Source organism: Ahaetulla prasina, chromosome 1 (assembly GCF_028640845.1).
Source record: "Ahaetulla prasina isolate Xishuangbanna chromosome 1, ASM2864084v1, whole genome shotgun sequence".
Classification (NCBI taxonomy): Eukaryota; Metazoa; Chordata; class Lepidosauria; order Squamata; family Colubridae; genus Ahaetulla; species Ahaetulla prasina.
In genome coordinates, this window is record NC_080539.1 from 152,531,786 (window position 1) to 152,775,794 (window position 244,009).

Here is a 244,009-nt window from a genome sequence, read left to right on the forward strand (position 1 = left end):
TCATATATATGTTTATATACTATATAACCATTTTGTGTGATGTTATATATATTGCTGTGACAAAAATAAATAAATAAATAAAAAAAAAATAAATAAATCATGGTTTGGTGTAATGATGTCCTCTCACGTATGATAAGATTAGATGATACAATTTTCTTAATAAAACCAAAGTATTTACACTTTCTTATTCATTTTCATTCTTTTTCTAACCAAGCTTTTCTTCTATATATTTCATGAATTGTACTTGAACAATTCAAAATAAAAATTGATAATTGGTTTAGATTCTTAGTAGCTAAAATATTTAATAACTATTTGGAATTAGTTCAGATTTGTTAGTTTCTATCTGAGGACTCATCCTAGTTTCAAAAGTTAACATGAAGTATGACAAATTATGAGTTTAAGGATGTAATCCAACATTAATTTAACTACCGTATTTTTCAGAGTATAAGACGCATCTTATTTTCCTTTGGGAGGAAAATAAGAAAAAAACTGATTGGCAGGTGGGTCAGCCTCCCGGAATAAGCTCTGTGCCTTGCTTTTTTTTTGCTTTTTTTCCCCTGCCTCTGAACCTTCTGAAACTCTGCCTCTGAAAGCCTCCAAAACAGCTTCAGAAAAAAGCCCCCAAACAGAACTTCAGAGGCTTTGTTTCAGATGCTTTTCTCAGCCTCTGAAACCTCCCTTTGAGAAGTTGGACGGGGCTACATTCAGAATATAAGACGCACCCAGATCTTCACCCTCTTTTTTGGGGGGGAAAAGGTGCATCTTATACTCTGAAAAATAGGGTAGATATACTGAAATAAATGAGACGGCTCCTGAGAATTGCAATATTAAAAATTCCTTCTGCAACTTCCACAGAACTTTCTTAACTTCTGTGCAGGCCTCTACAATTCACATGGTATTATGAAAGAGCCATCACTAGGAAATGTAACAGCCTTTTCAGAAGAATATTTTATATATTATATCATTATGATTTAATACTTTTGAGGGGGAGGGGGAGAAAAAGAAACGTTAAATATCCATTGTGATCTCTGTCAGACCTGATATCTTTTCTCTTGTGCATTTGGTAGCTCTCTTTCTCTCTTCAGCCACTGTCTTCTATAATTTTCCCCCATTCTCATGAAGATATCCTTCCCCTCTCTATTTTTGTAAGTATTCTGCCTGTAAATATCAATAAAGACTTTCAATAAAAATATACCCAGTTCTTTTAAAAAGTATATTGAAAGTATAGCAGCAATTGTTGTATTTAGCATTTAAAAATATCTCCTACATTGCAGAATTAAATACCTAATACAAACTATATATTGAAATGAAAAGCCCCCAGACATAGTAAAGCTTTGTTGGAATTTTGAGGTTTTACATGAAAACAAGTTTAACGCCAAGGGTTTTGATTCAACAGCGTACTCGTTTCAGGACTTCAAGAATTCTGGTATGTACATAGAACTAGACAGCATTCTATTTTTAAAAAGGAAAAGCTGTAGGCAGAATCCATCTAATTTCTTTCCTTCAGCAAACTGGATGGGTTTTACTGTGTTTTCAGCTATTTCCCATATACTTTGAAACAGAAAATAGCTGAATTTTATCCTCTGGGAAAACCCATATTGCATGTACAGATCTCACATCAACATTCAAGCAACACGGTAAGATTCTTTAAGCAGTTAGGAAAATGGTAAGAATAAATGATTTAGCTTTTCACTAAAAAAAGTATTTACACAGCAGAGATGAGGAAGAGATCAATGGATGATTTTAGATCAGAGATACAAAAGATGGTGAATTCATGCTCTTTACAGAGCACTTAGTTCCCACCGAAGTTAATGGAGACAAAGGGATATGATAGGACTGTAAGTGCTGAATCCACAATAAGATTAATTCTTCCATAATCCCCCTTTTTAAAAACTCAACTGTTTAATCCTACCAAACAACTGAAAAAATGTTCATTAAAATTAAAGAAAACATCCAACACAAAAGAAGCATGCCTGTGATTTTATTATTATCTCCATTGTAGTGGAATGTATACAATTCACAAATCCTATTTAAAATCATGCATTTTCATTTGCATATAAAGTACTGATACTTTATCCACAATGCTAAAAACAGAATGGACATAATTATATGCTACATTGCTACATAAAGGCAAACATTACATTTTTGCTAAGTACTAAGGCCATGAAAGCCACCAATTCTGTTTGCTCTCCACAATCAAATAAAACACATTAATCAAAGGCCACTATTGTTTAAAATTAGAAATACGTTCAAAAGATTACATCAAAGCACTCCCTTGAAAATAATACTACAGAACACCGCAACCACAGTTACTCTTCACAATTATTTTAGAACTATTGTTATACTACAGTCTATGGTTAACAAAAAATTCAGACAATTCTTAAATCTTGAGTACCATTATCATTTCAAACATGCAGTATTCTTTCCTCAAATTTAGAATTACAAATATAGCATTCCCAAAGACAAAATCATTTAAACCAGCAAAAAATGATTTAATATTTCAATTTCAGCGATTTAAACATCAATACTTTTTAAAGTGTCACGGGACTGAAAAGTATAAAATCATAGGTATCAAATTTGTAGACCTCTACCCCGTTCCTTTATTTGATAATTTAAAATGTTAAATCAAATTGGTACATTGATTCTTACATAGATGTACGATATTCATTTTTATCTCAGCATTACTTTTCAACATGCAGACCAAAACATATATACTTGCCCTAGAAAAATTGAACACCATTTTTACCTGATCAATGGCTACTCATTTATTCTGGCCATTATTCAACTAATTTTCAATATATTATGTATTTTTTCTATTCTAAACCATGAGATTTTGACTGGATTACAACCCTATTTTTTTTAGAAGAGCAAACATGAGCAGAGGACAGAGAACCAAGCTGCAACTGGAATGATAAAGAAATGTGTAAATCTGATGAGGAACTAAGAAAAGGAGGCTGTATAAAAAAAATAAATAAATCAATCAGGTAGATGGGGGCAATGTGGTAACTTGGATTACTTTCAAAGAATACTCTCTCTCTCTTCTCCAAAGCCTGCAGCATCAGAACCAGTAACCGTCAGAAGCTCAGAAGAATCTTTTGAAAGCCTTGAATAACTTGAACGCTGACTACGCTTATGGGTCACACTTTTAATATTATCATTCTGAACTGACACCGAGTTAGAACTCGATCCAGGACACAGAATGATTTGAGGAGGTTCTACTATGATACCGTCAGTCTCCTCAAAATTCTGATTGGGTCTATTGGTTGGTGCACTGTTATTATTCAGGGTGACTGTGCTAGGCGTTCTATTTAAATTGTAGACTTTTTGACATGCTGGCCAATTCTCTTCCGGACTGCTTGCTATTAAACTGCTGTCTGAAGGACTTTTCTTATCTTCTGAACAAATTGACATACGTGCAATTGTTGGATCTTGAAGGCCACTCAAGCTATGGGGAATTCCCCTTTTTCCACTGCGGCCATCATCTTCCAGCTCAATGAGATTTGCTTTTTCAAGCTGTGAATCATCTCCATCATTATGGAGAGAATGATTTGGAGAGCTTTCGTTGGATCTTACTCCAGAATCAGAGGAATCCTTTTTGTCTAGAAGAGCATCTGTCAAATACTCCTTTGCTTTAATCAAGGTTCTGATGGGCTCAGAGCCATGTTCTGGAGATTTGGACTGTTTCTCTACTTTTCCTTCTGTTTTCCGGTCTTTACCTTCCTTGAGGAGAGGTGTATTATCAGATTCTTCTGTTCCAGACTCATCTTCATCACTTGGAAGTTTCTGATAACGTAGAGCTACTCCTTTCAACTTCAGATCTGCAGCTTGGAAAATGCTAGTTCTTTCTGAAGATTTCTTCCCAGAAAGAAGCTTGGATCCAGACTGATCTGATTTTTCATCTTCTTCAGTAATGGGATCTAATGGAGATGCATCATTAGTAGATACTGAACTACTGTAATCTACAACATCATTCCGCTTCATCAAGAAGGATTTCCTTCCATCATCTTGTTTCTGTTCAGCATCCTTTGCCTTATCTTGTTCCATACTGGAATGAAGAGAACCTGTGGATGTACTCTGGCCCATGTAAAATGCTGCTGAACTATGTGGTGAAGACCTACCACTAACTGTACTAGAACTTGCACCTCCTTCTAACTGTGACATTTGAGCAATATATTCTCTATATGCATCTCTATATTCTGCTTGTACCTTATCAGTAAGCTTTGAAATTTCAATACTAGAATCTTGAGAATTGAGACTTGAAAGACTTGGAGTCCGGCGGGCTTGTGACTGTTTAAAGACAAAGAAAACATATTAAAATATTGTCTGCATTTATATCCATAATACAGCTAAATAGGCACAAATGAATAAAATTGAACCTGAAGTAGCAGTTATGAATAAAAACTGCCTGATATTTCAGAAAGGGGCACTACGTCAATGGTACAATATATAGCTAGCATGTGTTGAGATTGGTCCTGTGAGGGTAGAGTTCTGTGAGAATTCAATACAGCAAATTCATTTATCATATAAATGGTTTCATGAACAACTGGAAGTTTTACATGTCTCAGTTTAAGTTCCTAACTTTAACAATATTTAGAATAAAAGGGAAAAATGTAACAATTTTCTGTTAAAACCAACAGCCTTAAGAAAAGGTAAATTTGTCCAGAAAAGTCTATATATAACTCTTGTGTAACTGAAATGGAACATATAACTGCGTAATTAGAATGGTCCTTACAGAAACTGAACTAGAAACAAATGTAGCAACTTTGACTTTTTATAGTTATTTCTGATGTGCTATATACTCTTTTTAAAACTCTTTTAAGGAGTTTTACTCTTGTATGTGAATAATAGTTATGATTAAAACAGAAGGCACTGACTAAATTGTATCTAATCTGAAGTGGAATTACCTGCCAGCTTAGATTGCTATGACGTGGAGGGGCTTCCTCTAGGCCAATATTGTTCAGCTCTTCAAAGCTAAAATTGAGAGCATAAGGAGCTTGACCTGGAAGACCAGTAAGTTCCGTATGGGGTAATTCATTGTTTAGAGTTGGACGCCGAGTGAGATCATTATGAGGAATTGGGTTGGCATGCTCATTCACTGTTCGAGAATCTTCATGGACAACTTGACTTTCTGCATTTCTCATATCAAGTACCTAATAACATAAAAAAGATATTAGACTGCAAATTGAACGTAACAGTACAACTAAAACATGGTCTTATTTTAGCAAAGGAGTATGAAGCACACTCTCTGTGATAACTTCAAGCTTTACATGATTCACTCAGTCTAAAGCAGCATTTTACAACCTTGGAAACCTCAGCTCCAGCAGTGGCTACACTGACTGGGGAATAATTTGGCAATTAAAGTCTATATATCTAGTTGGCAGTTGTGAAACACTTTTTAAAGCACATTCAGATGCACTTATAGATGAGGCTCTTTGAATCTCATCTTGTATTTGTATCCATATTTCATGCTAAAATATGTATTATTTATGCAAGGCCTAACCTTGAATATTTAAATATACCCAAATGGTTTAAATGCATATTTTAATTAATCACATAGATGCCAATAACAATTCTTTAATAAATATCAAGTACCCTTTTCTTATTCCCTTCCTCTTATAGAAACCTAATCTTATATTCCTGTTGATGGCACCGAAGCAAACAACTGTGCAAGGATGCAAGGACTCCAGCCTGATGGAAAGCAATGTTTCCAGGCACAGTTCCTGCTACTTTAAATATGAAACTACAAATTGTGTAGAAATTATTAACAAAAATTGAGTAAGGTAAAGTAAACCATTCTTAGAATGAAATATTATGCAAATATAACATGAATTTCACTGAAACTAAGTATGTAATATACTTCAAAGTAAATACATTCAGAAAGGCAAATATAAATTCCACCACCCAGCAGTCCTAATTATTAATACTAATATTTTATGTAATAAGTCTTACTGCACTCCTGAAGAGATGCCAGTCTCCAAAATTCATGTTCATCTCACGTTTTAGTTCATCAATGTTACACTGTGCTAAAACACGACCGTTTATATTAGCCTAAACAAATTATAGAAACACAACGTAAGTATTACTTATAAATGGTAGTAGAAAAGTAAACCTTAATCATTTCAAAAGTAATTCATGTACAAGTGCATCTACAATGCATACAAGGATAGTGTGTATTATATTTCAAAAGAAAATACAATTTAGGATACCTTATATATATATTTATAATAATTTTAGGAAGTTTCTGTATTATATGTTTATATTATGAGTAATGCCCAGTCTTCATATGAGTCTCTCCAAAACTAACCTATAAATTAACAGCATAGATACTACAGGTTACCCCACACATCCCAAAATGTGTCAGATTAAATAAAGGCCAGACTGAATTAAAGTCTTTTCTAGGAGGAACTTGACAGTAGTTTTCAGATACAGTCTTTCAAAATTGCAAATTTCAACTGATTTGGGAACTGGGAGAAGGACTAGAAGAGGAAGTATTTATTCCTCTTGTAGTATCCATTTTGTTGGGAGATTGAAACAATTGTGTGATATAAAAATGAGCCTGCAGGCTAAATATTGCAAGCTGTCCTAAGTATTATGCTATCAGTGCTTTTATTAAGGTTTTATCCACAATCGTGGATATTTGATCCAGGATGAATCAGAGCTAACTGTTGGGATGACTTGGGATAGATAAGCCATGGTAAAAATTTTACAAGTTGAAAAAAATAATAGTTTGTTAACAGAGGTTTTGATTTTTGATTTTTGTTTGTTTGTTTGCTATTCTACCTGTTAACTATTTGTCCATTAATATAATAGATGACAGGTTAATTTTTACGGTAAGTAGAATTAGAAATTTGGAAAAAAAATTGAGGCCTATTTTGCAAGAGGTGGGAAACTTAATATGTTGTAATATATTTATCAGTGTTCAGCTGGGGGAGGGGAATATGTGAATATGTGTTTGTGTAGATTGAGCCTGGTGAGATTCAATCTGCCAAATGGCTGGCAGCCAGTGATCAGCAGAAGTAGCCTGCAGTATTGCACTCTAACCACTGCACCACAGCGGCTCATATTATTACACTAGCCCTCATCTTTAAAACAAAAAAAATCTCAGGCCCACTTAATACAAACATAATACTTTATTTTAAATATGATTACCTTTCTATAGTCTTATCTATCCTTAATTCACTAATGGTATTTTGGCAGTAAAACAAACTTAGTTTAACATATTCTATGCATGTCCAATCTACTGAAAGATTATTCATTTTTTTTCTCCAACAGCAGATTTTTACAGACTAAGGGGAAGATGCACCCTTTATGAATGCAGAAACATACCTTCTTTATAGTTGCAGAATACTGAGCCAGCATAGTCTGATCTAGTCCTTCTATATGTTTCAGCTTCTCACACACGGCATCTACACTCATTGTGCTCAAAGGAACATGGGATGCTCCTGTTCCAGGGACTGTCCCCTATGCAAAGGAGAAGTGCAATAGGCAATATATTTAAATGCTTATTGTGATTCCTTTGCAAACACAAACAACAGCTAACATGTTTTGAGTCACTGTTAACAGTATCAGTAATTGGGAATACTGAAATACCATCAGAGAACTCGCTGATTGAAGTACACACCATTAAATAGTGTCACAGGCAAGAACTTTCTCTGAAGGTTCTTATAAGATGGAAAATGAATTTTTAACGAAATTACTCCTAGCACAAAAATAAGGAAAATCTTGATGGACCTCTCCAAATGTATTCTACTCTTTCAGTACCTAGTTTATTCATAGCAGAATCTAGTGGATGGAGCATACTGATCAAAAGAAAAATAATCATGGCTAGGTTTAAAATATGTAAATTTGTCTCAAAGGCACCTGTCAGTTTTAGAGTATAACAAAAGATGTAGCAGTCCTGGAATCAGATATTGGCTTAATCTGCATACATTTAAGTCAGTTAAAAAGGAGGAGTATCACTTTTGTGTAGACATTTGCAATATTGCAATATTAGCAATAATGCCATGTAAGAGCTTGTCATATTTTTATTGTGCATGTAACATATTTTTCATGATGTATTTACAATCTTAGCACTAAAGCCTAGCAGGCTGCATTCACTTTCTATATTCCAAATAAAGTTTTTTGTTGTTGTTTTTTTAAAGAAGGGTAGAAAGTACCTCACTCAATTTCAATAATATAATAAAAAGCTGTAACAGGAAAAATTGTATTCTGTTGCCTCATATTTTCTCTGAATGCATTCCTGGGACTATTACATGCAATTGATTTTCAAAATCAGTTGGCAGATTTGAGTAAACAACAACCACAAAGTAATTGAAACGAATGTTATGGTACCAAAAACAAGTACCAGAAAAAAGTGTGAAGTGGTGGACAATTCTGCCTGAGAAGTCAGAAATAAAGCAAAAGGTGGGGGGGAGGCACTAGTAGAAATGCTTGCTCACTCATATAATTAAATTCAAGGTGTCAGAAGCTGAAAGGTATCTTTCTAGAGACAATAAAAAAAATGACTGGCTAATATGGCCGACTTTTACATACTCTTAGGTTCAAGAATACTATTCTAAAATAAATTTCTACAAGATGTTGCATTCATCCCTTCAAATTCTAAAAACAGATGAGGAGCAATGAGTATCAATTATTTACAATTGTCTAGAGAAGTATTTAAAAGATTAAACTGATAATTTCATGCATGTTAACATCAATGCAACATTAGCAAAAGGGTTTTTTTTTTAAATTGTCAAACACCATACATTTTTCACAATCTATTTGTATTGATAATCTAATCAAATGTAGAAAAAAAGTTGAACATGCTACTACGCTTTGGAATTAAAACCAAGAAGGTTTTAAATGAGCAAGCAGCTTTACATTTATAAAGTTCAATGGAATAAAAGAAACGCTTCTACATATGTATTAAATAGGGACAGACCAAAGGATTTCTACAGGTATTGATCAATATGTAGGAACAGAAATCAAACAGGCCTGTATAATCAATCTCAGAAAGGAGTTTTTGTTTTTTGTACAAAAGTCAGTTTTGTATAAGTATTTGTATAAGGCTTTGCATAAAGCTAGCTGTACTAGAACAACCACATTAAATAAAGTCTATATTATATCTTAGCTGAGGAATGTATCCAATTTGAACTGTTTCAAATTCAAATTAATCTGCTTCTCATCTAAAAGTGTTGTTTTGAGTTGAAAGCAGGCTGTTTCCATCATTTTGGATGTCAGTAACAGGCAAGCAGCTGTTTCAAACCCATGGTAACTTCAAAATTGTCAAAACATTCAATTTTGAACTTGAAACACTTAAATTTCAAACATTTTGCACACATCTACTGTGTTTTTCAAGCACACTGAATCGAGAATTCTGCTTCTGAGAGTTTAACTGCATTCCAACCACACTAATATTTACATCATATAAGAAAAGAAAAGAAACCTCACAATCTAAAAGATAATATGCTAATAATTATTGACAAAAATAGTTTCTTCATGCAATGTAAGATAACTTTAGAAAATTTACATTTAACAAGTTCTTTGTGTGAGTGTATTCACACTATGATAGCGATTCACTAGAATCCAGAAAACTTATTTTTTAAGAAAAGCAGTAAAAAGCAGTGGAAGTGGATCTTAGAGGTAACAGAGTGTTACAATCATACAAACATTCTTTTCTCAATTACAGTGTTTTTCAAATGTGCCGAGAGAGCAGAATTCTGCTGTGTTTTTGTCATGCAAAACCTAAGAAGCAGAACATCAAAAGCAAGCATCCCCCCAAAAAACAACTGCATTAGTGTAGACAGCCAGCCTGGCATTCCATCGTAACAGAAAAACATGTGACCATTGTTTAGGAAGTGCTGTACCTGTCTTTGTCTTTTTAACCCAGTTTTACATAGCTTTAAAACAAAAACAAAAGAGGGTACAACTTAACATAATGAGTAAGGCAGTATCTATAAAAAATAAGCTAAAACGCTTATTTAAATTTCCTCTTTGAAGTGGTAAAAAGCACCTGCTAAAAATGAATGTATTCTAATTAAAATGCCCTGATCCAAGAACTATATATATAACTAGATTCTCGTAGACTATATCCAAGATATTTTTGGGTCCCATGCTCTATGAAAATTGTTGGGTTTTCAAAAAGAGTTTGTGTTGTCTCACTTGATGTTCTGCAGTTCAAAGTAAGGTAAAATCCAACTACAGGATAATAAGCCCTTTTATACAGATAAGAATTCAACTACAAATTAATATCTTGATATCCTAGGTTAATAGCCTATTATTTTTCTATAGTATAGTGCAGTGGTGACAGGGGTGAAATGTAAAATTTGTTACTACCAGTTCTGTGGGCGTGACTTGGGGGTGGGGATGGGGGTAATGTGACTGGGTGGACGTGGCCAACTTTTTTTTTTTTTTACTTTTAAAAGCATTTTTTCTACAACCTCTTCAGCTGAAGAGGTTGTAAAAAAATGCTTTTAAAGTGTTCTGACGATCCCAGCTGAGTTGCCTGATTGCCAGAACCCTTTGAAAGCATTTTTTCTACAACCTCTTCGGCTGAAGAGGTTGTAAAAAAATGCTTTTAAAGTGTTCTGACGACCCCAGCTGAGTTGCCTGATTGCCAGAACCCTTTGAAAGCATTTTTTCTACAACCTCTTGGGCTGAAGAGGTTGTAAAAAAATGCTTTCAAAAGCCTCTGATGATCAGGCAACTCAGCTGGGATTGCCAGAGGAGCTTTTTAAAAGCATTTTTTACAGCGTCTTCGGCTGAAGAGGCTGTAAAAAAATGCTTTTAAAAGGTTCAGACAATCCCAGCTGAGCCACATGATCATCAGAGGTTTTTTTTTTAACTTTTAAAAGCACTTTTTTCGGCTGAAGAAAAAATGCTTTTAAAAGTAAAAAAAACAAAAAAGACCTCTGATGATTGCGCAGCTCAGCTGGGCATGGAGGGGGGGGGAGGCAGGGATTTTTGCTACCGGTTCTCCGAACCACCACTGCCATCGCTACCAGATCGGGCGATCCGGTCCAAACCAGGAGCATTTCATCCAAGTGGTGGATTCTGACCAGTGTTACCACCGGTTCACTTCAAACACATTGAAATGCTTAACAGCTTTGGCATGGCAATCCGCTCTGCTGCGCCTTTCAGCTGGGCTAAAAATGAAGGAATAAATGTAGGTATAACGCAGGGGCAGGCAGGAGGGCCCAGCTGACGGTCGGAGCGAACCGGTTCACTCTCACATCAACATTTCCGCTACCGACTCTCCCGAACTGGGGAGAACCGGTAGCAACCCACCACTGGTATAGTGGCTTGCTGGAGTAAAAGATCTGATGTAACTGGAGATTATACATAAGGTTACCAAAATATTTCAAAAATTTAATGTATAGGAGATCCGTTTACTGAGAAGAATAGAAGGAACAATTTAAATCAAAACAATGAGCAGGTTTTAATAATTTAATCAAACATGCAAACATAGCTTTAAAATTTTAGGATTAGTCACTGGTTTGGGAACAGTCTTTTTAAAGTAATTATCACCCTTTTTAAATGCCCGTTAATGGAATGTGAGAATGACTTGGAAGACAGGACAAAGAGAGGCGGCCAAAGGAATAGTCAGGTAATAGGCAACTTATCCTGCAGGAATGTGGGAAGAGAGGGACCCAGAAAGAGGAATAAATCTATTTTCAGACGTACAAGATTGATCTCAACCTCCGAAGATTGACCAGGTAGGAAATACAGCCAGATGAGCTTACTTTACTGTAAGATTACATTAACAAAATCTTGCAGGTCTGAAGTACATCCCCCCCCCCACTTCCCTTTACAGCCTAAGAAACTAGACAGGGTTCCTTCTGACCTATTTGCCCCCCCATATTCCTGCTGCAGGTTAAACTGCCTTTTATCTTTCTATCCTCTTGACTGCAGCCTCTTTGTTCTGTCTCCCAGGTTCATTTCCACATACTATAACTTACAACAATTCCCTTAGTGACTGTTTGAAGTTACAATGGCACTGAAAAAAAATGACCTATGACCATTTTTCACACAAGTATGACCGCTGTGGTATCTCCATGGTCATGTGATTTATATTTGGATGCTTGACAACTGACTCATATTTAAGATGGTTGCAGTATCCTGACAAGCAAAGTCGCAAAAGGATAAGAGCACAAACGTTTTTTTGTGCATAAGAGCACAAACGTGCCTACCGTTCCTGTCCTATTGTTTTTCTTTTTTTCTTCATATATATATATATATATATATATATATATATAGGTCTTTGGTTGTTCGGGTTTTCTCCCGTGTAAAATTGGAAGTGTCTTGGCGACGTTTCGACGAAGTCTCATTCGTCATCTTCAGGCTTCAGCCGTGCTTCTGGGAGCAATGTGTGATCGCAGCTGTTTCTTCCTTTAACTGCTAGTGGGGTTTGAACAACGGCTCTGATTGGGCTGATTGTTTCAAACATCCGTGAAACCTCAGAAAACATATATATATATATATATATATATATATATATATATATATATATATATATATATATATATATATATAAATACTTATACCTCCTAATATTTACTCAAATATATGTTTATACTATATAATCTTTTTGTATGATACTTATATATGTGACAAAATAAATAAATAAATAAAAATAAAGTCAATGGGGAATCCAGATTCACTTAACCACTGCAGTAATTCACTTAACAAATGTGTCAAGAAAAGTTGTAAAATGGGTTAAAACTCATTTAACAAATTTCTCACTTAGCAACAGAAATTTTGGGCTCAGTGGTATACGTAAGTTGAGGTTCCCTCTTTTCATTACCACATTGGCATCCAGTGTGGTACTTTCTCTTGCATTACTTTCACTTTCCTTCCCTTCTCTTCCTAATGCTAACAAAAGAGATGTAATGCATATTTCCTCCCCTTGGCGTGAGAATGACTGAAATATGAAAATGAGAACAAGTAATTTTATAAATGGGATTATTTTCTTTTACAGGCAATGCGTTTAATGGACAGGTCACTGAATGTAATAACAGAACCTGTCTAAAATGTACTTTGCAAGCTGTTAATTTAATTTGTAGTTATAGATTCAATTTCATTTTTGCCCTGATCCTGCCCTTTCTTAGAATATGGCTTCTGGCTGATACATACATACACACATATGTACATGTACATATGCTTAGGCAAACATCTGGGAGATGAGAGGGAATTTCCAGGATTGGTTTCTGCTGACACTCATGTTGACAAGGTAGGAAGATGGAAAATGAACACGATTTTTATCGTGTATCTCTATCCTTCTCTTTTTCCTTTTATGAGGGAGGTCATGTTAAATTTAGTAACTTTCATGTAAATAGATATGGTTCCAAAAATGTTAAAACATTTCATGTTATATATACATTTAAAATGGCTGAATTCATATTGCAAACATGCAATGCAATTCATGTAGCATATTTCACAGCAGCTATGCCTTTCCCATTACTTTTTATTATAGAAATAGACTGTTTTGAGGAGTTTGTGCACAAACTCCATCTTAGTTGAAGGCAAAGGGAGGTATTACAGTTCCTAGTGATTCAGCTTATTATTCCAAACAATCATTTCTGCAAGACTTATTAATAACAAAATGTTTTGTATGTTACATGCACAATGAAAATAAGCCAAAAAGATAATACCATGTCTATTTTTATTGTTTCTACTTGAGAAATTTAATTTCGAATACAGAATAAATGCTTTTTTTTACACAGTGCTAACCTTTTTAGGCACTCCCGCCTTCATTTTTGTTTTTCCTCCACCTATTTTGATATTAAAATTAGATATCAACATCCTTTTTCTAAAGAGAAAATATAGGAGAAACATATCTAATAAACCTGATTTATTCCAGTTTCCTGTTATCAACATTGATAAGCTATATGATTTTGCAATAACAAAGGAAACTAGCAGTAAAGGAGAATATTTATAGCTCAGGGTTGAAATGAGGAGTCTTTGATGTTCCCGGACCTTGATTGTTTTCTTGAAGACATTTTATCCAAACTAAGTAACATCATCAATGCTAGAGTAGCACTGAAGGTGTTATCTAGTTCGGGTAATGAACATCTGCAAGAAAACAACCAAGTTCAGAGAGCACCAAGGATCCCTCACAGGAACCTAGGATTTGCTGCCATTAGAAATTGCAATCACATATTTCAGGTTATTTAAAATCTATTTCCTATACACATTCAAAACCCATTAATAATGCCTTACAAATTTAAATAAAATTCCATGCTTCCTTCAAAAAGCAGACAAATAAATGTACTGATGTTTTGTCAAATTATCATTTGGAAAAAATGCTTAGATCAAATGTGTTGATCACTTGGCTTAAAATATTAAAAAATACAATTCATAGTACATTTCTTTCAGCACTATGAGTTCATCTAAAAAGTGGGCCTCTTCTCAATAGAAATGACAGCCTTTCATTATACTTACAGTAATAAAGCTGTATGTCACTACAGTATACATAGAAGTGTGTGTGGTGTTCATCTGTTTAATGCTTGACTATGTAGTAGCTGACTTTCCGTACAGATACAAATCTATTAAAATGTCATATAGTAGATTTCCCCATCCTAAAGCATGGTAATCCTAATTTTTTTGTTACTTGTTCATAGGAGTCCCAGAAATGCAGCAGTCTTATGAACAATATCAAAAATAGTCCAAGAGGTTAAATCTGCTGTCAAATGAACAGTAGGGAAACCAGGAGATGGTAAAGACTGGATATGTCTTTGAAAACGTATTGGAAAACAATCCAACAGAGACTTATAATCTGCATTGCAGTGAGCATAGTAGAGGGGGATTATAGCAGGATATAATCATTTTCTCTTGATGTGTTTGCAAAGTAGTAAAAGACTAACTTTCTTTTTATAACAGGAATATTTAACGTAGAACTATAAAATCAAAATCATGTTTTAAAAAAAACACAGGCTAAAATCAGTAAAAGGATGGCCAACATTTTTTGCAGGTAATGTCAGGGATGTAGTTACAAACAGCTACAAAGAAGATATTTCAAATTAATGTTTTTTTTAGAAAAGATGGGAAATAAGTCTCGTGTTTAATATAACCTATGGAAACATTTGTAAACCAGAGTCTAACAATAATGTAAATATGTGAAGCCAACCTTCTGTGCAAGCTCAGCAGGAGTATATTCTATTATCACTACTACCTAAAATCAGCTTTATGGTTTGTCAACTGCAGCAACTTTATGGGTGTAACTGAAAAAGCGCAGCATTTATTTGACCAAATCATTTGGAGAAAGCATCAGCTAATCACTTCTACAGAACTGAATAGCTAATACAATTTTACTTTACAGTATGATGGTGTTATGGTAAGTGTAAACTACCCAGTGTTAAAAGCTCCACAGTATACAAATTGTTTTGGCAACATAAATCTAAATATATAAAATGCGTTTCATGAACCGAAAAAAACTAATGAAGACATAACACATTTTATATTACTAAAAATAACTGTTTTTGACAGACTACTGAAAGGTAGCATGGAAAATATAAATAATATATTCTATAAGCAGGATATTAGCCAACTCATTCACAAACTATGCTTATTAGTCTTCATCTATACTATTTGTCCATCAAGCCACTGATGCAGAGTTAGTGAACGGCAGTTATAATTAAAGCAAATTCATTATTGTTGAGGAAGCAACGAGATGCTACAGTTCCACACACCACATGACTACTCTTTTACCATTGAGGGCTCTGTGGGTATCGATAGCCACTCATCAACATCCTCCTTGATAATATCCTAACAACAACAACAAATCATTATGACTTGGACAAAATGTTGGCACACACACAAACACATACACAAAATTAAAAATAAACAATGGATGAAGATGTATCAAAGAATGTATCATTCCGTATATAGAATATTTTTAAGCCAGGGTTAAAAATAGAACAGCTATATTGATCATTTTATTTGTTTGTATTTTCTTCTCTCTCTTTCCTATATTCATGTCAATTCTCCATTTAACTTTTTAGTTTAACAATAAACCACAACTTTCTATTATATCTGAATTGGGGAAACCCATATTTTGTGCAAACTACTATTTATCTATAAATAAGTGAAGAAGAGGGGACACATGATCAAAATATCATGTCCTTGTTAGGAAGAACATGTCTTCCCAAAGAAACATGTCTGTCACCTGTGGCCCTCAAGCCTTGAGGTGATTATCTCTGATTTTGATTAATTTTAAAACGAAGTATAAAAGTCTCCGTATAATTTCACTCTAAAATCATCATTTTTCCTAATATTTCTTATTTCTTTCTGAACATCAGTTGCTTCAATATGAATTCCTATGAAAATAAGGAAAAATCTCTTCTGATTCTTACTTGACTCCTCATTACTTCCTTGAATTGCAGCTTGTCAATATTATGGGGGTAACCTGGCACTGTCTTCTTCTGGGATGTTTTTAATCTCTAATGTAGTGTACATTTCTGGGATGTCCTTGGGATCTTCCATCCAAGTAGTACTATTCAGGCCTAATCTTGCTTAATAATTTCACAGACTAGCCAGGAATAGGCTGATGAGTTAAGTTGCTGTTAAAAGATTTTAAATGTACCAAAGTATGGCACAATTATGAAAATGTGTGTAAGGCTCAATTTTTAACCTGACATAAAATCAGAACCAAACTAGAAGTAAACTTCATTATCTGATTTTAAATATAACATGCAATTGTTTACTCAACTGTTTCTCTTTACAGTTACTAATTTACTCACACTAACTTAAAGGTAAGCCTTTCTTTTTTTATGTTAGAAATACATCAATTTTAATATATCAAGTGAAACCTACCATACAAATGTTTTAAAAGTGGAACAAGATACATTGTACTGTCTTAACTAAGTTTTATTTTAAGTGTTCCAATAATACTTCTAAAGAAAATATAGTTTAGGTATACATGTGCCACAATTAAACATATCTATTCTTGTATTACTTACTAATCTTTTCATGTAAATTAATATGTTCATTTACTTTACAAGATACTTACTAGACCATTGCTTTGTTCCCTGGACAAATTCGGTTTTAGTGATGGACGGGAGGTGAGATGAGAACTGCCAGGGTAATACCTTGGCATGTAAACATATGGGGCAAAGAATGGCTATGGAAAGAAACATGTAACAAAAAGGGACCATTACAAAAATCAAAAGAACTTAATTCAACAAATGCTAATTTAAAAATGTAAAACATAAAGGTTTAGTTCCTTGGGTAATTAGATAGTCATATCTTGAAATGATCAAAATGTGAAATAACTAAATAGTTACCTACCCCATTTGAAATCAACAGGAAAGTTTCATATAGGTTCAATGACAGAAAAACATTAACATGAAACATTTTTATAATGAATGATATAACATGTACATAGCTTCAATGGAAAACTTTTAATACAGTTTAGAACTGCTAAAAAGTAATATAACAATGTAAATCACTTCTGTTCCTTTCCAATGGTAGTATTATCTCTATAAGCAAATCTGACTGAAACCATGGTTAAGTATTTTGGAATCATTTCAGGTCTCTTAAAAGTGAAAATTCATGCAGTAACTTGTGTTTAATTTTTATACCAATTTTAGAACTGTATCTCATTTCCTATTAGATAAAAATCCAACAAACATTGTATATCCCTTTAAAAATTAACCTGTTTTGAAAATTATTTGAATTTGGATAAAGTATCTGAATTTAAAAGTGTGATACTATTGATATTATCTCTAAGTAGGTCTTACTTGGTCCTACAAGGCTGCAGCTTTAATTTTAGAGTGCATTAGAAGTTGAATTAGATTCCTTTAGAATACAAGCTGATAAAAAAATGAATTTGCATATATTCACTGCATCTCTGTTGAAATGCAAATAAGCATTTTATCCATGCATACAACTTTTCAGAGAATAAACAATCAATCCAGGAAGTCCTTCAATTAATCAAAATGAAATTAAAAATCGGAATTATTGCCAGTTACTGAAAAAGTACTATATCATCTCATAATTTGAAACTTAATATATGGTATGCCCAAAAGATTATTACTGTCAGATAAAACAAAAAGCTATAGAGACTTCTTAATCTGACTGTTTACACCTTGAAAAGAGTGAATGCGCAGTTATATGTTTATTAATGTTTAGTTCATTTTAATCGAACAGCTGTATTGTTCAAAATAATAACTTTGTTCAATCCATTTTTCAAAAATGTTTTAATGTATTACACAAACAACATGCTGAGCTTTTGAGAAAGCTCATGACCCTTAAACAAATACCAAGAGTCTATAATTATATACATGGGCAGTTTAAATGATTTTAATCTATGCTTGACTTTAAGATAAAGAGGACTTCTTTTCTCCATGGCTAATTAAATCTGCAAATCCTAAAACTTTTGTTCATTTAACCACCTATTGATAATATAAAAATATTAATTTCTACACACGCTTGCACTATGACACTATTTACCAAATACAATCAGTAGATGGCTATCGTTACTACCTTTCTTCTGCTAAGATATAGGTCTTCTAACCAGATATGGCACCCAAACTAAACAAAAATAGTGCAGATTTTAAACTGCTATTGTTTCTTACTCTGTTATAAAATGGATGCTGAGGTCCTGTCATTCCACTGTAGTAGCTGCTATGGGGCTGTGGTGATACAACTCCTCCATTGAAAGGTCCATTAAAAGAATGGGTTGAAGAGCAGGCTGACGATGGCTGACTAAATACTGATGATGCTCTGGGTGCTGCATCTTGTATAGGCATTGCAGGATATGGAATTGCTGCAATATTAATTTGGTCTCTTGCAGCCCGGACATCTGAAATATTCAATGTACCAGTGTAATTGTCACAGCAGTTACAACTAATCAACTGATAAACACAAAATGAAAGAATGGATTAATCTGAAATCAAATTTCTTGCATTCTATTTTTAAAATAGAAAACTAAAACTAAATGATAGAATTCCTGAAAAGTTACAGTTAATAGTTTGTAGGTACAAATAGATACATGATCTCTTTTGTTTTATTGCTTAATACCATGCAGATTCTTAAGTGGAATTTTTTACTTGAGAAAACCCACAGTAAATTTCATTACAAAAATTTTTTCTACATTATCAGTATGTAAGATTTTATATAGAAATTACTAGGTCTACATGAACTACATGCAAGTATGAGTTCTCAATTGCTTCACAAAGTAGCTGATGCATCTCTCCAAAGTGAATAGTAAGTAATAGGAGCCAAGAGGACAACCAAAATGTAGGCTACCTATATCATTAATTATTGGAAGCATAACTGCAAATAATGATTTCATAAAGATTTACTCTGATATATTTCAGTAAGTTTTGGGAAACTCAGAAAAAGGGGTGTTTTTGGGTAATAGTAAAATCATTCATTATGTAATTAATTGGTGATATATTACCTGCAATAATTTCTCGCAGTTTGGGATCAAGATTCACTGTACATGGTAAAAATGTTTTTACATCTCGTGCTATAAGGACTGGAGTTCGTGATGACAAAAATACTTCAAAATTTCGAATATCACCATCAATTTCTAGTAAAGGTTCAACGTCTTTAGTTGTTGGAATATTCTTTGAAATTCTAAAGAAAGCAAAGAAAGTTTCAGATTAGCAAGCCTTATCTAATACAATTTACACATATATGGCATGTTCTAAATCTGGCTAAAAAAAATCATTTCAGAATTCTTGTTTTTGTGTCCTGATATTTAAAAAATTGTATTTGGAATTATAAACAATTATACACATGAAACCAAGTTATCTATAAATTGAACTTATAAACAGGGTAAAAAAAATCTACATCTATGCAATCATGCCTAAAATTAGTACAAATATAATTAAGTCAGAGAACAAAGAGTTAAATATGTCAACCATCTGATTTTTGTCAAACAAGACTCCAAAAAGAAAAGGAGCTAAAGACTTTAAATGAAAAACCACAGCTGAGAAGTCACATGAAGCAAATTAGCTGAATTTTAATGCCAGCTCTGCTTAAAACTGAATGTGAATAGTGTTCTGGGTATGTCAAACAATGCTTCTGTTCAGAAGCCAATAGCCTACGGATAGTTTATACATCAAAATCTCTATTCTAACCTTTTGAGCTTAATACATTAAGCTATTCTGCTAAAAAATATTAACGTAAATTATAAACTTTTGTAAAAAAATAAAGACCACTTCTGAAAAAAGTACCATAATCAACCAAGAGAATACTTATAAAGGGGTTTAGAGCTGACCTTGGGAAGATATGTGTAAGCTGTTAAGGGAGAAAGGAAAGAACCATTAAGGAGGACTTGGAGAGATTACACAGACCAGGCTTGAAGAAAACATGAGAAAGAAACTCAAAGTAACTCTACCTTGGTTTTGTTTAATATACTTGGCACAATGAAATCTGAATAAGCTTTCAAAAGTCTATTAATATAGTCTACAACCACAAAGCAGCATTCCTAGGATTCCTGTAGCATCTATTTCTTGACTTGGCCTACTCCAAAGGGCTCACAATACAACGAAAGTGGTATAACTCAGTCTTAATCACATAAAACCAATCCTCCCAACTGATGAAAACTACCAAGCAAGCACTGACATCTTTAACACCATAATAACACCATAGGTCAGCAATGACCTATGATTACAAAATGTAATACCTAAGAACATTGAAGGTGATGTTTCAGGTAACGAAGTGTATCATAGAAAGGTGAGTACAGAATTCCAAAATTCATCCCAAAACTTTAATGATGTCATCAAAGTGGCACGAAAATGAAAATATGAATGGGCAAAGTATGTTGTATGCAGGTATAGCATGGAGGAACCTGAAAAATGACATACCTGTGGCCCTGCAATTTTAGAGTCTTGCAAGATCCTATGAGATGGAGAGAGGGGAAAAAACCCAGAAAAACCATGGACCCAGCTGAAAGGCTATCAATGGCTATATGCAGTAGTGGGTTTCAAATCCTGTCACTACTGGTTCGCTCGTGGGTGCGCACATGCAACACTTCTGCACATGCGCAGACGTCCGGGTGGGTGGCTGGAGCCTCCCACTAGCAACCCACCACTGGCTATATGTAATTCAAATACTTGATATTGTTGCTTCAGGCAGTGAATCTTCATGAATGAATACAACTGAACTACTTAAAGTATCTACCAACCTCAAACTTCTGAGAATAAAAAAATAAGAATAGAAGAAAATTACGAACTTCATACAAGATGAACTAGTATACAGTATCTGAAAACTGTCTAAATCATCCAAGATAATGCCTTATCTATAAACCCAATTATTGATCAGTTATGGATATATTCCATCACATCAAATGCACACTACAACTTGCAAAAAACCTACCAAGATGTCTTGAAATCTCTTGATACATCTGATAGGTGAAAGAAACTCACTGTAGGCAAACATGGAATTACAGGTAAATTTAATTGAGGATACTCCTCTGCTGCAGAGTGGTTGAAGAAACTCTATAGTCAATTATCAAATATTAGAAAATAAGAGAAGGGGCCTAAAACCATGAATAAATTAATAATGCTAGTTACTGCAAGGTAAGAAACTAGGTATCAGTAGACCAAAAGGAAATATTAAGGATATACTGAAATAAAATAAGTAAAATGCATCTTGTGCTATACTGTTCAGAAAAAAGTATTGTTGATGTTGAAGTCAATTTTAGAAATTTAGTAAATACAATATGGCACAAAAATTAAGTAAATTAGATAGTTATCAGTACATCTGCAAGATAAGAATTAATGTGAGACATGTCATACCACTAAAAATACTAGAATATAAAAAGAAGAAAGAGTAAAATAGCCCTTCTATATTGTATTGTGTTGTGTTGTGTTGTGTTGTGTTGGTTTGCATTACATATACATACACACATGCATATTATTTCTGGTGGCTAAATTAAGCAATTTGTGAAAACTGGATATGTTGGATCTACCTGAGGAAGAGACTGTGATGAACAAAAAAAGAAGCTGACTAATTAAAAAGTATACACCCCAATATCAGTCTTTCAATTTTCAGACACAGAGTAGAATTTCAACAGAATAAATGGGACAGCAAACCAGAGTTTTAAATAAAAGCAGCAAGAGGCCTTCTATTTTTATACCAAGAGAAAATAGTAAAATGTGACTGACGGTCACAAGAAACAAAATTGATACTTAAACCCCTCAGAAATGCTGCAGCAAAAACTGAAATAAGCAGCTCAAGCTAAAAAACCTTTACCTATCACTGAGTTGATGTAGTTCATCATGGAGAAAAGAACCCCATTTGTGAGAGACTGATCACCAATGTGAGAGACTGATTACAATTAGGAGGAGTCAGGAAGTATTTGGCTGCAGTTACTGCAGTTAAAGGTGGTATAAACAGTTACTGAAACTGAGGGATGATTATTTTTCCACACTGGCACACTGCATGATTGGATTACTTTTTTATGAGATTAAATGAAGCAAGCATCTAACTCAGAGTTGCTTTATATATCACAAAAACTCAAAGCCCTGAAACATTCGGTGGGAAAGATGCAAAATTCAGAAAATGCAAACGATGAATAGTTTTTCACTGAACTGTACATATAGTTGGAACTATACTGTTTCATTAAAAACTGTAAAGTAACTTGAAGGCAAGGAGCAAAAAAAAAATAAGATTAAGAAAAAAATTCCCCTCGGGTTTTATATCAGGTTATAAAATACGGCACATATAAATAAACATTAAATCTTGCCACTCCTTAAATAATTGTCCCTGAGAATGAAGAATTTTTCTTAATAGAAAATTAGTAAATAATCAGAAATTCCAACCAGTTTAGGTTGTGTCCACATTGTTTAAATCATATCAAAATTATTTTAATAAAATTCATGCACTTTCCCATCAATAGTTAAACAGAAAACCAATTAAGTTATCTAAAGAATAGAAAACCACTACTACCATCTACTGGAAAGCAACTATCTTGTACACATGTTCTCTTTTTTAAAAGGTATGCTAATTTTTAAAAAAAAAACCAGTTTATATAGAATGCATAATTATTACATTTATAAATACAACACTACAAAAATAGAGAAAAATAATTAAATTTTCATTTCAGCTTTTTCTGTTATGTACACATTAACAACAACAGCAAAAAAATATGGGACAAAAGCTTTTAACTGAACACATAATTGCAGCGAAATTACAATAATTGTCCCAATTAAAAGTAACCCTAAATGAACAGTTTGTCATCTTAATGTTCCAATAGTTTATATAAGGATCTACTTAATTGGATGAAATTGCTTTCTAATGTTAGTATCCAGTGTCATTTGTTAAAAGTTGAACAATTTAGAAAATTATTTAACAAAAGCAACTTCACTAAACACCAAGAACCAATGTTCTTTTTTACAGATGAATAAGGCACATATATGTATCCTCAAATTACTGTAAGGATAAATGAGGCTTTTATGGAAAAATGAACTTTAAATCTGGTGGTAAAAATTCTTCTGGTTTGGTATAGATTCATATTTAATGAAAATTATATATTAAAACTATCCCTCATTAGCACAATCCCTTTTCAAATTATAATAAACCAACAGGATCGATCTGAATTAGAAATTACAATTTAAAACCTTATTCAATAGTTAACAGAGCATAAGGAACATATATAAAAACAGCAAGTACCTTTTTTGTGTAACACGCACACACGCACACGAACACACCTATACATATGTATCCTGTCTTTCAGGATCAAGCTTTCAGAAGGTCAGTTAAAAATAAAGGAGCAAACCACAAATCAAAACATATTAATATAATCGTTTTGTAATGGAAATGTTTCTGTGAAGTCATTGCATTTTCTTGATAAATTACATGGCAAACATCATAAGGTTGCACCAAACTTCTTAATGAATATATTGTTATTGTAAAAGCAGCGCTTTCAAGAAATCAACAACTTCTCAGAAATCTAATTGTTCAATCTGGATTACTTCTAGAAGGTGTTTGTTTCAACATCAAGAATAGTGATGTCCCCTAAGGTTTAATTATGTGATATTACTAAGAAGCCAAGGACGAATTTGTGCTTCATATTTAACACAAGTACCACTATATCACTGGAGCTGGGCAGAACCTTTTCAGAGCTTCAAGCTTCTTATGAAAAAAATAAATCACATAGAAATATTCATTTCATAAGGGTCAAAAGGTGGGCTCATAAACAGCTCCTTCCTCAATTTTGGCTTAGCCCTAAATTCATTAAGTTGGACTTCTACTATTTCACTTATACTGATAAAGAGAAACATTGTTACAAATAGAAATAATGCAAATACCAAAGCTTTAGTTAGCCAGTAACCTGATACTTTCCCGAAGCTCTACATCCCAAAATATGTTTGTACTTTTTTGTTTTCCAAATATGGTGCTATTGTTACAACATTAGTATAGAACTGTGGAGCTACAATCAAAATCTTACTCAGCCATGAAGCTTACTGGGTGACACTAAGCCAAACTTTTATCTCTCAGCCTAACCACTAACATGTGAATATATTCTACCACAGTTTCTTGGATAAAAGGCAGAACATAAATAAATAAAATAAAAATCTGTGAAATGAAAACATGAAAACACCAACTGCTTCCAATGCTCAGAATCTCAAAACCTTAAATGTCATGCAGATAAATGTAGATGACATTTAAATGTTTGGTAAATGAAATAGTGTCTCATATATTCCTAGCTGTTCATGAAATATGATGGGTAACAAAAGCCATAGTAATCCAGCAACATAAAATTAACGCATTAGCCATCTGTTAACTAAATCACATGCCTCAAAAGTTATCTCAAAACTGACAAATCTTCTAATGTAACCATTGGAAATCAGTAAGCACTCAGCTGGATGGAGTGCCACAGACAGCCTGCTGTTTGAATCTAACACAGAAAAAGAAAACAGTCCAGAATGTTCCCCAAATTGTAAATGAACTTGGTTCACCTTTGGCTTAAGATTTGCAATTTATGGTTTCCTTCAGTTGTGACACTGCATCTGCATAAGACGTGTCTGTCAGCATCAGTATTTTTAATTATTCATAAATTCTAAAGGTAACCCTCTACAACAAGGGTGTCAAATTTGATCCCATTGCGGGCACTATCAGAATTTTGTTTGCCCTTGGGGGACCGGGATGGGCATGACCTGGTTGTTGCGACTGACAGGGTAGGTGTGGCTAGGGTGGGCCAGGGCAAGGACGGCATGGGCCTGTTCCTCGCCATCTCCAGGACAGCTTCGCGGGACAGGTCTAGGCCTATCGCAAACTGGATCTGGCCCGTGGCTTGCATGTTTTACGCATCTACAACATCCTTTTGAGAAAATTTATTTGGGGAAGTATCATACCTAGAATCTCTCTTTCTAACATTCATTTGTCTATGACAAATAAGAATTTTGATCTTCCAGATTTTCAGAAATATTGCTAGCTTATATTTTAGAATCAACATTTTATTGATTGTTATAGGGGAAGGAAGGGAAATTGCCATTATTGTACTTAGTCATTTAAATGATGAGTTTTAAGTACAAAGTTTGCTTGTACTAAATTAGTGTTCCCCACTTTGCTAGAGGTAACACATATTTGGGCTGTGTTAGGTAATAGATTTAATTTTCATTCAGAATCATATTAATAAATCAGTTTTTATTTAATGATTAATTTTTTTTGAGCCTTTGCAAGTAGAATTTTCTTTACCATCAATTCAGCAATGGACATATACCCATGTTTTGATGGCTCAATATGGACCTGATACTTTAACAGGTTCTAAAATATCTGATATATTACAAATACAATTCACACCATTTTTTTCTTCTGTCAAAAAGAGAAATGGTAAAGGAACAGCTTAAAATATCTGTAACAAATATACAATAAGCTTATAATCAAGAATTGAAAACTCGTCTTTTCAAGCCAATGGGGTCAAATTTTGAATACTAAGTTTATGATCTGTAATTTAAAACTGAAATTAATCTATCAAAATATTGTTTTTCATATCTATTTGACACCTTCTAGATGCTTTGTAACGAATGGACTGATCATTATTTGTGTTGGTGTTGCAAAAAATGTAAAGGCACCCTAACATTTATATTATGGTATGTTCTTCTTTTTACCTCGTTTGGAAAAATTGTATACAATATGTTCACAGAATTGCGGAGTAAACTGTTTTTAAAGGTACACATAATGAACTGAATTATACATTAACTGTTGGAGAGGGGAAATATTACAATTCCTTATATAAAGGATTGTATTTCAGAGAAGTGATATTAGAGAAAATGATATCTTTTCTGTTAATCAGAAAATGTCACATTATTGTTCTCTTTTGGGGGGGGGAGAATGCACAAGCTTGGGGAATATTGGATGTTTACTTTGCTATTTTAAAGACTTATAGATCAGGTGAACTTGGGATAGATATGCAGTTCCAGACTCTGTTTTTTATGAATTATGCATTTTTCCTTCCTCTTCAGTGACCGTTCATTTTTATTTTATGTATTTTTGTTTGAAATTGATTAATAAACTATTTGAATATTAAAAAACAACAAAATTAATTTTTTAAAGTTTGAGATCTGAGATTAACCATACATTTTCTATCAAATTTGTAACAGTATTACATCAAAGTCTTCTTAATAAAAATAACCAATTATAGCAGTGCCATCTACTGGAAGAAGGAAATTAGTTACAGTATTTAAAAGTTACATGGAATACTCATTATTCCTAGTTATTTTAAAATAAGTTTCTTTCAACTCAGTGGAATCTTCTGAACAGATATGATTAGGACTGTACTATATCTGTATTACAAAAAACCCTACTCAAGAATGACGATTTCCCAACAATGAAAGCAATGCAGTGGATTCATACCGCAAGAGAGCAAATACTATTGTTGCATTTTGGAAACCCTGTTTTAATAGCTCTGTAACTGCCACATCTACAACATTATTATTTTCTTAACCTGTCAACACTTTCTGTTTTACCTCTGCAAGAGAAAAGAAATAAGCTCCATCCAAAGACATCTTCTTTGACAGAAAAAGAACCGTTAGCCACCAAAATAATTAAGAAATGCCAGTTAAAAAACTCATGTTAATGACCCATAACTCGTTTGAGCCAACTAAAAATTAATTTTGAGTACATAAATCAAGAAGAAATTACCTGATCAATTTTTATAAAGTTAGAATAGATACAACAACCTATGTCTATGTGTATAAACTTTAACAGACATTTTTCAAGTTTTACCAGTTTAGAGTCATACTAAATTATGTTAAACATTTAATTTGCAAATAGGACAGCTTCTTTCATTAATACTATGGCTTAACAATTTCTTATTTTCCATAAGCATCACAGTATTCATTTCCCAATCTCTGTGTCCTTCAAAAAGCTAGAAAATTCTTTCTTTTCTACTACACCAGAATCTAATCAATCAATGAAATTGACTAATGACAACAAAGCAAAAAGCAATTGAAAGATTTAATAAGAGCTGCCAATCTGGGCAACATTTCATGGGGTCCAGGTATTGGTGGCCATCAGCATGATTGTATATATTAATCTCCATAGCAATATGCTTTTTAATACCACTTCCTAGGTAATAGAGCTTGAAAGGTTCTCTTTTACCAGTGTGAGGTTCTGATAAAATGGACTAAATAAACCTTAGTTTTAACCAGCATCGCTACTTTTTATATTCTTAACACATAACACTAATCAGTCAACCCTAAAGCAAATTAACCCTGACTGTTCTTTGGAAGGACAGGTGCTGAAGCTGAAGCTCAAATTCTATGGTCACTACATGAGAAGAGAGAACTCATTGGACAAGACTCTGATGTTGGGGAAGATTGAGGGCAAAAGGAGAAGAGGAGGGCAGAGGATGAGATTGTTAAATAGTGTCATCAGCACAATGAACATGAATCTGGGCAAACTCTGGGAGACAGTGGAAGACAGGGGGGCTTAGCATACTATGGTCCATGGGGTCAGGAAGAATCATGTATGACTTAGCGACTGAATAACAACACGTAACACATTTTAAAAGAAATTAAAATAATTCTGGATCTGAATTGTTAGACATTTGTTAAGCAAATTCTAAGACTTAGAAAGCTACTAGGCTAAGGCAGACATTTTGACATGAAACAACTATGTAATACTTTTTCCAGGATGCATGATTTCTGGCCCACTGTCAAAGAGGAACACCCCCTTTCCAAGAGCATTTAAAAAAACAAAATGTTGCTGTTTCATTTTGACAAAATATACATTTGGATTAAATCTTAGCTTCACTTCATTTTTATTTTACTTTAATCCCTCACTTATTATATTATAAGTAACTTAAGGTAGGAAACATTGTTAATACTCCTCCCTCCTTCTGTTTTCCCCACAACAACAAGGTTAGCTGGGCTGAGAGAGAGTGACTGGCCAAAAGTCACCCAGTCAGCTTCAGAGCCTAAAGAGGGGCTAGAACTCCTGGTTTCTAGGCCAGCACCTTAACCATTACACCAAAGTGGATAATTTGGATTAGCCAGTAGAGACACTTGTCGTCATTAAATATTGGCTTCTTAACTATTCCTAACAGATTTTACAGTTAAAACAACACTTACCTCTCATAGATTGTTTTTAAAGTTAGTTGATCTGGAACACCTTCTGTTTCTTCCAAATATAATATAAGCCAGGATGTTCTATATGGCCATTGCTCTGTCAAGTTGATCCAGCTTGCCAGCCTATCCCAGTTGAAAGTGATCTGATTAGCTCTCAATAAACGTCCTATAGAGTTGAAAAAGTTATATGCTCAGCAATACGGTTCACATTCCTACAAAATAAGGTCAGCTTAGTACAAAATTTCCTAAGAATCACATCTCAGTTTCCAAGTCATTTTATGCTCTTCTGAATTAACTGTGTATTCTAACATACCAAAATCATAGTATTTTAGCACAAATATATGATTGACTGTGTGAGTATCAATAAGGATTTTTATTTTACATTATTCATAATCATTAACAATCTAATTACTGAAATTTCATAACAGAGATTTGTCGTCCCAACTACATCCTTGAACTATAAATCTAATGGATTTGTTTAACAATCCAAACATTTTAAAAATGTGGGAATCAATACTTCACATATTGTTTCTAAAGTTTAATGCAATCTCCAAATGTTGCATTTTGTACCTGATACTTTTTCATTCAGATCCATGCTTCCACTAATGGAATAGTTTCATCAGAAAAGGGAGAAGCTATTCCTTCTGAGTACATACATACCCCCTACTGCAGCCTGATATCCTTCTGAAAGGACAGATGTACAAGAAGTCCAGAAGAAAGTGACAACTATCTCCCTCTCTCTTTAAATGGAATGAGCTTTTATTTATTCCTTAAATAAACTTTCATTCACAGAAAGGAGTATTTATTATCTAGATTATTTTCACAATAATTTAAGAGACAGTTTGTTCAACAAATAATTAATCCATAACAATTCTGTGTTGTTTTCAGCGGGCTTCAATTGATAAGAATTGAATTGATTCCTTATTCTTAACTAAAGAACAATTACACCAACTTACTCTTTGCAGAAGTGTACTCTTTAAACGAAAGTATATTCTGCCACCACAATGCTACCATACTTTGGAAAGTTTATAGGACAGAAGTATTGTTCTCATATTTCTAATTTTAAATTGTCACGTGAATAGCTCCAAATTCATGTAATTTTTAATAGTTCTTAATTTCACTACAGAGTGCAAAAAAATTAAAAACAAATTACCATACTTTTCAGAGTATAGGACGCACTTTCCCCCCTCCAACAGGGTGGAAATGTTGGTGTGTCTTGTACACTGAATACAGTCATTTTTGGCCCCCCAAAATCCCGCCCTGCACATCCCATTTTTGCCAAGAACAGGCCTGTTTTTTGCAAAAATGGGATGCGCAGAGGGTTTAGGAGGCCTGCAAAGTACTCCTGGGCGCTAGTGAGGGCAAAAACGTGGTCTGTAGGTGGCTTTGGAGGCCAAAAACATGGGCTCATCTTTTGCAAAAACAGTGATGGTTCTGCCCTTCCCAACCCTCAAAAGCACTCTACAGGCCCCATTTTTGCAAAAAAAGGGCCGTTTTTGCAAAAAATAGGCCCGTTTTTAGCCTCCCAAACCCCCATGCGTCACGTTTTTGCCCTCCCTGGCCCCCATGACCACTCTGCAGGTCTCCCAAACCCTCTGTGCATCTCATTTTTGTGAAAAAATGGGACACACTGAGCATTTGGGAGGCCTGCATAATGTTCCTGGAGGCCGGGGAGAGCAAAAACTTTTTTTTCTTGTTTACCTCTTCGAAATCTTGGTGCATTATATTCTCTGGTGCATCTTATAGTCCAAAAAGTACAGTATATTCTTATTCCCCAGTACTACACTGGCAAACTGCTTTCAGCATGAAGACCAAGATTATAAATATTTGGCACTGATAAGTAAACATACCTGTCACAGAAACAATATTAAGCAATCGCCTCATTGTCTGTGGGCTAATATCACTGAACCAGTCTTCTGTAACCAATAGCTTGGTCAAATCAAAAGACATCTGACGTGTAATGGTACGCTGCATTTGCCTTCTTCTGTAGGTATCCTAATAAAAAGAAAGTGGTGTACTTATACTATTTTCATATAAAGTATGCCAGTAATATGGATTTTTTTTTCAAATCTCAGAATCCCTTTAAACTTTTTCATTACTTCTCAAATGTTATTAAACTTATTATTGGAGCTCTATATAATTAAACTCTGCTTTATCCCAAATGTTTTAATAGGAATTTGCCTTATCAGAAGTTTACCTACGATGCAACACAGAAATGTATTAAATAATATCGCATCAAGTCAGATTAAGATCCCAAGGATCACTTTCAAGTAATAATTGCATCAATACAGAAGCCTTTCTTCTTTCTTTTTCTACCCAGTAGGAAGTAAAAATTGTCAATAAAGTTGTAAGAGATACCATTTCCTCATTTATATGCCAAATCTGTAGAAACACTCAGCTTGAAAGGTTTTCATCACATCTAAATTAGATCCAACAAATCCCACTTAAATCTATTGGACAACTGTTTGATAGAACATTTTCAATGATTTTTCTTCCATGACTGCCAATTTCTTACCCTTCTATTGAGAGCTGTTTTACTTCCAAGCTTAGTCACATCTCCCAGGCTATTCTGTGAAATTCTTCGATCAATGTCTTCATGAAATCCTAAAAATATTTTCTGATTAAAATACAATTCTAATACATTATAGGTTATTAGCACCTTTTTTAATTCTTCCTTTTTATTCATAAAATGCTCAAAGCAATATAAAAATACAGAATAATTAAAAACTACCTGTGAAAATAAATCTACTGTATTTGCATATTCTCTCGCTCTCCCCCTCCCTCCCCCATCTCTCTCTCTCTCTCCAGCTAATACTAATAATCTTATTTCCTATTTATAATCTTGCCACCATACCTGAACTATCTGTATATGGAACATCTCCATTCGTGGTTGCAGCTACCATCATCTTTTTAGCACTACTGAGTCCACGACTATTAAGAAATACAGGTAAATGAACTATATTCCTCATGTAATCATGTCCGTTTATATTTGAGTCTCTTAGTACACTGTTCAGATTCTGATTAATTGCCTTGATAATGATATGAGGATCACTAGCAAAAATGGCAATAAATGGACCTTTAGAAAAAAGGACTCGGACCTGTGAAAAGGAAAGAAAATTAATTAAACTGAGGAAGGGAGGGAGGATCACAACTAGTTCAGGGCACAATTATTATGTAGTACTTCAGGATGGAAGATGTCCCATTGCTGTTTCCTTCTGATTACATATATTACAAGTAGTATATATAACTCATGCATTTTGCCTAGAACTGTAAACTTTTAAATATTTCTTAAGACATAAAACGTCTGGCAGGCAATATATGTGAAATACAGTTTTCATTACACCCAAGAGACTGCCTGGACAATGAAGCTTTCCTTGAACTAAATGTAGTCTCCATAATGTTCCTGGGATGGCTTAAGAAATTGCTCAAAGCACTGTGGCATGGAGTGAGAAACAAGAGTGCCTCCACTAATCGATGATTACTACATCAATTGATTATCATTTTAAAATTAGCATGCATTTGCGTTTATAATCACTTTTATAAATTTCTACTTAGGAATAAGTCCACTGAATCTATTGAGAGGTTTCCAACAAAAACATGCACAGAATTGAGCTACAAATCTCAGGGAAAGCAGTGAAACAAGTAGCTATAATTTGCTTCACTGATTTAAGAAGAATTTAATTAGCTAAATGAATTAAAGCAAATTATTAGAACATTTCCAATGTCTTGCCTTATAGCCATATTTGAAAGGCAAATCAAACACTTACTGTATCAAGCATCTGTAAAACTTTATCCTGTTCACAGGCATCCAATCCATCAATAATTACTACAAGCCTGGTTTGATTCTGAGTAAAGCTATCTATAGTTTTTGCCATTTTTGCCATCAGCTCCACTTCACATTTAAGAACCTACAAAAATAAAAATGCAGTAATCTTAATGTCAATCCTAAAGGTTCCCCTCACACATATGTGCTAGTCATTCCCAGCTCTAGGGGGCGGTGCTCATCTCCGTTTCAAAGTCGAAGAGCCAGCACTGTCTGAAGACGTCAATCATACAAACATGTTAAAAGAGGCAAACTTCTAATTTAAATGCATTTTCCCCAGTATTTAAAGTAGCAAAATCTTTTGAGTCATTTTACTCATAATGTTTAATTTTCTATTTTAGCAGTCCCCAACATTTTTGGCACCAGGGACCAATTTCATGGAAAACAGTTTTTCCATGGACCAGGGGTGGGGGTGGGGGATGGTTTCAGTTTCGCTCACTCACCTGCTGCTCACCACCAGCTGTGCAGCCTGGTTCCTAACAGGCCAGTAACATGGACCAGTACTGAACTGTGGCCCATGTTTGGGGATCCCTGATCTTATTGATAAAATGCTTTATTTTTATGAGTCTTCATGATCACTTACAAGTTAAATTAAACTCAGAAAGTACAAAACTGATTCAGGAACATTCCAGAGAGCTTTAGAACATTCTAGTCCCCTTCCATTCCAGGAAAGCTTGTGACAGTTTCCAGAACTGAATCCTGCAAATCAGAAGTGGTTCAAAGCATAATGAGAGTAGTCTGCCTCTGAAATGGGCCTGTTTCAGTGGTGGGTTTCTACTGGTTTGGCCCAGTTCGGGCAAACAGGTAGTGGCGGAGATGGGAGGCTCTGCCCACCCACCCAGACGTCATCACGGACGCTCTGATGTGCCGCATGAAGCGATTTCGATTCTGAATTCCGAACCGATTCCGAACTGTTAGTGAAGGTAAGTGGAACCCGCTACTGGCCTGTTTCCTTTAGAAAAAGATATGCAGAATGCTTTAAACCACTTTTAGTTTGGGGAATGTACTTCTGGACAACTACCTTACTGTCCTCATAACAGCATGATCTAGAGGGAAATCAAATATTCTGCCTTCTCTGGAACATTTCATACCTAAATTGTGTGTTCTGCAACTCTTTAAACAAAACTCACGTAATTCAAAACTGCTATATAATATAGTACGTACTTTCATAAACCCCTCACTCTTCAGTTTGTGTAGTTTTGAAGCAGCGCTGTGAAGCCGTTTTCTCTGTGAATTTAAGATGGAGTCCATCACTTGCCACCACGTGCGACAGTTCAAGATAAAGCTCAAACCCACAACGCATAAAAATGAAATCAGAATAGCATTCACTGTCATGTTTTCAGGATTTACTTTGAAATAGGCTATAAGAGTGATCCCAGACACAATGCAGCTCAGAATAAAGAGGAAGATAACGAAAGATGGGAGACAACAAGTTTTTTTCCATTTCTTTTTACCTAGGAGACAAAGCAGCAATTTATAAATATGTAATTTATAACTTCAAATACATACATTTTACATCATTTATATTCTGCCTTCTTGATTACTAGGCACCTAAGTCAACTAACTACAAAAAAATTAAAAATTCACAAAACTATTATTATTGTTATTCAAATTAAAAACCATGGCTAAATAGAAAGGTTTAAACCTTTTTATACCTACCGCCCACTTTTGTATCTGTTAGTAGTAAAATTTTCTAACCGCCCACCAGTTCCACAGTAATGTGCCGTGTATCGTCGTCTGCACATGCCTCTCATGCATCGTAGAGTGGGTTGGGGGCGGCAGCTACCAGCTCTGCTTGTCTGTTACAGCTGGGTGTGTGGGGGGAGGTGCACAAGCTATTCTGGGACGAGGCTCTTTTGTTTGCAGTCGCACTATAGCCCCATTTAGTTTCACTTACGTAACGTGAACTAAACTTATGCGCAGGCGATACAAATAGTATATTTTCAGAAATTTAAATTGTCACGGGGAATTTTATGAAAACCTAATGAAAAAGTTTTTAAATAATGCTATGAAACTTTTTTAAAATGTCAATTTAATTTAAAAAAAAGGAAAATGCTTCAGTATCAGACAAAACCCCTACCGCCCACCATGAAGGCTGGAACGCCCACTAGTGGGCAGTAGGGACCAGGTTGACCACCACAGGTTTAAACCCTTTCCTGAAAACAGAAAGAACAGGGTTTGAATTTTATTCCTGTATTCTGTAAATTGGATATGATAGAAGAGAAGGCCTAATTCTGGTTGCCTAATAAATGAAGCTCATTAAAGTTAGGATAATTTTAAGTGAAACTCTCCTGTTGCCCTTGTAAAAGCCCAAGAAAAGCAGATTCATCTAGAGTCCTTATCTGTGTAGAGAGTATCTACACAACAACATTCTGTATTCCTTTTACTTAAAGGATGTAAAATCCCATCCCTTTAAGTTATGGAAATTTTGCAACTAAGTTTCCCATATGGTTCTAAGTCATTTAGGATTTTGAGTAGAGTAACCATCACTTATATGTCCTAGCTTTGCATTTTAACATGAAACAACACTATGTATCAAGATTATTTATTTCTTAGATTTATATTCTGCATTTGCTTACAAGAGCTCAAGAAAATTCACAAAAGTGTTTAGCAGCAGTCCTGTGAATCCGGTGGCACTGAATGGACCAAAAACACCAAGTAAGTTTCCATAACCAAGGTTGGCCTTGAGCCTGGGGCTTCCCATTCCTAATCCAATACCTTCATCACTTCACATTGACTGAATCATAAAAGAAAAATGTATTTTAGGGTGGAAGGGGAGGGATGTGCTTTCAACCACTTCATACCTTGAGTTTCTTCAGTTTTGAATACTCGAAAAAGACGTGTTGCTAAAAACCCAAATTCTCTCTCACAGGCATCTGAAAGGGTGGCAATCATTTCAGCCATTGAGGTTTCTCCACCTACACTAGACAATCTATTGTAATCTGTAAAGAGAAACCTTAAACAACAAATAATTGTAGATTGTTACTGATTGGTACAAATTGAATTATTCCTTTTATTAGGACATTTTTAAATTGCTGAGCTTCCATTACTAATCCCATGGTTTTCATTTTAATGTATTATTATTAAAGAAATGATAAATTAATTCATTCAATAATTCCCATTATTTATACAAGTATTGAGAGTATTCTTCATAACGATGCAAGATATTTAAAACAAACTATAGAAATATTTTTGATTACATATTTAATCCAAATGCCATCTTTGTAAGAGGTTGAGCAAGTAGAGAAAATTCAGTAGCACAAAAAATTCAGAGCACAAAAAAAACCCCATCCAATCAGAGCACAGCCAAGCTCCCACCCAATCAGTTCAAACCCCCACTAGCAGTTAAAAAGGAAGAAACAGCTGCAATCACACATTGCTCCCAGAAGCACAAAGCTGAAGCCTGAAGATGACGAATGAGACTTCGTCGAAACGTCGCCAAAACACTTCCAATTTTACACGGGAGAAAACCTGAATAACCAAAGACCTACATACAAACACCCGCGAAAACCTCAGAAAACAATTCAGTAGTTGTTGGTAGTTTTTAAATAACTTGGTAAAAGTCTTCCTAAGAATACATTTCTGCATTGGTTACCAGTAGACTATAATGATAATTTTATTACAAGCCAGATTGACACTGTGATACTAAAGAGTTTTCTACATAATTTATAGTGGGCTAATAACCTTAATGCATTTGCATTTCTCCTTCCTGGGAAGCACAGTGTGCAAGGCACCTATTAAGTTCTAAGACTGTTTAACAAATAAAATGTGGATTAGACATTTCATCATGTTCCATTATTTTATTATATTTCATTATTTTTTTTACTTTTAGTGATAATAAAATTCAGAAACTAAAAACTAAAACTCTACCAATAATAAAACTGCCTACTAGTTCTAACTGTAATTTAGTAACAAATGACACTGAACATCAAATGATTACCTGAATAAAAATATAATTATCTACTGGGGAAAGATCACAGATTTTTCTAGAGCACAGAAACAGTGCCTTTTCCCATGTTCACATAAATTATGTTGGGTACAAAGAAGAGCTCCTCTCAAAAATACAGGTAGTCCTAGACTTATTACTTATTTGAGCCCACGATTACATTTGTAAATTGTGATGGTTGTTAAGCGGGTGATGACATGATCACACCCAATTTTACCTTTTTTTTGTGGCAATCATTAAGCAAATACAGGGGCAAGTAAAGCAAAGGTGGTCATTAAGCAAATCCATTGTTAGCTATGGGGCATTTTCTACCAGAAATCATAAGTAAATGCTGATTTCCAGCAAAAATATTGAAAACCATGGTCACATGACTGTGGGACACTGCAAATGGCAGTAAATCCAGATCGGCTGCTGAGTCCCCAAAATGCGGCCATGTAACCACGGAGGGGTTAGCCATTAGAAGTTTGAATCCAGTTCATGAATACCTTTTTCAGGAAGTGACTGGTTGTAAGTCAAGGACTACCTGTATGGGAGAATTAAGTCTTTTAAATAGAGTTTGGAAACAGTACACAGTGAGTTCACAGCGAGTCACAGATTCCATGTAGTGAGAAGAAATCAATACTGCACTTTGGTTCTAGCATTCAGGCCACCTGCAATTTTTATCATAAAATTTACAAACAATCTTACAGAGCATAATATAAACACAATATAGATAAGTTATCCATCACTGTGCCCACAACTAAAATATCCATAAAGCAGCACAATGGCAAGCTAGTGTATATAATCTTGGCCTCTGCTGAATTCTAAGTTTAGAGATAATTTCAGGTATATCTCAAAACTGCAAAACTGAGTTCTTGTTGAATCCCTATTCTTTGACATGTCTCCTGACTTTTCAAAAGATTCCATCTCATTTAGGTTAAATTATAGTTTGTTTGCCCATCCTACCCATTATTAGTATCAGATACTCTTATTTTTGGAAAGCATTAAAATGTGCCTATTCTAGAAAGTCTTAGACACAAACCCATAATGAAAGGTGAGACTTCCTGCTATGAATTTTTCTTGTGTGTGACATGTGGTATTCTGCAGATATTGAGGATTTTATTTATTATGGATTGCTGATTTTTTTTTCTCTTTTTACTATAGAGAATAAAATAAGTCACTAATCTCTTCAGACTCAAAAGGGATACAAACCTTAATATAGAAATGAAATAAATTTAGAATTCAATCCACTTTCTTAGATTTAAAGAGAAAGAGTGAGAAAGATCCTATCAGTGGCACTGAGCTCCAGGCAAGTTGCTTCAGTATAAGTATACATTAAATATATGGGAATAAAATAGAATCTTGAGAGACACAAATAGAGGAATGACATAATATCAAACTATTGAAATGACCAGTATTATTATAAAACAATGCCTCCCAAGAAATCAATCCAATGTTGATGGACTATTAAATGTTACTTATTAAAAGTTACTTCAGAATGAATAGACCTAACATGAAAAATGACAAGTTTTATACATAATGCAGCCATTTATGAATTTTCAAGCAAAGCATCAGAGTCCATAGCTAATACAATATAATCCTTTTTAAAAGAGTATCAGGTAACATTTTTTTTAAAGATTGCAGCTCAGTATTTCTAGCAAATTTGGGCAATAATGGTCTTACAACATTAAATCTTTTAAAAGCCATTATCTGTAACAAAATAGTATTATAAATGGTTCTAACCTGACGGGTAAGGCTTTAGTAGTTTGTTCTGGCAGCTCAGGTGGGTTCACAAACATGAGTTTAAGAAGTAATTCCATGTAGCCAATATGTCTTGCCAATCTTGTACTAAGCACCCATGCCCAATTCCAATTTTCTCCTTCTCTTCGGCTCCCAAAATATATTACAGCTAAAACAAGATGGTTTAAATATTTTAAATGTTAATATCATTTATAAAAAGTATTACAGGATGTTATATAATACACTTTAGTCTACATCACTGCTATACAAGAAAGTAATGTATTTTCATTCAGTCCCACAGCATTTTTAGGGGATAAAACAGAAGGAATTTGGTTTATTAAATGTTTTCTTATGATACATACAAATCAACAAACGTAGTGGTTTTAACATATTATAGTTAATTAATAAGACACTTGCAATCTACAGTAGCTTACATGAAACTTGCATGTCCACATGCCTTCCCCTCCTCCCTTCCTATTTTATCCCTATTTAAATACGAGATCAGTCTAGTCACTGTAAGCATCTCATGAAGTGAATTGTAATTCACCAAAGTTTATGCTTGTTAGTTGGAAAAGGTACTATCAAATTCTTTTATTTATTTATTTATTTGCTACCACAAACTAACATGGCTCTCCTCCTAAGTCTACCCAATATATCCTTTTGCATTTACAAGTGGTCCTTGATTTACAACCAGTCATTTAATGGCCATTCAAAGGTACAATGGCTTGGAAAGTGCCATAAAGCACTTCTGACCATTATAAAGTTCTACCTTGCCCTGGCCCCTACAGATCACAGACTTTGTCCTTGGCAACCTGTTCACTTATAACCAGCTGCCACACTATCCTGTGATCTCAGGTAATGCTATTTGCAAACATTTCCCCTCCAGCTTCCCCAGAGTGTCAATGAGGAAGCCAGAGGTGGATGGTTGCAAGTTGCTGCCACTACCTGCCATGAAGCTGAGATTCCATTTGGCAGACAGCTCTTTGAGAGAGAAAATCTGCTTAACTACCGTGAATCTGCTTAACTACCGCAACTAGGAGAGCCAGGTTTGCAGGCATTAAGTGAGCAACTTGCTTAAATGACTGCTTTGCTCAACAACAGAGATTTAAGTGGAGGACTACCTGTTTGTAATTTCAGATTTTAAAAATACTCATTTTTTTTAACCTCAGGAGAAGTTTGGCAAACACAATAAGGATATGTACACTTTGGTCTATGTGTACCATCATCTACAATGTCATTAACTGCACTGAAAAACAGCACTGAATAATCAACAACTGTCAACACTATAATCATTGCGCATAGTACAAGTAATCCTCGACTTACCATCACAACTGAGCCCAACATTTCTGTTGTTAAGTGAGACATTTATTAAGTGAGTCTGCCCCCTTTTACAATTTTTCTTGCTACAGTTGCTAAATTAGTAACATGGTTGTTAAGTGAATCTAACTTCCCCATTGTAGGTTGCAAAATATGATCACATTACCTTGGGACACTGCAATGGTCGTAAGTATGAAACAGTTGCCAAGCAGCTGAATTCTGATCACATCAGCATGGGGATGCTATAAAGGTCTTAAGTGTGAAAAATGGTCATAAATCACTTTTTTCAGTGCTGCTTAACTTTGAATGCTAACTAAATGAACTATTGTAAGTCGAGGATTATCTGTACAGACTTCTCTTGCTTTATGCTCAGATTATGTTCCCTGAAAACCTCATCTACTGTAAAGTGAATTCACATAGAGTGAAACATTGAACCAGTGGGAAAAACTGCTGTATGCTGTCAAATTTTGTAACTCAAATGCATTAATAAATGCACTCGTAAATGTTTCAAATATTATTCTTTAGTACTACCGGTGTTACTGAACTATATTTTATTCCTTGTTTCATGCTTTAGGTACAGTGAAAGCATTTTCTCCACTTTACCTACTATTGTATATGGTTATCATGACAGATAAAGAGACAAAAGAATCACAGTGGTCCTGATTCCAATGTAGGAAATATTTAAAGCCTAATTATTGTAAATACACTAAGTTACCATATCTTAATATATCATTCATTCTTGAAATCTAACATATATGAGTAGAGGTTCCCACTGTTTTTTTCTATCATGTGATGTATTTTACAGACTGTTTCAATGGGGGGAGATATACAGATATAATTTCTATACTCTTTTCTAGAAAGCATTTCCACAAGATTACAGATCTTCCAATTCGCGACAATGTTATAGTTTTCAAAAATGTGATTTGACTTTTGCTTCATTTATGCATTAATTAAAGTATCAGCTTAATTTTAAACATGCAAGAAGTTAAACATTAATTTCACTTAAAAGAAAACTTACTGAAAAATACATATAGCAGTGCCAATAAACTCAACGCCACTGCTATTCCAAGTTTTTCATCTACGGTAAATGCAAGCAATAAACCAAGGCCGCCACACAATGAAAGTGAAAGGAACACAATAAGCCAGGAAAATTGAAACAAAGGTTCAATCTGCTGTCCTGCAAATGTTTTCATTTCATCTAAAAAGAGAGAAATAATTTTTAGTCAACATAAAATTTCCAAGATAGATACTATTTTCCTGAAAAGTAAAGGTGATTCATTTAATATTGTTGAAGTCTTTTGGAAATTGAAGTGAATTTTCCATAGAAGTATAGGGTTGGAAGGGACTTTGGTCTAGACCAACCTTTCACCCCGTATAGGGTTCCTCATACCATCCCAGACAAATGGCTGTCCAATCATGTCTTAAAAACCTCCAATGATTGAATATCCAGACTTCAGGAGGCAAGCTGTACTGTTTAATACTTTCACTCAGCTAAAGAGATTTATGGATGAAAAAAATTAAAGTAAAAGAGATATAAATAAATGATTGGTTTTCACAGTGGAACTTCAGAAATGTTTGTATTTGAACTCATGCTTTCATATTTGTTCATCGGTTATCTAGAAATTACCAGACAACAAGGTGACAAAATTTACTAATGACAATAATTTAAACAACAGGAAAGTATCTAAAATAATCCCTCTAGACCTGCGAACAGACCATTTTATACAAAATATCAAAGCAAAGGCACAGTGGAGCAAAGAATCCCAACCACACATGTACCATTTCACTTGAATTGGAAAATCTATGACTGTGATAGCAAACCTATGGCACGCGTGCCACCGTGGTACAGAGAAACCTCTCTGCGGGCACGTGAGCCATCACCCCAGCTCAGCTCCACCGTGCGTGCATGAGTGCCTTCCGCCAACCAGCTGGTTTTCGGGTCTCTGCCGCACATGCATGGGGGATGGGGTCGGGGTGAAATGCTCCCGGTTCGGACCGGCTCGCCCGATCCGGTAGCGATGGCAGGGGGTGGTTCGGAGAACCGGTAGCAAAAATCCCTGGCCCCACCCCCTGCCTCTGCTGAGCCACACCATCATCAGAGGGTGTTTGTTTGTTTTTTACTTTTAAAAGCAGTTTTTCTTCAGCGAAAACATGCCTTTAAAAGTAAAAAAAAAAAAAAAAAAGCCTTTGATGATCCCATGGCTCAGCCTTTTGATATTGCTCAATGCTCAGTCTTTAAACTCTTTTTTTTTAACAACCTCTTCGGCTTTTACATTGTGTGTGAGTCAGTTGTGTTGTGTTGTCTTGTGTTGTGTGTATGTAAAGTGTGAAAGTTGTTTTTTGAGCTTTTTGTGGCTGTGGGAGGTTCCTGCTTGTTGCAGGGGCCATTTTGGGTGAAGTGCAGCTGCTTTTACACTGGTTGTGAGTTAGTTGTGTTGTGTTGTGTTGTGCGTGAGTGAAGTGTGAAAGTTGGTTTTTGAGCTTTTTGTGGCTGTGTGAGGTTCCTGCTTGTTGCAGGGGCCATTTTGGGTGAAGTGCAGCTGCTTTTACATTGTGTATGTGTCAGTTGTGTTGTGTTGTGTATGTGTAAAGTGTGAAAGTTGGTTTTTGGTACCTCTTATTGTTTTGTATATTTTGTTTATTATTTTTATTATTTATTGCTATTGGCCCCCACCAATTAAGCCACGCCCACAGAACCGGTAGGGAAAATTTTTAGATTTCACCTCTGATGGGGCAGATGCAGGAGACGCGGGCACATGCACGGGGCAGGGCACATGCATGGGGGGACAGGAGGAACGTGAGGGTTGTGCATGCATGTGTTGGGGTGGGGTGCACGCTGGGCTCACGCATGCATGCACAAGGGGCGGCCCCATGGGGGTGCACGCACATTGAATTTTGGGATCGTGCGCACGCTTTTGGCATGCAACGCCAAAATGTTAGCCATCACTGATCTATGAGTTGATAAAGTATCATGTACCTCTGATGAACAAAGTAATAAAAATGTGCAATAAACGGCTGTTTTAAAAATCAGATTAAAAGAGAAGGAAAAATACAATTGCCAGTTACATTCTACTATAAAAGTGTACAATATAACCACACATAATTCTATTTAACATATCTACTAAAAATACAAAAAAAGGAAAAATCATTATCATTTCTCTGAGGAAAATTTAAAGCATGTGAATAAGTGCACACATAAAAAGCAAGAGTTTTTTTATATTTTCTCTTAATACAAAAGATAAGATTTATCCAATGATTATGAACAATGAGAAGAAAAAGAGGCTTTTTTTCCCATAGCAGTTCTGAATCTATGTTAGATAATAATGATTGCTCTACAATTTTCATATCCTTATTTACTCAAATGAACAGGACAAAATCTAAAAAGATACAATTGTAATTTCCTTGTTACATATTAATGTTTCGATTACCATTGAAATTGTTTATTCTTTGAAATAATTATTTGGAAGTTGTTTTTTGTTTTTTAATTCACTGTTTGCCACCCACACCTGCAACATCTGAAATGAATGGCTGTATACATTTTTTGAAATAAATACATTTTTAAATAAATAAAAACCAACTTACCTCAAACAGTGAGAGGGCTAGCAAAGCAATGTAATATTAATAGTAATAATAATAACCAACTTGTTGTCTAGCATTCAGTAAGTATTCAAATCACATATTTACCTTCAAGTTTCTTGAGCAAGAAAGATTTGCCACTTCCCCACTGGGCATACAAGCCAACACAAATCGGTGGCTGCATTGTTGGTTCACTAAGAATGTCAGCTAATGCACTACTGTAGAGATCATAACCCAGCATATCCCCATCTGATTCAGTAGGAGACAAGTGCCCTGCAATACAAATAAATTTGTAAAATCATCTGCTTTTTTGCCCTGTTCTTTAATCACTAATACCAGATCATAGCCAGCCAGTTTAAGTGACTGTTAGTTGCATATTTATTTTCCATTCCCATACCAAGAAAAAGAAAACAGATCAATCTAAAAGGTAATTCTTCTTGACTTTCATCCCCAGTTACTCTACACTGGAAATGGCAAACTGATTGTGTGAAAACCTCTATCAATCCCCCAGCTAGCATCGCTAATAGCAAAAAAATGTGAGAGATATAGATATATATCCCAGAATATTTAGAGGTCATCAGGCAATCCACCTCTGTCTATTCAATCTACTGCTAATGAATCCTCTCTTGGTAGCCAGATTTCTACATGATGCTAAAAAGCAGAAAATATTGGAACTAATCTAGTTTCCAAGAGAAAGACCTTCCAAAGCTGGAGTATCAAAATACAGAAAACTTTCTTGTAATTTAAAGCATACAGAAAAATTCATAATGTTATATACCCACCTGAAATTGCCTTGTGTGAGATGGGTATAATTGTGATATAATTGTGATATCTAAATAACAAATGATATTACAAATGATCTAAGAGCGCTCAAACACAGAGATTTTTAGAAACCAAACTAAAAAAGCTAGCATGTCTAAACAAAGCTAAATTAATATTTCTTTGATTTCAAATTGGTTTAGCTTGATAGGAACAATTTTAGCATCCTTCATCCAAGAAGCTTGGAAGAGTTTGTAGACTTTTGGATTTACAAAGTACTGTCTTGATCTACAAACTATGGATTGAAATCAGAAATCAGATTAAAACCTGTTTAAAATTGTCCCACACATATGGGAAGAAAGATATAGAAGAGACTAGACCAGTGATGGCGAACCTTTTCAGCACAGAGTATCCAAACCGGAACCTGTGTGCATCACAAACCCAGAGCACCACAAACCCGAAGACCAGCTGGCCGGTGCGCATGCGCACGCCAGCCAGTTGGTCTTCGGGTTTCATCACGTGCATGTGCGCCGGCCAGTCAGACTTCGCGTGCGCCAGAACACTGGAAACCAGAAGAGCAGCTGGCCATCGCATGCATGCCTGCTTTTTTACTGTTTTTCGGGCCATTTTTAGGCTGTTTTTTAAGCCATTTAGGGCCTAAAAATGGCCGGAAAATGGCCCGAAAACAGCCCAGAAAATGACCCAAAGAATGGCCTGAAAATCACCCAAAAGCAGCCTGAAAACAGCCTGAAAAACAACCTGTTTTTTGGCCTGTTTTAAGGCGCTCCAGTGCCCGCAAAGACCAGCTGGCTGATGCACATGTGCATGCCAGAAACCAGAAGAGCAGCTAGCGACAGCGCTCGTGCCCACAGAGGGCTCTACGTGCCACATCTGGCAAGCATGCCATAGGTTTGCCATCACGGAGCTAGACTATTCGAACGTATTTCTAAAGCAGCATTTATTATTACATTAAAAAACAGCTACGGCTGGGCTGACATTTTTGCATATTTAATCATTAAATGTTTTATGGCACTCCAGAAACATATTTTCCAAAGTATCAAAAATATTTATATTTTAAAAAAATCCTAAATACTTACTAGCACCAAAGATTTGAGTTAAAATACTTTTCTGATGGCTGCAATCAATGTTGTAAGGGGTTTCCCCAGCTTTATTAGGCCTATAAAGTAGTCTGCCATCTTTAGGATTTCGTAACAGCAATTCTGCAAGCCTACGGCTCCTGCCACGAATAGCAATATGAAGTGGAGTGTCTCCTTTCTGTAAGAGTTGTTGTAAGTTAATAGATGCAGAAGCATATGAGAACTATACAGAAATATAAAGGACAAAATGTAATTTGGAACACAGTGGACATGATGTACACCTGGCAAGTGTATCTTACAGCAACTGCATCTTCTCTATAGCTATTATGCGCCACATTTTGTTTAAAGTATTCTTGACAAGTGTCCATTCATGTGCCCATCATAATTTTCTCTTGAATCTGGATTTTTTTCAATAGTTTTACTTGCATAGCTCATATAGTCAAAAACTCAAGTTATGTTTCCCCCATTCCTTTATTTCTTACAACAGTTATTTAACTTATATTCTTTAAATCATTAGTTTTCTCACTTTGTTATATTCTTACCAAATGAGAAAAGTTTAGAAAGTCACTTTTTAAACAGATCGCTTTTTTCACTTTATCAAAAGTATTGTTAGCCTTCCGCCACTACTTTACTTTTAACTGTGCTTTTCACATTCCTCGACAATTAGACTTTACCTTATCTACAGCAGAAACTTTTGCTCCTTTGTCCAGCAGAAGCTCAACTATTTCAATATTTCTCATTTTGGTTGCCTTTATAAGAGGTGTTTCACCGTCCTAAAAGTAAAAAGAAAAAGATATAGCAGACACTTGAAGAACAGTTAATGCCACTGTCATTGAGTCCATCTACTTACCTGCTGATCATTCTCTTTTTTCTACCTTTCCCAGAGTTATGAACTTCTCCAGAGAGTTAGTCTTCACATAATATATACAAACTATGATAATTTGAACCTGGTCATTTGCACCTTGAATGACATTCCTAGATCTGTTCTATGATCCATTTGCTTTCTGTAATTTTTTCCAATACCAAAGTTTAAAAATATCAAAACTCTTTAAACCCTAATCCTTAAAATCCCAACTTTTGCTTCCATAAAGCATTACAAGAAAAATCATTGTACAATTCTGTTCTCAATAATAAAACTATTTCCTATTGTCATTATATATAAGCTCTACCTACACTGTTTTCTTTAAAAATTAACTTCACTATATTTTCATATCTTTCCATGTATCTCCAATATAGTTTTCAATTTCTAACTTCTATATTTGTTTTCTTAATCTCTGTATATCTCTATTGTCATGCTCTATAAAACTATCCATCTTTTTCTACAGAGTTTGATTTATCTTTTTTATTTTCTGTTTTCTATTTTTGTCCTGCCAAAGTCTTTTCTTTTTCTTCATTTTTTTCCTTATTTGTTCTTTGCTGCATTTCTTGATTCTTCTCTTTCAAACCTTTGCTCCATCTGAGCAAAATGGCTCCAAGAACCTCTTGCCAGTCTGAGGGAAGGAAATAAACATCTCTGTCCCGCTTCCTCAGGTCTCTTTTTCTTTTGCCTCTTCTCCTCAGGTCTAACAAACTTTTAGTTCACTCCTTTATTTGGGGCTCTATTTATTCAGCCTTCATGAGGCCTGTGGTTGCAGAGCTCCCAGGTAACCATCTTCTCTTCCCTCCTTCTTCTCTCCTACCTAACACTTTTGTTTGATTGGCTGTTGGGTCATCCTCACAATGGGGAGAGCCAAGAAGGGAGAAGGAAGATGCTTTTAATCTGGTCAGACAGTCTTTGCTCTCAATAAATTATTTGATTTTATTCCACAGTTTCCATCAGAGATTGTGATTTCTGGATTTCAAAATAATTTCTTATGTTCTCCATAAAAATGCTGAGTATATGCTCAAGATCATACTGTGGAAACTATTTGGCTTTCTTTTACTTTAACTTGACTTGGAACTTGCATGTGAGGTTTGACATTTATTCCACAGTCAAGTTCTGGTCATATCTTTGCTATAACAAACTGAGTGCCATATTCAAATCTAACTGATATTATTTGATCACTGTCTGTATTAAATCCAAATACTATCATTGCTATATCTGTCCCATTTATTTAAGTATAGGCTGACACTGGGCAGCCTACAATTAAGAATAAAACAATTACAGAAGATAAAGAAGAAATTGTATCAGCTCCCAAAACAACATATAACCCATATGTTGTTAGTAGACTTGACAAACAGCTCTCAAAGTGGGAGCCACACTGTACAGACTTGATTTTGGTAGTTAAGTCTAAATGCATGCATTCATAAGGAAAAATGCATTTTATTTTACAGTCTAGAACCATTCCAAAAAGTAATAAGCAGCAATTGGGAGATATATAATAAAGTTATTGGTAAATATAAATGTAATAAATACATATCACACTTCTAAGAAAACCAGGTTACTGCTGTGTAAACAGATTATTTTTAAAAAATCAAGATTATTAAATAAAATTTATTAGTAAAGTTCAAAACTATAGCTTTTAAAAATAAAAACAGTAATATACACTAAAACCACCTATTATAAAGCTTACTCAGGATTAGAAACTATTAATTATATACTTACCTTTGTACATATTTCAGTGTCTGGATTACACTGCAAAATATCTCTTACCATGGTAGCATTTCCCTTTTCAACAGCCCAATATAAAGCTGTTTTATTATCCTATAAATGAATAACACACGATCAACTTTTAAAAAGCCAGTTGGATTAATTTCATAAGCCAGATATATCTTATATGTGCATTATTTAAATATGAATAACTCAGTGGGTTTTTATTCAGGATGGAAATGTATATGTAACTATTCTGCCTAAAATGATAATATTGTTATTGCTACACATATACTTATTGTTATATTTAAGAAATAAGTTTATAAGAGTACCTCCTACTCAGAGTTTTGAACCTAAACTTGATTAAAATCAATTGCATACTATTATTTTCTGCATCCAGCTAAAACACATTGATCACATACCTGATGTAAGTACAGGTTTGTCCTCGACTTATGTCCATAATTTAGGCCAAAATTGTTGTTGCTAAGCAACATTAAGTTAATTTTGCCCCATTTTATGACCTTTCTTGCCATAGTTGTCAACTGAATCACTGCAGTTGTTAGTAACACTGTTGTTAAGTGAATCTGGTTTTCCCATTGATTTTGCTGTCAGAAGGTCACAAAAGGTGATCACATGACTCCAGGATACTGCAACTGTCTTAAATATGAGTCAGCTGCCAAGCATCTGAATTTTGATCAGGTCACCATGGTGGCTGCTGCAATGGTTGTAAGTGTGAAAAATGCTCATGTCTCTTTTTTTAGTGCCGTTGTAACTTTGAACAATCACTAAATGAACTATTGTTAAGTTGAGGACTACCTGTAGCTCATAACAGCTAAGTGTCAAAACAATTACAGGTAGTCCTCAAGTTATGATCACAATTGTGACCATGATTTCTGTTGCTAAGCAAGATAGTTAAGTCAGTTGGGACCAATTTTATGACCTTTTTTTACCACAGTTGTTAAGTGAATCATTGCAACTGTTAAGTGAACCATGTGATCATTAAGCAAATCTGGCTTACCCAGTTGACTTTTCTTGTCAGAAACCAGCTGGGAACAAAGCAAAAGGTAATCATATTACCCTGGGACACTACAACCATCATAAATACAGGCCAGTTGCCAAGCACATTTTGATCATGTGATAGTGGGGGGTGCTGTGACAGTCTTAGTGTGAAGATCAGTATCAAGTCATTTTTTTTCATTGCCACTGTAGCTTCAGTCACTAAACGAGTGGTTGTAAGTTGAGTACTACCTGTACACTTTAGATAAAAATGAAAGTACTTATTCCTCATTCTAATGTAGAAACAATGTGCAGTAAAGTTTAAGAAATATACTTACCAGAGTCAAACCTTGACATTTGGTATGAATATTTTTTCCAGAATATAAATATTATCTGATATTATGTCTCCTATCTACAAGGGATGCTTCTACGTTCTACAAATGCCACATTCAGAAGCATATTATTAAACAGAGAATTACTTACCTGACCCCTAATGTCTATATCAGCATATTTATGAAGCAATGCTCTCACAATTTCAACATGACCACCTCTGACAGCCCCAATCAGCACGGTATCTCCACTCTGAAATTAGAACACAACAGAGTCACTATCTACTTCAGATATTCCCAAATTAGCTTTCAAAGTGTCATGGCACACACAAATAAGGCAACACTTTTATGCCACGCAAACGCATACTCACTCGATCAGGAATATTCACATAGGTTCCTGCATCTAAGAGATCTTGCACAATTTCTATGTGACCCTCCTTTGAAGCAATCATCAAAGCTGTATTTCCATCTTTATCTGTTAAGTTCACATTTGGATTTCTTTTCAGAATTTCTTTCACTGAATCTGTAAAGCCACCTTTTACTGCTACAATAAGTGCAGTCATAGAATTCTGTGAGAATAAAATACACTTACTAATATGAATCAGTATATTTTCTTCTAATGTATTCATTTCTTCAATACCAAATGTAAACATATATTTTTCTATTGCTTTTTAAGACAATAATAACAAGAAGCCTGTGTTTGACATAAACATCAAACCTCCACTACTCAGCTCTTGGTATTTACTTCTCTGATGTGTTGCATGATGTCTAGATTCACTTGGATAACCGAGGGAACTTATACACTGAATACAATTAATAAATATGCTGCTTTTGATTAGAAATATATTTTAACTAATATTTTTTAAAAAATAAAAGTTATACTCACAGCTCCTTCCTGATCTACATCTGCTCCCATCTGCAACAAATACTTTACACAGTCCAGATGTCCTTTTCTTGCTGCCCAGATCAATGGTGTAGTACCATACTGGTAGAAAAAAAATACATATTTTATACCTCTGATAAATTATAGTTTGATTGCTGAATGCTGCTTCAAATACAGATGGCAAATAATTTATTTATATTTATTTATTTAATATATATACATATACATATACATATACATATACATATACATATACGTATACATATATAAAACACAACTGGTGAGTGGGCAGAGATGAGACATTGTTATTAAGAGCAGGATTTTAGGAGGAAGATTAAAATCTTTACATGATGCAAAAATGCAGCATACTCTCTCAATACCACCAACATTTTTATAGGAAGCTAAAAGAACTACAAATATGTCTCTCTTCCAGCATAGAGATAATATATACCTATATTATATATAATTTACATATATAGGTAATAGATAGAAGATAAATAAGATAGATGAATAATAGAGTTCCAGTCTTAAGCAAATGCTTTCAATTTTACCTTGTCAGAGCAGTTGACTTTAGCTCCATGTTGCAGCAACAGTTGCACTATACGAGAATGGCCTCGACCTGCTGCCCAAATTATTGGATACACACTATATTGCTAAAAGAAAAACAATTGAAAACAGTAAGAATAAAATGTTATTGGCTCACCTCGGTTTTCAGGCTCACTTCAGTTAGTTAGTTAGTTAGTTAGTTAGTTAGTTAGTTAGTTAGTTAGTTATTTGTTAAATTTTTATACCGCCCTTCTCCCGAAGGACTCAGGGCGGTTCACAGCCAAATAAAAACAGTAAAAAGTGCACAATAAAAAACAGTAATTAAAAAACTTATTACATATAAAGCCAAATTAAAATCCATTTAAAATCATAAAACCCAATAAAATTGAAATCCAAATATTAAAAACTATTAAAAATTCTACGCCAGTCCTGCGCGAATAAATAGATATGTCTTCAACTCGCGGTGAAAGGTCCGGAGGTCAGGCAGTTGACGGAGTCCTGGGGGAAGTTCATTCCAGAGGGTGGGAACCCCCACAGAGAAGGCCCTTCCCCTGGGCGTCGCCAGCTGACACTGCTTGGCGGACGGCACCCTGAGGAGTCCCTCTCTGTGAGAGCGCACGGGTCGGTGGGAGGCAATCGGTAGCAGTAGGCGGTCCCGTAAGTAACCCGGCCCTAAGCCATGGAGCACTTTAAAGGTAGTAACCAACACCTTGAAGTGCACCCGAAAGACCACAGGTAGCCAGTGCAGCCTGCGCAGGAGTGGTGTTACATGGGAGCCACGAGCGGCTCCCTCTATCACCCGCGCAGCTGCATTCTGAACCAACTGGAGCCTCCAGGTGCTCTTCAAGGGGAGCCCCATGTACAGAGCATTGCAGTAATCCAGGCGAGAGGTAACAAGGGCATGAGTGACTGTGCATAGGGCATCCCGGTCAAGGAAGGGGCGCAACTGGCGAATTAGGCGAACCTGATAAAAAGCTCTCCTGGAGACGGTCGTCAAGTGATCTTCAAAAGACAACCGCCCATCCAGGAGAACGCCTAAGTTGCGCACCCTCTCCGTCGGGGCCAATGACTCGCCCCCAACAGTCAGCCATGGTTGCAGCTGACTGTACCGGGGTGCCGGCATCCACAGCCACTCCGTCTTGGAGGGGTTGAGCTTGAGCCTGTTTCTCCCCATCCAGACCCGTACGGCTTCCAGACACCGGGACAGTACTTCGATAGCTTCATTGGGGTGGCCTGGGGTGGAAAAGTACAGCTGTGTATCCTCAGCGTACAGTTGGTAACTCACCCCAAAACCACTGATGATCTCACCCAGCAGCTTCATATAGATGTTGAACAGGAGAGGCGAGAGAATCGACCCCTGCGGCACCCCACACGTGAGGCACCTCGCGGTCGATCTCTGCCCCCCTGCCAACACCGTCTGCGACCGGTCAGAGAGATAAGAGGAGAACCACCGATAAATGTGCCTCCCACTCCCAAACTCCCCAGCCGGTGCAGCAGGATACCATGGCCGATGGTATCAAAAGCCGCTGAGAGGTCTAATAGGACCAGGGCAGAGGAATAACCCCTGTCCCGGGCCCTCCAGAGGTCATCAACCAACGCGACCAAAGCCGTCTCCATACTGTATCCGTTCCGAAAGCCGGACTGGAACGGGTCTAGATAGACAGTTTCATCCAGGTATTGGGGTAATTGACATGCCACCACACTCTCTACAACCTTCACCACAAAGCGAAGGTTGGAGACCAGACGATAATTTCCTAAAACAGCTGGGTCCAGGGAAGGCTTCTTGAGGAGGGGTCTCACCACCGCCTCTTTCAAGGCAGCAGGAAAAACCCCTTCCAACAAAGAAGCATTAATAATCCCTCGGAGCCAGCCTCGTGTCACCTCCTGCATGGCCAGCACCAGCCAGGAGGGGCACGGGTCCAGTAAACATGTGGTGGCATTCAACCTCCCCAACAACCTGTCCATGTCCTCAGGAGTCACAGGGTCAAACCCATCCCAAACAGTCTCAATAAGACGGGTCTCCGACATCTCACCTGGATCTACCCAATTTTGATTCAACCCGTCCCGAAGCTGAGCGATTTTATCATATAGATAAACACTACAATCCTTGGCATGCCCTTGTAAGGGGTCATCCCACACCTCCTGTTGAAGGAGAGAGTGAGTCACCCAAAACAGGGCGGCCGGGCGGTTATCTGCCGATGCAATGAGGGAGAAAACGTAAGAACGCTTCGCTTCCCTCAATGCCACGAGGTAGGTCTGACTATATGACCTAACTAGTGTCCGATCAGCTTCCGAACAGCTGGATCTCCAGTTATGAGGTATGAGTCTGACTCAATCCAGTGTATTAGAAATAAAATGAAAACCAAAGTGATTTCTTCTTAACAAAAGTTCACTTAATCGTGATAGCTGATATTAGGGAAAAAGTACAGAAATATATTTTCATCAATAATAGCAATTAAAGAGCAATATTCTGTCTCTATTGACAGAACCAAATTATTACAAGTTTTTCAAGCACAGCTACAAAATACAGTTAATCTATATGGAACAAGAACTCTTGAGCATGGAAGCAAGTTCTCTTCTGCTGAACTAACATTTCTTTTAATGTTGTTGAAAGCAGCAAAACATGGCTGAGTATGCCTTTTTATATAGTGTGCCTTTTTATATAGTTTATATAGTTGAGAATTTCTATTATGAGGGCTCCTCAGTGCTCTATGAGCTTGGTTGTTTTCTTGAAGACATTTCTAGACTAGAAATTAACACCATCATCTATAAACATTCAGTTTTATCAGTAATAATTTCTACTATCTTGAATTAATTCTGCTGGTAATTAATTGCATCATGTTAAATTAAAATTACTGTTTTAAAGTGCAGTGAGACATTTTTAAAAGCATTACAAGTAGTCTGTGTTAACAACTGCCTCATTTGGCAATCATTCATATTTACAATGGTGAGGAAAAGGAACTTTATGACCTATCCTCGCATTTTCAACCTTCACAGGCCTGTAAAGCAAAGGAAAGCTGAAGCAAGATCATAAGCACAATTGCAATTTCACTTAGTGATCACTTTGCTTAATTGGGAGTTGCCAGTCCCCATTGTAGTCATTAAACAATAGTCTTTTATGGGGAAATATTAATTTTACACAAACTAAAAATGGCTAGTGCAGCTAGTAACAGCCAACAAAAGAATTTCTACCTCATATTTTATAATTATCTGAATAATATCATTCAAGATAAACAATTCCAAATGCAAATTGATATAATGTTAATGTTTGACTGCAAAAAGGGAAAAAATGAACTTACTATACCAGTGATGTTTGGGTTTGCTCCTCTTTCAAGAAGCAGTTCAGCTACTTCAGTAGAGCCTTTGTAGCATGCCCACATAAGGGCTGTCCACCCACCCTAAAACCATAAAACAGAAAATCATAGCATTCCTATAATTAAACAAAGGACTAAGCTACATAATTGCTGAATTATCTTCAAGACACCAATATACATTCATTTCCAGAGGAACACAAAAAATGTTATGTTGCAACAAAAACAAAGTTCTAAGGACCTTAAAGAATAATAAATGTCCTATTATGTAAGATTGGGATCCATTTCATCTGAAGCGCAGAGCATTACCCTCACTTATGATATCTATATAAATACAGCTGCACATATAGATATGCCAGCGTACACAACACTTCCACTAGTGGTGGGTTCCAAATTTTTTTACTACCAGTTCTGTGGGTGTGGCTGGGGCGTGGCTTGGTGGGCATGGCAGGGGAAGAATATTCCCATCCCACTCCAGGGGAAGGATACTGTAAAATCTCCATTCCCTTCCCAATCCAGGGGAAGGATACTGCAAAGTCCCCATTTCCTCCCGATCAGTTGGGACTTGGGAGGCAGAGAATAGATGGGGGCAGGGCCAGTCAGAATTTTTACTACCAGTTCTCCGAACTACTCATAATTTCTGCTACTATTTCTCCAGAACTGGTTAGAACCTGCTGAAACCCACTTCTGACTTCCACCCAATCAACCTCAGTCTTGACCGTTCTACAAACTGTGTTGCCTTTTTTTTACGCACACTGACAGTAAACAAGACAGAAAGGAAATACATCTAATAATGAGGCAAAGGCAAGTGAAATGCCAAAAGTATAGATTTTATTCATATAAAACCTGCCCACCTCACAACAGAATTCTGGGCGACTTATAACACTAAGTAGTAGATATCACCTTACTGATGGGGTTATTCTCTGAACGGTTACTGTTGGACAGTGCACTTGTAAATTTCCTTTGAAATTCTCTTACTCAATTAGCAAATGCATTCTATTATGTAAAAAATCTATATGAACTTCTGGCATTACATTCCAAGAAAGACAATCACCCAACACTGTTTATAACACACCCAAATTCAGTTTTAACATCGTAATTAAAAGGAGCTAAATAGCATACAAGTAGTTCTCAGGTGGGACCAGGACTGCCATCATTAACAGTGCAGTTGGAAAGTGCAATGTCATGAGTACATCACTTGGCAATGACAATCCCAGCAGTCCCAGCTGTCATGGTAACTTTAAGGGTATTCAGAGGAAGGCAGCAGGCATCCCAGTAAAAAGCATACAAGTGGGGTTGGAGAAGCCAAGGCATGCACTGAAAGGGCTATGCATGAGTTGAGGGAAGGAGGCCTGGAGCAGATTTGCATGAGTGCAGGATATAAATCTAGCAAATAAAGATACTGGAGAAGTAACCGTTTGATGTTATTGTAAAAGTAAAAAATATACCATGTCTCGATGTTCTATATTCACATTGCATGCTAAGAGTTCTGATACAATAGCAATATGCCCTTCTTTAGATGCAGAGATAAGAGCTGTCCAGTTATCCTAAAATAAGGCAATCAAAGAAGGAACATGTCACATAAGTACTTAAGAACAAGTTTTTATATTTATTTCATTTATTAAACAAATTTTTATAGCTGCTCATGTACTAGAAAGAACTTTCAGCTAGCTGTAAACAAAATAAAAACGCAACACACCTTTTTTTAAAAAGTAAGGTTGAGGCCTTAATAATAATAGATTATTAAATTTGTATACCACCTGACTGTCAGTGGTTCTGGACAGCTCACAACAATCAAAGAAATTGCAATAAAATCAATAAAAAAGAGTTTTAAAAAAAGATAAAACTTGCATTCATCTATCTGCCTGCCAGTTCCATTAATAACTTGGCCACAATGCCTGAGGAAAAAGCCTCACCAATTTTCTCAAGGGCAACAGGGTTGCAATCATCTATATCTCCAAGACAAGGTTATTCCTTAAGGCCAGTGCCATGACAGAGAAGGCACACTTCCAAGGACCCATCAGATGACATTGTCTCACTGAGGGGGCCCAGAGCATTACCCACTTCACCAAATTTATTAGGACAGGCAGAAGCCACCAATCAAAAAATTGTTGTAGCTGAATTAACTCCCTTAAACTATTAAACTTTAACAAAGAACGAATGGCAGACATGACATCATACTTATTACTGTATCAACAAACAATAGGATGGAATGGCACAGTCTTATCTGTTACATATTTTGTGTTCACAGGTCTGATTTCAAGATACATATAGGATGATGGCAAATTAAATGTGCTGGAGGAGAGATAAAGTATGAAGCAAGATAAGCTTCTTAGTACTTACTGAATCTTCCAAGTTACAATTGGCGCCTTTCTTTATCAGTTCTTGGACAATTTCTAAATTGCCTTGCTCTGCAGCTAGCATTAAAGGAGTCTGACCATTCTGCAATCATTAAAAAAATGCATATAGGAAAAAGCTAATTAAGAGGATATCTAACAATTCTTATAGCAGAAAGCCATGTAGTATTCAAGGTTTACCTAGACACTGAAGCATATCTCCTAAAACAGTACTAAAGAACCCCACAACAGGTAGTCCTCATTTAATAACCCTAATTGGAACCAGCAACTTTTGTCACTAAGCAAAGTTAAGCAAAACATAAAATGACCACACTGGCTTACAATGAGAATTCCAGTAGCTCTGGTTTTGGCTGTTAAGCAAGAGATTAGGTAATTGTGACTTACAGCCGCCTCCTGGGTTCGTCACAACTTCGCTTGTTGGAAGCCAGCTGGGAAGGTCCCAAATGGTGATCATGCGACCACACAATGTTGTACATTGATTATCGAGCACCTAAATTGTGATTATATGACTGCAGGGATGTCACAACTGTTATTAAGTGTGAAGACAGGCCATAAATCACTTTCTGCAGTGCCATTGTGACTTCAAACATTTGCCAAATAAATGGTTATTAAGTGAGGACTGTCTGTTATCCGGATTCAATAAAACATTAACAGAAACAAGTTAAGGCAATACAATATCTTGTAAAAAGGTCATATTTGTGAATCCTAGGATCTGCTTTTGAAATTCTATTTCATCTTATAGAACAGGGCAGCAACTATTTATTGATTGTAAAAATTCTTGTTAAAAATGTTTCATAATTTAAACATTGAACAGTTGCCATCCTTTTATATTAAAGCCTTAAAACATGAATACATAATTTCTACCACATCAAATCAAGAGACCCTGGAAAGCTTACAGTAGTGTACAAGCAAACAAAAATAAAGAAATAATTTATTAAATTAAAATTAAAACATGAATTAAATTAAACTAACTAAAACTAGAAGAAAGCCAATAGAAGCATTCAAACCCAAGGAAGTAATGAAACATCTTGGTCTCTTTCTAAAGCGTAGAGGTGAGGGAACCAGACACACTTGTTCCATAACACAAGAGTGGCTTCTTCCTCACTTCCATCCCAGCCTCTTCATATTTTGGGAGGCAGAGGTGTAGATTGCCCCTTTCTTGGCCAATTGCACAGGGCAGACATGACTGTACATGGATCAGGTAATCAAAAGTAAGTTTGACCCAAACCATGTAGGGTTTTATAGGTCATACCTAACATTCTGAATTGGACCTGGAAGCAAGCAGGCACCAAGGCAGTGTCATTGGTATAATTCTAAGATGCCTCTTGTCCATCAGCAATCACAATAGCAAAGTCAGTGGGGAAAGTCAAATTCACTTAACAAATGCATGACTCCCTTACTGACTGTGGTAATTCATTAACTAGAGCAAAAAGGTTGTAAAGTTGGGTGTGTCTCATTTAATGACTGCCTCATTTAACAATAGAAATTCTGGTCAGAATTGTGGTTATAAGTCGAAGACTATCAGTGTTCATAGTATCGAGAATCCTGCATATATTCTTAGAGCATACAAGCTGGAACATAAACCTGATTTCACTGCAGGAAGTTATCCCAACTGTCTTACGTGAATCTTCCCAAATGAAATCCAAGTAAGAGCAACTGTGAGTCACTAGCACTCTAAGTCCCTGTTCGTTGTTTATCTACTGACTCCTCAGTAAACCAAGCAACAGAATAGCATTAACTAACATAGAAGGACTGCTTGGAGATTCCAGGCTAGTCTTGTTGCAGAATTATCTTTCATAAGGCACCAAAGGTTCTCGACCTCTGCAGAGACTGGCAAAAGGGATAAGCCACAGACAAGCAAAAAAGTAATCTGACCATCTCAACATTCCACATTTAAAGATCATGAATTAATTGCTCTGAAATGATGAACAGAATGAACATCAGAGATATGCCATGCTCCCACAGGCTCTGATGGTTTTCAAAAACCATCCAAAACTGGATAGTTTTCAAAGTGTTCACAGTTTATCATACCTCATCCCTTTCATCCACATCTTTGCACTTCTCAAGAAATGCTTTCAAAGCAGGAACATTTTCTTCTTCTACGTAAGTCACCAAACTCTGAGACATCAGATTAGCCATCCTTAGTAGTCAGGTTCCACAATGCCAGTTATCTACATAAACAAAAAGAACCATTTAAACCTGTCAGTAACATACTGAAAGAGGCAGATGACAAAATGACTTCATACCTATCACTAGAAAAAACAATCTCGGTTATATCTGTATACAGATATCAAGGTAATCAGCTTTTTAGTGTCATAATAATAAAGAAATTATTAAAATAAATAAATGAATTACAAACAAAATGTTCTGCACATTTCAACTTTTATTTGGTAATTTGATACAGCAAAAGCAAATTATCTTTAAAATGTCTTATTTTACACCATAGCTTTATTTTACATCTGACAGTAATAAAGAAACTGATGCCAAATGTATAAATATTTCCTTTAACCATGTATTTACCAGCGCTGCAGTATTTTGGATTGTCATGCACTAGAAGAGACCACTTAGAAAGAAGAAATATGTATTTCAAAAAAAAAAGTTCAACTAAGGCCTTCCTTAAAATATGACAATTCAACAGAGGTCATCTGTTAATATTTGAAATAACAAATTAATCTTTGCATATCACAACCAATGTGCAATTCCCTCATGCTTCTAAGAGTTTGCCTTTAGACTCTCTAGCAGAAATGTTGAGACTCAAAGATGTTGAGACTCTAGAAAGAATGTAGAGAAGAGCAACAAAGATGATTAGGGGACTGGAAACTAAAACATATAAAGAATGGTTGCTGGAATTGGGTATATCTAGTTTAATGAAAAGAAGGAGCAGGGGAGACATGATAGCAGTGTTCCAATATCTCAGGGGCTGCCACAAAGAAGAGGGAGTCAAGCTATTCTCCAAAGCACCTGAAGACAAGACAAGAAGCAATGGGTGGAAACTAATCAAGGAGAGAAGCAACCTAGAACTAAGGAGAAATTTCCTGAGTTAGAACAATTAACCAGTGGAACAACTTGCCTCCAGAAGTTGTGAATTCTCCAACAACTGGAGGTTTTTAAGAAGAGATTGGACAACCATTTGTTTGAAATGGTATAGGGTTTCCTGCCTGAGCAGGGGTTAGACTAAAAGACCTCCAAGGTCCCTTCCAGCTCTGTTATTCTATTCTATTCTATTCAAATATAGGCTGGGTTTCCAACTTTTTATTTCCAGCAGTGGAACAGATAGAACTAAGAGATTACATTTTCATCTTTCCTTTATCTATCCAGTTGTGCACAATCTGAAGACCATGACCACCACCGAACCAAATATGCATATGTATAATTTTGTAATTTGTTATAACTGTCTTAGGTTCCTTAGAAAATCAATCTGAGATACTTTAATTATCTGAAAGAATACATGTTAAAAAGCACACGGGGAAAAAGTGATAAAGATACATAGAGCAATGCAGAAAGAATTAATAAAGGCATACAAGTACAGAAAATTCAGCTGCTCAGGCTGTATTTCATGCAAAGTGGTATATGTAAATATAATAATTACCATCTAACATAAGTAAGCCTCACTGCTCTGTGGAATTAGTTTAAGCCTTTACAGAATTTTCATCATGAAGCCTTTATACTCCAACTTTCCCACTGGCATACAAAATTGTTTAGGTAACATATTGTATTTATCCTGTTTCATTTACAGCTTGCAATTAGATTAAACAAGTGATCATTAGTAATCAAACTTTGCTGATGGAAGATTGTGCAAATGTATTATTACTGTGTACTTATTTAAATAAGGAAACTAGTAGTATTAATTACAGATAAAACACAAACTGAAATTCTCTCCTATATTCCAATTCAATGTTATTTTAATATTATTCATCTTGAAGTTAGGAGGTAAAATTTCCATTGCATAAAGATATGCTAATAGACATTGTAAAAACCAGGGAAAAAGATGCATGTGGAAAAGCAATATTCCCTTCATGTTTCCTTTCATAACTTGTCATTTCTTCTCAACTAAAATGCGTTCCACACTTTACAATGCTGTTTTAACATAAGTGCACTCTGTTGTCACATTTTTTAATAAAAATTCAACATAGAAATTCTCCTGATTTGCATACTGTGAGGAAGCAAGTGAATTCTGGGCCTGTTATTATAGATATTATTTGCAGTAAGACTATCTCACATGATGTACACAGAAGTAAGTGGTTAGATCTCCTAGCATTAATAATGAATGCTAATATAACTCTTTGAAAAATCAGTTCTGAGTGAGAAGTTCAAAATAATAAAAAAGAAGGAACTGAATAAAATATTTCCTGCAGGTCACCAGAGAGTACTTCCTAAAAACATGGATGACTATCAAATTTGCAGATACAGCAAATTAATAAAGTTGGAAAAAAATACATTCTAATATGTTACTCATATTAATTCAAATAATTCCTATAAGTACTTCCTCAATAATGCTACACAAATATGTTCATGAAGTCCCCAGCAAATTAACTCAATTGAAATGACTATGTTTTTTAAAGAAAATAATGTGTCAGTGTAGGATAGTGGTTAAGTTCTTGGGACTGACATTAAGGAGACACGGGTTCCAGTCCATCCTTAATGGAGGAAGTTCAATGAGTATCTTTAGACCAGGAATAGTTTCAGTCTAATCCATCTCACAAAGTTGTTGCACAACACAAGAGGGAATACTATATAGCCATGATGGCAAACCTATGGCACATGTGCCACAGGTGGCACACATAGCCATATCAGTGGGCATGCAAGCTTAGCTCCCAGCTGATTTTCGGGCCTTCTGGGCCCACTAGAAGTAGGGAAACAGGCTGTTTCCTGCCTCCGGAGGCCCTGGGGGAGGCGGAGGCCCGTTTTTCTCTCTCATCTGGCTCCAGAGCCTCTGTATGAGTCTGGGGAGGGCTAGAGAGGCTATTTAGGCTGGGACAGCAAAAAACATCGTTTCCTGTCCAACCAGAAGTTGGCAAATGGGCATTTTCAGGCCTCTGGGGGAGTGGGGAAGGCGATTTTTGCCCTCCCCAGACTCAAAGAGAGGCTATAGAGCCAGGTGAGAGAGAAAAATGGGCCTACCGGGCCATCACGTGCCAGGAGTGGGGGGGGGTGCGCACGCATGCATGGGGGCAGGGCACATAGAATTATGGATGTGGGCACACATGCACACGACCTCCCTGCCCCCACACCCTTTTTTCCATCACTGCTATATAGTATACACTGCCTTCAGCTCCTGAATGAAAATAATAATTCTTTATTTAAAAGTCAGTACAGAAACAAAAGCTAATTTTCTAACCTTTCCTAGAAAAGCCATATTGCAACGAACACAAAAGGCTGAATCCAGAACTCTGGTAATTTCACTGTCACTGAAATTGAAAGGAGTTGATAGCAAGTTTCTAGATTCCCTAGAAAAAAGCTTATTTTATCAATTTTTGAAATATTTTTACATTCTAAAAATAAGAATGTAAGGAGTAATATACAGTGTTTCTGTATGACTTTTAGTAATAACTTTAAATGGAAATGGAATGCATTTCTATATAGACAAAGATTGGATTATTTTATATGCTACTACATGAGCCTTATTTTTTATTTTGTTTATCTTTTATTTTAATCACTAAAATGTATGTCATTTTAAACTGCACAAATCATGATTGTATTTTGTTATTCATTATATTTCACCAATATGTTTTCAAAAAATTAAAATGTAACTTTCAGATTCTTCCTTTCTCTGAAGCTTGGGACACCGGAGAAGTACTGCATAGAAAATAGCCTGGATCACTGGCAACAATGCATATCTACCGGTAGGTATAAAAATTTACAAAAAGCTACGAAACTTAAACTACTAGAAGATCAAAGTAAAATTATAAGCCAACAACAAAGCACATTTGATATCTGTTATAATTATAAACCTCATGTTTTACTCAAGAACTTTTAACATACTGCAAACAACAGTTCATAGCTTGTTATTTTGCAAGAAGGTTCTTGTGATCCAACCTACAATTAAGAAAAATGCATAAATCCATTTTTTATAGTTTGATAGCAAGCTGTATCATGTAGTCATAGCCCTCTGAAATATTCTATGGATGCCACATTCTGAAGTTTGACTGTCAAAAACAAAAGCTACATATGCTGTAGCATTATTTTACTGATTGATTACCTGTCAGTAGGACAAAAATAGCTGAGGATACACAAAGAAAATCAACTTTTAAACCACGGGTTATTGAACTGCCTTAGGACAAGTATTGAAAGAACTGAACTGTAGCTTTCATTCTATATTCAAAAGCTGACAACATACGTTCAGTTCAAGTTTCTAGTAAGACGCGCCTTCCCATTCCTGAAAAAAAGTTAGGAAAATGGCAGACAAAAAAAGGGGGGGTCCCCACCAGTATTAATTTTTGTTGTTGATCAGTGCAGTCTGCGAAGTATTTGAAAGCATGTGGTCTTCACAAAAAAAAATACAGTCCATCTCTACTTTAACCTCAGTGAAAATCTACAACAGAATTAAACATACTTATTTAGCAGAACTCATAGTGAATTCTGTACTTCTTAGGATTTGCTAGATGGGCACACTTCAAGTGCTATTCTTAGAAGTTTAAGTTCCAGCCAAGACAGAACAGAATAGAATAACAGAGTTGGAAAGAACCTTGGAGGTCTTCTAGTCCAACCCCCTGCTTAGGCAGGAAACCCTACACCACTTCAGACAAATGGTTATTCAATAGCTTCTTAAGGTTCCAGTGTTGGAGCATTCACAACTTCTGGAGGCAAGTTGTTCCACTGATTAATTGTTCTAAGTTGCTTCTCTCCTTGATTAGTTTCCATCCATTGCTTCTTGACCTACCCTCAGGTGCTTTGGTGAATAGATTGACTCCCTCTTCTTTGTGGCAGCCCCTGAGATATTGGAACACTGCTATTATGTCTCCCTTACTCCTTTTTAAAATAGACATACTCAATTCCAGCAACCATTCTTTATATGTTTTAGCCTCTAGTTCCCTAATCATCTTTGTTGCTCTTCTCTGCACTCTTTCTAAACTCTCCACATCTTTTTTACATCATGGTGACCAAAACTGGATGCAGTATTTCAAGTGTGGCCTTACCAAGGCATTATAAAGTGGTATTAACACTTCACATGATCTTGAGTCTATCCCTGTTTAGGCAGCCTAGAACTGTGTTGGCTTTTTTGGCAGCCGCTGCACATGCTGGCTCATCTTTAAATGGTTGTCCACTAGGACTCCAAGATCCCACTCACAGTTACTACTATTGAGCGAGGTACAACAAGACAAAGCTCATGATTTTCCTATTATTGCTTGATAACATAAAGTCTAGACATCATTTGATGGCTAATCTCATACACTATTTTCTTCTCAATTTGGGTTTTTTCATACATGAAGCATTAATCAGCTGCATCCTAATATCAACCTTTCCGTACTATCATTTTCAATATGAATGTAACAATGTACATTGAACTCAAAACCTGTCATTTCTTTAACATCATTTAAACAGTAAGAGTATCCTCGCATAAAGCATGTTAACTTATAGCAGTGGTTCCCAACCAGTGTGCCGCGGCACTAAGGGGTGCCGTGAGATCTTTTGAGGGTGCCGGGAACTTTTGAGCTACGGAGATTTTAAATATCTATTTCCTTATAAGGGTGCCGGGAACTTTTGAAAAGCTTTCCAAGGGTGCCTCAAACAAGAAAAGGTTGTGCCTCAAACAAGAAAAGGTTGGGAACCACTGACTTATAGGCTCAAGAGGTAAAGGTGCTTTTATATGACAAAATTTACTACCTAGTGAGACTTTAAGCCTGCAGAATGTTAAATAAGAAAAGGTCCATAGAGTAGATTACCTATATTGGCTGTATTTTACTACAGTACACAAAGAACTCCCTCTCAAGTTTATTTTAGTAACTGTCACTTTTCAAGGTGTTCTTTATTATTTTTTCTACAGTGTATTAGTATTACCTATCTTCAGGAAATGGGGGATAAAGCTTCCAAAGAAAAATCGAATGTATTCCTATGTAGACAATTTTAGTAATGCAGCAGTTTTAAATAAGAATGCTTAAGATTAGAGCAACACTATCCGTATATTCTAAGATGAGCAATGGCTCTGACAATATGTACAGTACTGTCCCACAGCAACTGACCAAAACGCTTTCAATTGAAACAATTGCTTAAAAAGCAATTTACACTCTTTATTATTCCATAGTAAAGATTTTATCCTTTCTAATTTATTTTTTAATATTCAGAATTAATTTTGTTTGTATCTATTAGATCAGCTTTTGGGCTCAAAATGTTTTTTTAATGTTCTTACCAAATAATTTATATAAGAGAAAGATTTGTCTTTTGTACTAATTTTAATTTTTTACAGATAAAATGCTGTGAAACCAATGTTATCCATTAATACAGCTGCAATTACAAAAATCTTTCCCTCATTGCACTATTCAACCTTTGACTTTTCTGCAAACAAGTGGAAAGACTCTTATCAAAAATATAGAATTTTACTACACTTAAACAACACTTTGTTTACCACTTAGACAAGTTCAATAATTAACATTTGTTTATCACACAGAACCACAAAGTAGGCTAGAAAAATATCTACTCAGACAGTCTGATTATTTACACAATATATTCATTCATTCATGGGTTCCTTAATTAATAATTTTTGTTTGATTTACAAGACACAATGAGCCATAAACACTACTGAGTTCAAAAACAACATATAGTTGTGGTTCAAATGTGTTCTGTAAAAATAAACACATCACTAAATCCAAGTAAATTGACTCTCGCCCATATATCTGGAGGGCCCCATATTGGTAAATAAAAGACTATCTGGTAAGCAACTCTAAGGTTCTCTGTCTCTCTGTCTCTGTCTTTGTCTCTCTACAAATACTAACCCTTACAAACAATTTTTAAAATGTCAAAAATAATTTTAACAAACTATGTTTGGATAGCGAGCGCACCAATGTTAAGTAGCCAAATCCTTCAATTTACTCATTGTTTCAATTTACTCATTGCAATTGAGGAGTGCTCGGTATCCTTCTTTGTTTCACTTGAACTCAAAAGGGCATACCATTTCAAATCCTTTCAAATATTGCAACTCTGCCACCTTGCAAAACAAAGGAAGCCACATATATTCTTGCCAGGTTTCATATACAGTATATCATCCTAATGTGGCCAGCATGCATTTATCACTAAGTGCTTTGCAAGGCAAGAAATTATGCTGGCCTATTATAAGCATCAGATTTTAATGAAAATACCAACAGTTTTATTGGTTATTAGATTGCAAAAGAGTTGCCAAATTTAATGAAAATTAAATTTTAAAAACTGCAAAATCCATAGAAAGGAAGAAACCTAGGCCAGATGATGGAACACAGCACATAATGATTCACAACTACAATGACATCTAAATCCCTGCTTCAGAACGTTGGATTAAACCTCAAAAAAATCTGGGCAAACACAAGTATGTTTTTTTCCAGGTTTTTTTTTTATATATAAGTCAAGGCAAGCAAACACACCCAATATTCATTCCTCTTCCTACTGTTCCCCCAACAATCACCCTGTGAAGGTGGGTTGGGCTGAGAGCGAGTGGCTGGCCCAAGGTCACCTCAATCAGTTTTCATGCCTAAAGAGGGATTTAAACTCAAGAGTTTTCCTGGTTATCATAACCCAATGCCTTAATAACCCCTAGAGTGACTAAACTGCGGATGTCTGTCTGTCTCTCCTATGCTTTTTTCCAACTACCAAAATGCCAAATTGATGAACATTAAGCATTCAGCTCTTGTCTCCTTGTGTATCAAACAAATCTTAGACATTTTCCCAGGTCTTTCGGTGTTCTTGCCTTAAGCAAAAACTCATTGAACGTTTGGCATTTTGATAGTTGAAAACAAGCATGAAAGAGAGAGAGAGAGGCAGACAGACAGACAGACAAGACACCCGCAGTTTAGTCACTCTAGTCTAGGGGTTATTAAGGCGTTAGGTTACTATAACCAGGAAAACCCTGAGTTTCAGTCCCTCCTTAGGCATGAAAACTCAAGCAACCAGCTCGGGGAAGAATAGGATAGATAGAATTTTTTAGATAAGAACCGGCGGAATCCAAGATAACGGCCAGGGACAGGCATTCCCCCCCCCCTTCGCCTGTACCCCACTAGCTAAATGAACAGGTTCCTCAGCCACCCCCAGCCCCGCAACCCAAAGCGTCGACCCATGTCAAATGTGCGGGAATGCAAGGGGAAAGAGAAGCGACCACCTGTTCATAGATCGCTGGGCAGCGGTTTGTCTCTCGCACACACCTTCAAATCCCCACCCGGTTCACCACCGGCCTGCCTTAGACTAAAACAGCCCTCGAGAAGCTCGGGAATGGAGTCAGGGAACGAAGGCGGCTGAGAAGCACCGCTCCCTTTGTCTGACGGCTCGCGACCACCGCCCTCCCCAACCCTCCTCCCCCCCACTTGCCGCGCCGTTTACTTCGCTTGCACGCCCTTTACCGGCGAAAAGGAGCGGTCGAGGACGAGAATTTGGAGGAGGACGGCGCTGCTCCTGCTGTTGACGTCGTGGTGGTGGTGCTGGTAGCAGTACGATAGTAGTAGCGGTGGTGGGAAAGCGGTTGAGGAGCGCTCCGTCTCCTTCAACCCAAAGAGACGGTGGCCATCTTCGCCTTAGCTGCCGGCCAGGTCACGTGAGGCGTGGGCGCGCGTGCCCGCCCGTCTTGCTCCCCCGCCCTCGAAGGAGGCCAAGGAGAGCTGGAGAATCGCCGCGAGCTGGATTCCGCCCCCCCCCACCCCACCCGCTTTCGCTATACGAACGTTAAAAACGTTAAAAAAAAGGGGGGGGGTTCGAAAGGCTCCGCGCGACCCAATTGGCTAATGAGTTCCTACCGTTAATTGACCTGCCACGGCCTGACGGCGGCATCGAAAGCCGTTGAGAAGCCTCGCAGCATCCGGGGGTGGGTGGGAGGGAGGTGAAGGTGATGTTTATTGTTGCCTAAAATCCTGCTCAGCCCAGTCAGGCGTTTTCCCTTGCGGGTGTTATTTATAGGTATGCACAGATACACAAACACGGAGGGCATCGTAAACCGTGGAGCCGAAACAAAATTAGAAATGCCAGAAATGAAATCTCGTTTCAAAGTGGTGCTAAAAGGCGCCTTTTCAAAAAAAAAAAAAAAAAAAAGGCAACTGGCTTTCCTTGATGTGTTCTTCGAAAAGTTTCGCTTCTTGGATGAGAAGCGAAACGTTTTAAAAAAAAAAAACCCACCAAGAAAGGCCAGTTGCCTTTTTGGAAAAAGCACAGTAATGACCTGGTTGCTCTATCTATAGACAGGTTTCAAAAATGAGCATGCGGATATTTAACAATGTGTAGGCGCCTTAGATTTAAATGCATGCTGTTAAAAGATTAGACAGGATAACAGTAGAATTTGGTAGTCCGGGAAGGCTCAGATTTACCTAACGTGCTTTTGCATGTAATTGGAAACTTTTCAAATTAACCCTGAACTATTAAGCACGTTCTTGGGTTTTCATAATGAGCTGGAAGAAAAAGTCAGTAGTTTGTGAAAGATGAGTACAGAAATTTGAACTGAGAACTCAGTGTATGAGATGTTCCTTTTTTTTTTTTTTTGCATTTATATCCTGCCCTTCTCCGAAGACTCAGGGCAGCTTACACTATGTCAGGCAATAGTCTTCATCCATTTGTATACTATATACAAAGTCAACTTATTGCCCCCCAACAATCTGGGTCCTCATTTTACCTACCTTATAAAGGATGGAAGGCTGAGTCAACCTTGGGCCTGGTGGGACTTGAACCTGCAATATTGCAAGCAGTTGCTGTTAATAATAGGCTGCATTAGCCTGTTGCACCACCAGAGGCACCTTTCCCTCATATACTGTACAAACCTGAAATCCTATTACTAGCATGTAATTCATCTTGTGTGTGTTAATTTTCAGAAGAATGTGTACGCTTGGTTGAAATTTGGAAGATTTGCTTTGTTAACCTGCCTTCAGCTGTCCTGGTTGTTTCGGTACTGTTCCAAATGCAACTTTGGATAAGAAGTTTCCATGCTGCTTTTCCTTTTCCACACAGTGGCCTTGCCTTATTAGATATCATTGGCTCCACATAACATTCATATCCATTTTGTCGTCCTCTTCTGGAATAACTGTGAGGTAGTCCAGTTGCTGAGATCAATATTCTGGCAATTGTCCGCTATACCATAGTCAGCAGGTGTGCCCAACTCATTGCCCAGCTTAACTACTGAATAGTATATAATTTATACTAGCTGGATGCCCCTGCTTCACTACGGAACTATGTGATCGGGCGTAATAAATTGCCTCTTAAAGCCTGAAACTTAATGTAGAATGTGTAACTCCGTAGCATCAGAGCGTGTTAATATAAGGCAACTGGCAGTTGGAACAGAGGGGGAGGGGGAGTAGAATGTCCCAGCCCACAGGCTAGATGATTCATGCGCTCGCTACACCAATGCCCAGTTCAGCAAAGGGGTAGCATCAGAGCGTGTTAATATAAGGCAACTGGAAGTTGGAACAGAGTTCTTTTTAGGTGGGGAGGGGGAGTAGAACGTCTAACTCCTTAGCATCAGAGCGTGTGAATATAATACTGTATATGAAATACTAATGATCTGATGGTCATTTTGAAAAATCCTTTCTTAGCGAGCATCTAGAAGCCAAGAGGAACATACATGCCAAATTTCAACTTTGTAGGCTTTATAGTTCTGGAGATTTTGTGATGAGTGAGTGGTATTTGGCTTTTTAGATAGATAGATAGATAGATAGATAGATAGATAGATAGATAGATAGATAGATAGATAGATAGATAGATAGATAGATAGATAGATGATAGATAGATAGATAGATATGGCCCAAGACAATTCCTCTTCACTCAACATGGCCCAGGCAAACCAAAAGATTGGACAATCATGGTCTACAGTATGTCACTTGCCTCAACATGAGCATTAGTAAAATTAACAGGCATATCATAAGAATTTATTTCTTCAGTCGTAACACTGTAATCATAGTTTTTCCAAACAGTGTCATAACTCACCTGAAGTTCAACTTCTGGAGACATCCAGATCCGGGAAAGAGTGTATGTGTATATACCCTTGAGTCAGTTTTGAGCCAGTTTTTGACTCCTGGTGACTGCCTGGATTAGTCCCTGCAGCTTTTTGTCAAAAGTTTTTCAGAAGTGACCTGTCCTTGCCTACTTCCTAGGGCTGCGAGGAATTCACTAGCCCAAGATCACCTACCTACCTACCTATGTACCTAGGTTGGGACTAGAACCCAGTGTCTCCCAGTTTCTAGCCTTAACCACCAAAACAAATTGGGTCCATCCAGGAAAGAATAATTATTTTGAAAAGCTTCTATCTGGCCTCTATATAGAGGAGCTAAATTCATAATTTTAAGGACTAAATGCAGGTTAACATAACACATTAGCATGCTTTGCCCAAACAAATCATAGTACCGTGATGGCGAATCTATGGCACGCATATCACAGGTGGCACATAGCGCCTTCTGTGGGTACGCGAGCTGTTGCCCCAGTTCAGCTCCGCAGTGCATGCGTGTGTGCCTCCCACCAGCCAACTGGTCATCGGGTCTTTGCCACGCATGCAGGGGGGCATGCAGGCACAAGCAGTCAAACTTGGTTAGAAGTTGGATGGATGATTACCAAGAAATCTCAAGGCTGTAGCCTAGTCTGGGAAGTTGAAACAGGTCCCCCAAATAGGATGAATTATTTCTATATTTCTCATGCTGTTGCCAAGAAGCTTACATGGGTGTGTTTGTTAATTCTGAGAAAGTGAGCTCATCTAGAAGGAGACTTGACTTTATAAACAAGTTAAAAGGCGGCTACGGTTAACTGCTACCATCAGAAGCTGGCTGCAGGACTAAGAGTATATGTCACTTACTAACATTCCCTGTAAGTCATCTGTAATGCTAACTTTAAAACCATGACTTAGAACCACTTCATTTGTATATAGAATGAAATATACAAAGATCTAATGTAAACTTTAGCAGTGAAAAAAGTCTTTTGAGGCTAGATTCAAATCTTAGAAAAAAACTAACAACCAGTTTGGTCTAAGACAGTGATGGTTAACCTTTTCCAGACCAAGTGCCCAAAGCGCACATGCACGTGTGCGAATGCGAGCATGTGTGCCCGAACCCCCAAAATGCAGTGTACGCATGGACACCGTGCATGTGCCCTACCCCCACACACATGCGCGGACGGCCCCCCATGCACCCCCACACAAGCGCCCTGCCCCCTCGCACATGCGCATGCAGCCACCCAAATGTGCCCTCTGTGCTTGCGTGGCAGAGACCGAAGACCAGCTGGCCAGTGGGAGGTGCATGCACATGTGCGGCAGAGCTGAGCTACGGTGATGGCTCACGTGCCCACAGAGAGGGCGCTGCGTGCCACCTCTGGCACACATGCCATAGGTTCACCATCACAGGTCTAAGACATAAGGCTAGAAAACAAGAGACTTTAAAGTCCCGCATTTGCCATAAAAGACAGTTCGGTAACTTTGGGCCAGTCCCTCTCTCTCAGCCCAACACACCTCACAAGGTTCTTGGAAAATAGGAGGCGGAAGCTGTGGTGTAACATTCACTGCCTTGTAAAAATAATAAAGGTGGGATATAAACAAACAAAACGAATCATACAACAGACTACTACTAGCAAGTAGCAATATCATTAGGTGTTTTGACTCAGCATTATTTAAACCATTGTACAATTAACTCTAAACAAGCATGTTATATGAATATACCACAAGCTTCTCCAATTCTTCTACAGAAAGTAGATTTTTGTCCTTAAATAGCATCAGAATTTTATACATATCTGAGTGACTTCTAATCAGTGGTACTAAATTACATAAGCAAAAATCCTCATAATATTATGAGCTACTTTACAGTAATATGAAAATGTTTAAGATTGGTTAATTGGCTCCTGGCTTTTTTCTTATACTGGCATTAGTAAAGATGGCAGAAACTTTGGCTAGCTCAGGGGTAGTCAACCTTTTTATACCTACAGCCCACTTTTGTATCTCTGTTAGTAGTAAAATTTTCTAACCGTCGACCGGTTCCACAGTGATGCACCGATTATCATCGTCTGCACATGCCTCTCGCGCATTGTGGATTGGGTTGGGGGCGCCACCGGCTACCAGCTCTGCTTGTCTGTTACAGCTGGGTGGTGTGGGGGGAGATGCGCAAGCTTTTCTGGGACGAGGCTCTTGTTTGCGGTCATACTATAGTGCCATTTAATTTCACTTACGTAACGTGAACTAAACTTATGTGCGGGTGATACAAATAGTATATTTTCAGAAATTTAAATTGTCACGGGGAATTTTATGAAAACCTAATGAAAATGTTTTTAAATAATGCTATGAAAATTTTTTAAAAAGTCAATTAAATTTAAAAAAAGGAAAGTGCTTCAGTATCAGACAAAATCCCTACCGCCCACCATGAAAGCTGGAACGCCCACTAATGGGCAGTAGGGACCAGGTTGACTACCACTGGGCTAGCTGATATTAATCTCTTTCTCAAGGGTTTTGCAAAATCTCCATAAACATGTGTTTTAGAGGAATTAATGCTGATGGACACAAACTATTTGCCAAATAACTAGCAGTCATTTGCTATAGCTAAATAAGAATTCAAACTACCTGCGTAGCCAAAGTTTCAGGCAAGCAAACACAATAAAGTATTACAGGATTTTTTGAGACAGGTTTGTTTTAAAATGGATGAATATAGTCACCGTTCAGGAGGTATCAGTAGACATGGGGCACCTTTAAAACAAAAGGGCAGCCAAAATAAAAATCTGAGATAATTTTGAATGTGACTAAAGTACCTTCCTTTTAATCATACAGAATATGTACATGCAACATAACTAGCAAGAACTTTAAATTACATTGCATTGCATGAGATCTTTATCTAGAGATAGGGATATACATAAATAAACAAGGAAAGTATGCAGTAATGCAAGGAAGTGAAAAGTATAGCTTGCATGTGACTATTTGGACCCCTTTTATGGCCCCAGAGGCATCTCCTGAGTAGATAAAAAAGTGCTGTTTTGTTTGGAGGAGGATTGTGGAGAAGGTTAAGTAAGTAGAGAAGCTTAAGATGTTCATTTCAGTTTTTAACCTAGAACCACCAAGTAATCTGAATTTAGGCTCTGCATATTGTATAAAATCCTTGACAGAATTTCAACATCCTTGCTGTAATATGATTTAATTCCCAATTGTCATACACAATGTTTTTAAGGACTGCTGAAATTGAAATTTCCAAATTGCTGTCTGTAAAACATTAGCATATTCTAAGAAAATGTCCTCAGCTCAAACTCTCCAGCAAATGTAGTTATGCCCAGTCAACCAAACCCTTAGATCCATTTCTCCCAATGCCTTATTAAAGAGTAACCAAGAGTAAGTATTAAAGAGGAAATAAAAGAGGAAAGAGTACTATAGTAAGCAAATCCTCTTCCCAGTAATGCTTCGGATGATTATGGGAAGGAAAATTATTTCTCCTTCATTGAAATACAATTTGCCAGGCTAGATGATGTCTGGCAAGGTTGGTTGGAGGATTAAGTTAGCTGGTTAACTTCTCTTTCACTGTAATTTGCTTACCAGGATAGATTAATCTGTATTTATAACTTTCTATTTTTAAGAACTTCTTTTGCAAAACCAAACTTTTCAATCTTCTCTAAAATCTAATATTTCCATAGAATCTGAAAATATGCCTCTAGAGCCGTGATAGTGAACCTGTGGCACGCGTAGCCATATCAGTGGATACGCCCCTCTAGGAGTCCCTGGAGGCTGGGGACAGCAAAAAAGTCACTTCCTGTCCAAGTTGGGAAACAGGCAGATTCTGGCCTCAGGAATGCCTCTGGGTGGGTGGAGAAGGCCATTTTCGCTCTCCCCAGACTCATAGAGAGGCTCTGGAACCAGGTGAAAGAGAAATTCAGGCCTAATTGGCCATCACATACCAGAGCGGGGGGAGCGTGTGCATGATCAGGAGTGGGGCGCATAGAATTATGGGTGTGGGCATGCGGGCACACGACCCCAACCCCCCCCCCGCCCCATTCTCCTGGCACACGATGGCAAAAAGGTTAGCCAACACTGCTCTAGAGTCATCAAATTCTGCCCAAAAGAATATTATGGGCATTTTTTATTAAATGATCACAGTTTAAAGGATGCTAGTTCCAAAATTTCTTTACTTGTATTTTTAAAATATGAAACTTGTAATCCCTTCAAAACTGTCTTACTCTAAACATTGAATCTCATTTTATTGGGAAATTTTACATCTATTTGTTTTTCTTGTACTATTCATTACCACAACTCCAATCTAAAACTGAGCTCTGAATCAAAGCAGGCTTTTTTAAAAAATCTGAGTTGAAGTGAGCTCTTTTCAAAGTAACAAAATGATCCCTGAATGGAATCTTATAGCCAGTATGCACACCCATTGTAGGAATGGTTAAGAAGAGCCATGCTTAGCATCTAAAATACCTTTTATAATCCCATCAGGCAGAGAGGAATGGCAGAATTATGAGACATTCATTGCTGCCCCAAGGGAAAGAAAAATTGCAGGTATAGGTCCTATTTTTAGAGTACAGATGCAAAATCGTATTTTCAGGCTCACAGTTTTCAACTTAACGAAAGCTTCTCCCCTTTGCAAGTTTAAGATTAAGCTAAAACATATCATATTAAGGTAGTCCTTGACTTACAGCTACAATTGAGCCCAAACTTTCTATTGCTAAGTGTAATATTTGTTGAGTTTTGCCCAGGGGTGAAATCTAATTTTTTTTGCTACTGGTTCTATGGGCATGGCTTGGTGGGAGGGTCATGTGACTGAGTGGGTGTGGCTATGTAACCATGTGACCGGGGGAATCAAAAGACAGAAACTTACTAGCAATGTCCTGTTGGAGCAGGGATGGACTAGATGACCTCCAGGTCCCTTCCAGCCCTGGATTATCTTCTGAAGCTATGTCTAGTGCCAGGTTTGTACTCCTTCCTTCCCCTCCTTCCTTCCCTGCCTTCTTTCTTTCTTTCTCTCTCTCTCAGAAATAAACCACCACTCCCGCACACACCCCGTTTTTCCTCCCAGTAGGCTTACCTGAAGCCTGTTAGCCAAACCAAAAAAATGGGGGGGTGTCCTTTTTTCCTCCCAGCAAGCTTCAGGGAAGCCAACTGGGAGGAAAACGACTCCCACCGGTTTTTTGGTTTCCCTGAAACCTATTGGGAGGAAAAACGGATTCCCCCCCACATTTTTTGGCTAGCACCCAGCTGAGCCGCGCGATCATCAGAGGCTTTTTTTTTTTACTTTTAAAAGCATTTTTTCAGCCAAGAAAAAATGCTTTTAAAAGTAAAAAAACAAAATCTCGCGTGGCTCAGCTGGGCATGGGGTGTGGGATTTTTGCTACCGGTTCTCCGAACCACCCACCGCCATCATTACTGGATCGGGTGATCCGGTCCGAACCAGGAGCGTTTTCATCCCTGGTTTTATCTCATTTTACAACTTTTCTTGCCAAAGTTGTTAAATGAATCTGGCTTTTTCATTGACTTTGCTTGTCAGAAGATTGCAAAAGGTAATCACACGACCCTGGGATACTGCAACCATCATAAATATGAGTCAGTTATTAAGTGGCTGAATTTTGACATGACCATGGGGATGCTGCAAAGGTCATGTGAAAAATGGTGATAAGTCTCTTTTCAGTGCTGTTGTAACTATATGGTCACTAAATGAATTGTTGTAAATCAAGGACTAACCTGTATTGTAACCAGCCGTGTGAATTTCCCTACTTTTTCAATGCTTTGGGGGAATCAAGACTGTTAGGAGTATGTGTTTTAGAATATTATAGTCCATCATTAGACTAGCCAGAGTTTTGAGTCAACATCTGATGTACATGTCAGCTTTCTGCCTCCCCTTTTTTCCTGTCTCTCCATTTCTTCAATAAAGGACATAAATATTTCCATAGGCCAGAGTGGAAAATACTTGCCATCTCATAATGCTCAGTATCACCCATGATCTGCTTGCTAACCAATGGGGAGTATAGAAATCTGCATCCAGCCATTGCTTTCTCTGGTCCTTGCCCTTGCCTGTTTGCCACAAGATAAAGGTTAAATTGGAAAATTGGAAGGGATTGTGGAGGTCTTCTATCCAAACCACTTGATCAAACAGGAAATCCTGTACCATTCCTGGCAAATGGCTGTCCAATCTCTTCTTTAAAACTTCCAGTGATGGAACACCCACAAGTTCGGGAGGCAAGCCATTCCACTGGTTAATTGCTCTCACTGTCAGGAAATTTCTCATTTCTAAATTGGATCTCTCCTTGATAGGTTTCCGTTACTTCTTGACCTGCCCTCAGGTGCTTTGGAGAAGTCCAGTGAACAGGTAATGAGGCACAACAGTGCGTTCACTTCAGCAATTTAATATTCCAGATAAAATGATAGCAAGATGCCCCGAATCTTTCTCCATCTTGCAATTTAGCTGTACAACTAAATGCAAGCTCAGCAGAGAGTTGTAATCAGACTAAAATCAACCCATGATGTCGTAACTAAGAATGGAAATATTGGGTCATCACAGTTTCCTGAATTTTAACTTAGGAGTAGAACAACATCCCAAGGAGCAAAAGAACCCATTATCTGGGGTCCTCTTCAGAAATTGCAGCTGGGGCTCTTACCTCTACCGCTTATCTTGAGGAAAGAGCATGTGCCAATACCATTAAAATGGGATCTACACATCATGAAAATCAAGGCTGAGAAAACAAGATTGTAGGTTCAACCAAGGGGTGAAATCCTCCTGGTTCAGGCGAACCACTAGGAATTATGGCATCAGTTCACCAAACCAGTAGTAATTACACTTCCTTGGCCCTACCCACACCCGGCCAGTCGCCGCTCACCTCTTCCGGCCGCTCAGTATTCTACAGAATTCAATGTTAAATGCAACAGAGAGAATGCTAACTTTTCTCCCTCCATGCAGCCTGTCCCTTTTAAGGTAGTCCCCAGGAGGGAGGGGGACGGGGGGGGGCAGCTGGAATGGAGATGTTTTTGTGAAAGGCAGGAAAATGGGTAAGGGGATTTTCCTGCCTATTATCCATTCCTCAATCTCAGCAGAGACTGAGGGAAGGATGGTAGGCAGGAATATTCCCCTCCCCATTTTCCTGCCATTCGCGACAAGGAGTGGCTGGGAGGGAAGAGCCCCTCGATGTGAGTGATGTCAAGGTGGCCACACCCACCCAGAACCATGACCTCCTCCCAAGTCCACAGAACCAGTAGGGATTTTTTTTTAAAAATTTCACCCCTGGTTCAACCATCAAGTGCATGCCCAATGATGCTGACCTCATAAAAACAAATCACCATGCATTACTTTGTAAATCTTTATATATTTTTCTTCATTAAAAGTGCTTAAGCCAAGTTTTCAGTTTTCAACCCTATTTTTTTTAATGATTTCACTGAAGCATCTTAAGTATCTGTCGTGCAGCTTTGTTATTTACTATTATCAAGCATAATATTACACCTTCCCATTTGGATTATTCTGGAAAGGGACCATTAAATTTGAACAATTTGTATGGAAACCCCATCAGGCTTAAATGCTAATCTTTTTCACAATCTATTCTTTTTCATCCACAGATCAGAATATAATACTTAGAACTATATATTTGGTGTCTCAGTTGGAACCAGACTAATTTATTATTTATTAGATCCCGTGTCAATTATAAATTTGTATTTCACAACGATTTTTATGGAAATCACATTGCAAAATTTTTATTTTGGGGGCACCATTCATTATAAAGAGAGAGTCTTCGACCTATGACTGAATTTTGATCACATCATCATGGGGATGCTGCAAAGGTCACCTGTATTTCTGCAATATAGAAATCAAAAGATTTCTTGCTATTTTCTAGTGGCTTATCAATTAGACATTGCAGCTTATTTGTAAGGCATTATATTTAAACTAACAATTAACAATTATGATATAGAGAAAACAAGACCTTTTTTGCTATTGTTTAATCAGATTTGAAATTTGCAAATTAGAAAAACATTTATAGGTAAGTTAAAAACACCTTTAAAACATAGCAGTATGCTACATAATTGTAGCATCTCCAAGACAGAACTAGAAATAAGTAATTATTAAAATATCACATCACAGTGTAAACTAACAGTGGTATCTTAAATTACCATACACCAAGACCTAATTGTATGGATCTGTTCAAAAATAACAATTTTTTAAAAATATAGAGAGATTGGAATAATAAAAATGAATAAGGTCTTTATACTTTGAATTGGGGAAGGCAATTTGAGGAAATACTGCAACTATCCACTTCTGAAGCATATTTTCCTCTTAAAAAGCAGATACTGGAGAGGAAAAATACATAACTGTTTCCACATTCAACTAAGAAAAATCCCTTAATCTGTATCCAAATGTGAACTGAATTCCACAATCATATTTTTGCACTGATTAACATTTATATTAACTTTAGTGACTGTGTTATGTCCATGGTGTTGCTGGTTTCCATTCAGTACATGTAGAATATTTTTGTAGAGCTAGCAAACATATTTGAGGTTTGGTTTCAATAGTATTTTTATATACTACTCTGTATCTTTTTGCCATTGTTAAGATCATAGGTAACAGAAAACTAGACAGAATCAATAATAATGAAAAGCAAAAGGACATGAAAGTATATATAGCAGGACAAAACTGAAAAGAAAAACAAATGTAGTGAATCGGTTCTCTTACAAAGCCTGATGAGTTCAGATGCAATTATGATATGCACTGTTCTAAGCAATGTTTGAGACTTCTGCCATAAAGAGACAGATTTTACACTATAAAGAGACAGTATGTGCAATGGAAACAGAAAAGCCAAAATGAGTGGAGCTGCCCATCAAATTGCTATAGTGAACTAGACAATGATCCCAGGGACTCAACTTGAATCAATGCCAAAAAAAAAATATTTTAAAAAAGAAAGAAGAAAACTGGTGTGACAATAAGATTGAAACCTGTTAAAGACAAAGGGCAATACAAGTTTCCAGTATTTTCAAGTTGGCCCAGAATGGAAATTACATACTATAGAAAAATAATTATTACAATTACTACAAATATCCCGGTTTATGAAAATCTGCACACCCAGAACTTTCATGCTTGCTACTCCACGTCCGAGGCCTTTTAGATTGGTTTCCTAGCAGAGGTTTTCAGGACACATAGGAATTACTGTGGGAAGATACAAATATATTTCAAAATTGAACTTTGGTTTAAAAAATAAAATGTTTTGCCTTGCAAAATTCTCATTTTAATTTTTCTTTTCACACAGGAGGTTGTTCTAATGTGTATGTAGAACAACACTGAGTGAACCAGTATCCGTAGTGATCTTTTTCTAAAGTCAAGGGTTAGATATTTCTCTGCATTGGAGTCTTTTAACTGGAAGACCTTTTCGGGGCAGAAATGTTATTTCCATCTAATATCCTCTAACAAAGTCATGTTATTAATTTTTAATTGCAAAACGGGCACATTTTTATAATGTGATTTTGGGTTTGTGGGTTTGAAGAAATTTGCATCCCAGAGTCCTTTTGTTTCTGCTCTGTATTTTCAAAAGCTGCAGTGCTGAGTATCTGTCATTATGCCACAGAATTTGGTGGTAGAACCTCAAGGAACTAAGAGAGGGTTTTCATAGGCTGATCTCCCAGTTTATGTAAAACACTTTATGCTATAGTTAAGGTTGAGCATTTAAACTACTGACTTCAAAGCACGTTTGTGCAAATAAAGCACCTCTGTTGGAAGTACTGTATATAGTACTGAAGCAGCCACATCCTTGGGGGTCCCAGTGGATGTGCTTTGTCTGTCTCTTTCCCCCCCCCCCCACAGTTTTCAAAGCAGCCCCGTGAACTTTGTAAAGGATACAGCTCCTCTGACGCACCAGCAAAAGGTGTTCCATAATAATTATTATATTCTGTAGTGCTAGTGCTTTGCATAGCTCTAATAATAATAGTTTCCAAAATGTAAGTCTGGAAATTTCCTTGTGGGCAAGGATAAAAACTCAAATACAGGTAGTCCTTGACTTACGACCACAACTGAGCCCAAAATTTATGTTGCTATGCAAGACATTGAGTTTTGATCCATTTTATGACTTTTCTTGCCACAATTGTTAAGGGAATCATTGTAGTTGTTAACTTAGTAACCCAGTTAAGTGAATCTGGTTTCCCCATTGACTTGGCTTGTCAGAAAGTTGCAAAAGGGGAGCACATGACCCCGGACACTGCCATCATCATAAATATGAACCGGTTGCCAAACATCCAAATTTTGATCATGTGACCACAGGGGATGCTGCAACTGTCGTAAGTGTGAAAAACAGTCATGAGTCGCTTTTTTCAGTGCCATTGTAATTGTGATCAGTCACTAAACAAACTGTTCTATATCGAGGACTACTCGTACTCAAATAATAAACAATGAAAAATAAATATCTTTTGGGAAAATAACTAATACCTTACAAGGAACTTGCAAATATCAGCTTTCTAAAAGGTGTCAAAACTTACAAAATCTTATTTTTGTCAGTTTCTTCAGGAATGAGAGCATTTACTGTGAAGCATGTCAAGTTCACTTCATTTACAAAGAACTCTCTTTTTGGAATTAACTTAAAAACTAAAAAAAAACCCTGTTTTTTGTCTTCTACTCCCTGGTTTCAAACCTACAAAATAAATTAGTGTCATTTCATCCCATAACTTTGCTTGTTACAACTTTAAGTTGGATTAAGATCCTCGGTACTGATTGGATATATTGTAACTATATTTCCAGAAAGTTCAGTATAACTGTGTTTTTTGCTGGTCTATGACCGTAAGAAAGTTTAATTACGTTCATCATCTATCACAGAGGAAGAAATAAAACGGGGGGAGGGGTTGTCTATTTATTCTGAAATAAATCAGATTATATTCAATTATCTGCTTCCATGTAACTATGCACAAAGTTATAAATAATTAAGTTAATAAGTGAGTTCAATTGTTTGTGCCAGATGAAAGAATTTGTACTCTGATAAGAGGATGTTAAAGAGTACAGAGCATATTTTGCAAATCTGTTAATGTAAATATTATACAAGTACGAAGCTCATACATTTCATGAATCCAAATACTAACGTTATAGTCAATTGACAGGGGAAACTTCAAACTACAGAATGGATTTCATGTTTCCTTTTCAGGTCTTTGAGGCTGCTTTGCAATAGCAAGCTTGGCCTTACTTTCGTTTATTAACAGATAAGCCAGAAAATGAAAAGAACTCTTGATCCTTCATCTTCACTATCCCTTGGAACTTGTTATTCATTCCCAAAAGATCAAATATGACTAGACACACAGGAGTAGGTAAAAAGTGGACAAAGCAGGTTTTTCAAGTTTTCAGTGGTTTCCACTGATTTCTATGAGTAAAATAAATAGCTGCTTTTTCATACACCGGAAGTGAGTTTTCTTGTAAATTCTGAAACTGAGTAATTGTGTGAGAGAGAAGGAAGGAGGGAGGGAGGGAGAGGAAGAGAGAAAGATGCTATTCATCTGTATCTAAGAAGTAGCTTTTCTTGAAATAGCATTGAACAAGGCTGTAGATAGGGAAAACTAGTCTTCAGTAAATAGGAACTACCTCTACTGATGTTGACATTTTTTATACAGATAACAGATATATACCATTGTAGAGAATGCACCAAAATATATTTATATCTTCCTCTTTACCATGAATAGCCACAGATATCTTTAATATAATATTAAGTGAACAACTGGGCAGCCATGTGCAGCCATTATAGAAAGTAGTTATAGCAAGGTATCACTGTAGGCTATATTATCCAGCTTCATTGCATGTACCCAACATAGTTTCTTCCTGATGCTCATATGGTGCTGATTTCTGCATAAAGAAGACTTCGTATATTCAGCTGGAGCTTCCATTATATATCTGAATTGGGGGGGGGGAGGGAAAAGTAATTTGGCACAAATAAAACCATCATAAACCTATTTGCATGTTGCTCCATTATGTTCTGCAATAAACTAAAAGAGTTTTTGTGTTTACATCAGGAGATACAGCGAGCCTATTTCTCCTAATGATAAAGTTTATTTTCACCAACTTGAAAGCCCTCTTTAATATTCAATTACCTACTCTCCAAATGAACACTCCATTTGCTAGGGAAATTATTAATTTGCATCATTTGTTTCCTTCCACAAATCACATCTGTCTGTAGTTCTCTCTAGAAGGAAGATTTCGGAACAGAATAAACACCCCAAACAAGAAATATAGCCTACTCTTATTTGTCATTGAAAAACAGATTGGAAGATCAAATTTACGATAACATAACATTTCTCCTGAAATGTCTCTATCATTTCTTTCCAAGGTTCCTGACAATAGCCAGGATCTATTTCTCTCTTTGTGGATTCATTAAATATTTGGACATGTGGTATATAACATTTAGGTTTTAAAACAAAGTAGGAATGAAAAATCAGCTTATTTTAATAATAACAAAATGCCATTTTTCATTTCTTACCATGAGTCACTTTCTGTGTATTTTAAAGATAACATCTTTTCCATTCAGTAAAAAATCTAACAGATAAACAAGCAAGCAAACGAAAGTTATAGCCCTTTAGCACATCATTTCTTTACCAATTGTAAATTTTCAACAGAAAGCAATTAATAATTTATCAATTCCCTTGATATATTTTCAAGGTAAAATTATGAAACAAAAGAACTGGTTGGGAAAATTTTATCAAATATTACACTATGGTTCCCATATATTACATCCCACTTTAATTTTTTTTTAAATCACAGGTATTCTGGTGTTACAGAGTTTATGGTGTTCAACTAGACAGTACCAATTTAACAATTTCACTTTTTGTTTAATATAAACTGAATTATAACCATAAGTGGCCATCTTAAGCACCTTTTCACACTAATTCTATATCTGATCCACCTTACTAGTGCCCCCCCCCCGGGTGAAATGATTTCTATAGGATTTTAGAAGGATAATTGTTATTCGAAAGTTGCAGCTTTAATAGGAATTCCGTGCACATTTTGTGAAGGTTGCTGCAAAGCTTACTCATCCTAAAGAGCTAAATTAAATTAAAACATTTGGCTCTAGAAAGGATGATTTTTCATATATATATTTTTTAAGTTTTCAGAGGACTTTCCTTTCACCACTGTTTTTAATCATAGAAACCAACTATAATTTAGCATTAGCAATGCTTTCCATTCTCTACTGTACAAACCTGATATACTACGAAAACCCTTCAGATAGTGAGGTGCTTATTGCAGTTCCTTCTTCTTTTGACTTCAGGCAGTGGGGTTTTCTGCTTCCATTTCTTGTTTTGTCCCTCAGAATCCAAAGCTTACTTTTCAATTATACTTTAAATATATTATACTAAACATGAAAATACTATTTAGAAACATTACTTTTCAGTAGATAGAGGGTTTAAGGCAATGCAAGATTTTTTCCTTCTGGTATTCCAGATTGACACAACGGTTTCCCACCCCCATAGTGCCTAGGGATTTACAATGTACATTCAGCATAGGGGCACGCCGATGACATACGCTGTTGGTCCTGAGTGCCCACTGGAATAATTGTAGTATTTCCATATAAGGCATGATCCATAGGTGTGGTTAATTAGCTTTGCTTTCATCTTACTAGTATATTCCCTAGAGATATAGCATTCTTTTCTAACCATTTTTTCAGACAAATACAAACCCCTTTTAAAAGGTGCTATAAATGGTCTTGAAAATATAAAATATAGCATCTATAGCATCTGTAATCATTGTTTTGTTGCTGTATTTCTGGATGTGATGTCTCTTCTTTGATTGAAGCTATTTGCCACAGAATAACTATTATGTCCCGTAATTCTTTTTTCTTTTCCTTCTTCTTGCTGTTTGGACCATGAAAGCTGGATGCTTTCTTGCTCTTTATTCCCTTTTTGAGTTCTTGTCATTGGAAACATCAGCACTAAAATGCAGGCAATATGGAGGGAGAAATACCAGGAACTAAGCAAAAAGACAAGAATAAAGAGTTTTGATCATTATATGATAATGTTTCAACATTTCTATATTTATCTACTTGTCAGAAAACCAGCAGTACAATGCAGCCTACTTGTGTGTATGTGTGTGAATATATGAGATTTTTTGGCTATTTCAGATTGTAGAAATAAAAAGAGCTTATTATCCTTCTCCCCTGTCAATTTTCCCATACTGAGAAAGCCTGGCCATTTTCTAATGCCAAAAACACTATCATGTGGTTAAAATATACAAATGGAACAGTGGGAAAATATGTGGCTGACAGGACTGAATTTGCTGACTGGAAATTCCTTATACTTTTTGAAAGTACTTATTCCTCTAGTGTTTTTTCTGTTTCTCCAGTGTCTTCCGCTACCATGATGAACAAAACATTTTCTTTGTGCAGTCATTTTATTTAAAGGAAATCTGTGATTCTGTGTTAATTTCCTAAATCTCAATCAGGCACCAAACATCACATAACATTCTAGCCATATGAAATTGAAAAATGGATTACAGTATTGCTTTCTCAACTGTCAGCACATGTAAATAACTTCCTTTCTATTTAAAGTGGCATTTTTAAAAAGGATAAAGGATCAGCTTACCTGTAAAATATGTAGGAGGGTTTTATAGAGAGAAGTACAAATGGCACAACTGTGTAACTTATTGCTATTTGAGTTGTGATCCATGTCATGATATCATAACATAATTTAATGGCTGGAGAATCAAGAAAATAATTTCTAATGTTCTTTCTAATCTAAATTTAAAGAGAGAGGTGTTTAATTAGTAAACAAACATTTTTATAGAACAGGTAATATCTATATAGGTCTTAGAAAAAACTATATCTAAGCAGTGGTGAAATCTAAAGATTTTCCCTACCAGTTCTGTGGGCGTGGCTGGGGGGGGGTTTCCTGTGACTGAGTTGGCATGACCAACTTGATGTCACTCACAGCCACGCCCACTCAGTCACATGACCACCTCCTCACCAAGCCATGCCCAGAGAACCCGGTAGCAAAATTTTTTAAATTTCTATTTTCTATTCTGAAACTCTATTTGCCCCTGTCGCGAGATGCCTGCAGCCGTAGCCTCTTTTTTTCGTTGCGCCTGGAGACTCTTCTTGTGCCGAAAGATGCAGCGGCTGTAGGCTTCTTGTAGCAAAATTGCGCTCCACTTCTTAAACACGTGGGGAGATGGCCAGACCCAACCACGCCACCCGTGGGGCTTTCCCTTCGGCCTGGGCAGCGGCACTTACATGGCCGGGCCAGTGCGGGTAACCCTTAATTTTGCCAAAGACCAGGTCACCACACTTATAGTTGTGTGGCTGGAGCGGGACATGGCACAGGCAGAGAGGCCAATGCAGCCCCCGCCAAGGCCCTCCTGGCTGAGTGATTGCAGTGCCTCTGCAGCAACAGGCACACTGCAGCCACCTTGCCCGCCTCCACCTCCATGCACTGCGCTTGGAAGGGGCTGCCACAGCTGCCAGTCTCCCTCACTGCCTGGCTGCACAGTGTGCACACATCCTCCTACCCTCCGAAGCAACCCTGTCGCCATTTGCTTTCACTTCGCAGTGGGAGAAGGAAGAAAGCAAACAGCAGCGGCACAACACATACATGTGTGCATGTGCAACAGCCACAGGACCTCCGCGGCCAGCATGCCTTCCTGAAGCCCTGTGGAGCGAGCACAGGAAGCACATGGGCCTGGGTAGAAGGCGGCCTTTTCTGCAGCATCCCCCTCCCCTCTATGGATCGCCCTGCAGGAAGGGGACTCTGCCTTTGCAGAAACGGGCCAGGCACATGTGTAGCAGCCGAGGGATATCTGCTTGCCCTACCAGAGCACTGCCACTGCCCCTCTCAGCCCCAATTCAGCATCTGCATTTCCACCAATGGCCGCCCACTGGCCAGGCCAGGCTGGATGCTGACCTCGGAAGGCAAGCAGCGTGGGGGAAAGGCAGCATGGAAGGCAGGCAGGCAAGCATGGTAGGGCTGAGGGGAAGGGAGTAGGCTGCTAGCTCCCTTCCCTGCTGTCCTGCCATGCTTGCCTGCCTTCCACGTGGCCTTCTGCTTGCTTGCCTTCGCAAGCTGGCCATGGGGATGCTGGGAAGGCAGTGTGGAAGACAGGAAAGCATGGCAGGATTGCAGGTCATGGACTGGTTCAGGGGCGTGGCCAGCCAGCAGTTATTACCGGTTCAGCAAACCAGCCCCAATATCCGCTACCAGTTCACCTGAACTGGTCCAAACTGGTAGCATTTTACCCCTGATCTAAAGGCAGCTAAATAAAAAAATAGACATTACCTCAATTGGTTACTTGAGAGACACCCCTTTTGTAAATTTCAATACAAAGTGACCTGATAGATCCTTCTTGTACAATATGAGGATTAAAATGTGACTAATCTTGAGATTTTATACTTCTCTGAAATTTGTGCTGCATTTTCAGCTCAAAAAAAATTACAATACCTTTTAAATATGGGGTTTGAGAACTAATACTTAAGAAAAATAATTTCTTAAACAAGTATGCTTAAAGTATGTGTTACCATTTGTAGATGGACTTTTTTTAAATAAAATAATGCAGAAACAAAGTAAAACATACAGACCAATAAACACCTATGAAAAGTTGAAACTTGGTTGAAAGTATAAGAAATTTGGTTGGGAAATTGTTTATTTATTATTATCATCATATTTTCAAACAGTCTCTTCTCTGTCATTATGAGAAGCTATTCCACAGGACAGGCATATTCAAAATCCACAGTCCCAATCTTACTCGTCTATGCATAAGATATTTAATATTTTTTTTCTTTTGCCCGGAGGCATGAACTCATTGTTAAGAAATTAATCAGATAGATGCACAAACTGTTGTTAGTTCATTTGATATCTTTGTTTAACTTGATGTTAACTGCTAGGGCTACATCTGTGACAGCCATATAAAGTGAATCTGTAAATAATCAAATACAAGTAGTCCACAATTTACAACAGTTCATTTAGGGACCGTTCAGAGTTATAACATCCCTGAAAAAAAGTGTCTTGTGAACTGTTTTTCACCCTTATGATCTTTGTAGCATCCTCATGATCATGTGATCAAAATCCAAATGCTTGGCAACTGACTCAAACTTATGACTGCTGCTGTGTCTCAAGATCATGTTATGATCTTTTACAACATTTCGACATGCAAAGTAATAGGGAAGCCAGATCCACTTAACAGTTGTATTACTAACTTATCATCTGTAGTGATTCACTTAACAACTGTAGAAAGAAAGGTCGTAAAATGGGGCATAATTCACTTAACAAATATCTCACTTAACAACAGAAATTTTGGGCTCAATTGTTGTCATAGGTCCAGGACTACCTGTAATGCCTTAAAGCAATTTAATGATTTTCAAAAGTCTTTTTATTATAAAGCAATTGTTTTTATAAAAAACTAATCTAAAATTTTAAAAATAAATACTAAGTAAGTTTTGTAAGTAATTCATACAGCTAATTAAAAAAAAAAGAGCACGACTATATCTTAACTGATATATAAGGGATACTTACTGTTCGTGCTGCAAGTGTCATTAGTACCCCTGTTAAGAAAGTTAAATAATATCCAGGATATACCCCGTGCCAAATGGCTGATAAGATAAAAGTTTGTATTGTTGGACTGAAAGAGGCTCGTTCATAGCATACCCTGAAAGTAAAAAAAAAAAAAAAGATACGCATTATGTAGAAAGGCAAGAAGTGCATTTTTTGCAATACCAAGGCCTGCCAGAAATAACATTTTAAAAAAATCCTTGAAAGTTCCAAGCAGCATGCAAGACAATCAATCCTACCAAATTTACAAATTATTATGAAAACAGACTGAGCTATCATTCAGGTTGTAAAACCACTTTTAAGAAGTTATTTTTTCCATAAAATAAAAATTATTGGAAATATTTAAAGTTAACTAGACAATCCATGCCCCAATGTGTCATCTTTTCGGAAATATTTGCTCATCTAAACAGAGAAACAGAATGACCACGAGTGGGCAAAAAAGCATTGGGACTGGAAACAACTATTTACTTCCTGCCAACTTTCCCATTGAGTTTCTTTGTAAGAAGCTGATAAGGAGCATCAGAAATCAATCTTCCTTCCTTCCTTCTTTCCTTCCTCCCTCCCTCCCTCCTTCCAATTCCTTCCCCCTTCTCCATTTACTGTGCTTGTGGGAAGCTTTGCAGGGAGAAAGTCAGTGTGGAGGCTATCAAAAACTTGCAAATCCAAGGCCAAAAGGGAGCGGAGTGGGGTGGGGCTGGGAGCAAAGGAGTGTGCAGAAGTGTGGGTCAGGAATGGTATGTGGTGTGAGCAAGAGGTATTGCATGGTTTGGGAAGTATATGTGGGTATATGCAGACATGCTGCTTAAGAGTGGGTGCTTGGGAATGGTGTTGTTTAATAAGTACTGCACGGATCTGGGAAAACACAGATGGGGGGCACGGAGTAGGGACAATGCATGGGAATGCTCAAGAGATGCAGAACAGCACCGAAGGAGCCACACACACACACACACACACACACACACACAAACATACACACACACATATAATTTGTATCCTGCCTTCACTATTTTTACAAAAACTGAGGGCAGCAAACATACCCAACACAGCTTCCTCCTATTTTGGACACATTCTGTAAGATGGCCCATCTGAGGTGCCGTGGTTCAGAAATTGGTGTCCTATAATGCACTGTTGTGCCCAGTTAATGCTCATAATAATAATAGTATGTAGATATAATACTAAGAGAATAACAATCAGTAGTAAACTATATGACCATGACTAAAGAATATCCTAGATGAGAAGGAAAGTTCAGAATTTATCCCCATTTGTCTCTTGTGCACTGCCAAAATGCCACCCTAGAAAGTCAGGTGGTCCTGATGACCAAGATAGAATGAAATGCTGAGACTGCTGGGAAGAGACTTGCCCCAGTCAAACCCATATATCTATCCCACATTGTTAAGAAGGTTCCTTGAACGCCAAAAGATTCTTGAGCACAAGAAACTGCAGAATGCTGGAAGGAAAATAAAACATTTCTACTATACATTTAGGGTCTAATATCATTATTCCAATGCAGAACTTCCAAAACGAAAGAATCTGGAAAAATGTGCTTCTTGAAAATGGCACACTGTTACACCCATTCTAGCAACTTTGTCATTAGGGAACTAGCACCCAAAGGGACCTAGATTCTGAGAGATTTCAACTCTGATTTATAACTATATACCAGCCTTAGTCTTCCTGAAGCAAAGGAAAAGGACAATGGATAAGCAAATAGAATAGAGTCAGGCCAAACCTTTATTATTAACAACATGATAATCCCCAAATAACATAACATAACATAACATAACATCAGAGTTGGAAGGGACCTTGGAGGCCTTCTAGTCCAACCCCCTGCCCAGGCAGGAAACCCTACACCATCTCAGTCAGATGGTTATCCAACATTTTCTTAAAAATTTCCAGTGTTGGAGCATTCACAACTTCTGAAGGCAAGTCGTTCCACTTATTAATTGTTCTAACTGTCAGGAAATTTCTCCTTAGTTCTAAGTTGCTTCTTTCTTTGACCAGTTTCCACCCATTACTTCTTGTTCTACCCTCAGGTGCTTTGGTGAACAGCCTGACTCCCTCTTCTTTGTGGCAGCCCCTAAGATATTGGAACACAGCTATCATGTCTCCCCTAGTCCTTCTTTTTGTTAAACTAGACATACCCAGTTCCTGCAACCGTTCTTCATATGTTTTATCCTCCAGTCCCTAATCATCTTTGTTGCTCTTCTCTGCACTCTTTCTAGAGTCTCAACATCTTTTTACATCGTGGCGACCAAAACTGGATGCAATATTCCAAGTGTGGCCTTACCAAGGCATTATAAAGTGGTACTAACACTTCACGTGATCTTGATTCTATCCTCTGTTTATGCAGCCCAGAACTGTGTTGGCTTTTTAACAGCTGCTGCACACTGCTGGCTCATATCTAAATGGTTATCCACTAGGACTCCAAGATCCCTCTCACAGGTACTACTATTGAGCAAGGTACCACATATACGGTACTGGTGCATTTTGTTTTTTTGGGCTAAATGTAGAACCTTACTTTTTTCACTGTTGAATTTCATTTTGTTAGATAGCGCCCAATGTTCAAGTCTGTCAAGATCTTTCTGTAACTTGAGCCTATCTTCTGGAGTGTTGGCTATTCCTGCCAGCTTGGTGTCATCTGCAAATTTGATGAGTTCCCCATCTATCCCCTCGTCCAAGTCATTGATGAAGATGTTGAAGAGTACTGGGCCTAAAACAGAGCCTAGGGGTACTCCACTGCATACTTCCCTCCATGTGGATGTAGTTCCGTTGAGGACTACACGTTGAGTGCGGTTGGTCAGCCAGTTACGAATCCATCTGGTGGTGGTGCTGTCTAACCCACATTTTTCTACTTTATCTAGTAGTAGGTTATGGTCTACTTTATCAAATGCTTTACTGAAGTCCAAGTAAATTATATCGACAGCATTCCTCTGGTCTACTAATTTTGTCATTTTGTCAAAGAAATCTTTGGGGCAGCTTCATAATACTGAATTATCAGCATATATAAGTTTCTGAGAGTAATTTTTATTACAATGGGATGTACATCAATCAATCAATCAATGTACCTTTTGAGCCAAAGTGCTGTCTGTATATTCCAGTTATCAAGAAACATCTTGAAACTTGTTGAAAACTGTAACATGAATAGAAAATTATATTATTTCAGCAAATATAAACTCTGTATCCCAGTGAGATGGGCAGCATAATAATTTAATTAATAAATAAATATTTCATGGTCTTTGGCAGCCACCTTAAATCAGATTTTTAAAACAATATTCTTATAGAGTATTCTTTAACAAGCTTTACTAATATGAACAGGACTCGGTAACAAGAATTTCAGCAACTGGACATTTCCTATTTTAAATCAAATTGTCCCGATTTATTACGGCAGAGAATTTTTTTTTTAGTTATTTCTTTCTAAGAACTCTCAAATGTTCCAGAAAGGATGCAGTAATAATAGAGAAGGTTATTTCTATAGAGATATCTCTACACGGCTATGTTTTATATCTTTATCAGGCTATGAATCAAACATGTATTGCATTCTTTTCAATAACATTCAAATAGTATGTTGTATACTCTATATCACGGGTGTCAAACTCAATTTCATTGAGGGCCGCATCAGGGTTGTGTTTGACCTCGGGGGCATGGCCGGGGGCATGGCCAGCTCAACATCATTCATGTCAGGGGTGCCTGTGGTGGCCGGAGTGCTCTGCCAGAGAAAATGGGCTCCGGAGCTCCGTTTTCGGCTGTGATAGCCTCCTGCAACCCTCTGCCAGTGAAAATGGAGCTTGGGAAGGCCACGTCCTCTGTTTTTGCTAGCAGAGGCACTGCGGGCCAGTCCTTTATGGTTTCCAGGGCAGCCCCACAGGTAGGATTTGGCCTGTAGAAAGGTGAAATATTACAGTTGAGAAAACAATAAATAAAGGCTAGAGGACTTCTGGTTGGCCCCACCTTTCTCGCTGGGTGCCTAATTTAAGGCACTCCGCACTGGATATCGTAAAAGCCGGTGAAAACAGCGAAAAACAGCTGTTCCCAGCTTCAATTTCTCCCTCTGGTTGAAAGAGAGAGAAAGAGCAGGGGGGAGAGTGGTAGATTCCCCTAGGGGCTTTGTTTTTGTTATGCAAAGTCCCGAAAGGTTGAATCCCATTGAATCCTCCTTTAATCTCCAGTATTCAGTGCGCTCCTGCAAAAGCAGGAAAAGAGGAAGGTGTCCACCTCTGTTCTATTAATTTCTTTTTGTGGATTCCTACATGCAGATGGAAGAAGCACGAGTGAACAATTATTGGATTGCAAGTATTTTTGATTTCCTGACTTCCACCTTTTAAAGAGAGAAACTTTTTTTCCCCTTGCTTTAACTGACTGTTTAAAATGGCATTTTAGAGGAAGTGAAAGTACAGCAAAGTAAAGTGGAAAGGAGCAAGCTGCATAACTAAGAAGCTAGGAAACACTATTTGTGAATACTTAAAGGAAAAATCGCGTTTACTTGCTGAGAAAGTGAAACTGAATGGAGATTTTATCTTATTGTGCTGGACTGTGGACTGTTGGATTATATTAGTTTATTTAAGTATTTCATAAGGGGATTCTCAGCAAGAACTTTGCCATGGAGGTTCTTTCAGAAGAATGGATTCGTGACTTTATACAGGATTATACAGAAAGAATGTATTTAATTATTCAAAAATACGAATTGATAAAAAATGGGGATGTTTTGGATGAGAGCTTGGAGGAAATTAACCAGTGTAATCAGTACTTGGAATATGGAATGGAGGCGCAAGCAAAAACGGATAAAAATGAAGATATGGTTATGAATAAACAAAATGATGTACAGAGATTTTTTCCAAAACGTTTAGATGAAATGCCTGAATCTGTGTTACAAGAGGCTGCCCCTCGAATTGGAAAAATTCACAGGATTAATGCTTTTCAAGAGTTTTCTTTCTGGATTGATGGAATATATGGCAGTAACTTGTGGATTGTTGGACATAAGGAACTATTAGGAAATATTGTGATTGACTTTTTAAAAGGAGTAATGAAGGAAAGACAGAGACTAATGCATCAAAAAAAATGGCAAGAGATAAAAGTATTATTCTGGAAAGAAGTTTTTTTTGAAATATTAACAGACAAAAATATTAGCGTTCCTGAAAGATTAAAGATCTGGAAGAAATGGGTTGATTATATTTTTCACATCTATCATAAAAGACTAAATATTTGGATTTATATTGGAATTTGACGAGGAAGGACTAAAGTTGAATAGATACTGTAATTTCTTGTATTGAAATTATATAATGTGTTGTATTGAATTGTAAATAGAATATTTTTGAAAGGTCTTACGTAAGAAAGATTTGGGGGGGAAATTATATGGTTATAGAAACTATAAGGGAGATATTTTCTGAATTGGATTGGATTTTTATGTATTAGCTGGTTTTAAATACTTTAGGATTAATTCTTTTTATTGATTTATATATTTTATTACTGTTAATTGTTAATATTTTTTTTTTTTGAAGGATTTTGGTTATGTAAGGAGGAAGTCAGAGTTAGAGGGGGAAAATTGGAATAATAGTTTTGGGGGGAAAAATTTTTTTTTAGTATATGTTTATTTTATTTTTAACTATACCTTGTGTTTGTTCCAGGAAGTCAGGGGGGAGGGGGGTTTGTGAAGGGAGAGGGGAGGGGGGCTATGGGAAAGGGGGAGAAATTTTTTTGTAAAACTTTTTGAATAAAAAAATAAAAATAAAAATAAATAAATAAAGGCTAGAGAAGGTAACTGGTGGTAGGGCACGATCTTGACTATTAATAAGTGAATTTACTTACGTAGGTCAGGTTCGGTAGTTTTATACTATAGAGTAATAAATCAAATATTTTCAGGAGGCTACAGGCATTTTAGTTTTTAAAGTTTTTATTTGTAAATAACTTCTATCTTCACAAGGCATTTTAAAAATGTTTCTTTAAAAAAAAGAAAATGAACCACACATTATTTTGAAAAGTGTACTTCTAAAGTACTGAAGTACATAACCTGATTTCTATGAGATTTTGCTTTTATGTACTGTTATTGGAAGGGGCAAATTTGTATTTTCAAGTCATATAATTCTGGAAAAAACACTGATTATACAGGTCTTCTGTAGCATAAATTCTTCTGAGAAGTCTTTATATTAATCATAACATCTGTCTCCAACAGATTAGAAGCAGCTTGTCATATCTCCTACTAAAACAGTAACAGTGTGCACATATAGTAAAGGGAGAATTTTCTTTTCTTCATTAATTTCAGTAAACATATGGTGCTTGCTTATATTCTTGTTGAGCAAGTGAAATTTAAAACCACAGAGAATTGGCCATACAATTTTTTTTAAAAGGAAACAAAGCAAAATGTAGTCAGTTTTAATGTGCCAGAAAACTCTGCAATTTCGTTGGAACAGATTAATGCAACTACGCCTTCATATAGAGATGTTCTATATATAAATGTTACTCATTCTATTCATAAGATAAAAGGAAGAAAAGTCAACTTCCTCTACTGGAGTAGAAAAAATATTATTAAATATTATTTGTATTATTTATTTCTATTTGTACACAACCCAGAGTTCCTCTGTGGGTAGTACAGGAAGGGAGGGAGGGAGGGAGGGAGGGAAGAAGGAAGGAAGGAAGGAAGGAAGGAAGGAAGGAAGGAAGGAAGGGTGGGTTGATGACAAGGAGGTATAATACACTCCTGGTCTTGTTTTTAATACAGGTAATCCTAGACTTGAGGATCACAATTGAGCTTAAAATGTAAATGTAAAAGTATGTAAAAGAGCTGAATTGGCTCAAACCAATGGGTAGTACAGGAAGGGAGGGAGGGAGGGAGGGAGGGAAGAAGGAAGGAAGGAAGGAAGGAAGGAAGGAAGGAAGGAAGGAAGGAAGGAAGGAAGGGTGGGTTGATGACAAGGAGGTATAATACACTCCTGGTCTTGTTTTTAATACAGGTAATCCTAGACTTGAGGATCACAATTGAGCTTAAAATGTAAATGTAAAAGTATGTAAAAGAGCTGAATTGGCTCAAACCAAAGGCCTATCTAGTTTATCTCTATTTTACTAGTGTACAGATGCTTATGAGAAACCAGTAACCCAACTGTAATATAATAAGATATTTTTGTTTATATTTTCTAGCATCTGTATTAAAAGATATATTAAGACTCCCATATGGGAGTGCAAATAATACAGGTAGTCATTGACTTAGGATCATAATTGAAAAATTTAAATGAGACAATTGTTAAGTGAATTTTGACCCATTTTCTTGCCACAGTTGTTAAGCGAATCATTGCAGTTGTTAAGTTAGTATCATGGTTGTTAAATGAATCTGGCTTCCCCATTGACTTTCCTTGTCAGAAGATTGCAAAAGGTGATCACATGACTCCAGAATACTGCAACCATCATAAATATGAGTCAGTTGGCAAGCATCTGGATTTTTATCACATTATCATGGGGATGCTGCAAAGGTTGTAACTGTGAAAAATGGTCATGTCACTTTTTTCAGTGCTGTTGTAATTTGAACAGTCCCTAAACAAACTGTTGTAAGTCAAGGACTACCTGTACACAAATTGCAATAAGGATAATGAAATTCTTACTCATATTAAGCTCATTTCATCAGGGCAACACACATTGCAACAAAGTAGTACTATACACATTATGTAAATACTATCCCCATTTGGACAGTTTTGAACAAACCTCTATATGCAGAATTCGTAGATTTGAAATCAAATCCCAGTGTGGGACTCCATTTTTATCGTAACCTCTAAAGCCAAATCCAGCTGCATTATTAATTGCCTCTGCTGCAAGGAAAAGTAAGGAATTGTAGAAAGCTATAAAAATATTATAAATGCTTTGCTTTTCACAAAGAACTTTAAAAGAGTATATTTTGCAACTACTGTTGAAGCTATTACTAAACACCAAATACTAGCAAAACTCAATTTCTCCCTATTTCTGCAATATATAATACAAATTATGGAAAAAGTACATTTCAAATTGAATGATTTAAAAACAATGTAACTGTTTCTTTTCCTAAATCTGAAGCCAGATTAGAATCCACACACATATTTCATAGGCTTCTCAGTACAGTCAGGATGTTGGCAATATTTCATATTAAAAATAAATTATAAAACTATTAAAGGAATTCTTTTCCTAGAAGTTACGATAATTGAAAGTGTTAAATCATATGATTCATATGATCACTGGATTTTTAAAAAGAGAAAATACCCTTTAAAATTTTAAATAGATAATCATTGATGTTTATCCAATTGTAGAGTTGCATAATTTCTTGTTTCTTTCTATGTTTTTATATCAAATTAAAATACAGATAACTAAGAAAAACAGCAGGATCATTATTACTACCAGTGTTGAAATTAAGCCTTTGACTCATTTGCCCTTCCACAAACTGGATTTAAATTTTAAAAATGGATTTCAAAGTCAGATATAAAGATTTCCTGCAGTCTATTTAAAGGCATATAAATTAAGATTATCAAAACAATTTGGTGTAAATTTAAACAAAACAAATACAACTTTTACTATTTCATTAATAATTGGGTTACACCTGGATTAAGGCTCCTAAGCAATCAAAATAAAGAATGAATTATATCATGAGGAATCTTTCCTAAGACATTCTGCTTAGCTACCATACTATCACAAATCATACTTTTATGTTTAAATCTGAACTCAAAACACCTAATAAAACACTTTATTCTCCATTAAAAAATTAGTGCTTCTAAAAGAATTCCTTTGAACGTAATTCTTCCTTGGCCCACAAGAGAGCACTCTATTAAACATATTCTTTCAGCATTCTGTTATAAAACTTGTAAAAGGAACATTCTCCCTCTCCCTTCCCTCCAAACTTCTTACCCAAAGTCCATGCAAAATAATACTTCGGCCTGGCAGCCATTAGTGACAGGTATAGGTAGATAATCTTTGTAGGAAAAGATGCTGTTGCTCTGAATTGGTCATCAATGTTGTATTCTACAGGGAAAGTTTTGCTAACAGTCATGTGAAATAATAAGGATAGTCCACACACTACAAGTTTCTGCGCCACAGCTATCTGAAACATGCAAGATATAAGACATTGTGAGCATCTTTTATACAGAAACGTTTTAAATCGAATTATTTATGACTGATTTAATATATGAAGCATATTGCTCTTGCATGGTTAAAATAAAATAGACTTTCAGAGATGGGGAACAATAGCCCTTTTATGACTTGTGGTCTTCAACTCCCAGAATTCCTGAGCCAGCCATGCTACGCAACCAGAGATTATATTCTTCAACCTTTTACAAGACTATTTTATACCTTTACCTAACTATTTTAGCCTTTACAAACTATTTTATACCTTTAAAAAAAAATTCTGAGCTACCCATGTGATACGAAAATATTTTATAGCCCACTAAATATAAGCTATAGATAATGATTTTAACACATTTAATTTAGAATTATGTGACCATAAATTAGCAATCTATCAATATAACCACAGAATAAAATTAAAAAACAAGAATGGCCTATAGATACAGTACATCAATCTACATGATGTGCAACTTGGTAAATATAGTAGTGATTTTAAAAAATATCTCTTACAACTGAATGTAAGTATGCTAAAACTATAACTTTTACTCCAATATGCAGGTGATATGTAGCTTTCTCAAATTTTATTAGCATCCTGACCCTGGTTCTTTATTGTTATTATTTTTCTACTCTTGCTACACTAATTCATTTTGCTATTGTTGATACTTCTGCATACCTATGTAGGTTGTGATTCGATTAATGACTATATATAATTTTATTTCCTTGTCCTGTGCAAACAACATGATGCAAATGTATGCATGTCTTGTCAAAAATAAATCTCAATTGCTTAGTCTGGTTTAATACTAAATATGTACACATGAAATTGCAATCTTAATATGTTTTAACTAGCAGTTTGCAATATGCTGTCAGACTCTATGTATTTGAAATATATTAAGAGAAAGTTTATTCGGCTTGGCTATATAACTGCAAAAAAAGCAATATAAGGAAGAAACAAAAAAACCAACAAATCCCAAGAAGGTGGAGGGAGGGAAGCAAAATCTGAAAATTGTATTTTTTGAAATAATGAGAATCCAAAGAGCCAAATAAACTTCAGTAGAGAATCTTTTTCAGAGGCAATATAAGAAGACATAGTTTGGAAAGGAAATCTCATTTCTCTGCCTCTAAAAAAAGTTCTCATCAAAATGCATTAGACTTTTTTTTAAAAAGAAATTGCTTTATGCCAAGGCTAAGGCTTTGCTTTTCTCTCTTTCTTTCTTAAAAATTAACCCACAGATGTCCTTTCTCATTTCCTACATTTGCTTCGTTCAAAATTTCACACAATACTTTACTATAACACCTAACACAAATTATAGGAAGACAATAACGACATCAGAAAGGCCAATCATTAATATATCCTATCTAAAATTACTAATCACAGAGGAAAATGAAATAGTATTTTAGAGTTTTAATACATTTGGGCTAAATAGGATATCAAATAGTACTATATATGTCAGCATTTAAATTCTTACTAAATGTTATTTGCCTTCACCCACTCACCCCCATTTAAACTGTAAGGGATATTAATCAAAAACATACTTTATCTCGGTATTATGGCTTTTTATTTCTAGGTCTAAAGTTTTAATTATTGCAATGTTTAAACAAAAACAATTATTAAATATGCTATTCCATTTTTACTGGCAAATCCAGCAAAGAAAATAAAACGTCCAACTGCAAATATACAGAACAAATATGTAACTGATAGGATTTATAAATGGATAATTAAATTCAATAGCAACCATATAAAGAAAATTTTAAGAAAAGGAGAACATTTTATTTGGAGGAGTTAACAATATATTTTGAACAAAAGTTGTTTTATTTCTAGAAATCACTGTATTTTTTGGTCTATAAGACGCATCCCTCCCCCAAAAATGGGTAGAAATGTCTGTGCATTTTACAGAGCAAATGTTGCCGAAGCCCCGCCCCCCACTGGCTCCCACCCTTTGGCCGCTGCCTCCCAGCAATTTGCCTCCATGCAGCAAACAGCAACAGCCTGGTCAGCTTCAGCACAGCCTGATTTAGCACAAGCAGTTAATTGGAGGTTGGATCTGCCTCCAGAATACTGCTGACCAACTGTTCCAGGCTCCACCCATCACTGTCACTGCCCATCGCCACCTATCACCACTTCCTCACGTCCCATTTTCAGCCTCTGCGCGTCCCATTTTTGGCCTCCACACGTCCCGTTTTCAGCCCATTCCAGGAGGTGGAGATAGGCGGCAGCAGCGGCGACCCATGGAATGGGCCGAAAATGGGATGCACCGAGGCCAAAAACAGAGCGCAAGGAGGCAGTGATAGGTGGCGGCAATGATGCCCTGCAGCCTGGAACATCTGATCGGCAGTATTCTGGGAGGCAGATCCAACCACCAATCAGCTGCTCATGCTAAATCAGGCTGTGCTGAAGCTGACCAGGCTGTTTGCTGTTTGCTGTAAGGAGGCAAATTGCTGGGAGACAGAGGCAGATTTTTTTTTCTTGTTTTCCTCCTCAAAAGCTAGGTGCATCTTATAGTCCGGAGGGTCTTATAGTCTGAAAAATACGGTAGCTAAATGTTTTATCAGAGAGATTATTCAAGATTAATAATTGATCCCAGAAGATACTTTATGAGTTAATTTATGAGAAATCAGGATTGTGAGCCTTAATTTATGAAACAGTAATTCATGGTAACAAAAATGCAAGCAGCATTTTAGGTAATTCCACAATGGAATACAATTTTAAAATGAAGCAAGGTTCATGTAGAAGGTAAGTTTCATCAGCAGGCTGTATGGAATATATATTTTGTCAATGTTTGTTTTGATATGTTTAACAAAGCAGCCATTTTCTGTAATTCCGCCACTGTAATTTCTGATGGCATAATATCAAACCCTCCCTCAAATTCTAAATATACGGTATATTCCACTTCAAGAAGTTCTTGTCTCTATACAAGGTTAATAGAGACAATATCTTTTGCTCAACTAAAATATTGGATCAGCAAACAGCTACAAATAACTACAGCAGTACAGTAAACTAATACATGCCCATGAATATAACCCTCACACCCACATACAATAATTTTGCAGATTACATTATTGAATCACTATGCCAATCAATTTGTTAGAAATTTCAAATTACTATAGAAAATGTATCATTATATTTAGTATCATACATAAAATATACACCTGCCTGCTCTAAAAAGACATTTGCTTCCTGGAGGAGATAATTTAGAAGAGCAACCTCATAAAATGATAAAAGGTTGTCTACAATGTTTCAATTTAAGAACAATTGTTCATAGAAAAATTCTACTTATTGATGGGGAAATCGTTTACTTTGGTAACTCTAACTGCCATTCCCACGAGAAACTCAGAACTGATATCCATGTATCTTTTCATTCACTGAATTTATATTCTGCTCCAGAAAAGAGAGCTCTAGATAGACTACTCTTTTAAAACATGGAAGTAGTTCACTTTCTGGTAGAATTAATATGTATTTGCTCATTTTAGTTAGGATGCTGAGGGTTCCCAACCAAGAAATGGGGTTTTCTGTGGTGGTCCTTGTATTGTGAAATAAACTCTCCCGGGGGTGGGGGGAGGTAAGACTTGGATCATCAGTAAAAGCTACAGCTAGCACAAAACATACAGTCATACTTCTAACAAGATACTCCTGACATATGAGAATAATCTGAATCTTTAAAATGCTGCATTGGCTGCTAGATTTCCAGACCCAATCAAAAGGGCTGGTTATTCAAGTGCTTTAAGGCACCGCATTGTGTTGTATTTACCAGAGTTAAATCTGCCTGTCCTTAAATCTGGCCTTTTACAGAGGGTCGATTGCAAATCTCCTCTGTGAGGCACATGAGATGTGGACTGGCACACACTTTCTCTGTAGCAGCTCCCTTTCTGTTGAATACTCTCCCACAAGAGAGCTGAATGTTCCCAGCACCAGCAACATTTCCCAAACAAGCCAAAAGGGTGTGTCCCAGCATCCATTTGGCTCTTCAGATGATTTATTTATGGGCAATTGTGATCATGTTTCTGTACTGTTTACCGATGCCATTATTTTAATTGATTGTGCTGGGTCTTATATTTTCATGTTGACTTTCTTGTACCCTACCCAGAACTTGGGGGGAGGGGACCATTAAATATTGTAAAATTAATAAATAATGTACATTTGCAGTTGCCTCATTTTCATTTGTAATTGAATGTAAGAGGGCCACTTCCTTTTTTCTTTTCTGTGTCAAGTACTGTTATCTTTAGATTAGAAAAATGAAGGGTATATACTATATACAGTATATTTGGCAACAGGACACAAGAAATCTGTTTTTAGGTCCCTGCTGAACTCATCCGTTTTCATTTTCTTTATAAATAAAGATGAATAATAGTGATGAACATGATAATCAATGTATCAAATACTTTTATTTCTGTTATACCATTATTTCAACTATGTATGTCAATATTTAATAATAAACTATTTATATGGAAAGGGTATTTTTTTGTCTTGTTTAATGTTGACAATAAATTCATGACTGTGCTGGGATCTAAAGTATTGCCTAACCCTAGTTCTAATTCATGAACTTCCACTTAAGTTATTAGCTCCTATCATTCATTCCCAATGTAATACACTCTCCTGCTATGTTGACTACAATTCCCATAATTAATTTTCCTAGTTTGGGATTGAAGAGGTTGTATGGTCAATAGATCTGGAGGGCAGCAAGTTGGGGAAAGCTATTGTACCATGTGGTATCTGTTTTACAATATTTCTTCTTTTAGAAATTAGTTCAGTGAAGTGCTTACATCAGGTGCCTCAATTTTGCATCTCACTGAAATCAGCTGAAATACGGTAACTAACCGTCAGCCCACTGGAGAGAGCCCACTCACTTCACTGGAGAGAACCCACTCAGGCTCTTAATGACTGAATTAATTAAATAATGTTTTAATTAAACCATTTCAATGGTTGGTTGCCTCCTCAGAAAATGTCATTAGTTCAGTAAAATCTTCCAAGTGTAATAAAGCTTGTTGTGCTTGGATTCATTAAATACTGATGATTAAACTGCAAGGAATCAAGAGCCAAAAATATTTATATGAAGCCAGAAGCAAAGGGAATTTGTTCCATAGGAACATGGGAATATAACAGTAGCTGAAAGCTGTAAGAAGAAGAAACTTACGAAGATAGACAATAATTTCAGACAGTTGACACCAACTTTGAGCACCAACAAATGATAGCTTGTAAAAAGGTATAATAGGAGTGAGATATGAAATAAATCACTTTAAAATGTTGGCTAGTGTTCAATTAACATGCAATTAGCAAATAGACGATGTTATTTTAAACTTGTATCATGCACCTAACAAAAGGAAAAGAGGCATTCGTTAATTTTATGTTACAGAAATGAAATTCAAACCAAAAAAAGGAAGCTTATTAGATTAGGCAGGACACTGTTCTTTCAACTAGAGCTTCCCATTTGCTGATCCTCATGGTGCAAGAAATTTAAACTTAATCTAAAAATGTCTTCGTGTATTCTTTGATTTTTAAACCAGCATGAGAATTCAGCAAAAAAAATAATAATACCCCACCCTATTTTACACAAGGGTTTCAGCAACAGAAAGCAGAAGTGAAACTTTTATATAACCATATAAAACTGCAAATTGCGAAGGGAAAATGCAGAAAGTCAAGAGCCGCACCATTCAAAGGGTTTCCCCAAAGCACATAATACACTATGAAGGACAGCCAGGTTTCTCTTAACACCATTGGGAATGGGTCAAGAGCACACAGTTTTGTTTAATGTCAGAAAGCTAAGGCGGCATAAACCACAAAATATGTTAAGCAAATAAGCAATACAATGAAGAAAAACCTTACCTGTCCTGAGTAATTAAATCACATTTTAAAATAGTGTTATTTATAGATCCTCACTGATAGATGCACTTATTTATACACCAGCATTTTCTAATAAATCTTTATAGAGAGGAAGTAAACATCACCCATTTATCATTATTTGTTTATATTAGGAATCAAAACAATTTTTATATTTGAAGTCAGAACTGAGAATGACATTCTAAAATTTCACTTTTTTGGCTTCTGTGAGTAGAAACTTGCCAATAAATAAAACCAACATATCATCATCTTCACTTTTAATATAAGAAAGCAGCCAACCAATTTGTTTGAATATTGGCTGTAGGAAAGGTGAAAGCAGAATCTTAATGCCATGGATAGTCTGGTGCACAGCAGACTATAGTGACATTTTGTGACTCAACATCCATGGGATGCATTAGTTACATCAGTTTGGAAAGTATTCTTCTTGTTGCTGTTGTTGTTTAAATCCTCTCTCTGTTGGGAAACATGCAAGCTTTTCCAAGGAATGAAGGAAAGAGGGAAATATATTTTTATTGCCCCAAATCAGGATCAACCAAATGGGAGAGGAATTGCAAGTTAAAAAAAAAAAAGCATTTAAAAATTGTCAATGTTTTATCAAAAAACATTATTTGAATGTATGAAGAAAAATAGAACCCTATGAAATAAAAAATGAAAATCCTATCTAAACTTTAACAAAACAACTATAAAGAGGTCATTTTATTAAAACAACGTGCAGAAAAACAGCATCCAAAACATTTTGGCTTTTGTTGTTTTATCTATTATTATTTTGCATCCACATCTTAAATTCTATCAGCCACCCTATTCAATAAGTGTTTAAGAAAAGGGTGGTTGTACCAATTAATTAAATTAAAATAAAATAGTGCTGCAGTTCTGCAACTGTAGAACATTGCTATTCTGTGCATCCTTCATTTGGAATAAGTGCACTGATCATTCAGTGAAAAGTTACTTAATTACAAGTAAATTTGGGTGGATCAGAACATGTAAAGTGCAACTTTTGGGGGGGTAAATAAATTTCCTTTATCATTCAAGTCAGATACTGGAAGATTTGTGCACAGTTACCCCCATTATGCTAAAATAAACTGTTATCTGCTTCAAAATATCAATTAATTTTGATTGTAATACAGATAGCCTTCGACTTACAACATTTCATTTAGTGACCATTCAAAGTTAAAACAGTACTGAAATAAGTGACTTAAAACCATTGCATCATCCTACGGACACATGATCAGAATTCAGACACTTGGCAACTGACTCCTATTTATGATGGTTTCAGTGTCCCAGGGTCACATGATTACCTTTTGCAATCTTCTGTCAAGCAAAGTCAATAGGGAATCCAGATTCACTTAACAACTGTGTTACTAACTTAACAACTGTAGTGCTTCATTTCAACCTCCAGAAGTTGTGGATTCTCCAACCCTGGAAGTTTTAAAGAAGAGATTGGACAACTATTTGTCTGAAATGATATAGGGTTTCCTGCCTGAGCAGGGGATTGGTCCCTTCCAACTCTTTTCTGTTCTATTTAGCAACTGTGGTAAGAAATGTTGTAAAATGGGCAAAACTCACTTAAAAACTATCTCACTCAACAACAGAAATTTTGGGCTCTGTTATGCCCATAAGTCAAGGACTACCTGAATTGAATACATCATAAATAAATCATATTTTTTCAATAGCATTTTTGACTCAAAATATAACATTTTGTGGCTTCACAGAGAGCATTCTGATAAACCAACCCATGGCTGCACAAATAACTTTTTACTGAACATTTAAATATACTAAAATGATGTTACAATTTTTATGCCATAAGAATCTTAACATGGATTGAAGTTTTCATTTAAACTACAAATAAAATGCCTGTTTGATTTTCCATTTAAATCTAAACTAAGAATGCATTTTTATGACAATTATTACAGAGTATTATGAAAAATAATGATGCTTGCTTTCAAATACTACAAGTATATATGATAGCCCTGGAGAATGATAATGCAAAGTAAATAATTTCATTATTTTCCTTTCATTACAAAGTGCAGTGCCACACTATTTCATTAAGTATTTTTTTAATTATAAGTTATTGTTAAAATAAAGCTTCTTAAAATAGCAGAGACTGGGTTGGATTTAGCATTATAAGGGCTTGCAACACAAGACATTTTTTTTTAAAAAAACTTGTCATGTGGTAAACTTAATGTTTTGGACACAAGTCCCGGAATTACAAGCTTATAGGTTTTAAGACATTACAAATAATATTTATTTCTCCACATTCATATTACATATCCATATTCATGAAATTCTTGTTTAAAATGAAATGGTGCCATATGAAACTGCTTTTGATTAATTGCTGTTCCTTGAGAAAATGCATTTTTGTTTAATGTACAGAGATATTCAGGGTTAAAATTAGTTATTTGTTCTATAAAATGATGATATACTTCATCTTAAAGCAATGACGCAGAAGTGCATCTAATGCCTGTAACCATCGCAAACTTGACAGCGTATGAGGAAGTGTTTACAATAGCTAACAATTGCAGAATGTTTAGTGGTTTATGGCTGTGAAATTTAATACAACTGGCATTTATACTTATCAGCGATTACTAAACCAGTGTTTGCACATCACTATAAAATAACTTCTCTTCATCCTTGACTAAAAAATAATGGAAGGGGAATCCCTTAATGTTGCTTGATATTGCTAACCAAAGTATGCAGCTAACAGAAAATAAATAGGCCGGACTAGTCTTCAGAAATGGCTAATAGTGGGTAGAAAAGAATTTGAGAGAAGAAGGGGGAATGCTGGAAAGCATACTTGTGGACTTGAGAAGAAGTCACACAGCACTATGAGAACCTAGAAAGGGAGAGGGAAAAAAACCAAAAAGAAGGGGATGAAAGGATGCTTAGTTTTAAAAAAAATAAAAAATAAAACATGTCTAAAGAAATTGTTATAATCTCATCTTGTAAGGAAGCATCCAAGGCTAAATCCAGAATCTTCAGCATGGCTCTTTTAAGGGAGGCAAAAGCCTCTTTTCAGAGAGAAATCCTAATTGAAGGTATGTTTTAAGCAAAGCTGAGCAAAGACTTCAGCTAAGAAAAACTAAATCAAGTTTATAAATAGTAATTGGAGGAAGAAAGTCAGAGGAGACAGGCTTTTGATTTAAATACAGATCATTCCCGACTTGCAATCATAATTGAGCCTGGGATTTACACAATTGATAAGTTGTGCTGATTGTTAACTGAGTCATCATGAGACTGACCCAATTTTACCATATTTGGTTATTAAGCGAATCACAGTAGTCATTCCTCAAAGTCACAGTCGTTAAATGAACCCACTGTCTGCAGTGGCTTTTTTTTTTTTTTGCTGGAAACAGGAAGTAAACAGCAGTTTCCAGGAAGAAATGTCATAAATTGTGGTCACATGATCATGGGATGTTCTAATGGCCTTAAATGCAGGTCAGTGGCCAAGCGTCCAAAATGTGATCACACGACCACAGGGGATTCCTTCCATCAGAACTTTGAATCCAGGTTGTTAGTACCTTCTGGTTAGTCCATCACAACTTCAAATGGTCGCTATGTGACAAGTCATAAGTTGAGATCTACCTGTATATATTTAATTAAACATATGGTTAATTAAAGTTTCAGATTTCAAGAGAAAAATATGATTTGGAGTATACAGAATAGCTCAAATGATGAAAACAATTCCAAATGTTATTTTTTCTCCCTGGGCATAATTGAAGAAGGCAGCCATCTGAGCCCAGAAAAAAAATTCAAGGTCTTGAAGAAGGTCCTGGCAGATGAGCATCCATATGCACTTTAAATTGCATTTCGCCTTTGAATCTGAAATGCTGTGCAGCGCTTTTAATTAATAATTAAATGAGGAACAAATAAACAAGATATTTATTGTTTATATTTTATATCCAAGTGTGATTTTTAAATTAAACTCTGTAAATATCTTTTGGTTCTTGTTTTAAAATTTAGTTTCAAGTTCAATGGGATATCTAAGATGTCTTAGAAACACTACCAGAGGAATGAAAAGTCTACAAAATTAAGGCCGTGCTTATTGAATGAAAATCAAATACCAGCAAAAGTTAGAGAAATAAAAGCAACTTGCATTGATTTTTTTACTGATAGTTTTGATGGCAATACGTGGGATGAAATAAACACAAGTCCCAAGCTTTCCACAGCCTACAAGGTTCAAAATTAAGTATCTATGGAGAATATTGACCTTTAGATGAACTCAGTGCTTGATTATGGAAGGGAGAACTATGTCATTTATGAAAATGATCCAGATACAGCTTGAGATTTATGCCTGTGAGAAATGCAGAATGCAAACTAGACTTCCCATGCAAACACAGCAGCACCATCGCAATAACAATAGATCTTACATTTGGGGAGGGGTCTGTTTGTTCGTATTTTATTTCTTCTTTCCCATTTGCTTCCGACTGAGTCAGTTGATATGATCTGCCTTCAATGAAAGTAATATAGTCTTTATAAGAGCATAATGGGCCTGCCAGGATACCCATGAAATTACAGTTGTAACTTAAATATTCCAGTAGACTTGGCATGCGTCTGTAATTCAAAGACAAGCAGCTGGTGAGATTTTACCTCTATTTTAGTAACAAGAACTCTGCTACAAAATAATATTAATACCATACAGTGATTGTTATGAACTGGCTGACAGAAAACTTCATAGATAAAAAAGTTCGGATTCAAAACTAGTTGATTAGTTGTCGATAAAGGATCCTGTACTTAGTCAAAAGATCAAGCAGGAATGGAAAATTTGTGGCCGTAACAAAGATTGCTGAATTAAACAATCTCAATCAGTTTTAGCCAATGGTAGTCATGGTTCATCACTCTGGAGAGCCCACAGGTTTTCCTCCTTGGATATAATAGGCACAGTATGGTATGTAATTCATTAGGCAATCTGATTTCTCTTTACTGGAGAAAACCCAGGAAATCCAGATTAATTCAGTAGCATGTTACTAGAAATTTACTTCAATAAAACAAGGACATGTGAGTCACACTCCAACAATGAAATGCAAATTGATCTTTCTTCAGCGTTACTACAGGTAGTCCTCGACTTACAACCATTGTTTTAGTGACCATTTGAAGTTACAGTGGCCTGAAAAAAAGTGATTTATAACTGGTCCTTGATCTTAGAACTGTTGAAGCATCCCTACAGTCGCATGATCAAAATGGCATGTATTTACGATGCTTGCAGTGTACCAAGGCTACGTCATTGACATTTGCAACCTTCCCAGCCCTGCTCACAACAAGCGGAGTCAAGGGAAACCAGATTTGCTTAATGACTACGTGATTCATTTAACAACAGCAGTGATCAGGTTAACAATTGCCCTGCTTAACAACTAAAATTCTGGTCTCAGTTGTGGTCGTAAGTCGATGACTACTTGTAGCACACCGAGTAGTTATTTAGTTTGCCTTTATGCTGCTTTGTTTAATTTGGCCCAAAGTGCTTACGATGGCTTTCTTCATATTATTGTAAAAAAAGATGGAAAGCACCCAAATGCATGGAATCCAAATGCATCTGTCTCCTGCAAAGCTGCTGAAAGGCTGACTGACAGATGGAATCTGAGGCAGCCGTCGACATTAAAACAGAGAAGCACTTACCTCACGGCTAAGCATCGCTGTGATGGTGACAGTTCTTCCTCCTTTCGGAACATTCCTGCGCATGAGCAAGAAAGAAAAGGGTAACCCATTGGGGCTGCTGCAAGAACCGCAGACACATTTGAGCGCTCTCTTTCTCTCTTTCTCTTTCTCTCTCTCTTTTTGCAGGATAGTCATGAAGAGAAGTAATTGCAATCTGAGGCCAAACAATAAGAGCAACTGATGCTAGCAGGGATTTGAGAGGACACTTTGCCAGCATTCTGATCCTCTTTGTGATTAAGCTACGATGGGCATAGACTGGAACAGAGTTATCAGTCCAGATTTCCTAATCAGATTATTATATCCAGATGACTGAGATGATTCAGAATTTTGATTCACTTTAGGGGAAAAAGGCTGTTCTGTGCATGAACAGAAGCCATTCAATCATCAGGCTATTTTCTTCAAGGTCTAAATGCTATTTAATGAAAAGATTGCCATTATTCCTTGTTTTCATGTTCAGATCAAGCAAGCTAATCAAAACATGCCATGGCTACAGACTCAATCTTAACCGTGATCGCTTCCACTATCTGTTTTCAGATGACGAGCTAGGCCAAATAAAAACATGGTTTAGCATATCATGAAAAAGTGCTATTTCTTGTACCTTTGAATTAGAAAGACTATGATTTAATCTTAATTAACTGAAACAAAACAATGTCAAACTCCTAGTGTATGTTTCTGTCCCACCTCTAATAATCATATGTAATTTTAAGCATGTTGTAATATAGCTTGACAACAGGGGTGAAATCTAAAAAATTTTCCCTACCGGTTCTGTGGGCGTGGCTTGGTCAGATGACTGGGTGGGTGTGGCCAATAACAATAAATAATAAAAATAATAAACAAAGTATAAAAAACAATAAGAGGTACCAAAAACCAACTTTCACACTTTGCACACACACAACACAACACAACACAACTGACTCACGCACAATGTAAAAGCAGCTGCACTTCACACTTCACAAAGCCACAAAAAGCTCAAAAACCAACTTTCACACTTTACACACACACAACACACACACACACACATACAAAATGCCACATACAGCTTTCTGAGATTTTGTGTGCTTGTGTAGTTAGAGTGAAACACTACAGAAACACACCAAATCTCAGAAAGCTGCACAAATATTTTATTTTATTTTATTTTATTTTATTATTTTATTTTATTTTATTTTATTTTATTATTTTATTTTATTTTATTTTGGACTTCAAATCCAAGAGTTCCTCAGCCAGCAAAAAAAAAAAAAAACCCGCTGCTGATGGTGCGGCTCAGCAGAGGCAGGGGAGCGGGGCCAGGGATTTTTGCTACCGGTCCTCCGAACCAGCAGCTGCCATCGCTACCGGATCGCGCGAGCCGGTCCGAACCAGGAGCATTTCACCCCTGCTTGACAACCAGTTTGGGGTAGTGATTAAGGCCTCAAGTTAGAAACAGAGGCTGAGTCCTAGTCCCATCTTAAGCAAAGCCAGCTGGGTGACCTTGGGCCAGTCACTTTCTCTTAGCCCTAGGAAAGAGGCAATGGCAAGCCACTTAAAAAAACTTTGCCAAGAAAACTACAGAGACTTGTCCAGGCACTTTCCAAGAATCAGACACCATTGAACAGAAGGGGAAAGAAACCACACAACTGGAAATGTAAACTAAGATTGATTTAAAACAGTGAGTAGAGCCAACGTACATGTCTCCATATAATCAGATGACTGATAACTGGGAGCAAAGAATCATGAAAATGTTAACTCTCTGCTGCTATCTAATGATTGTCCAGATTTAAGTGGCAAGAGACTACACTATTACAGGGCTGTGGAGAACTGAAAAATTATTTAAATGAAATGATTCAGATTTCATGAGAGCACAGCAACTTCCTGCTGTTCATTAAAGACTCCCAAATTCTTAATGCTTCTGCATGAGCTAAAAAAATGGATATACCTATTATAAGAAATTCGCTAGTTTATGCAACTTGCAAGACTGCCCATTGCTGCCTCTTAATATTTCAGAGAGGGAGGGAGGATGCAAGCATGAGGCTTACAGCAACCTACCCACTTAATGCTGATCCATGATTAATGCTATATTCTAATGCAGCCATTATCTCTGTTTATTTACAAATAAAACCAACCAACGTTTCTGGTTTAAAAGCATTCTCTTTTTAGATCTTCAGTTGTCTAAACTAAACATCTAATTATCATTATTTATTTAGATTTGTAAGTATTTTCGTAACTCTATACAATTTTTACTACTTATTTTTTCCAACTTGTGGCTTAATTTAATTTTCATCTAGGTGCTTTTGTATTCTATGGTGATTTTAAGATGTAAACTTCCTTGTGTTAAATCTGAAAAAAAGTTGACATTATGGATTTAATAAATAAAAATATACAGCAATACAATTTGCCCATTTAAAAAAATTATACAAGACAGCAAGAACTAAATAAAAGAAATATTGGTTTAATGAAATCATCACAAATAGTAGTTTTGTCAATAAAATTTCACTGGCTTTGTAAGAAGAAAAGATTGAAAGTTAAAAGAATAGCTGGCCAGAACACATTGTTCTACCCAGAAATTTATAGAAAAAATTCTCCTCCCCAATTTGTGTTAAAAATTTAAAGAAGGAAGTCTTTTCTCACCCCCAATTCTTACCATCATGAATTTCATACGCCAAACTTGTAATTTTCTGAATAATTATCATCATTGGGCTGTAACAAAGATGGAGAAAGGACAGGAAATTTAGATTTTTTAAAAATAAAATAGTACTTCTCTATGGCAAGATAAGGCTGAATCAGAATATTCATGCGTTGTTTTTATTAAATTTGCCACTCAAAAGAAATTTTCATTGGTAGGTTCATGCAGAGGGAAACAAAGAAACCAATGGCATTTACACTGACAGGAAATGATATATTTTCAAAAGGTTTATAGCTGATTTGCTTGAGAAGTCACAGAGCCTGTTCAGAAAATGAACACATTTCAGCTCAATTATTCCTCCCTCCATAAAGGAAGAAGTTTCCATCCTCCCTTTGTCACAAAGCATTATTTGATTAAGTCCACAAAATGTCAAATGATGTTTCAAATGGGGATATCTTGATTTGAGGACAAAATCACAAATTAAAAACAGGACATTTTAAGGTCTTTCCTTCAGGCACAAAAAGGAGAGGAGAAAGAGAAGCATGCACAAGCTTGACTTTCAGACATGCTTATTCTCATTATGTCAGCTACATGCATATTATGCACCATTCCCCACTATTGCTGCCGCCCTTTGACACATATTTTAGATTAAAATCTAAAGGTTTTTACCAAATTTGCTAATCAAACCAGAATAAATACAATATCATTAAGCAGACAGAGAGATAACAGAAAAAAATAACATTGGCCCGTGTAAATAATGGACCAGTAAAATCTAATTTTATTTCAATTGCACATACATTTGCTCCATAAATATTAGAACATAATCAACCTTGAAAATTGAACCACCAGTCTGCAAGGAGTACTTTGCCATTTCTACATCACACATAAGATTTTCTTTTAGACACATACGTAATGGTAACACCAGAGAAAGCAATATAACAGAAATTCACCAGTACCCTAGAGAATGCTGTTTTCCAATTACACAACTCAAAAGTAGAGAAATGAAGACACCATCTTGCAATATAAAAGATTTCTTCTGAAAGTAACTTTGGTGTCTTGTTCCAAGAGAATTGTAGGAAAACAGGCAAGATTTATTAGCTTTCAGACACTTCCTCGGTACAAAAAAAAGATTAATTTATGAACTCAAATACAAATCCAAACTGTTAAAAAGGAGAGATGGAGAAGGAAGGGAAAAGGAACTGCAGAAAGGAAATCTCTCAATGCTCATGATTGCACTGGACATTTCCAGAGACATATATAGGATTTTTGTCAGATGCAACAAGGTACAGGTAGTCCTGGACTTATGTCCGATCACTTAACAAATATTTGAAGATATGACTAACTTGAAAAAAATTACTTACTACCCATCCTCAGAATTAAGACTGCCACACTATCCCCATAGTTACATCATCGTGTTTTAGGTGCTTGGCAACCAGGTCACATTTATGACTGGTTGCAGCATACCACAGTCATATGAGATAGCGTTATGTGATTATTTTTTTTGCCATTTTCTGGCAAAAAACACCCATTGGATAAGCTGAATTCAGATTGACGCAATTCATTTAATGACCATGATGACATGCTTAATGGCCATCATAAAAACATTGTAAAACTGAATCTGGTCATGTTGTGACTCAACTTAGGACCGAAATTCTATTTTCAACTGTGGTCATAAGTCAAGAACTGCCTTGACTTGAAATCCAGATCAAACACACAAGTGGTTTGATCTGGATTTCTCCTGTCCATCCAGCATCAGCTAGATCAGTCAGACTTTTAGCCCACAGAGAAATTGTTTTCACAAACATCCTATTTCAGATATAGTTCTATTCTGAACTATATAGTTATGAAGGAGCTGGATAGAAAATTGTGATAGGGCAACCTTTACCAAATACATAAGGATCTGTCAGGAGGCCAGAAACTCATTGACCTTTTATACACTCACACTAATTACATGCAAACAGATCACAGGTGAGGATGGGTACCTTTATTAGCCATTCACACCCCTTTGTGTCAACCTGTGTGCATGTTATCAGGCCACAATCACCAGGGTATGTAAATTTTTGATCAGGGTCATTTGGGTAGTTTCTGTTGTCATTATGATTGGAAACGAGTAAACACAGTTGACTGATAATAAATGGCTTCAGCCAAACACTAACCATGAGTGTTTCCTGTTATCATTCATATTCTCTGAGAAATGGCCAGGAAATCATAAATTCTGCCAGGGTATGTAAACTTCTGAGCACAACTGTATATGTATACACATTTTTCCATGTTAAGTCACATCCCTGAGTTATATTACCTCATACTCTTCTGTTGCAATAAACAAACAGGTAACATGCATACATTCTTATTTTTTTAAAAAATTCAGACATCTATGAAGTCTCAGGTAAATTATACTTAATTCAAACTTAAATATATCTACCTACAAAAATAATTGTGAGTACTGAAAATCGTTATTCTTACCCTGAAAAATCAGCAGAATATTGTCCATAGTCAAATATATAAACTCTAGAAATTTGGCACACAGTGAGGTATCCCAAAGCAAAAACAAAACAATATCTGGAAAAGAAAAAATAGTCATTGGGTTATCGCCACAGAACCTATAGGTATTAACATATATAAAAAGCTAGACAACCTGTGACTCATGGATCTCCTTTCACAGATAATTCCTTACTTAAACAGAGGCACAGAATGACCACAGACAGCAAAAATGCAAAGGGAGCAGGAGCAATTTCCAACTTTTTGCCGGCTTCCCCACTGAGTTGCTTTGTGGGAAGCTGGCAGGGACCTGAAGCTGACCCACAGAACATTCTGACATTTTGCTAAAGGAAGGGCGAACAAAAGAAGCCACAAGGAAAATTGCAGCCCTGTTCCTTAAACCAGCACAGCAAGGGCCCCCTCCCTCCAGGAAGGAAGAGGCACATTGATTGACTGCCAGCCCAGCCCCGCCCCACTCCAGCCAGCCATATCTCGCCAGCAGGCATCTGAATTGCTCCCTCACCCTTCCCTCACCAGCCATTGCCATTAAGAGAGTTCAAGTTTCAACCTCTAATCCAAAGCGGCCAATCTCCACTTGCCAATTGTGCCCTGCCATCAGCCAATTAGATGCAGGAAGCACAGGGAGGTGGGGAAGAGACCAGGGATATGCCCTTCCTGTTTGCCCCCCTGCCATGCAACCTGCAGGTTTCTGGGATGCATAGCCAGAAGGTATAGTGGTGCTGAAGTGGCCACAACCTTTCCAAATGTAATTTCCCAATAGAGTCACGGGTCCCGGCATTCGGTAATTTATAGTTCATTTAAGTTACTTTGGTTCGATTATTGTTGCCCTTTACCTTCCAGTTTTGCCCAACTGAAGGTTACAAACAAACAGACAGAGACAAGAGTTGTGGTATATTCACACAATGGTGGTTAAAGACCAAACATTTTCAATATCCTCAAAGCCTTTGAACCACAAGCCAATCGCTGTTGTTTCTAAACTTTCCCAATTTGGTTACAATAGACTCTACATTACAATACTTGTATTTTTAAGCACATTTTTTAAAATTTCTAGAGAGATTCTCAATCATCTAGGCCATGGTTGTCCCAAAGGTGCTTTTCCAAAAGCAACTGGACCTTTTTTTTTCCTTTCCTTAAAAATGTTGAATTGAAGAAGCTTCTTGGATGAGAAGCAAAACCTTTTCAAGGAAAAAAACAAAAAAAGTCCAGTTGCCTTTTGGAAAAGCACCTTTATTTTCATTTCTTTTAAGTAAAGCTGCTTTGCAAAAAAAAAAAAAAAGTGGCACTGCACTGTGAAAAAAGTTAACCTAGTAATGGTTAAAAAATGCTTTCACAAATTGTTCAGTATTTTGCCACCTGTTACAAATTCTGCACTGATCTGTCATTACAGCATTACTATTTTAAAATTTAAAGATATTATACATTATACATACACTGGATCTAGAAATCAATCCATACAAACACCCTCTTTCAGCAAATTAAAAAAGATAAATGTCTCTTTCTTTTTCTAATATGCAGACAGCGAATCTTAATTCTGCATTAAATAGAATTCTGCATTTATCAACTTTTCTAGCAAACTGTTGCATTTGCTGAACCAAGGATAACCTTTTTTCATATCCTTTCTTCTCTGATGTACTTTTAAAGCATTTTGCACTAGAATACATGCCTCTTATTATATTTTATTACCATGACCAAATTATAATGACTCAATAACCACCCATTTAAGTTGTTTTAACTGTACAGAAATCAACCGACATTTCCCACATACACTTGCACATTCAGGCCATATACATCTTATTCCTCGGCTGTTAGTTCTGCTGTACTTCCTCGGAGGTATTGTCAGAAATGGGAAAGAGAAGCACAAATCATTTAATTAAAGTGGAGGGAGAAAAAGGCCCATTGATCATCCATTTTCCTCATCTCACTAACAAAAAGATTGCTGCTGTAACTGAGCAAGCTCCAAATTCTGACCTTCACAGCTACCAGGCTCGTGCCAGACAGTCAATCCATCTCCATGAGTGAGACTAATAATGTACAGAATCAGAGGACAAGCCAGGAGCAAGGCTGGTTAAGAATGGAGGCTGGCCATCTGTTCAGCAGCCTCTGAATGAAGTGGAGCCTCCCTAAATTGCTAGAGAAAGTCTAAGTAAATTAAGCAAAAGAACCAGGGGTGAAATCTAAAAATTTTCCCTACCGATTCTGTGGGCGTGGCTTAATTGGTGGGCGTGGCTTGGTGGTCAGGTGACTGGGTGGGCATGGCCAATAACAATAAATAATAAAAATAATAAACAATGTATACAACAAGAGGTACCAAAAACCAACTTTCACACTTTACACACACACAATACAACACAACTGACTCACACACAATGTAAAAGCAGCTGCACTTCACCCAAAATGGCCCCTGCAACAAGCAGGAACCTCACACTTTCACACTTTACACACACACAACACAACTGACACACACACACACACACACACACAAAATGCCACATACAGCTTTGTGAGATTTTGTGTATTTGTGTAGTTAAGAGTGAAACACTACAGAAACACACCAAATCTCAGAAAGCTGCACAAATATTTTATTTTATTATTTTTATTTATTTTTTTAGATCAGGGGTCTCCAACCTTAGTAACTTTAAGGTTTGTGGACTTCAACTCCCAGAGTTCCTCATTCAGCAAAGCAGGCAGTCAAAGCAGGCTGTAATCAGTAGCTGAAGTAAAGCATGGCATTGACAGCCCGAAAGGAGCAGTAATTATAGGTAAGTGAGGAGGGGGCATTGGGTGGGCATGGGTGGGGGCTCTTGTAAGTGGGGGCTGTTAAAAAGTGAGTTTAAAAGCCTGTGAGGATCAGGAAACTCCTCTGGGATCGCCAGAGGAAAAAATGGTTTTAAAAGCTCCTCTGACGATCTTAACTATCTCATAGCAGCCCAGAACCTCTTAAAATAATTGTTTTAACAAGCTCTTCAGCCAAAGAGCTTGTAGAAAACATGTTTTTAAAGGTTCTGGTGATGAGGAACTCATCTGGAATCGCCAGAGGAGTCTTTTAAAACTTTTTTCTTTTTTTTTTTTCCCTTCGGCTGAAGAGTTTTAAAAAAAAAAAAACTTTTAAAGGGTTCTGGTGATCTCTGCTCAGCTGCGCAATCATCAGAGGGTTTTGTTTTTTTTTACTTTTAAAGGCATGTTTTCGGCTGAAGAAAAATTGCTTTTAAAAGTTAAAAAAAAACCTTTGCTGATGGTGCGGCTCAGCAGAGACAGTGGGGGCGGGGCCAGGAATTTTTGCTACCGGTCCGCCAAACCAGCCGCCACCATCGCTACCGGATCGGGCGAGCCGGTCAGAACTGGGAGCATTTCACCTCTGAAAAGAACCATTATTTTGGAAAAGCAGTTGTTTTCTGAAGAGATATACAAGTAGTCCTCGACTTACAACAGTTTGTTTAGTGACCGTTCAAAGTTACAATGGCACTGGAAAAAAATGACTTATGACCGTTTTTCAGTTACAACCTTTCCAGCATCCTCATGCTGGTTCACTACCTCTCAGTCTATATCAGTGTGGTTCTTGGTGAGGATAAAAAACAAGGGGATCTCCCCATGTGCATTACCCCAAATTCCCAGAAGGAAAATCAAAGAAAAAAATGTAATATATGAACAAGTGTCCACTCTAAGTTAAAATATAGCAAAATCTTTTAACACATTAAAGGGATATTTGCCATTATCTTTTGCTATTGAGATAAAACCAAAATCAGAGATATGCCAAACTAGCAAAAACAAAATCCTCCTAAAAAGCTCTAGTTTTAACATCAAAACTTAGTCATTATACATTGAAAAATACATTATACATTTTGCATCATATCCAAAAGCAAATACATTAACTTATTATCAGTCACCATTTTCAATTGTGAGAAACCTAAATCCTTGCAGATTGAAGTTACGTCAAAATTAATTCTGTGTGCCGTTATTTATCTTTACTTGACTAAAATCAGCAGGGGTTCACATGAAGTAAAAAACAAAATGGAGTTTGCTAGGCTAAGCAGATCAGTTCCCTACTCTGCAATTGCTTTCCCTAGATCCCTTAGAGAAGCAATAACAATGCTGGCACAAGCACAAAAGTTCTTAGAAAGGAAAGGAATGTTGACAATAAAAAGGGATACTTGCAATTGAAGAAAGCTATGTGAACCAAGGACAAGGGAAGATAACAGAAATAGAAACTTTGGATGATAACTATTATTCTAATATGCAATCTCTATAGTATTAATAAAATCACTGTCTTTCTACTTCCACCTTCATTACATTACATTACATTACATTACATATCTGAACTCATGGATTACATGTATATTTCGTTTACAGAAACCCACATAAGGTCAATTTTTAGATTTGCTATTGAAGCTCCGGTATCGAAATTAACTCACCCTATGCTTGTATGGAGGAGTATTCTGGTCTGTTATTAAAATAATTCATAAAGGAGAAATTTCTTCTACACATACACTGCATAACATATTTGCAAGGCAAATAAATAGAGAAGCATGAACATACATAAATGCAATTAGATGTTATTTCAATCCACAGCTGCAACATCTCATATATAGATTGAAAGTAATTTTTTTTTATTTGCATTTATATCCCGCCCTTCTCCGAAGACTCAGGGCGGCTTACACTATGTCATTACTAATTAATTACTAATGCACATTACTGTCAACTCGCAACTCAGCAAGCCACAGACTAGAAGAAATAAGCACAGTTCACTTAAAAATAGTGGTCTCACGCACATATTGGACTATGTCAGTGGTAGTCAACCTGGTCCCTATCACCCACTAGTGGGTGTTCCAGCTTTCATGGTGGGCGGTAGGGGTTTTGTCCGATACTGAAGCACTTTCCTTTTTTTAATTTAATTGACTTCTTTTTAAAAATTCATAGCATTATTTAGAAACATTTTCATTAGGTTTTTATAAAATTCCCCGTGACAATTTAAATTTCTGAAAATATACTATTTGTATCGCCCGCGCATAAGTTTAGTTCACATTACCTAAGTGAAACAAAATGGCGCTATAGTGTGACCGCAAACAAAAAAGCCTTTTCCCAGGATAGCTCGCGCATCTCCCCCCACACCACCCAGCTGTAACAGACAAGCAGAGCTGGTAGCCAGTGCCCCCCACAAACCCAATCCACGATGCGCGAGAGGTATGCGCAGACCACAATACACTTTATAAACCACCATTACTGTGGAACCGGTGGGTGGTTAGAAAATTTTATTACTAACAGAGATACAAAAGTGGGCGGTAGGTATAAAAAGGTTGACTACCCCTGGACTATGTAGTTTATAAAATTTTGCATGTGAATAGCAAAAGCACATTTCAGATGATATCATACAACCTGAAGCAATTTCAATAAAACAGAAGCATGCAACTAAAATTAATCATAATGTACCACTTTATTTTAACCAATTATTCTGCCAATAAAATAAGACATTCATCACTCAAATTCACATTCTGTATAATTAAACCAAAATGGAAAGAAGCCATTTCCACTATTTTTTATTACTCCGATACAACAACCCCCTTTTTTATATTATTGGCAGATAAATTACAAGAATAATGTAATGTATTAAAACTTGGGGTATATGGAATGTTTCGTTATAATTAAACGTATGGACAACAAATTTCCACCTTCTTCACCCGATCTTTCTCCAGCAGTGAGCATCACAAAAATTAGGTTACACAAATAATACTAAACAAAGAGCTCATATTTCAGCCTGTACTACGGTCATAAGGATAACTATGTCTATAGTTAATTGGACCTTTCTTGGGAAGGATAGGCAGGAACTGTGCTTGGATGCTTTTGTACATTTTGCTGATACAGGTACTCCTTTATTTGCAACTATTTAATGACAGTTTGAAATTACGATAGCCTTGGAAAAAGTAACGTATGGCCTATTCTCAAAGTTACAACCGTCGTAACACCCCCCATGGTCAAATTGCAATTGGGGCGTTGTTGTTTTTTTTGTTTACATTTATACCCCGCCCTTCTCCGAAGACTCAGGGCGGCTTACAGTGTATAAGGCAACTTGGGGTATATGGAATGTTTGGCATCCAGCTCACATATATGACATCTGCAACATCTTGCGAACATGATTGTGATTTGCAACTTTCCCAGCCAGTTTCTGACAAGCAAAGTCAATTGGGGAAGCTGGATTCACTTAACAACTGCATTACTTAATGGCCATGTGATTCATTTTGTTGATTTGCTTAACAACCATAGTAAAATGGTTATAAAAATTGGGCTCGGTCATGTGATGGCTTGCTTAAGGATCACACTGCTTAGCAATCAAAATTCTGGTCCCAATTGTGGTTTTAAGTCGAGGACTACCTGTAAAGCTGATATCTGCAAAGTTCTAGTGGCTGGAGTCTTGAGGTGTGGCTGGGCAGCGTCTTACATTGTTATCTGGAATGCTGTTCAGCTTGTGGGCTCTGATGGAAGTGCCAGGGCGCTCTCCAGCATGGCTCTATCATCTGCTGTCTAGATCCATGGCCCTCCTCAGATAGCTCAGGAAGGTTTGAGTGGTTGGGTCCAGCAACTGATCAATGCCTGTTTGGGGAAAGGAAATATGCCTGATGATTTTAAGGTGTTGGTATGTCTTCTTGTGAAGACGACTTCCCTGGATTGAATTATTTGGACCGCTACCACCCTAGGCCTCCAACCTCACCCTTTTAGAGAAAGTCGTTCATGGTGTGGTTTCAACTGCAAAATGCCCACAAAATTTTTTTTATCCTTTTCAATCAGGGGTAAGGCTCAGGCATGCAATATTGGCCTAGATGATTTCTGTCAGTACCTGGATGAAGGGAGCGCACTCTTCCTGACCTTCTTGAGTTGGTATCATTGACCAAGACTAGTGATGAAAGTTAGGAACCTCTATTTTACATTAATCATTCCCTTTCCTGAGCAGAAAAATCGGATCAATAGGGAAAAAGTTTTCCATGGAGCGTCCCACAAGGCATGATCGTTTTCTTCCTAGGCTTCTGTATACACTGTACCTTTTTAATTTATAAATCTTTAATTTATACGTATCCTACCTTAATTTGTACAATTCTACACAGTGAACATAATACCCCTGTCTACCATCACTCTGCTAAACAAATAATTCCCTCAACACTGTCAGACTATTTACTGAATCTGCACTACTATTAATCGTTTCATAGTTCCCATCACCAATCTCTTTCCACTTATGACTGTATGACTATAACTTGTTGCTGGCAATCCTTATGATTTATATTGATATATTGATCATCAATTGTGTTGTAAATGTTGTACCTTGATGAACGTATCTTTTCTTTTATGTACACTGAGAGCATATGCACCAAGACAAATTCCTTGTGTGTCCAATCACACTTGGCCAATAAAAAAAAAAAAAAAATTCTAAAAAAAAAAAAATTCTAAAAAAAAAAAAATTCTACTATTTTCTCCACAACAATTGTCAGGTGGAGCAGTGAAGTGAAATATTCACTGAGAGTGAATATTTGGCCTAAAGTTATCCAGCCACCTTTTATAACCAAAAGAACAGGTAGGATTCATGGTCTCTGGTTAAGGACATTAATTGCTACACCAAAGTGGCTTTCAATGAACCTATTTCTAATGGGCATCATTGGTGAGATGCTATCAGCATTACACCCTGGGTCAAGCTGGAGATGCCATGAAAGTTTTAATCTAGGGCCTGAAAGCCAGGTAGCCAGGGGCCAGGTAGAAAAAATAAGCTGAAATGTAATCCTAACAAAATTGAGTTATTTGCCCCCAAATGTTTTCTGTAACAGTTGCAACAGTGGATGGGTAGCTTTCCTCCTAAAATCCCTGTGACTGAGATTTCTTCCTGGACTTATGGTCATTGCTATCTGGAGGTTGCAACCAGGAAGACCTTTGACTAGCTTCAACTTCTATGTCAACTGTAGCCATATCAGCCCTGAGGTGACATGGTGACTTTAATTTATGCCCTCATCACTACCAGGATAGACTTCTGCAACCAGCTCTATAAGATTAACTTTGAGGACTACTCAGAAACTACAATGAATACAAATGCAGCTGTACACATAGTGGTGAGACAGATCAACTTCAATCATATTACATTAATACTGCACTGGTTGCTAGTAGGCTTTCAAGTAGGTTAAAGTGTTAGTTCCAACCTTGAGAGCCCTGCATGGTTTGGCTTCAGGACCACTTTCTCCAGAAAGAACCATCCTGTCCAGTGAACTCATCACAGGAGAGGAGGTTATCTAATCCTTATATGAAAGAAAAAAAACGGAGATGCAAAAAACTAGCATGAATGCAGATGTCCAGTCTGGGCTTTATAAGATAAAAATCTATTTGCAAGGCAAGGAATGAGGAGAAACCAAGAATGAGAGTACCACTACCACCTCCCTCAGAGGCTAGAATGGTATATTTATTTGTTTGTTTCTTTGATTGATTGATTGATTGATTTTTATTTCTATATACTTTAACAGCAATCTACAAAGCAGGAAAAACTGAACTGTTCCATATAGTCTTTTGCTATTTGAGGCTACTTGTGTTAATAGTAGCCTACTTGGTATATTAGGCACTGATGGCAAGCCTATGATGACATGCCATATTTTTGGGATGTCACACCAGCATTCACCAAACCCAACAGCAGCAACTCTTGAAAGCATGCTCCATTCTTGCACAATTTTCAGAGGCAGCATGAGAATGGGGTGTGCTCTTATGCAGTCTCCACAAGTCACACAAGAATGGGGTATGCTTTTGCATGGTTTTCAGAGACTGCTGATGTCATGGAAGAACATTCTTCAAAGCTGCTTCAAGAATGAAAGCTTCGTGTGACCTGGAGCAGCCTCGGATAGTCATCAGAAACATAACACCTCCTGAAGGTAAGCAGTATAAAGCAGATCCTAGGGAGTGCTGGGCCATGGGGGCACTTGTGGAGTTGCCCAAGTCTCATGCACCTTGAGGAACAGCACAAAATGGTCTTATTAAGTACCAGTGGTAGTGCTGGGCCTGAAGTTGAGCACCAGGCCTCTCATTCAAGTCCAGTCTCAGGGTGGCCTCGATGGGGAAGGGGAGATAAAGAATTGTTTTTCCTTTTTTTGTCGTGTGGAAGGAGACACACCAGTTGAGTCATTTTCCAAATTTGTGACGTGCCAAGCCCAAAAGATCTGGCATCACTGACTTATCCTTGTTTTCTTGGATGATCACAGTTTTAATTATTTTATTTTTCTGTACTGTGTCATGTTCTACTTTATTAGTGTAAACTGGGACTCATATGATTTGACAGTGCAAAAAAATAATCAACAAATAATCAACAAACAAATCTTTTAAAGTGCATACAGTTTTATAAAGACATGAAAATATTAATTGGTGAAATCTACCGAGTAACATGAAAAAGGAACTTCTATTATCAGGCAATATTTATTTGTAAGATTGAAAAAAACTGTTCTAATGAGATTTCAATTTTGGCATTCTTGGTAATGTGGATAATATAGGATAGTACCAGATTTATTGCCTGAGAGTGGTGACACTTTTATCTATTATCAAAATATTGTAATTGGAACTTTAACCAACTAGCTTTGAATCTTTGAACCCACATGCACACAGAGGTTATGTTAGTGACTCATTCTTTAGTAATGATACTGGGTAATAATTTTTTGATGAGGTCAAATCTTGACCTTCTTTATATATTAACGATATATTGGCCTCTATCCAACTGTCCTGTATCTTTCCAGCCTTTAAAATAGGGTTCATCATGTATAGCAATGGTTGTTGTAGCTCATTGTTAAAATGTTTATAATAAGAGGCTGGTACCATCTAGTCCAGGCATTTTCCTTATTTTAATTTTTTATAGCGTCATAAACTTTCCTTGTTATGTCATTAAGTGTTTCTGTTTTTCTTTAAGCAACTCTAATTGGAATTATTAATGGTAATGGTTAATAAATTGACCTCTAATGCTGTAGATAAAAAAAATATGTGAAAGGCTAGGGGTTGTATTTTGACCTCTGAAGTTCTAGAAAATAGTTGCACAATGTTTTGACAACATTGTGGGGGCAATTTTTTCCCAGGATTTTTCCCCCAGGTTTATTGAGAGTAGATTAAGTTTAAAACAAAAATATAAAATTTCTATGAAGCAAACTGCTCCATTGCCTATCCCTAACCTTTCAGCTAACTGATAAAATAGCCTCAAATTGCACCAATGAGATTTAACATAAGATTTTGGCAGCACAATCTGAGCGGCCACAGATTGGATGTTGGAATAACAACAGTACATGGGTTGCCCATCCTGATTTACAGTCATTAAATATAGCAATAGCACTTAGACTTATATACTGTATAGTTCTTTACAGCCCTCTCTAAGTGGTTTATAGCATAGTGTCCACAACAATCTGCGTCCTCATTTTACCCACCCCAGAAGGATAGAAAGCTGAGTCAACCCTGAACCAGTGAAGATTGAACTGCTGGCTGTGGGCAGAGTCAGCCTGCAATACTGCTTTCTAACCACTGTGCCACCACAGCTGTTTATAAAGCTCTACATGTCATAGAGCCAGGTTATCTGTGAGACTACTTTTCTCCCATTGTCTGCTCCACCAGAGATCTATATAAATAGAGAGGACAAGCTCTATGACCTTTCTATCAAACAATATGATCTTATTGGACCCTGGAATCATGCCTTCTCAGTGGCCACACTTGCCTTATGGAGCAACGTGTTCCTGGAGATTTGGATGATCTACTAGCCTTTCTGAAGGCACTGAAGCAGACTAGCCATTTCCCTAGGCATCTGAGTCAAGGAAACAGAATAATAAAGGTGAGATTTTTTTTTAAATTACAATTGTCATTGTGAAGAATCTCTGTGATAAAAATGAATGTTTTGCCAAGAGTGATGCTTTTATTTCAAACTGATACACCATTTAAAGAGTGGCAAAATGATTTATTTAAATTTGTTTCTATGGCAAGGGAAAAACCCACAAATTAAATCTAAGATGTCACAAGGTGGGAAGGAAAAAAGGAAGACTGGGTTTACCTGATTTGAAATTGTATTTTGCAGCTTGCTATTTGGTCTGGTTGAAAGAGTGGATGTTGGTTTTTCTCCAGAGCAGTCGCATTACATGGTATGAGATCCCAGGGCTGTCATCCTCCAAAGCACAACCTTCCTTCCACACTCCATAATGGCCTCTGCCAGCCCATCCACAATCCTTACAGCCCACCCACACTCAGTAGCTTCCACTGGAGGCATTCGCCTAACCATCTAAGCTCTCGTCTGCTGGCTTGCTTGCCTAGGACTTTAATCTCTGGGTTACGACAACAACCAGGATTGCTGGTATTACTGTCACTAAAGGATATGGTCATGTGACACCATGCTTTATGACCGCATCACCTAGTGGACTTCCTATATGCATAATAATTGGGTGCACAGAACTTTACACAATTATTAGAATTTCTTCACTAGAGATTCTTTTTTGAAAATTAATATGGACCTGTGTACTTTCCATATAAAGTCAACTTGCAGTATCAATATGCTTGTTAGTTAATAGTTATTAATAGTTATTAATAAGCTGCATTAATTACAATCCTTGTTTATAGTGAACTATTTCAGCAATAAAACAATAGCATGAACAGCTGTCCCTCAGTGATTATACATTTGAGAAATCATCCCGGTCCAGATTATTTAAGAATGAAACGGAAAGGAAAAAAAGGAAAGAAAGAACACCCTTTGTTGACAGAACTGTGCCTATCTTAAAAGTGTACACAATTGTACCTTATGCAAAGGGGCTCCATTCACTTACTACAATGCTGCAGCCATACTAGTTCAATCTGAATGCTGAAAGGGGTTTTTGTGTGCGGTGCAAATGGGCCAAGCCTTCTATGCACCAGCATGATCTGACCACTTTTCTGAGTTGGCCCACTTGAATGCCTTTTATTCATATGGATAGAGTAAAATATATTTATCATGAAAATGAATAGCCATGCAAGCCAGTATTAAAACCCCAAATTAGAAAATACTCGTTAGCTGTTATATAGACTATTCTTTTCCCACCCATTTAGAATTATGAAATACCTTACATCATCACTTTACTAAAAGTGGGGGGGAGGACAAAAGCAAGAGGGAGTAACATCAGAAGTGAATCACAGATTAAAAGGATTCTAAACTTCAGGCAAAAGCATGCTGGCTCCTGTTAATTGTAGCATGCCCATCCAAATTATCTCAGCAATAAGCATGCCTTCTGCACTAGTCTGAGAGGCGGGAAAACAGAAGCAATTAGCAAGTTTCTGGTGAACTTATTAGCCTGGCCATAAAGCAGTTGACAGTATTTGCTAGAGCTGAATGATTTAACTTAATTAGAAAATGCTATGCAGAGAAAGTACCTCTTGTCTATAACTCATAGCTGTAACTTAAATACAACCAAGTAAAGCAGATCCAACAGCGTGGATGCAGATGTCCATTCTGGGCTTTATAAGATAAAGATCTATTTGTAAGGCAAGGAATGAGGAGAAACCAAGAATGAGTGCACTGAAGAATACTGGTTTACTAGCAGAAAGTAAGTTTCCCACAAGGAAGAGGAGCCTTAGATAGCCTACGGTGTGTGTAGCCTTCCCTAGAGAAGCTGACACACCTTCCTCTCCACTGAGATTGAACTCCTCAACCCTACTTAGCTGATTGTTTATTTTCGCTCTTGACAATCTCCCAAATTCAGCATCTGTGTCCTTGTTCTCTCAATCAGCAGGTACCAGCATTGGGTCTGTTCCGAGTCATTATTTTCAAGTGGCTGACAGCTTGTTGACTCCCATAATACAGGGTGAGGGTCTGCCAGGATTTTTTCCAGCATTAAAATCAGTATCTCATCTTCCCTGATCCCCTTCAGTATAGCAACTTTCTCTTCTAGCCCCTCCACTTTCTCCTTCAACAAGGAAACAAGGTTGCCCTTGGAGAAGGTATAGTCTGATTCCTCCTCAGGTAAAATTACAGTCATTACATGTCCTCTGCGGGCCACAATCGTGCCTCCTTTGCTGTTCCTGTTGCTTGAAAAGTTTTCACTGCAAATTCCCTAGCCAAATTTCCATACCAATCTTTCTAGTTAGTTTGCTCTGCTTCTCTGGACAAGAACTAATCTGGATTGAAAGAAGATTTGGGAGGGGGGGAATGGGAGAGAAAAAGAGGTATTCCCCATGACCTCCTGACTACTCTGGACATTCATCCATTCATTCATTCATTGACCTTGCAATTTGAAATCTGGTTCCATGCGCTATATGTCCTCTTGAGCTGCCTATTGATTAGCAGAAACTAGCAAACAATCAGCAGCTACAGTCCGCAACCTCTCTTCTTGGCTTTCTTTTCTATTCTGTCTCTTTTTTGCTACACTGTTTGGTGTCCCTGCAGTTCAGTCAATCTTTTCTCCCAAATGGTTATTTCTTTTTAGCAACTGGCTTCTCAGAAGCAAACAAGAAATGATTTCCATAAGGAGTTCAGCACTAAATCAAAAGCCAGGAGTCACACTCAACCAAGCTGAAAAAGTTTAGTACCCTCATTGTCTCCCAAGCACGGCTTCTTGCTTTCAATAGGAGCTGCATCAGAATATCCCTTGCTGTCTATTGCTATATGCCACATATATTCCACTGCAAGTAATGCAATATGACAGTTTAAACACATACATTTGAGATCTTGAGAAATAACAGCAGCAAAAGCAGAACAATGGCATAGTCTTTTACATGCCGGTTCATAGGGACTGATTGTCTGCCAGAACTGTGTGGCAAGACAGTTACCCTTTTCTTTTTCTCCATTAAAGGGAAGAATGCTATTTTGCCATACTGAGAGCTTTCTGTTGGTTCTGTCCTCTCTGGGAACACAAAGCCACCAGCAAGTTGGTTAAAAGAAAAGAATGAAACCAAATCAACGTTTGAAAAGTAACAGACATTGCCCCCGTAACTCCAAAATATAATTTTGTGTCTGATCAGGGCATCTTTGTCATAGCAGGGATCTGACAGAAATTCTGCTCTCCAAAATAATTAATAATTAATATGCATGTATACGTACATGCACATGTACATATGCGTATGGGGTGGGAATATCTCTTTACTGTTATCTCAACTTTAGAGTGGGGCATCTCTGAGCAATAAACAGCTGAGAAGATAAAGAGAATTTGACACATTAGAAAACAGCCAGTCAATTTTACATTGGGGGTGTGTGGGATATTTATGCATAGGAGAAATCAAGTCATAATCAATCCTGTGACATATGAAGGTTTAACTAACATCTTACAGAATAAACTTGTATAGACTAAAACTCACTTCATTAGTGATGCTACAGGGTTACAGAGAACAACATATTTGTGCAAATAGTTGTACTGAATTCTCTCACTGAAAAAAGATTAGATGCCATTCTATGTTTATACATGTGATGGGCTCTTCATTCCATCCCAGCCTGTTCTCATCTTTCATTTCCATGTGTTTCAAGATGTCCAAAATTTGGCCTCAGGATGTCAGTACATAAAACAGCTGGCTCATACTTTGAAAGCTTCTGTAACATTAAAGAAAGCAGCCAAACAGATCACTGGCTGTAACACAGGAAATGCAGAGAACGTACTTACAACACTACCTCTAAATAAGCTTTCTGAAGGAACTGAATCAGTTAGTGCCATCAATATTAAAGTAGTTCTTCCTATTTTGTTTTAAAGATATGAACAGAATGTCTGTTCATAACAGAATATTATCATTACATTTTACTTCTCTTTGATGTCCTCTGGTCGACATTCTCTTTTTTTACATTTTAAGGACCATTTCACATTATCTGAACATCTTCAAACATTTTTGAGTTGTTTATTTCTGGCTAAGGAAAACGCATGATGGCTCCTAATCAAATATAATCATATTTTCAACATGAAAAATATTTCAAGTTACCTTGTAAAAAAAACCAGTTTTATTATTAGACATGAATTTTAAAGCAGGTTTCCAAGCAGTGCTTCCTTTTTGCAAGTCTGCTCAGTGTATGCTGTCATAAAACTGGGAAAGAAGAGGAGGGAAAAGAGAGAAACCAAAGCAAAAAAGAGAATGAACTCACTCTCTCTCTCTGTGGGGGAAAAAGGATGGAAAAGAGCCGATACACTTAGGAAATGCAGAGCCATTTCTGCAAATAAACAGCATTTCATTATTACCTTTGGAAGTGTTCTTCTTGGTTTTGTGAGGGATTGGCACAGCAGTCATTTATACAGTTTTGGTAATTGGAGCCAAACTTTCATTCTCTGAACTCTTTTGAAGATTTGAAGCCAAAACTATAATTAATAATGAGTAAAACAGGACAGGAGACATTCCTATCAAGGATCACACTGCCTACCAGGAGTGGCTGAAACAAAACTAATCTCAGAACTGGAATTAGTTTGGGTTAGGAGATATAGAGTTCAACAAGGGTCAGCTACAATTATTTTTTATATCAATAATGCTACAATCATGCCACAGCTCTTAAAACAATTGCTTGAAAATATCACTGCAGTCTCAAATTATTCAGTCTTCTAGGGAAGCATGGTGAACTAAATATGTCTTTGCACAAACAGAGCTGACAACTGTGTGGGAAAGAGAAGCCTGTGAATGAATCAGCTCCCCAGAATCCTTTCCCGATTAAGGAGAGGACCAGGGATCGTTCATAATGCTTCATACAGATGCTCCCCACAACAAGATCATAAAACAGCAGTTTCTGGAGGGCTTTAGAGCACTGGGAGCTGGAATAGTCAGCTCTGACCAAGCCAGATTTCAAAGAAACATTGATTGATTGATATTTTTTTTGATACTAAGAACCTTCAAAAGGATAAATTTTATTACACAGGGCGATTTCTTCCAATTTTCAGTGGAAGAGGTTTCATTAAATTTCAGAACTTAAAGAAAAAACTTTGTTATTTGGAAATAAGTAGCACAACAGTAAATAGAACATTAATTTTAGAAAGTTTTTAAAATGGATTAAGGGGCTAGATTAACTGGAAATAAGATTATGAAATTAGAATAATTCCTTTGCTTTTAAAACCCTGTTAAAAATACATGAAGATTTTGAATTTAAGTAAAAAAAAAAAAATTTCTCTAGGAAAATATTGCAGATTAGAGAAAAACGTGGTAAGGGGAGACTTTGAAAGCGGGTTACTAGAGGAAACCAGAAAGAATTTAAGATTATAATGAAAGAAGACCCACTAATACAAAATAGAGAAAACTATGCGAACTCTGGAAGAATTCAAGGATATTTATCAATAATTTACTCAGAACTTTCTATTCAGATTATCCTTTGAAAATGAATTCAAAAGAGGACACAGAAGAGAAAATCAGGCTGTTTTGGCTATAGATTTAAAATTGACAGGGTACAGGAATGATATTAACAAAGATGCTCTATAGGCTTTACAAATGAAACTGCTAGAAGTTTTATAGCTTAAAAGGACACACAAATAATGAGTCAGAAGAGTGACTTGGACAACTTTCTCACTTGGCACTTTAAAAAGAGATGTGTTATACCAAGAAATCAGCTTCTAGGACACTACTGTAAAAGAATAAATACCCAGACTTTTAAAAGTGAAAAGCAAATTTATAAGGTTGACTTTTTTGACCAAAGTGTATGATTTGTTCTTAGCAGTTTTGAGTGGTTTTTTTCAATACCACAAATAATGAAGCTTTAAAGATTTGTTGTTAGATAAGATATGAGAAGAGATTTTTTTGTGGTATTTTTAGAGAAAGTGATAAACAACTGTACAGTACAAGTAGACCTCAATTTATAACCACAGTGTGGATCAGAATTTTCACTGTTAAGCAAGGCAGGTGTTAAATTTTACAGCTTTTTTTTGCCATGGTTGTTAAGTGTATCACTGCCATTGTTAAGTGTATCACATGGTCGTTAAGCAAATCCAGCTTCCTCTACTGCTTGTTGGGCGTCAACTGGGAAGATCACAAATGGTGATCACATGACCCTGGTACGCTGCAACCATCCTAAATACATGCTGATTTCCGAGCACCCACATTTTGATCACCTGACTGTGGAAATGCTGCAAAAGTTGTAAGTGCAAGGACTAGTGTAAATCACTTTTTTCACTGCTGTTGTAACTTTGAACAGTAGCTAAATGAATGGTTGTAAGTGAAGAACTAACTGCATTGAAATGGAAGGAAAGTTAAACTTACGAAGGAATTTCTGAGAGGAGATGAAGAGATAAGAAATTAATTTGCGAGATATTTGATGAGATTAAATTTCAATATGCAATTGTTTCTGGTAGCTCTTAAAGCAATCTTTTCTGATTAACCTCGAATGATGAGGGTTTATTTGTGTATAGATATAAGATATGGGAAAAAGAGGGGGGAGGTTTTGAATTTTTATTAAAAAAATGATAAATTACTGTGTAAAGGAAAGAAATATGAAATTGATTTTCTTGCTTAAGGTTATCGATATAGATTGCTATTTCTGATAACTCTTAATGGATTTTGCCTATTAAGATTAAATCATGAGGTTTTATTATTTGCTAAAAGATAAAAGATGAGATATGGACTAAAGTGATTTTAGCTTTTAATGTTGGAAAAGGTAAAAAGTTACTCAAATTGTTTGTACTTGGTCCTGCTGAAAGGGGAAGTCATTTCTTTACCTATATTTCCCCTACTTTTCCCTTTCATATTGTTTCTTCCTTTCCCCCTATCATCTTTTGGTCCCTGAACATTTTTTTTATATTTTTCTTAGTTTTCATTAATTTTTATCTATTTTTAAATTTCTATAAAAATTACTACTGAAATTAATTATAAATAATAAAAAATATTTTTAAAAAACCTATAGTCTCAAATTAGTTAAAATGTATAACTTATTTATTTATTCTACACTTTAATTAAAAGTTCAAAAGTTTTTGCTTTGAACAGCACACAATTACAACATTTGCAAAATAAATGCATCAGTTACGATAGCTATTTTGAACCTCTCTTAGCCTCATTTGGGAAATCACAATTCATGTCAAAATTCTACAGAGCTAAGTTAGTCTTGGGCTGACTAAAATCTTAGGCAATTAATACATCAAGAAATGCATATAAAATATCAGTGTTCAAATCTAAGATATTTTAAAAGGCCAGAATTAGTTATTAGTGTCTAAACCAAATTTTAGAAAGTTTTCTAGAGGTTATACAGTAGTTATTAAATGTCATGTTTTTATGTCATATTACACACATTTTTCCTTTCTTCCACAGTTGAGATCTTCTGAAGATTCATGCCAAGCATAACGTATCACACAAAACAATATTTTAAGAACTATCTACAACTTTTATCTCAGCAAGTATCATGTGCGTCTCTAAACACATGAAACCATCTCAACAAAGATTATCTCAGTTAAGGAATCAATATTTCCAAGAAGTGTCAGGTCTGTTCATTACACACAGAGCAACTTTCACAAATAACCCCCAATTTCATTTCACAAATAACTTCATATGCCATGATTAGTATGAGCAGAAATGTAGGTTTCCACTTTTTCCGTAAATGCCTTAATCCTGTCTATTTAGAGTCTGATTTATGTCACAGAACTCTTGTTTAAAAAGCATATAACCTAGAATTCAATCAAAACATTGCACAGCACAAGTGAATTAAAAGCCACTATAGAAACTGAACAGTAAGGGGGAAAAGCCACAAAAAATTATTTCTCATCGAATTATCTTTTACTTGCCAAATTAAATCATTTACAAAAAACTGAATCCTAATATTTCCCTCAAATAATAATGGAACTTGTTCCACAAGCCAAGAGATAGATGCTTCTAGATGGTAATCAATGCCACTTTGAAAGAGAGAGATGTTCCAACCGCTTTGAAGAACGAAGTAGTTCATCTATTCTTCAAGAAGCCAGCCATAGATCCAATAGTACTAGACAACTACTCTTCCATCTCAAGCCTCCCTTTTTTGGAGGAAGGTTGTTGAGAAAGAGCGTAAGAGATAATAAAGGGTTGTAAGATTATCTGGACTTACAATCTGGATTCAGATCTGTAGATGAAACAGTAACTGCACCAATCACATTCGTGATGGCTGGAGAAGCTTGGATGACAGAAACACACTACTATGGTACTGCTGAACCTCTCAATAGCCTTCATTGTTGTCAACTATAGTATGTTCTAGAATGCCACCAAGGACTGGGAATTGTATGGAATGCAGGGCTCATTCTTCTCCCCAATTCTGTTTAACATCACCAGGGAGTTGCTAGGAGGGTTATTGGTTCAAGGTCAAATACATTTGATATGCTAATGATATTCAATTGCACATCTCCACCCTAGGCCAAATGGGATATAATGCAGTTAAAACCCAATGCCTGGAGACTGTCTGAATGAGGAGGAACAGATTCAGACTCATCCCAAGCAAAATAGAAGGACTGCTGATTCAAAAGTCTTCTTCTTTTTTTTTTTTTTAAGTTTTATTTTCATTTTCCAACAACCTATTCAATATACAGTCTCTTATTCAACATTAGTCATTAAATTTTCATTTGTTACTTATTCGGACCTGCCCAGCTACCACTTCCTTCCTTAACAAACCTTTCCTCCTCCCTTCTCTACTTTCTTCTACTTTCTTCATCCTTCCTCTCCTTCACTTTTCTACGTCCTCTCCTCTTCCCTACTCTTCTCTTCCACCCTTTCTAACCTCTCTCTTTCCCTTTCTTCTTCCTCTCCTTTCCCCTATCATCTTTTGGTCCCTGAACATTTTTTTTATATTTTTCTTAGTTTTCATTAATTTTTATCTATTTTTAAATTTCTATAAAAATTACTACTGAAATTAATTATAAATAATAAAAAATATTTTTAAAAAACCTATAGTCTCAAATTAGTTAAAATGTATAACTTATTTATTTATTCTACACTTTAATTAAAAGTTCAAAAGTTTTTGCTTTGAACAGCACACAATTACAACATTTGCAAAATAAATGCATCAGTTACGATAGCTATTTTGAACCTCTCTTAGCCTCATTTGGGAAATCACAATTCATGTCAAAATTCTACAGAGCTAAGTTAGTCTTGGGCTGACTAAAATCTTAGGCAATTAATACATCAAGAAATGCATATAAAATATCAGTGTTCAAATCTAAGATATTTTAAAAGGCCAGAATTAGTTATTAGTGTCTAAACCAAATTTTAGAAAGTTTTCTAGAGGTTATACAGTAGTTATTAAATGTCATGTTTTTATGTCATATTACACACATTTTTCCTTTCTTCCACAGTTGAGATCTTCTGAAGATTCATGCCAGAGCAATGTATCACACAAAACAATATTTTAAGAACTATCTACAACTTTTATCTCAGCAAGTATCATGTGCGTCTCTAAACACATGAAACCATCTCAACAAAGATTATCTCAGTTAAGGAATCAATATTTCCAAGAAGTGTCAGGTCTGTTCATTACACACAGAGCAACTTTCACAAATAACCCCCAATTTCATTTCACAAATAACTTCATATGCCATGATTAGTATGAGCAGAAATGTAGGTTTCCACTTTTTCCGTAAATGCCTTAATCCTGTCTATTTAGAGTCTGATTTATCTCACAGAACTCTTGTTTAAAAACTTATTAAGAAAAGATAAGCTCCAAAAGTTCCTATTAAAAAAAAAAATACCATCAAAATCACATCTTAAACATTGTGATAAAGAAAAGGTAAAAGGAGAAAAATTCCAATAAACTTTTCTTCTTAAACATTCTCCTTCCCTTGTCTTCTATCTTACACATTTCCTTACACATTTCCTTACACATTTTCAATCTCCAAAAGTAAACAATATTCCATCTTCCCATTCCTTTATACCTCACATATATCAAATAATGATATACCCAAAATAAGTCAGTTGTAAAAATTAAACCCTATATATATATTAAAAAAAAAAATACCATCAAAATCACATCTTAAGCATTCTCCTTCCCCTTGTCTTCTATCTTACACATTTCCTTACACATTTCCTTACACAATTTCAATCTCCAAAAGTAAACAATATTCCATCTTCCAGTATTCATCAGAAATTCTTCTATAATATACCTTTCTTCCTTAAACAGTATCCCAAATATAATTCATATTTCCAGCTTAAATTCTTAAATTTTATCCAATCTCCAAAAGTAAACAATATTCCATCTTCCAGTATTCATCAGAAATTCTTCTATAATATACCTTTCTTCCTTAAACAGTATCCCAAATATAATTCATATTTCCAGCTTAAATTCTTAAATTTTATCCAATCTCCAAAAGTAAACAATATTCCATCTTCCAGTATTCATCAGAAATTCTTCTATAATATACCTTTCTTCCTTAAACAGTATCCCAAATATAATTCATATTTCCAGCTTAAATTCTTAAATTTTTATCCAATCTCCAAAAGTAAACAATATTCTATCTTCTCATATCTTTAATATCACTTACATAAATCAAATAACATTGCTAATATTAATATTTCATACATCTGTCAGATAACATTATTAAAATTATAACTTATAGCCAAAATATATCAATTATAACAAATTCTATTTAACCAGATACCAACATTACATCCATAAATTTTTCTATCCTCCAAGGGTTAAACAATATTCCATCTTCCCATTCCTTTATACCTCACATATATCAAATAGTGATATACCTAAAATATGTCAGTTATAAAAATTAAACCCTATATATATATATATTAAAAAAAAAAAAAATACCATCAAAATCACATCTTAAACATTCACCTTCCCCTTGTCTTCTATCTTACACATTTCCTTACACATTTTCAATCTCCAAAAATATCACTTACATAAATCAAATAACATTGCAAATATTAATATTTCTTCAATTTACCTTACATCTATCAAATAACATTATTAGGATTATAACTTATATCCAAAATATATCAATTATAACAATTAAATTCTATTTAACCAGATACCAACATTACATCCATAAATTTTTCTATCCTCCAAGGGTTAAACAATATTCCATCTTCCCATTCCTTTTTACCTCACATATATCAAATAATGATATACCCAAAATAAGTCAGTTGTAAAAATTAAACCCTATATATATATGTTAAAAAAAAAAATACCATCAAAATCACATCTTAAGCATTCTCCTTCCCCTTGTCTTCTATCTTACACATTTCCTTACACATTTTCTTATACCTTTTCCACCATCTGCTCATCAATCAACTTAACATCTAGCAATAAAGACTTTCCAATCTTTAATATATTGGTGTAAAAATCTCTTGTTTAAAAACTTATTAAGAAAAGATAAGCCTCCAAAAGTTCCTATTAAAAAAAAAGGAAAAGTAATAATAATAATAAAAAAATCCATATTTGAAATGAAGAAGTTTGCAAGATTTTAATAATTAGCTCTGTTTGCTTAAGAATCATTCCTAAACTGTAAAATCTACCAAAAAGAGAGGAGAAAAAAAATTCCAATAAACTTTTCTTCTTAAACATTGTAATAAAGAAAAAGGTAAAAGGAGAAAAAAATCATTAACAATTCTTGTTCATTCCATTTTAAAAAATAGCTTGTTATGCTCTTCTTCTTTATAATTTCGCTTTCCTTTGTATATTGCAAACGCCATTTTAGATCCACTCAGGTTGAAAGTTAGTTCAAAGGAAAGCTATTTAAGAACTGAAGTTAAGATTTATTACTTGCAAATTCTCTATTAAAAAAAAAATAAAAGAAAAAATTCCATATTTGAAATGAAGAAGTTTGCAAGATTTTAATAGTTAGTTCTGTTTGCTTAAGAGCCATTCATAAACTGTAAAATCTAAAAGAAATCAATAAACTTTTCTTCTTAAACATTATGATAAAGAAAAAGGTAAAAGGAGAAAAAAATCATTAACAGTTCTTGTTCATTCCATTTTAAAAAAATAGCTTGTTATGCTCTTCTTCTTTATAGTTTCGCTTTCCTTTGTATATTGCAAACGCCATTTTAGATCCACTCAAGTTGAAAGTTAATTCAAAGGAAAGCTATTTAAGAACTGAAGTTAAGATTTATTACTTGCAAATTCTTGCTAGTCCTCCTGCTCTGTTCTGTCTGTGTTGAATTCTCTTTTAGGAATAAATCTTGACACAGAGATGGTCGCGGCTTCTCGTTCTGTATAAACAGAAGCACCCTGGGCACGGAGTTTCGTCAGGCTAAAGGGGAGCTCTCACCCTTCGATCCCCTGGTTAAATTCCAGGGGATCCCGGGGAGCTCTACCCAGAACCTGACCCCTCTTCCCTCCCCCTTCAACCGGGAGAGAATCAAACCGTTTGACAGCCCATTTAGGCTGCCAGGGACGGTTTGACGAAACCCAGGGCAGACGATCCCAAAGGAACGTCCGCGAAGCCTGCGTTGCCAGCGGAAGTCTCCTGATTCAAAAGTCTTCTGATTTCAAGGAATTATCAATATTGATTTTTGATGGGGTTATGCTTCTCAGGGAGAGCATGCTTGAAAACTGGGGATCCATCGGGACTGATTCCTCCTTGAAGACAATCTTTTGTTTTGTGCTTTTGTCATTTTGTTACATTGATTACAGTGATTTGTTTTCCATGGAGTTGCAACTGGGAGTAGCCAAAAAAATTCAGTGTAAAGTCCCCAAAGCTGGAGGACAATGGTAGGTATTCTCCGTGGAGGCTCTCCTACTCTGCAACAACTTGCCACATGAGGCAAAAGTAACTCCATGGCCTTGCAGAAACCTATAAAGATCTGGCCTTTCCAGCACAGCTTTGGGACTGATTACTCAAGGCATGTATGTCAGAGGCTTTTTATAACTGTTTTATCACTGTTAATTTTTGCTTTAGTATATTGTATTACTGCTTTGTTATAATTTGAATGTATATTTTGTCTAGAGTTCACCAAGACTGAGGCACTGGATAAATTTCATAAAGAAAAATAAAATTCTTGTAGTCTTCCATCTACAGTCAAGTACTGGTTTAATTTTTTTAATGTTTGGCATATCCTCTAAAACCAACTCATCTCACAATTCATTAGCTACTCCTTTTTTAAATTAGTCAAATGAAACCAGTTCATTACACTCCATTCCAAGCATAAAAAAAAGGAAATCAACAATAAATGTCCATACTTTATAAGTGTAATTTCATCAGTAGATATTGCCATTCTGGCCAGTCATCAAAGGAAGATGTAAATTTAAGAAAAACATTGGCATAACTATCCAAAACAGGATTATTTTCTAGATTTAGAATGGACATTTGGCAGCTTTGTCAAAGTCCAAGTATAAATCTCACCCAAGAATGATCTGAGAAAAATCACAATTTAAATACATACACTTCAATCTTTTTGAATGATGAATACTTTAAATTTTTTTGGACATCTGACCTATTTATCAGGCACAAAATGAAGAGACTGAAGTCACACAACTGCAGGAAGCAGTGTAGTAGACAGTACAACAATAAGTGGTAATTGATTGATTGTTTGAATCAATAACCTGGTTGATTGTTTGAGTCAAATGGCTAATCTGAGTATTTACCCAATTCTGGCACAGGTTCACTCAGTTTTTATATTATTAGAAGGTATTAGAGACCAGCTCAGCACTCAACAGCATAGCAAAGGATCAGTTGCCACGCTGCAAGTCTAAGAACTTGAAACACTTTTACCTTCCTTGCAGATAAAAGTCTCACTGGAATTAGTCATACTATCTCCAATCAGTCTGGGCTGGAAATAGTTTATTCAATATTATTGATTGGAAATATTTAATAAAGAGCCAGTTTGGTGCAGTGATTACCAGGCTAGAAACTATGAGTTCTAGTGAGTCTTCTTAGCCACAAAACCACCTTTGGGCCACTCTCTAAGTCTTAACAAGAAGGGAAGGGAAATCCACTTCTGAAAAGCTTGCCAAGAAAAATGCAGACACTAATCCAGGCAGTTTGCAGGAGTCATGACTAACTTGAAAGTACACGTGCATATAAAATTCTTGTCCATTTTCTATTGTGAAGGTGGAAGAGTATTTGTTTCAGAATTGCACATGTTTTTATCGGTCGAAAAATTCTCTTTCAGAAGCAAAAAAAGGAAATCAACAATAAATGTCCATACTTTATAAGTGTAATTTCATCAGTAGATATTGCCATTCTGGCCAGTCATCAAAGGAAGATGTAAATTTAAGAAAAACATTGGCATAACTATCCAAAACAGGATTATTTTCTAGATTTAGAATGGACATTTGGCAGCTTTGTCAAAGTCCAAGTATAAATCTCACCCAAGAATGATCTGAGAAAAATCACAATTTAAATACATACACTTCAATCTTTTTGAATGATGAATACTTTAAATTTTTTTGGACATCTGACCTATTTATCAGGCACAAAATGAAGAGACTGAAGTCACACAACTGCAGGAAGCAGTGTAGTAGACAGTACAACAATAAGTGGTAATTGATTGATTGTTTGAATCAATAACCTGGTTGATTGTTTGAGTCAAATGGCTAATCTGAGTATTTACCCAATTCTGGCACAGGTTCACTCAGTTTTTATATTATTAGAAGGTATTAGAGACCAGCTCAGCACTCAACAGCATAGCAAAAGGATCAGTTGCCACGCTGCAAGTCTAAGAACTTGAAACACTTTTACCTTCCTTGCAGATAAAAGTCTCACTGGAATTAGTCATACTATCTCCAATCAGTCTGGGCTGGAAATAGTTTATTCAATATTATTGATTGGAAATATTTAATAAAGAGCCAGTTTGGTGCAGTGATTACCAGGCTAGAAACTATGAGTTCTAGTGAGTCTCCTTAGCCACAAAACCACCTTTGGGCCACTCTCTCTAAGTCTTAACAAGAAGGGAAGGGAAATCCACTTCTGAAAAGCTTGCCAAGAAAAATGCAGACACTAATCCAGGCAGTTTGCAGGAGTCATGACTAACTTGAAAGTACACGTGCATATAAAATTCTTGTCCATTTTCTATTGTGAAGGTGGAAGAGTATTTGTTTCAGAATTGCACATGTTTTTATCGGTGCGAAAAATTCTCTTTCAGAAGCAAAAAAAATAAAAGTCAAAGAAATTTTAAGTATGGGGAAGGGAAGGAATCTAATTTATACCAACACCATTTTTTATATAGAGTCTCTCATTATCAGTCTAGCCTTCCATATCACAGCTTGCTTCCTGCATGTTTGTACATGCCTTCCTGCACTGCCTTTTGTTCTTTAAACATTTTTCTTATTTTTGTGAAGTTTCATCAACTGATCCAATCAAAACTTTCTAGTGTTTTTCTTCCTCTCAACCCATTCATTCTTCAATGTATTTTCCAATTTTACCCTCAATTATTTGTGCTATATGACCAAACCACCTCAAATAAATTTTTCATACTAGTCACTCATTTTTTATTTAATACACTTTCATTCAATAGCTATTCTTTGTAGAACCACTCTCATTAGCTATAAAAATTTCATTAAATTCCCAACAAACATTATGTTTGTCTTGATGTAATTTAATCATCAACTAAAGCGACAGGCTACATCCCCATTACATTCCTGCTAGCAGTTGCATGTCTTAATATTACTTCACCCATTCCCCGTTTTTAGTAAACATTTCATTAAAGATAAAGGTTTCTCCTGTCCAGTCATGTCCAACTCTACGGGGTGGTGCTCATCTCTGTTTTTTAGCAGAGGAAGCCAACCAGCATTGTCCAAAGACACTTCTGCGAACATGTGGCCAGCATGACCATATGCTGAGCCACATGGAATGCTGTTATTTTCCTACCAAAGAACCTATTAATCTACTTGCATTTGCATCAGGGGCAGGTTTCAAAACCCGTTTCTACCAGTTCACTCGTGAGTGTGCGCATGCTCACACACACGCGTGACGCTTCTGCAAATGTACAGAAGCTTCCAGCCAGGTGGGCGGAGCCTCCCGCCGCCACCACTGATTTGTATACTTTCAAACTACTAGGTGGGCAGGAGCTGGGGCAAGTAACAGGAATTCACCCCATTGTGTGTCACTCAGGTCTTGAACCCAAGCTATCAGCTTTCCAGCTGACAAGCTCAGCATCTTTAATCACTGAACCTCCAAACATTCCATTAACAACATATAAAAATCATTTATTTTTTTGCAAATAATGAATATTTTTCTAGTCATTCACTCCATTTTGCTCTTGGTTTTTCAATTTTCAAATTCACATATCTCATTGCCTTACACTTTCTACCCGTTTTCTGCAAATCACTTTGTTCTCAGTCAACAACGTGGCATCATCTGTATTTAAAATAGATGGGACATTTTCATATTTTCCATTTGTGTAACTGCACTTTTGTGTCACTCTGTAATATGATACCTCTTCATCATTTTCAAAAAGGCTTCTGCATCCTAGTTCTTTATCTAGTTTTCTTTCATTCTGTTGGGAGAATAATCTATCTTGTAATGATTTTTCATGCAGGACCTATACTTTTACACACTTTTATCATTTAGTCTCTCTATTCCAAATTCAGTTTTCTATGGATCTGGTTATCACCACAGAGATACTGATCTCCACCACTCATCATGACTGGTTTTCTAGTTTTTCACATACAGCAATATTTTTTAGTGAGATATAGCAGGTAGAATTTACTGCATCAGCCTCAGTCATACCCAAATCATATATAGAGCTTTACTCTGCTGCTAAGAGCCATTCATAAACTGTAAAATCTAAAAGAAATCAATAAACTTTTCTTCTTAAACATTGTGATAAAGAAAAGGTAAAAGGAGAAAAATCATTAACAGTTCTTGTTCATTCCATTTTAAAAAATAGCTTGTTATGCTCTTCTTCTTTATAGTTTCGCTTTCCTTTGTATATTGCAAACGCCATTTTAGTTCCACTCAAGTTGAAAGTTAGTTCAAAGGAAAGCTATTTAAGAGCTGAAGTTAAGATTTATTACTTGCAAATTCTTGCTAGTCCTCCTGCTTTGTTCTGTCTGTGTTGAATTCTCTTTTAGGAATAAATCTTGACACAGAGATGGTCGCGGCTTCTCGTTCTGTATAAACAGAAGCACCCTGGCACGGAGTTTCGTCAGGCTAAAGGGAGCTCACCCTTCGATCCCCTGGTTAAATTCCAGGGGATCCCGGGGAGCTCTACCCAAAACCTGACCCCTCTTCCCTCCCCCTTCAACCGGGGGAGAGAATTGCAAACCGTTTGACAGCCCATTTACGCTGTCAGGGACGGTTTGACGAAACCCAGGGCAGACGATCCCAAAGGAACGTCCGCGAAGCCTGCGTTGCCAGCGGAAGTCTCCTGATTCAAAAGTCTTCTGATTTCAAGGAATTATCAATATTGATTTTTGATGGGGTTATGCTTCTCAGGGAGAGCATGCTTGAAAACTGGGGATCCATCAGGACTGATTCCTCCTTGAAGACAATCTTTTGTTTTGTGCTTTTGTCATTTTGTTACATTGATTACAGTGATTTGTTTTCCATGGAGTTGCAACTGGGAGTAGCCAAAAAAATTCAGTGTAAAGTCCCAAAAGCTGGAGGACAATGGTAGGTATTCTCCGTGGAGGCTCTCCTACTCTGCAACAACTTGCCACATGAGGCAAAAGTAACTCCATGGCCTTGCAGAAACCTATAAAGATCTGGCCTTTCCAGCACAGCTTTGGGACTGATTACTCAAGGCATGTATGTCAGAGGCTTTTTATAACTGTTTTATCACTGTTAATTTTTGCTTTAGTATATTGTATTACTGCTTTGTTATAATTTGAATGTATATTTTGTCTAGAGTTCACCAAGACTGAGGCACTGGATAAATTTCATAAAGAAAAATAAAATTCTTGTAGTCTTCCATCTACAGTCAAGTATTGGTTTAATTTTTTTAATGTTTGGCATATCCTCTAAAACCAACTCATCTCACAATTCATTAGCTACTCCTTTTTTAAATTAGTCAAATGAAACCAGTTCATTACACTCCATTCCAAGCATAAAAAAAAGGAAATCAACAATAAATGTCCATACTTTATAAGTGTAATTTCATCAGTAGATATTGCCATTCTGGCCAGTCATCAAAGGAAGATGTAAATTTAAGAAAAACATTGGCATAACTATCCAAAACAGGATTATTTTCTAGATTTAGAATGGACATTTGGCAGCTTTGTCAAAGTCCAAGTATAAATCTCACCCAAGAATGATCTGAGAAAAATCACAATTTAAATACATACACTTCAATCTTTTTGAATGATGAATACTTTAAATTTTTTTGGACATCTGACCTATTTATCAAGCACAAAATGAAGAGACTGAAGTCACACAACTGCAGGAAGCAGTGTAGTAGACAGTACAACAATAAGTGGTAATTGATTGATTGTTTGAATCAATAACCTGGTTGATTGTTTGAGTCAAATGGCTAATCTGAGTATTTACCCAATTCTGGCACAGGTTCACTCAGTTTTTATATTATTAGAAGGTATTAGAGACCAGCTCAGCATTCAACAGCATAGCAAAAGGATCAGTTGCCACGCTGCAAGTCTAAGAACTTGAAACACTTTTACCTTCCTTGCAGATAAAAGTCTCACTGGAATTAGTCATACTATCTCCAATCAGTCTGGGCTGGAAATAGTTTATTCAATATTATTGATTGGAAATATTTAATAAAGAGCCAGTTTGGTGCAGTGATTACCAGGCTAGAAACTATGAGTTCTAGTGAGTCTTCTTAGCCACAAAACCACCTTTGGGCCACTCTCTCTAAGTCTTAACAAGAAGGGAAGGGAAATCCACTTCTGAAAAGCTTGCCAAGAAAAATGCAGACACTAATCCAGGCAGTTTGCAGGAGTCATGACTAACTTGAAAGTACACGTGCATATAAAATTCTTGTCCATTTTCTATTGTGAAGGTGGAAGAGTATTTGTTTCAGAATTGCACATGTTTTTATCGGTCTGAAAATTCTCTTTCAGAAGCAAAAAAAATAAAAGTCAAAGAAATTTTAAGTATGGGGAAGGGAAGGAATCTAATTTATACCAACACCATTTTTTATATAGAGTCTCTCATTATCAGTCTAGCCTTCCATATCACAGCTTGCTTCCTGCATGTTTGTACATGCCTTCCTGCACTGCCTTTTGTTCTTTAAACATTTTTCTTATTTTTGTGAAGTTTCATCAACTGATCCAATCAAAACTTTCTAGTGTTTTTCTTCCTCTCAACCCATTCATTCTTCAATGTATTTTCCAATTTTACCCTCAATTATTTGTGCTATATGACCAAACCACCTCAAATAAATTTTTCATACTAGTCACTCATTTTTTATTTAATACACTTTCATTCAATAGCTATTCTTTGTAGAACCACTCTCATTAGCTATAAAAATTTCATTAAATTCCCAACAAACATTATGTTTGTCTTGATGTAATTTAATCATCAACTAAAGTGACAGGCTACATCCCCATTACATTCCTGCTAGCAGTTGCATGTCTTAATATTTCTTCACCCATTCCCCGTTTTTAGTAAACATTTCATTAAAGATAAAGGTTTCTCCTGTCCAGTCATGTCCAACTCTACGGGGTGGTGCTCATCTCTGTTTTTTAGCAGAGGAAGCCAACCAGCATTGTCCAAAGACACTTCTGCGAACATGTGGCCAGCATGACCATATGCTGAGCCACATGGAATGCTGTTATTTTCCTACCAAAGAACCTATTAATCTACTTGCATTTGCATCAGGGGCAGGTTTCAAAACCCGTTGCTACCAGTTCACTCGTGAGTGTGCGCATGCTCACACACACGCATGACGCTTCTGCAAAGAAGCTTCCAGCCAGGTGGGCGGAGCCTCCCGCCGCCACCACTGATTTGTATACTTTCAAACTACTAGGTGGGCAGGAGCTGGGGCAAGTAACAGGAATTCACCCCATTGTGTGTCAGGTCTTGAACCCAAGCTATCAGCTTTCCAGCTGACAAGCTCAGCATCTTTAACCACTGAACCTCCAAACATTCCATTAACAACATATAAAAATCATTTATTTTTTTGCAAATAATGAATATTTTTCTAGTCATTCACTCCATTTTGCTCTTGGTTTTTCAATTTTCAAATTCACATATCTCATTGCCTTACACTTTCTACCCGTTTTCTGCAAATCACTTTGTTCTCAGTCAACAACGTGGCATCATCTGTATTTAAAATAGATGGGACATTTTCATATTTTCCATTTGTGTAACTGCACTTTTGTGTCACTCTGTAATATGATACCTCTTCATCATTTTCAAAAAGGCTTCTGCATCCTAGTTCTTTATCTAGTTTTCTTTCATTCTGTTGGGAGAATAATCTATCTTGTAATGATTTTTCATGCAGGACCTATACTTTTACACACTTTTATCATTTAGTCTCTCTATTCCAAATTCAGTTTTCTATGGATCTGGTTATCACCACAGAGATACTGATCTCCACCACTCATCATGACTGGTTTTCTAGTTTTTCACATACAGCAATATTTTTTAGTGAGATATAGCAGGTAGAATTTACTGCATCAGCCTCAGTCATACCCAAATCATATATAGAGCTTTACTCTGCTGCTAAGACAACAATGATCAGTTTTAACACAACCAAAGTCCATGTTACCCCAAGCATGCTCACATGCAATGAAGCTAGAATATCTATTCTGGAGGCCATCTTGCAAGCCAAAACACTGGCCCGCATCCCACCAACTACAGCATGTTAGAGATAGATACACTCAGTGTATCTTTATCCCGTTGTTTTAAGTTTATATTTATTCTTCTTGTATGCTGGTGCTGGCTGAAGGTCATAAAGTACGTTGGTTCAATTTAGACACTGAGAACCCGTTTCAGTACTGTCAAATTATTTTTTAAAAAATCTGAAACAAGACAGGGCAACTGAACTGAAAATAATATTTGAACAAGGTAAAATATAAATTACTAAGCTTGTTATATTTAATAATGTAATCATCTCCCAAGGAAATATTGAATAATTTGCTCCAGACAATTATACAAACAACCTGAAGTTATATTTCTTTTCATTTTAACATTTTATTAGTTTATAAAATAGAATAAAAATACAAAAATACAAAATCAAACAGTAGGACATAAAGGGGAACGGGGAAAGAGAAGAGAGGAAGAGAAGGGAAAAGAGAGCTGACTTCCGACTCCCTCTGTTGCAGTACAATAAAGCATTAATATTGAACCTCAACTTTTTATTTTTCCATAATAGTATAACAAATCAATCTAATTAGTAAAACCCAAAATCAAAGATTCATTTTTTTCCACCTCAAGCACAAAGACCAGAAGTGGTCTCCAAGTAGAACTGAAATTGCATTTCCAATTTGATCTTATTTTGTTCTATGCAGATTTTCATATATTAACCAACTTTTCAAAAATAGACACACAAAACTCAAGAGGCAATAGCAGCAACGTATATTTAGAAGATTTCATGAACATATTTATTGTGGGTTGGATATAGACTTAGTCATACTTAGAACTAAAACCACTAAAATTAATTGGGCATAAACTAGGCTAATATAAGCCCTATTGGTTTCAATGGGCCTGTCCAGATGGCAATAAGTTGTAACAGTCGTTCTATTAGTCAATATGACATATCTGGTTAACGTTTTTTTTCCTTTTTTGCAGGGAGAAGCAAGTTACTTGTAGAGAAGGAGAGGCAGAATCACAACAATGCAATCCTATCATTTACATTGCCTAAGTACTCAGGAATGCAAAGTGCTACAATTTATTTTATTTATTTATTTATTTTTCGCATTTTTATACCGCCCTATCTCCCTAAGGACTCAGGGCGGTGTACAGCCAGGTAAAAACATAAATATAAATACAAAATAAAACATCAATTAAAAAACTTATTACATAAGGCCGAATATTTAAAATAGCAATACAAATAATAAAACCCCATTAAAACCAAATTCAAAATTTAAAATTCTAGTCCAGTCCCACACAGATAAATAGATGTGTCTTAAGCTCACGGCGAAAGGTTCGAAGGTCAGGAAGTTGGCGGAGTCCTGGGGGAAGTTCGTTCCAGAGGGTGAGAGCCCCCACAGAGAAGGCCCTTCCCCTGGGTGTCGCCAGTCGGCACTGTCTGGCCGACGGCACCCTGAGGAATCCCTCTCTGTGAGAGCGCACGGGTCGGTGAGAGGCATTCGGTGGCAGCAGACGGTCCCATAAGTAACCCGGCCCTATGCCATGGAGCGCTTTGAAGATAGTTACCAGAACCTTGAAGCGCACCCGGAAGGCCACAGGTAGCCAGTGCAGTCTGCGCAGGAGAGGTGTCACATGGGAGCCACGAGGGGCTCCCTCTATCACCCGCGCAGCCGCATTCTGAACTAACTGGAGCCTCCGGGTGCTCCTCAAGGGGAGCCCCATGTAGAGAGCATTGCAGTAATCCAGACGAGATGTCACGAGAGCGTGAGTGACCGTGCATAGGGCATCCCGGTCTAGAAATGGGCGCAACTGGCGAACCAGGCGAACCTGGTAAAAAGCTCTCCTGGAGACGGCCGTCAAATGGTCTTCAAAAGACAGCTGTTCATCCAGGAGGACGCCCAAGTTGCGCACCCTCTCCATTGGGGCCAATGACTCGCCCCCAACAGTCAGCCGCGGCTGCAGCTGACTGTACCGGGATGCCGGCATCCACAGCCACTCTGTCTTGGAGGGATTGAGCTTGAGCCTGTTTCTCCCCATCCAGACCCGTACGGCTTCCAGGCACCGGGACAGCACTTCGATAGCTTCATTGGGGTGGCCCGGTGTGGAGAAGTACAGCTGAGTATCATCAGCGTACAGCGATGATCTCACCCAGCGGCTTCATATAGATGTTGAACAGAAGGGGCGAGAGAATCGACCCCTGCGGCACCCCACAAGTGAGGCGCCTCGGGGCCGACCTCTGCCCCCCTGTCAACACCGTCTGCGACCGATCGGAGAGATAGGAGGAGAACCACCGATAAACGGTGCCTCCCACTCCCAATCCCTCCAATCGGTGCAGCAGGATACCATGGTCAATGGTATCAAAAGCCGCTGAGAGGTCTAATAGGACCAAGGCAGAGGAATAACCCCTATCCCTGGCCCTCCAGAGATCATCCTCAGGCACTGTACTGCAGTCCAGACCTGCACAATATGCAGTTTGTCAAACAGCCTTATGCATTTTCTGAAAAAAATAATCCATTGCTGCCAACTATTGTCACCACTAGGAAGGATCTGTTGTTGCCACCCAGGTTTTCAGAGCACTTCACACCTCAAAAGACATGCTGCCAAGCACCAACATCTCCAAGCACCACGGTCACTGCCAGGGCCGATGCTAATGCCACAGAACTGCTCTTCCTTTGTCGCCTTTTCCCTCCCTTTAAAGTTCTACGAGCCTGCTCTAGTCTGAGACACACGGGCTGGAATCCCACACAGCCACCAAGTTCACTGGGTGATTCAGGGGCAGGCATTTTCTTTTCACTCTACTTATCTCATGGGTTATTGTTATGAGAATCAAATTGGAAAATAAGAACAGAATAGAAAATGAGAAAAGATTGTAAACACCATTAATATATTAAAAATAATTTGACAAAATCACCATCAGTCAGTGGCAAAAATCAGCTGTACTGGAGTAGCTTACATCCTATGACCCAGGGGTGAAATGCTCCCAGTTCAGACCGCATCGCCCGATCCGGTAGCGATGGCAGCAGGTGGTTCAGAGAACCGGTAGCAAAAATCCCTGCCCCCTCCCCCCGCATGCCCACCTGAGCAGCGCGATCATTATAGGTTTTTTTTTTAACTTTTAAAAGCATTTTTCTTCAGCCAAAAAAATGCTCAGCTGGGATCGTCAGAACCCTTTAAAAGCATTTTTTTACAACCTCTTCAGCCGAAGAGGCGATAAAAAAGTGCTTTTAAAAGGCTCCTCTGGCAATCCCAGCTGAGTTGCCTGATCATTAGAGGCTTTTAAAAGCATTTTTTACAACCTCTTCGGCTGTAGAAAAAATACTTTTAAAAGTAAAAAAAAGTTGGCCACGCCCACCCAGTCACATTACTCCCCCCAAGCCATGTCCACAGAACCAGTAGTAACAAATTTTACATTTCACCCCTGCTATGACCATACCACTAATATTAACAAAAATCCACACCTGTTATCCCAGGTCCTTGGGAAGGTCTCAATAAAATGGATTAAAAATGGCAAACCCACACTAAACATCTAGCTGACTGTGTGACCAACCATAGCAACAGCACCAGCAGCAGCTATAATAATGCATTGTGTTTTTCCAGCGAGACCCGTCTATCAGGGCAACTTGGCCTACGCAAATATGGGACAGAATACACTGCTTCCGCTTTCTGCTCCAATCCAGAAGCCTTTGCAGGCAGTCACTTCCGCGACAAACTATTCATCTTAAATTTAAATTTACTGACAAAGAATTAAAGGGGGAGTAGTATAGCTATAAGATGTTTAGCTCTCATCAGAGGGCATCAGTGGTGGTATTAAGCCAGTTCTTGGAACCTGCCCGGACGTCATCACATCCTGTTTTTGATGTTCTGCACATGCACAGAAGGTCCAGTGCATGTGCAGAGGTGTCGTGCATGAGCTCACATTTGCGAACTGGTAGCGAAGGTAAGTGAATACCACTCCTGGAGGGTATGGCTAGCTGATGAGAACTAAACAGCTTGAAATAGCTATATTAGTCTCCCTTTAATTCTTTGTCGGTAAATTTAAATTTATAATAATGTATTAAATTTTTATTCATGATGCCTAACTCTCAAAGACTTTGAGCAACTCCCATCAATCAAATGAAGAAATTATAATAAAATCAATAAAAGATGGCAAGTGCAATGAAGTGAGAGGGGTCTCACTGTCCCTTGCCAATGGAGAATGGATGAAGATCTGCTTTACTGCTCTTCTGAACAACAGCACAGGCATAGCTATCCAGGTCTTGAGAGGCAGCATTATTCCAAAGGGCAGGTTATGCTACAGAGAAAGGGTGCTTCTGGAGTCCTGATCAATGGCATTGTTTAATCAAAGAAACCCAGAGAGCACCAAGCCCTCAGGATTGAATCAGCTAGGCAGATATTATGGGAGATAGGCAGTGGCTCAAGCAACCAGACCCTATGCCATGGAGGGCTTTATAGATAACAACCAGCACCTTGAATCACACCCAAAGGCAAAACTGGTAACCAGAGATGTTATATAGGTACACCAAGCCATGCCTGTTATTTTCACGCTACCACATTCTGGACCAGTTGAAGCTTTCAGATGGTCTTCAAGGACAGCCCCACATAAAGAGCATTGCAGTAGTCAACCCTCAAGAGGACTAGAGTATGAGTGACTGTCTGAAGACCCTCCCCCTCACTGATCTAGAAAAAGACACAACTGGCACACCAAGTCTGCACAGATCTTCCTAGCCACAGCTTCCTAGCTGACACCTGCTCTTCAAGCTGGATCTACAAATCTAGAAGATATATTATGATAAGCCTGATTGATTGATTGATTGATTGACTGATTGTTTAAAAAAAGTGAAGAGTAATATTTGTCATATAGAATGAGAAATACAAGCAACTAGGTTTCCCAATTACAAACAAAAAAGCAACAGTATGGTAACATTATTAGGTAAAGGTAAAGGTTCCCCTCACACATACGTGCTAGTTGTTGCCAATTCTAGGGGGCGGTGCTCATCTCCGTTTCAAAGCCGAAGAGTCAGCACTGTCCGAAGACGTCTTCGTGGTCATGTGGCCGGCATGACTCAATGCCAAAGGTGCACGGAATGCTGTTACCTTCCCACCAAAGGTGGTCCCTATTTTTTCTACTTGCATTTTTATGTGCTTTCAAAACTGCTAGGTTGGCAGAAGCTGGGACAAGTCACGGGAGCTCACCCCATTATGCGGCAGCACTAGGGATTCGAACCGCTGAGCTGCTGACCTTTCGACCCATTATTATTATTATTATTATTATTATTATTATTATTATTATTATTATTATTATTATTATAAATAATTATTATTAGGAAGACCAAAAGTTCTTAATCTAAGAAGACAACTGTCAAGTTTTCCATAAGGGCTTTTTTTTTTTTTGGAATTACAATAATCATTCAATTATTAGACCATCCCTCTTACAAAATGTTTAATGAAGGTAGTAATTTATTCTCAGTACTGATGTTTGTATTCAGGTTCTCTGACAAGTTAAAATGAAGAATTAAAAAAAGAGATAAAAATTCAATAGCACATGAGGGCCCTCATTCTCATATCTGTTTGTTGCCACATAGCCCAGGAGCTGCAATATAGGTATATTGATTTCACTTTGCTAATGTCTTGAGAACTGATGGTTTTCATTTCTTCTTGCTGAGGACTCCATAATGTCCCATATGACATTGTGTCCCTCAGGAAAATATGCCTCAGAATTCCTTACAACAGCTTTTCAGAACCAACATAGCTTACAGTCAAGAGTACTGTAGGAGGCAAAAACCTACACATTACATAACCAATTCATGTAGTAACATGATGCTAAACACAACATTGATTTTATACAATACTTAATTGGTACTTAATTAGTTCAGCATTCAATACCATCATTCCAGACATTCTTCTAACTAAGCTAAACCAGCTACAGGTACCGGAACAGACTTGTAAGTGGATCACAAGCTTCCTAACAAACAGGAAGCAGCAGGTGAAGCTAAGCAAGATCACATCAAATACCTGTACAATTAGCACAGGGGCCCCCCAAGGCTGTGTGCTCTCCCCACTTCTCTTCTCTCTGTATACCAATGACTGCATCTCCAATGATCCATCTGTTAAGCTACTGAAGTTCGCAGATGACACAACAGTGATTGGTCTCATTCGAGACAATGACGAATCCGCATATAGACGAGAGGTCGAACGACTAGCCTTGTGGTGCAACCAAAACAATCTGGAACTGAACACACTCAAAACCGTAGAAATGGTGGTAGACTTTAGGAAAAACCCTTCCATACTTCCACCTCTCACAATACTTGACAACACAGTATCAACAGTAGAAACCTTCAAATTTCTGGGTTCTATCATATCGCAAGATCTCAAATGGACAGCTAACATCAAAAACATCATTAAAAAAGGACAACAAAGAATGTTCTTTCTGCGCCAACTCAGTAAGCCCAAACTGCCCAAGGAGCTGCTGATCCAATTCTACAGAGGAATTATTGAGTCTGTCATTTGCACCTCTATAACTGTCTGGTTCGGTTCTGCAACCCAACAAGAAAACATAGACTTCAGAGGATAATTAGAACTGCAGAAAAATAATTGCTACCAACCTGCCTTCCATTGAGGACCTGTATACTGCACGAATCAAGAAGAGGGCCGTGAAAATATTTGCAGATCCCTCGCATCCTGGACATAAACTGTTTCAACTCCTACCTCAAAACGACGCTATAGAGCACTGCACACCAGAACAACTAGACACAAGAATAGTTTTTTCCCGAAGGCCATCACTCTGCTAAACAAATAATTCCCTCAACACTGTCAGACTATTTACTGAATCTGCACTACTATTAATCGTTTCATAGTTCCCATCACCAATCTCTTTCCACTTATGACTGTATGACTATAACTTGTTGCTGGCAATCCTTATGATTTATATTGATATATTGACCATCAATTGTGTTGTAAATGTTGTACCTTGATGAACGTATCTTTTCTTTTATGTACACTGAGAGCATATGCACCAAGACAAATTCCTTGTGTGTCCAATCACACTTGGCCAATAAAAAAATTCTATTCTATTATACAGAAGAAATAACCAGTAATTCTGCTAGCATAATTACAATACACCCAAAAAAATCTCTAGATTTTTTTCCCTGCTACCTAAATTCTATATGCCAATGCTGAAGCACTGAAGCATCTTAATTTGAGTATAAAGCTGAACATGCACTAAAAGTGTCAGTACTTTTACCAAAGGCCACAAATTCCCCATCAGATGCTTTCCAAATATATTGGGATTAAAATTCTTTCAATACCAGCCCAGAATAACTGGGGAACTTCAGGAGGTAAAGTCTTACTGTATCCAGAACAAAAAAGGCAGAAAAAGTCTAGAGAGACTCTTCTGACCTTTAACAGCCATTTCTGCTTTATCAGGCACATAATAAACACACATTGCTCACTATGATAGATATTATAATAATTAAGAAGACAATGAAGCAATATGCAGCATGTACGATGCAACTGGAAATGAAGAGACAACCAGAAGACTCCCAGACCGGAATCAAATTATGCCGTTTATGCATGGATATAAGTACTACACCTTTTTCTTTCTTTAAAACTAATGAATTAAAACTCAAACTTCTTTGCAATCTCGATTGTTACAGATTTTTGTACTTAGATGGAATAAGAATGTGGAAGTCAGAACACTGATGATGAAGCAATGAAAACATGTTAGCAGCTCAGTACAGAGAATTACAGCATCCCTCCAGGGTTTCTATCTGCAAACGGTAGGTGTGATAAGCTTCTGGCACTTTAAACAGCAGACAAGGCGGGCCATACTTTTCTACATAAACAAGGTACCTGAAGGTGAATCTAGGCACCAGAAGCAATTCTAAAATACTCATAAGACAATGTATATTAAAGATATGGAATGCACTAGGATAACACATATAACATTTCACCTAAAATCCCATTCACCTGCAAATTATATCACCCTCTATACTTCACTTAAAGATATATGAATGGCTCAATACTCACTTGTGCATATTTTCCACTCCTATAATGATCATGATATAGTATGAAATTCCACTTTGTATAACAAAATGTAAGGCATACCTAGGAAGGAAATATTACGATAATGGCTTATTAATCTAAGTACCAATTCAGTTTTAAGTAATAGAAATAAAACACTGCCTGATCTGCTCCTTTGTTGATAAACTGTTATCTACTAGAATTAAATTAGAATTTCAGAGACATGGAAATTACTCTAAAGCCATTTTCACCCATTGTATCCAAGTTTAATAAATGGGTCCTGTCATGATCCCTTTCTTTTGAGAATACACTAACTAATATTTCGAGAATAAAATCCAGCACTCTAATACTAACTCTTAAGAAATAAAGCACTGAAATGAAAAATCGAGTTACTTACCATCCAAAACAAAAAAGTGCAAGATAAAGGCCCAATAGTGTGGCAACAACATGCCTTATGAATGGACTAGTTTTGCTTGAATGAAGGTAAGTTCGAAACCACACAGCAGCCAGCAAGGCAAACAGTTGGCACACTACAAAGTTGACCTGCGGAGAAGAGACAATGATTATTAAAAACATTAATATTCATATAATTATATGTTGAAGTTGTTTATCTAACAACAACCCAAAAAAAGAACAGTGGCAAACTTTTATAAAGTCATACTTGATGTTCATAGGAATTGTTGAGGAAACTGGTGGGATGCCAAGTAATCATTTAGAACAGAATAGAATAGAATAGATTTTTTTATTGGCCAAGTGTGACTGGACACACAAGGAATTTGTCTTGGTACAGTGTACATAAAAGAAAAATAAAATAAAATAAAAGATACGTTCATCAAGAATCATAAGGTACAACACTTAATGATAGTCATAGGGTACAAATAAGCAATCAGGAAACAATCAATATCAATATAAATCATAAGATACCAGCAACAAAGTTACAGTCATACAGTCATAAGTGGAAGGAGATGGGTGATGGGAATGATGAGAAGATTAAGTTAATAGGAACGATGAGTTAATAGTTAATAGGAACGATGAGATTAATAGAGAAGATTAATTTCATCAACGATATGAGCAACAACAATTAAAGCACTTTATAAATTAAGAGTTTTAAAAAGTTAACTATTAACTAAAATTATGATTTTTATTGAATTATAGTTAAATGTATAGGGTGAAACTCATGTAAGAAAAGAATTGTTGGTGATGTGTAAGCACTGTATTGCCTAATATTTTTCACTGAACCAAGATAGAAAAATAAATGTTATAAATAGTTATAAATTAAGTACAGTATAGGTAAATACCTAAGTCATTTCTGTGTCCATATAGTACATTATTTATAGCTTTACATCAACTTATAGCCACAACTTATAACCACATTTGAGACTGAACTTCCATCACTAAGCGATGTGGTTGTTAAATGACCCTTGATTGTGCAACCTTTTTTGCCATAGTCATTAAGTGGATCGTACAATTCTTAAGAGGATCCAGCTTCCCCCATTGACTATACTTATCAGAAGCCACCTAGGACCCCGGGATGCTGCAACCGTTGTACATGCATGCTGGTTACCCAGCACCTAAATTCCGATCACGTGACACTATGGGGAAACTACAACAGTCATAAGTGGAAGAGCTCATCAGAAGTCACTTTTTTCAGTATTGTAGCTTCAAATGGTCATTAAGCAAATTGTCATAAGTCAAGGACTATCTGTAGGCATATAATCATATTTTCCAGGGTAAAAAAAGGAACTGTGAAGCACAAGAACACATATGTAACATACAGTAGAACTAATCAATCAAAGGTAACAGATCAGCAGTGAAATGCTACTATTTGACGTGCACTGCACATGCGCACACAGTGTGCACTGCACATGCAAAGTGCATTTGACACACACTGCGCTTGTGCATACAGCGTGACCTTGGTGCGCACTGCACATGCGTGGGCAGCAAACCAGTGGCAAACCAGGGAGGATTTCACCACTGGATGCAAATGCGGATTTCCCTTATCGATTTAATTCTGCCATTATCCTATGCAGTAATGGCTAACCTTTTCCAGACTGAGTGCCCAAAGCGCACGTGCGCGAATGCCCAAGTGCATGCCTGAACCCCCCAAATGCAATGCACACGTGGCCCGTCATGTGCCCCGTCCCTGCGTGCACCACACACACATGCCGCGCATGCGTGCGCGCCCCCATACACACCCACACCCCACATGCACTCCTTGCATGCGCGGCGGAAACCCAAAGACCAGCTGGCTGGCAGGAGGCATGCGCTAATGAGCTGAACTGGGGCGATGGCTCACGTGCCTATAGAGAGGGTGCTGCATGCCATCTCTGGCATGCATGCCACAGGTTCACCACCATGGTCCTATAGCATTATGAAGAATCAGGAGACCGATGAGAAGAACTAATTGAAATCTACTGTATTCATCTGTTTTAAGTAGGGCTAGGATTGGGGTTTTAACTCACACATTCAATTTCCATACTTTGGAACAGTAAGAGTTCCAAACCTGTTTGTTTTTGTTTGTTTTTTAAAAACAATTTGCATTATTGTTCATAGGCAGAAAAAAAGCAAATCTTTGCTGTATTTGGACTGTAAAGAGGATAAGCTTCTTCAATGAAATAGGTGGCAGGGGAACTGCCTGTGTTGTAAAAGAATGGTATTAAGAATTTATTTCAGAATCTTGTATTCTGTAGATATTGCAACGGCAGCTGTAGCTTTTAGAAAGGCTGAAGAGTTACAGTCAACTTAAAATGGATTCTGTTCTCAGAACAGGTCCCAAAGCAGATAGCTAATACCTGAAGATATTGCTCAGCAGCCTTTTCACCGTTTCAAGTGCTAAAAAATTTAAAGCAAGGAGAAGGCAATAAAGAAAAGTAGAACAATGTTTAAAGCATAGCTGCCGTGGATAAAAATGCAAAGTAAGGACATATTTAGTAATCACATGCGTTGTGATTCCGTGCAAAGGGAGCACCAAACATTATTGGAAAGAAGTGTGGAAGGTGCATATAGCACCAGATGCCCATTTCTGACTTAGCAGAAATGGCAACATACAGAAATTGCACAGCAACCTTAGAAATAAGGTGAAGAAAAACCAAAGGGAGTCTAATTCCTTTTTATTAAATCAAACACAGTATTGAGTTTCAACTGGCCTTCTGCTTTTCAGAAAGCCTTAAAAGCTTGGATAACTAGTTAGTTGAACCTGTCAGGAGCTGTCAACTTACTGTTGGCTGATGTTGTCCTTGGTTGCCATTATGTGTTTTTTACATTGTTTATTTTGTATCCTTAGTTTTTAAACTCTGTTAGCATACCCGAAATTACTATTGCAAGTTGGGCAACCATATAAATGGATTACTGGGAAATAAATAAAAAAAGACAATAAAATATTGTGCCAAGAATGGGCAGCGTGCTCATGTTACAAAGCATCTAATTTATCCCAAATGTTTGTTTAAAACCATGACTCAGTTTAGAAATTTGTTTACAACAGATGCCATCAACTGTACAGTGAAATGGCAGCACATGTCCTGTAGTTGCCATTTGGTGTTTTGTTAAATGGGATTTTTTTTCCTTATACCATTATAGCTTTTTTTAGCTTTGTTGTATTTGATTTATGATTTAACTGTTAGATAGTCAGATGTTTTGTGAGTTGTGTAATTTGTAAATACAAGTAGTCTTTGATTTACAACCATTTGTTTAGTGACCATTTGAAGGATAACAACACTGAAAAAAGTTACTTATGGCCGAGTTTCAAACTTATAACTGTAAGTCACATGATCAGAAATAGGTCATTTGGCAGTCTGTATGCTGCAGTATCCTGGGCTCATGTGATCACCATTTCCCAGCCAGCTTCCAACAAGCAAAGTCAATGAAGAAAGATGGGTTTTCTTAATAACCACGTGATTCACGTATCTACTGCAGTGATTCACTTAATAACGATGGCAAAACCGGTCATCAAATTGGGTGTGGCTTCATTTAACAACTGCCTTCTTAGCAATGGAAATTCTGGTCCCAGTTGTAGTCATAAGTCAAAGGCCACCTGTCGCCAATTTATTACTACCCCTAATTTAAAAAGGAAAGTGTAAACGAAGGAATCCTAAGAAGGCCCACCCAAGGTGGCAACTAGACCTGAGGGAAAGGCTATTTTAAGAATACTGCAGGAGCCTTGAGCATATACAAAATAACATCAGAACACTGTTTCAGTGCAGAATTGATATTGGCACTTATTTATAAGTGCAAGGGTGGGGATGGAATGAAGGAGTGGCTTTATCTACTTCTTGTTCTCCAACAGATATTGTGCCAAGTGTTCCAAAGTTAGAAACAAGCTCAGTCACAGAGGAAATATCCTTGGATAGAGAGGTAGAAGAAAAAGAATTTGGATCCAAATCCCATTTCACACACACACACACACACACACACACACACACACAAACACACACAAATGTTATTTCAGCAAGCTAGTTATAACTATTTGCCATTCTCAAGTATATCCACAAAACAAGTTTCATCCTCTCTCAGATCTCTGGCCCATCTCTGCAGAGCTATAAAGTAATTTAGACATTTCCCCTTTACTTTTGGGGTGTTTGTTTAACATGTAAATAGAGCAAATTAGGCTACGATTCTCAAAAGAATCAGGGTAGATCCATAGTCACCTTTGGCACAGCACGGTAAAAGATTTGCCAAGGCTTAAGAATCTGTGTACTGAATGGAATATTTCCCAGAGATTTCTATCCGAGTCATTTTTCTCTTATGTCTAGTTACAGAAAGTAAGGAAAGCTGTTCAGCATCCCAACACCATTCCACTTGGTTGCACCATTACCAAGTGCAGCATCTGAACAAACAATCTTATGTCTAGAATGTGTGACCATTAAACTATTTAAGACACAATGCTTCTTACTGTGTCTTCTTTACAGAATTATCCAGGGTGGGGGTGGGATGGGAAGGGAATCAAATTTCCTACTTTCCAAGCTCAGGAAGGCTTTTGAAACCATTCTTGCAAAGCTTGAAATACTAAGGCTGGCTCAACCTCACAGTAGTAATGTAAGCTACTATTCAAAGATACTGCAATTTACAACAGACCCAGTGAATTCTTAAAGAGAATCCACATTAAAACTGAGAAGCCCAAATCCTCTAGTGATCAAAACTAAGAATAATTTTCTTGATTTTTAAAATATTACCATGCACAGATTGCACTACAGCTAATAAACTTCATCTCATCTGACATAGCTTTATATAAAAGCAAAGAATGATTTAGAAAGCCTGTGATAAGCCTGAGGTCATAGCTTCATAAAATTAAATGACCGTTTCAAACTGTTTCAAACAAAAAAGTATTATTTGTTCTCATAAACACATTGCAAAGAAAAGGACCAACATTTCTTAGACTCACATTCATTTGTAGTTGCCTACAATTAATCCTTCCCTAGGAGAATTTAAGGATTTTTTTTCATTTCTTTGACATAAAATAGTTCCAAATACAACATATTGTGTCTATGTGCATGTGTGTTTCATATCAGTGAAAAATGCAAAGAGCAAAGATGAAAGTCTATAGAAGAGGCAAAATCCCATTAAATACACTAAATAATGCATTTGGAAGACCACTGAAACAGAAAGAAAATATTACTTGAGAATCAGACTTTCCAAAACTAAATGCCAATAAAAGGAGTACTGTACTCTAGATTGACATTTTTTCTAAAAGGGGATCTTTTCATTATGTCTTTTACTATCAGCTATGTCTAACCCTCATCCCTTTCTTTGTTTTCGACAAGCTCTCCAAGATTCACTGTGCAATGCAAGTGGGGAACTTGTAACTTTCCAAGTATTGCTGAACTACCATTTTCAGAATTCTTCCGCAGCAACATGTTTTCAGTAACATTGAGGACACCGGTTTTCACTCAACTCTCACTTAAAAACATTTCACTCTGCTTTCACTTTATGCTTTTACCTTAAACACCTTGTGATCTAAGAATTGCTGATCCTTAGGCTCTGAACTTCACTGTAAGGTGTAATGTATTTGAATTTCAGGAGGGAAATTTAGGCAGGGAAAAAGCACTTTGTTGATTGGCTGGTGCCTCAGCCAAATTACTATTTAAAGAGGGATTTTGCCTGTTGGTTTTCATTGGGATCACAATAAACTAAAGAGCTGTTGTCACTTGTATCGTCTCCTGCCTCTTCATTGCCCAAACTTAACATTGGCGACGAGGATGGGATATTGCAGGCAGTGAGACTAGGAAAAGAGCTGAAGGAGCAACTTAGTTTCAAACCCAGCCAGTCATCCAGAGCGGATACATAGCGATGTCTAGCTATACACCGCCAGCGCCATTCGACCCAGCCAAGGAGAAATGGGGGATCGTACATGGCTCGTTTCGAGTGTTTCCTCGAAGCCAACGAACTGCAAGGAGTATCAGATAATCGGAAGCGTGCGTACTTCCTGAGCCACTGTGGGCCAGAAGTCTTTGATACCGCCAAATCGCTGTCAGAACCAACGCCTGTCCAGTCAGTGCCATGGCCAGTGCTACAGATGACGCTACGAGCACATTACGCGCCGGTGCTGTCAAAGTTCGTGCAATGGTTCGAGTTAAGGCAAAGAGTTCAGCGAGAGGGCGAATCGATAAGCGTGTACATGGCCGCATTAAGGAAAGCCGCAACCCACTGTGAGTATAGGGACTTGGAGGACACTTTATTAGAACAACTCATTTGTGGGGTCAGGGACATCCGACTACAGAGGCAGCTGCTGTCGAAAAGCAACCTAACCCTGGCAATAGCCCTGGATGAGGCCAGGGCGCACGAGATGTCCACCAAAGCGGCGGAAACCTTACAGAAGCCGAACGCACAAAGTCCCTCAGCGAAAGCAACGAAGAGATCCAGGCAGAATGGGGAGAGGAAGAAGAGGAAGAGGTTTTCCACACTGGGAGGCCGGAAAGTGGCGACCGTGATGAGTGCGTAAGTTGCGGAGGCCAACACCAACAACAGAATTGCAGGTTCAAGGACGCAATTTGTCGGCGATGTGAAAAGAAAGGACATACAGCTCAGGCCTGCCACGCCTCCCAACCTTCCCACCAAAAATTCAAACCGGCCAATCAACAGGGCGCCGGTTCCGCGAAGCGGCCAGGGATTGGCCAGTTCAAAAAAGGCGTGAAGTCGAATCACACCACTGTGCGAATAAGCCACGCATCGACATGGCTAGAAAAGAAAATATTCACTAAGACCTACATCGAAGGAGTGCAGTGTAAAATGGAGGTGGATACCGGCTCATCAATCACAATTATGTCCTGGGACACGATCGCATGAGACCTACCAGAAGTCGCGAAACGACAGCTGCAACCCCAAAAGCTGAGAGTGCAAGACTATCAGGGAAACCGGATCCCTGTTAAAGGAGCCACAACGGTCAGAGTAAGATATGGACAATTCAAGAAAACCCTGCCGATCACCATCGTTGACGGAAGCCTGCCCAGCTTACTGGGACTGGACTGGTTTCGAGCCTTAGGAATGGGCATCACCGGGATCAACAGCAATGGAGTCAACCTGAAGGATGAATTGTTGAGAGAATTCGAGGACGTTTTCCAAGACAGCCTGGGCAAGTATGTGGGGACCCCCATCTCATTCAATTTAGACCCCCAGGTAGCTCCCATTAGATTAAAAGATAGGAGGGTTCCGTTCACTCTCAAACCCAAGATTGACCGGGAATTAGACAAACTAATAAACCAGGGAATACTAGTCCCCATCGACCATGCAAAATGGGAGACACCAATAGTGACCCCAGTCAAACCGGACGGATCGGTCCGTATTTGTGCTGACTATAAGGCAACGCTTAACAAGGCATTGCAAAAGAGTGCTTACCCCGTCCCCATAGTGCAACATTTGTTGCACTCGTTAGGACAGGGACAGGTTTTTGCCAAACTCGACCTGGCTCAAGCCTACCAACAACTACCAGTTGACAACGAAATGGCCAAAGCACAGACGATTGTCACACACCGGGGCGCGTTTAAATGCACTCGACTTCAGTTCGGAGTTAGTGTAGCCCCCGGGTTATTCCAAAACCTAATGGAACGGCTCCTAAAGGTCTACCGGGAGTAGTTCCATATTTCAACGATGTACTGATATCAGCAGAAAACTTGGAAGAATTAGGGGTCAAATTGCGGAAGGTTTTGGGCATTTTCAGGTCTGCGGGGCTTAAAGTTAAACTCAACAAATGTCAGATAGGAGTTGAATCTGTAGAATTCTTGGGTTACCGGATAGATAAGGAAGGCATCCACCCAACTGAGAGCAAAGTGCGAGCCATTAGAAAGGCCCCACCCCCAAAAAACAAAACAGAATTACAAGCATTTTTGGGGCTTGTAAACTTCTATGCGGTATTTTTAAAAAATAAGGCAACGGTAGCTGAACCGCTACATAAACTGCTGGCGAAAAAATCTGTATGGACTTGGGGCAGGGTTGAGGCTAAGGCATTTGAAGGCGTTAAGAAACTTCTGTCCAGTGATAGCCTGTTAATTCAGTACAATGGGACGTTGCCACTAGTACTAGTTTGTGATGCATCACCCTATGAGGTAGGGGCTGTCCTCAGCCACAGATTACCAAACGGTTCAGAAGCCCCTATCGCATATTTTTCCCGCATGATGTCTGCAGCAGAAAGGAACTATAGCCAACTAAATCGGGAATCCCTTGCTATAGTCTCTGGGGTTAAAAAATTCCACGAATACCTATTTGGGCGGCAATTTGAAATAGTCACAGACCACAGACCTTTATTAGGACTCTTGGCGGGGGACTGTCCAAAACCGGTAGCATTATCACCCATTGGACTATTTTCCTGGTAGCATATTCGTACCAACTGTCTCACCGACCGGGCAAGGACTTGGGACATGCAGACGCTTTAAGTAGATGCCCGTTGCCAGAGACTATTGAAGACCCGATCCCAGGGACGCCTGTCTTGTTAATTGACTCATTGGACTCTGGCCCAGTCACATCCACAGAAGTGACTAGGGCATCTTACAAAGATATTATTGTAAGGACTGTGATTGGTTGGGTGCAGAGGGGATGGCCCGCTGCACCGGGGGATCGTTTCAAAGAGTTTACAAAGAAGCGTTCGGAACTGTCGGTACAAGGGAGTTGTCTATTATGGGGGGATAGAGTGGTTATTCCGGAGAAATTAAGAGGGTATGTGTTGGAGCTATCGCATGTGGGCCACCCAGGGATTGTGAGGATGAAAAGCCTAGCGAGAAGTTATGTGTGGTGGCCACAAATGGATAAAGACATTAGCGACCGAGTAGGGAAATGCCAAGCTTGTCAGGAATCAAGGCCACTACCCCCAACAGCCTCCATCAGGGAATGGGAGAAACCCCAGGGTCCGTGGTCCAGGATCCACATAAATTTTGCCGGGCCGTTCCATGGGCAGACCTTTTTAATTGTGATAGATGCCTACTCGAAGTGGTTAGAAATTTTACTAATGAAAACCACAACAGCGGAAGCAGTAATCACAGTCTTGAGGCATCTATTTGTTACACACGGGTTACCCGACACCCTAGTGTCCGATAACGGCCCGCAATTCACGGCCACCCAGTTTGAGGGGTACTTGGCAGGAGAAGGCATCCGACATGTCCTCTCGGCACCTTTCCACCCGGCGACGAACGGACTTGCAGAACGTTTCATACGCAGTGCCAAGGAAGCGCTATCTAGAATTAGCCCAGGAGATTGGCAATCTAAAATTGATACCTTCCTGGAAGTCCAACAAAGAACGCCCTGTGTGACCACCAGTCGCAGCCCATCGGAGTTATTAATGGGTAGAAGACTCCGGTGCCCCCTAGATCGGTTAAACCCAACATACTCCCCTGATGGATACCAAGGCACAAAAGGAAAAACCAGAACAATGACAACAGGCGACCGGGTATGGGCACATAACTATAGTGAGGGCCCAGCGTGGCTTAAGGGAACAATTGTAGGAGTGACGGGCCCAAAGTCATACTTAGTGGACATGGGGGATGGCCGAGTGTGGAGACACCACATAGATCAGTTACGAAAAAGAATACAAAACGATCCAGAAACCAAACAGCCAGACCCTGACTATCAAATATTTGAACCAACAGCTAGCTCAACCCCGAGGCTTAGCTGAGGCTGAAGAAGTCCAGCGATGCCAATCAGTTCCTCCAGAGGACAGCAGGGACGACTCTGCAAATAATCCAAGGCCGGAGGGCCCAGAGGAGGAGCTGGGAGGAACAAACAGTCCCTCCGACCAACTCGACTCACTCCCAGGGAATGAATTGCGCAGGTCAGAAAGAGTTAGGAGACGCCCTGTCTACCTGCATGACTACGTGGAGAGATAACATGCAAATGTTATGCAAAAATTATGTAAATATGGTAAAATGTGTTCTGGGAGGGGAGGAATGTAATGTATTTGAATTTCAGGAGGGAAATTTAGGCGGGAAAAAAGCACGTTGCTGATTGGCTGGTGCCTCAGCCAAATTACTATTTAAAGATAGTAATTTTTGCCTGTTGGTTTTTGCTGGGATCACAATAAACTAAAGAGCGGTTGTCACTTGTATCGTCTCCTGCCTCTTCATTGCCCAAACTTAACATAAGGCAACATTTCCCTTTTTTAAAACTAAAGATACTTGACTATATCCTGACACTAGAGGGATCTTGGAGTCCTAGTGGACAGTCATTTAAATAAATGCCTGTAAAGATCATTTAAATAAATGCCTGTAAAGATGAAGTGAGGAAAGCTAAGGCTCACAATGAACAAAGGCTAGCGACAAAAGTAAAAAATAACAAAAAAAGCTTCTTCCAACATGTTAAAAACAAGAAAAAAGTCAAGGAAACAATTGGCCCATTGCTGGGAGAAAGTGGCAAGAAGATGACAAGCAACAGGGAGAAAGCAGATCTACTTAACTCATTTTTTGCATCTGTCTTTACACAAAAGGAAAAAACAATCCAACCTATCAAAAACAGCACTACAAAAAACAGATTAGAAACACAAGTTAAAATAGGGAAGAAAATGGTAAGTGAACACCTGTCTACCCTAGACGAGTTCAAATCACCAGGACCGGATGGATTACACCCCAAGGTTCTGAAGGAACTGGCAGACGTGATCTCAGAACCACTGAACTATATCTTTCAAAGATCCTGGAGCACAGGGAGCTGCCAGAGGACTGGAAAAGAGCTGATGTAGTTCCCATCTTCAAAAAGGAAAAACAGATCCAGGAAACTACAGACCTATCAGTCTGACCTCAATACCGGGAAGATTCTGGAAAAGATAATCAAGCAACGAATCACCGAACACCTAGAAGCAAACAAAGTAATAACCAAAAGCCAACATGGGTTTGTCAAAACAGATCATGCCAGACTAATCTTATCGCATTCTTTGACAAAATGACAAAATTAGTAGACCAGAGGAATGCTGTCGATATAATTTACTTGGACTTCAGTAAAGCATTTGATAAAGTAGACCATAACCTACTACTAGATAAAGTAGAAAATGTGGGTTAGACAGCACCACCACCAGATGGATTCGTAATTGGCTGACCAACCGCACTCAACGTAGTCCTCAACGGAACTACATCCACATGGAGGAAGTATGCAGTGGAGTACCCCAAGGCTCTGTTTTAGGCCCAGTACTCTTCAACATCTTCATCAATGACTTGGACGAGGGATAGATGGGGAACTCATCAAATTTGCAGATGACACCAAGCTGGCAGGAATAGCCAACACTCCAGAAGATAGGCTCAAGTTACAGAAAGATCTTGACAGACTTGAACATTGGGCGCTATCTAACAAAATGAAATTCAACAGTGAAAAAGTAAGGTTCTACATTTAGCCAAAAACAAAATGCACCAGTACCGTATATGTGGTACCTTGCTCAATAGTAGTACCTGTGAGAGGGATCTTGGAGTCCTAGTGGATAACCATTTAGATATGAGCCAGCAGTGTGCAGCAGCTGTTAAAAAGCCAACACAGTTCTGGGCTGCATAAACAGAGGATAGAATCAAGATCACGTGAAGTGTTAGTACCACTTTATAATGCCTTGGTAAGGCCACACTTGGAATATTGCATCCAGTTTTGGTCGCCACGATGTAAAAAGATGTTGAGACTCTAGAAAGAGTGCAGAGAAGAGCAACAAAGATGATTAGGGACTGGAGGATAAAACATATGAAGAACGGTTGCAGGAACTGGGTATGTCTAGTTTAACAAAAAGAAGGACTAGGGGAGACATGATAGCTGTGTTCCAATATCTTAGGGGCTGCCACAAAGAAGAGGGAGTCAGGCTGTTCACCAAAGCACCTGAGGGTAGAACAAGAAGCAATGGGTGGAAACTGGTCAAAGAAAGAAGCAACTTAGAACTAAGGAGAAATTTCCTGACAGTTAGAACAATTAATAAGTGGAACGACTTGCCTTCAGAAGTTGTGAATGCTCCAACACTGGAAATTTTTAAGAAAATGTTGGATAACCATCTGACTGAGATGGTGTAGGGTTTCCTGCCTGGGCAGGGGGTTGGACTAGAAGGCCTCCAAGGTCCTTTCCAACTCTGATGTTATGTTATATGTTATGTTAAATATGAGCCAGCCGTGTGCTGCAGTTGCCAAAAAAGCCAACACAGTTCTAAGCTGCATAAATGGAGGGATAGAATCAAGATCACGTGAAATGTTAATACTATTTTGTAATGCCTTGGTAAGGCCACATTTGGAATACTGCATCCAGTTTGGTCGCCAGGATGTAAAAAAGATGTGGAGATTCTAGAAAAAGTGCAGAGAAGAGCAACAAAGATGATTAGGGGACTGGAAGCTAAAACATGTAAAGAACGGTTGCTGGAACTGGGTATGTCAATTTGATGAAAAGAAGGACTAGACTAAGAAGGATAGCAGTGTTCCAATATCTCAGGGGTTGCCACAAAGAAGAGGGAGTCAAGGTATTCTCCAAAGCACCTGAGGGTAGGACAAGAAGCAATGGGTGGAAACTAATCAAGGAGAGAAGCAACTTAGAACTAAGGAGAAATTTCCTGACAGAACAATTAATCAGTGGAACGATTTGCCTGCAGAAGTTGTAATTGCTCCAACATTGAAAGTTTTTAAGAAGAGATTAGATAACCACTTGTCTTAAGTGGTGTAGGGTTTCCTGCTTAAGCAGGGAGTTTTTATTTATTTATTTATTTATTTATTAAATTTTTATACTGCCCTTCTCCCGAAGGACTCAGGGCGGTGTACAGCCAGAGATAAAAAGTTGATATACATACAATTTAAAACCAAAATTTAAAACTAAGCAAATTGCAAAAGGCCAATATTAAAATTTTAAAAAGTTAAAAACCCTAAGGCAATAAAAACCCAATTTAAAATTAATAACAATATTATGCCAGTCCTGCTTGGATAAATAGATGTGTTTTCAGCTCACGGCGAAAGGTCCGAAGATCAGGTACTTGGCGTAAGCCAGGGTGAAGTTCATTCCAGAGTGTTGGGGCTCCAACAGAGAAGGCCCTACTCCTGGGGGCCGCCAGCCGACATTGTTTGGCGGACGGCACCCTGAGAAGACCCTCTCTGTGGGAGCGTACGGGTCGGTGGGAGGCATGCGGTAACAGCAGGCGGTCCCGTAAGTACCCGGGTCCCAAGCCATGGAGCGCTTTAAAGGTGGTAACCAAAATCTTGAAGCACACCCGAAAGACCACAGGAAGCCAGTGCAAACTGCGTAGTAGCGGTGTTACATAGGAGCCACGAGTGGCTCCCATTACTACTTGCGCAGCCGCATTCTGGACTAACTGCAGTCTCCGGGTGCACCTCAATGGCAGCCCCATGTAGAGAGCATTGCAATAATCCAACCGAGACATAACCAGAGCGTGAGTGACCGTGCATAAGGCATCCCGGTCAAGGAAGGGCCGCAACTGGCGAACCAAGCGAACTTGGTAAAAGGCCCTCCTGGAGACGGCCTCCAGGTGTTCATCAAAGGACAGCCGTCCATCCAGGAGGATGCCCAGGTTGCGTACCACCTCCTTTGGGGCCAATAACTCGCCCCCAACAGTCAGCTGTAGGTGCAGCTGACTGTACCGGGGTGCCGGCATCCACAGCCACTCCGTCTTGGAGGGATTGAGCTTGAGTCTGTTTCTCCCCATCCAGACCCGTACGGCTTCCAAACACCGGGACAGCACTTCGACAGCTTCATTGGGGTGGTCTGGGGTGGAAAAGTACAGCTGAGTATCATCAGCGTACAGTTGGACTAGAAGACCTCCAAGGTCCCTTTCAACTCTGTTATTCTATTATATTCTATTATATTTCACCCACTATTTGTTCATTACTTCATCAGATGACTCTACACGAGTGGAATCAATCACTTTAGTGCCTTCCAAACTCTGAGCCCTTCCCTCTATGGCCAGTTGGGTTTAGGAAGCAGAAGTTTCTGGATCTTTCAAACCAATTCTCCTCTCTCCTGTCCTCCAGGATCTATAGATCCTGGATCTATATCAGGCCAAAGAGCAGAAGAGCAGTAGAGGAGGAAGAGGAGGAAGCAGGAAAGGGGCCCTCTATTATTTGATTATGCAACAATCCCCTCCCCAGTGTCCATCAACTGTTTTAGGTTAGTTTTGAAGAGGGAGCTGGAAAACCTATGCAAGGATACTAAGGTAATGTTCAAAAGAAGCCTCAACCCAAGTTAAATGCTCTTTCAAAAGAACAATTTTCCCTCTTTCAAAGTAGTCAGAAAACAGTTGCCAGGTGTTGTATATTGGGATCTACCAGTCTAGCCATATCTCAGAACTTGCCCCCTTGTCACTCCCAACTCAGGTAAGAAAGTGATTGGTGGATGTTTTCCACTTCCTAGTGACATTTGTGGAAGGGGAAGTTTCATGAATCTCTCAAGCCTTTTCCTTAAGTTGTCCTATGCCCAGAAAATAAGGCATATAGCAGCATTTTTCTGCAGGGAGTAGATGTCCATCGTTAAGGCAGCAAGATTTATTTGGAGGGAGGGAATCAGTCTGTTCCAATTTATTTACTTTTCTTACAAGCTGGGTAAGAAAATGTATAATACTATAATATAGATAATCCTCGACTTAAAATCACAACTAAGACCAAAATTTCAGTTGCTAAGTGAGACATTCGTTAAGTGAGTTTTGCCCCATTTTATGACCTTTATTGCCACAGTTGTTAAGGGAATCACTGCAATTGTTAATAACATGGTTGTTAAGTGAATCTGGCTTCCCCATTGACCTGACACGTCAGAAGGTAATAAAAGGGGATCACATGACCCAGGGACACTCCAAGCATCATAAATATGAGTCAGTTGCGAAGCATCTGAGTTTTGATCACATGACCATGGGGATACGGCCATAAAGATGAAAAATGTCATAAGTCACTTTTTTTCAGTGCCATTGTAACTTCAAACATTCACTAAATGAACTATTGTAAGTCAAGGACTACCTGTTACAAACACAGACCGAAGCGAATACTGAAATATGATTTTGATAATTAAAAATAATAATAATAAAATTGGGGCAGAGAGCCAACTCAGATAGCCATCTAAAATAATCACACATGTAATAGACTCTAGATATCATTAAAAATTTAAAGGATTATGAAACTTCATTACAAATTTCTATTCAAAACGTATTTCAATTGAAATATTTGAGGGAAAAATAATATAATTAAGAGGAGAAAATATAAATTGTAGATAATTAACAACATATTAATAAAATACTATTGCATATATATGTGTATATATAGTATTTTTTTAATATATTGTTAATTACCTGTTGGATATATTATATCTGTTGGCCTTGCAGGGTAAATGACAGAAATCACAAGCAGATGGGCTAATTCTACTTAATTGTGGAACTACATTGACAGAATCTTGCAAGTTTGAAAATACAATCCTTACCCCGGCTTCGGACATTTTCCTTTACAGCCAATGAAACTCGGGAGGGTCTCTCCTGAACCACTTGCCCCATCCAATATCCATCTGTGGGCTACATTGTTTCTTATCCATTGTTATCGTATCTCTTTTGGTCGTTTTTCCAAAGTCTTTCCCAGAAGCCATTACAATAGGTCAAATATAAACATAAATTTTTTCGATACAATGATGGAATATAAACTTTTCTCACAAATATATAATTTCATCAAACAATCTTTGTTCTGAGTTACACTTCCCTAGCAGATTATATTATCCCTATCAAATATTCAGGTTTATGAATTATAAATTTTTAAAATTCTATCAAATTACTCAATTTGATTAATTTTGTTTCTGTAATTCCTTTGTTGCTGTGCTGCTTATGTATTTGAAGATACTGAAACCAATTACGTATGGAAGAGAAATGTGTAGCAAGAGACTGGAAAGTTCTTAATTTTTTCTGTTAATAATAAAGTCTTGTATTCTAAAAAAAATTACTGACTTCCCATTGAGTTACCAAATATTTTAAGATCTCTTGAAAATTGCTTAATTTTGTGTGTAACAACCCCAATATGGAGTCACATCCCTTCCATAATAAATCTTTCTGAAATCCATTTTAACCAGCTAGCGCGACCGTAAAATCTGAGACTTAGAACTGCTAAACCATCTCATTCTTTTGAATTCTACAAGTTCCTAAATGTAACAGTTGGCCTTTTATTACACCATATATAATTTAGTACTTCAGTGAATATCTTATTTTCAATCAAGATTGAAGACTCTAAAATAGAATATCTAGTTTAATAAAATATTCATTTTTCCCAGTCCAATTCTGAACCAAGAGAGATTTAATTTCTTCCATCTAGAAATATATGTTGTTAAGTGTTGCCAGGCTGATGAATATAACATTTTTGAAGAGATCTTTGTTCCCCTTTTTGTAAAAAACACTAATTATTTGACCTTTATATAGTAATATTAAAACCTATTAGTTGATACAAAAGTTCTTTTCATCCTGCAAAGTTTCATATCAACCTTGAGTTTTTCCTCTGTTGAATCTGACACCAACCATATTGTTTGATATATTCCATCAACACGTTTAAGAAGACTATAGGTTGACCAATTTGTTAGTACAATATCATTAGCAAATAATTCCAATTCATATTCTTGTGCAGTGAATTGCACTGATGGAATTTTATTTTCTAATAGAATTTTATTTTCTTGACATATTTGGATTGTCAATCATTCTAACACTGATAAAAATAAATAGGGAGAGACAGGACACCCTTGTCTTATTCCCTTTAATATAGTGCATTACTGCAAAGTAAGACCATTCGCTTTAATTTTAACCTTTTGTCCTTTATAGATATTCCATATCCATGTAAAAAAATTAGGTCCATGGCCTCCTTGCTTTTTTTAGGGGGTGGGGAGAGAGATGTGCAAAAAAAATTATCAAAGGGTTTTTTAGGGCAATGTTTAGACAGTAGCAAATTTTAAACTGGTACCATTTTCTGCTGATTGAAGGACTACTGCATAGCACGTTATCTTAATTTCTCTCACTGAAATTAAAGGATCATTAAATCCCTGCGGTCATCATTAAAAGTACCCCATTAAAGTATTTAAACCTATAATATATTAAATACATAACATAAACATATACATAGAAAGCCTTCTTTAAGACTATTTTATAATCAGGTAGCAACAGCTGAGAGGGATTTCCTTTTTTGGAATAATTTGCCTTGATATTAATCAAGGGCATCCAGAAGGGAGTTTCTGATGCAAAAAAAATTCCAAGCCAATAAATACGGGAGGAAGCGTTCTATTAGATGCTTTTAATGCAAGCTATTATGATTTTCAATGTCACTTAGAACTGAGGTAAACATGGACTATAAACCACTCATAATCATGATACTTAAAAAAGATAAAAAAGGCACACAAAAGAAATAAACTTGAATTATTTTAAATCTCACTAAAAGTATTTAAAAGTATTCTTAATTTTTCTCTCTGAAATTAAAGGGAAACAAAGAACCTGTTGGCAGAGGGGTTTTTTTTTTCATTTCTAAAATGAATGGCTAAGATAACAGTAACAAGTTGGACAAGAAAAGGCATCTGAACACACTTGATTCATCAACTTTGACCTAGCAAATTCTCAAAGGAAAAGAGTTAATGCTTATAGACAAAAATGAGTATTTGTCCTCCGTTCCTGGTTAAGAGAAGAGGATCCAAGTTTTTCTTTAAGGTAACCTACAACATTATGTTGTATGAATTAATGTCTTCACTTAAGAACTTAGCTATTAACTCCCTGCTCATATATGTCAATTTTAATTCAATTTCCTTTTCATCGATCTTTATTTCATACTGATAAAGAAACTTATATCCCAATAACACTGTAAAAAATACTGTTGAAAGTACAGTATATATATATTTTGAGTCACCCATAGCAAGCAAGCCACAGACATAGACTAAATATGATCTACTTAGGAGCAGGAAATTTAGCACCAGGACAATGAGCGTATCAGTGTATCATAAGCTCAGGGAGGCCAGAGAAAGAATATACTGCAGCTCGGGCATTTCCTGATACATCACAGCTCTGGGACTGCAAGAAGCTGCAGCCACCCCAGGCTGGCCCAGAAATGCAGCACAGAAACCACAGGAGACAAGACAAAACTACCACACCACAGGAAGCCGCAACAATGCGGCACAAAGCCACCATGTCCCGGGAAGAGCAAAGTGGCTACTTGTGCACAGTGGCTCTTCGGCTGCTAGAACCTTGAGCTGCAATAGGGTAAACCCAACCCAGCCTAGCCCAGCAATGCAGTGAAAAGGGGCAACTTGGGTGCACTGGGAGGCATATACTTGGTGCACACAGTCACCCACATCACCCTACACTCTGCCACCCCAACTGACCTGCAAAGGTTGTAAATGCAAGGATTGATTGTAAAGTTATTTTTTCATTACATCTTAATTATGAACAGTCGTTTAAATGAGACGATCACTAAATGAGGAGTAGCCGGAAATGCCTAATTGAATGCTTTCTATAATTCTAAAACCATCTGTAGTTATTGAACTCAATTTTTGTATGACACTTTTCAAATCAGATTTAAATGTAGCTTCAAAGTTTTGCAAATTACTAACAAAAGTAACAGAATGATGAAACAGTGGTTGGGTAATTCAAAAGCAAGCGTTATCAAACTAAGAAATTCAGTAGAGGTATCTTGATTCTGCTCCTGCCTTTCAGAAGCTCATATACACTCTTTCTCATTTTCTCACATATGTGCAAACACAAAAGAAACAACAACGTTCAGACTAAATACTCACAAAGGAGATAGTGAGGAACCTACACAGTTCTTAGATAAAGACCTACACAGTTCTTAGATAAAGTCTGGGGCTTAGTATTTTACGCACCAAGGAGCAAGATGTAAAGTCACTTTTGTACTTTATTTGTAAATGCCATTACAAATGCAAAAGTAAGGAAATTACCATGCTACCTAATTATTTTTTTACTTATACATATAAACTGTTTCAAGTTTTAAGAGCATTGATTAAAAATTCTCCATCCTGCATTACTTTTGTATGTGTTATATATAGAATGCTGACTTATTGCAGTTTTTTCAGTTTACAACAATTAAATTAATTTAGTTTCAGTTTATAACAATTAAAATATCTCAGCCAGTACACATGCCAGATGCTTTTCTCATTACAGATTTAAGTTACTAATACAGGACTTATTAGGGTAGCATTTGACCCAATTTTATTACACTTCTATCTAGGGAGATAGATCACACCTTTAAAAAGAATACAAACTGATTACAGTATCTTTTTCAAATGGGAGGACTCCCTCATATTTTATCTAGCATTAGAAAGGGCCATTGTTAAGGCTATGATTCAGAAATGAATAGCCATATAAAGGTTTGATGAATGCCTGCCTAACCACTATATAAATAAGAATGGGCAAAACCTATGGGGAAATATGTACTTTTCCCATCTGGTGAATGGTTACTAAGGCAAACAGGATCTTTTTTTTTTATTCCTCCCACCTTTTGGAAGCCAGGTGGGTGGTGATGAAAGAAATTCATGCTGAATTTCCTTTGAAAAAATGCTCACCTTCCTTCAAATGCAATCATCATTTTGCACTTTAATTTTGAGAGGGACACGGTGGCTAAGATGCTGAGCTTGTCCATCGAAAGGTCGGCAGTTCAGCAGTTTGAATCCCTAGTGCTGCATAATGGGGTGAGCTCCTGTTACTTGTCCCAGCTTCTGCTAACCTAGCAGTTTGAAAGCACATAAAAAATGCAAGTAGAAAAATAGGGACCACCTTTGGTGGGAAGGTAACAGCGTTCCGTGAGCTTTTGGCATTTAGTCATGCCGGCCACATGACCAGGGAGACGTCTTTGGACAGCGCTGGCTCTTCAGCTTTGAAACGGATTTGAGCACCGCCCCCTAGAGTTGGGAACAACTAGCACATATGTGCAAAGGGGACCTTTACCTTTACCTTTAGAGGATGAGGTAACTACACTCTGCAAAATATTTTAGGCTGGATTTTTCACTTTTTTAATTCATCATTTCAGTGCATAGCCTGCCTTTCTATACAACAGTGTTGAGTAAAGCAACTTTTTTAAAAATTAAAAACCTTCCAATAAGACAGTCAAGGTCAACCAGATACAGGCAATCCATGACTTAAAACTGTTCATTTAGTGACCATTCAAATTTACAATGGCATTGAAAAAAGTGACATGACCGGTTTTCACATTTAACAACTGTCGCTGCATCTCTATGGTCACATGATCAAGATTTGAGTGCTTGGCAACTGGCACATATTTATGACGCTTGCACTGTCCCAGGGTCATGTAATCACCATTTGTAACCTTCCCAGCCAGCTTCCAACAAGCAAAGCCATTGGGGGAAGTCAGATTTGCTTAATGACTGAATGATTTACTTAACAACTGCCGTGATTTGCTTAACAACTGTGGCAAAAAGGTTGCAAAATGAGAAAAACTCATTTAACAACAGGCTTAACAGCAGGAATTTTGGGATCAATTGTGATTGTAAGTTGAGGACTACATGAGATGTTACTGCTCCTTTAACGGCCATTTAATAATCATCATCACCATTAAAGGATGACTTCCAAAATGATAAACGCTTGAAATCTTTTAACCATATTCTTTATCTTACAAAGGGCAAAAGAGAACAAAAGTTTGGAGCAATAGGGGAAAATAGACGTGGGAGAGAATGCCAAGTTATCCATTCTGGAGACAATTTTTCAACCACTGTTGTTCCACTGGACTTTTCAAACTCTGACTAAAGAGGGAACTCAAGATCCAAATAAGTAAATTGAAGGAGATTGGCAAGAGTTTGAAATCACATCAAATATATTTTACAGCCCTAATACAGTTGCTAAAAAGGGATTATCTTTGGAATTCTCTGCAGGCTGCCTAAGGTTGCCAAAGTACCTGCTGATACCGCTTTTGGTACACTCCAAGCTTCCTGCTAGCTTCCTTAGAGAACAGTAGTAGGTAGACCTATCTAAAAATAATTCTGGCATACTAATACTTTATTTTCAAATATGTCCCTCCCCTCATTGCCAACATTTTGTAAATGGGGAAGGCATTTTCCCAGAGTTATTTTAAAGCTCAGTTTGTTAGGTTTATATCCTGCCTTTCCATGTTGTAGCTCAATATTCCAAACTTGCATTCAAGTGAAATCAGGCAAGACATAAATCGAATGTCTGAATTAGCTATCACTGATATTAAATAGCCTGCAAACTCATTCCTAGAATTTGTCTAACTTATTTTGTAGTGAGATGTTAAATGGCTAAGTCAAAGAGCAAGCCTACCAATGAACTCTGGTAGTGATCTTAATTTTAATAAAGATAAAACATTTAATATAATAATTCCACCACATATTCTACTTTCAGATGAGAAAAGGATGTAGGTGATTAAAGGTGGCAAGATCCTCATTTATTTTCTCAAGTTTTTTTCAGTATAAAAGTGACAAGATTTTGTTTTGTGAAAACAGTGCAGGTTTCAACTGTTGACAAGCCTGAAAACAGCTACTGCACTACATTTCTTATGAAAATGAGAATTAATTCTTTACAATTTGATATGCCATGCCAACCCAAGGCTACTTGTTTACAGAAAGGGAAAAGAAATTCAGAAGAGAAAACAAAGCTTTCACATGAAAGAGCTATTTAAAACAATCACTGGGGGCTGGAATTTGGGTCCAGTTTCTATTAATTGCATAAACATGAAAAGCCTCTCTCTCTCTCTGCTTTATTGGCTGTGGAATTCTGGAATAGAATCCTTGAAACACTGAAGAGAGTAGAATTATAACAGTCCTTTTTGAACTACAAGGCCAAAGACTGGATAAATAAAACCATTCTAGGATTGCCCAAATCTTCCAGTTCTGTTTCTTCCCATATCATCTACTTGTCAGAAATGATGCAGAGTCTCCTGTTTGGGCAGGGGGTTGGACAAGATGAATTACAAGGTCTTTCCCAAATCTGTTATTCTGTTATCCCAAGCCAGAAAAGGAGATTATTTCAAAATATTACAATGGTTTCCACCGACAAGAATATTCTCCTTGCCTATTATTTCTTGCAGGCTAAAGATACATATTGATCAAAACCAAATGCTGCCATTCATAAAACATTTAAGTAACCCATTTCAAAAGTGTGACATATGTATAGGTAGTTCTCACTTAATGTTTTAGGCACCATTCAAAATTACAACAGTGCTGAATAAAGAGATTTATGATCTGTACCCCAAGTACAGGTAGCCCTTGACGTATAACCACAATTGAGCCCAACATTTCTGTTAAGTGAGACATTTGTTAAATGAGTTTTGCCCCATTTTACAACCTTTCTTGCCACAGTTGTTAAGCGAATCACTGCAGTTGATAAATTAGTAACCCGGTTGTTAAATGAATATGCCTTCCCCTTTGATTTTGCTCGTCAGAAGGCTGCAAAATGTGATCACATGACACTGGGACACAGCAACTGTAATAAGTATGAACCAGTTGCCAAGCATCTGAATTTTGATCACATGATCATAGGGATGGCAATAAGTGTGAAAAACAGTCGTAAGTCACCTTTTTCAGTGCTGTTGTAACTTTGAATGGTCAGAAATGAACTGCTGTATGTTGAGGACTATCTGTACAGCCATCACAGCACCTCTGCTGTCATGTGATGAACTCAGGTGCTTGCAGTTTGCCACCCTACAACCACAGGGTGCTACAACTTCCCCCACCCGCCTATCTCTCTCCCACGCACCAGGCCCACCAGTGCATGAAAAACCGCCATAGCCTATCCTGTTCTCTGTCCAGGAGGCCACGGCGAGTTAGGGGCCCACCAGAGCCCACACAGCACCCCAGTAAACCTCACTCTTTCTCCGCAGTTGCTCACAGCAGCTTCTGCATTCTCCCAATTGTTCGGACGCATCCTTCTAGACGTCCGAAGGATCGCGAGACTGGTGCCTGCACTCCTTCTGTGAAGGCAACCTCCAAAGGAGGCTTCCAGGGCCGCTGAGAGGATTATTAAGTGCTGGAACAAGACAAATATGGGCCCCCTCACCTCATTTCATAAACTGAAATATAAAATATATTCCTATACGAAATGAAACTAAGCTTGCAAACTTAAATAAATGAGTAATGAAATTAAAATTCAACAAATTACATAAATAACTGTTCACTGAGTTTCAGATTAATAAAGGTTATGTCCAACAAGACAGCAGGGCGGTTTCGCTATACACACAAAGTATAGAGTATGAAGTATATATCCAATACTGTTTTTCTTTTTTAAAAATTTGGTTTTGTAAAAAAAAAATTTTTTTTAATTTCCCCTTTATGGGCCCCCTGTGAGCTCCATGGGCCCTGGAACAATGTACCAGCTGCACCCCCCTCTCCTCAGGCCTTGGAGGCCTCCAAAGCACCACAAGAGCACACATCATTCTTGCGATCCTTGGGAAGGCTTCTGAGATTCCAGCCCCAGTTGTAGTCATGAAGGACTACCTGTATAGCCTTTAAAATCCTTTTTGTGGCCTCCTGAGGAACACGCTGCCAACATTCAGAAGCACAAGAAATAATAGCACAATTTCCTGCTGATTTGGGGCAGGACAGAAAACAAAATACAGTACAGTTGATGAGCTCTCACTTTGAAAGTTTTAAACTTATTTTTAAAAAATCTTTCCCATCCCCCCCCCCCCCAAAAAAAGGAAAATTCCATCCTTTCTTATTTGCCACCAGTCACCTGCTGCTCTTGGTATGCCAAATAATAATTTTATTAGAAAGTACAGCCCTGCCCAGAGAAAGCAAACACTCACTGTTGAATAAAGTGACCCAAACTGTTGCTATTTGTACTTTATTAATTTACTGATTAAAAGCATGCAGTTATCAAAGTGGCACTATTCTAAAGAGACAAGGGTGGCATATTTCACGCTTTCTTGCCCTCATTTTAAGATGCAATTTTCCTCCTGTTTGAACAAACAATATAAGGGAGTTCATATTATTTTAGAGTTTTACATTTCTTACTCCTCAGTATTTAGGTGTTCTGGCTTAGCAATTTGTTCATGTGTTTAGATTCTTTCTAATAAAAGCATTTATTGCATTTTATTATACAATTATATCACATATTTTAATTTCTAAAACCAACAGTGCAGTCAATTAACACGGTAATCTTAAGTCCCAACATTACCAAGAACTGAAGTCCATGGTATAAATGCTTGAAAATGTTGACATGAAAATTTAGTGTCCAATAGAGATATATTCAAGCAAAATCTCTTGCCAGGTTATACAGAAACATGACAAAAATGTTATTTCGCTTCATAAAGCTGATCTGATAGAGATAAGGGACTGAGAGCAATACTTCCTAGCAATCAGCAGAGTTTTGAAAAGAAATCTAATTGCCTCCAATTTTGGCAATTTGCCATATACAAAACTTTGGATGACTTTAACGTTTTAATCAACTGGCTAAATGCATAAAATACCATTGCTATATGTATCCCATCCCTGCCTAAGAATTTAGACAATACACTGTAACTTCTTAGGATATCTATTTCTATAATCAGCTTAATTGGATAGGCTTGTTTAATTGTTTAACACAATTAAACAAGCCTATCCTGAGGCTAACATTCTACAACTGGGCTTCCCACTTGTAACCTGTGCCAGTGAAAGATGAAGCATCAAACCTGCTGGAAAAAAAAGAAAAAAATATCCCTTTGAATTGCAGTGCTATAGAAAAATGACTAAAACTACATAGGACAGCAAGAAGAACAAATCTCAACACTAAACTCTGGAAGCACTAATAATGAAGCTAAAGGTTAAATATTCTGGACACATAATATGACAGAAAGACACTGGAAAAGACCCAGAAATTTAGAAAAATTGAAGACAGTCAAAAATAGGTCAACAGAAGACTTAATTGTTTAGACTCAATTAATGATGATTGACAATCAATGATCTCCATCAGATCACAAAGATGACAATGAACAAATAAACGAATAAATCATGTCTGCCCTCCCAAGTTATGATTCTTAAAAAATACTTATTTAGTGGTTACAAGAATCATAATTATTGCAAGATTTTTAAAAAATTGTCACTTTAATGAACTTAAATGGAGCCTGCTAAATTCTCCCACAGAATCCTGCAAAAATGGACATAATTCTGCCCTCACTTAAACAGCAATAGCATTTGGACTTATATACTGTTTAACAGTGTTTTACAAGCTTCTCTAAGCAGTTTACAGAGTCAGCATATTGTCCCCAACAATCTGGGTCCACAAAAGGATGGAAGGCTGAGCCAATCTTGAGACAGTCAAGGTCGAACTCCTGGCAATGAGCAGAGTTAGCCTCCAATACTACATTCTAATCACTGCGCCATCATGGCTCACTTGAAATTGGTCTCAGGGCCAACAGCTCTTGAATGTGATGATTTCCTCATCAGAATATTGCTGAAAATTAATGAAAGAAATTAGATGAAGTATGGCAGCCATCAGCAGTATGGCATGCCTAGCTTATAGAATGGGTAAAAATGGCTGTAATTATACTTACTGAAAGCCAAGGAAGCAGAGATCAAATCATGTAAGTGTATTAACCTAGCATTAGGCAGAAATTCAACATGTCATCTGCAAAAAAGACCTTCGAATACCTTGTCTCTCACCTTTCAAAAACCCATATTTTTACACTACATTGCAAACTTGAATATGAAATTCACTGTTCTTACCTTGCATAGCTTGTTGTAATCCATATTTCCTTCAAAAATAAGGAGAGAGGAGTAGAACATATATTTATACATTCCTAACAGAGCCCATTTTAAGCACTGAAATAACCTAAATTAAACACTCCAATTCTAGAAGCAGGAACAGAAATACATTTCTCCCTTTTGAGTTCTCTAAAATGAGATGCCTCAGTTCAACAACAACAAAAAACCTAACTACCACTAAAATTTAGTGAGGCTATTTAATTAGAAATATAGTGGTGAGTTGTGTTTTTACAGAAAAATATGTTTTAAATAAAGTTGTCAGTGCTAAGTTTTGTTACTAATCAGCATTTATATCATTTGATTCAGCTGTTTGTTTTAAAAACCATATGGTGATTTCCTTTGTTCACAATATAAAACCAACATATTAATTCAAAGTCTGCCTTTCAAACCTGGAGAGAAAAAGATGAAGAACCATAAATACAAAACACAGGTGCATTTTGCCACTGAATCCTTAAAAACCTCATAAATTTATATACATAGGATACATAGGATACCCACAGTCCACAGACACTCTCTCTCTCTCTCTCTCCCCCCCCCTCCCTTCCTCTCCCTCTCTCCTTCTCTCTCACACACACATGAACTGAAGACACCTCCACTTTTAGACAACTGCTATAAAGGGAAAAGTAATTCCTTTCCAGACAAGGAGTGAACTTGAAATTGCCCAAAAGTGCTCCATATAGTTGCTGCTTGAAAGGAGTCCACAAGACAACAGACTCTGGGAAGCAAAGAAATAGCTATCTGGTCTTCTTCCAAGCACTATTTCTGGTCCCAACCGCAGTCGAAGGTTGAAGAATACCTTTTTCTGTTTCTACACTTTCTTTTTAATTTTTAACATTTGTATTAGTCTTTATCATTATATTTAATAAATTCAATAAAATTACTATTAAAAAAAGAAGCACTGTCTTACTCTAGTGAAAGTACAAAATATATAGCAGACATAAAAACAAATCCTCAGAATATTTACAAGAAGCAACAATTATATGGTAGATTTTGGTTTCTGTAGACTTGGGGGAGAAATGATAGAACATATTGGATGTATTTCCTTTAAATATTTTGCATTGCAAGAAATCTATACCAGCTACTCAACTATTAACGCTTAATACAAAACAGCATTTTAAGAGAGGGGCCCTCCCTCCTTCTGTATCAATTCAAATATAATAATAAAATTTAACATTACAAATACCGGTATAACTGGAGTCTAGAGCTCATATGCTGCTTCTATAATTTCTATACTACCGGTAACTACCTGATAAACTAATAGTTGCAGGTTTCCTGTATATGCTTCTCATATATACTCACATGAATAAGCCAGCCCTCAAATTTTAACCAAAATACCATGAAAAGGGAGAGGGCGAGGTGGTTCAGTGACTAAGACACTGAGCTTGTTTATCAAAAGGTCAGTAGTTCAGCGGTTCGAATCCGTAGTACAGCGTAATGGGGTGAGCTCCCATTACTTGTCCCAGCTTCTGCCAGCCTAGCAGTTTGAAAGCACATAAAAAATGCAAGTAGAAAAATAGGGACCACCTTTGGTGGGAAGGTAACAGTGTTCCGTGCACCTTTGGTGTTTAGTCATGCCGGCCACATGACCACGGAGACATCTTCGGACAGTGCTAGCTCTTCGGCTTTGACACGGGGATGAGCACCAGCCCCTAGATGGTCGGGGTGCTAGTCAGGAACGACTAACACATATGTGTGAGGGGAACCTTTACCTTTACCTTACCATGAAAAATGTGACATCCACAGATAAGCCAATTGTGAAAATGAAAACATACAAAAATTTTGAGGATCAGCTTAGGCTGAGTATGCATGGCGTTCTCTGTTTTTCTAGGATTGCTCCCATATCTGGGAGAGATCAAGAACAATATTTAGGGCTTTTTTTTTTCTTCCTTTATAAGCTGATCTTGTGGCTGCCCATTATGACACAAGCTCATTTTGTGTATAAGCTCCTCCACAACAGCCATTTTTTGTCAGCACCTACAATAAACTCTCAATTTGCTAAAACTGCCCATCACCCAAAGGTTTGTTTGATTCCAGTCTGAATTCAGCCGCTAGCTCTCCATTCATCCAGATAGTATATAAATTTTCATCGCTTTGTTCCCTAAACATCTATTGACACCCATATTTCTAAAATCAAAATATTTATATATTTTTCTACAGCATTAGAAGTTATTTTAAGTATAGCCTGCAGCTAAGCAAACAACAGTACGTAACTACGCTCTAATAGACTGGTTTCACCAGAAAAACACATAACAGGTAGTTGTTGACTTACCACCACTTGTTTAGTGACCTTTCAAAGTTACAACAGTACTGAAAAAAAGATGTATGGTCCTCATATTGTACAACCCTTGGAGTGTCCCCATTTTCAGGTGATCCGAATTTGGGTACTCGGCAACTAGCATGTAAAAAAAAGAAGGCAGAGCCAAGACAGGACTCAGTCTGGAATCATTAGGTTCCCACAAATGGTCCAAGTTCAGTCCCCCTTGAATTCCATTAACTCTTATCTAACACCAATTTAGTGCTGATTGACCAGACTCTTGGTATAGGCTTCAGCAATAATCTCAGTCAAAGCACAAAACAGCATTCTCATATATACTATCAGTATTAGACTTTACAGCAGGGGCGTCAAGCTCCCGGCGTCACATTGTCATATGACATATTGTGACTTTTTCCCCCTTTGCTAAACAGGGGGTGGGTGTGGCCAACACATGACTCATCTGGCCCGCGGGCTGTGAGTTTGATACCCTTGCCTCAGAGCAATCCTGTATTACTATTATTTCAATCAGAAAGATCCCAGGTTGTAACAGAAACTTCTAAGTAGACAATTTTTGCAGTATCAGTCATGCTGATTCAAAAGGCTGACATTTACAAGTTAACTAGGAGTCATTAAATTGTTCCTGCTAATAAACAGTGAAAATTAGCCTTATTATACTAAATATCTTGTTGCTAAAATTTGCCTATTTCTCACACGTTTTCTTCTGGTGTACCTTTAGTGCTGTAGCAGTGAAGGGTAAAGGTGCTATATGAGCACAGAATAGGAGAGTATTCACCTTCATAGGAGATAAAGCATATGTTTCGTGTAATTTGCTTCAATGGAAAATGAATATATTATTACAGTGAAGCAAATAATTCTTTTGCATCTGCTCATTTTTGTACAAATAACGTAATCCTTTTCTTAGGCTGAGTATATTTATTCCCCACAGCCAAAAACACAGTAAGTGATTCTATTAAGCCCGACTATTCCTCACAGCTCACTTTTATAGCTCTAGGCAATTTTAGCTTGGAATTCTTAATGTCTTCACAAACTAAGTTCAAAACTTGTTCCCAGTTTGAGATGGAAGATTTTAGATTGTCTTTGTCCTGATTTCTAGAATCTATAATAATGACTTTTGCCTGCCACCATGAGATTAGCAGCTGTAGGGAACCTCTTGTCTATCAGAGCAACCCATTTCTATGACAACAAAAAAACCCAGCAATGCCAGAAGATACTTCTGCCTGCTGCAGTCAGTGGGATCAAACCAAACAAAGACAAAACATAGGCCTACCGATCCTTGGAGCAAAGATGATCTTCATACAACAAGGACATGACAGGTGATAATAAAACTTAGAATTCCTTGACAATGAGAATTGTCCCTAAAGATAGTTGGGATGTTTGGGATGTTTCACAATTAATAACGAACAGGTTAGACAGACCACAACTTATCTGACACATGAGTCACTAGGTTAGATTCTTAATGTCTTTTTTCATGTTTCGGGGGGAAATCCAAGTCCATATAAATGAAACACACTAGCATTTTGTATAACTATCTAACAAGGTACTGATAAATTGAGACAACAATATTGGAAATTAAGCATTTCAATTAACTTTACAATGCAGTTTATTGTCTCTACTTTGTCTACTTCAAAGACTATTCATGAAGCAAAGACAGTTTTATTATTTCATTCAAAGAGATTTATATGGATGTCATTGTTCAAGAGAAATATAAAATCTAGGATTTCCCCTCCATCTATTCATGTCCCTGAATTGTTTCAAGTAATAATGAAGTACTATTAATCAGGTTCTTCTACTGAGTTGCATCCATAATATTAGTCTACACACTGAACAAGAATTATTAAAAGCAGACAGAGACAATTTAGAGTAGTGTTAAGGCTACAAACCAAGTGATTGTGTATACTAGTTGTGCCTTAGGCAAAAAACTAGCCTGTGACCTTGGGCTAGTTACTGTCTCTCAGGAAAGAGACAATGGCAAACCACTTTTTAAAGTGCCATTAAAAAATGCAAGACTGGTTTGAAAGCACAAAGGAAAAAACAAGATAATAGCGGAATAGATCTAGAAATTAGTTAACAAGTCATCTTTTACAATGTTGAAAAATTGTATCACTGATAAGCATGTATCATAAGTCTGTCCATGAACTCTCTGCCTTTTGAACTCATTTGAGCAAGAATGGAGAAAATACCATATTATTTCTGCCTACTTCTATTGCCTACAGTTCCATAAGGAAAATCACTAATAAGCATATTCTTAATGAAGAGTTAAGCTTTCCCCATTGCTATAGCCAGGTTAAGTTAGAAACAGAACCTTAATTAAGATGGCTTTCCAAACATACTTTATCTTTAAAAAAGTTAATCACTCACATAATTTGTGCTTCCTTGTCTTTCTCATGTGATACTGTGGTTTTGGAATTTCTTGCTCAGTTAAGATAAGATACTTTCTTAGCTTCCCACCTTTCTTGCAGATTTATTTTATATAATGAAAATAATTCTGTATCACCTTTCTGAGTACTATTAAAATAATGTATTCAATTCAAATAATCACATAGTAGGGCAATGCAATATATTACAAAAGCATTAAAACCATTAACCATTTAGAGGATACATTAAAAAAGATGCAGCTGGTCACGCTTTCAAAAAGTAATAAGAGTAGCACCTAATCAACTCCAAACAGGTGCCATTGTGGGCAATTTACATTAAAATCTTTTCCCCACAGGCCTGCATTTCCTGTAAATCTTAAAAGTCTGCACATGTTTATAAGGATTTTGCAAATGGGCAAACATACTACAGCAACTTTTCCTTAGTGTACCCACAACATGCTCTTAAAATATTAAATACTAAAGTTCGGGGATACAAAACTCAGGAGATAAAATAATCCTAGAGACAATCCATAAGACAAACAAACCCTGGTGCCAAACAGATAATCTCCCCTTCTAACCACAATCCATTAGAAAAAGCATGTGCAATCAAAATACAATGTTCCAAAATTCATTGAGTAATTCTGCAGGTTACCCAGAAAGAAGTTATGGCCATCAGGATTGAAATCTGCCAGTAAATCCAAAGCTGTACCTTCTTCAGGTTTCCAATGTAGACCATCTACATTTGTGGTCAAAGTAGTGACAATTCTATACCCTAAGCGAAATTTGATTTAACTTTTAGGATAATTGCTAGCCTAACAAAGAACTTGAATTATAATACTGATACAGTACTGTATTATGCTAAATTAGCATATTAATGCTAAGCAAAGCATAGCTTATTTTGTTGCCCAAAAAGATAAAGTATCCTTAGCATACATCTTTCAAATCAGAAAAAAGAACCAAACCATATGTTCAGCTTCTATTTTAAAGTCAGGGACAAGCCCTTGATTGCAATTTTAGATATCAAACAAATTGCAAAAAGGAAAAGTATACTTCAACTGAACTGGATAACTTTTTTAGCAAATGGATAATAAAATCACTGCCCTTTATATCAAAGATAAAAGTAAGACATCACTGCTCATTTTCTCAGTGCCATCCAAAAATTATTAATATATTTCTGGACTGGCCTCTTTACAGCACTGCAAATCTATTCTTTGATTTTGATTCACTCTTTGCAGCTTCAAAATGAACAAAATTCAATCAATGCCATATCCCCACAGTTATTACAACTATAGACTACTTACTGCCATCCTAAACATGGCAATATAAATCTTTATTAGTTGTTCATAATTGGCTTGAGCATGAGTAACTATTCCCCAAAATCAGTAAATGGAAGAGACAGCTTAGGTTACAATACAATTATTTGTCCTTTAAATCTTTACCTTGTTGTTGCTGCTGCTGCTTAAAACAATGGAGAAATAAAGATATAAAGGAAGCAGGAATTCAAGGTAACAAGTATAGGAAACGAAGAAATAACAAATCATATGTATCCAAAGTTGGGAACAAGGGATGCTGTTGCACAATCACCTAATAAAATTGGCCCCAAAGGTAGCCAAGGATAGATGAAACAATGTACAGTATTGTACAGAATTAAAGGTTTCAGTACATGAAAATGTACAAATGGGATACATAGACGATATAAATAATATCAGCTTCCAACTCAAAACATTTGAAAAATAGCCCTAAGATGTCACTACTTATAGTGACATCCGCATGCGCATGTGTTTTGTGCAGAGGAGTGTCACTAATGTATGTTCAACTCAGGACTTGCTGAAACTTCTCTAATGAAAGTTTTAAACAAGTTCTTAGACAGTAAATAAAACTGTCAATTTTGGACAGTTTAAATACTCAGCATTATAACTGTTAATTATATTTCAACAGTCATTGGAGATGAAGAATTATTATACAGTGATATATTATTATACAGGCGTTATTAGTTCATCGTAACAGAATTTTAGAAAGCATTTTAATATATTCATCACAAAATTTAGAGGTAATTCACCAACAATGTTGACAAAAAAATTGCATAAAAAGGGCAACTGGATCTAGGCAGCAAAAATCTTGATGATAAGCAGTAGATGGTAGCAAAGAGGTACAAAAACTCTAACTCGCACCTGCCATCTAGCTGTCATCCAAATGTTTGCAAACCAGATCTGTTAGTCTTAAATGGCTTTTACACGCTTAGTCCTTACTACTGAGAATTTTATTTTCCACAAATGTTTTGTTATAAGAAATAGCAATAAGATAGGTGTATGAATGACAGATAGTTCCTGAATGTTCAGCAAATATTAGTAACACCCATACTGTCTGCAAAAAAAGAAATATTAGTGATATAATGCTAACACACGGAACACTTAATGTTCCTGTAAAGTACAGCATGAAACGTTTTTGACAAGACAGCCAATTGTTTGAATACCAGTCCCTTTAGTAGTGTGGGGAATGAATCTAAACTATGTAAATGCAACCTATCTCAAGTTAAGCGTGCAGGATACAATGTTGCTCAAACTTTTTCAATATGAAAAAAAATCATACAATGCGTAACATTCATCCAAGCTAAGGAGTCTGTGGCTCCACCGCTCTCTGTAAAACTATCTTCCAATGAAATTAATGGGATTTAAATATCCTAACGTTTCATAGCATCCCTCAGCAACATTCCCCTGTGGGAAACCAACCCACAAGCGCAAAGAATGAACCTCCACCCTCATCCTACACCCAAGTTAGATATTTGCCACTATCGCAAACATTCCGTTATCTATACACAGTGTGATTTTCTTCCATGTTGTATATTGGGGATTTCATTCTTTCAAAAATATTTTTTGTAACAAGAAGCCAGTGATCTATCTACTTGTAAATAAAATGGCAGCTGAATTTATTCAAATCATATTATAGGAATCTAGTATTAATATATAAATACTACTCAAAAAAATTTCAACAAACTGTGTTATCTCTCTACTCTTCCTTTTCCTATTCTTCATTATCAGTGGTTTTGTTTAAAATGTTCTTTACATTGGTAAAATACTTGTTATCAGAAAGGGTAAAAAGAAAGATGATTTTCTATTTAATTTCCCTTAATATGTTCACACCCATATTGGATCACTGTAAACTTTAATACAATGGAAAACCTAAAGAAGTTTAAAACTAAGATTTTCACACCTATCGTTTCTGCACTGTGTGACAAAATGTACCACTTTCAGTAAGATGTAAACTTAATTAAAATACATATTAATTTTGCTGTGAATTTTAATCATCCAGAGTAAGTATGCCTCTGTTTCTGGGAAACAACTAACTTGTGACATTTATGAACTTTGCAGCCACCTAACATTGCATCTTTTCCTACAAAGCATACTGTAAATACAAGGATAGTATTCCTCTGCAAATATCAGAATACCCTGCAGTTATTTAAAGATACAGAATAAGTATGTGCCATTCATACAACATGTTGTCCATTTGTTAACCCCAAGTTGTTAAAGCCCTGCAAATATCTAGCATCCCAACCTCTCACACACAGCCAGGCAATGAAAGGTGCCACTATGACTTCTTAAGGCCAAACAGGATACATATGAAATCCTAACCCTCCAGAGAAGGATCAACAGGAATCTGACCCCAGGTTTTAAAGGAGCCTGAATTTCTCACCACTTGAAAGAAAGAAAGAAAGAAAGAAAGAAAGAAAGAAAGAAAGAAAGAAAGAAAGAAAGAAAGAAAGAAAGAAAGAAAGAAAGAAAGAATGAATACAAGTCAAGACCTTTGGGTTCCAGGCATACAATTTGAAAGTCTGTTTTAATGACCTGCCTACAAAGACTTTTAAGTAGGCGTTTTTTAACTTCCACGTTTTTCTCCGGATTTAAGCAAACAAGCCAGGTTAGCCAGGACATCTAACCACGGGGGGTGGGGGTGGGGAAGGGGTTGAACGGTAGGCAAGCCAGCCAATATATACACACACCCTGGGCACAGGACTCCACACATACAAAAGGACGAAGGCGCCCGTAAATCACGACCTCCTCATCCCTACACACCCCAACACCAGACCTTGCGCGCACCGCTGGGCACCGAAAAGGAAGCGCTGCTTTTTTTTTTTTGCAAGCCACACTCGAGGCATTTAGAAAGGGCTTGCCACTTCGGGATGCTGGATGCAACTGGCGAGGCGGGGGAGGCAGGGGAAAAAAAGGTCTCGGAGACGGCGAGGGGGATGGGGATGGGGGGGGCTCCATCCTTCGGGGCCGGGTCGCCCTTTCCTCCACCCCCCACCCGTCTTTTGGAAAGGGGCTGCTTCCCCTGCGCGCGCCCGGGCTCCTCACCTGGTCTATGGGTAGCCGAATGGCGTTGCTGAGAGGCTGCAGCAGCGTGGAGCCTGTGGTGCTGGTGGCCATGGCGGAGAAGGCGCTCCCCCACCCCACCCCACCCCCAAACCGGGGGCCAAGCCAAGATGATAGAAGAGAGAGAGAGAGAGAGAGGAAAGGGGAGAAGGTCCAGCGGCCGCCACCGCTCCCCTCACTTCTGCCTCAGAACATCGAAAGCAGCAGCAGCAGCGGCGGCAGGAGGAGGAGGAGGAGGAGGAGAAGGGCAGCGGCAGCGCGCAAAAAAACGCCCCAACCCCGAGTGGCGGCGGCGTGACAAGAAGAGGGCAGCAAAACTCGCCCGGACAAATGACGGCTTCCTTGACCAATCCCGAGTCAGCGCCGGCCCCAATCGATCGAGAAGAGGCGGGACCGATCGACACCCCCGTCCACCCACCCCCCCACCGACCGACCGAGGCGGAGCCCGGCGGCTGCTAAGTGACAGTGCCGGGGCTCAATACTGGCGCTACTCTGGCGTTGCGTGAAGGGGGAAGGGGGGAAAGGCGCCCAATGGCCGGCTAGCCGAGGTAGGAACAGGCAGCCTTGGGCTCGGCCGCCTTCCTCAGCAAGACGCCGCCGCTGCTTGCGGAGGCGGGTCAGGCACGCTTAGCTGAGGTGTCCCACCCCTTCCCACTTTGGAACAGCACGGGGTGAATGGGAGGCTCTTCGGCTGGCAGGGAAGCAGCGCCTGTTTAAGGAAAGAGGAGGGGGGATATATTATTTAAACAGGAACGTCCCCATTGATAATATGTGGATATGGAAAGAAACAAGAAGGGAAGGAGGGGGGGCGCACAGTGGCTAATTCACACAAGGATGGATGGGATTATTATTATTATTATTGTTATTGTTATTATTGTTGTTGTTGTTGTTGTTATTATTATTATTATTATTATTATTATTATTATTATTATTATTATTATTATTATTATTATTATTATTATTATTATTTACACAAAATGACTATACACAGCAAACAAGATAATTATGCTGGATTTCGTATCACAGATCACAGTCGAACACTTCCCAAGCGTTTAGGACTGCGTGATGTATTATTATTATCATCATCATCATCATCGCAGTCAGCCAGATGTTAAGCCTGAAGTTGTCATTTATATCTGCCTATCAAGTTCTTCCCAAGGACTTCAGATAGACAACTATTCTTATTTGACAGTGTTAAAGGTATCATCTATAGTCAAAACTATGGTTTTCCCAATAATAACGTATGGCTGTGAGAGTTGGAACCAAAAGGAAGGATGAGCGTTGAAGACTTGGTGCTTTCGAATTGTGGTGTTGGGAGAAGACTCTTGAGAGTCCTTTGGACTGCAAGGGGATCAGTCAATCCTTAAAGGAAATCAACCCCGACTGTTCTTTGGAAGGACAGAAACTGGAGCTGAAGCTCAAAGACTTTGGCCACCTAATGAGAAGAGAGGACTCATTGGGAAAAAGACCCTGAAGTCGGTAAAGATTGGAGGTAAAAGAGGAAGGGGACTGCAGAGGATGAGATGGTTAGATGGTATCATCAACTCAATGAAATAAATTTGAGCAAACTGGCTGATAGTCCAACTCTCACAGCTCAGCCATCCTTGTGTATGAAATTAGTCAGGAGACAGTGGAAGACAAGTGCCTGGCATGCTGTTTGTCCATGGGGCTGCAAAGAGTCAGACACAGCGACTGAACAACAACAACAAAAGTTGTCATCGCAGGGTGTAAGCTGTTGCAAGTAGAGCTGCGTTTTGCAATTAACTGATGGTGGTTCTGTAATGTTTTGTGATTGCACTCAAGACACCTATTGCTATTGGTACAATCTTTGCTTTCTTTTGCAGTAGTCATTCTACTTCTATTTGCAGGTCTTTGTATTTTGTAATTTTCTCCAGTTCTTTCTCTTCTCTTCTGTTATCTCCAGGTACTGCAATGCCACTATCCAGACTTTTTTGTGTCTTTCTTGACAATTGTCAAGTCTGGGATGTTAGATGACAGATGCTTTTCTGTTTCAATTCTAAAGTTCCTAGACCTAGAGCATTTTAGCTCCTTTGTTTTCTGTTACTATGTTTATTTTGTAGTCCCATCGGGACTCTTATTTCAGACGATGTTTTTCCATGCGGCTTCAGATCATCCATGTAAATTACTATCATTGCTAGTGATGGTCAGTCCAGTGCGAACTATGTTTTCAGTTATAGCTCATGATCCAAAATGCATGCATGGGACCACAAAACATGCTGCTTGTTTATTGCAACAATCAAATAAATCACCTCAGTCCCATGACCAAGCATAAAACGTTCCGTATTGGTTGATTAGCCAAGAAGGGATGTTTTTGAGTTTGGCCATCGCTCATGTAGTCTAGCATTTTTAAAAGATCCTCAGTATTCTCTAGAATTTATGCCCTGTGAAAAAACAAGCATCAATTATTTTATTCTGGTTTGTTTTGCATTTTTCCATAATGGACCAGAATTATTACCAACATTTTTTGGTCTGCTTCTTCAACTATTAATAAATTTTCTGTTACATATTTTGGATAAAAATTGCTGTCAGGATTTTATCTGCTCCATTAATAATTCCTAATAATATTAATTCCCAGGAGTAAATGATAACTGTAGATAACTGTATGATGCCCACTCCAGAAGGAATTTGCTGACCTCCTTTGGAATTCCTTCTTAACAAATAAAAAGGATAATACAATTTTCAGATTTGTCTTTGCAAAGCCATCTGTATGCAAATATGAAGCGATTGTTAGATGAATATAGTTTAACTGTAAAATGCACCCTCTGGTAATTTCAAGATGATGTTTGTAAAATTAGCTACAGTACTCCTGTGGGTTATTTGTTTTCAGAGCATAATATAAGCAGCATAATCCAGCTTGGTTCAAAAGAGCTTACTCCCAAAGAGCCTGGCATCTGATAGACAGTTTTAAGTCAAAATGTTGCAATCTGAAAACAGAGCGATAGGAAGAGCTTAACTGGAATAGTCTACATGGGATCCACCCAACAAATTTCATAACATTCACCCATCTAGAGGATTTGTTCAAAGCCAGCAGGACGGTAAGGGATGAAGGAGCTTCTGTCCTATCTAAACCCATTCCATTCCAAGATCACAATCCAAACAAGAATGCCAAGTTATGCTTGGTTAAGGAGAAGTATGACTAAATGTTTGGTGTAATGATTAAGGCACCAGGCTGGAAACTGGGAGTATGTGAATTCTAGTCCTGCCTTGGGCATAAAACCAGCTAGGTGATGTGGAGCCAATCCCTGTCAGTCCCAGGAAGGACACAATAACAAACCACTTCATGTCAATTATTTTCTGTTGTGACCCAGGCCCAAGTAGTTATTACCAGACACAATCAGTCCTAAACAGACATATTTTATTAGAATAGCTGAGAATTACTTCATTCTAGTCCAAATTAATTCCAAAACAAATCCTTCAGAAAAAGTTCTTCAGCCTTATCACAAACCTTTGTCCTCTTTGGCACGCTGCCAAAGGCTTTTCTTGCAAAGCCCTATGAAGTTCAGAAACAAGAGCCATTGCTGCTCTTTTAGGCCTTATGGGAGGGGCCAATCATCTCCTGGCCTTACTCCCAAGTCATCCTTTTTGCTTTAGCTGTTCTTACCTTCTGGCAGCTCTTTGCATGTATGCACTAGGGACAGGCTCCTCCTGTTCCTCTGCCTCTCTGCTGTTCGCCTCTGGAGGCTCTGGAGTCCACGCATCACTCCCAGATGGCCTGACCACATATCTGCCTCCGATGCAGAGCCCTCATCCGGGCTTCCCCAGAGTCCAGGACTGGCCCATGATCCTCCCCAGCCTCCTCACTGTCAGACTCCGCTGCTAGATCTGCGGGCTGCTGGCAGACCACAACAATTTTCCCTTTAAACCTTGTATTCCAAGTGTCTTGATTTTGCCTTCCTGTGTTAGGTGAAACATTCTCACAACAAAGGAGTTTATGAAATGTGTTGGTCTTTTACAACCCTGGGAGAAAAAGAATCAATAACACTTTAGACATCCTCCTTGTTTCCCCTCAGACCTTTTAGAAGTTAAACTGCCTCTGCTCATCATCCAGTTCTGATTGGCCCTTCATGAGGCCAAGGCCTTTCTCCTCTTTGTGTTTCTTGATACTTCTTGAGTACCACACTACGGAGGCCAGTTTCCTTCCCTTCTCCATTTAAATCTAAAACATACACAGGCCAGCAAGACAGACCCTCCCTCTGCTGTAAGCAATTTAAGGTAATCTGTGAGGAACTGCTGCAGTCTTTGGAAGAAGGAGACAAAGGCACTTGCTCAACCAACAAGTTCTATCTTTCATCGGTGGCCTTTAAGAAGAGAAACTGGCCCAGGCAGATCCAAGCAGATACACAAGAGGGAAAGATAATTCTGGCTCAAGGTATATGGGGCTCCTAAACCACATTGACTAGTCTGATGTGAAAATTGGCATTTTTAGAATGATTTTGAAGGAGGAGCACACCATCTGTGCTTTGGTGCCCTATGCCAACACCTAACAACCTCATGATATTTGAAGTCGGGATGGCTATGAACGAACGATAGTTATGAACAGTCCTCGAATTTCTTACTCTCCCAGCACCCCTGCAGTCACATGAACGCAATCTGGACATTTGGCAGCGTTGACAGTTGTAGTGTCCTATGGTGACAAGATCACTATTTGCAACCTTCCCTGCCAGCTTTCCAAATAAAGTTAATGGGGAAGCTGACCCTAACCCTAACCAAGTCACTCCAGTAAGTTTCCCCCACCCATGACCATTCCCCACTCTCTCTGTGTTTGTACTGTGCCTCCCTGGCCACCCACACACCCTCACATATCCTCCCTACACCCTATTGCGCCTCCCCGGCCACCTGTGCACCCCCGTGTTATCTCCCCAACCAGGCAGCAGCTATTTTACCTCCCTGCCAGCCTGCTTGCAAGACACCCAAGACTTACAATTTCCTTCTGGTTTCCCCATTGACTTGATTGTTCAAAGCCAGAAGGAAATTGCAAGAAGATCTTTGCTTAAAGACCTGTAAATCTCACTTAGCCCACTGGGGACTGGCAGTGGGGACTGTAGGAATTGCTGTCACTAAGAGATGCAATCACATGACATTGCACTTCATGCCATAAAGTTTAGTGTTGGAAATTCTGATTACAAATGCCGTTAACCCTGAACTACCTATAGTCTAAAGTTGGCCCTGATGAGAAATGTCTACTTAGTGTGGGCCAAAAATTCAAGACGGTGGTCACAATAGTGAGATCAGAGCTTCTGTCAAGGGGAGAGGGAATGGCCTTAAGGACTGAGGAAGACCATTTACCCTTTGCAACAGTCAAATAAAATGGAACTGAGTCTGAGACAAGAATGTAATTTGTGTAAATATCTCAGATAAGCCTCTCCCTAGTTCTCACAAAGAGAAAGGGAAGGGAGAAACATATTCAGATTTGCAAGAGGCCAGTACTATCGCTTTACAATAAAAGTACCAATTGGTTTCCTAGTCTGATTTACCTTGAATAGCTTGTCAGCCACACCGTGCTTTGCTTAAAAAGCATCTCACCACTGTGACTGCCATTTTGACTTCTTAAAACCACATCCTGAAGTCATCCCTGAAGCACGTGAAGAGCACATGGGAATGAGGCGGAATGGGATTACAATAGCTGAGAAGCCAAGTAGTGGCTGGGCAGAACCAGGGTGGAATGACAGCTGCTGCGACTAAAGTATTCAGTCTCCAGGAATTCTGGGAGTTGAAGTCCACATGTCTTAAAATCGCTGAGGTAAGGAAACACTCGTTTACCACATAGCTTTTGGTTTGAATTACCTGGGGGAGATTGAGGCTAGCAAGATTGTTCTGAGGAGCCCCACAAGGCAGCAGTTCCAACATTTGGAAAGTCCCCAAATCGGGATTATTTCTGGATAAACTTCTAATACATTTTCTAATAATCTTCTAATACATCTTCTAAGTCTAAATAATTTGCTGGGTGTTCATGTGGATGTGGTGTTCTCACTGTGCGAAGCTAAGCTAAGCTAACTTAACATGCAAGTTTCCTGTGTTGTGCAAAATCCAGCCACTCTCATTGTTCATACTATTGAAACAAACAAGAAATGTTACTGTTGCTTTAAAAACATGTTTAATAGAGCATTAGTTGAAAAAAACTAATATTTCATGACAATACAGAGGGGGAGAGAGAGAATTCTGTTCTGGTAAAAGACAAGGTTATAGCATTTCAATAAATCAGTTTTTAAAAGAAAATAATATGAAAACATTTGCATTGATTTCTTAAAAAATTTGCATGCTTTATCAGGTTAATTTTACCCTATTTTGATTTCTTTAAAAAAAATAGTACCATATTCATTTCAATAAATATATTTGGCTGCATTTAAGTTATTTCTAGTAAGAGAAATAAATCATAGAAAGGTAAAACTTTTTATGTTTTGAGTCATGCTTCTGAACCAGTGATAATATAACCAGTCCTCTAATTTAGTTTCAAAGATTAAGCAATGCATCTCTAAATATACATGGTGTTACATGGAAACTATGAATGACATATATCTTTCCTTCTCTGGAAGGCGTCATAAATTCCCCACCGTCTCTTATTTGCTATGTATTTACTGCTCTATTCCTCCTGCTGACAGAAACTCTTAGCAGTTTACATATATATATGAATGCTGTAAACTTCTAAAAGTATGTGTATATGTCACACGCTCTTAGCAGTTTTACATATATCTCTATATCTAATGTATATCTCCATCTATCTATTCCTAATTAAAAAGTAATAAAACAGAATAATCTACTAGAAACTCTTGAGGAATATAAGGAATTGATGATATTTCAATCATAAAGCAATAATAAGATTTTGAAAATGAAAGTTCTGAGTCAAGAAGCTTGTGATCTGAAACAGTCAGCAGGCTTTGAAAATAAAAAGTGACATTTTTCCAAAAATTTTTTTGTCTGGAGCAATCTACATGATTTGAAAACAAATGATGTTAAAGTAATGTTGGCTTCTACAGCTACTCATCCAAGATCTATCATGCACACTCATGCTTTTTGATTCTTATGGGTAACATAGTTATATACTACACTGGCTATTCCAGTAGAAGAGAATATTTGCAGTTCATAGTTGAACTGTGAGGTCCTTGGTGCTCTTTGGGCTTTGTTACTTTCTTGCAGCTGTTTCATTACCCAAATAGATAACATCATCAGTGTTAGAAGGGAGTGAGTTTGCTCTCTTTTTATATACTGTACAAGTGGTTGGCCCTTGTCAATCTTGGTGGTTACTTCCTTGTTCCATCATCTCTTCATTCTGATGTTTTTAATTTGCTGTTTTAATTCCAACCAATAACATAACATTAAGTTTGCTTATCTTACTTACTTACCTTCCACAGTGTGGAAACCAGAGTTAGAGGAAAAAACTGTGACTCTTTCAACTGTACATGAAACTTTAAAGCTATCAAGGCTCCTGGACAAAATAACATACTTATTGAAGTCCTAAAACAAAATCTAGATTCGTGGAGTCCTTTATTAGCAGCTCTATTCACTGTAATAGATAGGTAAGGTAAAGGAGCCCCTGTGGATTTTACTCTGCTGGTTGTTGCCGAGTATAAATGGCAGTGCTCATCTCTGTTTCAAGGCCGTTGATCCAGCACTGTCCAAACACATTTCTGCAGTCATATAGCCAACATCACGTCATGGAGTGCTGTTACCTTCCCACCGAAGCAGTACCTATTTATCTACTCACATTTGTATGCTTTCAAACTGCTAGGTTGGCAGGAGCTGGGGTGAGGATGGGAGCGCACCCCATTGTGTTGTTGATTGTTGTTGATATTTGAGGTTGTTGATATTTCTCCCAGCAATCTTAATTCCAACTAATTCATCTAGCCCCGCCTTTCTCATGATGTGCTCTGCATATAAGTTAAATAGGCAGGGCGACAGTATACAGCCTTGCCAGACTCCTTTCCCAATTTTGAACCAATCAGTGGTTCCATGTCCAGTTCTCACTGTTGCTTCTTGACCCCCATATAATTATATAGTTTTTATGTGTAATTTTGCCACCTCTTCTTAATCTCTTCTGCCTCTGTTAGGTCCCTGCCACTCTGGTCCTTTATCATGCCCATCTTTGCATGAAACGTTCCCTTCATATCTCCAGTTTTCTTGAAGAGATCTCTGGTCCTCCCTATTCTATTTCTTCTATTTCTTTGCACTGTTCATTTAAGAATGCATTCTTATCTCTTCTAGCTGTTCTCTGGAATTCTGCATTCAGTATGCAGAATTCTCTCTTTCTCCCTTGCCTTTCGCTTCCCTTCTTTCCTCAGCTATTTGCAAAGCTTCCTCAGACAACCATTTTGCTTTCTTGCCTTTCTTTTTCTTTGGGATGGTTTTAGTTGCTACCACTTGTACAATGTTGCAAACCTCCGTCCATAGTTCTTCAAGCACTCTGTCTCTCAGATCTAATTCCTTAAATCTATTTGTCATCTCTACTCAGTGGTGAAATCCAATTTTTTTTGCTACCGGTTCTGTGGGTGTGGCTTGGTGGGCGGGGCTTGGTGGACATGGCAGGGGAAGGATACTGCAAAATCCCCATTCCCTCCCCATTCCTTGGGAAGAATATTGCAAAATCTCCATTCCCACCCTATTCTGGGGCCAGCCAAAGGTAGTATTTGCCAGTTATCCAAACTGCTCAAAATTTCTGCTACCAGTTCTACAGAACCTGTCAGAACCTTCTAGATTTCACCCCTGCCTGTACTGTATATTCATCAGGGATATGATTTAGTTCATGCCTGAGTGGCCTAGTGCTTTTCAATTTAAACCTAACTTTTGCAATGAGAAGCTCATGATCTGAGCCACAGTTAGCTTCTGGTCTTGTTTTTACTGACTGTATAGAACTTCTCCATCTTTGGCTGCAGAGCACCTAGTCAATCTGATTTCTGTCTTGACCATCTGGTGATGTCCATATGTAGAGTCGTCTCTTGGGTTGTTGGAAAAGAGTGTTTGCTATGACCATTGTATTATCTTGACAGAATTCTATCAGCCTGTGCCCTGCTTCATTTTGTACTCCAAGGCCAACCTTGCCTGTTATTCCGGTTATCTTTTGGCTTCCTACTTTAGCATTCCAATCCCCCATGATGATAAGGACATCATTTTTTGGTGTTAATTCTACAGCACCTTATAATAATAAGGTGCTGTAGAGCTTCATAGAGCTGGTCAATTTCATCCTCTTCAGCACCAGTGATTGGGGAATAGACTTGAACTACTGTGATATTGAACTGAGATCATTCTGTAATTTTGGGAATTGTATCCTTGTACTGCTTTTTCTACTCTTTTATTGACTATGAAGGCTACTCTATTTCTTCTGAGGGATTCTTTCCCACAATAGTATACCTGTTGGTTATCTGAATTAAATTCACCCATTCCTGTCCATTTTAGTTCGCTGATTCCTAAGATATCGATGCTCTTGTCATCTATTGTTTGACCATGTCCAGCTTGCTTTGATTCATGGATCTTACATTCCAGGTTCCTATGGAGAAAAAATCTTTACAGCATTGGACTTTCCTTTCACCACCAGATACATCCACAGCTGAGTGTCCTTTCAGCTTTAACTCAGTCACTTCACTCTTTCTGGCACTACTGGTACTAGCCCTCTGCTCTTCCCGAGTAGCATATTGGACAGCTTCCAACCTGAGGGGCTTATCTTCCGGCATCATATGTTTTTGCTTTTTGGTACTGTCCATGGGGTTTTCATGGCAAAAATACTGGAGTGGGTTGCCATTTCCTTCTCCAGTGGATCACGTTTTGTCAGAGCTCTCTGCTATGATCTGTTTGTCTTGGGTGTGCCTGCACAGCATAGCTCATAGCTTCGTTGAGCTACGCAAGCCCCTTCGCCACGACAAAGCAGTAATCCATAAAGGGGTTGTTGCTGTAGCAATATGCATTTTTAATACCGAAACTGTATTGCAAATTTTATATACAGCTTCAAGTTGGATCAGATTTACTAAAAACCCCATAGCACAACTGCAGATGAAATGTTTAAGATTTCTTTTAAGTGTTAGAAGCTGTGTTCCAAATGCTATTATTTTCTTGGAAGCTCGGCATTGCCCTTTGAAAACAAAGGCTTGCTTAAATGTTAAGAAGCTTTGGTTGCCAAACTATGTTTTTTAAAGACAAGGAAAGATTGCTTCAGGAGATCCCAAATATATCCTTTGTAATTATATGATTCAATGGTGACTCAAAAGATTAGTCTGATTGGCATTGATCCTGACTATTTATTTTCCAGGGCTATGTCAACAATACTTCATTGTATCAAACAAAGACTATGGGATAATTCAGTACAGGAATTAATGGCCAAAAATTCTTGCATGCCCCTCCCACAGGTTCTCTGGGCCTCACTACCCAAGTGGGTATGTGTAACCAAAACAGGGCCGTGGGATGCTATCCACAGATCAGGGCAGAGAAGTACTGGTGCCTTGCAGATCAATGGTGGGTTTCAAAAATTTTTACTGCCGGTTCTGTGGGCGTGGCTTGGTGGGCGTGGCAGGGGAAGGATACTGTAAAATCTCCATTCCCACCACACTCCAGGGGAAGATTACTGCAAAATCCCTATTTCCTCCTGATCAGCTGGGATCTACCAGTTCTCCGAACTACTCAAAATTTTTGCTACTGGTTCTCCAGAACTGGTTGGAACCTGTTGAAACCCACCTCTGTTGCAGATCTTACTGCTACAAGATAGCAGCTTTAAGCTGCGTTTGGTTAAGTTTGTCCCTTATTGAGTGCCAGCAAAACTCTAGATGTCTCTTCTCCCAAACCAGATTGCTACCTGTAGGTAGGGCCGGGATAGCTCAGGCTGTAAGAAGCCTGTTATTAAAACACAGCAGCCTGCAATTACTGCAGGTTCAAGCCCGGCCCAAGGTTGACTCAGCCTTCCATCCTTTATAAGGTAGGTAAAATGAGGACCCAGATTGTTGGGGGGGCAATAAGTTGACTTTGTAAATATACAAATAGAATGAGACTATTGCCTTATACACTTATACACTGTAAGCCGCCCTGAGTCTTCGGAGAAGGGCGGGATATAAATGTAAATTTAAAAAAAAAAAGTGGATAAGATATAACAATCACTTCAGGCTTTACATGGGCCATGGTCTTCTGGTGATGGCAAGTATTCAGTCTCTCCTGCAGGGCAAGGCAGCTACCAGCACCTAAGATGAGCGGCATGGCCATAGCAGCTTAAAGTGTGCAATACAGTTAGTCCTCGACTTACAACAATTCGTTTAGTGACCATTCAAAGTTACAAAAAAGTAACTTATGATCATTTTTCACACTTATGACCATTGCAGCATCCCCGTGGTAATGTGATCAAATTTCAGACCGTTGGCAACAGACTCATATTTATGACGATTGCAGTGTCCTGGGTCATGTGATTCCCCCTTTGCGACTACCTGACAAGCAAAGTCAATGGGGAAACCAGTTTCACTTAACAACCATGTTACTAATTCAACAACTACAGCGGTTCCCTTAACAACTGGGGCAAGAAAGGTTGTAAAATGGGGCAAAACTCACTTAACAAATGTCTCATTTAGCAACATAAACTTGGACTCAATTGTGGTCGTAACTGGAAGACTACCAGTAGTTGGCAGATTCCATCCTGTATGCATCAGCAAACGCACCATCAATAAAATCTGCTAAAATCTGCCTGTTCACAGCCACATTTCTGTTGGGAGAAGAGGGGAAACACCATTTTAAAACAGGAGCATCTTCAGATGAGTTCAAGATGTTTCAGCTGTTTACTGGAGATGAAAGAAAGCAACCATCATGGGGACACGGCATAAAACAAAACCAGTTACAAGGGCATGTTCATATCATAGTTAGGAGGAACTTAAGGATGAACATATTTTATACTTAAGATCTCAGACTACTTAAGAACCAGTGAGAGACCAAGCAAAATATTACTATTTTTTTTTTTTACATTTATATCCCGCCCTTCTCCGAAGACTCAGGGCGGCTTACAGTGTGTAAGACAATAGTTTCATTCTATTTGTATATTTACAAAGTCAACTTATTGCCCCCCCAACAATCTGGGTCCTCATTTTACCTACCTTATAATTTTAATCATTTTACCTACCTTATACCTTATAATTTGCATTTATATCCCACCCTTCTCCGAAGACTCAGGGTGGTTTACACTATGTCAAGCAATAGTCTTCATCCATTTGTATATTATATACAAAGTCAACTTTATTGCCCCCAACAATCTGGGTCCTCATTTTACCTACCTTATAAAGGATGGAAGGCTGAGTCAACCTTGGGCCTCGTGGGACTTGAACCTGCAGTAATTGCAAGCAGCTGCTGTTAATAACAGACTGTCTTACCAGTTTGAGCCACAGAGGCCCGTTGGGTCCATTCAGAAGAACAAAAATTGAGCTAGACTTTTGATCTTGTCCAGTAACATAGATCTAATTTATTCATCAGTTTGCCACAATCTATGGTTAATTCTGAGTAAAACTGGATGCCTTTACTCAGTGGAAAATCGTACTGAATTAATTTACGCCTAGCTAAAATATACAAATTTGAATTCTTATAAGACCAATGTACAGTACTTATCAAGAGGAAGGAATTTGTTTCAAGTATATTAGTACATTTATCATATGCATTTTATCTAGAGAAGCTGGAGCAAGATATACTGTATATACAGTATATATATATACTGTATATACACTGTATATATACTGTATATACAGTATATAATATATATTATATTGTATTATATATTAATATATTATATATTATATTGTATTATATATTAATATATTATATATTATATAATATAATATAATATAATATATTTATTATACTATACTATACTATACTATACTACTATACTATATACTATACTATACTATACTATACTATACTATACTATACTATACTATACTATACTATACTATACTATACTATACTATACCAGGGTTCCTATGTTATAAACAAACTGATGAAGAAACAAGGTTGAGAGACAGCAACTAACCCAGAGTTTTATTGACAAAGGAAATGTTTGGTTATATATTCATGGTGACGCACATCCAGTTTCATTTCTGTTTTGATAAGTGTCACCTATATTTGGTGGGGGGGGGAACCCTGTAACCTAGGAAGGAGTTTCCAAGTATCTACAAATATATCTACAAAATATCCAATATGATATACAACAGGAGATTGGGAGTTTTGTTGAAGTTGTTCTTTTAATCAGGACACTGCCAAAAGCATTTGTAGTTGTATATTTTCTACTTGTAAAATAATAAGCTGAGAAGAAGTTACCATGTGAAAGTAAATAATGACTTGAATGTTTTCATTCATATAAGTGTTACTTTCAGAAAGCATGTTTTTTTGATGGTTGGTTTCATATAATGGCACTAAACTGAATGGGGAATTTGTTATATTTACAGATTCACAAGTGGACCATTCATGGAGACAAACAGGCTTTCTTACAAACCAGCCAATCTGCTTCTTCATATTAGTTTTGCAAGCAAGGCACTCAGCCAGTTCATTTCTCTTTCTCCCTCTTTTTGGCTCCCCCTTTTTTATATATATGTACAAAATCTGGACGTTTGCTTTTTTTCCCCTGGATTGCACAAATCTGTGTGCAACTGAGAAAAGGTGTTCAAGACATACCTTTTCAGTCTGTCAGTAAGATTGATCTTTTCTCAGAAATGTTCTTCAACAGGTAGCTGTTCTGAACAACATGCAGTGCTAAATGAAGAAACAGTGGGCCAATAGTCACAACAATGTTTTGTTACAAATGCTCCGCATGCTTTACTAGTAGTGCTTGTTTGTAAGGGTAATAAAAATGAGAAGGCTCCATTATGTTTTTTTCTTCTTTCTTCCCAAGGAAGAACACAAGCTGTTTTTAAAGCTGTGAACACTGTGTTCTGACTTTGTAGAGCTTTCCAAGGTTGTTATTATTTCTCTAATCCACCTCCTATCTTGTCTTTTTATCATCTTTAACAAAAGAAACATTTATGATTTTGCAATCTCTCTTTTTATCCATTACGTGTAAATCTTTTTTTCGGGGAAAACTAAAATGCTAATATTTGGAAATAATGACTTCCTTATATGTGAAGCAGCTGCTGGGTCATGTTCACATTAGAAGACCAGTTCACTTGAATGTTGATGTTGGATAAAAGAATTACGGATGGATTTTGCTGATATACACCCATCCTGTTTTAAGGGGAAGAGGTGGTTTCTGTATTACATTGCACAATCTCAGGATATGTGTCTTGTGGGATTTCAGTATCCCAGTTGGAATCACACGAGGAGCGACTCTTAGGATTTCTTAGTGGCTACAACAAGCACACACTAGTCTTAAAATCTGGTCATGTTCTAGAAGTTCTACTTTTGACCCAAAGTTGCACTAAGAATTTTTTGTTTAGTTCTATGGCTGGTAATTGTAGAGTTCTGAAAGATTCCATGTGTTTGTCATTCATTTTTAATATCTGTATGCTAAGTGTTGCAGAAGTGGTAAGGCAACAAAGCAGAACAATCACAATCAACTCTAAATAAGATCAGAAGAAACAGCCAGTAGTCAAGCATTAGAGTCTGAACAATACAGAAAGCAAACCAAATGGAGTCAGAAGCCACAGGTGTACAAAAATAAAAAGATCCAAGGTGAAGACTATCCTACTTAAGGATACAGCCCAAATTGAATTGCCAGTAATAACCACGAACCATGGTTATGTGTTAGAAACAACATATCTCTTACATGATGACATTTGGTTTGTATAATATTGTTTCATTTGTTGTGACATTTTCCAGGTGTTGATTTAGACACACTGGCCAGTAGTATCAGAAATATAAATGCTGAATCTGCTGGCTAAAAGTAAATAAAATCTGGGTGTAGTCTTAAGTAGTTGCTAAGGAATGTTTAGGAAAATCAGAAGATTGAAGGCAAGGAAGAACCCTTGTCCTGACTTCTCCCATCCCAGTTGTTTTTATGAGCCCAGGGAAAGGTTCAACTGTGTTTGCACTACATTCAAGTATGCTGACAGTTAAAATGGCCACAAGTTGTTGTTTTTTTAAAGTTTGAAACAAATGATTAAACTAACATGATATGAAATACACTACCAGTTCATCTTTCATCTCCAGTTCCTGTCAGTACTTTATATATTTTAAATTGTTGATATAAATGATAAATCAGAATAATTCACATTGTTTTCAGGAATGTATTCTCACTCTACCCACAAACTTGTGGTAAAGGTGGCAAGGATGCTGTGGGAATCCTAAGTATGCTATAAAACAGGGAGGAATAGACTCTGCGTTCTTTCTTACCATCTACTAAGATGTTCTCATCAATCACAAAATTCTAGTTTCTTTGAGACATACCGTGCTTTGTGTTAATCAAACAGCTACAATCTGGCCTATTTCCTGAGTGGAATGAGGGATTATCTTTGAAACAGATACCAGCGCAGCAAGTTCTCAGGTTTACTAATACTATACTGTACTGTACTATACCATACCATACCATACCATACCATACACCATACACCATACACCATACCATACTATAGCAGCATTATAAATGAATTTGTGCAACCCTCTCAGAAATCTAATTATTTCAATCAAGATAAGTTGGACAAGAACTAATTATAATACATCCCTCAAGACACATAACTTTCATGAAACTTTCTTGACTTGGGTGGAAGTTGGTATACTAGAGCAATGCCAATAGATTGTCCTTCTTTCACTTTTCTCTTGCCACTCAAAAAATCCTTTTCCATTTTAAAAAACATTAAAAAAGACATTAAAAAATACCAAATTTCACTAATACGGGTCTCTATTGTGACAATTTTACTCCTGACAATATTGGTGAAAAATATCTGGGGCATATTGTTTTCTTTACCTGTATCTCAAATTTAGGCTTATATGAATATCATTAATTTCAATAGGATTGGAAATTGTTCATTTAGCTAAGGAGAAGACTGTACCTATCCATAAAAGTTTTACATCAGGAATTAATGAACATGTTATCTGTAGTTTTCTCTGCTCATGAAAGTTTTCAGATGAACTCATCAAGCTTTCTCACCCATCTCTGAGTCAGGGATGTATTTGGCTAATACTTCAGAAAATCAGAATAGTTCTGGGTCATGTCAAAAAATAGGGAATTATGAAATATATAATGAATGTTTTGTTGCCTTTGAACCATTGCTGTTCCAATTATACAGCAATTAAGCTGTTACTATGTAATTATTTTTTCAGAAATAGTGCTCCCAGCCCTTATAATTTGTAATCTTAGAATGTTTCTTGGGAATAAGTATTTTCTGTCGCACCAGTTGTCATTCACACTTTAAAAATGCCATCTTGTTTCTTATTGTAAAAGCAAAATTGTTCATTCATTCAAAAGTAATCTAAGACATTGGTGAACTAATATCTTGGACAAGGGCACAATATTAAATACACAGATAATTTGGATATTAAAATCTTTATTTTCTTCTCCAAATTAAATATTATCATATAAGTTTTATGTCTTCTGTAGATTAAAAGTGAGCAATCAACTCAAATTTGAATTAGTACTTCATTGAAAAAATTGGGAAAGGAGAAGAGAAAAAAATATCACACTCTTTTTTTAAAAAGTTTATTTTGCCTAAAACCTAAAGAATTTAAGGGTTCAGAATTATTCCCATTGACAAGACAGTTTTGCTTAGCTGAATTTACCAGGCTATAGATTTTGCTTAGCATGCTTTTCCGCTAGAAGCACCTGCCTGATCTTTTGCCTGATGTGTTCTTGTGATTCTGTTTGTGATTCCTGAAACCTGGCCTTTGGATTGGCTGACAGACCTGCCTTGACTCTCTGAACTTGGGGCTGGATTTGACTTCTTTGCTGCGCATTCCTATTGAAAACAAAACTACTCAACAAACTTCTTTCTTAGAGACTCTATTTTGATTTACATTCCTTTTGTTGTTTGCTGTTATCTACTCAACCTTGAGTAAAATGCTATTTTCACCTAGCAACTGAGTGTATGAGAACTTGAAACCCAAAACAGGACAGTAGGAAGGGGATATGGAGGAATTCACCATATGTCTGAAAACAAAGTATGGGGATTAATGAGGAGGTCTCTAAAGAAAACGGGACAGACATTAGTACACCTTCCCACCTAGAGATGCTTGCAAGGTAGGAAAGAAGAATTGAAGCCTGTGGTGGTTGTAGCATGAATGAAGCACCAATCCAGGCCCATTTCCAAATCACTACAGTCCAGACTAAATTTGTTGAATGGGCTTCAGGAACAGCCAGGAGGTGCATTTTAGTTTGCTGAGAAGAATTGCCAGTTGCAAAGAGAATCTAGAGAGCTGGACAAGTAGAACATCTGTGGCAATCTATTTAAAAATGTAATCACACAAAGCAAATGATGGGGGTCGGAATTAGCATTCCACTGATAAATATTGTATTTTCCCAAAATGTTGCATTGGAGGGTGGAAATGAACAGGAACAAAGCCAGCATAAACACAGAGCTAACAAGTGAAAACAGTGGAGCTCATTCCTATACAAACATAATGCAAAGAATATTTGCAAGGTTTTATATAGACGTGTGTATATATTGACCAAACTAAATAAGTAGCCTTATTTAATCTAATACTTAGAGCTTAACTAAACTATTTAAATTTTTACTACTTTTCTTATACAGTTTCGTCTAAGGCATGTCCATGTTTAATGAGCATAATTAACACCAGGAACTTGGTTGTTGAGCAAAGCTGTTGCTAAGCGAAACTGCAACTGTGCTTATGATCTTACTTCAATTTTGCTTTACTTTACAGGCTTGCAAAGGTCATAAATGTGAGGACTGGCCTACAGTGTTACTATCAGCTTTGGAAGCCATACTAGTTATGCCGTACAGCCATATAGTTACTTTTTCATCACTAACATAATTCTGAACAATTGCTAAATGAGGCAGTTGCTAAATAAGGGCTATCTGTAATTGACAAATGCTTCCCTATTTGCTTATTCCTCCTCCCACATTTATTTCTATACAAGCTTAGGGACACTAACAATGTGTCTCCTTAATATTTTCTTGCACATTTATCTAGCACTTGAGCCATGGGGATGTCTTTCTGCCATTATCTGTGGTCTAGGTGTGCATTTTCTTTCTGAAGGTTCTTTTTTTACTTCAGCGGCTTCCGGTACCTTCCTGGTTTCTCTTCCTGGTCTTGGATTGTCTGGCTTCTGCCCTCTGCCCCACAGCTGTTGCTTCCTATGTTCTATGCCTTGACAAGTCATTTCTCACTTCAGCAGCATCTCCTGTCAAATGTAGAAAAAAAACCCTCCTTTTCTGTCTAACTTCTTGTGGTTTCTTTCCACTTAACCTACGTGTCAAGCTTGCAGGTGAATTTAAGAAATTTTACATTCCCCATCCCTTCTTTCCCTGCAAATTTAGTCAGTTTCGTCTAAGGCACCAGGCTAGAAACCAGGAGATGGTGAGTTCTAGTCCCGCCTTAGCAGTGGTAAAATCCAAATTTTTTTACTACCAGTTCTGTGGGCATGGCTTGGTGGGCACGGCAGGAGAAAGATACTGCTAAATCTCCATTCCCACCCCACTCCAGGGGAAGAATACTGCAAAATCCCCATTCCTTCCCCACTCTGGGGCCAGCCAGAGATGGTATTTGCCGGTTCTCCAAACTGCTCAAAATATCCGCTACCGGTTCTCCAGAACCTGTCAGAACCTGCTGGATTTCACCTCTGCACCTTAAGCATGTAATGACTTGGGGCCAATCGCTCTAGCTCAGTGCAACCCACCTCAGGAAGATGATTGATATTGTCCTTCTTTAGCAACAAGCTACCACACCTAAGGAAGAAACACAGAAACCAAGTCAATGTTTTGGATTTCACAACCCAATTAAATCATACGTTTTGAAAGAGGAAACTTCATTCTGATGATCTCAGATGGAAATTCTTCTGGATTTATACCCCTGGAAAGATGCTTATTGTGTTAGTCACTTAATTCCTTCTTCTTTGTCATTGCCAACAAGTTGTAAAAGAAAACAGTTAAAATATTTAAGAAAAACCTAGATAGGAACAATTTTACCCACTATTCCTGATCCTAGTATCTATGGGCTTGAAGGCATGACTAATGAGAATAAGTTGGTTTACGCCAAGTGCCTGATCTTCGGACTTTTCGCCGTGAGCTGAAAACGCATTTATTTATTCAAGTGGGACTGGCTTAAAAGTTTTATTAAATTTTAATTGGGGTTATTATTTTAGGGTTTTAAATTTTTAAATTTCAGCCATCTTTGTAATATGCTTGGTTTAAAGTTTCTGTTTTAATGTGTATATTGTGGGTTTTTTATTATCTGGCTGTACACCGCCCTGAGTCCTTCGGGAGAAGGGCGGTATAAAAATCTAATAAAATAAATAAATAAATAAATAAATAAGTTCCCCCCTTGATGTAGAGCAGGATGTCAAACTGGCAGCCCACAGGCCAGATGTGTCACACACAGGCCACGCCCATCCCAGCTCCGCAAAGGGGGGGAAAAAATCACAATGCGTGACATGACGACAATGTGACGTGGCGAGTTTGACACCCATGATGTAGAGTCATTAGTGCTGACATTCTGAATACAGTTAGCTGAGTAGTTGCAGTCATACTTTCCCGCAGACCCCCAAGGGAAGCTGCTTTTGCCTTCCTGGAGGCTCGAGGAAAGCCTCGGAGCCTGGGGAGGGCGAAAAATAGGCCTCTTGCAAGTTCTGAAGGTCTGGAAATGGGACTGTTTCCGGCCTCCGGAGGGCCTCCGGACCCCAGGGGAAGCAGTTTTCGTCCTCCCGGAGACTTGACAAGAGCCTCCGGAGCCCGGGGAAGGCAAAAAACACCCACCTCTGCCTTGGTGCTGGTGGCTGACTAGGCCGCACCCACCATGGCCACGCTCACCCAGCAACGGGGCAGCAAACTCATTGCTAAAGGATCTGAAGCCCATCACTGTTACAAATGGGCTGGTGTCATCCTCACTAGGTAAACCAGACCAGGAAATCAAGTTCACGGAAAGGCTAAAGCTGTATTTGTTGAGATTGGCAACAATAATAAAGTCTTGCAAGCCTGATCGTGCAGTATGTCCTCCTCCTTATACTCCTTTGACCTAGGGAGGTGTACATTTGCTATTCTTCAGTCTTCTGACATTACTCTGGTTTCCAAGATTCCTCAAAAATAATTAACAGAGGCCTCAACAGCTTTTCAGTCACTTCCTTCATTATTCTATGATGCATTCTTCTAGTTGGAACATCCTTTACTACAATATCCTTGTGGATCTGCACCTCTTCTGCTGCTTGTTCCCAATCTATCTTACTCAATACGCAATTTGGCAAAATTTACCTTCCAATAAAAGTCAGGTAATGCCAATTTGGTGCGTAGTATTTAAAATACAAAGCTAGGAACTAGAAAACTGAGAGTTCTAGTCCAGTCTGAGGCACAAAACCAGCTGGGTGATCTTGGGCAAGCCCTTCTCTGTCAGCTCTAGGAAGCAGACAAAGGCAAACAACTTCTGAAAAATTTTGGCAAGAAAACTGCCGGGACATGTCCAGGCACTTACCAGGATACAAGATTAATTTGAACGCACAAACAAACAAAACTCACGTTGGTATCCCTTGACCTTACAACTTTTTGAGGCTTCAGTTACTTGCTTTAGTAAGTCTGCACTTGTCTGTTAGGATTGGTTTGGTGGTCTGTAGCTGTCTCCTACTCCTCTCTAGAACAGAAATTTCTGTTAAAATGTCCCTTTCAATTTAACCCAGATGCCTTCCATGCCTATTTTACCATTGATAACAATGGGCCTTTTTAGAGTTGAGTGCATCCCTGAAATACAGCGCTACACCATGTCCTCTTTTATGGGCTCCACTAGAACAAGGTGCATGACATCCAGTTCATCTTGTTGTAACTCATAGGTTATGAATTAATACAGAGACATTTAAGAAAATGAATTAGGCTCCCTTTGTTAAGTTTGTGTAGGAGGTATGGCAGAACTTGAGGACAGAGTTAAAAGAGGGATCAATCGAGAATCCCTACAGAGTCACAGGCAAACTAAGTCCAACCTCCAAGGAATTCCATTGCCCCTTATCTAATCAGGTGTTAACCATTTGATCACAAGATTACTACGCATAGGCCCAGTGGTGAAATCTGAACCGGTTTGCTATTGGTTCACCGGCCATGCATGCGTGCTGCGCATCAAGCGTGCGCTGCAAGCACACATGCGCAGTTCACACTAAGTTTAGAAAACTTAGAAATCCACCGCCTTCGACAAGACCTGTGTTTAACTCATAGCATCATCTATTGCAATGTCCTTCCTGTTAAAGACTACTTCAGCTTCAATCACAACAATACAAGAGCAAACAATAGATTTAAACTTAATGTTAACCGCTTCAATCTTGATTGCAGAAAATATGACTTCTGTAACAGAGTTGTTAATGCTTGGAACACACTACCTGACTCTGTGGTCTCTTCCCAAAATCCCCAAAGCTTCAACCAAAAACTGTCTGCTATTGACCTCACCCCATTCCTAAGAGGTCTGTAAGGGGCGTGCATAAGAGCACAAACGTGCCTACTGTTCCTGTCCTATTATTTTCTTTCATTATATCCAATTGATATAGTTATTGCATGCTTATGCTTATATATATATATGCTTATATATTATATAGTTACTTTCATGCTTATGCTTGTATATACTGTTGTGACAAAATAAATAAATAAAAATAAATAAATAAAAATGCGCAGTATACACCAAAAGGTGGCTTGGGAAGATAAGTGGAACAGCGGGGAGGGGGAGAATCAGCTGTGGCGTGTGATCTTAGGAACCTTTTTTCTAACTTTTTTAAAGCATTTTTTACTACTGGTTCAGGCAAATAGATAGTAAAAAATGCTTTAAAAAAGTAAAAAACAAGGTTCCGACGATCACAGTTGTGCCACACGATCATCAGAACCTCTTTTTTTTACTTTTTTAAAGCATTTTTTTACTACCTATTTGCCTGAACCGGTAGTAAAAAAATGCTTTAAAAGAGTTTTTAAAAAGGTTCTGACGATCGCGTGGCACAGCTGTGATCTTGGGAACCTTGTTTTTACCCTTTTAAAGCATTTTTTTACTACCGGTTTGGGTGAATAGTAAAAAAAATGCTTTAAAAAAGTAAAACAAAAGGCTCAGACGATCACAACTGTGCTGTGCGATCATCCAAGCCTTTTTTCTACTTTTTAAAAGCATTTTTTTACTACCTATTCACCCGAACCAGTAGTAAAAAAAATGCTTAAAAAGTTAAAAAAGAAGTTCTCACAATCAGCTGAGCGACACGTGATTGTCGGAACTTTTTTTTTTTTTACTTTTCCGGAACCAGTAGTTAAAAATGCTTTAAAAAGTTTTTTAAAAATCTGACAATTGCGCATTGCTCAGCTGATCGTCGGAACATTTTTTTTTACATTTTTTTACTAGCAGTTCGGCAAACCAGCAGCATTTTTTACTATCGGTTCGGGAGAATTGGCCCAAACCAGTAGCATTTCACCTCTGCACCTATTACACCTGTTACAATAGTACAATGCAATATGTTTTATATTAGAACTGCACCAGTCTTCAGGTTTAGTTGAAAAAAGATCGAGGCATGAATGTAGCCTACTCTCTTTAAAGCAGCCATGTTTTTTCCTGAATTACACAGGAATGGTTATAGCGCAGCTGTTTAGTAAATTGCGAACAGGTATTCCATTTGGATCAGAACATCTTTCTGAATCAGGTCATCAAACGTGCTGGGCATTTCCACTTTATACCTCCTGCAAGCAGTTTTAAAAGAAATCCCTAAATTGGTTACCTTTATATATAGATGCATTTCTTTATGCGTGCATCCATTTATATAATTGCCCAATTCTACCTATGAGATTCTGGGACAGTGTAGAAAAAAGCAAAAAAAAAAAAAAGAAAACCGTAATAACTAACACAAAATCACATAGCTAATTAAAAACAGCAAACCCAGCTGTAGAAATAAAAGATGCAGAATTAATTTCTACCACCAAGTGGCACTGCTATACAACATCTGTGTAGCCTCATTATACTGTAAAGCGGGGGAAATAAGATTTTATATCACATAAACTGAAACAAGATTCCAATATAAAGGAGGAATTTATTTGGCATCAAGTGATTACTATTTTTTCTAGCACAATGATTGAATTCAAGTGTGAGTATATATTTATAACCACTAATGGAAAAAAGTAGAGTTAACTAAAATAAAATAAAATAAAATAAAATGGAATGGAATGGTGACAAATAATTAATGCATCTATGCCTTTCCGTTGCTTCATTCAGAAACTGCAAATTTATGGAAATTTCATAAGCATTCTTATTTATTTATTTATTTATTATTTATTTATTATTTTGATTTTTATACCGCCATTCTCCCAAAGGACTCAGGGCGGTGTACAGGCAAAATAAAAACAGACAATACAATGTACAATTTAAAATACAAATTACAATACTTCTTGGTTGATTAATCCCTTTTTACTAGAATTGTGCATAATGTTCAAAAGAGGCAATTGAGACTTTTCAAATCACTAAAGCAGCTACAAATCGTGTAAGTCTCACTTCACTACACATGCAGTGATAACAAGGATTAACTTTTGAAGTAGCTTCACAAGACTTGCAAAAGCCACGAGTGCTCTAATAGTTCTGAAAAGGGTGCTGCAAATACGCTTCTACTCATTGTGAAACACATGTTTCAAACACTCTGCATAAACCTCTTCCGCTACTTAATTAAACACTAAAAATTGCTATTGCAAACAGAATTATGTGATGAAATCTCTGGTACTTTTGAGCCGGTTTGTTTAAAACACTTTACTAATAAATATTTATATGAGTTCTGATAATAGCAATAGCCCTTAGACGTATACTGTATACCGTTTCACAATGCTTTACAGCCCTCTCTAAGGGGTTTACAAATTCAGCATATTGCCCCCCAACAATCTGGGTCCTCATTTTACCCACTTTGGAAGGATGGAAGGCTGAGTCAACCTTGAGCCGCTCAGAATCAAATTCCTGGCAGTGAACAGTGAGTTAGCCTGTAATACTGCATTCTAACTACTGCACTACCACAGCTCACGGTAAATAGTATGTTGCCTATCTTGCTTCTTTATTATTTTTATATCCATCCTATTGAGATAGCACAACCCTCATCTTGCCAAACTGCCCATAAGATACTCACATACAAACAATGATTTCCCCCTAAAACTTCAAGAAGTGTTTTTTTTTACTGCCATAAAAGTATCCTCAGCTCTCCTCAACTGATCAATGAGCAAAAATCAGGTTCCACCTAGCATCCTACTCCCTCCCCAAATTCTTATTGTTTCATTGCTGCATTTATTCTTACTGAGAAAGAGAAAGATCAGTCACTCAGTTGAAAAAAAAACGTGATGAAACGGTAGGTAGGGACCTTCAGGATTACTAGGCAGGGACCTTCCTTCAGGAGGAACCAGGATAATAAAGACATTTACCCCAAAGAATAAGTGCCCACTTTGTAGCTACAACTGCAGACTTGTAGTCTCCGACACCAAGACAGAGCTGGAAGTTAACTGGCTTAACTGGAGAAGAATTGTGGAAGCCAAATACATGGTAATATATCAAGGTATGGCCCTTAGCTAAGATCACAGCAAATGCCACTTGTGGATGAACCTTCTTTCATGCATGCAGCATCCAGAGGTTAAATTGGGGCATATGTATCCATTTATCCGACTCTAGGTTCCTGTGGGAGTCCACAGAGAACCATAGCTCACTGCTACACTACACAAAATGTAAAGATGCCCTCAGGTTGAGCTCAACCTTTGCTGGCAAGATGGCATAAAGATGTAGTTCTTCGATTATTGGAATGGTATATGGGAATGACCTTGGGAGACAGGCAATGAGACACAGAAGGGAACGGTCAGATAAAATGCAGCTTAGCCCTTAGCAGGAATGTGGGTGGGGCAAGAGATACCAAAAAAAAAAAAACAACCCTCCTTAGTTTCTTGGACTGTTAAAGGGATGTCGGAATAAAAGTACTTTCAGGTTTTGCAATGTCAGTATGACCTTACAATAAAGTAGAATTAACTCATCTGGTCATGCTCCCTGATTGGCCTACCTCATAAGGCTGATAGCTGCCTTCTGGGATGCTTTTTGATATTCCAGTCTAGCTTGGAATTCCCTGATCATCTCCCATCTCTATATCTATTTAAGTACTTAATAAGACCAGTTCTTGCTTAACTGGAAGGTTGGCCATCTGCTACCATGGGTTGAGGCAAGCAAGGGCATTTATCCAATTCCAATTTAATAGATTTTAAAGGCTGCCATAGTGCCACACACTGGGAATCTAAACTCACACCTTAAAATGAAAGATAACTGCTTGTTGAAAGAGACATGATCTGACAAAAATGTGTAGAAAATAGCTAAGGTAGCAATGTCTCCTACTATACAGGGAGTTGGCTGCTATATCAATAGCAGCTGGACAATTATCTTTTTGAAGATGACTTCAACCCGAAGGACTGTCCAATTGTATCCAGGTTAAAGATTAAGTATTCCAAGGAAACTATGTATGTGCTTCAAACAACCTATCACCATTACACATTCAGATAGCAAACAGAATCGACACACAGGCTATCTGTAACGAGCTACAGTGAGATTTATTTCTATTGACCTTATCATGAATTATTTCTGCATTTGCATTTAAGTATATTGATGTTTGTGTAACAAGCTGGTATTATCTGGACCAGCAGTGCTTTTTGTGATACAGGGATCATTAACAATTAAGGATGCCTATCTGTATTTGAAGTACAAGGAGTTGCTAGCTCACAGATGTTGATGGTTCAAAGCAAAATAAGCACTGCAGAACAGAATGGCAAGCCACCAGTATAAAGAGGAAGATGAAACAGAAAGCCAAAAGTAGAAGAGACGAGTAAGAGAACTAGTGAAATTAATCAAATTTTCTTTTCTTTCTTCTTTTGCGTTTTTAGTCTGTATAGAGTTGACTCTTCTAATTTTTTGTTAATTGTGTGTGAGTCTGTATTGCTTTCATGAAAAAAAAAAGAATGCTGATGACTCAGTTGGATGGAAAAGTAAAGTTGAAGTTCTTATAAGCTTGGCCATAATGACATATAAAGGTAAAGGTAAAGGTTCCCCTCGCACATATGTGCTAGTCATTCCCGACTCTAGGGGGCGGTGCTCATCTCCATTTCAAAGCCGAAGAGCCAGCACTGTCCAAAGGCGTCTCTATGGTCACGTGGCCGGCATGACTTAACGCCAAAGGCGCACGGAACACTGTTACCTTCCCACCAAAGGTGGTCCCTATTTTTCTACTTGCATTTTTACGTGCTTTCGAACTGCTAGGTTGGCAGAAGCTGGGACAAGTAATGGGAGCTCATCCCATTACACAGCACTAGGGATTCGAACCACTGAACTGTCAACCTTTCAATTGACAAGCTTAACGTCTTACCCACTAAGCCACCGCGTCCCATTTGACATTTAAAAAGGCATAATATCAGCTCTAGCAGTAGTTTTAAGATTGGGAATGCTAAACAAGATGATTTGTCACAGTACCAGAAGTAGAGATTAGTAACAGATGTTGAATCTTAACAGAAAAAAAAAAGTTATTCTAAATTAATTCCATTAATTTAGTATATTTCAGAAGACTACAGTAAGACATATGTGGGGACTTTAAATAAAATATGAACCAAATATGCATAGTCATCACTCAAGAATAAATAATTCCTGAGAGATGACTGTGTGCATTTGTTTAATGTTATCAAAAAATCTGCTAATCTAGAGAAACATATTGATCTGAAGCACATACCAACACAAGAGAGAGAATACAGTTTAAGGTGATTAATTGTGTAAAATCTGTATAAACCAATATTTTATGTAGATGTGTTACAATACACAAACTGTACACTAGGATACATTTTTCAAGCAATACCATTATTAAAATGATCTTTACAAGGTAAAATTCCCTGAAAGGCAGAATCATAAACTGCATATTTTCAACTTTGGCATCTTAAAGATTTATGCCTTTGTCAATAAAAAGTGTTTGGTCTAAAGAGTTTTCAATATTAATTAACTGATGATTTGAAGACTGCATTAGTAAGCCTCTTGAACATCCCAAGAGAGTTAGCTAAAACCACATTGTTGTGTTGTAAAATTAATTGTATCTGTGTTCTACTTGATGTTATTCCCCTTTATTTTAACAGTTGGTAAATAATAATATGGTAGAATTCATTTTGAAAGAAAATCCTCAGATATGTTTCTACTAACCAGATTATCAGATTTCTGAAACAATATTGAATTAAGTTGGGGAAGGAATAGCTGAGAGCATCTTTTTTTAATTTTAAAAAAACATTAATAACAATTAGAGTGCCTTTCCAACGTTTGTCGGGGCTGATTTGAGCAAGGTTGGAAACAAAGATTCTGAGACAAAACCAAACCATTATTAGTAGAATATACATGTATCAAAAATTTTGCTCCTTCTACCTAAAAGTGAAAAATTCTCCGCCTGTTACGCCCTCAGGTGGGAGAATGTTATGGCTTCATCTGAATCAGAGGTAGAAACTCCTGGCTGAGGAATTCTGGAAGTTGAATCCACTTACCGTATTTTTCGGAGTATAAGACGCCCTGGAGTATAAGACGCAAATTAGTATTAGGGGAGGAAAACAAGGGGGAAAAAATCCTACCAGCATCCATCGGTATTCATCTGGGTAGCATCCTTGCAGCAAATAGCAAAAAACCTCTCAGCTTCAGCACATTATCACAGCCTGATTCAGCATGAGCAGCTGATTGGCAGTTGGATCGGCCTCCTGGAATACCCCCAATCAGCTATTCCAGACTGCAGGGATTGCCACAGACCATCACTGCCTCCGTGCCTCATGTTTTTGGCCTCAGTGCCTCGCGTTTTTGGCCTCCAAACACTCCATTTTAGACCTGGTTCAGGCTGTGTGGATCGCCACAGCACATCGCCATCGATCGCTGCCTCCGAAAACAGCCAAAGGGTGGGGACCAGTGGGGTGGGCAGAGCTACATTCGGTCTATAAGACGCACCCAAAATTTCACCCTCTTTGGGGGGGGGGAAGTGCGTCTTATAATCCAAAAAGTACGATAACTTAAAGTTGCTAAGGTTGAAAAACTTTGAGATAGACCATCAACCTGATGAGGCAACAGTCAATCTGATGCATGCCAGGACTTCAGGGGATCCGAATGAGCAAGTCCAAAATTCAAACAATGATGGTCCAGGTTCCAGCAGGGTAGATACAGGCTGCTAGTAAGGATTGAGCAAAGGCAGTCAGCTCATCCCCTTGAGAAGACAGAGCAGCAACATCCTTAATCAAGCACGTCATAACCTGGGGTTATGTAAGGCTAGTCTTCAGGCCATCTGTTGGAAACAAGTCCCTGGATCTGCATTACTGTCACACTTGCTTCTTCCTCTTTATTTAGATCAAAGGTGTGACATATGGACAGGTTTAGGGAATTCTCTTTGAAACTCTAAATTGTTGCAAGGAAATTCTTGTGACCCGGTCTCTGACCATCTCCTGTGATAGCAGATCACTGTGATCCATTAGAAGGTATGAATTAATTGAATTTATAAAATCTTTTTAATATAATTTCCTTAAAGGTTTTTAAGAGAAAGATAAACACTAATACAAATATAAAGGAAGAAGAAAAGGAAAAAAATATCATAAACAAAGCTAAAAGTGCAAAAAAGTAAAAGAGAAATAGAAAAAGAAAAGAAAGAAATACAAAGTGCCTTCTGATCTTCTTTACCACAGTTGTAAGTACAATTATAAATTTACCTCTTACTCCAAGATTGGAACACAATTCTCTTTTTTCTACAATCTATTCTTTCTAATCATCAAAACCATAAATTATAAATTCGCTTTATTCTGTTTTAAGCAAAAAGTCCATAAATCAACAGTAAGTGTAGATATTGTTTTTCTCTGATCAATACGTTGGTTCCGTCCCAGGTGCCTGATGGACCCGGAGAGGTTCCGGATGGAGCTTGGGCCGTTTCCTGAGGGTCTGGCTCACGGCATGGCTGAGGAACTAGTCGCGGCCTGGGAACGGGCTGCGGCTGGGGCTTTAGACCGTGTCGTGCCTTTGCGGCCTCTGACCCGGCGTAGATCCCAACCGGCTCCTTGGTTCTCCGAGGAGCTGAGGGGGATGAAACGCCGGAGAAGACGCCTAGAGAGTTCCTGGAGGTCCAGCCGTTCAGAGGCTGATCGGACACTAGTTAGGTCCTATAATAGGACCTACCTAGTGGCACTGAGGGAAGCGAGACGTTGCTACGTCTCCTCCCTCATTGCGTCGGCAGATAACCGCCCGGCCGCCCTGTTTCGGGTGACTCGTTCCCTCCTTCACCAGGGGGAGCGGGATGACCCGTTGCAGGGACGCGCTGAGGAGTTTAACGGTTATCTATACGATAAAATCGTTCAGCTTCGGGACGGTCTGGACCAAAATTGGGTGGATCCAGGTGGGACGCCGGAGAGCGGTCTTGTTGAGATTGTTTGGGATGAGTTTGACCCTGTGGCTCCCGAGGACATGGACAGGTTGCTGGGTAGGTTGAACGCCACCATGTGTTTACTGGACCCGTGCCCCTCCTGGTTGGTACTGGCCACTCAGGAGGTGACACGAGGCTGGCTCCAGGAGATTACGAACGCTTCTTTGTTGGAGGGGGTCTTTCCGGCCGCCTTGAAAGAGGCGGTGGTGAGGCCCCTCCTCAAGAAGCCTTCCCTGGACCCAGCTGTCTTAGGTAATTATCATCCGGGCTCCAAACTTTGCTTCGCGGCGAAGGTTGTAGAGAGTGTGGTGGCATGTCAATTTCCCCGGCACCTGGATGAAACTGTCTATCTGGACCCGTTCCAGTCCGGCTTCCGGCCTGGATACAGCACTGAGACGGCTTTAGTCGCGTTGGTTGATGATCTCTGGAGGGCCAGGGATAGGGGTTGTTCCTCTGCCTTGGTCCTATTAGACCTCTCAGCGGCTTTCGATACCATCGACCATGGTATCTTGCTGCACCGGTTGGAGGGATTGGGGGTGGGAGGTTCTCCTCCTATCTCTCCGATCGATCGCAGACGGTGTTGACAGGAGGGCAGAGGTCGGCCCCAAGGCGCCTCACTTGTGGGGTGCCGCAGGGGTCGATTCTCTCGCCCCTCCTGTTTAACATCTATATGAAGCCGCTGGGTGAGATCATCAGTGGCTTCGGTGTGAAGTACCAGCTGTACGCTGATGATACTCAGCTGTACTTTTCCACACCGGGCCACCCCAACGAAGCTATCGAAGTGCTGTCCCGGTGTCTGGAAGCCGTACGGGTCTGGATGGGGAGAAACAGGCTCAAGCTCAATCCCTCCAAGACAGAGTGGCTGTGGATGCCGGCATCCCGGTACAGTCAGCTGCGACCGCGGCTGACTGTTGGGGGCGAGTCATCGGCCCCGATGGAGAGGGTGCGCAACTTGGGCGTCCTCCTGGATGAACAGCTGTCTTTTGAAGACCATTTGACGGCCGTCTCCAGGAGAGCTTTCTACCAGGTTCGCCTGGTTCGCCAGTTGCGCCCCTTTCTAGACCGGGATGCCCTATGCACGGTCACTCACGCTCTCGTGACGTCCCGTCTGGACTACTGCAATGCTGTCTACATGGGGCTCCCCTTGAGGAGCACCCGGAGGCTCCAGTTAGTTCAGAATGCGGCTGCGCGGGTGATAGAGGGAGCCCCTCGTGGCTCCCATGTGACACCCCTCCTGCGCAGACTGCACTGGCTACCTGTGGCCTTCCAGGTGCGCTTCAAGGTTTTGGTAACTATCTTCAAAGCGCTCCATGGCATAGGGCCGGGCTATTTACGGGACCGCCTGCTGCTACCGAATACCTCTCACTGACCCGTGCACTCTCACAGAGAGGGACTCCTCAGGGTGCCGTCAGCTAGGCAGTGCCGGCTGGTGACGCCCAGGGGAAGGGCCTTCTCTGTGGGGGCTTCCACCCTCTGGAATGAACTTCCCCCAGGACTTCGTTAGCTTCCTGACCTCCGAACCTTCCGCCGCGAGCTTAAAACACATCTATTTATCTGCGCAGGACTGGATTAGATTTTAAATTTAAATTGGTTTTAAATGGGTTTTATTATGTATATTGTTATTTTTAATTATTCGGCCATTTCTAATAAGTTTTTTAACTGATGTTTTATTTTGTATTTATATGTATATTTTTATTTGGCTGTGAACCGCCCTGAGTCCCTAGGGAGATAGGGCGGTATAAAAATACGAATAAATAAATAAATAAATAAATAAATAAATAAATAAATAAAGGAGTCAATTTGGCTATCATTGTGGTTTCCATCATCTTCATCAACCATTTCCCCCTTTGCATAAAGATGGAAAGATAAAGATCTTTTCATCTTTATGCATAAAATAATCTCACTGCAGTTATCAAGTTTTGAAACCTTGCCAACCACAATGACTATCTTATAATGAGAACTGAATTATGTTGTCCCAAATAATAGTTCTAAACAATGAATTGTGAGTGACTCCTAGAACTTGAAATATAAGGGGAAAGCCAAATAGAAACAGAGGGACTCATGGCAATCAAATAGTGATAAGCTACAATACTTGGTTACTTACAAGCTTAGGAATTGGCCATGAATAGTTTTAACCAAACTTGAAAGGTTGGTTTTATAAATTAAAGTAGGCTTTACAAATAGAGAGTATTTGCATGCAATGGGTTGAATCAGTAAAATTGCATATTGCATTAAAATACATTTATTAAAGCCTGCGACTAGATTCTGGTATAAACCCAGTTTTCACTGGACAAGAAAGATTTTGCTTCCCTAAAACTTTTGAGTGTAGCTTATAGATTTTGGGCTGCGAATCATGAAAATAACCTATAATTTAATCTATCAAGTACTATTTGATAGAAATTGTCTGTTTTTGCACAATGGCACTGAACTGTACACCTTTTAGTACTTGTTGGCTATGCTGCACACATGAAAGGAACATATGAAAACAGGGAATTGTTGTTGAAGCACATCCAGTAAGCCAAGTACAACTGGAGTATCTGTGCAAATCAAAAAGTAGTGGCTCTGCTGCTTAGAATGAAGCTCAAGTATGCCAAGCATTGTTGTTACATATGTGATGGGACAGCCATGCAAGAGAGTAGCGTTAGATTAAAAAGAAATAGCCACTCCAAAGGAATTTGGTTCCAAGGTTAAAAAAAACATAGCACATGGACCACTTATTGACCCAACAAAAATATTTTTGCCCCTGCTTCACATAAAACTCAGGCTGCTGAAAATTTTGTGGAAGTGATGAACAAGGGTGGTGAAGGAATTCATAATTTGAGATAGATGTTTCCAAGAATAACAGATGCCAAGATTAAGGAAGACATTTTTGTTCATCATCATCATCATCATTATTATTATTATTATTATTATTATTATTATTATTATTATTATTATTATTATTATTATTATTATTATTATTATTATTATTTAAATTTTTATACCACCCTTCTCCCGAAGGACTCAGGGCGGTGTACAGCCAGAGTAAAATACAAAATATATACAATTAAAACGGATTTAAAATATAAAATTGCTAAATGGCTCAGAATTAAAATGAATTTAAAATTTAAAATACTACTAAAACCCAATTTAAAATCAATCCATTTATGCCAGTCCCGCTTGGATAAATAAATATGTTTTTAGCTCACGACGGAAGGTCCGAAGATCAGGCACTTGACGTAGACCAGGGGGGAGTTCATTCCAGAGCGTCGATGCTCCTACAGAGAAGGCCCCACTCCTGGGGGCCGCCAGCCGACATTGTTTGGCGGACGGCACCCTGAGGAGACCCTCTCTATGAGAGCGTACGGGTCGGTGGGAGGCATAGGGTAGCAGCAGGCGGTCTCTTAAGTACCCGGGTCCTAAGCCATGGAGCGCTTTAAAGGTGGTAACCAGAATCTTGAAGCGCACCCGAAAGACCACAGGAAGCCAGTGCAGACTGCGGAGTAGTTGTGTTACGTGGGAGCCACGAGCGGCTCCCATTACTACTCGCGCAGCTGCATTCTGGACTAACTGCAGCCTCTGGGTGCACCTCAAGGGCAGCCCCACGTAGAGAGCATTGCAGTAATCCAGCCGAGACGTAACCATAAGTCGATGCTGTATTCTAACCACTGCGCCACCACGGCTCATATATTTAGTTCTAGTTAATTTAATTCCAACCTTTGGAAACTACAGAGAGTTATATTAGACTTTCTGCATAGAGTAGCTTTACCACAAATGATGAATGTTTCCTTAAGTAACATCACTCATTGCATCTTAATTTTTTGATCTTTTTTTGTTCCTACTACTTTATGTTAACAACATCTGACACATAGTTGAATGACAAAATGCTTTGAGATTTTTTTTTACAGATCCTGTTCATCAGAGCCATGCAGCTTTAGATATGCAAAAAAGCTTTTGTCTATACTCTCATCTGTTGCAGAAGAAAGTTTTTATTAGTATGATAAAAATAATTCTTGGGTCAGTTGTTGAATCAATTTCATACCATAAAGATAATACTAATGGACTGTTTGTTAATGGTTGATGCTTCATCAGTTATGATGCGTATCTTTGCATTTTTGTTAGCCATTTTTCTGAATACATTTGTTTTCTGAAACAAAATACATTCAGTGATGGGCTGTTGAGGGTCATGATTGCAAATATTTTTATTTTTGAAATTTGGAGGTGATTTGTAATATCCTTTTTTATATTAATGCCATCAATGATTGAACAAGTCTTTTCTATTTTTTCTAAAATATTCATAATTTTTCAATGTAAATGTTTTTTTCCTTCACTTTTTCCTTAAAGATGTCTGCTGACATTTTTAGATTTTCCATTTGAATTCCCAAACACTGGACACATGTTTCTGGACTAAAAAAACCATGAATGTTTGGAAATACATTGCAGCCTAAATATTTATTTTTAACAACTAACAATTTATATTCTCTCCTGAAATATTTTATCTGGATTTGAGACAACAATTTGAAATTTCACATGAGCTGATTGTTGGAATGCATGAGTCTTCTGCTTTATCACCACCGATGGACCAGCCATCTGTTCCGCAATGATAGATTGATCTGTTTCATTTGGTTTCACTTCAAGAAACAAAAACATGCTTTGTCTATTCGTTTTCACAAGAGCTAACAAAATGTATTATAAAACTAAGATTTATGCATATTTCTTCTTCTTCTTCTCCTCCTCCTCCTCCTTCTCCTCCTCCTCCTCCTCCTCCTTTTACTGCTTCAGATGTTGAGGGAGATACAAAGTTTTGGTTCTTGCCCGGTTTTGTATATAGTTTAGGATTGGTTCTGTTCTTTCTCTTATGGTCTCATTTCTCATTTTATCTCTTCTGGTCACTCCAGCAGCTTTTCTGAGACATCTTACTTCCGGGGTGACTAACTTTTGTTTATATTTTATTGTAACTGTCCATGTCCATGTGTGGCTCTGGTAACATAGGGTGGGGATGAATATGTTTTGTATGTTTTGTATGTTTTGTATGACATGCTTCTTTGTGCTGATCGGTATTGCCCTATGTTGTAGGAGTGGAGCTAGCTACTACTATTACCGGTAGCTGCTAGTACTATTAGTACTCTACATTCTACAGTACTCCTGGAAATTTCAGGGCTTCATCACCCACAATCCCTCACAGAAGAGAGATCTTTGGGCCTGTAAAAGTAAACCTCTGATGGTCTTTTTTCCCCTTTTGTCTACAGTGGAAAATTTAGATAACATTCAGCAGCAAGTGTGGTTTTGCAGCTGGTCGGTGGGCAGGCTACTGAGTAGGCAATCGCAGAAAGTTTATGAGATGGTTGGTTATGTAAGATGTGTGCTTGCTTGCTTGCTTGCTTGCTAAGCACATGAAGCTGCAGTTGACTCATGATCAAATGATTAGGTAGTGGGTGCCATCACATTTCTCAGACAGCCGCTCAGCTCCAGCCAGCACCATTCATAAAGAGGGAAGACTGTTGGGAGATTGTGAACAAGAAGGCAAACAGAAACAAAGAAGTTATGTAAGAGAGGCAATGGGAAGAATCACACTGACCCTTCTTTTTTCAAAAACAAGTGACTGCAGACTCTGTAAAAGTATAACACAGTGGATGACAACTCCCCTCCTGATAAGAAGAAAGGGAGGCTTGGCATCAAACCCAAGCCCAGAGATGCGACGGTGATATCCAATCAAGTCCAGTCCTTTACTGATTTATTGTACATCTAATGGATAGAACCTTGCCAGACTAAATCTTATCACCTTCCAACATGCCAGATCTATCTTGAAAGATTCAAGCATGTGACTACCCTGGACCTCTTCTCCACTCCCCCATCCAGCTCGGCAATCCCTGTAGACTGAATGCCACCCAGGGATGGGGAAGCCATGCCTCCAAATACCAATTGCATCAGAACAAACATGGGAAGAGAGAGAGATACATCCCTAAATTCTGTAAATGTTGAGTCCCCATAAATACCAAATTAGTTACTGCAAAAGGGGGAAAAAACCAAGATTAACATGGAGTTTGACTTCATCCAGTATGTTCTCATGTTTACCAAGACTTTTTCTGAGGGAGAGTTATACAGTATATTTAAATAAATTGAGGTTAAATATATCTAAAAATAGGCTACTAAATAAACATAATTATCTTTTTTTTTCATGTGAAGAGTTCTGTTAACTGGTGTAGCAGAATAAGTAGATATTAAATGTAACCTTTACATCTTGCCAACAAATTGGGACGTGAGGCCTGTAAGCACTACCTTCTCCAGTCTGATCATGCCGTATTCATAATTAGAGATCCTTCTCTAGGTTCTGCCATCCATATAAATTAAGCAAGCGCAATCATTACAAAAAATGATGTTTGCTCACTCCTTAGGAAGATTTGTCAACCATCGTCTTTTTTTGGCACCACGCAAAAACTTTTATTTACTCTCGGCATTTTGTCGCAAACATTTAAACAAAGGTAAATCCTGCCATGCCAACCTTCATTAAGCCTTAATGTTTTATTTCTTATTTTTGGCATTTCCTTGAATTGAATGACTATTTGTTCAGCTTTTAGTAATAGTTTTCCTGTTTGCCATACATAGTTTACTGCCAGGAAGCCCTTTTTGGGTTGAAGGAGTTAATAATGTAACTTAATTTAACTAATTAAGGCTACAGTCACATTAAGCTGAAAGCCATTCCCTTGAATTTATTGGAATTGCATGGGTGTCCCATTGTAAGATGATAAAGGCATTATCTTTGATTATTGAGTTATGATACAGCTTTAAGAACAAACTTGAGAGGAAGACACAATAAATAGGTATGTGAGTATAAACACAAACATAAAAGATAAAGGTAAAGGTTCCCTTCGCACATATGTGCTAGTCGTTCCTGATTCTAGGGGGCGGTGCTCATCTCCGTTTCAAAGCCGAAGAGCCAGCACTGTCCAAAGACGTCTCCATGGTCATATGGCCAGCATGACTAAATGCCAAAGGTGCACGGAATGCTGTTACCTTCCCACCAAAGGTGGTTCCTATTTCTCTACTTGCATTTTTTACGTGCTTTCAAACTATTACCTGTACGGTTCATGAGACAGGAAAGTGCCACTTAAAATGGGAATATGGTATTTAGAGAAAAAAAAGAGGAATCTTCCTATAGCATTTTGCATCCTGGACATAAATTGCTTCAACTCCTACCCTCAAAACAATGCCATAGAGCACTGCACACCAGAACAACTAGACACAAGAACAGTTTTTTCCCAAAGGCCATCACTCTGCTAAACAAATAATTCCCTCAATACTGTCAAACTATTTACTGAATCTGCACTACTATTAATCTACTCATTATTCCTATCACCCATCTCCTCCCACTTATGACTGTATCAGTGGTGGACTGCTACCAGTTCAGCCCGGATCGTGCGAAGCAGTAGTGGTGGCAGCAGGAGGCTCTGCCCATTCTCCTGGATGTTTCTGCCCATGCGCAGAAGCAACACACTCGTGCGCGCAAGCACGCACACTCCCACAAGTGAACCGGTAGCGACAGGTTTTGAAACCCACCCTTGGACTGTATGACTGTAACTTGTTGCTGTATCCTTACAATTTATATTGATTGTTTCCTAGTATGATTTGATTGCTTATTTGTACGCTATGACTATCATTAAGTGTTGTACCTTATGATTCTTAACAAATTTATATATTTTTTTTAATGTACACTGAGAGCATATGCACCAAAGACAAATTCCTTGTGCATCCAATCACACTTGGCCAATAAAGAATTCTAATTTAATCTAATTTATAAAACTCTATATGTGCCTAAACTGGGGGCCATGGCAAGTGCCATATGGGGTTGTGTTTTCTCACTCTAGTGACTTAAGGCCCACGCACACACATACACACACATTATTTCAAATATTTAATGAAAAAGTTCTCTTTCTTCTATCATCTACAATAATCCGGGGCGGGTTTCTACCGGTTCGCCCTGGTTCGGGTGAATCAGTTGCAGCAGCAGCAGGAGGCTCCATCCAGACGTCATCAAAAATGCTCTGCACATGCGCAGAAGCTTCTGCGTATGCGCAGAAGTGCCATGCACTTGTGCGCACTACCCATACCAAACCAGTAGCACTGGGATTTGAATCCCATCTCTGCCATAATCTAATTATTTTCCTTAACCTGGACCCTTCCAAACATTTTGGCTTACCATTGAAGGGACCCCAGCTAGAACACTTAGCAATGAGTTATTTTAGAAAACCCTTTTAAGTGCATTTCCTCCCGGCCCATTTTATGCTCTACTGAGATATCCTGTTAGTAACCTTGTCCATGTTCAAATTGTATGGTCAGTTTAAATTTGAAGAGCCCAAATCTTGTTCTCAGACCCTTCTGCCAAAGTTTATGCAGCTGCAACGGAGCATGAGTCAAGCGAATCTTAGTCCCTAGAGGCGAAAAAGACTGAAAATGTTCATAACATTCTTTTTGTATTGCCAAATGTCATGAAACATAAAGTGACTTAATTCAGAGATGGAACTCTGAATAACAAACAAACTCGCGTCCCTCGGGAAACTGGATGCCTTTCTGGTAATTGCTGTCCTAAATATGCTGTCTATATTTAAAAATATAGATTTATCCTTCTTGTTTTCAACTAGAAATTCTGTGTACATTTCTCTCACACACAGGAATGTATTTTGAGGTATATTGCCATCCCTTTATGTAACTATGACTCTCTTTAGAGATAGGCTTCTTTTGTTAATCAAATCTTATAGTAGCTACAAGGGTGGCATAAGGAATTATGGGCATCCATTCTGAATCATTTCAAAGTCCTGGCTTGTCATCGTTTTCAGCTGCTTGCCTCACTCGATAAATAATTTCATTTTCCCTTAACGTTTTTTTCATTTCAGTTTTCATTGGCTTGGTGGACATGATGGAGCTAAATGACCTAAGCTTTCGAATTAGCACTCAATATAAGCAGGTGAGAAGCAGAAAACAGCTCTCGCCTTGTTCCAATGCAGCACCGTTGTCTAATCTTCTACGGACAGAATTTGCTTCTCTTCTGATCACTCTATTAAACCAATATGCAATAAATAGGATTTATTGACAATTCCCACCTGAAACTACCTTTTCATTACAGTCCCATGAATAAACAGGCTGTCTAGAGAGGAACAGTTCTGCATATAGAATGAATGTAAGCAGGAATGCTACGTGCAAAACCATAAGCTTCCATTAAAACTCTATATCATTTCTAATCCATAATGATGAATGCTGCCGTTGATCCCTAGCGCTTTGGCAAGGTGTATTGCCGCACTGAAGTCTGCCCTACAGTCACAGAACCGCCACTGTTGCTCTGAAGCTTTTTGTCTTGGAATCAGTATTTCAGCTTCCTACCATGTCCTTAAACCTGGCCACGGATAAATGGCTTCTCTTGCCATTTCTGCAACTGAGCCAGCTAAATCTAGTTTTATCATGTCGACTCTGAGAGGGGATTTTTCCCAAGGCATCTTCAAGATAGACTGGCCTTGTGTGACAACACGCCAACTGAGTGAAGTGCGTAACAATTGTGTTGAACAAGCAGTATGTTCGAATGCAGGGTGGAGCATCCTTTTCCATGGATGTGGGCTATCGATTTCTTTCTGCTGCCAGTAAGACCGGTCCTGAAGTTTGGAGGTATGGGACAGTGGTGGGTTGTCCCCGGTTTGGACCGGTTCTATAGAACCGGTAGTAAAACCGGCAGGAGCCTCAGCCCACTGACCCAAACGTCATCAAAACGCTTCTGTGCAAGTAGAGCGCGAGCACGCACACGGGCACGATGTGAACTGGTAGTAAAGATAAGTTTACCCCTGATATGGGAGTGCCGGGTCAGATGGGTTGGTGCAGAGCAAGTGTCCCACTTTGCAACAGCAGAAATGCTTTCACCAAAATCATCATTGGGTGCCTGTTTAGGAAGCTGTTGTTTATCAGCTGGGCATACACACTCAATAAACTCTAATGTTGTCTATGGAGATTCTCAGTCATCCAGGTCATGGTTGTCTCAAAGGTGCTTTTTTTTCAGTAGGCAACTGGACTTCCTTGTTTTTTCTTTGAAGACGTTTTGCTTCTCATCCACGAAGCTTCTTCAGCTCTGACTTATTGTTATTATAAATCCTTCCATAAAAGTATAAATAAATCTTTTTGTATACTAAATCTAAGGGACGGGGTGGCTTAGTGGGTAAGACGCTGAGCTTGTCGATTGAAAGGTCGGCAGTTCAGTGGTTCAAATTCCTAGTGCTGTGTAACAGGGTGAGCTCCCTTTACTTGTTCCAGCTTCTGCCAACCTAGCAGTTTGAAAGCACTTAAAAAATGCAAGTAGGAAAATAGGGACCACTTTGGTGGGAAGGTAACAGTGTTCTGTACGCCTTTGGTGTTGAGTCATGCCGGCCACATGACCACAGTGACGTCTTCGGACAGTGCTGGCTCTTCGGCTTTGAAATGGAGATGAGCACCACCCCTAGAATTGGGAATGACTAGCATATACGTGCGAGGGGAACCTTTACCTTATACTAAATCTATAAATCTTATTATAAATCCTTCCATTTCCCACCATTCAGTCAGAGTTGAAGAAGCTTCTTGGATGAGAAGCAAAATGTCTTCAAAGAAAAAATAAGGAAGTCCAGTTGCTTCCTGAAAAAACACCTTTGGGAAAACTACAATATAATTTTCTTGGCTTTTTTTTAAGATGTTGTGTGAAGCTATGCATATGGTTTGCATGGCATGGTTTATCTTAGTATGAGTGAACCATGTCAGTTATGAGGTTATAAAATAAGCTACAGCTAAGCTAATTGTGCTTTCATGCTATCCAAGAACTCAGTCCCTGCTTGGGTTCGCAGTTGTGAGCTACATACTCGCGATTCACATTTTAGCCAAGCATGTCATGCGAATGTAGTCCATATCGTTCATTTACAGTTTAGTGTGCCATGTGAACACAACTGGATTTGATAGATTATGCTGAAGTTAATCATGGATGAGCAAGCTGAAGGAACATAGCTACTGGATGATTCTGATGGCTCCAGGGTTTCAGTTAATTCTCTTCAAACTCTGCTTGAAGATACTGAGAACTGAAACTAGGATTATTTATTTATTTTTAATTTGAATTTATATCCCGCCCTTCTCCGAAGACTTAGGGCGGCTTACACTGTGTTAAGCAATAGTCTTCATCCATTTGTATATTATATACAAAGGCAACTTTTATTGCCCCCAACAATCTGGGTCCTCATTTTACCTACCTTATAAAGGATGGAAGGCTGAGTCAACCTTGGGCCTGGTGGGACTTGAACTTGCAGTAATTGCAAGCAGCTGTGTTAATAACAGACAGACTTAGTCTGCTGAGCCACCAGAGGCCCTTTTATTATTAATTTTTGGTTGCAAAGCATATGATCTACCACTGAACTAAGTTCAGTTAGGTTACTAATTTACAACCTGGCTGCCTTTGCAAAGTATTGGAATAGTCAAGCCTGTGACGTTTAATCCCAGATTGCTCATGTCTGCCTTAATAAGAATCAGTTTTTCTGGGTGTAATTAAAACATAATATTGCTTTGCCGGATGGGATATTCCTGTTATGGGTATTGCTTCTGTAGGAAGTTAGCACCCACCCCTCTCTTAGAAGAATGAAATATTCTAGGAAATACTTAAAAGGCAGAATATTATACCTCCCTGGATGAGAAAAGGAGAAACATGCTTTTGGAAAGCAGCCCCCACCTTTGCTAATAGGCCCAGAAAGATTAGTGCCAATCTATCTACAAGTCAAAAGGCTGGGCCAGTTCATCTACAACACAAAAGACTTCCCGCTCAGGACATAATAGGATTAGCCCTCTACCCATCTCACCACATGGCACCTGGGGAGATTGCATCACTCAGCAAGATTCAACCAAGCCTGGGATTCAAGACAACCTACAAAGTTACCCCTGCAAGGCCCCTATGGGAGTCTGACAACCAATCAGAATACATTTCTTACACAGGAACAGGAAGCTCCAAGGCGGGGCCCAAGAGAAGGTATAAATTTATTTCTCTCTCTCTCCCATGTGCTCATTTTGCCCAGGACCACAAACCATGTGGTCCTGCCCATCATTAAACCATCATTCCAAATAGCCTCCATGTTTCCAGTGTCTTTCTCCATACTTGGAACTGAACCCACATGGACATTTCTTCCAACACTTCCCTTCCTGCTAAATCTCTCAGGCCACTGGAGTTTGCAAAATTCCTAAGAATATTTGCACCCAAACCCCATTATCTATTTATGAAAAACAAAACAAAAAAATGATTGGTTTGAGTCTGGCTGCTCATTTAATTTGGAGTCACATAAAAATCTGCCTCTGGGATACAGGGGGAAAAAAAATTCTTTGAAGAAAACACTGCTAGAATTCAAGGTCAATAAATTTCAGTAGCTGCTAGACAGTCTTATAGAAATAAATGCTTTGCATCACAGTGAAACATCACTCTCAGCAATTCCATTTGGACATTATTGTAATTAGTTTATTTGTAACCTATCCCCAAATATATTTGATTGCTTCCCAGGAGCACACTTGAATATATAATCAGATACAGGTTTCTTAATGGGCAGAGCAATTCTCTAAAACCAATGCTTTGTTAAAGGAATGGTCCCCATATCTAATATACCTTTAAACATTTGGGATAAGCCCAAATTTTGGCCAAATAAATGGCATAATACCTTGCATATCCATGAAGGAATTGACATCATTAATTAGGGACCGTGATAGCAATGCCATCTATCCATATGCTGCTCACACATGGTTAGTGTCAATGAGCACAGTAAAATTATGCCTTAAGGATATAACAGTTAACCACAATGCAGTTTGTGGTGGTGGAGGGATTACCGTTACACATAGAGTAACATCAAAGTCTTTCTATTCCATAGTCTTTGATAGTATTGTACAGTGCCCCAGCTTAGCCATTGTGCACAGGCAAATATAAAGTCACCTTTCTGCAGCCTTTGGAAACATCTCTGACTGTGGCTATTGTGTTGAAAATGATAGTGTAAACACTAAAATAGGTATATTCAAATCAAACCAAGTATCTTTATTACGATCTTTGACCAGCCTTTAGAATTAAAAAAAGAAGTACAGTAAAAAAGAGAAACAATTTAAGACAACCATGGCTACTGGGAAAGGAAAAGAAATAATAAGGCAATAAATAACATCTAACACACGGGTAGTCCACCTTTTTATACCTACCACCCACTTTTATATCTCTGTTAGTAGTAAAATTTTCTAACCGCCCACTGGTTCCACATTAATGCGCCGTGTATCGTTGTCTGTGCATGCCTCTCACGCATCGTGGATTGGGTTTGGGGGGGCACCGGCTACCAGCTCTGCTTGTCTGTTACAGCTGGGTAGTGTGGGGGAAGATGCGCGAGCTGTTCTCGGACGAGGCTCTTTTGTTTGCAGTTGCACTATAGCGCCATTTAGTTTCACTTACGTAATGTGAACTACGTAATGTGAACTAAACTTATGCGCGGGCAATACAAATAGTATATTTTCAGAAATTTAAATTGTCATGGGGAATTTTATGAAAACCTAATGAAAATGTTTTTAAATAATTCTATGAAAAAAATTTTAAAAGTCAATTAAATTTAAAAAAAGGAAAGTCCTTCAGTATCGGACAAAACCCCTACCGCCCATCATTAAAGCTGAATGCCCACTAGTGGATGGTACGGACCAGGTTGATTACCAGTGATCTAACACATCAAGAGCCATGGTGACACAATACTGCAAGCTAATTCTGCTGCCTGCCAGCTGCCTGCAGTTCGGCAGTTTGATCCTCACCAGCTCAAGGTTGACTCAGCCTTCAATCTTCCCGAGGCTGGTAAAATGAGGTCCCAGATTGTTGGGGGCAATAGGCTGACTCTGGAAACAGCTTAGAGAGGGCTGTAAAGCACTGTGGAGTAGTATATAAGTTTAAGTGCTATTGCTATTGCTAATCAACAGCTCTGTGCAGTTCTACAACTTAGTGAAGGTATTTGGCTACCCGATGTGTGAACATGGGGTGTAGCACCCTTTAAAAATTAATAAACATTACATTATTGTGTGGCTGTAATATTTGGAAATGATTGGGGTGATCAGAACACATCTTGGAGCCTCGTAGAAAGGTTACCATATGAGGACACGAGCAGGAGGTTTTACCTCCCGAGGTCCAGAACAGCAAAGTCTTTGCAAATAAGGAGTCTCACCGAAATTTTCCCACCAATGGGAGGGTATCAAAGTGACCTTTGGAAAAGGCTCATCAAAATAGTCACATTGTACAGGTAGTCCTTGACTTATGGTCACAATTGAGCCCGAAATTTATGTTGCTAAGTGAGAAATTTGTTAAGTGAGTTTTGCCCCATTTTATGACTTTTCTTGCCTTCTCCCTGCTATACAAGTAAAATGTATCCTATCTCAAATCACCCAACTTAAGATGTAAAAGGGAATAAAATTGAAATGTTAGTAAATGATGTATATTATTGGAAGAGAATAATAATTATTGAATTGTTGAACAAAAACTCTAAGAAAATAAGAGATGGAAGGTTGTATTAATTGATTGAAAGATACAAATGGAATAAGATGAAGACAATGTTAATAACTAAAATATATGAGAGGAGGTTTGAGAAATATACTTAATAAATGAGAAAATCAGGGTTGCCTGGACACCAGAAATATTGAAATAAAAATGAATACAGCAATGAAGAAAGATAAAAAGAAGGAGAGAGATGGAAAGGGAGAAGGAGGGAGGGAGAAAGAAGAAAGGGGAGAGGAAGAAAGGTAGGGGAAATAAGAGTAGGAGAGAAGGTTAGATTGGGAGGAAGTAGGGAGGAGGGGGAGAGAGGAAGGGGAAGTAGAGAAGGAGTAGGAGAGGAAAGTAGGTAGGATGAAAGAACGGAGGAAGAGGAGTGAGAAGGAGAAGAAAGGATTGCTGTGAAAAGGAAAAGATGAAATGGAAGAAAGGCAATCCCGAATACATTTGAATATATTGGTAGAAGAATTGAAACAATTAAAAAAAGAATGAAAGAGAATGAATATTAATAAAAATGGAGAAATTAGAACTTGAGGGCGAAAGAAGATGTGACTTAGTGAAATGAGCAAGGAAATATTAGGATATGGATGAAAATTATGAAAAAAATATTCTGGCAAAAATTGTAACTAAGTAAAATATATTTGAATTTATTAAATTGTGTAAGAATGATATGGCCAATACTCTGTTCATAAACTATGTATGTGTGTGGGGGGAATTAAAAAATCAATAAAAACTTTTTTTTTTTTAAAAATCACCCAACTTATTTTCACAGATCTGGTAGACAACCTCACAGTTACATTCCCGCCCTTAACTGTTAAATGACTAATCATTTGCTGTACTTTCATGATACTGAAAAACTTCAATCTGAAATAAATCTTCTTACTCTGCATCACGATAGATCTGCAACAGTGGTGGGCTGCCCACGGTTCGGACCAGTTCTATAAAACCGGTAGTAAAACCAGCAGGAGGCTCTGCCCACTGACCCAAATGTCATCCAAACTCTTCTGCGCATGCGCAGAAGAGCATATGCGAGCAAAGCCAGTGCGTGTACACGGGCACGATGCAAACCGGTAGTAAAGGTAAGTAGAACCCACCCCTGATCTGCAAGCAGCAAAGTGACAACTCCTATATGATGTGCCCTCAAATAGCCATACATAGGCAGAATCTCCCATCACTTACCTTGTTCACATTTTGGAATGGCTCACAAAGGGGTGCAAATGCCCAACAACATAGCAACCACTTGTGTCTGCAAGAAAGCCCACAGAAAGCATCTGTAATACTTTATGGGGGTTGAAGACTCCCTGGGTGGAAGAAAAATCCGACACATGTTACGCTGATGTGTTGAATTCTACCCCAACCCAACTATTCATTTATTTTAAAAAAGATCTTCTCCCTTCTATGGGGTTCTTCAAATACTATGCCATTTTCATTCTAGACTCACAATGTCATGACTGTAATACAAAGTAACAAGAATAATATATTTAAAATATCTGAATGTGTTTTTTGACAGATATCAACATTTTGGAATCACATGTTTAAGAACTACGGATATCTCTGCCAGGAAAAATGGCAAAGAAAAGAACTGTTCGGTATTGGAAAGTCAGGATTATTTCTGACATAAGATCTTGGATTACAGATATGTGTTCAATTTTCATGCATGCATTGGCACTTCACTTCAATGAAACACTACTGAATACTGTTTTGTATAGTCAAGTCTAATGGTTTATTTTAAAAAAATCATTGAATGGTTGTTATTTTTGGCAGGAGGATGTGTCATATGGTACGTCTTCTTTCCCTAGGCCGTTTTTTTCCTTTTTTCCCCTTTCTTTTTACAATAAATGGATTGTAGTTATATGGTTGTACAAGTCAATTCTTAATATTTGTACAGTTCAAATATGTGATGTAAGTACATGGCATAATCTGTATTGTAAAAACTATGTTTTTTGTCTAAAAGCAAAAAATGAATGCAAAGGAATATAAAGGTTGTTGTGGCACTAAATCCAAAGATGCCCCAGAATTACTATGTTAATCATGTTTTTGCTGTAACAGATGTCATGGCTACAATTTTTCATTAAGAATCCAGAAGGAAAAATAAATCCTCAAAGTGCAATAATGATGATTTTGATTGGAATAATCCACTGGAAGTCTTGAAACGATTTAAAAAGGGGGAAGCAATAAATCCAAAGAACTAGCAATTATGCCTTCCACTCAAATTGTTATTTTGTTACTTGGATTGTAGAGCTAGCATGTGCCCCCAATTATAGTGAAAAATTAATAAAAATGTTGATTGATATTTTCAATGACAAAAATAATCATTATGCCCCTGCATGCCTGACTCTTACTTGGTGATATAAGCCTTGCAATAAAACGTTAGTTATAATACTGCAATTTTCCATCTTATATAAGCTTTAATGAATGACTTATTTTCTGAATGAATGAATCGACAAGGATGTTTAGTCTGTCATATTCTCTGCTGTCCTCCTACTTGGAATTTACAAGTCCCTCCTCCTTAATTCCTTTTATCCCAGTGGCCGCCAACAATTTGGGCACCAGGGACCAGTTCTGTGGAGGGTGGTTATTCCATGGACTGGAGGGCATGGTTTCATGTGCTGCCTGGATCCCATGCATGTTTGGATGGGGCTTCACTCACTTGTGTGGCCCAGTTCCTAGCAGGTTGCAGATCAGTGCTGGTCCACAACCCAGGGGTTGGGGATTCTTGTCTTATCCTATGCAGCAGCCTATGTGTTCCAAAAGAGGAATAAAAAGAATGGTCACAGTACTCATCAGCATAATGAAAGGAAAGTAATTTCACATTCAAAATTTATGTCTTATTGCTATTGGAAAGAATTAGCATAATATATACAAAAGGTGTGCGTGTCTGTGTTTATAGAGAATCAGTCTGGTGTAGTGATTAAAACATCAGATTAGAAACCAGGAGACAGTGACAAAATACAGTGTATTTTGATGTAAATTATATGGGGTTTTATTTTATTTTATTTATTTATTTATTTATTTGATTTTTATACCGCCCTTCTCCCGAAGGACTCAGGGCGGTGTACAGGCAGAATAAAACAACAATACAAAATACAATTAAAATACAATTTAAAAAACTTATTTAAATTAGCCTGAAAATTTTAAAAATTTACCTTACACTAAAAAACCCCATTTAAAATTAATAAAATTTGACATTTAAAATTCAATTCAAGCCAGCCCTGCGCGAATAAAAAGGTGTGTCTTCAGTTCGCGGCGGAAAGTCTGAAGGTCAGGTATTTGGCGTAAGCCTGGGGGAAGCTCGTTCCAGAGTGTGGGAGCCCCCACAGAGAAGGCCCTCCCCCGGGGGGCCGCCAGCCGACATTGTTTGGCGGACGGCACCCTGAGAAGTCCCTCTCTGTGAGAGCGTACGGGTCGGTGGGAGGCATGTGGTAACAGCAGGCGGTCCCGTAAGTACCCAGGCCCTAAGCCATGGAGCGCTTTAAAGATCGTAACCAACACCTTAAAGTGCACTCGGAAGGCCACAGGTAGCCAGTGCAGTCTGCGCAGGAGCGGTGTTACATGGGAGCTACGCGTAGCTCCCTCTATCACCCGCGCAGCTGCATTCTGGACTAACTGAAGCCTCCGAGCGCACTTCAGGGGGAGCCCCATGTAGAGAGCATTACAATAATCCAAGCGAGAGGTAACGAGTGCATGAGTGACTGTGCACAAGGCATCCCGATCAAGGAAGGGGCGCAACTGCCGAACCAGGCGGACCTGGTGGAAGGCCCTCCTGGAGACGGCCGTCAAATGATCTTCAAACGACAGCCGATCATCCAGGAGGACACCTAAGTTGCGCACCCTATCCTTTGGGGCCAATAACTCGCCTCCAACAGTCAACCGCAGCTGCAGTTGACTGAATCGGGATGCCGGCATCCACAGCCACTCCGTCTTGGAGGGATTAAGCTTGAGCCTGTTTCTCCCCATCCAGACCCGTACGGCTTCCAAACACCGGGACAGCACTTCAACAACTTCATTGGGGTGGCCCGGGGTGGAAAAGTACAGCTGGGTGTCATCAGCGTACTGTTGGTATCTCACCCCGAAGCCACTGATGATCTCACCCAACGGCTTCATGTAGATGTTGAACAGCAGGGGCGAGAGAATCGACCCCTGCGGGACCCCACAAGTGAGGCACCTCGCGGCCGACCTCTGCCCCCCCATTTATGGTTTTAAATGGTTTTAATTTGGCCTGATATTTAATAAGTTTTTTAATAATTGTTTTATTGTGTATATAATTATTGTTTTTATTCTGGCTGTGAACTGCCCTGAGTCCTTCGGGAGAAGGGCGGTATAAAAATCTAATAAATCTAAATCTAAATCTAGTCCCATTTTAGTCACAAAGCCAACTAGGTGACCTTGAGCCAATCACTTTCTCTCAACCCTAACAAGGAGGCAATGGCAAATTACTTCTGAAAAACTTTGCTAACGAAGTGCAGAGGCTTGTCCAGGTAGTCTCCAAGAACTGAAAATGATTGAACAGAAGAAAGTACAATGTACACAGTAAATATCCAATAATGTTTGGGGTTGCATTGCTCCAAATCTCTTGTTATTGAACAAACTGACTAGAGAATTGAGATCCAAAAACTTCTGGAAGGCACAAGGTTGACAGTTGCTTATACACAAGTGGGCAATATGTTGTAGACATTTAGTGCATGTGACTACTAAGGAACATAATGTATTTGTGTGTGTGTGTTAGAATAGAATAGAATAGAATAGAATAGAATAGAATAGAATAGAATAGAATAGAATAGAATAGAATAGAATTTTTTTATTGGCCAAGTGTGATTGGACACACAAGGAATTTGTCTTGGTGCATATGCTCTCAGTGTACATAAAAGAAAAGATACGTTCATCAAGGTACAACATTTACAACACAATTGATGGTCAATATATCAATATAAATCATAAGGATTGCCAGCAACAAAGTTACAGTCATTACTCTTCAATGTATTATTTAATATAGTCGCAACAACAGTAACTATTACTGTACGGAATTTTACAAAACAAGAGAATGGTATCAGCGATATACTATATTTAACTTATGGGAAAAAATAGAATTAAGGATTTCCTGTCTTGCAGGAAGTGTATACAATATATATCTTCATTACTGACAGCTTTTATGACTTCAACAGTGGGTAATATAATTTGAATGTTAAAAGGGCATTTACTTCTTTATAGCCAAAAAATGCATGTATTTTGTAACTTTCTTGGGTTAGCTTTTCTGTCCCATACTAACAAAATGCATTCAGTGATTAATTGTGGCTAATCCTAGTATCTTATAATGCTCAGCTTAATTTCAAACACTCATTTAACATTTTATAATTTAATGCAATTCCATGAATGAGCCTACAACCCTTAAGATTTATCCCATGTTAATTTATTGTTTTAAGTATTTAACTTCTTAATCCTTAACATCTAAAGGTAGTTAGTTACAATGCTTCGGTGGTCTTGCAATTCACAAAATATACTCACGGTATTATACGTGACACCTTTATTATGATTTGAACTATAATAACTTTTACTGAGGTACAATGAAAACCAAAATGACAAAAAATATGAATGTATATAAATAAAACAACAGAGTATTGTTATCATTTGAATGATTATGAGTAGCTTTTCAGATCATGTTTATTAAAATCATATTATACTAAACAAATTGCAGTGTCTGGGTTTGTACAACATACAGCCAAATCCAGATAATCCCATTATGCCTTTCCACTTGTGTCTATATGCAAATTGACTCAGGAAGTGCAGCAAATATAAGAGCCAGTTTGTGTAGTGGTTAAGATGCTGGACTAGGAGTCAGACACAGCTTCTAATTCACCATCAACAAAAGTTCATTGTTGATTTTGGGCCATCTTTCTCTGACACTTTCCCACTGTGAACTCAACCTGCTTCAAAAAAGATCATCTCCAAGAAATTGGAGATGACAGCACTAGATTTATGACCTTGAGTTCCTGAATGAAAAGTAGTGTAGGAGGTGACTAAGCTGAGCCCGAGCATGGGGTCAAATATATCATCAGTTAAGAGTCTCTACACCCCATAAGACACGGGTATCAAACTTACTGTGTCATGTTGCCGTCACGTGACATTTCATGACTTTTTCCCATTTGCAGAGCTGGGATAGGTGTGGCCTGGGTGTGATGAATCTGGCCCATGGGCCGCCAGTTTGACACCCATGCCATAAGAGATCTAAGTCCAGCCCCACCTGAAATCCATTGATTCTTATCTGGCATAAATTTGCCTTGACCCTTAATAGTTCAGATTCTTGCGTCTAAGTATGGTAGCATGAAATAAACTGGCAGTACAGCCAGTCCTCAACTTATGATCACAATTGAGCCCAAAATTTATAAGTGAGTTTTGCTCTATTTTACGACAGGTCTTACCATTATTAAGTGAAACATTGCAGTTGTTATGTTAGTAACATGATTGTTAAGTTAATTGAATCTGGCTTCCCCATTGACTTTGCTTGTCAGAAGGTTGCAAAAGGGGATCACATGACCCTGGGACACTGCAACCATCATAATTACAACTGTTACTAAATGTCTAAATTTTGATCATGTGACTATAGAGATGTTGCAACGGTGATAAGTGTGAAAAATGATCATGTCACTTTTTTCAGTGCCATTGTTTGAATGGTCACTAAATGAACTGTTGTAAGTCGAGGACCCCTTGTACTTTTCAAATCTATCCTGGCACCTGACAAGGAGGATAGAAGTCTAATGAATATTGGCATATTTACGAAGGATTTCCTGGCACAATAATCTCTCTGTATTTGCTATGTAGAACGGAAGCTTTTCAAATTTCAGGTCAAGGAAATATCAAAGAAATTCAGATAATTATTTTTGGAAGATATGAGATAAGCACATGTCTTATTATTTATTTTTTTATTTTATTTATTTATCAAATGTAGAGACCGTCCCTTTCATTCACAGACTGACTGTTGTTTTATGGAATACAATAGTGCGCACTGTGCACTATTTTAGTCAAACGCCCAGATTGATGCATTGAAAGAATGGATGAGAATGCAGAGCTGTGCCTATGGAAAAAGTGACCCCCCCACCCCCCCCACACAAAGCGGGGAGACACTTCAGCAAGCAGCAGCTGAACCCCTATTTGTCCCCTTCAATTCAACTCAGTTTCATTCAGTAAGTATGATGAGATCTTTATTGGCGCATGCAAGAAAAACAGCTGAAAATGACCCTTCTGATAAGCTGATACGCTGTTCTTTTAAATACATATATTTTGTGGATTTCACTAGAAATATGTATTGAGCGCAGCATTTATCTCACAACTCTATGCACAGCTTAATGCAAGGAATATTGATGATTTCGTTCTGATTCACTCAGAGAATCAGTTGATAGAATGTCTAGGAATTGCGCAGCAACTGTTCAGAGACACTGACACAAATTTGTAGTTTTATATAAATAAATCTATTTAACATTTATATTAAGACAAGATAGTCAGGAACACAGGAACATCATGAGGTAAATCAATTGGCATACAAAACACACAGAAGAAGAAAAAAAGGCGGGGGGGGGAGGGAAACTCCCCCTTTGCACCCACAGCAACCAATCATAGCATAGATTGCCTCATACATGAGCCAGCACTCTCCAACCAATGAACTGCAGCTGGCCTACTGTACATTTTACTGTTCCAGCTACTAAACTTAATATCCTAACGTAGAAGATACAGATTCTGCTTTGTGTTACTTTCCATCTTCTCCATGTCTTGCCATCCAGTTGTGTGGCATTACCAGAGTCTTATCACTCTAAGGAGAAAGACAGATGAAAGGATTAATGAGGGAAAGTGCAGCACAAGTTAGAGCTGATTAATCTCTTACTTCCCCAGTAGCATAAAAACAATAGTGTGACTCTCCAATTGAAGTTTGGCTTTATCCACAAGGCATATTGCTACTGGGAAAGTATATGAACAGAGAGGAGGTGGGGGGAATCATTAGAAAGATAACAAAATCTCTGTAAAATAATTATTATTAAATATGTGATGCCAACAACAACAAACTTCAGTATAATGCTGCGTACCATATAAAACTCCGAATCTCACATTAAGTATAGCATGTTATGCCATGTTTTAATTACTTAGGAAAGAGACCAGCCTTATTTGAGTAAAACATTCTCTCAAAAATGGCAAGACAGTAAGCAAGTCTAATGAGACCGTATGCAAATCATCTGTTGAATGTGTTCTCATAAATCAGAGGTGTCAAACTGCTGGCCCGTGGGCTGGATGCAGCATGCGCAGGCCACGCCTACACCAGCTCCGCAAAGGCAAGAAACATCGTGATATATCACGTGATGTCACATAACGTGATCGAATTTGACACCTGTGTCATAGATCAAATAACTTAACTGAAGGCAAGTTAGAACAGGTGGCAACCATGGCCACGGAGGCTTTTGCACAGATTTATCTTGTGCACCAATTTTGGCCATTTCTGGACCACATGGTCTTCCTTGTGGTCACTCATACCTTGCTTCATTTCAGGATCAGACTTCTGTGACACACTCTACTTGGGGCTGCCCCTGAAGATCTGGAATATACAAATGGTCTACACTACAGCAATGCATTCATATTATACTGTTTGCCCATATTATATTGCCATGGTAAAAGCTGCACTACTCTCATTATCTCTTGGATACATTTATAGGTGATAATCATCACTTTCAAGACCAATATAACTTGGGCCCAGGAAATTTGTGAGAACACTGTCCCCTGCCCATTCCACCAGGTTGAATAGGCATCTAGATCCCTTTTGTTAAATATTGTCATCTACTGAGGCATAGGATGTCTGCTTTTTCCACAACAACCCCTTTCATCTGGAATATTCCTCCCCCCAAGATCCAGCAACCCACCCATCCCTCTAATTTCTGGAAGTCAGTATAAAGAGCTGGCCTTTCTCCTAAGCACAAATGTCATAAATGTCCAAAGGAAAAAACCTAAATAAAATTTTTCATACATTGCTTTTTAAGTGACATAATTTTTGATTCTGAAAAAGAAACCTAAAAGAATTAAGCCATTATTAAATTGTCCTACGCACCTTGTCTAATATCCTTCATTGTATAATCAACTTCTGAAACAAGAAAGCTAAAGGTATTTAAAGAATGTGATACGGAATACATAGCTAATGAATTGCATTAAGAAATTTCAAGCGTAGTAATTATTACCACTTAATTAATTCTGCAATCATTTACGTGGCTGTATTACTTTTCCCTACAACAGAGCTAAAGAATGCAATTAGGAGGGGATGCATTCCTTTACCTTGGGCAATTCTTTTGTGTTCATTCATACACTCAACCACAAAATAGTTGTATTTTAGCTCAATATTGTACAAATCCATAAACCATGTTTTTAATTTCTGGTTCACTAAACTGAATTCCAAAAATTGGTTTGAATAAATCATGTTTAAACCTGCTGGATGGACCCAGTTCGCATGTGACAAAATCCAGAATCACTGCATGATGTTCGATTGTTTTACTCTGCCAAATAAATTTGCAGCAGGACCAGGCCAACCTTGTGGTTGTATAGGAGGTAAGAGGATTGGGCCTGGTTAGATGGAAGATCTCCAGGGAATTCCAGAGTTGATAGAGAAATTGGAAAAAAAAACCTGTGGTGGCAAATCATTTTTCCCTACCAAGAAAACTGCCTGGATGGAATCATATTAAAGTCAACTCCACATGTCTTTTAACTTTGGGATGGTGAGATTAAAATTCTTAGAGTCAGCCCTGCAGTGCAGCAAGTTGGAATAACTCATTTTAGTTAGATAACAGCATGCAGTAGTTTTCTTCATGCATTCTTAATCAATACTTAAAGGATTATATCTGTGGGCTTTGCCCCTTTAACTCCCCCTCCCTTCTTCTCATTCTCCTTGCATTTAGGGAATAGGGGTCCTATGTCAGGTGCATTTATATTCAAGCAATCTAGAGTACAAATTTCAGGACATATTGGGATCTAATAGGGAAAAAGCATATGGATTGTACAAATATGAGGTCAAGCTCAGTTTATGAGAAATAAGGTTGATGAAGATTGGAACCACTGTCTGAATATTTTAACAGGACTTACTAAAATACCTACAATAACAAAAGTTTGACTTTACGTAGCAAAACATATTGGATGTCCCAAAAATGCTTTTTTCCCCTAGAGGCAACTGGACTTTGTTTTTCCTTGAAGAGGCTTCACTTCTCATCCAAGAAGCTGCTTCACTTCTGAACTGAAGTTTAGTTTAGTTTAATTTAGTTTACTTTCTTGTCATTGCACATGGTACAACGAAATTAAATGCCGTCTTCACTGTACATTATAACTATAAAAATAAAAACACATACATCCTTTACATTCTATACAATTGAAATTGAAAACCTAATATTGCACTATACAGTAGAATTCAGTGTAGTTACTGCCCTGGTATAGAAGCTGTTTTTCAGCCTATTTGTCCTTGTTTTTATTATCCTGTACCGTCTGTCAGATGGTCATAGTTAAAAAAAAAAGGTGCCCAGGATGAAATTGATCTTTAAGAATGAATCTTTAAGAACTTCTTGGATGAGAAACAAAAGGTCTTAAAGGAAAAAAAAAAGAAAGTCCAGTTGCCTCTTGAAAAAACACCTTTGGGAAAAACATGACCTGGATGATTGAGAATCTGCATAGACTAAACATATTAGACCTCCAGAATAACTCAGTTTTCAGGAGTTTCAGAAGGTCAGGAAGGTAGGAACTAACTTCATTTCTAAAGGTGCTTCACAAAATATATGTTGCTATAACAAAGCAGTGCTTAAGAGCTTCCAACTTCTGTTCTTCACCAAACATACCTTAGAGAAATCAAAATCCACCAACAGCTTCTTCTGAATTGCACAGGTTGATCCCAGATGGAGTTGTGCATGTGCAAGCCATATATGACAGTATAGCATTGTACAAATGGAAACAACTTGGGTATTTTGGGCACACATGTTGCTTTGCATTGCTTATTACATGTAGTTGTGTCACAGAAAATAATATGGGGGAAACATGTCCCCCACCCCCAAACGAATAGATTGTTGGAAGGAAGTTATGTCAAGGGCTGGGAGAATCCATCTGTCCATCCATCAGTAGAATAATTCTCTGAAACTAAATAGAATTGGACTGAATTCCGTGTATTGAAGAAGAGCCACAAAAAATATAGACTGTCGGAAAGTGGGCTAAATACAGTATGCCTGGGTCTATGGTGGAAAGAAATCTAGAAGAAATCCTCCCAAGGCACCCTGTGGGAGAATCCATTGGGGAATATCTTAGGCAGTTTTGATTGTTTCATTCTTAAATTCCCCTCCTTCAGCTCATGTGACCCAGACAGGTGGTCCTACTAAGAGAATGGAAAGAATTTCAGAAACTCTGCATGTTTTGCCTACCTTCTTTTTGTAATCAATGCTTAGCTTTCAAGACTTCATGCCAGGCGTAGCAATAAAACTCGATACACCAGATACTGCAGCGGAGCATATTTAGAAACTACTTACCAGAGAAGCTCACATGCATGAAATGGTTAGGGAATTTACTGTACGTAGACAAGACAGAGCTCATTTATGTACAGATCTGCCTATCTCTGCTCTGGAGTTTAAATTCCATGTCTTTTTTGAGTCAATGGAAATATGGCCATTTTGTTCCTGATCCCAAGAGTGGGAGATACTTGCTCAGCATATACATAGCAGTTCGATTTTAGACGGAGAACTGCTATTTTGTGCCTCACAAGCTTGAGAACTTTTATTTCATTGGTGTCCAATGTTTTGGCTTCCTTGGCTGCATTAAGTGAAGGAGAATTGTCTTGGGCAGTATGCAAAATGTATAATTAATGTACATAAATCACAAACTTCTTTATTTTTAAAATATTATCTTGTGGTGCTGTATTACTAGTGGTTGGACACACCTGGCTTAATTAATTCATTTGTCTTCGTAAGAAAGACTATTGGTTTTTACAACTAGCCTGTAATACAGGTAATTCTTGACTTATGAACGCAATTCTGGGCCCAATTAGAGTCATAAATTGTTGCAGCTGTAAATCAAGGCACCATGTGTCCGAAACCGATTTTTCAACATTTTTTGTAGTGGCCGTTAAGTGGATTTTCCCCAATGTATGGTATTTGTCAGAAATTTAAAAATTCTGGAAACCCACAAAAAACACCACAAATTGCAATCATGTGACTGAGAGATGCTGCAAATAGTCATAAGGGTCAGCTGGTTGCCAACTGCTCAAAATGTGATCACATGATTGGAGGATGAGGTTGTGGTTGTCATAACTTTAGAAACAGACTACCTGTACAGGCCCATTCTCCATTGGCTGTTTGCATGAGGTATTTATTCACTAGTAACCATGTTTTTCTCAGCATTCTGGATTTATAGTGAAGCAATATAAGATCTCTTCCTACCTTTCAAAGGAAAATAATTCCTGCCTTGATAATTCTCTGGGAGATTCTACCTACTTTCTTTTACTCAACTTCTTTTACTAAATCAATAGACCCAAGGTGTTAAGATTCTGCTATCATCTTCACTCTCCCTGCAAATACTATTATTAAACAGCAACATTTGAATGACAGAACATAATTACATATATTGGGAGCAATGTTAACTACTTTAGCATTCTTTAGAATTAAGTCAATACGGGATTTGTCCAGCTCCACACATTTTTTTACAGCATATACCCATCACATGGCTGGTTCCTGTCAGTGTATGAGAGTTCATGAATTGGAATAGACATGATAACAGGTCAGCCAATGGGGACTGTTCGGTGGCCCAGATGGCTAAGGGCCTGGGCGTGGCTTAGCTTGACTGATTTTGTCCTTGCAATATAGCCTCTGTATTATTACTTCTGTTGTTCTGCGCTTTTGTGAATATATTGATTCTGTGCTTCTGTGATTTCTGGTTCTGGCTTCTGCTGCATGGGTATTGTATACATACATCATACTTTATATTATTGAATATAAACAAGTTTCTTCTATAAATAAATCCTGCTGAATTGTTTACTTGTGTGCTGGTTGGATTGCTGCAAACTCTAACAGTTCCAAATCCACCTTTCCCCATGGATGGAGAATGATTTACTTCAGAGATTGATGGGGAAGCTACCTGTACACTAGATGGCTTCTACCAAACTGGCTGCCTACCAACACAGTATTACTGTACAAAATATTTTTCCTGCTAGATGTCTTCTTGTATTCACCACTTATTGATTAAAAGGATTATTAAATGGCATTAAAAGGATTATTAAATGGCATGAGTGAATAAATTACTACAAATATAATTTCAACATATTTAGCATATTTAAAAGTATTTTTCCAATAATTTCACTCTTCCATCAAGATCTTGTTCAGACATTATTTTCATGGCATTGTTTATTCCTGTTTTGAAAAGCACAGCAAAATATAAGGTGACATTTACATGAGTTATTCACACACTTATGTACATAATTCATTTGTACTTCACTAGTA

General features: G+C 37.7%; 2 protein-coding genes across 8 annotated transcripts; both read right to left on the minus strand.

Annotated features, from left to right (window-relative positions):
* Window positions 1-541: 541 nt before the first annotated feature.
* KIDINS220 (kinase D interacting substrate 220) lies at window positions 542-66,451 on the minus strand. 4 transcript variants are annotated; one of them, XM_058178101.1, is made up of 31 exons: window positions 66,251-66,451; window positions 57,762-57,901; window positions 55,717-55,815; window positions 54,822-54,920; window positions 53,362-53,460; window positions 50,068-50,169; window positions 49,520-49,618; window positions 49,005-49,202; window positions 48,788-48,886; window positions 47,324-47,422; window positions 45,414-45,512; window positions 44,740-44,917; window positions 42,992-43,156; window positions 40,326-40,505; window positions 37,994-38,159; window positions 35,130-35,281; window positions 33,490-33,779; window positions 32,270-32,410; window positions 31,357-31,600; window positions 31,018-31,106; window positions 30,353-30,497; window positions 28,506-28,668; window positions 19,379-19,557; window positions 18,552-18,778; window positions 16,985-17,095; window positions 15,685-15,741; window positions 7,327-7,461; window positions 5,950-6,048; window positions 4,905-5,150; window positions 4,207-4,287; window positions 542-1,158 (listed from the first exon to the last, which is right to left on the minus strand). In XM_058178101.1, the coding sequence occupies exons 2-31, from the start codon at window positions 57,867-57,869 to the stop codon at window positions 1,138-1,140; spliced, it is 4,170 nt and encodes a 1,389-aa protein (XP_058034084.1). In that variant the 5' UTR covers window positions 57,870-57,901; window positions 66,251-66,451; the 3' UTR covers window positions 542-1,137. The 4 variants fall into 4 exon arrangements, with proteins under 4 accessions (XP_058034084.1, XP_058034092.1, XP_058034065.1 ...); XM_058178109.1 differs by lacking the exon at window positions 542-1,158 and adding an exon at window positions 9,846-9,878 and having other exon boundaries at window positions 1,966-4,287; window positions 66,251-66,450; XM_058178082.1 differs by lacking the exon at window positions 542-1,158 and having other exon boundaries at window positions 1,966-4,287; window positions 66,251-66,450.
* A 10,194-nt stretch (window positions 66,452-76,645) lies between these two features.
* Window positions 76,646-186,927, minus strand: MBOAT2 (membrane bound O-acyltransferase domain containing 2). 4 transcript variants are annotated; one of them, XM_058178122.1, is made up of 13 exons: window positions 186,520-186,927; window positions 151,851-151,996; window positions 151,460-151,537; window positions 111,903-111,998; window positions 109,458-109,513; window positions 106,802-106,856; window positions 105,559-105,742; window positions 95,149-95,341; window positions 93,982-94,085; window positions 89,361-89,425; window positions 86,263-86,395; window positions 83,344-83,495; window positions 76,646-82,732 (listed from the first exon to the last, which is right to left on the minus strand). In XM_058178122.1, exons 1-13 carry the CDS (start codon window positions 186,589-186,591, stop codon window positions 82,507-82,509), a joined length of 1,560 nt encoding a protein of 519 aa, XP_058034105.1. In that variant the 5' UTR covers window positions 186,592-186,927; the 3' UTR covers window positions 76,646-82,506. The 4 variants fall into 4 exon arrangements, with proteins under 4 accessions (XP_058034105.1, XP_058034118.1, XP_058034112.1 ...); XM_058178135.1 differs by lacking the exon at window positions 186,520-186,927 and adding an exon at window positions 118,369-118,520 and having other exon boundaries at window positions 151,851-151,909; XM_058178129.1 differs by lacking the exon at window positions 186,520-186,927 and adding an exon at window positions 118,302-118,520 and having other exon boundaries at window positions 151,851-151,909.
* Window positions 186,928-244,009: the final 57,082 nt, after the last annotated feature.

What these genes read in the sequence shown, in the direction of transcription:
- MBOAT2 (XM_058178122.1), bottom strand. Translation starts at nt 186,591, where the DNA reads ATGGCCACCAGCACCACAGGCTCCACGCTGCTGCAGCCTCTCAGCAAC. An exon ending in GCACTTTTTTGTTTTGGATG is followed by an intron (nt 151,538 to 151,850) that starts GTAAGTAACTCG and finishes TTTCCTTCCTAG; the next exon opens with GTATGCCTTACATTTTGTTA. An exon ending in TACGAATTCTGCATATAGAG is followed by an intron (nt 89,426 to 93,981) that starts GTTTGTTCAAAA and finishes TTCATGTTACAG; the next exon opens with TTTTCAACAAGTTTCAAGAT.
- KIDINS220 (XM_058178109.1), bottom strand. Translation starts at nt 57,869, where the DNA reads ATGGCTAATCTGATGTCTCAGAGTTTGGTGACTTACGTAGAAGAAGAA. An exon ending in ATATAGAACATCGAGACATG is followed by an intron (nt 53,461 to 54,821) that starts GTATATTTTTTA and finishes TTATGGTTTTAG; the next exon opens with GGTGGGTGGACAGCCCTTAT. An exon ending in ATGTAGATCAGGAAGGAGCT is followed by an intron (nt 49,203 to 49,519) that starts GTGAGTATAACT and finishes TTATTCTCACAG; the next exon opens with AATTCTATGACTGCACTTAT.